The sequence below is a fragment of the Anser anser genome, assembly GCF_964211835.1.
Source record: "Anser anser genome assembly, chromosome: 4".
NCBI classification, from domain to species: Eukaryota; Metazoa; Chordata; class Aves; order Anseriformes; family Anatidae; genus Anser; species Anser anser.
The window spans coordinates 62,574,388-62,839,134 of NC_139724.1; the positions used below are offsets into that span (position 1 = coordinate 62,574,388).

Below are 264,747 nucleotides of genomic sequence, written 5' to 3' on the forward strand. Positions count from 1 at the left end.
AATGCTGTAAGATCTTCCCATAGTGACTCAGTTTGACTATTTTGAATCAAGGAAAATAAAGTGAATTTGAATTTTAGAGTTTCCAAAGTGGCAAAGGCTTAAAATTGTGCCATACTGAATATATTTACAATTAAGACATTCTGGGAAATGTGAAAGTAACAGCAGTGAACATACAGAAATTAGTCTGGACAAGTTTTCTACAGGGGAACATTATTTTAAAGTGTTTCCTCTGTAACAGTTAATAAAAACAAAACTTAAATATGGAATTCTTCAAAAAGAAGAATTGGCTTTGACTTACTTGTAATCAGATGTGCTCCCAGACACTACTTAGGAAAAGCATGACCTGCAAAGTGAAGGTGTGGCTGCAGATCGGATATGTACTAGCTGCTGTCTACCTTGCAAGTTGAATGGTAGCAGCTACACAGACAACCCATGGACAGGCATCTCCATAAACTTGACTACGCATACAGTCTAGACACTTATCCTGATACTCCCATCCCATTGTGGTTTGAATGGTTTTATAACTCCACTAGAAAACTGTCAATGAACCTGGATACAACTGGCAACATTTAACTCTGCTCTGGCCCATAATACAAGGCAGCTCTGAAAATCTAAATTCAGTTCATCAAAATGTGAAATGATTGGATTTTAACGTTGTTTTAATGGCAAATTTCAGCGTAGACTTAACTGAAGGCTTGTGAACACCTCCTTTGTTTTGATCTCCATGTAACGCAAATCATTAAGTGGGGTGTGATTGCAACATATATACATGAAATACCAAGACTGAATGAAGACTTAAGAAAATTTTCAGTGTTCATGTTGTTAATGTGAAACAACCTTGTGATTATCCTTACTATGTTAATAATTTAGCTGACTAAATGTCCCTTCTCACACACATTCATTTGCCTTTTGTCCCAAATCTTAAGATTTTAATTTAAAAAATGTGGAAGCCTAGAATGTTGTTAGAATTGTAATGCTTGAATTCAGTTTGAAAGTTCATATCTCATATCACGCTATGGATTAGTTGGTTTAAAATAATTGGTATTGTTGTGCAACCCTTTCTAGGTAAGGAATGGGAAAATTTGTCTGCAGGTCCTCTGGTAACTTTAGTTTTTTTTTGTTTTTTTCTTTTATAAATTAACACAAACATCTTGCAGGTTAATTTAAAGCCTTTTATGTCCCCTCCAAAATTTCTATCTTTATTGGATTCACATCTGTAGTTTTATTTAATACGAGCCAGATGTTGAAATCAAGGCGATATTCATTAGGGCGCTTGCTCTGGTGAAGGCTTGCTAGAGACAATGTGTTGTGCTAGTTTTCTGGGTATGGTGTCAAGCAGAAATGAAATACGCTGGACGTCTTTTCTGTTTGTCTAATTAGAAACAAAGCTTTCTAATCAATAACCTTCAAACTTTGATCTTCACAAGCGAAGAGATACGGACGAATGTAGATAAAATTCCACAAGCTGTTGTACTTTGTACACAAAACATCGCGATGCTGTTAAAACTGCAGGTTGTTAATGTAGCAGTGGGAACGGGGATGCATGGCTGCACCCGCATCCATGGGATGGAATGATGCTGAGAAGGCAACAGAGAGCAGAATGCAGAGTTATAACCAAAAACCAAAGCTACTGACAAGAGCAGGAGGTGGGAGCTGGAGCTGCTGCCATGGAGCAGCTGGTAGGTGCCGTCCTGCCTCTGTGCGAGGCAGCAGCTCCCGAGCTGGGCTGAGTCACAAGTCAGAGGGAGCTCGGATCTGCTGCTTCGGCAGAGATGTCAGCATCTTTCCATGCTCCCTGGAATACGTGCGTCTCAGAGATGTATAAAATATGTCTGGTGTGGCTTAAAGACTGAATTACGTATGTGGTCACTTTTTTGAGGCACTATATGGATACACTGTGTGTCATTCCTGGAAGGTACGAGATGGAGAAGGAACAGAATCTATAACATAGATGAGATAAAGATTTATTCAGTATATATTTTGCTTAGACTCTACTTTTCTGTGCAAAATCATTATTCACTAAAAGGAGAGGCATAGCCAGTCTTTCGCCCTCATAAGCTGGAACATTTTGCTCTTGCAGCATAATCAGATTTTCCAAGCAAAACTCCTGGTTATTTCAGTCACATTTATGCAGCCGTACAAGGCCTTGGCAAAATTCAAGCACTGCAGAGCATGGTAACATTTCAAAGTATAAAATTTAAATCAATAATGTATACTTAAATTTTAAAGGCCAAATTAAAAAATATATGCATCTGTTGTGCCTACAAAATATGCATACAGGTAACTGATTGCGTTTTTCAACTACTGAGTGTACAATCTACAACAGTGTAGACAGTACCTGCAAGAGTGAAATCCAGAATTGAAATGGATCGTATTCAGCATGCTTTCATTTCCTGGCAGGTTTTGGCTTGTGTTTTGGAAGTTCAAAGGTTCATGTTTAAAATCAAATCTTTATAAAGAAGGGAGAATAAGTTAGAGACAGGAAACAAAAGGCTCCAGAAAAATCTGTGCAGGAGATGTTATTTTTCCAACATACATTTTTTTTCCAACATTGTTTCGGAGCTGGTGTTAAAATAATTAAGTGAAACAGAGTGGCACTGCATGCATTGTAGTAAGGCATGACTGCAGGTTCAGAGCTGAATGCAGTACAGGCTCTGGGAGCATGGCTCACTTAAAGGATAAAGGCCTAATTACACGAGCCAAATGCCAAATTCATGCCACCTTGGTACCAGAATTACTCTGTGCATTGTTCCCTTTCACACCAGTTCTCCTGTCTGTCTGATGCTTGTTCTGCTTGCAGTCTGGAGCGGTGTGTGTCCGCACTGTGCAGGGTCCGAACCCAAACCTGAGGTTAATGACCACATTTCTGCCACTCCTTTTCTCAGTCCTTGATCTCTGCCTTACCTTCCCCACCTGTAAAATGGGGAGAGATGCCTACATGCAGGAAATTGCATGGTTGTGTCACCACAGTGTCTCCATGAATGTTTGTAAAGCGCTTTGAAGATGAAAGTTGCCAAAGAAGGGCTAGGAATGATTATTATAAGTTAACGAATAAGTTTCAACGTGTATTTGATTGCCAGGTAATTCAGAAGGGAATCACCAGCCCTTCCCTCTCTTCGAAGAAGAAAAGTTGACAGTCAGCTAGTTGCTAATTAGCACTCAGCTGAAATTCCTCCAAAGCTGAGTGCTCCCAGTTGAGTCCTTTAAGAAGTAAGCTTGCAACTAATTGAAATACGCTGAAAGTTGAGCAGTGGGTGAGCTGTGTAACAGGTAAATCAGGACTGGGGGGTTAGGGGAGTGGAAAGAATATTCAGCTTCTCCAGGTAGGACTAGAACATTTTGGGGAAATGCTAGCCAAAAGGAGCAGCTCTTTCACGTTCATCCATCCGTTCCCTTTCTCAGGCCTCGTTTGTAACCTGTGACAGGCTATCCTGCCGTGTGTTAGTGAAGGCAAGGTACGGAGGAAGGGTTGCTTAAAGACTGTGTTGAAGTATGGTGTTGCTTATTTCTTAGGATAAATTGAGGGATGACTCTATACTGATTTTGAAAAACACATTGCTTAATATGTTAGAGCTGAGTGACTGTGCCACCTGCATTTAATTCATGTCGAGCTTGTCTTTAAGGGAAATGAATGCGTCAGAAAGAGGCTTGGATTTTGCTGGCCTGCCTGATGTCTAGCTGGAGGGCCGGTCTTCCAGGCCATGCTCTGCTCCCATAGCCTCCCCCACTACATCTTTGGATTTTTTTTGGCCGTCCGCCAATGTTACAAACCGCAGAACTGTCTTCTGTGCCACTGCAGGCTGCTTGCTTCCTCAGCTGCTGGGAGGTGGCTGCAAGAGGCAAATGACAGGAATTTCATCCTCTTCTTTTCTGTGCTCGACTGCTCTGGATTCACCGTCCTCAGTATCAGCTCTTCAGGCTTTCCTCAAGGAAAACGCACTCGGCTAGACCTGTGGAGCACTTGGGGTGAAGAACCCCGGTTGCTTCAAATAGCACTTTGCAGCGCCAGCCTCCAGCAGTAATCCACCCCGACCTTCAGAGGCGGATAGCAGGGGGCAGGAGAGAAAGGTGGGGTGGAATGAGAAACTGTGAAGGCAAGCACATGGCTCAGGGAAAAGGAACAATGGAGAAGGGTGCTGGGTAGGTATGGGTGGTACGGAGGAAAATGAGAGAAATGAAGTCAGCATTGAAACAAGGAGATGGAAGAAAACAAGACAGAAGTGTTGTCGAAGCTGCTGGATTGTGGAGAGCAGCCTTTGTAGCATGCTCAGAGATGCAGTAAGCCAAGGTATACAAAGGCTCTCACTGGTCTGGAAGGTGATCTGGTTCTGTCAACGGGCAGATGTTCTGCGGTATCCTGGATGTCAAGGGCTGAGTATTTCACACCTGGGACCTCATCCTTTCCTCCCCGGCACCGCGTGGAGCTGTTTCCTCTGGCACGGTCACGATGTACACAGCACTTACCGTGCCCAAATGAGATGCAGGGTAGATGCAGCCCCCCCAGACACACTGCTCAGGCTGCAGCTGTATGGTGTGATGGCTGCCACTCTGACAGCACAGTGAGGAGCAAAACGAAGCCTCTGGTGCTTAAAGCATAAATCTCTCCCATGTGAGCTGAAGAGGCAGGCTCTGCAGCTGAGAGCTCTTACAGGCCAATATCCTCTCTGCGCTAGGCACTTAACATGCACCGAACACTGGGCTACCATAGCTTAACTGGGGAGACGATAAGTTGGTTTGTGCACTACATGTTGGTATGTCCAGAGGGCCCATCGCTGTAACACTATGATATGGTTTGCACCACTTTTAATTTGTCTCCTATTTCCTTCCCCAGCTCTAACTGGTATAGGTCCTGTGTGGGTGAGGCAGGCTGCCTGCTTGTTCAGAGATGGGCAGGCTCCTCAAAGACTACCTTCAGTTGAACTTTCATAAAGTTCCAAGACAAAATTGAAAATCCTTCTTGATTATGGACGAAGACCTCGTGCACACTGCAGAGCTCAAAAAAGTTTAACATCTCTTGTGCTCTCATCTACTCAGAGATACTTCTAGCATCTTTGGTGCGCACTGCAGCTATAACTTAAAATCTTACTTACTAGCATTAAGCAGATGAAGATAATACTTAGGATTGCCATATGTACAGAATTATCATTATATGGAATTCATGCAAGTTAGGTTTGAGTCTGCAAACAGCCTGAAACACTTAAAAGAGGTGAACCCTTCTTGCTGCAACATAAACTCTAGAACACAGTAGTTTTGGTGGACTCACATAGGGACTACTCAAAAACACTTACAATAAAAATAACCATGTCATTTATTAATGACTGAAAAGGACATTAATCACACTTAAAAGAAAAAAAAAAAAGGCAGCATACATGGAAAAAGCCTGGAAGTGCATACTGAGTCTGGCAAATATTTTTAACGACAGATTCAAGAAATGTATTTAGTTTCCTGTCCACAAATTGTGAAAGGACAGTGTTTTCCCAAATATGTTTTTATTTCACTATATTAATATTTAATGCAAACAAATTACAGCTTCTAGATTTCTTATAAATTGCAAGCATCTGCTACACTAGGTTCTATAGCTGTAGAAATTAATGGCAGTGTGCATCTCTGAAACCTGTCAAAATTCTGTGTTTGAGCTCAGTGATTGTGTGTTACATATGACAGGGTATTGCTGGTGTTTCTTTGTTGTGCATCCCAACTTTTGAGAAGCACATTTCATTTAGTCGTTCGTGAGCATTCTCAGGAAAACAGTTTTGTTCTTTTAGCTAAGGTCACTCCATCAGAAGTCTTTACTGCTGTCTGGCTTTTGTATAAACAAAGGACAGCCTGAAAAGGTAGTTTGGTTAATTTTTTCAAGAAATTCAAGTTTACTTGAGTATTCTCAAGAAACCTCATTTCAAGTACCTCTAGTTATTTGCTGTTCACTTGCTGTGCATCTTTAACTAAGATCATTCTCTTCTGTTCCAGTCTTTTCAACAGCTACAAACCACCTTAAATGTATCCTTACAAACCTGATTACTGACAGAGACTGAACAGTCAATGCATACCAGGGATAAATACAGCAATTACACCTATTTACAGCTGTATCTCTTTTCTGCATTATTATTATTACTAAGTGGTTATTAAAAATAGTGCAGCCTTCAGAGCCGCTTGTCAGTTTTGCAAGGCAAGGACCGTGCCTCGGTTGCGCGGGTGCTTTTGGCAGCGCTGCGTTACAGGGCTGTGGGTGCTGGCAGGTGGGGTGGCGGGGGGCAGCATGGGTACCCCCCTGCCTGGAGCATCCCCAGGCTCCAGCCATAGCCTCAGCCAGAAGGCAGCACCCAAACATGTGGGAGAGTACAAGCAGCAGGGTTGAACGAGCTGCCCCGCTTTACCCCTCTTTGCTTCCTGCCTGTGTCCTGGAGAAAGTTTCCACCGCTGATTTTTGGGCTGTTTGAACAGTCCTGCTATTGTAGCACGTCTCGGCTATGTGTAGGCACCATGGGGTTCACGCTGGGGGGGGGGTGCAGAGGAAGAAAAACAAACAAACAACAACAGCAAAAAAGCCATGCATCTCCCTGAAATAAGGGGAAATTGTCCTCGAGAGCTGTCAGAGTGGAGTCCTTGACTTACGTGGGCCCTTCTGCTTCTGCCCAGGAGAGGGCAATACGGCACCCAGCCATCAGCCAGCACGTTGCTCCATGTCTTGAGGCTCCTTGGGGTGTCCGAGGCCCACGTGAAATGTGCCTGGACAGAGGCACAGCTCCCAGCTCCACCAGTGGGGTCTGATGGTCCCATCTCCCACCCAGCCCCGTGTCCTTGGTGGGGACCGGGGGCACGCAGCCCACTGCTGCCTCCTTTCATGCGTGGGCACAGCACCCACATGGGGGCCGGCACTCTGGGTTTGAGGATGGGGAGCTTGAGGTGTCGTAGCCCTCCCTTCTGGGTAAGGCTCTGCGCTTTGAGATGTGGGGGTATTCACATGTGTATACGCCTGTGTAAATGCAATGCTGCCCACACACTTTTTCTCGTAGATTTGTAGCCATGCATACGCAGGCATATGAATCCCTTCGGTTCCAAGTTTGGGAAGACTAACTAGCCCCTTCCTCCCGTTTTCCTCTTCTTTCTTACAAAACTCATTTTCCAGATTAAGCAACATACTGGCTGTCCTAAACCTCGGGCCAGATGTCTGCCTTTGACCCCAGCTCCGCTTTCAGAGCAGTTTCATCCCGGGCGCAGGAGAGCCGAGCTGCGCGCTCCTGCAAAGCACGCCAAACTTTAAAGGAGGCTGATCCAAGTGGGAATTGAGCTGACACCGTCAGGATCCCTGTAACTTTATTTTCCTTTGATTCCACCTTCTGTTTTACTGTTCCGCGCATCATGCTGGTCTAGATGATAACAGGCAACTGGAAGTGCTGCTGGAGCCTGTAATTAGCACGTTCCTACCCTGGGACCTGGTTCTTGCCTGTGGGCTGTAGGTGTACAATAATTTGCTAGTTAATCAATGGGAATTATTAAAATATCACTGCATATTTTTTTTGCATTGCAGAAGAGCTGTACACATAGGCTCTTGCATGGGGAAGTAGCTGGGGTTCTAAATCATGAAAGCAAATTGTCCTTCTAGTTCAGTACTTAGAGGTTTTTGTTGTTTTTTAAAGCAAGCTCTGCCCCCTCTCTACCCCCAAACGCCAAAATGAAAAATATTAATTTTGTTGGAGCGTTCAACTTCTTGAGGCAGTGAATTTTATCATGGTCAGAAAGTCCTTAAAACAGATACCATTTTGCAGCTGTGCAAAATTGCACCATCTTAATTACAAAAAGCAATGCATCCCGTCTTGGGCAAACATGTTTTACTTTGGGTTTGCTTTGCAAACAAAGTAAAATCCACAGTTTGGTGGGATTTTTTTTTTTTTTGTTGACATTTATTTAAGTAGGTGATACTTAAAATAAAAATGTGTGTACTAGCACTGTAAATTTGTAATTTTCCCATCATTTTGGTTTTTAGATTTTAAGGTAGCTGCGGTGGGAATTTGTTGGAATAGAATGCAGGAAGGCCCGGGGAAGTTTTCTCCCAGGCCATGCAGCCACTTTATGGACTTACCATGCAGTCAGTGAGCACTGGAGGAGCACTGTCACTGTCACTGCAGCACTCCTGAGCCAAATGTTGTACATGCTATTTATTAAACTCAGCATCTTCGGTGACGGTACTGGAGCGACAGCGTAGCGTTGCTGCATAGCTAGGGAGCACTGAAGGAGAGAAGTGCAGTACCCCATGTATTATCTGTTGGCTCTGTGTTTAGTGACAGAAGCTGTGGGAAGTCTATAAAACAGCTCAATACGTCACTTCTTCTGGAAACTGTTATTCCACAAGAGTGTACAGAAATAGTTTTGCTAAACAGCAACTGGTATTTCAAAGATAAATTGTGATCCAGATCAGTGGTCAGCAGAATAAAGTGATGCACTTTCATATTTTGTCCTGCAAAGAGAGCTCAGGTTTTCCAGATTTGGCCACATATGGAAATGTAAAAAGGCAAGGAAAATTGGGATTTTTCGAATCTGTCTTGAAATATTCCTACATTTGGTTGGATTAAAATTAATTTGGCAGTGGGTGATAACGCTCCAGCATTCTTTTAGGATTACTACGTAAAATTCGAAAGCGTAATGGTGCGCGCCTCGATTTCCCGATCTGTGAAATGGGCGAGCGTGCAGGGCTGACGCCAAGCGCTCCGCCTGAGAACCACTGCGAACACAGCCTGATTGTTACTCTCTTAATCATATTAGTTAACTAAATCTGCTCCTAGAGTGGTTCCATTTGCTTGAATGAATTTGCATGAGAGATTAATTCGGCGCTGTTTATTGTTGTTTTTACATTTATCCAGCACTGTAAATAATGCCTGATACTTTACAGCTGTGTGTAAAGGCAGGCTGTGCTACCAGGGCTTTTTTTTCCCCCTTTTCCCCCCAGGTAATTTGCAGGTTCCTCTCCCAACCCTCGCACTTTCCCATGGAGCGGATGAGCCCCTTTTGTTTTCCTTGGATTTTCAGGACTTTTCCTTGAGGTGACAGCCCCTTCCCAGCACTTCCACCCAAGTCTGCTTCAAGTGCCCCCCGACGGGGGCTCCTCGCCCCCCCCCTCCTCCCCCCCGACCCCCCCCCTTTTCTTTTCTTTTTTTTTTTTTTTTTTTGGCACTTTTGGGTTCACTCCCGCCGCTCTGTGGGGCCGGATTAGTGCTGGCCAGGCCGGGGAGCCCCTGAGGGAACGGGTCGCCCCTTGGGGCGGCTGCCCTCAGGTAGCGACGGGGGGCGCCCTGCCCCGGGGGGGGGGGGGGCTCCGTGTTTTGGGGCGGATCCCCCCCAAACGCAGCACCCCCCGGGGTAGAGGCAGAGGCAGGGGAAGGGGCAGGGTCCCCCCCACCGCCCCCGGCCCCCAGGCGTGGCGCAGCCCCGTGTGGAAGCAGCGCCGAGGCTCCTCCGCGTCCCCCCCCCCCCCCTCCCGCCCCAAAGCGGCCCCAGGCCGCGGGCGGGCACCGCCGCGTCCCCGGGCTGGCTCAGGCAGCTTTAAAACCACCTATATGCTAACGAGCCCGGCTGCCAGGTTCCCGAGGGGTCCTGGCGGGGAGAAATTAAAACCAAACCTTGGACCTCTGTCAGGCTGGGAGAGGAAAATGATATTTTCGAACTAGTCCACAGCGTGGACAGGAAATGACCCCTCCAGAAACTGCTTCTTTAAAAACGAGCGGTGGTGCCTGAAGCCATCCAGCTCTCCGGAGCCTGTGCTCTCCCTCTCCCTCCCGCTCCCTCCCCGGCTCGCTCCTCTCCTCTCTTCTCCTCTCTTTCCCTCTCCGCTCCGCTCCCCCCCCCGCCGCCTCCTGCTCTAGAGGGCTCCCACAGCAGTTCCCAGCCAGTGTGTGCAGCCTGTATGTGTGTGTGTGCGCCTGCTGCTACTTTGTACTGTGGAGAACACACAGCCCATGTGCTCTGTATGGATGTTGGTGATACTCTGGGTAGCTTGAATCGCTGCAAGCAGGCAAGATGTCCAGCACACCACATGACCCTTTCTATTCTTCTCCTTTTGGCCCATTTTATAGGAGACACACACCATACATGGTGCAACCAGAGTACCGAATATATGAAATGAACAAGAGGCTGCAGTCGCGTACAGAGGTAAGTCCCTCAGCCTTGTTTTACTGTGCATGGAGCGTGCTGGGTTTCAGCCTGAATTCCAGCTGAAGCGTCCCATTAGGCAGTGCAGGATATGCAGGCATGAACCCTAATTAATTTAGTAGTTTAATTGGGTAATCCCTCATTATGTTTCCATGCAGAGCAACTCTTTGAGTAGATACCAGCTTAGGCTGAAATCTTGAAATTACAGCACAGCACTTCAGGACTGATTGTAATGCTGTTCCGAGGAAATTTCTGTGCCTAGTGTGTTGTTTGCTCGGGATCTGTCCTGCTGGCATTTGCAGCTATAATATTGCAAGGTATCTCTTCAGCTTCTGCACAAAACTAATCCAGAACCGTTGCAGGTTTAGGGGAAGAGACGAGCCTTTATCTGCTTTTGTTTTGTAAACTCATTAAAATTAAAAATGAATGCTGACAGAAAACAGGAGCGGAGTTTTAAAAACTTGTGCCTAAGCTGCACTTAAAGGTGGAACACATGTCCAGAGCAGCCAACAGAGAAATTCGTGTTTACATTGGGAATGCGGTTGCTTTTAGCAAGAGGGATGATCCGTTCACGACTTTATCGTATAGCTGTCAAAAGTACCTAATAATGTAAACTACATTCACTGTTGCTTATGCTTTGTATAATCTGTTAGTGGTTTACACACCCAGGCTCCTGCACGCAGATCAGCTACCACAAAGGAAAATGCTAAATGGAGAGGGGAAATACTTTAGTCACTTAGGGGGAAAAAATAATTGTGGTGGCTGCATCTTGTTATTTAGGTGGTTAAACAAAGCACACTTTTTGGTCTGCTGAAGTGAAAAGTGTGTGGACTGAACCCGGCTGCATTTCTGCCCATGTGGCTGTGTTTGTGCAGCAAACATCCTTGGGGCTGCAATTTTGCACAGTAGTTTCCTAGTGGTGCCCTGCAAACACTTCTCAAAAGTATTCATCTTTCGTAATTAATAGCATTACACGGAGGCAAACGCCTGCCGAATTCGTGTCACGAAGCACGGTGAAGGATTTTAAATTGACCTGTTTGCTGCATTGTAATTCTTGACGAGAACATGAGGTTATCATAAAACAAAACACACATGCATGCCTGAATTGTCAGCTAAGCCATGGAGGGGCTGTGACGTTTAATGTATATGATACAGCTAACAAGATGTGACCTGCTTTCGGATTGGCTAGCTGCTCGGGGGAACTGGGGGGTTTCTGGCACTCTTATCGCTGCTAGTCCTAAAACACTGCTCTTGGGTAATTGTTAAATACACTTCAGGCTGGCTGGAAACTCGAAGCAGCTCCCCAAACCATGGGGACTGCTCCTCAGTTTGGCCCCAAGTAGTTGGTTGTTGATGGTCGTTGTCATTTAGCCATTGGTGTTTATTTTCTATTTTTTTTCTAAACTGTCAGTGTCTTGCAACTCTGTTCCTTACCTTCCTGTACATACTAGCATCATAATTTCTAGACTTTTCCAAATGAATAGAAGAAGTGTGTATCATTAAGTGATGCCTTCAGGGTTTTGTACAGAAGCTGGTCTGAAAAGCTGTCAGTGTTAATTTCACATATTATTTTAGCTGTACTTTTAGTATTTTATTGGGCCAATTTTCCTTGACGAATGTTACACTCAAAAAGTTTTCGAGGGACTTGTGAAACAACTTCTCCCTCCTGCATGGCTGAGGTGTGCCGAGAGGGACCAGTTTCATGGCAGGCTTTCCGGTTGGGTGGACTGTTGTGAGCAAAAAGCAGTAACCCGCTCCTCCTGCCATAGGTTTCAGCAGGATTTTACTTTGACAGATAGTGTTTAGTCAATGAAGGCCTTATGCTTAAGGGTTTTTCTTCATTTGTTCACAGTGAAATATCTTTGCCTTGTGATTATTCAGTGTTTACATTCTGGTTGTCTTTTTTAATTTCTGAGCTTGTTGCTGTACGTATTGTTGTTTCTTGAAATATATTTTTCTAGCTAGCTTCATGTCACTTCATTCATCCTCCAATTAAATCACCTTCCTTAATAAAGAAAGTTTTTAGAAATTTACCTCCCTGGGACGCGTACAGTGACTGGATGCGGGCAGCCTGCAAAGAATCCTGCTGCCTTCCTGGGCAGGTTGGGAGTGGAAGTTTCACGTAATTTTCTGCGCTTCCAAGCGTGTTTGTGCTCAGTTGCTGAAGGCTTCTGGAACATGTATGACTGGCTCTGAATTTCTTAAGTCCAGACCGATGGAGCCTCCTATGTCCTGGAAGGAATGTGCTTGTGCTTTGGGTGATAGAGGTTTACTGCTTGAGCATTTCTCTTCAGGCAGTCTTTGAAATAATGTGGGCACTTGTCTGAGGGAGGCTGCTTGCACTCGGTGAGCCCCAGGGGGTAGGTGAGCACAAGTAAAGCAGCTTAAGGGGAAAGGAATTACAAAGAAACTGCCCAAAAGACTGGGGGTAGCAAGCTGTCAGATTCCACTTGGACCCAACTTCTGGAGAGAGCCAGTGACAAGTGAGGATTTCTTTTAAAAAATGGAAACCTACAGCTCTTACTCTTCCTTCCGTCCCAAACATATGTCTGGAAAGCCTTTGGGATTGGGTTGTTTTCCTATGGAATTAAAGTGTTCTTAATAATCTTTTAGAGTCAGATTCTCTGCCGTCCCTTGCAGTGGTGGAAGTTCCAAGGCAGAGCAAAATGTACGTCTTTGAGTGAAGTTGTACAGAGGACGGATGGAGGGCTTGTGAAAGGAGCGTGTTTGTAATGTTCCATCTGCCTCCTCCCCTCCGTCTGTAGAGCCCACCTTTGTAGTAAATCCCTGTAACTTCTCTACAGAGCTTGCAGGTAGGTGAAAAGTGATTCAGTAAAAGCCCTGGGGTGGTAGAGACACCATCAGGGAAGGCACCGGTAAATGCCATTTCTGCTCCTGCCCCGCCAGCAGCAGGGAGGATGGTACATGGGGGAGGTGGAAAAGTCCTGAGAGTGGCTCTGTGCTTAGGGACCCTCCCTGAGAAATCCGCTGCTCCCACTCTGGTTTGTGTCAGCATCCGATGGGAAGGAATAAATAGCCTCTGTGAAGGATGTGCTCAGCGTGTTAAGCAGACAAAATACCGTGTGATAAATAAAGGTCATTTAGATGCAGCATGGATATCTTTGTTATTCTTGTTTTCTTTAGGAAGAAACACTAGTGATGAAAGTAAAGGATCAGCAACTCCAGCCCGTGCTAGACGTACAAACTTTTGCTCTCCAAACTTGTTGCAACTTTCTGGGCTCCTCAGGCAGAACCTACAGCTGCCTTTTTAAATTCAGGGTCAGTCTTAGGCGAAGAATTCCAATCACACCCAGGCAGGGGGTGGTTTTATGATGTAAGTACTGGCAAAAGTCCACTACCTAGCTAATTCTTATGTGATCTAAAGTAAATTAGGGGGCCAGAGTTACTAACCAGCATACAGGAACACCTTAGCTTCCTTAAAAGTTGTTCAAAGAAATCTAATCTTGTAATACTTTTTTTTTTTTTTTTCCTAAATGGAAATGAATACATGCTTTCTTAATAATACTTGGGAATGTCTAGTGCCATTTTGTAATATGCCAACAATCCTGTTTTAAAGAAGTAAAATGCATATTTCAATGTTTAGTAATCTCTGGCAGATATAAAGACAAATCTTATTTACTTCCATCACAGTTAACTAACTTTCTGGTTAACTGAAATACAGCTGTTTCCTTGCATGTTTGTGGTTTTAAGGATTTCATGACTATTCACTCAAACTCAGTTTATCTCAATATTTTTATATCTATATTAGTTTAACATTTCAAGGAAGAAAGCCTGTCGTGACATAATCAGCAGTTTCTAAAGTCCTAGGTAGCGGATACGCAATGTAGGTAAATTAGCTTAAATATTTTCTCTGTTCTTCATAAAACTCGACGTTAAAAAAAAAATCACACAAGAACTCTTTTCCTCTTTGATGTTGTAAATCCTTTTCCATTATAATATTTAATCATTTGAAATTGCTCACACTTAAAAGAAAACAAAAGGTGATTATATCTTGTATATAATTATTTTTCAGTCGCATTACAGCGTGCTGTGCGTAGATCACTTGAAGTTGCTGACAGTTTAAAGTTTGAGGCATCGCTTTATTGCCAATAATCAAAGAAATGTATCAAGCCCTTCACTTGTTTATTTAGTCCTCTATATTTTTAGAACTTTGTCTATCATAGTATATTAAATTCACCTGTCTCTCTTTCTATTACAAGAGAGTAGAGCCCTTCTGGCTAAGAGTGTTTTAAAGGTGACTGGAAAGCTTGACTATTAGCATATTTGTTTTAAAGACAATCAGCTTAATCAAATCATATCATATTAAACTCCTACTGAACTGTATAGTGAATTTTCAAAAGTGGAGATTTCACGATGAAAGAAAACTTAAAGCAGATTAAAAGGAAAATAAAGAAGGATGTTATGATTATTTAAGAGCTACTAAATGAACTGGAAGCTTACACAGACATTCATATTCAAGCAAATATTTAAAGCAAAGCAAAGCAAAACAAAAATTTTACAGTTTAATGGAAGTCTCTTATTTTACTTCCTTGCATTGCTACCCGATGAAATAATCCTCTCTTCTTCTTCCTCCTGATGCATTTTTAATAGATTAGTCATAAAAATATGTTGTGACATCACATTTGTTCACATAGCAACTTAGTATCACAAACAGATCTGATATTGTATACATAAATCTGAGTTTGTCCAATGAGTTTGCTTTGTGGATGGGAAACATAAACTTGTGTCTCAAAGTATTTTTGAGGAAATATTCCTTCATCCACAAATATACTAATAGTATGTAACAATTCTAGGAACACGAGTAAAGTATTTTCAAAGCCTACTTTTAAACCACGCTTTGCTGAAATTGAAAGGTCAGTTTTAAAAGAAAACCCTTGAACCCATTTAGGCAGACACTGACTTCAGAATGAATTCAAGACTCTTTTTTTTTTTCTCTGATTGTCATTTTATTTCATATAGCCTTTTTCATCCCTTTTTAAAAAAAAAATCAGTTGCAGCTGTTTTCAATTAAAATTGTTACAAACTAACAATACTTATGAGGCTGGGGGAAAAAAAAAAAGACTACTTCCTTTCCATGCTGATCCTTAGCTTACAATCAGGGATGTCTTGCTGCCTCCCCGCCCTCACGTTATAATATAGAATGTAAACTGCATGCTGTAGGGATGGGGGGCTTTGGGGGACAGGGGCTGGTGAGGGGGTCGAGGGAGAGTCAGTGTGAAGTATTAAAGCTGGATCTCCTCTGTACATTACTGTGATGCTTACTGGATCATTTCTATGAAGAAACCTTTTCAACCCTTCGTTTTCTCTTTTTTTTTTTTTTTGTTCTTTACTGTTTAAACCATAAATCCACTTTAAAAAAAAAAAAACCTTAAACTCAGTCTTTCTCCGAAGTAAACAAGATTTACTATGCAGATCGAGTCTCAAAAATAGAAAAATAGAAGCTTCTGGATAGTGAGAAGGAACAAAATAGAGAGCGTTACAAGGACCCACTCTTGTACTCTTACTTAAACAGGAGTTCTGCCTGCAGTTGGATTGCAAGATTAGATTAAAAAAAATATTGTTTTTGGTATATACACTTCCTTTGTTTATAGAAAAAGTGTATGGGGTAGGCTTCTAAACTCATTGCAACATTTTTAGCTGGACTCCTCTCTTCAAATGGTATTTGTTCGTATCTTTTTGCCAAAAGTTGCATATCTGCTGTAAACAGGCGTTCCAACCAAGCCGATACTTTGTTTGGTTGCTTCCTTCCCAAGCAGAGCTTGCTTTCCTTCACCGTGCTGTGTAAACAGGCCAGCATGTATCCTCATTTTGCTGGGTGCTCTTTTCCAAAAGCGGTTCGTGGGCTACTCGAGGGCTCAGAGGGGTGACCCTGGCAGGGACAAGGTTGCCCCCAAATGGCTGATGATCAGTAGTCTCCAAAACTGCCTGAGGTAGGACAGGGCCTGTTGGTCAGGTCTCAGTGGCCTTATTTTTTTAGTCAAAAATAGTAGCGAAAGAAACCTTTCTGAAACGCTGGCTGAAATCTCTCTAGGCTTGTGTGTTTCTTTTCCCCAGTCCTCTCTTTCAGGGTTTGGCTATTGAATTCATGCTGAATATTCAGTTCAAGATTACTACTAGAATACTGTTTCCATCTCTTACATTCTGGTGGATGGCCATGCCCTCCTAAACTGAAGCCTATAAGTTATTGATCTAAGCCAAATCGTACTCTTGGTACTTCAGGGGATCAACTACAATCACCTGAGGGCAATAAACCTCTGTGGGAACAGTTGATGCTTCTGGAGACAACTCTGGCACTTCCATGCCTTGTGGGGCTAGTGAAAAACTACTGACCTGGAAAAATGAGACCTTTGCAGAAATAAAATACTGGGGCTTGGTGGCCTTCTAAGCCTATCAGCTCATCAGGACTGAAGCGTGTTGGTGGCGTAGAGTCTTCGCAACAGCCATAAATTTTACAGGAGCAGGCTGTCCTTTTCTCGAGACAGAGGTTCCCTTGGCACCACCTTGCTGCCTGCTTGTCAAGACCCCCTTGCAGCGAGCCTCCTGGCCAGGCTGCTGTTCCTGTCCACATCATGCAGACCTGAAGCATGAGACTTGGGTGTAGCTGGCTTATTTTTTATGACTAACTCATCAGTAGTATTCATAACTCTGCGGCTAAAAGGTGAGCGTCAGACTAGACCTTCTCCCTAAGGTCTTTATTGTCAGTGCTCAGTACTTAGCCAGGGCAGAGTCACAAGCTCACAACTGACACAGTAAAGCTAGAACTTGACGTAGATTTCTAAGTGTGCTTAAACTCGGCTGCCTGGCTACTTGCAGACTACCTGCTGGATTGTTGTATCCTTCCAAGAATCTGATAAATTAGAGCATTGCTGTCATAACTATCGTGTGTGATCTGCCCTACCTGCTGATAACCATCTTGCCTGATCCTAAGCCGCAGGGTCAGCTTGCCAAGCCTAGGTAGCTGAGCAGAAACTAATTCATATCTGTCGGTACCATTTGTGTGTGTGCCTAAAAAGGGAAGGGGGAAATCTAATCTCTGGGTGCAGTTTTGGAGTCAGATTGCTCACGTACAGCAGATTCAATATCTGTCCAGATCCCATCCATTACACGGCTGCTGGCTGCAGACTAGAGCATCCTTCGTGATCCAGAAGGGTTGCACAGGCTACTTGGGTACCTCATCTGTTGCATTCAGGACATGAAGGAAACCTTGTATGTGAATAACAGTGATCACATATGGACACCCATGATTAAGGCAGACCCAGGCATAGACCTAAATGTAGACTCACTGTGCTCATTCTTCAAAAACTTACTACGTGGAGAAAACAACTGTTCTTGTTTGAGTGTTATTATGTGCAGACTTGCATCACCTATGCAACAGACTTCTTGTTTTTCCTTTGGACTTTCAAGCACTTGTTTCTTCTAATTATTTTTTTTTATTAGGTTTATTTGCTAAAGCAGTAAATCGATTGAGAGAATGATGACTTTCACTACCTTGCATGTTTACAGTATTTCATGTACCTTATTGTGACTGGTGTTGCAGTTGTGTAGTTTTGCTTCAGCCACTAGAGGAACATTGTCTCAGAGAAAGACTTGCCATCTGTCCTAGGGCAGGATACAAAGAGATTTCTGAAATATTAATAGCATTGGACAAAAAGAAATATTCTAAATTTTTAAATAGAGTAGTCACATGGAGCGAGGAAGAAGTTCAGAAACCACAAAAGTAAAGAGTGAAACTTTTTTTATTTTTATTATTTAATCTGGAGCACTCTCACTTTATCCCTCAGGAAGACAGCCAGTGGCTATCTCAGCTTCAGCTGAGATAGGCAAGGCAGGCACGAAACCTGCTTTGCCATTGGGTTTGCAAACAGGACAGTGTTGTGGGTTTTGTTGTTGTTTGTTTCTGCAATTGGTTAAAGGGAATATGAAATGCCACATACTCAATCCCTTGTATTCTAATAGTAACTTGCCTTTTCAGATCAGTGTCACTGTCTTCCATAATTCTTGTTTCCACTTTAAGCACTGAAAATCTTTCTATGTTATTCCATTTCACATCACAATAATGCTGTTGTGACTAGTAAACACCATTAAGTAAAAGCAAAATAATTCCTTTAGAGCAAATGAAAATTCTTCCTGTTGAAGTTGTTCTGCATCTTGCAAGACCTTCCTTTTGGTACTCGGCCAACATTTCTCCACCTTTCTTTTTCTCCATACCAAAATGGTAAAAATATCAACAGGTTATGGATTCTATATGTGCATTTGCAACCATACCACTTGCTTTACTGCATGAAGGCAGTAAAATAGCTTCACCACCTCTACCTAGACTTAATCACTGGAGTATCAGTTAACCCTTAGGGTAATTAGGTAATAATGTTGTTGATGTGATTCGAAGTATCATTTTAAGCAATTAGAAGTTCAGATATAATGTGCTGCAATTATGCATTATATAGCACATCTATCTGTTTTACAGAGCAAAAATTACCATATGTTTTGTGGGAAGCTTGGCATTTTACACCGAGTGGAGTTCTGCTTGTATTTACGAACAGCATGCCTGTAAACTATGGTAATAACTCTTTGAAGGCCACACCTATGCACGTTGCTGATTATGTTAAAAGGCATAGGCCTGTTTTAATGAATGTGTTCGCATGAATAATGGGACATGGAAAGGCAACGCTCTGGGTAAAGGTTCATTACCTGAGCGCAACAAATACTACGTGTAAAATTTCCATGACTATTCACTTGAGTTTAACAGTGAATTTGCTCTGGCTATGCTCATGCTCTTTATGTGTTTCTGTGCGTGTTTGATCACTGGAGTTTTATTCTCACAAATAATTGCAGAATGCAAATTTCAAGTTGTTAAGGATTCTCAAAAGAAGTTGTTTATTTTATATGGGCTAAGCTGAGAGGCAGTGTTACTGTTTTGAGTTTCCAGAACCTCCCAGGTAGAACCATGATCTTTAGAAATTAAAAACACCAGAGACAAATCTCTCATTGCTTTGCAATGAGGACTGACAGGTGTATGCATATAAAGCAAATTAACGTCAATGAGTGGTGGCAATGGGAAATTAAAGATCAGTAAATATGATGTATTTGGACTTTTAAATTTTTTTCCATAGGGCAGGATATACTGCTTACCATGCAGTTACTTTAGAAAAAATGTAATATAAAATTGCTGAAAAAAATTAGAAGCTTCCTGGCATTATAAGCTCTAGTTCCATCTGTGCTCATCCAGTCAGGGATGAGAAATAGTAACATGCGATATATGACCACTTACAGTATATAGTCTTAACAGAATATTACATGCTTATAGCGCACTGCTTGTTATGAAAGACAAACATATGTCTTAAATTTGAATAATTAATGCATTGAAATAAATTGTTATTAATTCCTAGCAACTCTGAGTAGAAAGAAGTGGAATTCATGAGATTTATTATTTGATGTGAATGATTAGCTCCGCTCTTTTCAATACCTCTTAATACTCTGTCAGGGTTAATAATGCAAAGTAAAAAGATCGGTCAAGATGCCAGCACACCGAGTACATCTCTTCTGTGACAGTGCTGCAAGATTATTTAACACCCACATCAAGAGCATCCTGAAGCAACTGAGTTACACCTTGACTGATTGTTTCATCCAAAGGGCTGCACTCCTAAATACGCAGCATCGCACAGACTTCCTAGTACAGAGCGGTGTTAGCGCTGGTATGTAACCTGAAGCCACAACCTGCGTGTCTAGACTGACAAGAATCCTTCCAGTTGAGCCACTGTGACACCTTGTGGCTTACAAAGTAACACAAGTATCTTTTAGAAAACAGGTAAAAATCCAGAGGTTAGTGGGTGTTGATAAATGCCCTCTCATACGAGTATGAAGAGAAATCTCTTGGCTGGGTTACTCTGCTGTGTTTTTGTGATACAGTAAAATTAAGCAATAATGGGCTCATTTCTGTTCAGAGCCCTTATAATACATATTTTCCTGTGATGTGATGCGTCATAAGATGGGGCATCACTTCACTAAGTCTGATCTGCTCTTATCTCCAGTGCTCTGGTGTTTGCTCATCATTCAGATTACGTAAAGAAACATGGTTTTGGCTGCAGCACAGAGTAAATATTTTGTTTGTTTCCAACCATTAATTTGGTTAACCAAAAGAGCGCTTGAAGCGATTAAAGTACATTTTGGTGCTGAGTACGTTCAAACAGTAGCAGAGTTGAATGAAACAAAGATACAGGAAGCATTTGGCAATGGGCACACAACTCTGTAAAACCCTGAATTTAGTGGGTTAAATAGATCAGTATTTCAGCTGTAGGTAATTCATGAACTGCTTGCCTTACAATGAAGTTATATTTTTGTGAGAAATTCTTGATAAACTTAAAATTGGACCAATAATGCATTGAGCTGAGATGGAAGTCTGTAGCTCTAAAGGCTCAGGACCTTACAATACCTGACAGTACTACAGAGTCATAGAACCACTTAGCTTGGAAAAGACCTCGAAGATCATCAAGTCCAACCGTTAACCCAGCCAGCACTGCCAAGTCTACCACTAAACCATGTCCCTAAGCACCATCTCTACACATCTTGTGAATACCTACAGGGGTGGTGACTCAACCACATCCCTGGGCAGCCTGTTCCAAGTTTTTTCTTCACAACCCTTTCCGTGAAGAAATTTTTTCTAATATCCAACCTAACCCTCCCCTGGCACAACCTGAGGCCGTTTCCTCTTGTCCTATTGCTTGTTGCTTAGAGAAGAGACTGACCCCCAGCCCACTACAATCTCCGTTGAGGCAGTTGCAGAGAGCGATAAGGTCTCCTCTGAGCCTCCTTTTCTCTAGGCTAAACAAACCCAGCTCCCTCAGCCATTCCTCGTAAGACCTGTTCTCCAGTACTCTCTGACCACTGCTTCTTGCATTGTCACACCTTGCATCTTCAAACAAGCACGTCTGTGGTTTCTTCCGCGATGATCCCAAGTGTTTGAAAGGAGTTTCCAAAAAACTCATGTAATATTAGGTCCCATAATGTTTTCCTTTGCCCCAATACTTGCAAAAACTTAGCAACAATTGGGCTGAAATGGTTGCATTGCGGTGCCAAACAGTCTCTTTGCTGTACATACTACCTTGTGATGTAGGAGTCTCCATCCTTTTGTTGTCCATTACCTTCGGGCACACCCACAGTGCTGTCACTTAAACATAACAGGTAGGCATAAGCGCACAAACTTGCATTAAGCTAGCTGGTGTGGGAAGCAGTAGCAGCACAGGGCACAGTGTGTGCAATCTGTCTTATTTCACACAGGTATTTTACCTTTGCTGAGCTTTTAAAGTTGGGTGGCTACTGATGTTCATCCACACCCTTGCCTTCATGATGTGCACCGTTTCATTTATTATAGCATTTATATTATAAATATTTATATTATAAGTATTATTTATTGCTAGATTCTTGAGGCTGGGACCATTTTCTGTGTTCTTGTACAGTACCAGCACAGAGCAGTTGTGGTCTGTGCCTGCAGCTCCTTGTTAGCACTGTGCTGTATAATGTAATGAACTGAAGACTAAGAGTGGATAGTATTTAAAATACTTTCAAACCCAATCTAATTATCCCACATTCATTTTGATTTCACAAATCAAATGTTTTAATTGATTTTACATATATTTATGTACTACAACAAATTCTCTGACTAGAAATACCACAATACAGTAGTTTCTTGGAAGATGACTGTTTAATGTTATTAACACATTTCATTACTTCTCAAATAATTCAGCATGCCCGTGCAAACCTCCTGGCTTTGCCAAGAAAGTACAAATATATTTTAGGGTAGTATTCAACTGGTTGATTTGTACATCTGATACTGTTATTAAATCTATTACTTTTTTAGTGTGTGATTCTTTAGTAGTTTCATGTCAATCAGAGAAGCTCATTCCAAGTCCATTTTCTCTTAACAGTGGAAGGACAACTTATCTTAAATTCCCCGAGAAAAGCATATTCTTCTCAATGAGGGCCGGTGTTGGGGAATATATATATCTTATTTCACAAGGATTTGGGGAGGAAATATTACAGTCTTGTCATAAATAAGTAGAGATGAACCAGAGAGGTTGTTCTAGGGAAGAAAGGCAACATTTTTTTTTAATTGTTTGCACTCTACTGATTTAATTAGCCAGTGAGAACAGACCCACTTTGAATATTAAAAAGACAAAATCAACTCCCCCCCTCTCCCGTCCCCACATCTGTTGCCTTTTGGAGACTACTCACAATACCAGAACTATCCGATGTCTAATGGATTTTGCTTTTTAACAGACGCTACCTGTATTTGCTTGCAAATAAAGGAGGCAGTTGTAAATCTTTTATTCCGCTTCTGAGGGAAGGGGGCTGTTTAAATTGTCATTTTGAAAGAAAGCTTTAAGAAACCTTAAGCAGAACTGAAGCATTATTGGTGTGTTGCACAAATGAAGGTAGTTACAGTCTCGATACATTTCTGAATGGTGATCTAATAGCAATGTCTTAATGATTACCATATTAAAGAAACTTACATTGTTCCTGAGGTTGCTTCAAGTTGAAAAGAGTGGAGTCCTGTGAGGGGCAAACATTGGTTAGGGGCAGGACAGCGTGGATGGGTAAAAACTACTGAAACGATCTCTGCTATATTTCATTATGCTCCTTCTGCAGTATAAATTGGATTGAATTTCAATAAGGAAGGGAAGCAATTCACTGCACCTCTGCTGGGTTAGGCCCACCCCTGCAAAGGAGCTAGAGCCTTCCCTCTAATCACAGTCTAGATTATGAATATTAACGCCTCATCCTGGATCCCAGCCTCGCAGAAGTGAGGGATGCTTCTCCTGCTCAGTGCCCATCCGTCCAGCATTTGTGGACCACAGAACTCCCTTAGCTTTGTTTAATGCAGAAGCTAAAGAAAAAAGGTGGAATTTTTAATGGTTTTCTTCTCAGAGGTTTTTTTTTTTTGTAATGGGAGTATACCAGCTATTTTATTAAAACATTTTTTCCCGTTGAGAGGAAAGAATCCTACTGGTTTTGCTGAAGTTGCCTTTTTACAAACACAATTACCTGTATAATTTTCAAGATTATTATTAGGGAGTATATTAAACTATTAGGACCATGGGAACTTGGACAAACCCACCTGGCGTGCAAAATTTTGTTACTGGAATAGCTGCACTAAGCTTGAGAACACTGAGTGTGATTATAAGAGGCAACTGAGAAATATAAATTGAGAGCTCAGCCCAGCAGTCTTTCCCTTCCTTGGAGATTGATGGCACACAGATGCACAATTGCAAATAACATACTGTTTGTGGGCCAATGGTACTGGTGGTTTTTTTTTTTTCTTTAATCTTTTTTTTTTTTATCTATCACAAACTTCCTAGATTTGTTTCAGGCAGCTCTTACTATCTCTCTGTAATGCAGCACCTCATCCCCGGCAAAGTTTTCCTGTTTATGTCAATGGAACTGGGATTTGGCCGTGCGTTTGGAGGTGCCAGGGTACACCACTGAGGCAGCTTTCAGCACGCACCTGATTCCTGCAGAAGCTGGTTCAGCAAAAACTCGGTTTGGGGACCTACCTATTCTAATGGGTTTAACAATTTAAGGTGATTCAGTTCTTCGGGATGAATTTCAGGCACCTTGAAGGATCAGAAGGGCATATTTACATTTTAGATCTTGTCCATAGTTGGCGATGTGATAGAACTGTGTGTTCAGGGGCTTAGATTATGTTTGCAGTTATCATTTCATAAATGCCAAAGGTATAACAGAAAGCATGGTTAAAAACAGCAGCACTCAGTATCAGGGAATATTGAGTAGCAAAGCAAATAACAAGAAAGGGGGTTAAGTTTTCAGTCAGAAATTTAGCTGGAGAGAAATGAACAGCACATAAATTAGCAGAATAGTAGTTACATCTGACAAGTTGTAGGAAGTAAATCATTTAGGTGAGCTTATCCACACTCATTGAAAGTGGACTCTGAAGCCTATGTTGTTAGCTGTATTAATAAATAACAATTTTCACAAGATTTGTTATTAGGCTTTGTCTTCATTTGTTTGGTTTTAATACCAATCAAAAACAAATCCTCGACATTCATAGTTAATATTTTTCAACATTTTTCCTCAAGCAGCTGCTAGCCTCTCTGCTTCACTGGGAAGGGGAGAGGAGGCGATTAAATGAAATTCATAGCCTCTTAGTGTCTGTTCGGTCTGCAACTGGCAGCATGTGTGGTTTGTGGCTGCTGGACTGGCAGACTTAAAGCCTTGGTATGACGTCGAGTGCACACATCATGGATTTGTGTAGGCTAAATATGGGCTTTAAAAACCCACCCTTCCCTGGTTGCCCTCCGTTAGGAGACTACGGACTTCTTCAAGTAAAATCAGAGCAAAGGAATTGAGCTCCTCGTTACAGCTACGAACTTGTGTGCTTGGCAGAGTGGCCTCGGTTACTCGGTTCAGCAGCTCTTTTTTTTTTTTTTTTCTTTTTTTTTTTTTTGTAGCTGGGTTTTCTGTATTTCTGTATTTTCTGTATTTATTTGCCTGGCACAGTAAATGATAACTTACTGCTTTAATAAGTGACAAATGGATGCAGCTAGCAAATCTTAGTTCTGCTGAAGTACACAGCAAATTCTTCATTAGTTTCAACAGCTCCAGAGCCATATATTTACCATAAAGTAAGGATTCCTTCAGCTTGTTATTTGTATGAACCTTTGGAGTTCTTTCGCTAAGAAAATGAGATTAAAATAATTATCTCTACAAGGTTGTGTGTATGTTGACAAAATGTTACTGTCTGTCTTATACTTGGTTGCATTTAAAACCTTTGGGTGCGTTTCAGGCCATAAAGTGTTTACAGAAGTATAGCCACTTGCATTCATGGTCATCTCTCTTGCACCTACTTCATAGCTTATTTATTCGTAGAAATTGCATTTGGAATTTCCAGACATCTAAACTATTTTCAGCATCAAACTGACCACTGATCTTAAAAAATGATCTACATCAGCGCCAACTCAATCATTGACAAGGGCTGGAGGAAATTAAACATCTGGGATCTATTAAGATTTTTATTTATGCTTTTAAATATTGAAGTGTGTATTGCTGCTTGCCTTTTACGCTTTGAGCATGAATCCATTAAAGAAAGCTCTCACAACACAAGCAGTTGTATGGTAAAGTGATTTGGGCTAGGAAGCTGGGACACAGCTATGGAAGTATGGAGGGATCAGAATGAAGTCGATGACTGTGGGGAATGCTGATTGATTTATTTATTTAGTGCTGGCATAGAAGACATTGCCAGATTCTTCCCAAAGACAACAGACTAAAATTCTTATGCGGCTTCTCTCTGAAAATGCTTCACTCTTGTATTTATCTGCTTTCCCTATACTGAGTCTTCGAGGTGCAAACTTGTTGGATTTTTCAGTCTTCCATGGAAGAATGATGGCCTTGAATTTTCTCACTAGCGCACTTTCAAATAATCCTCTAATTGCACCCTCACCGAAGGAGGGATTTTATTATCATTATTATTATTATTATTATTCATTTGCATTCATAATCACGTAATATTTTTCTGGAGGAAGAAACAGGCCTGTTGGGACAGTAGCCCAGAAGTTTGCTGAGTTTCCTGCTGAACTGCCCGTGCCTGAGGCAAACTCCACAAATTCCCCTCTGCTCCTCTACCCTCCTGTGGAGGCATGGGCAGAGTGGGGCATGGGATTAGAAGGTTAAGCCTTTGAGGTACTTCGTCACCACGGGAACAGGGAGATTGTAAATATTTTGTTAAAGAAAGACATTTGGGCAACAAGAAATGCTGCTACTGGGCTTTTTGGAGCTGAGTTGAGGAAAGGTCTGTAGTATTGTTAGGTTTTCAGTGAACGAAGCCTTGCAACAGAACTGGAACTTCCAACGTTAGCATCGTTTAGATGTGGTTTTGAGCCTCAATTTTCCCAATTGCAGGGTCTTAATATAGTTTTCTAAATACACGCCTCTGTCTTGCTCCTCTTTAAGCTGATACCTTTAATTTATAAGCTAATGAGCTGAATAATCTATGCTTTTGTTAAGCAAGTACTTGCAGATACCCCTTAGGTGAAGAGGACACTCCGGATGGATTCTCGGGTGTGGTGTAGGAGCCCACTGCCAATCTCCATTGGAGTGTGTGTACTGAACCAATGCTGCTGGTGTGCAGACACCTTTAATCAACAGCACGCTAAACACCTTGGATTTTCAGCATCAAAAGCAAGAGGTGAAGGCTCCTGTTAACTCTCAGTAAACTGCTGTATCCTATTGTCACTGGGACCAGTCACTAGAGGGGGCGAGATCTCATACCTAGAGTATTACAGGCATTTTGGAGGAACTCTGTAAATCCTATTTGTAGTGACTGGTGGATGGAGGAGCTTATTACCAGGTAGCAGTACTTCAGTGGAGGCTGAGTCCCTTCCATCCCACAGAAACACTCTTATAAAAGGAACTCAGAAATTAGTCAATGGCTTGCTGGTCTTACTGCAGAGACTGAACACAATATCTGGAAGGAATTAATTGGAAACCATGCCATTTTGTGGGAAGTGGAAGGAAAAAGGATGCACACTTGTGTGTAATCAATGTATGTGAGGTATATTTCCCATCTTAAGTTTTACCAAAATTTTCCATTATTCACTTTTGGATTTAGGGAAATGGGAGAGTAATACAGTAAATGTGAAAGTTAGCATTAGGAAGGGAAGGGAAAGGTTTTCAGAAATGGCTTGCCAGCAAATGTACCAAGTTGACTGGCCATGAGCAGAATGATTATTTAAATAACTCAAAGGGAATAGCAAAAGCAGAAGGGTTTGTTGATGCAGCATACAGTGTCTTTAAAAGGACATTTTGATTTTTTTTTTTTTTGGTGACCTGATGCAAAAGTTCAAGATTCTATAATGTCCTTGATTATCTGTGTTTAAAACTTGCCTAGGATGTATCTAAAAGGATACATTGAAGTAATAACTCAGCAAAAAGCTGCTATATTCTTGTGAGACCTCACCTGGAGTGCTGTGTTCAGCTCTGGGGCCCCCAGCACAAGAAGGACATGGACATATTAAAGCAAGTCTAGAGGAGGGCCACAAGGATGATCAGGGGGCTGGAGCACGTCTCCTATGAAGACAGGCTGAGAGGGTTGGGTTTGTTCTGCCCAGAGAAGAGAAGGCCTCAGGCAGACCTTACAGCGGCCTTCCAGTACCTGAAGGGGGCTACAGAAGGGCTGGGGAGGGACTCTTTGACAGGGAGTGTAGGGATAGGATGAGGGTAATGGTTTTAAATTAAACAACATACACATGAAAATCTTAGCCATGCCATCCTAAAAACTTAAAGAAAAGTGAAATTAGTTGAAGTTTCACCTAGAACCTTCATTACTGATGTAGGGAATTTCAATGAATAGAAATAATTCCACTACTGATAATCATTCAAAATATCAATGATGTGTTTTCTTTTTTTAGGTGACATTGTGAGATTTTTTTTACAAGTTTAAATTGGCATTTCTCATTCATTTAGAGCGATGCTTAGTGTTCTGACAGCTGACAACCTAAACGTATGCTGTGAATGAAAAAGAACTTTTAAAAAATCTCGGAGCTAGATCATAGTGTGGAAATTCAGCAAAAGCAGACTATTCACTATAAACGATTAGTAGCAGCACTCCTACTAAATGTGTTTCAATTCATTTTTTGTCACTAAGAAATGGAGAAATAGGTATCATATTAAAGGAGACCACATCCTTTTATGCAAATTTAATGCATTTGGCAGGTTTATCATGATAAATGGTCAGGATGAGATAGTTCATGATGTATCTCTAATCTCTTCTGTGAAGATGTTCATGTCTTGCAGGAAGTAGCCCCTTGAGACATCAAATCTTTAGAAGTGTGTGGCAGATGGTGATGTCTGCAGAGCCTCATAGATTGCTTTGAAGTTCCTCCAAACGATGCCTTCAGTTAGCGTGTCTGAGTTTTCGCAAGTTCTCTTGCTTCGTCTCTCCTTCAGTGTCATCTTCCCTCCTTCCTAAACTTGTGTCCCCAAGTTGTTTTGTCATATTGGGAACACACAGCACATCCTCATAGAGTATGTCTCAACTCCCTCCCCAGTCCTGTTGTATCACTGCCTGCAAAGTTGTTCTTCCATTAGGCATCCTGCATATTTTAAGAGCAGTGGTTTACAACAGCAAAACAGTAAAATAGAACAAATGTCTTAGAAAAGCTGATCTATCGCTTTTGCTTTGTGCTCACTGAGTGAATCTTTGGAGCTAACATCAATGCCAGTGTCATGTTGACCAATCAATTATAATCAAGTACCAATATTAATTAGGCCAACTTCTCTTTAGGTTAGTAAGAAGAAATGGTTAAGTTTTAATGCTGCTACGGGGAGCCTGAGGAAACTGACAAAAAAAAAAGTGCTGCAAATCTTTTGAAAATGAATACCTAATTTAATGGAATACAGGCAGTGAAATGGATACAGTCTAAAAGTATACAAATAATATGGGTTGCAGATCTGAACAGTTGCGTATTTTCAGATCTGAATATTTTCACCTTTTTTCAGTTAGTCCTGGTTAATCTGAATTCGGTTGAGCACATTTAATGAAATCAAGTACCAAATTTCATGTACAATTTTACACCTGTCATGTTCCCTTGTAAGTTCACATTTTAGAGTCGATCTCCTAAAGTAGTCCTGTTACCTTCTCCACTGTACATAATTTTTGTGTATTAGATTGTAATATTCTTGTATCTAGGAATTTTGGGGGGCATTACTTCTCTCTCAAATGCAGTTGTCACAACTTGATCCCTTTAAAATATCTTCCTGTGTAATGCTTTTTCAGTCATGGCCTAATGATTCCTACTAATTCACGTATTAATATTTCAAGTAATAGTTTCAAAATTATTGCGCGATTCCTCAGTCTGCTATACTCTGTGTAATGAAGTCCAGCTTCTATTTAGGCTAAGACCTAAATATTTCTGTTTGCATCACATTTGCTTTTCCAATTTAAACCATTCTCGAAGGCTTTTTTCTTTTTCTACATGTAGAAGCCACACCTAATGGTGCTGTATTACCCAGTTGCTTTAAAAAGGGAAAGGGCCAATGAGCTGTGTGTTCTTGAGATACATGGAAATTCTTGTGATTCTTGGAAAATTGGGGGTAGTAATTAACTTCTGTGATAAGTTCAGTTTAAAAAATCTTGATTTTTGAGGCTGTACTTACAAGCTCCTTAATCTATGACATTACCTAACTACTTCTGGGACAGTTGGCATTTTTAGAAGATGTCAGTAATTAATTGTTGAAGGCAACTTAGGGTATCTTCGGAAACATGTTTTAGGTTCTTATTATTATGCCAAATGTTATGGTTTCATGTAACAATGTAGTTTTAAAAAAAGGCCCTGAAAAACTCAACCACAGATCTGACTCAGCTTTCCACGATCTAGAAAGGGCTACTAAAGACTTGAAAAATCTGCTTCTTAAAATTCTGCTAGTGCGTTAAGGAAAAGATTGTAGTGGTTTTTCTGTCTCCGTGACATTTCCTTCATTCCAGTTACTGCTATATCATTTCATCCCACGGGGATTTATAGAATCACTTAGAATGATTCTAGATTTATAAGAATTTATTTGTAGAGCAAAGAGTTTTTTGCCTTTGGAATGTTAAAAGAAAGTACCACTGATAGTTACAATGTTTAATTTAAATATATATGTATATATTCTCATGCCTAATTGGTACTTTACAACACAGCTTATCAAAATGTTTCTTTTCCCCTCCACAAATGATTTTTGAAGTTCTCATACAGACCCAACTAACACTTTAACAATGATGTATCTGGTACAATATTTAAATAAATGATGTGACTGAATACAGACTTAAAGTAATCCAAACTCAGAGTACCTGGCTGGAATGTCACCTTTACATTTCTTATCCTGCATTGAACTGGCAAAATATTTGTACATGTAAATGAAATCATAAATATTTACCTGCTTACTGTGCTTTTCATGAGTACAGATTTTTTCTGGATGAAAATGACAGATCTGGCAGTTGATTCAGTCTATTCCAAAACCTTTGGCCCATATCAAGGAGACCGTTTCAGTACCTGTGAGTTACTCTATCACATATGATGTTAAAGCTTAACAGACAAGACCATTGGAGGCAATCTGGCTATGACCAGAAGATTCAATTGTTAAAATCTCACCTGTCTTCCAAAACAGATGGTAAAAATATGTTTGGTCATCTCTGTCTTAGGCTTTCTGGAAGAGCACCCCAAAGACCACTGTATTCACAATTCTGAATTTTCCAACTTCAGTGTTAATTTTGTTGTAGATTTTTTTTTTTAATAATTCTAAAATAAGAAACTTCTTTCAGTATTATTCTGATAATCATCATCATCTAGCCATGTTGCAAATGCGTATTCAGTAGAGTTGTATCAGTCAAGAAACCTGTGGGAACAGAATGTCCTGAATAGTATATCCAGTGCAAACGTGAATTATAACCCAAATCTTTCGTCTAGGGCATCTTTAGACTTTGTTTATAAGTATGGAGTGATCTAGTGATCTTCCAAGCAGAAAAACTCTGGGGAGTTTTTAAAAAAAAAAAAAAAAAAAAAAAGGAAAAAGTGTGTATCTCTCTTTCTCTAGAAAAAAAAAACATCAAGACTAAACGCTTCACCAATAGCTGTTAGGTGTGTCCACACAACTGATGCTACTTTTTAATCAATAATATGCACTGATGAAAAGAAGGTTATGTGTTCAACTGCAGAAAACCCAGAAATATTTACTCAAACATCTGTTCGCTTTTATATCAGCAACCAATCTAGACTTCTATTTGCAGACTGTGAACAAAGATGAAACACTAAAATGGCTGTGAAATTTCCCTTTTTTTTTTTTTTTTTAAATTATATTTGGAAATCCTTTCCACAAGTGTTGGTTCAGTAAATGAACACATTTTTAAACTTTAGGCATCATACATGGTAGCTGCATATACTAGCCAGAGTCGTTTCACTTACAGGAATGCCAAGAAAGCTCTGAGAACTAAAGCAGGCCCTAAAGCTAGCTTTAATTGTCCTGGCTATGTGGGCACATACGTGGAAATACGGTGCCATCACTTGGCCAGCCTACCTGGAAAGAGAGATCAGCAAAGGGACAGACTGGCATAAATGCTCATGCCCTGTTCCTAGGAACACCGCAAAAAAAAAAAAAAAAAGCAAATTCAAACATGGTAAAACTGTGGGCCAGCTAGCAGAGTAAGGAAAATATTGGCAAAGTTACCACCTTGGTTTCAGAACAAGCCAGAGGCTTTTTTTTTTTCTTTTTCTCATTAGGCACTAATAGTGAAAATAGTCCACATATGCAGTTTAAAATAGTCAGCTTTGATGCTGTCTTCCAAATGCTAAAGATTGCTTTAAGTAAAGTTGAGTTTTTTATTCATAGAAGCACCTTCTCCTGGACTTAACAGACGGGTTAAGAAGGGTCACCTGGTGATGAGCAATAGAGTAACTTTTGCTTTTTCAGGGACATAACTTAGTCATGAGTGTGTACAATTGGCTTGTGTGGCCATCATGTTTATTCAAAGGCCAGAAATGACACAGGTCTTGAAATATGTTACTTGACCATTTTCCATGAGCTCTAATATAGGGAGGAGAAGGTGAAGGAATCTACAAATATATCTAATATAGCTGTAAAAGGAGAGGATATTGCAGGATTTCCCCCCAATATGTAGGAAAATAATGTACGTATGAAAGAAAACAAGAGGTTGGAAGCTTCTGGGATGGTCTGCAGCCAAAAAGAGGTGATTCTAGTTACTGAAATAGAATAGGCAGCGTGTTCCTAACAGGAGAATATCACCAAAAGGAGCAACTGAATACATTGTCTATAAATTATGTTTTTTAGGTCCTGAGAAATTTTCATAGTTGAATCCAGTATCACTTGGGAGAATAGACAAAACCAAAACACAGACAATTTTCTTGTCACTTCTCAATGCTCACTCCCTATCTGATTTTATCTAAGACTCATATCTGAAATTAAGTTAAAAAATAATAGCTATATAAAAAGAAAAAAGTGAGAAACCAGAATTGCTTGCCAATAGGAGACACTTTTTTTTTTTAATGGTCTGATTTACCTAGCACTGTTTATTATGTAATGTTCAACTTTGCATTTTTTTTTTCTACCTGGTAGTGAAAAAATATTAATTCAATGTGTTTTTTTTGTCTGCGAGTGGCAGACTTCTGGGAGGGATTTTCTGGGACTGGCTGACCTGCAGGACTACTTCTAAGGGCTTCATAAAAGGTAACTAGGAAGAGCAAACTCCCCACTGGCAGTCTTTTATTTGCCTTACAGGGGTTGGCATATCTTGCGTTTAAAATTTGTCAGTGTCTGCATATCAAAAAAGATTGAAAAATGGTGCACCGTTTGGTTTCATTGTCATCTTTTAAATACTCGCTCTGTTGTGTAGTGTCTGGATTACAAATAAACTGATCACAGTCCTTTACTCGTGTCTTAATGTGCAGGCTAAGAGACCTTGACAGAGATCCATTGAAGTTCATTAGCTCTGCCTGTAGGTTTCAAGTCTGTTTGCTAATTGATAAAAATACTAAACAAAGCCTTAAAAAATTATCCTTTCCCCCTCAAGGGAGAAAAAAAAAAAAAGAAAAAGGAAAAGGTAAAAAGAAGGCCTGGATGCCTGAGTTGAACTGCCAGACATTATCCGTTTAAGTTCTCCGAGACAGAGAGTGAGATCTACAAAGAAACTCAGAAAGAGCATCTATAGACTGAACATTTTCTCACATGTCAGTGCTCTCACAGGCTGGCATGTCACAAGAGGTGTTGCAGTTTTGTTTTTTAGGGTGTCACAAGCTAGCACAAGCGTGCAACGTTTTTACATTGCCTGAAACTTGAAGAAATTCTGATCCCCTTGGAGAAGAATACGAAGGAACCAGGGAAATTCTGCTGTTTTCCTTCCATCTGTCCTCCATCTTGCTCCTGCTCAGAGGGTCACATTTAGATGGAGAGTTTAGACCTCAAACATTCTCTCACGCACAAAATGTTTTGAAAGATTGATTTGGGATGGGTTGTGTGCCGCGTTCCCATAGACCTTCACCTTTAAAGTGAGCTACCCTTGAGAAGCTCTGCACCCACACACAGTCTCTTGGGGTAGGCTGCCTGACTTCGTTGTAAGTCAGGGGCCTGAGTAAGGTTTTTCAGCACAGATTGACACAGTGAGGATAACTGCGGCAGTAATTTTTTATTGTCCTTGAGCTTTTAGAAGCCTTTCCCCTTTCTGTGCCTCTGCATTCATGCAATTCATTGTTTCAGCTGAGATCAGCAAAAATAAGCGTGCAGTTGGACGAGTGGATGAATGGAAGGAATGAAGCTCTCAAAGCTACCAGCGGATCTTTAACACATAAACTGCATGCTTCTTCCTTCAGCCTCTCCAGCTATATTAGTGCCCCCAACTAGAGCTCATCGAAGGGCTGGCGTATCTCTCTCTTATAGTGAAGCAGATTTTTGAGGCTCTCCTAATGTGCCGGTGGCAGATGTGGCATGAACACTCATTGTCATTGTATCTGAGCACTTCCCAAGTGTCAGAACAACAATGGTATCTCTCCCTTCCCTGCTGCCGATGGAAACAGTTAGTTTGTTCTTTCCTAGTAAAGGAACTTAAATGGGGTCAGAGAGCCCGGATGGTTTACAATATGGTTTTGTAACTTAGCTGGATGGGTGGACTTTGTACCCATTGTTGTTTTCTTCCTGCTTTGTGGTGGCTGCGCCCTTGCTCGCCAGCTTCCCTTCGTGGTCACTGGCACCACTCGAAAAAGGAAAAAGGAAAGGAAGGCCCTAAGTGGCTAGCTGCAGACGTGAGGCTGGGAAGAGGCGAGAAGTTGCATGAAGCAGACTGATAAGGAAGAGGCTTGATGACATGGTCAGATAGAGGAGCTTTAAAAAGCCAAAGGCAGATCTGCTGAGAAGAATTTATTGCAGCACCAAGAGGCCGTGCATTTTTCCCTTTTAAAGCCCCACAGGAATGGGCTACAGTGCAGCAAACTATGTGGAAAGCCTAATAGCAAGGAAGGGGAGTTGGTGCTTTGTCACAAGCCAGTAGAGATAGTCATATGCTGAACTGTGTGGGCAAATGTACGTGCTGCAGGTCCTAGAGCTGGGGGCAGGCTCCAGCTTTTGCTGCAAGTGGGTGCTGTCTAGTAACTTCTCCCAAAGGCAGCTACTTTAGCAGGGTGCTTTTAGCAGACAGGTCGTGCTGCCAGAAAGCGACTCTGAGAAATATTTGTGGAAATAAATACATAAATCCGCTGATGAGAATACGCTTCTGGCCACAGGTTTTGTTTATCTGTTTATTTAGCTCCAAAACATTTAGCAGTGACCACATGCCCATTGCATGACAGGTCTGAGGGATTTCATCCCTGCCTCCCCTGAGATGGGCTTGATGGCAGGAGGGAGGTAGCAGAAGAAGGAGAGCGGGGTGCTGGCAGGCTCACAGCTGGAGGACTGCAGGGCACGGGATGGATTTTCCTCGCAAAGGCAGGGCACAACATTGGCACAAACATATCAGACATGCTGGTCACACGGTCAGCTCAGAGAAGTGCCACGTCCTCACGGGTTAAGTTTTGCCAGTCTTTTTAGAGTGTATGAAATGCAGGGGTTTGGCATTTCTTCTTTGCCAGATCGTACTTCTATGTGATGTGCATCCACCTGGACCCTCCCTACAAGCAGTGACAGTGGCATGACTAAGCGTAAGAGACCAGCATTAGGCACGATGTTTGCACATTGTTCACTTACAGGCAGTAATTCTGCAGGATTCTCAACACAGAGAGTATTTACAGTAAGAATAGCTGCCAGCTATTCACACAGCTAGAGGCACATCGTTGCTAGAAGAGTAAACAGCAGAGAGCTGAAACTACCGAGGGCCAAAATGTACCATCGGGTTAAATACAAGAGCCCCCTAAATGTGTTAGGGGGATTCCCTTGTGCACGACCAGTTTACAGAGATGTCTGTGTGAACACTTTGCTTTCCCAGTTTTTGTAGTACAGGATTCCTTTAGATCTACCTTATTTCTATTTGGAATGAAGAGCTCTTCCTTTCCCTCATGTCTCTCCATTTATTATTTAATTCTTCCCTGGTGTCTCTCAGCTTTGGCTCACAGAAGCTGATGTCCTTAGTAGCTGGCAATGCACAGGATGCCCAGTGATAGCTGGTGATTGATAGGTCCTTTGCTGAACCCATGTTGTCTTTCTACATCCTCTTCCCTTTCCGTGTTTCATTTCCTTTTCCTCTTGACTATGCAGGGGTTTCCAAACTGGATGTCTTTGGCACTGCTTTGGTTTTAAAAATATTTCAAATTTACATGTTTTGGGAGTTCTGGAAAGGAAAAGAGGATGGCTGGGGGCTTTTGTGTTCCTCTTATTTTCTGCTAGAGTTTGAATTTCCTTGAATTCCCATGGGAAAGAGAACACCCTTCACAAGGAACAGCTTTGCTGGACTGACTGGGAGTTAGATCCTGGGAACTTGTACACCTATTCACCTGTAATGCGAATTCAGCTGGCAGAATATCTCCTGTAATCTCCTTCCTCTTGCAATTCAGAGGTTTCTATTCAGACTGCAAAGAATGTTTAGTTCAATATCAAAAGAGGTGAGAAATATAGGTATCCACCTCTTACTAGGCTTCTAAAGCTGCCAGAGAATGAAAAGCTTTCCTTCTTGTAGCTGCTGCTGCAGTGCTGTCGTCTCTTGCTTTTGCTGAGAATTGTGCTATTTAGGAGGGCTCTGCACGGCTTACATTAGGGATATATATTTCTCTGTAGGTATCTTCTGTCTCAGTTTTGCTAGCTAGACTTGACTCCCTTCTGCCATTTTCTTTTTAACTTTGGATTTGGTTCATATATTTGTTCTTTCGTGAAGTGTAGCCAGAATACCAGAGGCAATTCTTTCCACATCACTCTCTGTGATAGTCTCCCCCCAGTAACTATAACGGCCTGGCTGGCTAGCAAAATCCCTCATCTGACAATCATTTGCATTTGTTTAGTTTATGCTATACAAATCTCTAAACAGTTTCTCCAAACCTGAAGTTTAGATGTTTGCTGTATCTTCTACTGAGCTCTGCACTGTTCAAACTTGAAGCTCTCGTGTGCTGATGAGATGCCCTGGGAATGGAGAGTTTATAAGCTAGCTCATCTCTACCTCCATATATCTAAGTGATAGCATGAAAGGAATGGAAACAGACAGAGAAAGATTTACCTTTGTGTAGAAATCTGCGCGTGACTGCGGTATCAGAGAATTCTTACAGAAGTGTGCTCTAGCTGCAAGCGCCAATGGCCATCCCAAACTAACCCGTGTGGTATTTTGGGGAAAACTGCTAATGGCAGAAGAAAAGAAATGTGTCCTGACCACTCTGTTTTCATGTAGCAGAAATCTGCTTTGCCCATGGCTTGCTGACTAAGGTGCTGCCTTGATCCTTTTGGTCTTGGAGACCAAGAATAAAAGTACCAAGAACTTAACATGACACGGTTACAAGTAACTACTTGCTACCCTGAATAACACAATCTAGTTAGCTTTTTCTTCATTTCTGCATATTAGTTTTGGCTTAATAGTTCAGGAGGATGTTCCAGAAAATAGCTCTCATACTTTAATAATTTCAGCAAATGTTTATTTATATTCAAGGAATTGAATGCAGACTGAAGCTCACTCAAATAATAAATATAATTTCCTTACACATGCACTCATGTTTTCTAGAATCTATGATATTTATTAGCAAGTGTGTTTAAAATAACACTATACAGAAATGCTAGCCCAATCTTTTTTTTCTTGAGCACGATCCAGTTTAACCCTTCTCCGCATGGCGGGCTGTTCCTGCAGGACTTTCCTCTCTTGAGAGCTGTTGTAACCTCTGCAAACGTCAGGGTAAACCAGCCAGCTCACCAATAACCACTCAGCATTTCCCACCTGTTAATTTGGGTGTGGGGGAATATGAAGTAAAACCACGCCTGCTTCCCTGTGACAATAAGTGATGTTTTGTTAGTTTTAAAATTAGTCTCTTAAAACATGCAAAGAACTGAGGAACATTCTGGGTGTATGGCTATTAAACGTGCTCGTCTTAGTCTGTGTCAACAGAGTTGATAAATGCTGATGTTATGCTTGTATTATGAAGTAGAGAATACGCTTGACCTATTAAGAAAAGGAAAGGACTTGCCACACAGGAGCATTCAGAATTGAGCCTTCAGGACTGAATGGCACTTTTAAGGGATGGAGAGCTTAGACAAGGTGAGGACTGACCCTATGTTCTCCTGAACTACACGACATGAAATAAAACGCATCAGCTTAAATGTTTCATGTAAGTGGTTTCTATAATGTGCCTTACCTTGTATTTGTGGTAGGCTAATAGTATGCACACAGTCAGGTACTGCTTGACTGATGCACATACACTGCTGGATTGCAGCAGCTCATTCTGTGGGTCCAAGCCCCAGGTAATACAGCAGGAATGGTCTATGTTTAGGGGACTGGGCTTAGAAATGCGATTCCCTAAAGGTATTTCTTGCAGGCACTTCTGCTGTAACAGCTCTCTAAGACAGAGGCTCCCTAGCACTATGGTGAACAGAGGTTAGTTTAAAATAGAAAATAAAGACCCACCTGTATGAAGAGGTAACATTATCCATTAGATAAAAAGCACTGCTTTGGAACCTGGAGAAAGAGTAAACACGTCTGATAGCCCTTGTTGTTCCCCCGGCCCTATTTTTCAATCTTAAGATTCAGCCTGAGATTTCCAGACCATAATTGATTTTTCCAAGTCTAAATAGTATCTCCCCAAATACACATTACATACATTATATATAAATGTAGTAAGAGCACATTCTATTCTACCTTTGTGTACCTTTGTTTTACCCTCCCTTCAAATGGGAAAATATGGGGGGGATGACATAGCATTGCATATGGAATCCTGTCATGACCCTGTGTTAAGCAATTTGGAAAAAAAAAAACAAACCAGGGGGAGATCGTGTTTTGTAGAAATTATTTCCTAGTGATCACTCTTAGGCATCCCTGCTTAAGTCTTCAGCCAGTGATCAGAGGCAAGGAGATGCCAGGGTTGATCTGTTCCTCTCCACGCCTCTTTGCTTTCACCCTTCTCTTCTGGGTTGCCTCTGGATCATATCAATTAGTTTTGCTAGTGTTCTCTGTTTTTTTTGTTTTGGTTTGTTTTTAATCAAGCTAGTTTCATTTAAAGCATCTAATACAGATTTAGAAATGTAAGTATTGACAGTCAAATTCAAGTATCTTGGCCATAATGTTCGTACAGCACTGAAATATTGAATCTGTTCTCACTAACGAGGCAGTTTTTCACACTTTAAAGGAATATGTCTAATGTTGGATCTGTTATATTCTTGAAAAGTGTTGGATCTCTCCCCTACTCCAAGCAGCAGTCTTCATCATATATTGCAATTCAACAGTAAAATATCGAAACAGCATTGAATCACATGGCTTCTTCCCATGCTTCAGTCTCATAAAACACTGGAAACAAAGCTCAATTGGCCCCTTGAGCCTGAAATGATAATACATCAATGCTGCTAAAAGAGAATGGATCTTAAAGTGTTAGCATAGTTTTTTTAGCCTTATATGCCCCCAACAAATATTTGGAAAAAAAAAAAAGGCAAGCCCAAATAAGATTATATGACACTGTATTCTTCCCTGTGTCTTTTCAGGTGTTTCTGGAGAGCTTGTGTAAAACCAATATGCCTATTAGGTTTCCTTAAACCACGTTTATATGCTCTCCTGGACCTCTGCAGGAGAAATTTTATTCACTGATAAATGCTTCATCTGTTTTCTAGGTAAATGATAGAATTTTGCCCTTCAGTAAAACTGAGGTAACAACACAAATCTTGACTAAAAAGTGGAATAGTTGATACTTTAAGATACTATGTAGAAAAAATAAAACTATATAAAATAGAATTTCTGGTGAAATAGTAGACAATGCTGTACCAGAAATATCTTTAAAACGCGACATTACCGGATGATTAGAGTTTTTCTTTTTTGTAGTTAACAGTACTGCATTGCACGTGCGTATTGATGCAGTTTTCAAAGTCAATAAATAGTGCATCAACTCCTGTATGGAAAAAGGATGTTGCAGAAATAATTATGACATGATGCGATAACCCCTTCTTAGAAAAAAAAAAATTAAAAAAGAAAGGAAAAAAGCAAAGTAGAACAATGCTGCAGTGTTCTGGCCATCAGGAAACAACGACAATGCTCCCACCTTTTTCCTGTGACTTACCCAGAGTTCCTTCCAGGCGACACAGATAACTGATAATGCTGCGGACTGAGTTCTGTGCCAAATGAAAATAGAGTAATTTTTTTTTTTTTTTGTTAAATTTATATCTGATTAAAAATGGACCTTAACAACACCCTTTCCATGCAGCTTTACAGCTCTTCTGGATAATGTACTTCTGTGTGGCTTTCAGCACTGCATCATTTCCTAGTGTAGGTGTTATTTCAGCAGGGGACAAGCATAAAAATGTATTTTACTTTGTAAATTCATATCGGGTAAGTTAACTCTGATTGAATAAGAAGGTTGTTCATCACTGTTTCTTCTGAAGAAAAAAGTCTTTTGGAGTAACGTTTTTTGATTCCCAGGGAGTTGCGCATTCCTGAAAGCTGGATTTACCAGTAATGCCTTTCAAAGTGCAGGTGACTTGGTGAGACTGTTTCGTCTTGGAGTACTTTGAATGCAGATGTGGCCTTCCAGTCTGTGTGTGAGCACTGGAGGTTGGCTGGGTGTCTTTTTGGGCACCCCCGATTCCATGTGCAGGCATGGCCGCGTGCTGCGCCATCTTCCTCTGTGGGGGCAGCCGTGATGAGCTGCGGCAGGGCCCGGGCTGGCCCTGCAGGCCCTTGGCCTGCCAGCTAACACGGGGCACCGCTGTGTCTGCTTCAGAGGGGGATCAGCTAAAATCCCCCATCAGTGCAGGGCTCTGCAGGCATTGCTCTACAGCACGGGTTAGGAGTTGGCTGTGGCATCATGGCGAGAAGGGGCCCTGCCGCTGTGTGTTTGTGGGGCTGAGGCCCACGGGGACTGGTGGTGGTTCCCATCAGCACTCTTATCTCACGGTTCCCATCACCACGCTTATCTCACATGTCCACGCAGGTAGGGAACTCTTTTGAGTCCCTTGTTTTTAGCTCTGTTCACTCAGTTAATTTCCTCAGGCAGTTTGCAGGGTTATTTATCCTTCCGCCTGTACTTAGCAGCCAAGTTATTTTTTTTCTGACTGCTTACTAATGAAGAACAAGTCAATTTATCCTCATCAGTTAAATTACAAATGTAGTGAAAACAGAGTGAAAATGTCACCACATGGAGATGGCTTCCTTTTTTTTCCATTCCTAAATCCTGGCTTATGTAAACTGAGATAAATATTTATAAAAAATGCTGGGCACAGTAACCCTCATTTTTAAACTATTTGGATTAGCTTGTGAGATGTAGCTATTGATAACACCATTTGGTACCTTTGCAAATAGATTTCTTCTGTATAGTTATGCCTTCCACTAGGATTTGCAACAACTGCTGTGTGTTATTTGAGCTGTATGAGAAAGGAGCTTGTGAACCTCCAGAAAGATAAAAGACATCAAAAGAAGGTTAGTTTTCATAGTATATGCTGTGATTTAAAGAAGAAAGGAAAGCGCTATGCTTACAGGCCAAAACTCCGTCCCAGACCAAATGTAATTAAAGGGGACAGATAGGAAGGACTTCCTTGGACTCTAGGTAGGTTTTCCGTGCACCCAAAACACATGCAGGATGCAAAGGCTGCCTAAAGGGTGCCTTTCTCAGAGGGACTGATCCTGCTGAAGTTGAAAGCAATGCCAGGGCTTCCCCATATCTCAAGGGAACATGCCTTGGAAGCTGTCCCGTGGTATGTTCTCGTCGTGCCATTCCCACTTCACAATTATTACTTCTGCTGTAGTCAGCGTGCAAGCCAAAGAAGTTTGTATATTTTTCTTTTCTAAAAAGTATAGTGAGGGATTTCAGCGTTTTTTGAAGTTTTTAATAATTAATTGTCAAAAAATGCAACAGAAATAGATAGAACGTTAAAGCAAATTTGCAAGCCATTGAAGTAAAGAGCTGCAAATAGAAGCAACGCCTGTATTCTACCTTCAGCTATCAGTATAAAACTCATCAAAGTAAACCAGTTTTATTTAGACATCTGGAAAATGTACTTTGACAAACATCCACTTGATGACTGTCAGTGTCTTATAAAGAGACTTTGATATCAAAGATCCTCTGAAACTGTCAGAATAAATCTTTTTTTTTTTTTTTTTTTTTTTTTTATGACAGAAGAATGTTTCCTAGCTGTGATTTCTATTGTCTGGTTGATATGTTTTTAGTATCTTAATACAAAGGATTATTTTTACAAATGTTTTTGTACCTACTTGTGCAAAATAACATTATATTAAGAAGATGTTTTCAGAAGTTAAGCAAACTAGAAAAGCAGGCTCTGTATTCGTGCTCTTGCCAGCACTCCTAATTGTTCTGTTCTGGAGGTTAATGGATAGCAACTTTAAGACTTTGTATTTTCAATAGACTCACGGAGCTTAGGTAATCTATCAAAAAACCTTTTCAAACAGATGAAGAGAATACACTAATCATGTACTTTGAATGATATTGTTTCCTTGCATTTATGCTACTGAAATATATAAGAACAGGGCAAAATATCGTCGATTCTCTTACATATTCTAGCCTTTCTACAAATGGCTTTTCATCAGCCATATGCAGCATACCTCATCTTAGATACAAAGAAGATAATTAGTGACTGAACTGTTTAAGGCTGTAGGCATGACTGCAGATATCCATTTTTTTTTAATTATTATTATTTTAAATCCAAAAAGGAGGTGTTGCCTTGCAGTGCTACTGGAGATGCTGAATACATTAAAACAGGAAGATGAGAGGAATGCCTTGTGGGGACTTCTTGTAAACATGCGGCATGATTGCTTTTTGTTGGGGAAGGCATTTCTGCGATGTTCTGTGCAGTGCTGTAGTGCCATACTTAAGATGAAACTGCTATGAGAGCCTTAACCATTTAATTCTCATAATCCATCTGCAAGCACTAAGTGATTAGTTGCAGTTTATCCCAGTGTGGAAGCCATTCCTGGTACTTGCATAAGCCCGCCCTGCAAGGTCCTGCTGGAGACAGCCATGGCACAGGCACATGGCACACGGTTGCTGTCACTGGCAAAACTGATCTCTTGGAGAGCAAGAAGAGGGCTGGCAAGGTGGTCCTGGGTGAGCAGAAAGCTCTGCAAGAGTTTAGCAGTTTAGTCTGGTTAGGGGAATAGCAGTGTAGTGGCTTGATGGCAACAAGAGTGCTCCCACTGCTTAATTTGAAGCACCCAGTTCAGTATAGTTCCCTGTTTTGTCAATGGGGAAGGGAGGCAGCTCATAGAGGTGAAAAAGCGCAAGAGGCAAACTAAAGTTTAGGTTTATACACACATCTCTAGGTTCTCCTTTTCAGACTCATTTGGTTAGTCCGACTCCTCCGCTGCAGGACTATACTAGCAAATTATTTGTTAAAATGTACATTTCTGCACATGCTCTTTTCTGGTACCAGAGAGACACTGTGGCGTATCTCCGTATCCCTGCCTTGGGAGAATACTTTGTTTGCAGAAAGGCATTTTACAGGCAGATAAAAGAAATCCAAGAATCTTGAGAGAGTTTGTTTTAGGAAAGCAGGCTCCCTTGGGGTGGATATCCTGTATGGAGCCAGGAAGGTATAGGAGGGGACAGGAGATGCTGTGCTTGCAGTGGCTGTAGATCTAGAACTGGATAAGGGGGGAGGGGGGGGCTAATTGCTCTATCTCACACTTAGGCTATTTTTCTCTAAGAAATATCAGTCAATCAGTATTATAAAGCGGTCCTCCTGAGGAAATGGGGTATTTTCAAGTTTGTTTTGTTTGCTGCAGAGTTTCTGAAAGTTGGGCCAACTTTATCTCAAAACGAAGTGACCGAATTATTTCATTATTTACCTACTGGACGGCTAAACAAGGGTTCGCTTCTAAGACACTGAGCTGTTTCAGAACAATTGCTTATGATGCAGCTAATTACGTGATACAGTTTCCTCACCGAAGGATGGCTGTTCGCAGGTATCAGCCTTCTGGGATAGCATTGGCCACAGCCTGAACGTGTTCAGATGTAAATACTGATAACAGCTATGGTATCACAAATCAGGAAGAGATTATTTCTCCCTTTAAAAGCCTGTTTTTCATAGGTAGTTTTTTGAGTATCCTCCCATGTTTTGGGTCAACCTCAGCCACTGCTCCAGTGCAACAAACTCCAGCCATGCTCCTGAACTGAAAGGCAGCTCCATATGATCCCTGCTGTTGCTTGCTGTGTATGAATTCTCACGGGTCTGCGCAATGCTTAGTCTAGAATTGCTTGATGAAATAAAAAAGAATTGTCAGAAGCGTAGATTTTACTGGAATGGGGCAGAGCTTATTTAGCAAGGAGCTAGAGGATCCCTGGAAATAAACATATGCCGCAAGGCAGGACCACAAGCTGTTTTGACTAGGTGGAAAAGTTTTTAAGGGTGAGGCTCCACAAAATTAGCTTGTATCTTTTTGATAGTTGTGTCTTCAATTGTATTCCCCAGTGCGTTTCCATGACTGTATGTGTTTGAGCTCACCCCCTTGTATTTCAAGCAAGGAGCTTCTTTCTACTTTGGCTTTGACCGAGGGATGGTGGTCTTCCTCCCCACCTGCACGTCTGGCTTGAGGAAAGTGGCCTCCTCTGCTGGTCATTTCTTCCGTGAGTGTGGGAGACAGAGAGCCAGTTTCCTTTTTTATTTTTTATTCTTTTCTCCAGAAGTCATCTTCTGTTGTTTGTTTTGGCAAGTGATTTCTGAGGAAGGATCTGTGAGAGAGATTGCTGGTATTATATTAGCTTCCTCTAACTCATATCTCCCCCCTCCGACTCCCCCCCAGCAAAGTCACCTCCTCTCCCTGCCTTTCCTCTTCTTGAATATTCTCCCTCTGATTTCCTTTGTGGCTGCTTGTTGTTGTTGTTGTTATTGCCTGTTTGTGTCTTTTTGTGGTCCTTTCGGTTATGATTTTTCATCCATCAACTTAGTGCTTTTCTAAGCCAGGCCAAGGCAGCGGAATAGTTTGCACCTACCCCTATTTAGCCATGCAGAGACGCAAATGTTCAAGCTTCTGTCTGTAATTTGTCATCCAGTTGTCAGCTCCCTTTCTTTCCGTATTAACAGCCTGTGTCTTTCCAAATTCCAATTTGGGGATACTCTTTTTTTTTTTTTTCCCCTCTTTATGTTTAATTCCTAGGAGATAGGCTGATTTAGGCAGAATAGATTGTTGGCTTCGCTGCCTGCTCCTTGCTACAGAGGAGTGCCCACACTTTTCATCTCCGTGACTCATAACGTACAAAATTAGTGCCTGCAAAGCTCCAAGAGCAGGGAGAAGCTGCAGTTCCCATAAACACTCTAAGCAGGCGTAAGCCACTGCTGTCACTGAAGATGGTGTGGTGGTCTTTTTTGGGTTTATTCCTGCTGCACACTGCCTTTCCTACGACAGAAGCATTTGTGTAACTTTCCAAATCAGGGAAAGATCTCAGATAAAACAACTGGGTAAAATAAAAGGTTAGGCTTCATATTTTTCTGTCAAAGATTTTTAAATTTAATCTGTTCTTTCTTTTTAAGAAATTTCCATTAATTGATCTTTATTCTGCTTTTCATGAAAGTTGTGATGATGGAGAATGCTTAAATCTTCCGTTCACTGTTACAAAATGCCAGAGAAAATGTGAAAAAATTTACATTATAAATCTCTCCTGGCTTTCCTGTGGTAGCCAGAGACCAGGCATTGTTTTTTGTCAAAAAATATAGATTCCCTGGGAATTTCCCAGGCCTCCAGTAAATACATGAGTTCATACCAGCTACAATTATTTAATTTTTTTAAAATTTATTTTTTAATTTTATTTATTTATTTTTGCTTTTACCACATCATCTAGGAAGCAAAAGTCAACATCCTACAAGGATTCCCAGTTGAAAACTATTTTGGTCTCAAGTGGAAGATGAGAAACGTGATGTGCTCAGAGCACTATGTCAGCAGCTACAGCAAAAAATTTGGTTTTCAAAATATTTTAAAACAGAGAATAAAAGTCACCATAGATGTTTACATCTAAGCCCAAACTAGTCTCCTTATTTGAGTAAACTTTCAAAGCTGTTATAGTTTCTAATAACTGTGTATCTAATCTGAGTTCACGTACTAAGTGTTTAATTGTCATCCAGAAAACTGAATCTTTTAAGTCAGTAAAACTAAAATATTTAGGAGTCCAAAGAGCTACATTTTCAGTTTTTGATTGAGCAGTAATATGTATGTTTATATATATGTATATGTATACACCCTTTCCTAAACATAGTCAACAGCATGTTCTTCTGTTAGGTTAAAAAAAAAAAAAAAAAAAAAGCAGTAGCAGTCTGTAATAATCTAAAAGAAGTCATCTGAACAAGCGAACAAGCTGAGATGACCATATTTCATTCAAATTTGCATAATTCTGCCTATTTCAGAAGTATGAAATAACAGAAACGTACATTTATCAGCACAGTTTTTTGAATTAAACCATGCTTTTTTTAACTTTTTAAACAATGTGCAGTATTCTCTCTGTTTAGTGATGTTTTCCTGAAGATGCAAGCCTGCTTCTAAACGCTAACGCAAGAGCTAGCTATGCTTCAGTTGAATTTTAACAAGTGTATAGGTGGCACGTTTTGCTGAAATAACATTCAGAGTAACTTAGCAGTGTACTTGCTTTTCCAGCGAGGGTGTAATTTCCCAAGCTAGCTGCATGTGGTCGTTGAAGGACATCTTATGGGTTCTAGGGGGAGAGATGGCAAAGCATGCCGAAACTGGTCAGGCTAGGTAACGTTATTTTGAGCTCAGTGCTATCTAGGGTTGAGTATCTCCATCGATCTCCTCCTTCCTCATGGGAGACCACCGGGCTGGAGGCACGGGGGCGCCCAGTTTTGCTCTGCCCCACGTGGAAACGGCTCCAGCTGCGGCTGATCCAGAACAAACAGGTTGTGCCTTAGCCCCAGCCTGGGTCTGCCCATGTACGTGCTGGCTCCTCACCCCTCTCTGAAACAAGGACGGCGTTGGGTTTTAAGGGGAATCAGCGCAGAGAAGTGGGCGACGCGTTTGGCTGGCTGTGAGGACTGCACCGTGTCCCCGAGCTGCGGCGTGGAGTGGGAGAGAGGGGGAACGAAGGGGACTGGTGGCGGCGTGAGTAAACGAGGGGGGTGAATGGTGGTGCTACCTCTGAGCTGATGCGGGTCAGCGTTTGGTCAGTGAGCTCTTATGCCCCTGGTTCTCATCAGGGAAAACCCTGGGATCTCCTGCCAGCTGTGCCTGCTCCTGCCATCACGAAAGTATGCCTTGAACTGCTCCAGCAACCCATCCAGCTCCCTAAAGCAACAGGAAACCACCCTAGACAAAACAACAGACACACCTCCCCATTTTTTTTTTGCCGGGTGAATGACTCAAACTGGCTCCCAGGGGAGACAGAGAAACACCAGAGCTCCAACATGGGGGCGGAGGGTCTGCAAAGCCAGGAGGAGGGGAGGAAGGAGAGGGAGAGAGGCGAGAGGCAGCTGGGTTTGGCACCAGGGCTGGTGGACAGGCTCAGCTCTACTGCTGGATCCAAATGGGGCTTGCAGCAGCCAGAAGGCTCTGCAGGGAACCCTCTAACCTGGCCAACAGGGTACTGCTGGAGTGAAAAACAGGAGTTGTCAATTCTTTCTTCGCTTTAGTCTTTAGGGAAGCACTTACTTCAGTTTGGGGCTGTCAGCCTGACCACTTACCCTGTTTACTCTCTCCTCTTTGTATCCTGTGATGGTGGTGAGGAGGTTCATCAGCTTTCTTGCTGCCAGTGGGGAAAGGGCACAGCATATCCGCGCTCACCAGGCAGGATGGGGTCAGAGAAGGGGCTCGAGGTCACAGGTTGGGCAATGGAAGAAGGAAGTCTGAGATCCAGTGCCAGTACTGGCCACCAGTCTGATTATGGGAGACCCCTGCAAAAATGAGGGATGGGATTCACCTGACCAAAAGTGTATATAACTTGGCTACCTTCAAGTTACATTTCTAGCCTCCATTTAAAATTACAGGAGAGAAGCATGTTCTCATAGAAAACAATTTCTCTCTTTCTTTATATGGACGTTTAAACCAGATCAGATGAGTTGCAGCCTCAGAGCATCCCTGTCCCTGCACTGACTCCAAGGAATTTAGAGAAGTAGCTCACGTGTAGATGGCTACACTGGGAGGAGCCTGGTTAGTTGAGGTAAACCTGACAACAGGTGCCTGAGGAATTCAATGGGTATTTTGGGAACAGCACTTTACAATTCTATTGCCTGAATTTTCCTTTTGGCATCTAAGTCATTTAGTGGATCTGGGTCATGTTACCTTATAGGATGGGCATTTGCTTCCCGGAGTATAATGATTTTCATGTTCAAGAGTGCCCTTCATGTTGCACATTCCATTGGAATTTACAGCAAAAAAAGTTGCACAGAAGAGACATAAAATACCTGACAATAATCACCTTTTGATTTAAACAGTGAGCAGAATTTGTTTTGTGTAACTTCATGTCAACCCGAGCCTTTTTTCATATCATTAAGAAGCATACACTATTTAGATTGGAGAAAAATGCCCATGGAACAGTAGTCTCTTAGCCACAAAGCTGGGGTAATATTTGCAATGTCTATCAAGTTATTATTTCATTTGAAATATTGCAACCTGATCTTGCCAGTTACAAAACCAGTTTTGTTTCCAGTCTGGGAAGGTAATGGTTGATCATAGTACACAAGCCTTCCCACCAGCAGAAACATGGCTATGGCACACCAGGAGCAAGTTCTTCCCATCCAAGCTGCTGTGTTACTGCGTACAGGGTCATAAACCGGTGTGCATAGAGGGAAAAAAGAAGAAAAGAGAGGAAGAATAACTCCCTGCTATTCACAGAGCTGGGCTGTACCTCTGAATCTAAAGGTGTGGTGAAGAGAAGTTATTGTGCCATTTTCTTCAATAGTATCTGAATTTACTTCTGGTTTCATTTGCTCATTATAGACCTCTCATGGAAATTATGTTTCTACTTGAGGAGCAAGAGAATTAAAACACTGAAAAAGTGAGCTTGGAAAAAGAAAAAAAAAATGTTGCTGATTGCAGCACAGTTCTGTTTCCTTGATTTGGCTGTGCCCTTCCTGTATGGAATTCACCTAATTTCAAACCATAAAATAAGTATCAGAATACTTGTTTTCCTAAAATTTGTGAAGTTATGTGAATCTTGAAAATCCGTTAAGGTCTCTTTTCACTGGAACAGATCAAATAAAGGCCAATCTGGCTGCAGAAAGAAAACAACATTTCACTATTAAAAACACATCCATATCCATATAACAGGAGTGGTTATGATTCAAAAGGGCTGGTGCTGTGCAACTGTGCGTCAATGACTGTGGCATATCAGTAAGTGCTACCCAGGGCCAAACAGGCCTGGCGACTAAAGGCTTCTCTCTTCTCCACAGATTATCAGCAGGCAATGATTTCTTTTGTGATCCCTGATGGCACCGTCGTGATATATTCTCACTGATGTCATTCTCAAATTCAGAACTTCAGGTCTAAAATCAGCATCTTTATTTTTCGTCGAAACAATAATAGCTCAGTAAAAATGGGCTTGCAGTTTTAAAAAAGGCGGATAGTCATTATTACAATCATCTGAATAAAATGAACTAATGATCAACTAATCAAATTTCAGTATTCTGTATATATATATATATCACAGAGTTATGGACTGCAGTCCCCTTGAACCAAATGAGAGTTGCTTTGTAAAGAAGAGACCAATACTCAGTCCATAATAAAGCAACAGGTGAAGAACATGGTAATTTAATTAATGAAATCTCCCTGTATTTAAGTCACTGTTTTGGGAAAGAATAACAGAAAAGTTGTGTTTGTTTTTGGAAGTTGCTCCTACATAGCAGCTTTGTTTTATCTTTTTTTTTTTTCCCTAAGCTTCACACAGTGGTTTGATTCTGATTTAGTTAATGCTCAGCCTATTCAGAAGGGTAAAATTACTGGGGTGAGCTTTATTGCTGTAATGGAGGTCTTGAGAAATTTAAATTGAGAAGTATTCTAATGTATCTCTGTAGAATATTATCTGCCTCGCTGCCAAATGCCTTGCTACCGTGTGCAGAACATGGCACATAAGTGGCTTTTGGGGCCTGATACATTTATGCAAGTGTTTTTCCTTTCTATCTCCTAACACAACAAAAAGACACTTGAAGCCTCTTCTTGGGGCTTATCTTTATTGTTAGCTTAAATGCAAAGAGACTAACGTCCACCACAGCGCGCCTGTAGGTTTTTTTCAAATGTAGAGCTTTTGATGATTTTCAATGAAAAATTCTCTCGCTGATTAATTGTTGACATGAAGGTTTGTAAAAATCTATTGTTGTAGATGGAATCAAGATTAAATTAAACAAAATTAATTTTGCAACTTGTTGTAGATGGAAATTGTTTATAAGCTTATATTAGCCAGTCAGGGAACATAAACTTTATCATGTGCTTTAGCCAGCCGGTCCTACCGTGCAAATGTTGAACTGCATCTAATGAATTATCTAAGGAATATGCTCTGTGAACAGTTGCAAACATTATATGCTGAGATGTGTTCCATACACTGTTCATTGAGCAACTCTGAAGAGTAATAGTAATAATAATAATAGGAGCCTATTTGCAGACAGTTGCAAGCAGAAGAAATGGCTAAATGCTCCAGTTAAATTAAGCCTTATTTGCCTTGTCATACTGTGTGGTAACAGTTAATAATATAATGCATTTTAGTAATGGGTTGGGTCGTTTTTTTTTTACTGTATTACTTCCTCTGGCCAGATCATTCTCTTCCATTAGCCCATTCTCAGTGGTTTGTTTGTGAAGTCCTTCCAATGATCGTAGGCTGAATTCAAACTCAGCCTTCCTACTACGTCCAAGAGATGAAATAATGTCTTTTTGAGGACACTTTTCCAGCAGATCTACTAGTGGAGGGGTTTGTTGCTATTTTATTGAGTTTCTTCCTGAAAGCTTTGTATTGCTTACTCTCCAAGCTGGAGATGGATATGGATCTCCTTTATACATTTTTCAGAGAATTTCTAAGCCCATTTTCTGACCTTTCAATACCGTAAAATACTTTAACAAATATTATGAGCAAATATTATAACAAACTGAGCTTTTCAAATAATCAGACTTGGGACATTATTAGTTCAGTCATATCAGTTTTGTAGTTCATTACATCAGTTTTGTAGTCAATTGCATCAGTTCTGTAGTTCAAATGTAAGACTTTACGTCTCACTAAGCTTTCCTATTTGTATTTAACTCCTCTGTTACTTTCTGCGGAAGAAAATATTTAAGGAAATTGTAGAAAAATGTATCTTCTCTTAGCTGTTTATAACAAAGCTGATTAATGTAACGTATTACAGATAACGTAGTATTCAGCTTTTTTTAAGCTAATACAGTTAGTTCATGTCACACTTTATAAAAATGCTTAAGACACAAAGTGTGTTCAGATACATCCATCTAAAAGCAGAGGAACAATGTGCATTAGAGTGAAGCAAGAGGAATTTTAGTGTATGCAATGGATACTGCCACTTGCATAACAATTCACCTCCTTCCCTTGCTAGTGAATATTCATATTCCTGTAGTAGAGCTCTTTGTATTTACTGTTCTGCCGAAGTGTGAGGTGGCATCCAAGCCCTCTAGTGTTTTATCAGAGTAGACATGTCATTTGCAATGTTATTTTAAGCCTTCCTAAATAGAACAAGCTGAGATGAGCAACATTGTTGCATACCTCTCCGAAAACTCCTTAAAATGTAAATGTAACATACTGTTGACTCCTATATAGCTTCCTCATTCTGTGAAATCACTTACATGGGCTTGACTTGGAATAGGATCTAAGGTGGGGAGAACGGAGCGTGGTTCTCAGGATGCCGAGCAGGACGTATTTGTAATCCTGAAAGCAAACTCTAAAAATGCCCTGTACTCGAATAGTTTCCAGTATAACAGGAGAGAAATATTACACAGAAAGCAAATTAGGTATGTTATAGGAAATTCCATTTAAGGGTCCTAGTTATAGTATAGCTGGAGTACAAACTTTGCAATGGCCATCACTGCCTGCCTATAGAAGAAGCACAGCCTGTAATTCTGGGTTATAACTGCTTATAAAATAAGTAATCAATGTGAGTCCTGGCAGTCTGCTCTGCTCTGGCTCCTGCACCCTTGCCTTCAGGGCACTTTCCTGGATCCTTACGCCTTCCTTCCTACCTGCACTCAACCTCAAGCCTCCTCGTCCTGCTATTAGTGCACACCAGCAGCTCCTCACCTCGGCAGGTGAAATAACACCTAGGAGTTGCACGCAACTTTTAGCGCACTTCATTTATGGCTGCATTTCCTACATTTCTCTAAGGTAGCCCCACTGAAGTGATGTGGACCCCAACTGGGACAGTGCTGGGACAGCTTTGCAGGGCTGGTGGCATCTCTGGGACAGACAGGCTGCTGCTCTCCCAGCAGCGTGGGGTGCGGCTGGGTTCAATGCAGGGCCTGAAATCTGTGGGATCTCCCAGCCAGACCCAGGCTCGAGGCACATGTACAGCACAGCCCCAAGCGCAGCGCCTCAAAACAGATGTAAATACCTGTAAATTTCTGTCTTGAAAGGGATTCAAACCCACCTGCGTAGCCCTTATTGGCTAGCTTGTTCTTACACAGTTAGCTGCTACAGTGTTTGTGTGCAAACAGCGCTTTAAAGTGATCAGGCAGCGTAATTAAGCAAAACTGTACTTTCGGAGCACTGAGTTTCCTCTTCACCGTGGTGGGAAAAGAGGAAACAGCCATCAGGCATCACACTTCAGCACATCAGAGTCTCACGACTTCTGTAGCCGCTCTCCAGCACCTCTCTAATCAAGGCACTTCTTTGCAGATCGCAGCTAATGCTGTGGCAAACCCTCATCAGGCTCCAGTGCGCTGCAAGGCCGGGGGAGGCAAGCAGGGACATAGCAAGCTGTTCTGGCAGGTTTCGTGTGCTGTGCTGAGTGGGGTCGGTGAACGCACGGAATCGGAGGTGGGTGCTGGGAAGTTAACTTTTATTTATTTTAGTTAACAGGCAAGGGCTCAGCCTTCAGGATTTTTCAGCAGGAGATGCGCATCCCTGGCTGCGGCTCCCTGGGGGAAGGACGTGGAGCTGAACCGCGCAGGGCGACACAGCGAGGCCCGCTCCAGGGGCCTCGGCACAGGGACTCGAAGCAGGCCCCGCTAGCTGGCATCAGGAAAATACTTGGCTGCTTTTCTCTGCTGTCGTTATGTATTAATCTTCCCAAATACAGAAAGGACAAAGTTTTGGGGTTATAATCCCACGCAGATGTGACGGGTGACTTTTGAGCAGCGCCTCTCCTCTCCAGAAGCACGCAGTCAGCCTGCTCTGGCCGCAGCATGCCGCTCCAGGTAGGCTGTATTACCCCGGGCCTCTTTCCTAACATAAACCCCATTGCTACACATTTCAGTCAGAGCAGGGGACACAGAACAACAAACCTGGGTGTCTCATTCCTGTTGGATTTCTTTGTCTCTTGAGCATCTGGAACATGGGCGTCCTTTTTTTTTCTACTGCAGTTGTCATTACAGGGTTTAAAGGACTGACTTTGTTGTGAGCGTTGTTGTCAATAAAGATCCTTTTAACCATTATCCTTCTGTAACCTTTCCTTAGCTTTTTGGTGTGACAGGGTTACATTTGCTATTTGATTCTATTGCAGTCTCTGTTAATTCAAATCTGATTTTTGTTACTTTATTACAGTATTCAGCAGCCATTGTATTTTATAAATATAAATGACGTATAACTTAAAACACGTGAGTGGGACATTATAACTTGTCAGTTTGTGTTTTAGAAACCAGATTTTCATTATTTTGTCAGGCAAACAAAGCTAAAATGTCTCTACCAGCAGTTGAACAGAACGACTTACCTGGCTGGGAGCTCTGAAGTTATTTGAACAAGCCAACTGAAATGCTTGCTTCGTGCATCTTACACAGGCAAAGCTCCTACCAAAAATAATCACTCTTAGAACCACCCTTTCTTTTTTTTTTTCTTTTTCCTCCCTTCAACACATCAGCAGACACAAGAACTTATTTTAGAGATGTATGTGCATGTGTAGAGGTGGCGTAGGGATAGGGTATGTTTCAGATGGCACCAGCTGCCTCTGATGCAAGAGGAGGGGAATGCAATTACTTCTGTGGAAGTCTGTACATATTTGCCAGAATTTATAAATGTTTACAAGTAACTGGTCTTCACATAAGCAGGGCCCTCAGGGAGTGCTAGGCCCCCATCTGCTGGAGAGTTTTATGTCAATTCTGGTGATTTTTAGGTTATTTTCCCTGCATTTTTCTCTAAGAATTATCATCACTTGGCTTTCTTATTTAAATTTTGATAGTGCCTGGAGAGGCAAAGGCCTGATTGTTCCGAGTACTCTACATACATATGGTGAGAGACAGTTACTCTCCCAACAAGTTTTCTATCTAAATAAACAAGGTTAACAGGGCTGGGAAGATGCAGTAACTAACTCCTTGTTTCACGGAGGAAGCACTAGAAAGTGAGAGGAGCTGAGCACCAAGCCCCAATCCTGACAGGCACCAAAATGCTTGCTCCTGGCGAGGGCAGAGGTTTTTGGAAAATATTTTCAAGTTGAAAACAGTTGGAAATGTATTTCAAGAAAAATAAACATTGCAATCTGCTTGGATAGCTAAGAAGGAATGGCATAGAGCTTGGCATCCCAGAGGTTATAGGCATTAATGGCTTTCAGCTGCTTTTATACCCTTCTGGGGCTATTCTGGGGCCTTCTGAGTAAGTTTGGTGGTTTGGGGAGCTTCATTTACAGCATTTCCATGTTGCGATGCTGCTTAGAGCTGTGTCTTCGATTGGAGTCTCTCATCAGTACTTACACAGCAAAACCCTTGCTGTGACTCGACTCTGCTCGTGAAGTGATCCCCTTTTCAGCAGTTTCAAGGACCCTGAGATGGTAGCTGAGATGTCTGCCTCAGTGTCTGCAGGGAAACTGGGATAGGCTTGGTCAAGGAGCTTCTCACGTGGCTGCAGTGAAACAAATGGGAACTCCTTCTAGGACGCAGCTTTCCTTCTAGGCATTGTTCGTCGGGACGGTGGGGAATGATGTAAGAGGATGTAACCAAGACATGCAGAACAGTCAGGCTCATACAGAATTTCCCTCTTCTGTCCCCAAAAGCAGCAGTGAGAGTGTTCCTGAGACCTCCTTTGCCTGTGAGCCACCTCACGGCAGCGTGTTCCAGTGGTTAGAGTAAGATTATTTGCACACTTGCATTTTGCAGACATCTTTAAAGGCACCTTTGATTAGGAATGCATTACAGGTTACAGATAAAAAAAAATATTTAAAAACTGGGGAAAAAAAATGAAACTTGAAATTGTAGAATTGGGGGTGTTTAAACACAGATGTTTGTCATCAGCAAGGAATTGTTTAAGGATGTTAATCCAATTCTATCATTTTCCTGCTCTCCTCTGTAAGAACAGGGTAGGACAAAGGGGGAAGGTCCCTCACAGCCTGCTCATTCAGAGCTTCCCAAGTTCACAGAACAGCAGGAATAGGCCAAAGCATCCAAATTTTGGAATTCTTCAGGAAATCTGCTCTTTTTCCTCCATGAGATCTAGGAAAGTAAATCCGTAACAAACCTGCCCAAAAAAACTAACACGAAGCCAGTCCCAAGTTGTGCCAGTGAACAGTAGTTAAAGTCCATCACAAAGTGTAGTTTGAGGAGTCCATCAGGGTTATAAAGGCAGCTGCCTGGTTACAACACTGGGCTGATTTGCAGAGGAAATGAATCATATTTCGGTAGAATCCCGTTTATTGCTGCAAATTATAAACACTTTGAAAGTGGCTGGATTCACCTGATTCTTCTGAAGTCCTGCTGTCATTCTGTGACCTGATGTGGTAGAGAACGGATCAATCTCTCTATCTATTTTGAAGGAAAAAAAAAAAGAGAGAGAGAGAGAGAGAGAGAAACTGTGCTTAAACCATGACAGGGTTTTGGTTTCTTCAGAAGAAGAAAGAGTCTTTCCATAAGTTTGGTAAACTGCATTTATAGTGCTTGTGCCCACAGATTTAGCTTGTAACAGGGAAATGTGCTATGTTTAAATACCCAGAAGGAGTCTGGAAGACAGATTTGTCCTGATAGCTTGTCATTTACCAAAATGGGTAGTGATAATTGGACACAGGAGACGCTTGCAGATCAGCCTTTAGTGACAGTGCTGATAGTTACTGAAAACATCAAATATCTCGTGGTGGAACTTCAGTGCCTTTTCCTCTGATCAGCCTGGGTGATGTCCCCAGCAAATGCCATATGCACCGTTCTCAACTGCATTTTATTAAGATATTCTCGGTTCAATCCCTTCCCTATTCTTTAACATATTGTACAGCTGTGTGCATATTAAAATGTACAAAATATTAATGTAATCGGAGAGGTGTAAGATAGGGCTGGATAAACCCATCCTTCTGAGGTTGCCTTTGGCTCTGATGGCTCTGGCCTAGAGTGCAGCAGGCATATTAATTACCTCCCTGGTTTAAACCTGTTCTTCAAACCTCGCTGCCCTTGATGAGCGTTATACCACTGATCTTCACCTTTTAGCCACCCCTTTGGTGTTCTGCACCATAGGGCTCAATACTGCTCTAGTGGAGTGGAACAAGATGAAGAAGAAAATAACTTCTTCAAAGAGTAAAAAAATCACAATTAGCAGAGCATTCAAGTACCAGAGAGCCTCCCAATCCTTCTTAATTATAACCTTTTCTTTGCATCGCTTTTAGGTGCCACTTGCTGCTACTTCCTTTTAATTTAGTTAATGCTTTTTAAAAAATTGCGTTATATTATTGTAAGGCACTGCACACAACTATGATATAATAGTAGAAATCTCAGGAAAAAGTCTTGCATCTTCCTGACTTCTCCAACTACTTTTCTGCCTGTCAAGAAACTTAGGAGAACTGGGGGGGTTTTGTTTGTTTGTTTCTTTTTACGGTTGGGTGCCACATCTCAGAGGCAGGGTACTCACCTCATCTTTACCTTTTCCATTTCCCCTTTGTGCTTCTCTCACAGGGTACCCAACGCTGCCTGCAATGGGTGTCTAGATTGCTTATTTGTAACATTTGTCTGTTTAAAGAGCTGCTGAAAGTGATATTCAGATGAAGCTAAATTGCTAGCTAAATATTGAATTGAGCAGTACACGATGAAGTCCCATGTGGTATTTTATTATTAATCACATCAGGAGGTTGTAAAGAACAATACCAATAATTAGTCAGTCTTCTAACCTCACAAAACAGAACCTATTAGTTACATTACCCTTCATAGTGTATTTTATGAAGAACTTCCTATTGTCCTCATCATATATTATGACATTTGAAGTATAGTTGCTGGATCTTAAGAAGGGTATTGTATGAATTAAATAATGCAAGTTGACTGAACAGGTACCATGAAGTTTATAGCAATAAAAAATATATATTTATTTAGGTCTAAGCCAGTGTTCAATGGGTTAGCGTGTGTAATATAAGAGGTAACTTCTTGTTTCAGAAATGAAACCTTGGATTAGTGGATGCTGGAAAGATTTAAGAATTCAGCTGCACTTTTAGCCTATGTTGTTACCCTAAACACAAGATAGTCAGTCTTATATGAATATGTTACATTCATATCCCCTGCTTCTAAGACAGATGACCTGAATGGAGAAAAAAAGATAATTCTAAAATATAATGGTAAGGATTTGTAAGGATAAGAAATGAGGCCATTAGTTAGCCTACAGGGAAGGTTTCTTTTCAGGAAAGAATTCCTGTCCAGGAGAGATGTTAAAATCTGCTGAAATAAATGGGACTTAGGCATATACATAACATTAAATACGTACTTCAGTGTTACTGTTAATCAGGATCAGAAAGTTTACTGGTCTGTGGTCGAGTCAAGAGAAAGTGTTTGATTATGTTCCCCTTGACCTGTTACAGCCTTAGGATACTGTACACTGCGATTTTGTCATTTTCTGAAAAATTATTGGGAATAAAAGATCCAAAGGAGTCCAGTAATAGAGACTGGCTCAAATTCTCAAAGGAGCACAAATGCTAAATGCATTTACAGATTTAAGTTCAAAGTATTTTGCTAAAGATTATTAAATTTAAAATCTGCTGCTATGTGCCAGAAGTGGTTTCTCTGACCATGCACCATATATACATAAGAGTACCGTGCTTTGAACTGATAAATATTTACATAGAGAGCTGTTTTTCTTTTCTCTAGTTATTAACCTGCTGATGGGCTAGTGTTGGTCTCATGCACAGAAAGATGTCATCTCAAGCAGCCCTCCTCAAAGCAGGCTAGACTCTCAGACTGGCTGTTCTGCTCTGTCCCCTCAAGTGCTCACCACAAGCCACAGATCGCCCTTTTAGGAAAGAGTAAGAAACCGAAGGCGATGTTAATCAGCAGCACCTATTCAAAAGCACATTTAAAAGGGGCTTACAATGCTGTACAAACACACAAAGCCAATGGAAGCTTCAAATTAAAAAAAAGAAATGTAATATTAAATGTCCAGTATTTAAACTTAAGGTTGAAATCCCATCCCTAGCTTTCCTCCTGCAGATTGTTGGGTTAGATAAATGTGTAAAAGAGGAAACCCTATTTTCGCTATTAGATATCTTCAAGTCTTCAATTCATTCTTTGTAACTGGACCATATTAATCCAACTCTGATAAGCTTAATTTTACCATCTTTTTTCAAAACTTTTGAGAAGAAAGAGTTTTTTGTTTTCATCATTATGGTGTGCTTTTTTTTTTTCTCTTTTTTCCTGAGAGCATTCTTTTCCATGTGTCTAAGAGGCTGAGAGCCAGGCTAGTGGGTCTCTTCGGTGTCTGAGGGCCATTCAAACACATTGTAAACCATATTTATTACCTTGTGTAAGGTGCAAGGATAACGGGAAGAACTGATAATGCTCTGTGTACACGTTGTGTTTACCTGGTTCTGCACAAGTATGAATGGAAATTTCACTTACTGTTTAACTAATAATTAATTAACCAGCTTTATTAGTTCTGCGTATTGATTTTACACCAGCAGCAAATTTGATAAATCTTTTTACATCTATTAAATTGTTTAATTTTTTGTTTGTAGATACTAAAATTAAAAGTCATGGCTGAGACATTTGGCTGCCAGGAATGAGCACACACCAATACAAACATAATGATAATTCTTCTCCCCCCCAAATTCTTTGCAGCATTGAATCGGTGTCTGATCTGTATACTCACATGGTGAATTTTGTACACGTTGAAAATAAGAAACCTCTGACAGTAGAGGCAGGTGTCTGAGTGTGGAGTAAGATGCCCGCTTAAAGGTCCCAATGAGGAGTCATCCAGGTGGATGTTGCAGCCCCAATTAGCTGCCCTGTCACTATCGTCAATTAGTCAAAGGTGCTTACAGGTGCACAGAAGCACCGTAGGGCAAAGGACATGGCCGTGAACCTACGCAAGCTCTAACTGAAGCTCTTAGACATTTTCTTCTGTGTGTACGCACTGTTCCTGGGGGGTAAATGGTGCAGGGAAGCGTGTTTGGAGCAGTGCTGGTTAGGAGTGATGCCCCGCTGCTCATTTAGATCATGAACTGTTCGTCAATACTAACAATTAGTGGGCTAAAGATCCCATTGACCACATGACAAGAATCAATATACACAGTACTTGTTAGTTATTTACCACAGAGTGTATTAAAGCCTATAGATTCACCATAAATCCTTTAAAGCTATCCCGCTATGATCCTTGCCACAACATGCATTGACACATCAATAAATCCTTTTGACAGGGGCTATATGTGAAAATCAATAGCAGTTTATCAGCTATTTCCATGTACTCTTTTCTACAAAGGTTTAAAGATCTTTTCCCAAAGCTGTATAAATGACAAGGTGTAGGGACAGATCTTGTATCGAGTAGTGACCTTGATTAATGCCGTTCGCTCAAAGAATTTTGTAAATCCCATACAAGGGACATAAAACGGGTTGTGGTGAAGTTCAATCTGGAAAGTGCTTTTCAAAGCTTTTACTAAAAGTATTATTTTTTTTTGAAAAAGTGAACGAACTTTCTGTATGCACACAGAATGAGTTTGGCTTTTTCTCTTAAATAAAAAGAAGTTTCTTCTGCTGATAACAAAAAATTCCAAGTGTTTCCTTTTCAGTAAGCTATTTGCTATAATGTGAGGGCCATCAGCATACACACCCTGTGCTATGTACTTATTCTGCTATACAAACAATGTTTCATTATAAAATAGATTTAAAACATGTATGTATGTATAATGTAAAAGTATAGAATTTCGGCAGAGTAGCCCTTTTTTAACTGTTTTTTCTTTAGTGCTTGAGGAAATTTGAGGTGATCCCATCTGATTTCAAGTGTCAAGCAGTCTTTTAAAATTTAGGCTCCTTAGGCTTCCAGCGGTTAGCTTTCGTGGCTAAGTAGCAGATTATTTAGATTTTTGCAGTGATTGCCTCTATGCACACTTTCTTCCAAACTTGTTCAATAGTTTTATCCTGGAGTTATGACATGACGTGTTTTGCCAGCGAGTTCTAATCGTCCTGGAGAATGCAATAACCTTGGAGACTATTGGAAAAAAATAAATCTCACTAAAATACAGAAACGTATCTGAGGCAAAACTCAAACAGAAAATAATATCTACATTAATAGCATAGTAATTCTTTTTTTAGATTAAACTTTTTCCCCCATTTCTTGCACAACAAATGAATAGCTTGAATTCCGAAGTAGGCAAAATATTTAATTAGTTCTGTATCTTGCATTCAGGGGCATGTAAGTCATGCAGCGGCTTAAAAAGCATCTCAAACCCCACAGAGAGGAAAGGATAAGGAAGCCTATTACATGGCTCTTTGGGAGTACCTCTGCCAAAGTCAGCTTTGATATAAGCAAATCCAACTCCCACTTCAGTCAACGGGAGCTGGCGTTGCTAATGGTGGGGTTCAATTCTGCCCCTTCCGTATAATTTTTCCTGTGAAAGCCGAATGTATTGTGTGCTACAACTCAGCGCGAGCGTTTCCTGAAAAGTGTTCCGCAGAGATACTGGCCCTAAAGGAAAGAATAATAATGCTTTGGCATACCTTGAGAAGGTTTTAAATGAACTGATGGAAAAGAGCTGTAACATTCATGATGGGAGATTCCGCTTTCTCAGTCTCCCCCGCCCCGTGCTATACAACATTTTACTATAAAAATCATACCTGAAGCCTCTGCTCTAAAATCTCCGTTATTCTGCCACCCGTATCATATAATTTTATACATTGCATTATCTGCCTTTCTTCCCTTTTTTTTTCCTGACCTCTCCTTTATTTCTCCTTTATGTTTTTCCCTCTGATGAATCTCTGAGTACTGGTCAATGTCATGATTAAATGGCAGTAAAATACAGGGAAAACTGTGCGTTGTTGAACTGCCTTGTTTATCGTGTAAAGCTTTTTGGATGGCATCTTCTTCCCGGTTTAAATGCATGACCTATCCTTAAAACTTATTAGAGAATTTTTCACTTTTCATGAGGGATTTATTAAATACCTTCTCCCTGTCTCTCTCTCTCTTTTAAAGAGGAAAACTGTATTTTCATTCAGAGCTGTTCTTTCTCATCAGGGGTAGTCAGGATTTCTCGGCACACAACCAGGATGGGCTTCTGGTATGTGCTGTAGGGACCGTGAGCTGAAAAAGGAGCAAAGAATGGAGAAATGGGTGGAATAAAATCCACATAAACAACCGAAGAACAATGATCCCCGAATGAAAAACAAGGTAGAGTAGCCTCGGGCAACAGATAACCCAAGCTCGAGCTGACCTTGGCAGCATGACAGGGTCTTTACATAAGGACAGAATCCTCCAGCAATTTCATCTGGTTTGCCCCAATGTCAACCTTGCGTGTATTGTTATTTTACATCTTCTTTTCTTTTTTCCTGCTGAAGTGTATTTATTGCTCAAGTGTGTTTATTATGGCTAATGCAAGGAAACTCTCTAAGTACGCTTGAGCTCTCACAGGTCTTTCAAACTCCAGAGTACTGATGAAATTCAGGATTGTTTTTTTGTTGCTGTTTCAAAACTCTCGAGCCAGGGAAAATTAGATAGTAGTTCTGCACCAGCAGGGTTGGATTTTGGGCATAAGAGCAGTCTTGCTTTTTGTTTTGGCATAGACGTGGAGTATATCTTTCGCCCTTTCTGCTGTGAACGTGCAGTTAAACTAACAGCAGAGGATGGAAAGGCAGCCGCTTCAAGCACGTCAGTTGGCAGCAGCAAGACCTTAAGCATGAACAGATTTGTTGGGGCAGCTTTCCCAGCCTATTCAGTAAAGGCAACCAATTCTGAGCCTTGTGTACTATGAGCTGATGGAGTCTATTAAATATCCTCACATAAAACACGACGGGGCCAGTGTAAGGGAAAGAAAGGAGTATTTATTTGGAGACCCACGTTCGAAACCGTCAGCAGTTCTGTCTTACCAAGGCTACTTGTTTGACTCCTCGGTCGTGAAGGATGCATCTTACTTAAAAATTGTTGAGGCCTTAAGAGATTTTTATATTATAATAACTTTGCTGTTTCTTTGGTTAGAACAAATGATCATGCTGCTGCACCCACAGCTCGTATACACAGATGAAGCTCTGGCCAGCTGAGAGAGAAAGAGCGCTTGGTGGTGGTTTTTTACAGACTGCCGTGTTCCCTACACACCTGTGTTGTCGCATGAGACGAACTTCTAAAAGTCACAATATATCAGCAAAGCCAAATGCTTGTGAACTAAGCTATAAGGGATAAAAATGTGTTACCCCAGTAGAATATCTTTTGATGTTTTAGCAGTTTAAATGTTAATATTACTGAAGACAGTGAATTGTGAATTCATTGATGACTGCTGAAGGAGCATTTCTGCTATTTGAAGTGATTTGTGTACATTGTTATTTAAAAGGATGAGTCCTGTGGCTTTAAAAAGCAAACCAGTAAAAACACTATTAATTTGTAATGCTGCTGAAAATAAAGGGGTCTTCTGGTTGCATAGTTAAAAAGAAAGGCTGTTGTCATACAGCTAGTTAATAATTATAAATTATTACATGGAGTGCTGTTTGTTGTTTTCAAAGGCAGAGAGAAATTTTGTCAGCCTTCTGCTGATTGTGCCCATCTTGGTCAGATGTGTTCCTGATTCTGCTGCAGAGGAGGTGCAGCGGTAGAAATCTGTGCAAAAAACCCCCACAACCTCTAGGAAATACTGCTGCACGCATTCACGCAGGGAACCACGAGGTCCCTTCAGAAAACGACCATCCCTACAGCTGACAATTCAGGTTAGGTAGGAGCAAAATTAGAAATTTGAGCAAACAAATAAATAGCAAGGAGCAAGAGAGAGGATTTCAGAGGCAGGGATTTGTTTGGTAGCCAGGAAGATAGTTTTATTCCTGCCCTCCAATCTGACCTACTTTCTTTGCTTTAGCTGTTTCTCTCTTTTGCATGAACGATGAACTAGAAAGTGTATTAAGTAAGTAGCAGTGTTATGGCAAGAAGAGGTTATATTTCAGTAGAAAGTCTGTATCAATTGCTTTAGAGAGTTTGTAAATCCACTGATAGACATACCTGAAGTTTGAAGCCTGACAAAGCTGCACAGATACTTAACTGATTTAATGGAAAGGTAAAAGAATAGTAGAGTTGGTTAGGTGGGGAGGCAACAAGCAGATTGTGTTTTCAGCATAACTTCAGCTGTTTTATGACAAAACCAAACCACCGTTTTTCAATTTGTGCTGTGCACAGTGGGATGACAATGTTTTGCTTCTTTCCATGTATACGAAGGTAGTATGCTAAAAAAATAAAAAGCTTTTCTTCTTGAAACAGTATTTCATCAGCGTTGAGGATTGTAAAGAGAACAGACATTTAGAAAAACAACAAAAATCCTGATGGAGTCTAGGCTCTATGCTGTCTGCCCATCACACGTGTCTGTCCCCGGGAACCTGTCAACCCCACAGACTCTTGCCAGGCTCTGAGACAGGGCAGGTAGGTCGGGTAGGGGAGGGCTTGCTTTTTGAGATGTCCCAGCCTAGATTTTAGCTGAGGTCCTCTCGGGTGGCCTAAAGGAATCTGGCAGGTGGCATTCAGCAGTCCTTTGCAGAGATGTGTCCTCGTCTTTAAACCCTTGGACGGCCGCTGCAGAGGAGGGACAGCTGCCAGTCACTCCTAAACTCTTCCCAGCCCTTTTTGGGAGAAACTGATGTCATGATTCATCTTTGCATGAGGCAGTGCTCATGTTTCCCTGCTGTTTTATGCCTCGGCACAGGAGGAGGTTCTTTGTTTTCTCTCCCCTCATGCTCGCTCCTTGCAGTCCCATGCAGGGCTCAATGCAATCTGGCCCATGGTAGAGATTTGGAAACCATTTGCTTGCTCTTCTACAGCTTTCAAGGCTTGCCAGCAGTACTGTGGGAAGCCTGGAAAAAATTAAAGCGTTATTCTATCCTGAAACTTGTCTCTGCAAAAATGCTATTCTGGGCTCCCATGTTTATTGTTTCTCCATGATCCTCGTATGAAATTTGATCCATTCAAAAAAGGGGACCAAAAAAAGAAAGAAAAAAAGAAAAAAGAAACAGAATCCCTAATTACCTGTCCAGCAGCCTCCCTTGGTGAGCAGCAAGCCAACCTGAATTCTTGCTCCTGAACCTCAGGAACAAGATTCTTCAGAGGGATATAGCTAAAAATTATCTTTGATAACTGAGCCACAACAGGGCTTGGCATATCCTCCTATAGCTATTTTGACCATGCCACTAAATAAAAATACCACTGGTAAACACCAGTTAAAAGACCACTGATGGTATGCACCGCTGGTAAAAAGGAGTCAAAAACAACTGAGAAAGTCTCTACTGTGGTTGAGATTAATTTTTTTTTCAGCTGAAAAAACTGAAGCTACTTGACAGCAAATTCACAGTGCAAGTCTATTTGTAAAGGTTAGTATATTGACTGGTTCACAGGGAAAAGTGAGGGCTGCAAAGTGTGGGGCAGGAGGAGGGATTTGCTCTAAATGCTTTCTTCACCTGTATTTCAGCATCCTTTATCCAGCCTGCAGAGTAACTTTTTCAAATGCGAGCCACAAACCAATCCTCCACCGAGCCCTCTTACAGCAGCCCATGTCACCCCGTACGTAGTTCATTTGTAGTGAGACCCCGGAGGTTTCAATATTTTATCTCTTTAAAATTCAGTGAAGTTCCTCTCCAACTTTGCTTTGGAAGTTCTGTATATACTCAGAGAAATGCACATGGCACATAGCTTGGCTTTACATTTAGCCTCGTGGCAGCGCTGCTGAAGGAGTTCCCGTGCCATTAATACAGTAAGGTACATCCTCCCACTTGTGGGATGTGAAGGAAATCCGTGAGAATTTGGAATTAAGCACAGCAGATGCATTAGTGGTCAGATCTTGCAAAGCGGCGAGGAGCCTTTGAATCTCTGGAAACCGTTTCTGTTTCTGTTTACACACAGAAAGCAAACAAATAAGCTCAATCAAGTCTCCTTGATCTGTGAAAAGTAAAGCTCTTCTGGCCTACAGAGCAGTAGAGAAGACCTTTGAACTGTTCCCCAGGGAGCTAAGAGCTTGCTCGTTATTAGTTAGCTTGGGAGTGTACTTAGCTCCTTAAATATAATTAACAAAAAAGATCAAGCTCAACGGAGCACTTAGTATTTATTTCTGCATAGAAAAGCCAGGAAACTCAGAAGCCACATTTGCAAATCTACCTTTTATTCTTTTGGTTGCTTCCGTACAGCGTGTCTTGATAGGCATCTGTGAGGGGAGAGGCTTTGTATGAGGGATCTGGCCTCGTGTCTTGGCCCTAGAGGCCCCGCAGAGGCTGAGTGTCTCAATGCTGTGTGTCCGTGCAGCGTTGAGCAGTGCAGGCAACCCCACACCAGAGCCCTAAAGTTTGGTGTTCGGCACCTAGCAAGTGAAATCTGGCTTCTCTAAGCGCAGCAGGGTAACTTACTGCCCCAAACCTCAGTTTTAGTTGAGAATCCCTCTGGCTATCTGCATTTCAAACTGACTCTTGCTGGTAGCAGGGCACATTTTAAACACAGCTTTTTCCCCTTTTTGAACATCAATTATAATGTGGCCATTAAAAAAAAATTGTGGATACTTGCAAACAAAGAGAATTGCCGGGCATTACTTGCTACAGTCACTGCCAGGGTTGATGTTCTCATTACTTCTAGTTTTAAAAGTCCTTTTGGCCCATGACAAAAGGATTTTTTTCAATTTGATGACATCTCGCGAAATAAAATAATGCACTCTTAAAATAATGTGCAGTGAAATGATTGCCAAAGTCTATCACAGAAGACTCTGCTTTCATTATATCAGAAGCATCAGTAATCACATGTTTTATACTGTGTTTTGTGCTCTTTGGTGGTGTAATAGATGAGGTTTTTCTAAGATTGCCTGACATTCTCCATCATAACTCACTGCTTGCAGTTGCTGATAACTTTGCCAGACTTTAACCATCTCTGTGGGCTGAAGCTTTCCATGCTGGGTTTCTTCTTAGTTAAATCTGTTTTGGAAAATTTCAGCAAAAAATGATTCAAACATTTCCAGGCATTAGGCAAGGGGAAAATATATTTGTTTTGACCACACTGAAAAAAAGTTCTGGCAACCCTTGCTCTGAATAGCTGTAGCTTCCCCTCCCTCCCTTTTCCCCCCATCCTATTGTTTTGGAATAAGGATCTGAAATTTGGCAGGGGGGTGATCTTTGTCTTTTAACATTTTTATGGAAGGCATCACATTGAGCGACGTTATAAATCTTTGAGAAAGTTTAATGAAGGCAGGTGGGAGCATGGAATTAGCTGAGGGAAGAAATAGTGCTAGCTATGGTTAGTGCCATGGAAGCAACGGGTGAAAGCAGGAGAGAAAGGGCTATATAGAGAGAAACAATTGATGGGGTATGAGGCACTAATACGAAACTGGAAACTAAAGGGAGTTATAGGATTTGGTATTTCCTACACAGAAGATTGGGACTTGGAGTCTGCATTTGCAGAAGAAAAGATCCACAGGGGAAGAGGGGTGAGATGTCTGCTGTCCTGTCACCAGCAACGCCTGGTTTGGGAAAATACAAACGAGAGAAACACCGAAACGACCAAGCACTTTTTCCTGACATACCAGCTCATCCTGAACTGGACGTTGCACCTGTAGCATGATGTTTAGGCGCTACCAACGCATTCTGCCTCCAGTGATGTGCTTAGTAATATGTTGTAAAATTTGTTTATGCTCGTGGCTTCTACAAAGCTCGGCAGCAATAAGTTCTGCAGCATGTGCCTTGAATGAAAAATTACTTCCTCTCATTGGGTTTAAAACTGAGTGCTAATTTTATTAGGTGTCCCCAGATTTTTATTTTTTATTTTTTGTAATTTATTTATTACAATGATGATTGTTATACTGAAAAAACATTCCTAATCACAGACAAGAAAGTCCAGAACTTTTATGACTTGTAAACCTCCGTTGTACGCGTCCCCAGTTGCCTCTTCTCCAAGCTGAAAGCATGCAGTTGGCCTTTTTTATCACTACATATCATTAAGCCAATATTTCTATGGAATTATCCATAATGGTTCCGAGATTTTTGTGCCGAGTGATAATAGCTAGGGTCCGTTGTGGTTTAGATCTAATTAGGATTGTTTTCCCTCATATGCATTACTTTGCATTCATCAATACCCTCTGCTGTTTTATTGTTGTTTGGTATTTCAAGCTTCTCACAACTCCTTGCATTCAGATTGACTATCCAGAGCGACTCTCCAAGCCTGGCAAACTTTTTCACGTTATTATCCATCTTCTCTTCAAAGTCCTGCAAATATGATCTCAGGTCCTTGGGAGATCAGCGGTTTCCTCTTTTCTCAGCTTTCAGCTGGCCAGTTATTTCTACCCTCCGTTTGTTATCTTTTAATGATTTATTAAGCAAGTCTTTGGCTTTCCTGTATTAAAACTTGGAGTACGATAAAACTGTCTTACGTTCATAAAAAACTTCAATGCTGCCACTTAGAAACTCAAAGATGCAAGAATTCAATTTGCCTATGGGACTTCAACAGGCATCTTTTAGCTTCTAATAAATTCTCCAATTAAATGATCACACAGTATCTTATCTTACGATTCCTGCTTTCTTCAGTGGCCAGCACGGCCCTATAATGGGAACAAACCGGTATAACAATGGACTGTTATCCTGACTGTCTGGAGAACTTGGTAACTCTACTGTCAATACCATTGGAAACTACGTCTCCCAGTTAAGGTGGTTAAATGCTAGGCTGAATAATTGGTTGCGTTTTCACTCCCAACTTCAACACACTAGCACATGCAACACAGGCAGATACATGGACAGATACTTCTGTCTATCTGTCTGTCTATCATACACAGGCAGATACATCTATGCACATAAGCTCCTTCTTCTAAGAGTAATTCAGAATTACATTATTATTGTTAGGAAATTGCTTCTTCTCCAGGCAGTAGCAGAACCACTGTCCACTCTGGTACAGAACAATTGCTTGCAAATGATTAGGCTTAAATGTTGGCAAAATAATATCTAAACTCTCAAGACAACTCTGGTGTTTATAAATCAACACCAGCTGTTCCTGTTTATGCAATACTTTGTAAAAATAAAAGAATAAAATAGAATCTGATATGACAGCTCATATACCAAGACTCAGCTTTCTGCAAAAACAAACCAGGCCCTTAAAAAATGCGGGGTTTATTTCAGATACTCTAACAGAGCCAAGTGGTCTCATGATAATAAATTTAACCATGTTTCTCTAATGCCTTTAGGCATATGGCAGGTACTTGGCAAAGAGATTCCTAAAGCTGAGCCATTAGAGATGTTTTCTTGCTGTCCCTCTGGAAGAACGAAGAGGAAGACCCTTTCATACGCAGCACCTGTCAAGCATTTCTGAGTCATGTCAGGCTCAAATTTGCCCGAAGGGCCAAATTCTGATTTCTGTCACACGGGTTCTGTCACAAAATGTGACGAGGTTCTGTGAAGTTGCTGGGATTTGCAGGAGCAGAATGGTCCTCAGGATTTAGCCCCCAAATCTCTCTCATGAGCTGGGTGTGTAATACTGTTGAAGTATTTATTACTCCTTGCATAATTAAAAGCTCTTTCATTACTTATTTTGATGATTATTACTCAACTGTGGAGTGGTCTAGCTTACACAGTTTGCTAGAACCAGTTAAGCTGGAGAAAAAAGTAAGATTTAGTTATCTCATAGATAGGTGCCTGGCCCCCAGACCAAGATAAAAAATCTGGGAGATTTTTATATAATAAAAATATTTATATAAAGCATACGGTGAAAGCTAGGCCTCTTGGAGCAGAATTGCAAACAAACCTTGTGCCATGCCCCCATCCTCAACACAAAGCTTGTGGTAGGGTGACCTTCAGAAGGGAGGGGAGGGCTGTTTTCTGTTCTGTTGTGAAAGCTCAGCACTTCCCCAGAGGTGGTCCTCACCCACACACAGCTTTCCACCCAAATCCCTGAGGATGAGACACTGAAATTTTCTTCTCAGAAAACGAGAAGTGAGCGCTATTTTTCCTTTTAAATGTCTGGAAGGGGAAACAAGGGGCTGCATCATTACCTCTGCTAGGGTTTTAGTTTGCAGTTGGGTTGCCAGTGGTGAAGCCAAGTATCTGGATGTCTTCACTTCGTGAGCATTGGGTTATGTTGCGAAGCAGTCGTGATGCGTGAACTGGATTCCTTTCCAGCTGAACTAGAAGAGGTGCACCAGGAGCACACCGAAAGGTCTCTGACTGCTCCTCAGCATTCAGTCTGTGAGCTCAGAAGGGAAGTAAACCCTTCTGTCCCCCTCTTTCGCCCCCCAGAATCCATGTGTTGTGGGCACAGGATCATCAGCACCAAGTGTTTTGCTCCTATAGCAACTTGCTAACGTAGATGTGCCTGGAGAGCTTCTATATGGAAAGCTATTGGTTAGCCTCCAAAAAGCCAAACTCCCTACCTCCCAGCAGTGCTCTGTTCCCATAGCTCCGGAGCAGTTTTCCCTTTGGTTTTGTCTCTTCTTGGCCCTGCAAGTTTGTGTTTCCTTCTAAAAACAGTGGCAGACCCTCAAAAGGATGGCTAAGAAGGGATAAATGGCCTCTTTTGGACTGAAAATGAGAGCACTGCTTAGGTGCAGGAGAAGGCAGTTTTGAACCTCTGCTTGCTGCACGTTGGCCTGACTTTGGACCTCCTCAGTAAATACTTTAGTGATGAGACTGTCATGTAGAAACTTTCTTGTCTCCAGCCATGCTGTCCCAGCCCTTCAGGGGGCCTTGGTGCTGTCCGTCACTTGCTGAGCCACATTGCAGCTGCAGGGAGGTCCTGGGCAGGACGGAACTGAACTCCAGCTGATTTAGGATCCCTCAGTGCAAACGTGACAGAGAGGGAGAGATTACTTTGTGGAAGCTGTTTTATTAAAAATATGGATGAGGGCGGACTTTAATTGACCCAGTCTCTTTTAGGTGATAAAGGCATTCTTTGGATCTGGCTTCCTATTCTTTCTAGGCAGCAAAGCTGTAAGTTTTTCATTCATGAGTTGTTCAAAAGCAGATCTTAAATTTTGTGACTGCTTTTGGAAATTGTTCAGATAAGCGTTATATCTCACCGTTTATTGTTCATGAACTGCTTGTAGCAAATTTCCTATCTCTATTCAGATTTGCTACTCTTGCTTTATGGTTGGTCACCTTTATTCATAATTTCCTTTTTTTTTTTTTTTTTAAAGCAAACAGAAATCCCAACAGAACGCCCATCATCTGGCAGAATAACTAGTAGCAATAGTAGGTTATCATGCTGTTTTTTCTAGTCCCTGATTCTGCAACCTGTTTCTTTATAAGCTACCTCTGTCTCTGCTGGAAATAAATTTAATTTAATCACAAAGTGATTTTTTTTTGATGATTGCATTCATCTTGGCAACATGCTCCTAAATTCATTGTTCACAAACATTTGCATGAAATAAACTTTGGTTGCAAAAATCTACATAAACAAATGAAAATGAGACCAGATTTGTAATTTGATAAATTCCCTACAAAAAGACTTCTTCATTATTCAGTGACTACTCCTATTGACTGTTACACTACAAACAGATACCTGTAGATTTGTCACCAGTGTGGTGGTAAGACAAGGTGTTAAACTGAATACTTGAGAAGTGGGATGTACTTCCTCTGCCTGAATTTTATGGGCCTTGCCTTGGTAGAACTGTTCTCGGAATATTTATTGTTCAAAAGCCGCTTTTATTTCTAAACAGTATATAGCAGTAACTATATACAAAAAAGTACCATCATTTTTTGAGGGCAGGGTTTGGGTGATGTTTGTCACAGTGATTTAAAGCAAATCAAAAGGATAAAATTAAAAATACTGTCCTGTTAGCAGTAGCCTGGTCACAGAGTGGAACAAAAGAGCTTACCTGGGAAGGGAGATGTTACCTCTTGATTTGCAACCAAATGCTGTGGTCGGTGCTGCCTGAAGCCCACCATCTTCGGGGTGTCACTGTCCAAAGGGACATATAGACATCCCTCCTACTTACTGAGTTGTGTGTATCTGGGAAGTAAAGGCATGAAACTGTGAAACTTTCCTGTTAGGATATTTTCTGGGGCATGACATTTTGGTGGCAGAATCAGCTAAATAGAACACATTATTTTGGAACTCTATTTTTAGCTTATTTATTTACTACTTGGCAGACTCCTAGTCAAGAGGGGATAACCCTGGCCCTAGTGATAAGTTTTAACAACTGCATGTTTATGCACCGGTAGGTATCAGGCGGTCAGTCATAAAAACCTGTCAGTTTGTATTACTTCACTGTTGACTTTCTACCAAAGCTTGAAGGAAGGAGAGCTGCCATCTTTCTCTTCCTAGGAGTGGGTGGTATGTCGTGAATTAGATACAAAACAAAACAAAACAAAACAAAACAAAAAAACAGTTTTCTTTCCTATGTTGGTGCAAAATGCTCTACCTTTGAGGACTGCAGAAAAAATAAAAATAATTTCCATGTATTTACTCTGTCACTGAGGTAGAGAAACAGCTTTTACAGGTGAAAGTAGTGGAAATAATGTACAAGACATGCTTCTTCTGGTTCTTTTCAAAAACTCATTGACAGTGCTCTCAGATGCTTGTGCTACCTCGTTCTGAATTCTGATCAGGTCTCTCCAAAGCAGATCTGTTTGGATATTAATGAACCGTTAATTTTTAAGTCATATGCAACAGGGAATAGTGGCACTAGCATCATCTTTAATATGTTCAGGTCACTTTCTTTTGATACCAACACTGAAATCAAAGCAGCTGAATGAAACAAGATAGTATCAAAGATGATCACAGTTTTTTCTGCACCAAATGAAAAATTTGTACTCTCTTTAACACCCTGCCTTCAAGCAAGCTTCCAGTTTGCAGATATTGATGGCCATGAGGACGAACATCTGCAATTAAAACAGGAAAGCCACTCAGTCATTCCACCCAAAGCAGAGCCGGGCTCTGAAGGATCGTGTGATTGGCTTAAATGTCATCCTATTAAAGAAGAAAAAGAGTTTGGAATTCCCTTTATTCCCTTGTTCATGTTTAAATGCATTTTGTCACACTCAAGCGCCTCTCTGCAACCATAGCTACCATCAGGCTAGGCTCCTGTTCTTAAGAAAAATAACACACTTTAATATCTATCTGGAGTACCTGAGAACTTCGACTTCAAGTTAATTTTTAGATAGGACAAGCTACAGACTGTGGGTCTACAGCAGAAGAATAGCAGACCTGGTTACTCTGAGCTTGTAGCAAGAAAGCAGATCCTGAAAGCTAAGCTACAAGGTCTAACCATTTCCTCCCAGCACTACGCCATGCGGAACTGACACTGCTGCATCTCATGTGGGGTAGCACCTGTGGGTCAGGAAGATATTCAGAATTCTTCTGATCATCTTCTGGGTGGGAAATATATATATATATATATATGTATATTGAAACATGATCTACAGTAATTTTCTTGGAGCCATTTATGGTAGCAGTAGTCAAAGCGAACAATTGGTGTACCCGCTTCTCTTTATTTCATTGTGGGGTAAGTTACTTTAGGGTTTTTCTTTGTCAAAATCAGACAGAATTGAGGCCCTAAGTTTTGGCCTCCTTGAAAGTACAAAAGTACTTGATTAAATCGAAGAAGGACCTAGCAAATGGGCATTTTATGGGAAAGAAAAAGGAGTATAGTCTTTCAAGTAGAAAACCAATTCTTAGGGAGATGGTTACTTCATACAGTACCACCTTTTCACCTTACATTTCTTAGGAGACACCTTGTATGCCCGACTGCTATGCTTATTTTAATAGGAACACTATGGAACATCATATTTCCTTTTATGTTTGCACGGCACTGCTGCTGATGGCCCAATAGGTTAGATATTTCCATATGACATTCTTGATTGTGGGCCTCATCCTGTGTGGCTTAGAGAACACTGCTGTTTTCATGTCCCGTCCTGAGCAATGGGATCGGTTGATATACATCATCTGAAAGCCCACATGACTGTATGTCTGAAGCATGCTGTGTAGTACAGTTGAGAATATTCAGCATCTCTGCAGTTTTGAGGCCATTTCCCTGGGCAGTTTGGTATCACCCGCTTGCTTGCTACTAATGAGTACTGGGAATATCGGTAGAGGGATGAAGAAAATGCTGACAGATTAATCCTGCTTGTGGTCCCTTCAGATAAAGGGTCATGAGTATTTTCAGGGAGAGATGGGCACACCTGTTTTGACGGTGTACTTGTTCTAGGAGTCCATGGAGGCCTTAGGCCTCGGAGGCCTGCAGTTGTCAGCGGTACTGGGGGGTGCTGAATCGAGTCAGAAGGCAGCCAGCCTGGGTCTCACCGCTGCCAGATGTTGAGCCTTACTGAACTAGGACATTTATATGGGTCTGAACAAGGGGCTCCTTGCTTAATACAAAGCATATTTGATCTTCAGTACACTCCTTCATCCTTGCTGATATGCACTAGATACATGGTGGGCTCTGTGCTGAACTGGCAGTTGCTGGTGGACCTCTTCCAGCGCTCAGACCTCACATGTTGTGGAGGTTATAAAAAGTTCACGTTCGTTTTAGTGCCCCAGACCAGGGATAACTTAATACGTGATTTTAAGAGGCAGATGACCTGATCCAGCAGACACTAGTAGAAGAGCTGAGAAGATCAATAAAAAAGTGAGCATATGCACATGTGTATCAGTGTATATGTTTGTAGGGGAAAAAAAAAAAAAGAAAAAAAGAGTAAAAACTCTTCCAAATAAGAAAGTGGAACTGAGAAAGCATAGAGGGAGGAAAAAGAACAGAAGTAATTTCTTCTAAAGCAGACAGGTGATCTTTTGGTGTATCATACAGAAATCAGGTGTGAAAGTCAAGCTGATTATGGAGGAACTAATGTGCAGGAGAATCCTAAAATGTTTGAACACCAAGCACCCAAGTCCAGCACCCTCAGAAGAGGACCTATGAGATTTTGATATAGTCTTTATTGGAGGACCTAGAGAGAGATCCAGCTGTGATCTGGATCTGATCAATTTTATAGTCTCTGATTAAAGACAGTGCATAGAAATATTATAACACCATGGTTGTCACTGCATTGGTAGAAAGCAAGCTGTTTGGTTTGGATCCACATGAAGTCCCTTCCAACATCAACCATTCTGTGAATCTGTGATATACTCTGGGCTGGGCTTGACTTAAGCTTCCCTTAGTCTAAGAAGACATTAGCACTGAATCTTTTCTGATTTCTTTTCTCACTTTCAGATGACAGCTCCTCTGGCAGTTACATATTCCCAGGAATGGGACCATGTAGTTTCTTGGCTTTGTCAAAGGTACTGCTGCCTTCTCAGGCTGTTTAGCAGTCTGAACACAAATCTTCCCAGAAGAGCTCAGAAATTGTACGGCACTCATAAGGAACACATAGTACTTTAAAAAAAGTTTAGGGTTCTGAATACAATTATTCCTTATTTTAGCTAGAAATACACTGTGTTTGTTTTGTTGTAGCAAACCAAACCAAACGGACCAACCAACCAACCAAAAAAAAAACCAAAACAACCAAGCCCCCCCTACAGTATTCTTTTGTTAAGACCTTTGAAAGAGGTCTTCAGAATTTTCAGAGATCTTAAAGTCTTTGAAAATAGGTCTTAGTTCCCTGAGAAGTTCATTCCTATACATAGCTGCTTTAAGTTATTTCACTCTCCTCTGCAGCAATTCTGTGCATGATTCACCACATTATGCAAAAATGTTTTCTTTCTTAAAATAGTTGTCTGTGTGTTTGAGCTTTCTCCCAGGCTTCATATTCTTTATGGTTATAAAAGGCTGTATCAACACTGATATTTTTGTTTAGGCTATAGATATGCACCATGTCTCTAGATCCTCTTCCTTGAAGAAACTGGGGAGAAAAGGAATTGCTTTTCCCAAGGCTTTGTTTTCTCTTTGTCAGAAGATGCTTTCACCTGTAAGGCAACTAGGGTAAAAATCTACATCAACAGTCCTGTGTGTCACTCACTAGGCTCTCAGACTAATATGAAAGTTAAAAATCAGAAAGACACGTTAGTTTTCACAGTGGAGTTTGTTGGATGACATAAGCACACCAAGAAAGTTCATAGTTCCCAAGCAAATTTGCAAGCTTTCCAAAGCGTCACATGCATATCATCATTTTTATACCATTTTATGTCCTACCATTTTACACTAAGAAATTTTAAAAGAATTTGAAAATAGGGAAGGACAAACACCATTTATCAAAAGCTAAGAAATCTCAAGTGAATCAGTTTTACTGCTGATCTAACAGGTCCACAAAGTCTGAAGTGATAGGTTGTAATTCATAGGAGACTACTGCTGTGATGAAAATATGTTTAACGTTTCATTAGAAGCTTATGAACCCAGAGGTGAGGCCCCAGTGGATTTTAGTAAACAGCATAAAGACTTTTTTTTTTTTTTTTAAAAAAAAAAGATTAAACTCTGTCCTGTTACGGTCTTTCAGCTAGATCGTATCAGGTCTCAGCTACAAGGATAACCTTAGTGGGTGATTTCCCTGACATACATAGTCCACACTTGGCCTTGCTTACTTTGTTTAAATTTAGATTTATACATTTTTTATGTTTAAGCAATAGGGCAGCTAGTAACTAGACATTTTTAGTAAATAATTGCTCACATTGCTACTAGTTGACTGACAGCAAATGAAATCCTACAAGGATTTTTATACATTTTGGTGGTAGTGATACTGCTAAGTGGCCACTTGGTAGGTGAGAGCTTTGTTTGTCTAGGGTTTTAGCGTAATCATTAAATCACAGCTTTCTCTAATTGCTTCAGCAGCAGCCAAACTCAGTTGGATGGGATTCTGCAGCAAATGGAATTCTGTCACATTCAATATCAGTGTTTGCTTTATTAAATAGCATTTCTCTGGGGACCCACATAGACTTTTTAGAGTTTTTAATTTGTTACAATATGTAATAGCTGGCTTCTGTGAAGGAATTGTTCACAAACTGGATTCTCATTATTACTACTGATGCCTTTTTACTTTAAATGAGGTTGACAAGATAAGATACACCACTTAGAAGAAAGCTGTACTTTGCACAGTGCAAAGTTTTGAAGGAGAGCACTTTTTGGAGTGCATAAATCCCTCCATTTCTTTGAAGTGAAGATTTAAAGTTAATAATTAAAACAAACATACAAAACCACTCTGTTATCACAGCCTCTGAGTTTCCCAACACGTGCTTCATTCTCTCTGTATTTCTTTTGGTGCATTTCAGGACAGGAACTAAATATCCTATCGTTCAGCTACCATAACACCCTTGTCAGTAATCTGCTACACTACTGTACAATATTGCAGCAGCAATAACAGTAAAAGTTTTCATTCTAAGTATTGTTTTCATTGTAAGCAGGTGAATCAGACTTCTCCATTCGATTAGAGTTTTAATCTGTAAATGCAAATGCCAATTTAAAAAGTTCATTACCCTATACTAATGCTGCTTTTCAGTGTTACTTTCAAACATGCTGGGAATCTGTGACTGTCTTAAGCACAAGCCATCCCCACTTTGTCCATGCAGCCTGGGCTCCTGATTATTGTTTCTTCATTAATCAGGTTTGGTTGTCACGTGCCTGTTAGTGAGTGTTATGTGCTTGAGAAGGATAATGCTATACGAGTAAAACAGGGAGTGACAGAGTGATTGCAGAAAACTAAATGAAAAATGGCAATATTTGGTATGTGTTGTCTTGACTTAAGATTTCCTAATATTTCAGGTTTCTGAGGATGTATGAAGATATAGCTGAACAATTCTTCCTCTAGTTTAATTGTATGTTGTATGGGAATTTCTAATCCAAATGCAGGATAAGATAAAATGCAGGACCTGAGGGCCTTTATTGGCAACTATGGCTAGCTGGGGAGCGAACTTAGGAAGCGAGGCAAATAATCACATCTTCTTCATTTTAAACATTTCATACTGGCAGAAATCTTTAACCAGTGCTCCAACTTCTGTCTGCCACTCGGAGCTTTTTATATGAAACAGCGGGAGCCTGGCAGCCTGGAGAGCTTTGAGCGTTACGAGCTAAAAACTTGAATATCATTGATAGGTTTTCCTGCCAAGACTGTAAAAACCTAGACAACGTAGATACGGTTGTTTCACCCAGCTTTTCACTTATGTTTGTCCTTCACTCTGTAAGCTCCCAAAAGCTCAACCAGTTTTGTTACCGAATTTCAAATTCTTGGTAGGTACATAGAATAGGATTTATCTTACCTACCTTTATCCGTGTAAAAGTTACATGGCTAGACTGAACTACTCTCTCAGCTCCCTCTACAGTCATGAAGAGACAGATATCTCCAGGAGGCTTTTTATCTCATATGAATTTAGACAACTGTCTTGGGGTGAAATGAATCCCAGCCCTGTTGTCACCCTCCAGCTTTGATTTAGCTAACAGTAACAAGTTCCATTTCCATGCTGGGATTTGGAACGCCACACAGAATATTCCACCATCTGATTTTCACTGAATTTAATGGAAAATGTATGCATAAGTCTTTTAATTAGACTTGAAAATCTCAGCCTTAATGTTTGAATAAGTTTGAATCCACACACATTTGTACATGGAAAATGACAAGCAATAAATGTAGCACTATTATTTGCAAAAACCTGGGTGTCTGACAACATCAGCTGATTAGTGACCCAAAACAGGGATATGGCTGATACTAATTGTGCTGTAGTTTTGAAAATAGGACCAAGCTCGTAGATGTGCTTGTGAGTAGTAACAAAGTACAATGATTTCTTAAATACTCACCTCTTCAGTGTTCTCACTTTTTCTGACTATTTATTGCTAAAGTAGGTTTTTGTGCATGAGATTACCCGTCCTGGGACATACGATACACTGGATCTTTTCCACTTCATGTACCTTCCAAAGAATAACAGCTCTTTGGTAAGACAGAGCTGTCCAACATTGTGATATGTTCCTACCTGGTTTGCAAAGGTTAATAGGAAGCAATAATCTTTAATTAATTTGACTTACAGGCTAACAAATGCATACTTGGATCCTAGTCCAGCAAAGCATTTAAGCATATCCTTAATTTTAAAATCCTTTTGCCGAGTCTTAGCAAGAGTTTTCTCAAAGTCCCATAGGGTAGAAGGTATGTGCACGTCAATTAGACGTGTATCTCCCCACCTGTATGTCTTTTCAACCGATTTAATCTTAGTTTAGGATAAAATCTAGTCTTCATTGCAGCATTTCTTAGCCCTGTCACCACTTGATACTCCTCTAGGAAGCTGGAATGTTACGTGGAAGCATGGTTTGTTTTATCTGGGTTTTTCTTCCCGGCCTGGGCCACTAGATTTGCAAAAGAAGGCAGAAGAGCTAAAAGCAGTATGGTTTCTTAACTCAGTTGAAGAGTTATTTCTTACCTTTCAAAATGTAGTCTGCTAGACTGTAGTTCTTCAGAGGCCGAGACTTCTGAAGTCCCAGCATCATATTGTCTGCAGTCTGTGTGGAGCTCCAGTGAGATTCTGTTGAACAAAGAGGGGGCAGGAGTCCTGTCCAAAAAGGTGTCAAGGACTGCCTTTGGTGTGTTCCTGTTGTCCGTCAGTGGAGTATTTAAATGTTGTCAGTAATAGTTTCACTTTCACTGTAATAACTGATCAAGGCATTAGTGTTCACTAAATTTTAGAGCCTTGGGATTTGGTGCAGTTGAGTAGATAGACCCAGGGAGACTCTTTTACTAATGTTCCTGCGAATATGACTTTTTTATGTGCCCTCCTGACATAGGATGTTTGATGTTCTGTATTCACTGATGGCAATACTAGTTATTGCCTTTTCATTGGGATAGATGGCATAGTAGCTTCCATTTACTCATAAAGATGGAAGTAAACAAGGTAAAAAAGAAACCAGGTCAAAATGTCAGAATAAAATAAGAACATTCTTATGACTGACGGTAGTACAATAGATAATAGACACACTTAATATTCCATCTCTATAAACCATTCTCAAAGGCTGAGGCTGTGGAGCATTCTGCTGCAGAATAGAGGAGTGTAACCACAGCTCATTTTTGATAAACACGAAACTCAAGCCTGTGATTTGTCTTCAGTGATTGTGGATGAAGAATACTACTAAGGAAATGCATCTCTGTTCTCAGCCAGCTAGTGACATCCACGTCTACTGAAAAGAGGACTCAAATTTAAAATAACTTTGAATATGGATTTAGCATGCACTATATGTACAAAGGCCAAACAGATACTACACTGGGGGTAGAAGTGTCTCTTTCTGTTAACAACTGCACCGCGGTCATAATTTAGTTGTTAATGCCCAGGTTTTTTGTTCATGCAGCCAGAATATAGGTCTTGCCACTAGAGACCAAATGCAATCTTATCCCATATGCTTACAAAGGATCAAAGAGCATCCTCTGCTAGTTATTGATAATATTGCTGTGAAATAGCAAGGATGATGCCATGATGGTAATAAGGAATTGGCTGTAGAATATGTCTTTTTGAATCCAGCTTCATTGCTCTTTTTTTTTCCCCTTTCTTTCTCCTATCCATTCTCGTGTGCAAGTTCCAGGAGTAGAAATAATGAATTCAAATTACAGAAGCAGGTGAAATGACATGTTGCATAAATTAACCCTTTCTGCTTTGTCCTTCTTGCAATGTAGCATTACATTCTGCAATCTCTGTATGTTTGCTGTAGGTGAATAGCGAAACATGCACAGAGTGAATATTTTAGGATTCATTTCTCTTTTATCCACAAGCTGCAGTAAAACTGAAACAATGTCAAACAAGAGGTTTGAGATCTGGTATTCTTTTTTGATTCTATTAGGCTGAACCAGGTAACTCACTGTCTTATCTTTTCCCAACAACTGAAGTTAGAAAATCTCTATGATTTTAGGGACTCCTATTTTAAAAGGATATCCAGCTTGGAATACATGTAGCATCATGAAGTACATGTAGACGGAAAAATTGGGTGGCTTAGATGAAATGGGCTAACTGTACCTTTATAGCCGTGTGTAGGTGTAAACTGGTCTTGCTATTTGCCAGCCTAACAAGGAGTTGCCACAACTACTCTAATAAAAAGTGTCTGCTTCAGTCATATGCTAATGGCCAAATAAAAAAGAAAAGGACAACCATCCTTCCAACATAAGGAAAATACTTCTTCATATCAGTGTCAGCATATTTTGGTTAGTCTGAACCCCTGGTATACTTGCCCATTATGGACTTGCCATTTGAGAATCTAAGTGAAACTATCTCAAAATAGCATGTCTGCAAAGTTGAATTGTATGGCCAGAATCATTACAGTATATTGGTTTTGCTGTAGTGATGCTGATTCCTAGATTTCCAGGCTCAGAGTACATCAAGAAAACTGCATTAATCAATTTGCATATTTTGCAAGGCCTCACCCCCCACCGCTATTTTTTGGTGTTTCTCTCATTTTCATCTCGAATCAAATAATTAATGGTTGATTTTCACAGTTTCCCATTAAGCAAACAAGCCATTACTGCTTTCTTCCTTTTTTTTTTTGTTGCCTCGTAGCATAGTGGTTGGTATTGCAAGCATTACAGGCAATAAAAAGAGGATCATCAATGTATTATGAAATTCCATTGAATCTGTAAGAGTAGCTTTCTGTTATGAGCCTTTTCCCGTAATTCCACTGAATTCTTAAAGTTATTTCAGATTTACATGAGAAGTAGAGACCTTGCCCCCATTTTGCACTGGAGTCAGTCTCTCTGCTGCAGTACTGCTGTGTGTGTTTGTTGCAGGCCTATATTCTGTCTTTTCAATAAAACAGAAACTTGGTCTTGTTTCTTTACTGTACAAACTAAGATAAGTTCCAAAATGGAATGTAAACAATAATTTAATTAATTAATAAGCAAGCTGAAGAAACTGATATGTTTTGAGCACTGAGTAGAGTTTTGGCAAGAAGTTGGAAGTATGTAATGGAACAGAAAACTACTCATGACCAAAGCCAAGTCTTAAAATCTTTCTGCCAGTTTTACTACACATTGTTTGAGAGATGGCATACAGCCACACTAGTAAGTGAAATAAAAGCAAGCAACACCATTAAAACTGTGAATATGTGTGAAATAACAAATGGAAATAATAGAGTCGGGCATTCCTGGCTGGGGGAAGGGAGCCGGAGATTCTGTAGGATACCATTAGTTGCAAGACTAAAGATGTCTTTAATGCTATCTAAAACATGCTTCATGTTTCAGATAAAATAAATAAGATGGAATAACAAATGCAAAAGCAACAGGAGTAGTCCTCACATACTAGCCCAGGGCAACCAAATTAGTCCTCTATTTGCACTTTTTTCACAGCTGTACGAGGTACCACATATTGCTAGGAAAGATAACTGAATGTAAGATGGGTGTGCATCATCTTGTACCTGCATGATCACAGACAGTCATTTGACCATGTAGATTTAGCAACCATTTACTGTACATGACTAATCCACTTTCACTTTGTTCAGACTATTGCCAAGAAAATCAGTTTAAGAATCAAAAGTATTCTGTACAGAATTTATATAAACAGAAAAACAAAACAAACTATGCCTGATCATAAAAATATTGTGCATTGCAGGGCCAGACCTACAGATCTGTACTCAAATGTCAAAATGTATAAAATTAAGATATATATGTCCCTGTTAATTTGTTGCTCCTGTGAATTTATATGAGAACCTTAAATATGTTGGGTAGATTCAAGACGAGTCTAATTTAAAGCTAATGGGAAAAGTTATTGGTTTCTCGTATTCTGGCATTTTATTTTTAATGGTCTGTCAGTGTGCTCTGAGTATAAACATTAGTGTCAGAATTTTTATGATACTTTATCTTGTGAGTTTCATAATTTGTAATGGCGGTGCAGCTTTTACAGGTGTATTTAATGGTAAAATCTTATCTTGAACTGCATTTTAAAAAGCTCAAGTGTAGTTTGATTCACTGGGAATGGGGGGGAAGAGTGGAATAACATTCTTTCCTTGGGGAGACAGCAGTTTCCTCGTGCAGCATTAACTTGAAAGAATATGAGAAGCGTGTACGTTGCCAACAGGCATGTGGACGTATAGAGTTCTGAAAATAGTAAGTGTCAATAGGGAAGGGTTGCAGGTGCCAGAAGAAAAATGTAAGCTCCCAAGGGCACTATCTCTTTTTATTTTTGCCTTGTCCGATGCCAAGCCACAGAGGTTGGCGTTTAAAATTCAGTTCTTCCCTAAAAAGTGATTATGTAGAAAAGGTCCCATTTCAGAACAGATGTGCTTCCTGTGTGCATTCAGAATCACATTTATTGGTTTTCATGACTGACTTTTTCATATACTATTTACACCTGCTATACGTTGTGCAACCAAAAGCAATGTGAGGGAGAAAACAGAAGTCTGCCTGAGATCCATAGGCAATGTGGCTAACACAGACCTGGGCATCAGCTCATCTTGGTAATGTGGCAGTGGCTCTTTCCCTTCTGCAACACACTAGGCTAGAGGCTTGTAACAGGGGATTATACCACCTAACCCACAGTGGTAGCAAACCAAGTCATATTTTCTCTCCCATTCCTGCTAGCCACAGAGAAGTGATCACTCTCCACTTTATACCAGCCTCTTCACGTGGTTGAAGACTGTCATCACATTCCCTGCGATCTTCTTTCTGACACTAAGCACAACCCGGTCCTTAAGTCTTTTGGGTTTTGTTTACCTCCATTTGTCTTTAAACTCTGTGATTCCTGTTGTTCTCAGCTAAATTCCTAAAATTAGTCCTTTAAGAGTGGGTGGCCCAGACCTGGACACAGTGCACCAGAAGTGGATGGTCTGTTCCAGCTGAAGTCTTTCCAGGGATGTGCTTGTTTGAATGGAAGAGAACTATATCTGAGACATTTCCTTTACTTGCAAGAGCAACAGTTTGCTGACATATTTCCTGTGTGATTTGGACCATTTTCTACAGTACTGCTTAGCCATTTATTTCCCATTTTGTATTTGTGCTTTTGTCACTTTTCTTTATTGAATTTCATCATCTTCGTTTCAGAAAATTTCTGCAATCTATCAAAATCATTTTGAATTTTAATTCTGCCCTGCAGAATTATCTGCATCCTCTCCTGAGCTTGGTTTCAGGTGTTGACTTTTTACATGAACTCCATTCTGCCTTCCAAGTCATTAAACAAAAATAAAGGAATTTGGAGAAAATGCCATAGGCTCCATTGGCCTTATATTCCAGTTGCAAGATCTATTTTGGTTCAGCAATCACCATCACAGGCAAGAAGAAAAGCCTCATTTGGCTTGCAGACTCTAAATCACATAAGTGTATAAGGTGTAAAGAAGAACCCAGCTTGACTCTCAGATCACACAGTGAATATGTGGGACTATTAGATGGAGGGGGAAAAAGAACATCATTGTACTTCAAATCTGATTACATTTGCCAAAGAAATCAGAGTCAGGAAAAAATATCGAAACCCTAGGATTCCATTTACTTGGAGACTCTATTCAGAGTTGAGCCATGCTTCAAATTACAAATAATACTGGGGGTGGAGGGGATCAGGAGGAACAATGACAGTTGTGGCAGAAGACATTTTGCTGCTTGGGTAGCTGGAGACATCAGCGTGGCATCTCCACTCCCAGCTCAACTCTCAGGCTGTCTCTGCCCTCTTCTCTCCTTTGACCCATTCCGTAAGTTTATTTTAATACAAAATATTTTTTAAAGTATTAATTTTTTTTTGTTATGTTTAGGCCATTATTTCAATGTTTGAGCGTGTGAGTGCACTACGTGAAAGGGAGGTTGCCATGGTAATTTCTCATTATTGTTGAATAGAAAAATAATTACTCTGGCAAAATCCCCCGTAACCTGTCAGAGCATAAGTTAAAGATGCCTGGGGGCAGCCTTGCCTTCGCCATCCCCTTTTTGCAAGAAAAAGGGGATGATTTTTTTTTTTATTCTTTTTTTTTTTTTTTTCCATAATATCTGGATCCTTTTTCAGTTTGGCTAGGGGACACCTCATTTGGTTTTATTCACCATTTGGCTGTGAGAGTAGTTGGGCCCACCTGTGACAGGAGTGGAGAGGAGAATTAATCAGCAGAGCATACCCAAGCTTGACAGAGGATTTATTTTTTATTTTTTTTATTTTTGGGAGGGGGGGGTGAAGTTGTTGTTGGTGGTGGTATATTTTCTGTTTTTTCTTCTTTCTGACATAAAGTATGCAAAAACATGAGATAAAGACCTTGGACAGTATTCAAGCTGTGACAGAGTCTGGATATTTCATTTATCCAGGGAGAGGATCCACAGTAATTCAGTCTCCACGTTTTCCTAGCCCTCAGACTTCTTGGAAGCAGGCGTGCGTGCAAATATGTGTGGTTTTGAGGTGAGGCCCCGCACTCTCCCAGTTCCTCTCTTCATTTCCTATGTGCATGTGCATCCTGACGATGTGATGCATCGCTTGCGCCTCTCACATCATTGGAAATCTCACGAGTAGCTCAGCTGATACCGAGCTGTTGAGGTACTAAGAATTTCCCCACGGCGGATCTACGAATGTTGCGTGTGCCATCGCTGAAACCCCTTACTCCCCTCGCCTTTTGCTGGGACAAGAAGCCCGTCAGGGAGGTAAAGCAGTACTACAGCCGCTCTTGTGGCAAATGGCCGAGTGCGGTGGCGGCGCACTGTTACCAGTGGAGGGGCTGGTGATGGCCCCGCCAGGCTGTCACGAGGGCTGGGTGCTAGGTACCGGTTACTGGGCTTGTGTGGAACACCCGTATGTTCCTCACCCACCCTGGTGGCACCTGAGGGAATCAGTGCAGCAGCAGCTGCATGTGGAGGCACCCAGCAGGGGCTGGGCTAGATGATCTCCAAGGCTCCCTTCCAAGCCAAACCGTTCAGCGATCAGGTGGGCGCTAGCACAGGGGAAAGGGCAGAAGCTCTGCCTGAGAGCAGGCTGCCGGGATGTGGGGACACTTTTGGTATCTCCTTTTGTGGCTGAATTCTTGAGCAATGCAGCTCGCTGTCTGGCTGCCTGCCGCTGAGGGGGCTGAGGCTTGGGGAGGAAGGCGAGCTACAGGCCCTGAACCGGCCAGGAAATCTCCTGGGGGTCTCTGTAGGAGCTGTGGTGCGAAAATGTGTCCTCACCATTTCTCTGCTGGGCATTCGACAAAGATCAAAGCAAAGTAGTGGGGCAGTAAAGCCTCTGCTCAGCAGTTTGGAGTGAAATCCAGTAATAACATCTTGTGGAGAGATGGGAACAGAACTGAAAACATCACAGAGTTATTTCTCTGCATGTGTGCATACAATGAAAGTGATAGATGCATATTTTGTCTGAAATTGGCATTTTCTCTCTCTCTCTCTTTTTTTTTTTTTCCTACAAAGGTAACAAATGTTTTCTGGCTTAGTTAAACATTGCTCAGGTATTAAGAGGTGCTTCTTGCTCACTGTGTTGGATGAAGCTGGCCTTGCACACCAGCAGGACTGCTGCAGTGAGGGGCAATGAGGAGTGTGTCTGCAGCATCCGCACAAGTGCATTTCCAGCTCTGTCGCTGATCTTGTGAGCTGCAAGTGATTTAAATCTTAGGGCTTTAGAGGAGCAGAAGGTACCACACCAAAGATTTCAAGCCCAGTTAATAAATATGTCCATAGTTTTTAAATTAAACAATTTGTGGATTCTGTTGTTGTTTGACTTCTGTTAAAAAACACCCTGCAAACTGAACCACTTACAGAGGTGCTCGACATGGAAGTTTGAAAGATGTTAATCACCCAAGTCTGAAAATGCCTTGTTCAGTCATCCAAGGCAACAACCACCATAGTGGTGCACTGGTATATGTTTTACGTTGGACGCTATATTAATATTTGTTATTAATTGTTATGTTCCATAATTATTATGTTCCAACTATGTGAATTACTGCAAGACTATGTATACACAGGTCATTTAAAATATTGTTTTCACTTCATGTATCACACTGAAAAGTAAAGATTTCTCACAACAATTACATTTAAGTAACTAGCTGGTATTTAATTAACCTGCAGTAGCATTGTGATTATATTAAATGCATTGGAGGGGAATGGCTATTATATTTAGTTTCTAAATAACTTTCTTGTCAAGTCATGCTGATAATCGGGTTATGTAGCATTATAGAATTAAGTACTGAGGTTTTTTCATGATTAGGACCAAGCATTTGAGATACACGGCCTAGAAAAAGGGGGAAAAAGTCATAATTGCTTTATTTGCAACTGATTTATAAAAGCATTTAAGAAGAACATGTATTTATGAGAATGAAAGTTATTGCATAGTTAGTAAACGGACAAAATGGAAGGCAGTTTATAGTATAATAAAAAACCAAACATTTCTGCTCTTTTCTTAATTAGAACTAGAACCTTATCTAAGAACATCAGTTTGAAATATCATATAGACATCTACACCCCAAAATCAGGGCAAGATGTGCAAACTGTTGTGATCCTTTGGAATTTCTTTAAAAAAAAGCTTAAAATATTTCCATTTTGCCTCCTGTTAAGTGAATGATCTGTTGCTTCCTAGGATAGTGACAACCTCTGGTGGGATGCCTTTGCAACTGAATTTTTTGAAGATGATGCAACCTTAACCCTTTCATTTTGTTTGGAAGATGGACCAAAGCGATACAGTAAGAGATACATTTTTTGTTATAATTTTAAGTCTAAGTTTCTAAACACATTTTATCTGTAAAAGACAGATATAAGCCTGGCAATGAAAACATCACTTGTTTGTATTCAGTGACCATCAAGTTCCATTAGAGAATTACATGTGTTGGGATTTTTTTTTTTTTTTGGTGAAATTCCTCTGAATTTTACTACAGGAAAATAAATTATTTCCTAGTGGAACAGGGAACGCATACAATATAACCTTTGTATTTTTTTTTAATTAATTTGCTTTGGCTGTGCTTGCACTCTTTGTTAATTTGGTTTCCACAAACACTCAAGTGTTGAGTCCTGTGGGCAAAAATATTCACAGAAAGGGAACTTTGCAGCAATTCTCAGTATTGTTGCTGGAAGGGCTTCCAGATTTAAACAGGGACCAGAAAAAATACCGAAAGATATATCCTTGGTGGTGTAGATAATCATTATTCCATCAGCTGCGTGGGTCTGTGCTGTTTGCACACATTAAGGACCTGCTGTTGTTATTGTCTGAACAATCAAAGCTACGCAGTAGAAGTCTAGAATACTCTCAATCAAGCACTAAATGCAAGCGTGAATAAAGTGAAGCAGCGAATAAATCTGATGGCATTGGTATCCATTGCCCACATATTCTAAGCAGGAAAAAGGGGTAAAATTCATTGAACAAATTGTTTGAAGTGAATAATTCACTCAGCTTTAGCACTAAGCAACAGAGAGAGAAGTAAACGTTGAAAAACTGCATTGCCAATTGTTTCGCTCCATTCCGAGTGACCCCTGCTTCACAGTGACAGCTTGTGCTCTGTGCTTAATGCGCTGAATCCTGCGAGGTTCTTATTTTTCTTGAGAATGACTGATTGTCAGTGTATCACTCACATACTTCTAATTCCTTTTATCAATTATCTCAGGTATTTATTTGACAAGTGTTACCTTCTCCTGGAGAAAAAATAACAGCCACTTTGAACGCACGTTCTGGGATTACTGTTGACAGAATTACCGTTTCTTGCCTTTCAAAGCAAGTGATAACTCTGTAAAGGTCCTCAAATTACAGCCTATAGCAATGTTGGTAACAGCTGATCTGTCCTGATTAGGTTGAGTCAACTTGTCAGATATCAGATTTGCTAGTTGTGTTATCAGTCCAGAAGGCACAGATACATCAGCAAAAAAGCAATTAATGTCCAGTTAGATATGAGGGAGTTGTGTTTCTGGAAAACAGTGCTACATATGAAAGAATTTGTCAAAGAGTAAAATATTCCTGTTGTCACAAACGCTTGATAAAGGTTGTGCTATCTGGAACGGGGCTAGTTTGGTACAGGGCAATACCGTGATTCTTAGCCTTGCTGCTGAAATGTGACTGAAAGATCAAATTACTGTGGGCATGCTTGTAAAAGCAACTACTGCACATGATTTTTCTCTGGTTTTAATTTCCGACCTCTGCACAAATGGCTGTTGCTTTTGGTGTTACTCTCAGCATCTGGAATTAAAGCTCAGCTTACGAGTCTTTCTGTTCATTCACACTTCCCTTCCTTCATTAGCAAACACTTATTTGATTCTGAAGGAGGGTATTACTGACGCTGACACGAGCAGTGTTGCAGTATATTCATGCTACGGAGAGGATGCCTGAGCTGTTCTGGGCTGGGGGCTTCCCTTGTTGTGGGGACAGGGGCTGTGGCAGGGCACTGGGTGCCGGGTTGTGCGAGGCCTGCTCACAACTCTGGGGCTGCTCAGGCAGGGCACGCAGTGGTGGCTGCGTGTTAAAAGCAGCCCTCTGTTCCTACCAGTGAAATTCGCGTCCTGAAATGTGTCTGGGAGCCAAGACCAGAGCAGTCTGCTCCCCTTTTGGTGCAAACATCGGCAGAAGGTTGCTTCTGCCAGCAGCAGGCCCTTGCTGAGCACAGAGGCCTAATGGAGGGCTCCGTTCTCCTGCCCAAAACACGTGCACGCTCAGCCCTGAGCAAGGGGGGCTCAGCACCTCCCAGGGACTATAATGCCACCCAGTCGCTCCACTCCATGTGCACAGTGATATTTCTGGCCAGAAAGCCATGACTTCTGTTATATGTGGGGTTTTGGATGAGATGAAACAGAAGCGCCAGGTCTGCACCACTCCGGTCCTCAGCAAGACCCCTGCCTCCTCACCCCAACACGCACTCCCTTTTGTATTTAGTGGGCATTCAAACATCAGAGCTGGCTGTGAGGGAAGAGAGAAGACAAATTGTTTGCTCTTACTCTTGAAGGCACAAACAGTAATGGAGGGAACCAAGATTAGACCTTAGGAAAGAGAAATAGGCATCTGTTGAGAAGTCATTTATAGAGTTGAAATTGATGAAGGATGCCGACCTCTTGCCTTCGCTCCAGGATTCAGCTCAAAATTGCCTTCCTCTGTCTTGCTTCAATCTGTGAGGTATTTGCTTACATCTTTGACATCGGTTGTGGCTGGCACCTCATTTTCTTTCCTGTGGGAAATGGTTTCCTGCTTTGGGGGACTAAAATAGTCTCTTCTGGAGCGAACAAATTCCAGAAAAAGAGCGACTTGTTGTGGGGGAGGGAGGAATACGTCAGGGAAGGACAAATAGTTTTGGCCACAATTTCTTCTGGGTTATGGCAGTTCTCAGCCCTTATGTTCCTTGTTCTCAGGTACTATCCGAATATTCCCTGAAACAGTCAGAAATGAGGAGAAGCATGGGCTGTCCTCCCTCTGCCCCAGCTTCCTTCTCCGAAGCTCCCAAGAGTGTTGTGGGAGGCTGCTGGGAACCTGCAGGTTCCCTCCTGCTCTTCTCCAATTCCACCTGACGTCCCTAGACCCTTCTCAGGGGCTTCTTTTCCCTGCTAGCTTTAAACTTTTCTTTTCCAAACACTCCCTGAGATTTCTATCGCAGCCGCCCCGGGCCTTTTTTCCCAGTTGGGTCTCTGTGGGCTCTGCTGGTACCTGGACGGCTCAGTCCTGCAGCCATGTTCAGAGCACATGTATCAGGCCTGTAAATCGTTGTTTGCATAGTGTTAAGATCTCTTAAACATACTTTTACTCGTCTACTTTTTAATGTTAAATATATGCTTGTGTCCACGAAAACGTGAGTAAATGTAAGTGCTGTAAACTCACTGGTTTGTTTGTTTCTTTGTTTTTTTTTTTTTGTCTCAGAAAATGAAGCTGCTTATTTGATTTCATGGCCCCAAACTAAGGCTTTATGAAAAATACCAAGTATTTTTAGGCTTACCTTTCAATTACCATGTTTTACAGCACCTCTCTCTATACTGAGAAAAGCAGTTTTCTTCCCTTTTCTAGTCTCATTTTTGGGTCTGCGAGGTTTCTATGCAACTCTCAGCCCTAGGATTCTTCAATTTGTAGGGGAAAATAGAAATGGGTCAGAGTGGGGATTTTAAGTCACTGGGTGAGGTTTACTTTACTTTGCACCAGACAGCACTGTGTACTGATACTCAAGCAAGCTTTAAATGTGCCCGCATAACTGTATGGCACAGCATGTAAAGATGCTTACTTATGCCCTTGGAGGAGTAGAGGTCTGTTAGTTCAGTGATCCACCAGCGCTAATTAATTTGATTGCCAGGTTTGTTAGACCTAGACCAGTTATCTTTGCAGAACATAATTCTGCCTCGTATAGGTGTGCACTTGAAAGCCCAGCTCAACTTTTCATGCAGAGCTTCTGTGTCAGACCTGAGATCACTGCTGTGCCCATCTTTGCAGCTCTTTTTGTTTCTTCAGTGTTTTAATTCTGTAGATGCAAGAACTTTGTCTTCTCCAATTCCTCCTCCCTCGTACAGCATTCCAGAAAGAAGATACCATCTTCTTTCAAACATCTGCTGAAAATGTATGTTATTTCCCTGCTTGCTTACACCCGTGAGCTATTCTTTCGGTCTGCTATTATCTATGAACCCTACTGATATGTTATTAAATTCTATGTTGAAATTGAGTTTTAATGAGAAACGCTTCAGAAAATAAAGATATATTTGAATACAACAAAGGTGTAAATGATGTGTGTTTCCCCCAGTCTGGCTTTTTGGCTACAGTGAGACAGAGAGAAAGATCACACATTCCAATGCCTAAAGACAGGGAAAGATTCCCAAAACCAGAGAGATGCTGCCTGTTTTAAACTGCATTGAATTATATTCAACAGAAACTTAACTAGTAAACCTGTGAAATTCATTTTGGTGACAGTGGAAAGAAATTTGCGTTGATTTATTTTGCTCTGGTTTATTGGGTCAAGATTTAAATAGGATTTTAAAAAAATAGAAAGAAAATATGCCTAATGAAGCGTATTTTTTTTCCTGGTTGTGGATAAAACATATTCGTTTCCTGTTAAGAGCCTTCTATCCCTGTAAAAGAGTAAATACTAGACTCTGATCCATTGTTGCCCAGGTTCTTTGTTTCTTAGAGACAAAATATTTCCAGAACAGATAAGAGAAACAAGTTTGATTGACAGCTCTTAGCAGAGTCTCATCAGCTGCTGTGCTGACAGCCTGGTGATGCGCACTGTGCTGATGTGGTAGGGACTGACAGCTGATTGACAGCCCAAGACTGTGGAGACAGGAAAGATGAAGCATGCTCAGTAAGAATAATGTGCAGTGTTTATGCAGCACTGCAGAGAATAGGAGCTAGAAAGTTAACTCTTTCAGAGCAGAGCGCCACTGTAACGCCTAATGCACATAGTTGCCACTGTACAGAAAATTAGAGCTTGTCTACATTTCTGTTCTCTTCACTAAACGCTGTCTGCTCGTGGAAGAGCTCTGCGCTGCGAGGAAGCAAAAGCACGAGTTGTCACGTTTGTAGCTGTAAAAAAAATTCACGTATGGTAGGTATGATGGAGTCTTCCAAAGGGATTTACTTTAGGTATAGAAGGTGTTGAGAATTTCAGGCGCTTGTTAAGGGCTTCCATCACCAAATTTTATATGCCGTTGCATAATGTTACACAGCAGAAATTTCAGAAGGAACAAGTTGAGCTCTTTTGCTCTGTGTAGTCCTAGAGAAATATGAAGTGGTTTCACTCTTGTTGTCGCTCTGAATCTGTAGATGATAATTGGATATACATTTTGTGTTATAATTCCTACTGCAGTTTGGGTTTGGAATGTACCATGTAGCTACACCATGCTCTGCATTTCATGCACTTACTGGTTGTTTTCCGTTTGGTGCATGAACCCTTGATTTTTCTTCATTTCTTGATTTTTGATAACTGGAAAGTTAAAAGTGGAGTTTGGTAGGCAATAATTTCAGAGCACAGTGAACGGTGGGCCAAGTGTTAAAATCTTTGGCTTTAAAGGGCTTATCTAGGTTTGTCTTTGTGCCTTAGGAATATGGTACATAGATGTACCTTAGACTTTACTACAAATTACTTTGTGAATACACAGCAAGTGAGCTGCAACAAATTCATTCTACCTTTGTCCTTGCTTACAGCGTGTGATGTACGGGTAACTTGAAGACCTTTGTCGGATAACTTCTGCTGGTGTAATTGTGGAAAGCTATGTCTGGTGGGCTTTTCTTACAAGCAAGGAACATAGTTTGGGAATAAACAGCAAAAGTTCACCACACATTACACACTTGCTTAGCTATTGTCGGAAAGATTGTTTTGAGAGGCTAGCATACTACTTTATCACCCCAGGTTTCTGTAAAACTGTCGTCTAGCTTCTCTCACATAACTCTTACAAAGAAAATTAAATTTGTCAAGAGAAACAGGTCGTAGTATTTCCAGGTACATACTCCTTTTCCTTCTCTCTTTCTTTCTCTCTTTCTTTCTCTCTTTCTTTCTCTCTTTCTTTCTCTCTTTCTTTCTCTCTTTCTTTCTCTTTCTTTCTCTCTTTCTCTCTTTCTCTCTTTCTTTCTCTCTTTCTCTTTCTTTCTCTCTTTCTCTTTCTTTCTTTCTCTCTTTTTCTTTCTTTCTTTCTCTCTCTCTTTCTCTCTCTCTCTTTCTTTCTCTCTTTCTCTCTTTCTTTTTCTTTCTTTTTCTCTCTTTTTCTCTTTCTCTCTCTCTGTTTCTTTCTCTGTTTCTTTCTTTCTCTTTTTCTCTTTCTTCCCTTCTTCCCTTTCTTCCCTTTCTTCCCTTTCCTTTCTTTTCCTCCTTCCTTCCTTCCTTCCTTCCTTCCTTCCTTCCTTCCTTCCTTCCTTCCTTCCTTCCTTCCTTCCTTCCTTCCTTCCTTCCTTCCTTCCTTCCTTCCTTCCTTTCAATTTTTTCTTTCTTTCTTTCTATTTTTTCTTTCCTTCCCCCAGAGAAATCCCAGTCATCAAACATGATTTAAGCATTCAGGTACAACACAGTAAATTGACCTATCTTAGTAAGTGAGACAGATTATTCTATGTGACTGCCTGGTCTTCATCTATGTATCCCACTCTCCCACTCTCTTTTTTTTTTTTAATCTGTTTCACCTTCACAATTTGTCTGCAGTGCTTTTGAGTTTAATTTCAGGACACAGACGAAAACTTCGTTAAAATCAGGTCTAGCAGGTCCACAAGTGCTGGTGGATCACCACTAACTCCTTCACCCAGTAGTTAATGATCTCTAGTTGATAATTCCTTCTTAAAATTGGTGTTTAAGCATTTCTCAATCCAATCTACATATTCTCTGTATATTACTAATTTTGTGCATGACAGGTGTCTGTGTGTATTAGCCCTATGCACTTATCCTTATCACCCAAACTTGTGTAAGCTCATCGAAGAATAAAATCAAATTTGTTTGACAAGACCTGTTTTACATAAAACCATGTTGACTAGCATTAATTACATCCCTTTCACTTCAATCTTTGTCAGTGCAATCCTGTACATTTTTTTAAATCTATTTCATCTGGGTTGATATCTAGCTAGTGAGTGTATTATGTTATACCATTACCTGAGTGTCTAGTGTCCCTTCTCCCATATCAGCCCAACAGTAATACCTTTTTTTTGAATTTCCTCAGTAATTTTTTATTTTAATTTAATTTAATTTTTTATTTAGGCATCAGATAAAAACAAACAAAACTCTTAGAACTGCTAATCATAAAACATTTTCTTTGAAGAGATGCTGTTTAAGATCCTACTTATCTGCTGATGGACAAGGAAGCACTCGTCATCTCAAGATCAACATTCTTTCCAAAAGCAAAACAAAAACACTTTTTAAAAACAATAGATGTTGCTGTTAACACATTTCCTGTTTCCACGTTAATTGTTTTGAATATAATTCAAAAAATGTATTTATTTTCTTTATTCCATACAGTCATGAATTTTTCATTGCCATCTTCAGCATTTCATTCTAATATTTTATGTTTTAGAGCATGTTTATCCAGAATGCTTTCACTTTTTTTTTGTTTGCTTTTACTTTCTATATTCATCCTAATTATCAGATTTTTTTTTCCTTCTAAGTATTGTCTTCACTTTTCTACTAACTCTTTAGTTACAGTTGTTTTCTTTCTGACAGTATCGTTGTAGCTTTTGGATATCTTATCAAGTATGTTTAACAGATTCCTAATTTCATGCATACTTTTTATCCATATTCTGTCCTAGCCAGTAGAGCTTTGCAAAATGCAGTATTTTGAAGCACCAACTGCATCTCTCCAACTGGGATTGCCTTTTCTTTGTCTCTCCTGAATGCATGCTTTGGATGGCATTTGTACAGACACGTGGTCCAATTGGAGAGTGCCCGGAGGAAAGCAAAAGTCTTGAAAATAAATTTATTGAGAAAAAATAAAGAATTGGAGTTGTTCAGTCTATAGAAGAGAAGACATGGGAAAAAAGATAGCGGGAAATGGGACATAATAACAGCACCCGTAAAGGAAAGGCAAGTGGTCTATTTCCCTACCCATGATGAGCAGAATCGATGCTGGCTTTAAATTGCTTTAAAAAAAAAGTCCATCGAGATGTTAGTTCCTTCTGGTAGGAAACATGAGGCGCAGGAAGAGATTTGCCTGGGGAGGCTGTAGAGCCACCAGTAGCCCTGGCTCAGGGATGCCCTGTAGTTGCTGCTCCCTAAGCAAGCGCCGGCCCCCAACCCGCTCTTCAGCTCAGTCTCGGCCCTCAGTTCCGAAATGATTTTCTCATCTTGGGTGCTAAACTTTTTGTCATTAAAAACACCCTTCTATTTCTCTTTTTTTTTTTGCAATATGAATAATGTTTTTCTAATACTGCTGGCTATGCAAGACTTCCTGCATGAATCTTCCACTGATTTCCTTCATAACACGCATTTTTCTTTTTCTACGTATTACTGCCAGGCGCTGAAGGACTAATTCCTTCTGCTTGCTGATTTGCGATTTACAGCTCTGAAATAGACCTTCACCTGTACCCACTGCAGGCTCATTAGTAAACACAATGCTCCTGCCTCTGCTTTTGAGTTATCAATACCTCTAAAATACAAAAGTACCTTTTTTTTGGCTGTGAGGGTACAGCCATGTGCGTGTGTGCACATGCACGCATGTACACACACACACACAAAAGCTCCTTTAGGTGCCCTTTGGAAGGGTCTGTCATGAGAACTGTCCTATCAGCCACTTGTAATGACACTGATTTCAAATATCGTGCAATGGGTATCCCAATCTCTTCTCCTCGTTGCTAAGCATGTTACACAAATGAACGTCACAGACCCAATGTCTGTACAGTGGCACCTGGGAAAGAGCTGCTGAACCCCTGATGCGAATATTGCACAGTTGTATATAGCCTCTAATTGCAATGACACGCAGAAATCCCAGTCAGTCAGATTGATTCTGTTGCTGTATAAACAGATTAAGTGATAAGCCCTCTTTGGGAGAAATCATAATAGAATCGGACACGATACATTATAGGAACCTAGGGTCCATTCGTAGAGCAAAGAAATAAAGCAAAATTAACATGAGAGAACCATGGTGATTTATGTTTTTTTTCCCCTGCCCAATACTAATAAACCCTTTGTTGTGACTGGCTTTTGTTCACCCATGTGGTCCAAAGCATGTAGCATTCAGGTCTTTCTCTCTGCTGTAGGCAATGCTAATAAAATGCTGGAAATACATGCAACATGGTGGAAATCAGTATCCTTTACATCAAAATACTAAGCAACTTTTCACTATCACAAACTCACGGTAAATTACTTCTTTCTTTGCACAGTGACAGTGGCAGTTGTAAAGAATTGGTCAGTACTTTTTCTGTTTTGCTGAATAACTGGCAGGCAGATAAATGTTCCTCTTCAAATGGCGTCAGTGCATTAAATACAGCTTGTTAGGTTTTTCTAAAAATTGAAAAATGTAAATGCGTTTTAAAAATATTTTTATATGAAATTGTAATGATTCTACTGTTATTACTTTAGCTTTTAAAATCATCTGGTGATTTTTTAGATGGTCGGTTAATGAGTATTTACTGAAAAATATTCTAACATACCTACAGAGTCCCTATAAAAAACAAGACTCAGTCTGAATGTTCATTCAGATCTAGACTTGTGTGTTTTTCCCTTTGTAGTCAGATTTTTTTTCCTTCATTTTTTATTTTTTTCTTTGCTTCTGTTACACTTGTTACTTTTTCAGAAGTGAAGTTTTTTTTTTTTTTTTTACAGAAGTGAAACATTCCCCACTATAAGTGATCTAATCAATACCAGAGAAAACTGGAAACCTTGTGGCAAAGCATATTTTCATATTTTCGTCTTGTTTCTGGACCATAGAGAGACATTTAACTAGGTATAGTAGTTTTGTCCACAACTGGTAGGAACTATAATACTTCGGAGCATCCTGATTGCCTGAAGGTATTAGAAGTGAATTTCCTTGTACAGAGCTTTGAATAACAAAACAGTGGATCTTGAGACTTTTTTCTTCCCATTCTGAATCCTCAGATGTAGGTGAATCAGAGTATCAACCCTAATGGGTCTGGGAGCTTTATGCATATTATGGTAACTTTATAATAATTAGAAATTTCTATGTTGTGTGTATACACTTAACGCTGTAGGTAATGCTGATGCAGACCTTGTGGGTTTAGGACATTAGCCGTACAAGACTTTTAGGTGCAGATGATCTTTTTTAAGCTCAGATAATAAAAAAATGCTAGAAAGTTTGTACTCTACCCACAATTTGCATCCTGCATAAATGCACGCACACACAAATAGAGCAGAGTCTAATATATAAACGTTGATCCTCACACAGCATTGGATTCATTACACAAATGTGCATGTGTTTCTTTTTACCGTGCAAGTAAAACTTTAATAAAATTTTATATTTTATTTCAATAGTGCAGTAGCGCTGTTCCACATGATGCCCCTTATTTTTAGGCAGTAGATATTTACTGTAGTGCAATATTCTTTAATGGTTTAGGAGAATACAATGTGCAGCATCACCAAAAATTATGGAATCTGTATAGAAATATATTTAAACTGGGTCAGCTGCAGCACCATGATTAGTAGAAATAGAGCCAAAAGCTAACTCTGGACACTGAGATACTGTTCCCAATTCCATATTGGAAGTTTTCTTGAATTAATGTAGTCATGAATTTTTTTTTTTAAGTCTGCTGTGTATGAGAAGGCTGAGATATTATACAGTGGCTATCATTCTTCATCATATTGAATTCTGCACTCCAAATTATATTACCTTTAAAATGTTGCTGACATTTTGCTATTCCGCTATTCTGATCCATACAGGTTTTACACCATAGTATTTAAGCCCATTCTGGTGCATAAAGCAGTATAAGCAGTGCCTGCCATTTCTTGTTTCTTCTTCCCTTGCTTTCCCAGAGAAGTGGATTCTGTCAAGTATTTGTTGAGGACTTTTCAAGACAAATGCAGCCAATAGATACCATGAAAAGTTTACATCAGCGGATAGGAGTATGTATTGGATTTGGAACAGAATGATTGAGATGTGTGATTTTCCTTTGGTTTTGTGGAGTTCCAACTGCTCTTCTATTGAACCACGAGGAATGTCCTGTCTCCTATAAGACACTGTTTGCTATCCACCTCTTCCCACACAAGAAAACGTGCTAATCCAGGCCTATTCTTATATTCCAGTAATAATAATATTATTATATTCCAGTAATAATTATATTATATTCCAGTAATAATATTCCAGTACTCCAGCACTGCCCTTTTTGGAAGGATCTTGGCTCCAAGTCATTGACAATGAGGTTTGCTAGCTTGATTTTGTATTGTATGGGAAAGCCAAGAAAAGGAGTGAAAGCTAGCTCTGATGCTCTCAGGATGGCCTGGGCTACTGAGGAGATATCGGGACAACACAAGGAGTGCAGGGAAGCATCAGCAGATGGCTGATGGCTATCTGTACAGCACCAGCTTCTGAGACAACATCATCCGTGCAGTGCGCTGGGTGCCTGAAAGTGGATGTTGACCATTTTGTTGTATCTTTTAAGAATCCATTACTGCTCCCATCTCCATTTGGCTATGAAAAAGGCTTTTATATACAATTTTATCTAGTCCAGAAATATTAGAATACTGTGTAATTCAATTTTATTTTTTCTTTAATGTCTGGGCCTGAATTAATAGGGCATTACTTTTCATCCTGATATCAATCTTGTTCCTTTCATTCAGATCCAAATTCCTTTGTAGTACATGATTTAATTCACTAAAATGAGGTAAAATGAAACCCTGGTCCAAGGAGCATTAAATAACATATTTTTGGTGGCACATATGATAGCAGCAGCCTGCTATCACAAACTGTTTGTGTTTCCCTCCCTCTTTTAGTTGCTTAGAAACTCACCAACTTTTTTCACTCTCAAGAACTTGCATTGTCTATTGTTTTTCAGCCCTTGCCTTTCAGCCTTAAGGAAAATCAGTTCATCCATTATTAAATGAGATTAGAGAGATTAAAAATATACTTTTACAAAATCAAGTCCTTACGATTTTTTTTTTCAGCAATCCTGAACTCAGACTATCTTGGTATGCCCTAACTGAGGATCAGTGCCTTCTTTTGTGGCAAATTAGCTTTGATTTGACAGCTGTTTTTGTTTCAAGATCTTACGCACACCAGCTTTTCTGCTGAGGCCTGGCTCTTAGGGACAGTTGCACATGCCTGGCTGGCTGTGCATCAAATTCTGTAATCCAAAGGGATGCTCCAGGTCATGGTTATTTAAAAATAAATAAATAAATAAATAAAAGAGAAAGAAAGAAAATAATAAAAAAAAAGAAAAAAACTCAGTCCAACGAGACGTTGTACAAAAATGTGGCCTTGCACCAAGCAAATGTTTATCAAGTTGGAAAACAAAGGAGTATCTGTCCTTTTCAGACTGTTTCTATTCAATATTCTGCTTTTCTTCATCATGCACACACAACGAAATAAATGGAACTGGTTAGTAGTTTTAGACGGAAAATGAAACTAGAGGATATCTGATACTGAGGGAAGGGTTTGACTTAAGCAGCAAAATGTGTGCAGCCTGTGACGTGAACTTCTGTACGGCCTGGGAGCTGTGTTAGAGCAGGGTGAAGGTACTTGAATAAATAGAAGGGTAGAGCCTGGACAGTGCATTCCAAGGTGGTGGTCCAGCATCTCCAGCCACCTCCAGCAAGGCAGAGGCTGTGCTGTTGGCACGCGGAGGGGCAGCCTGTTGAGTCAAGGACACAGGCTGTTGTGCCAGCAGCCAGAGGCTGTGGCTACGCTGGTAAGTAGTGGCATGTGCTAGGAGAAGAGGCGTAGAGCAAAACAGCTGGTGTTGAGGACATGGTGTCCGCACCAGACGTGTTTGGCAGAGGTTCACTTTGGACTAGATCCACTCCAGTTGAGTGAACTAAATGCTTGGGAATGGCTGGAGTGCGTGAGGTGCCCTTGTGGAGACCATCTGATTCCTCCCCTGTGAAAGGTATCCAAAGCTGTGAGCTCGGAGACCTCTCTGCAGTGCAGACCAAGGCATGGAAAATGGGGGTGATGTGGACACTGGCTTCAGAAGAGCCCTCCTCAACTGAGCCAAAACATGAGTTTGAATTTGGCCTGGGGAGGAGGAACCCCTTTGTGATAATGCCTTCTTTAGTCATCCTGCCAGGTGCTGTGTCTGCATCATGGGTAAAACAGGTGTTTTTTGTTGTTGTTGTTTTCTTTTTCTTTTTTTTTTTTTTAACTTTTGATATAATTTATAGTCAATAACCCATCTGCTCTCCTCCCTTGCTTCCAAAAGAGTCACATTAGTCTTGGAGGAGTCTGTTCTCCTTTCCAGCTTTGTTCATGTTAATCTGGTAATGTTGTCCTCTGGTCTGATGGCAGTTCCTCTTCCCCAAACACCTGTTCAGTTTTCTTCTTCTAGAGGTGTGGAGAGGGTAGACTATTTATTGATCAAGCTGCCTCCCACCCTCTTCATAAAAGTCATTTATTTCAGTCTTCGTGAGGTCCGCAGCCTTGCTCTTGAACTCTCTCTGCTCCTCTGGTGCTGCTGGTGTTCCCTTGGTGTAAGCTGCTACCAGGCTCAGCAGTAGTTGGCTTTTCTGCTCCAGACCCACTTCCCCACACTGAGTCGAGCAGTTTGCCACAGCTGACAGTCCTAAGGTGCTATGGGGAAATTCCATCACTCAGGGAATGGATTGATGTATGTTCTTTGCATGCTTTGAAAGACCCAAATGCCTTCTCCTGAAGCTTCTTTTCCCCATCCGTTCTGTTTAAGAATGACAAAGATAAAAGACCTATTTAGGATCTGATGTTGTGATTCTACAGTGTAGAACTCAGATATAATAAATATAACTTTAACTGCTCCTAGCAATAACTTTTTCAAAAGAATGTAACCAAAATGTCAGTAAAGATATTGTGGGGCTGACATGACTTCAAATTAACGTTAATGTATCTTGATATGTCTCTTGATTGTAGAAAGGTGCGCACATACATCTAGATTGCAGTAAATTTGTATACTACCACATTCATTTGTGCAAATATATGTGATCATGTAATTACAGTCTGCGTTATTGCAATACAGATGCACAAGGAAGCAGGATTAAGATTGTGCTGTCAGCTTCAATTTGCACCTCCCTGGCATCTGAGTATGCTGCAAGGCAACATTAGTTTGGTGAAGTTTCTGCTGCTACTACTAGAACTGGGATCAATGCCCTCCTCTCTTTGGCAAGTCACTGCTACCCTACACTGAGGAATGCTGACCTGGTCATCTTGAGCTGTGCATTTGTCACCCCCAGCCCCACCGCAGCACACAAGAAAGCATTAGGGTGAAAGTAATGACCATGGGGACAACGTTCGCTCATACAGAAAACAGCAGCATAGCTTCAAAGCAGGAGTGGTTAATGAAAGCTGTGACACCAGCACATGTAGCAGAGCATCTCTTGGATCTGGCCATCACTAGTGCATCTTGCTACAAGAACACATGAAATAGTGTCCCCCTAGACACTTTGCAAGGACCAGTTCTCTTCTCGCCCTCATCATTACAGAACTGCCACTTCTGGAGAAAAAGAAGGACTGACCCAGCCTTTAGACCTTAATCAAGAAAGGAGGAAGATGTCAGTACTTGATTTTTTCTTGTATATGCAATGTAGCATGAGGTAGTCATTCAATTCTGTTTAAGTTGAACCATTGTTTACAGACAATTTAGTGTCTACTGAAAGTGCTAGTTAATATGCAGAGACAATAAAAATATTATTCATAGAGAGCATGTTAAAGCCATTTTAAAGCAAGGTTGTAATTAATTAGATAATGTCAGCATGTAAAAGTTTTATGACTTACATGTCTTTCTAATTTAGTATTCCACTTCTGTCACTTCTTTTTTAAAATCAGGGTTATTACAATTGCACGGAATTTATAATTTGTCCTTATGAAGCTGATACATCTACTCAACAGACTGTGACACATCTCTCTAGACCCGTTGATAGGATCTAAACTATACTTCTTCTGCGTGCTTGAATTTGCCAGCAAAAGTCAGCAGGATTGAAAGGGACAGTCACGAGTCCTTTACCATGAAATTTTGAAATGATTTAATATTAGAAAAAAATAAGAATGGGGATCCTGTATCAGACCACTATGTTACGATAGCATATACAGCTTTTCACATACACATTACTATCCGATTTTCATTCTCACTGAAGAACATTACAGATGGTTTTTGTCAGGTCTTCAAATACTTGTCTTTCTCTTTTCTTTCTTTATACAGTCATAGTTATATTCTGATTTTTATCAGTGTTTTACTTATGAAATATGCTGTTAGATATTTCTAGCCAGTTTAGCTATAAATGAAACAATGAGAAAATAACATCCCAATAAACTTATTATAAAATAAATCAAATCAACGGTGCTTAGGCAAAACAGCGCTTTTGATTTATATTCATATGTCTCACCTATACAGTGATGATGCAAAGGGGCAAAGATCAGAATTTGCAGAGACAGAGTATGCTGGCAACCATTTTCACAAGTGTTTATGTAAACTTCTCAAGAATTTCCAAAGGACTGCCATTCTCACCGTTCGAGAAAAATATGCTCTTTAAAACAGCATCGTGTTGTGTATTCAGAGCCTCGCTATCATTTATGAAGCTTATTCATGAAACTTTAACTTCTGCTTTTTCATAAAATAATTATTAATGTCCTAATGTTACTGGCAAACAGAGTTGGTAAAATGTCGTGCATATGTAGCCTTCCTATTCAAAAAGCAGTCTAGGAAAGATAATATTTGATTGACTATATATGAGTAAATCTACTATTTCAGACATCATTGCTGAACATATTTTATGCAAAACTATTAAAACGCAGGGTTCTTTTAAAACAAAGATAGGCCAAAGCATCAGTAATTATAAGAGTCTTTATGCAGGTTCACAGCAGTACAGCAGTTCTCTTTCATTTGATAATTACCTTGTTAAGCTAGTGTCCAGCCAGCTCTGTATCTTTTTAAGAAAAATAATCTGCTCATTAATTCATGGCAGAGCTCCAGCACTCCTCATCAAAATATTGGTTTGGAAATATAACAGAGTTTTAGATTTTCTGGACTGAAGTAAGCAGCCCCTTCTCAGATTCACTCTGGATCAATTGCCACTGTCTTTTTCCGTTTTATCTTTACTTATATATTAACTTATTCCATACTTAGTTGCCTCTATTTGAAAGAGTTCTGCGCAGTGCTACATAAATGGCAAGAACTCTCTGCTTCAGTCCAAACTGAAAGAGTATATGATGTTTTCGTGCCTAGCCATTTCCCGTCTTTATTTGTTAAAATTATAAAAAAGAACACTATATATCACCTTTTTAATTCCTCACATATTTTTCAGACTAGAGAGAGACATGGTTCACGTTGGAGAGATGGCAGATAACACAAGAATCTTTTAACAAAACATGCAAAAGTTTCCTTGGATGATGTGAGACAAAGTATAGAAGTTTCCTTGGATGATAGGAGAATGGCTACACATCCTCAAAGGAAGTTTCTTTCTTTCTTTGATATTTCAAATGTAGCTCAGATTTGTTTTGTGGGATTGCTGAGAGCTGTTGACAGACTTAGATCAGTGGAAATCTTTCTTAAAAGTTACGTTTTCTTCTTTCTCTTCCTCCAGATGAAATCTAACTTCCTGTTTCAGATCTGAGCTGCCTGGTGTTTACTGAGAATAGCAACCATCAGATTTACCCTGTTTCTGAACTAGCTTAAATATAGACGTCTACAAAGATAGCAATAATGAATCTCAGCTAATATCCTGTTTATTCTTACAGTGCTTTTGTATGGATTCCTTTGCTGTCACTGAGGATGCTTTTATGATTTCTGTAATGTGTTTCTCTTTCAAAACAGCATAGAAGCTTTCATCTGTCTGCCATCATTACTATTTACAATTGCAGTGGCACTGAAGATGATCTTTCTCAAGTTTCCAATCCACAGTATTTTCTCAGGCGCTTCAAAACTGCCAGAAGTTATCTCAGGGATAATACATTTAATATAGACTATTAAATCTGATGCCTTGAATTCCTCAAGACATGTCAGGAGTGACTCAAGCTCTTATTTGTTTTCCCACAGACCACATGAGAGCATCCTTTTATTTGAAATCAACCCAATTTTATCCATTGCCAAAAGAGCAATGAAAATTAGTTCAGGATGGCTGAAAGGTCATAAGATACATTGCTAAAGGTATATCTCATCAGAGTCCTCCACCCAGTGCTCTAGACACGCTGCAGAGTAGGAAAGTCCGATTTTCTACTTAAAGCAAAACACATTAAAAAAAAAAGGATGGGGGGTTGGGTAGTGGCGTTTCAAAGTCCTCCTTTGCTTTTGCTTAACGTGACATCTTAAGTAGTTCATTCGTTTTTGTCTTTGTATGCTTTCCCATCCTGACCTCGTGCATAATCTGCAAACGTGAAGGTGGGAGAGGGCAGGAAGGGGCCCTGGCCTGCTGCATCCCCCGCACGAAGCGCTCATTACCCCGAGCAGCTCCTAAGCTGTCAGTGCGGAGTGCCATGCTACGTGACATCCAAAAGGGCCTCTCTGCAGCCTCTGGGACTAACCTAATCCCACGTGGAGGGAAGGCTGAACTGGCTCTAACAACATATCCGTGCCTCCTGGTAGGAAGCACCCGGCAGTTTTTCCCATTCAGGAACCTTTACAGGAGCCTTTCTTCCCCTCACTGCACGCTTGCACACTTAGAGGTACAAGGATCCTTGAGATGCTTAGGAAGTACCACTTCACTGATTCATCCCTCCCAGCTGAGCCATCTGTTAAAGTGTAGTTGGATTTGTTTAGTTTTGTGGGGTTTTTTGTTTGTTTGTTTTATAATTTTGGTTAAATTAAGAAAGCACATATAAGACTCAGTTCGGACCTTCCTTCCATGTTCAAACAGCAGCGCAGGATTTTACTGAAGATCACCCGCATTTCCTTTGAAGTTTGGAGAGGCTGCTATTTCTTTGAAGTTTAGTGGGACACAGGCATTCATCGGTGTTATGCTTCTGGAGGTAGAAAAAAGCTTCATCAGGATTGAGGAGGATGCCACAAAAGGAATCCAAAAGGAATCTCAGAAAATGTCTCGGTCTACAAATTTGGCACAAAACTGAATTGGGAACAGTTTTCCTATTGTTTCCACTTGGACATCAGAGCTCCTCCAAGCTCTCTGTTACTGCCACTTGCTTCCCTCCTGTCCAGTGCATGAGAAGAGTCGGTGGGGGCCCTAACACAGGGGCAAGCTCTCGTTCTAGCTGGAGCTCGAGGGGCACTGCTGGGGCTGGCCAGGGAAGCAGGGGACAAGACCCCAAGGGGCACTCATACTTGGCATGGGGGACAGGGAAGGGCTGTAAGTGTTTGTAATGTCTGCCAGTGGGGTAAACCCTGGAGAAGGAGGTAGGAGAAGAACAGATCCCAAATACTTATTTCTGCGTGTTTATTTCTAGGATGTACTTGAGGCTGAATATTTGGCTTATAACAGATGCGCGAGGAAACTTAGCAAAACGATGATCCTCCCCAGACTGTTGTGTTGTTGTTTTTTTAAGTAAACATCAAGATAGTTTTTTTTCTTAATGTCATTTTTGAGGGCTCTGAGGTATTAACTCTTGTGAAAGGCAATACAGTGTGCTGGATAAGTAGTATTCTAAAAACTCTGAAAATAACGAGTCCAAGATGAATTGTCTTGCTCTCATTGTATGTAGATGCTTGGAAGAAAAAGCAAATCCTCTGAGTTATAATTCCTGAACTTTCACTACAAAATCAGATTTTTTTTTTTTGACCTCCCTTTCTAAAGCTTTGGACAAGACACTGCCTCATTACAAAATTATTTCTGTAGTTAACCTTTTCTTTTACTATAACTTATTTCAATTATTCCTCTCCTATTGCCACCTTTGCCACATTTTGCCTGTTTTTGGAGTGAAAGCACTGAAATACCATGGGAACTGCTATTTTCTCAGGGTCAGCAAAATTGTCAAATACCACGCTAAGTTACTTATTATTCTAAGGGATCCAATCTGATTTTAAGATCAAAGTCAATGAGGTCTAGCTGTGTAAGCAAAAGCTGGAAAGTCTCCATGATCTAAACTGGACATCTTGTGAGTTGTGTGTCACCATAAATGCAAAGCTGATATTTTTCTTTTGCTGTAAGCATTGCTTCAGTTCTGAGAAGAATTCATGGAAGTTGTACAGGCAAAAATCTCTCTTCCACATTGGCATCATTAATCCTGCATTTTCTACAGCAAAATACAAATTAATTTTATGTAGCGCAGAGCTAAAAATCAAAGGTAATAAAACCTTGCAGGTTACTTCTAATCTTCTACAGCATGTCTGACTGCATCACATTATCAATGGAGAAAAGACAGTTTCCATTTCAGCACACAGTCTTTGTCAGCTTTTTATCATATAACCTCTTGTTTTTATGAGGAAAATTACCATGCTCTCATTTATTCTGTCTCTGCCACTTTTATCATCTGGTAGGTGAAAAATTCTGTTTCAGGGGTTCCTGTTCAATAGCTGTTCTGAGAATTTGTGCTCTTACATACTATTTGAGCGAGATTTTTCTTCTTTAATTTATAAACAAAAGCCACAGCAGATAATACTGTGCAAACAAGGTACTGTAGGCACTAAATAGAGCTGCTGACCGTTGCTATTGTTTGTGACTGGAGATACACTTCAACAAGTGGAGAAGGCGTAAGGGATGCAGCCAGCAAAGGATCAAATTCTTGTCTACTCAGAGCGTGAATGTTACTTCAGGTAAGATTTATTCTGTTGTACAAGATCAGATGCCTTCTTTGATTGCCTGTCCTAAACATTGCGGCACAGTGGAGATTGCCCAGGGGATGGGTCTCCAACAGCTCAAACTGGATGCCTTTACGTGTGGGCAGGGAGCTCCCGGGCTCATCAGAGAGTTATCTTCTGCCCTAATCAACTGTAAACACTTCCAAGTTGACTCTCTTGGAAATAGACATCCATCCACATCCCAGATAGCGTTAGGGGTGAATTTTGGTCATCACAGTTGCAATGAAGTGTTTGTCTTCACTTGCAATACCAGTCCTATTTATGTTAGGTATCTGCATGTCTGATTGCTGAGGCAGTGCTTTAGTGTTAAGACTGCGAGGATGATGAGCATGGACAGCAGGTTTCAAAAACGGGTTCCTAGAATATCTTCTAGAACATGTATTTAAAGCCTTAGAAAATTGCCCTCATTTTCAAAATACCAAACCACAGAAGTTTCCACAAAAGTCAGTGAAAGATACTTAGAGTTACTTGTGTGGTTGAGGGGAGGATTGTCGAAGGCACACAGAGGAAATAAATGCCACATGCACACGATGAGCTGCTCCGAGGTTAGGTGGCTGATGCCACTACTCCATGTGAATGCAGACTTGAATATCGTGGCACATTCTGAGAGCAAACCTGTACCGTAGAACAAGCTTGTCTTGCAGATGGCCAGCATTTTCACCAGTCAAGTTTTTAGCATCCAGGATCGCCTTGGTCTGTGTTTCCATATCTCTTGTAGGTGAGAAGGCCTCTTCGAGGCAGAAAATAAATGCTGGTGTCTCCGTTATTAGATGTCTGATAGAAAAGGGCAGTGCTGGTTCAATCACATGGCAGTTGTGCACCGGATTTGTGAGGCTAAACAGTTAGTGATTCATAGCTGTCTCATTCTGAATAGGAGAGGTAACCTGCTAGGTCCTTATGAAAGACGGAGAATCCTCCGTATCACCGCTTCATTCATATCTTTTTAGGTAGTAGTGACAGCCTTTATAGACCGCATCATCTTGTCTGTGTCTGTCATTTGTCTTGTAACTGTTAGGTATCCGTATATACATGGCTAAGGAAATATAATTGAATGAATTATACAATAATTTTATTAGCTGACATGAAAATCAACTTCTACACTTCTTCCCCTAGAGAAATGCCATGACATTTGTGTAGATGTGAATTAAAAATGCCATATAGATAGGTTCTGGACTTTGAACTCTGTTGAAAACGGAATATATATAGCTGTCAAAAACAGTCACAAAAAACTAGGCAGCGAGGAGGCAGATCTGTCATTCAGACTGATTGGGCTTACATACATTCACCACCTTCAGCATCTTGCACTATGCAGTATTTGATCGTCCAGACGGCTTTATCAACTGCTCAGCTGACAGAAGTCCATTGAAAATTGGCCTAACGGCGTGGGAATTACCTTGCTGTGATTCCGCTGGCACCTGAGGGCAGCTGTTAAAGGCTGAATCTGATTCCTCTCTGTGCTTGTGTCAAACTAAGCAGATGTTACTTCTGTTTTTATTTGGGTTATCCGATTATTCATTTAACAGAAATTGCCAAATAAAAAACCCTGACAACTTCTTTTAGCTAAAGAGAGCAGAATTTGCTGGAATGCAGCGTTTACTCCTTCCCTAATGTCACTTTCGCTTCCATTTGTTTAAGACACATATCCATGTTCAACTAAGTTTAGTTTTTTCAAACAGCTGGTTGTCTGTGCTGCTTCAGAGGCAAATGAGGGTTGAGCCTGCGCTTTATGTAATGTCCAAAAAAGAGCAGAGAAAATTGAAACCGGGAGACCGTATTTCCAGGAAAAATACTACAGATATAAATGGTTTTGATCAATTGAGTAGAATTTATGTTGGTATTTCATGATCTCCAAACTTCTGTGGCTACTTCTAAAGTGCTGTTCTTGCTGTTTACCAGCACGCTTTTCAAAGAGCAAAGACTTTTTGCATTAGTGGCTTCATCTCCATTTTTTGTCCTTTGCTGTTCTCAGGATCATCCACCAGCTGGCGGGGAGCGCACCGTTATTTCTCACTACCCCATACTATGCAAACTGTGCTGCCTTTGTGTAATGGGTGAGGCTCTTAATATGCAGTTAAATTGATAGAAACTGAATAGCAGGCTGCGCTTTGTGTGTTACAAGAGTTAAAAGCTGCACACGAAGGGAAATGCTCACGTTCTTCTGACCCCGCAGCCACAGCTATTGCGCTCAGGCCCTCATCGAAGAAGCACCTTTCCCCGTTCAGCAATCAGAAATGAGTGTGTTATTTTAAGAGCTGTATTTTTGTTCTGTATTCCTTGCATGTGTATGTGCATATTTTCAGGAGACTAAAATCATAATTCATGTCTGCATTTTTATTTATAAAGCAAAGGCTTTGAAAATTTTAATGTGCACAGCGTGAAGAGGGACGTGTAAGTCTCCCTCTCAGCACTACTGATGGTGTACGTCTAACTTTCTAGTATTTAGCTCAAATCTGTAAGAAATCAGATTGAAATCAGGGAATGTGATGGCTGATAGTTTAATCTTCTGAGAGGAATTTCATCCTGTGGGGAAGAGTTCCCATTTTAAAGAAGGAATTTAGGAGGTGAGACCTGAACCTGAGCTCACATTTGGATTCCAGTGCTGTAACTCATTGGCTCGGGGCAAGTTGCAGGAGTAGATTTACACCCGCGTGAAATGAGCATTAGCCCTCTCATGCCTGACTCTAAGTGTGATTGTCTAGAGTGGTTGAGGAAAACTCGTTTGGATAGGTCTAAATCAAATAATAAAAATTGCTTTGTTTTCCTGGAACAATTGGCAGGGAACTGGAACTGGTTACATCTCAGCCAATCTCCCAAATCTCAGCCAAGTCCCATTGCCTGCTAGAAGAGCTCAGACACAAGTTTATCATCTGTGACCACTTCTCTTGTTCTGGGTTACACTTGGGGACTTGAGTTATCTACAAGGAAATGACAAAAGCGTCCCTATGTACTGTAGTTCATTTCACAAGGTCTCTGAAATAGATTACGTGAGTGCAAATATTTGTCAGGACTGGTCTTGGCTATTCACTGATTTTTAAAAATTGCACGACTGTCGTACTGCTTCCCTAGGTGCTAAAAATCAATGATAATGCCAGAGTACTTCGGTCATTGTTATTTTAGAAAATCCCTAATCAAAACAAGTATAAGTGCTGATGTGTGCTCAGTGGTGGAGTTTTGTGTGTTCCTTGGAAAGATGATAGTCCCTGGAGAGAGAGGAAAGGATTAGAAATGATAACCACTTTTTAAATACATCAGCTTGCTCATGTGTGTGGTGTTTTTTATCAGCTTTACAGCAAAAGCTTCATTTGATTTGTGCAGGGATGTGGATAATAAGGAGAGAGGCCAGCGAGCCGATTTTTATAGTCCGTTTGTAGCTTAAACAAAGATCTGGGATTTTGCGAATAAAGACCAACTGAAATACAGCAGATTATGCAGCTTTGGGTTTTTTTCAAAGATTTGTTAATTTTTTTTCCCCACACAGCCTGATTTTCATGAGTCTGCTCCCCATGAAAATAAGGAGTTTTATAACAGAATTTCGTACAGAACTTCATCAGATCCTGCTCCTCGACTGTGGCCGACCCTTTGTGTCAGGGACTGTGCCGTGCTCAGGCACTGTTGCATTTGTGCTAAACACGATCTGAACTTAGACCACCACAGTATTAGCAGGCGCCGTTCTCACTGCTGAAATGCCGCTGTTCTGGCTAAAATCCCTGAAGTCAAACAAGAGGTGGAGCAAGCTGCTGGCTTCACTGGAGGGTGGATGTAAGTCGGTGGCACGGCTTCAGTTTTGCTGTGCCACAGTTAGAAAGTTTGCTGGAAACTGTGCTGCCTTGTCTGCCGTACAGGAGTGGCATGTGCCGCCCTGCCAGCGGGTTTTCCAGCGCAGGCAGAAGTAGTGTTTTCCCCTTCCTCATTTAATTTCTGGTGAACATTGTAAGTTTTACGCTTGGGTTAGGATCACCTGAAGGCCAAGCAGCTTCTGGTTGCTGAGAGCTAAGGGGGGATTGCTGTTCCGCTGCCACCGCCGCGGCTCCTGCACCTACTCTGCCGTCACAGCCTGCTTTCTTGCATAGCTGAGCAAGATGCCTTCACAGCAGAGCTGAGATCTCTTGCACTGGACACGAGCTAGAAGTGCAAAGAACCAGATAAATAAAAAGCATCACAGAGATGCTCCGTGTGAAAGTATCTGCATTGTTTTTAAATACGTAGCAGAAAGATAGGCAAGTGCAAGGCAGCAAAGCAGGACAATGATTCAGTTCAGCAGTACTGTGCTTTTTCTTATTCTGATGAAGTTTTTTTTTTGTCCAGTGTCGGAGGAAATGGATTTTTTAAATTCCTTTTCAGCTTGGCCCAGAGTTTAGCTTCGTTCAGAAACCTGATATGGAACTGCTGGTCATAGTTATTTTTAAATTCCAGAGGAAGCAAAGATAGGAATAAGTGCATGTTTCCCTGCAGCACTTGGAAAACAACCACTATTTCATCCACCCAGCGCGTGACCACCTGGAAATTCAGTAGCCTAAAAATTCACTGAACAAAGCTGGATCTGCAGGGAACGTTTCCGCTGCAGAGAAAGCTGCAAGGAGCGGCTCAGCAGCGTCCGTGCAGGCAGCGTGATGTAGTGGGCAGAGCTCCGGGGGAGCATCGGGAGACATGGGGCTCAACCGTGGTGATTTGTAAAACGAGCACGGGAAGGCTGTTGACTTATGTGTTTTAATTTTTCTGATACGTGATTTATACGCTTTACATTTTGAATGAACCAACCTTTAAAAAAAAATAAAGATCTAAAGCTGGAAATAGCAAATTGAAAGAGGTGGCACAGGCAAAACAGAGCATTCTTAAATAAACGAGAGCTACTTGTAGGAAGATTGAAGCAGCTGTCAGTGACTTAGAACAGCTCAGGGACAGGAGCTGATTTTGCTCTTAATAGCTAGACTGTCCCTAGTTTTAGAAGACTGCCAGATATTTTCAGCTTATGTTTGCAAATTTGCCATCTTGGCTGTAGTCTTATCATATCTCATGTACAACCGAACACCCTGACGCGAGATTTCAGGGGAAGGCTCAGCCTGAGTGATCAGTTACTGCATATTCTGTAAAGCACTTCGGGTTCTTAGTGAGGTTAAGATGCTGTCTGGGTTTTCTGGTACTAAGGGTCAGACTCTGAGACTAGCCCTCATATTAGCTAGTACCTAATCTTGTATCAACTTCAGTGGGGATATGTGTTGAATATGATATTATTAAACATGAGTTAGGGTAGCTGATGTATTTCTCAAAAGAATACACATCAGTTTATAATAGATAATGTTTAAAAATGCTATTTCTAAGCTCCTTGGTATACATAATGAGAAAAAAAAAAAGAAAAAAAAATTCAAAGCTTTCAGGAAAACAGCTATTAAGACCTACACTTCCAAATAATCAATAAACGTGTTGTATTTTGCAGCGTGCTTTTGAATGGTACCAGGCTGTGAATTTAGATCATGTTTAGTCCTCCTGTGGGTGTCTGGCCACAAACATAGTTCTGAACGAGCTGCTTTTTATTTGGCTGATTTTGAAAGCACCAAAGTAGTGGGGCTGCTCTTGGGGGACTGGCAGCCAATTACCATCCGCAGTGGTATCTGGCCTTCTTCAGCCTCGATAGGGTAAAATCACGAAAGTCCATTTAACAGCCTTTTTTTAGCTATACAACAAATGTAATGTTTAAGTTATAGTAGTACATCTGTCATGAAATGCTCAGCTATAGGGCAAAAATTACTAAAGGGAGGTAAATTTTGGTCCCTAGGAGGCAGATAAAATAGACAGCAAGGGAAGACCATCTGATAAAAACGAAAGAATTAGTATCAACAGGATAACGATGGTTGTGTAAGACAATCCCTGCATTGCTGTGAGTTTGATACAGCTGGCCATTGAAATCCAGGCTCGGGTTGTGAAGGACACATGAAGGCATATTTTGGGGACTTGATCCAAGGGGAAGAAGAGCTTGCAGTGGGACCAGCCCCACCAGCACAGGCTGCAGCCCCAGACCAGAGAGGGGTTTGGTATGGCCATGTTCATGGAGTAGGACCTGAAGCAGACGCGTATGGCACAGGTCGGTATTTCCTTTTTTTTTTTTTTTTTTCTGTGACGAGAGTGGCCAGTTCAGGCTTTTCAGCTGCCCCTACCATGCAGGGTGAGGAACCCCCTGCCCCAAGCCAAGGAGATTCTCCCCGTGACTGATTTTTGGGTGGCCCTGTGTGCAGCCAGGAGTTGGACGCGATGATTCTTGTGGGTCCCTTCCAGCTCAGGCTGTTCTGTGGTTCTGTGACACCAAGTTGTTAGGCCGGTACCAGTGGGAATTCATTATTAGCACATTAGCCTTGCTGCTAGCCAGAAGGTTGTCACACAAATCCAATTTTTATTTAAAAAGTGGGATACCGTGGCCCAGCCCAGCATGTTGACTTCCTCAGGAGCCCCTGAAGGTGTCTGGGTGCTTGGCTCTGCCGGCGGAGGAGGCTGGCGGTGTCCCCTGTGTGCCAGAAGCAGAGGGTGCCCAAAGTTGGGCAGCGGTGGCAGTCTTCTGTGCTTCTCAAGTGCTGCTTCCAAGAGTGCCAGTCAGCAGTAACTCCTTTCTGCTGTCTTACCTCGTAGTTTCTTGCATTCCATTGATCCGCCCGGCGCTTCAGAAATGGTAGAAACATGACCTTTCCCATGAATTTTTAACATAAGGGCCCTTATCTTGCAAACTCGTCTGCCTCTGCAAACCCCAGAGTACTGAAGTCAGAGCAGCCGATGGGGTAGCGAGATTTGTTAGCAGAGATCATCCTGAATCTGGCAGAACCGGAGCCTAAATACTTTCTCATTCTTTTAGAAATGTCCAACAGTTTAGGATTTTTGTTTTTAACGTATTAAACAGAATCAAAATTTTCAGCTGCGCTTTGTTTTAACTTTCTAACCATAGAGCAGTTATTTCAACCTGTCTTTCTTAGTGTATAATGTTAATTTTTAATGTTTCAGTTTACAATTCGGAGTAAGATTTTATGATGTTCTATTACTGTACATCAATTTGACAAGATTCTGCTATTAAAGTTAAATGTTTTAACACACATTTGTAGTTGGAAGCAATCTCTGTTATTGAAAGGTTGTTTAGCAATAAATACAAGCTGAAATGAGTAAATTTTATCTGTTGTGAAAATAGTCTATCATTGTTAAATAGAACTTCTATTATACACGTATTATTTACTATTATTTGAATTTAAAAGAACAATTTATTTACATTACAAACCGTAAATTTAATTTACTGTTAAACAGTTAAATTACAGCATTTGTGAAGCTAAGCTGCCAGTAATTTGACCATAAATATATGCGATTTCTTCCCGAACGCTTTATACAAAACATTATGAAAATGCATACATTACAGGAACGCAGAGAGGGAGTGCAATTCAAGCTCTCCTAATTTTTATCTGAAAATCTATCCATTTTCAGCATTAGAAAGTAAGATGCAATAATGTATTCAGAGTGAAAGAACAAGGGATTCTGATGGCTTTCAGCGTCTAACACCCTTCTTAATGCTTCTAGGTTTTGATCCTTTAAGATATCATCTTGAAAATCATTGTGAAGAAAAGCTACTGTAATGTATGTGATACAATGCATCTGGTATCTGCCTCCGTGCATTTTTTTTTAACTGCCCTTTTTTCAAGTGCCTTAAACTCATAGGTATTTTTGAACTGGTTTCCATAGTCAACAGTTACTACTGACAACAGTTTTCGTGTAATTGGCCAAGGTCTCGGTCCAGCAAGGTGCTGCCTGCGCTGGTACCGATCTCAGAAAGGTTTCCTCAGCCTTAACACGCGTGCACATCTCTGCTCTCTACTGACTGAGCTGGGAAAAGGGCTCACACCCTGCTGCTGGATCTGAGGAGGGAGCAAGGGAGCAGCCTCGTGGAGTGCAAAATAAAAGGTGACATCCAGTGTGTGTGAGCCCTAAAAATGACCGAGGTCTGAATAAAGGCTCAAACCCTTCCTTGCTGTCCATTCGGACTTCCAAACCAGAGGCCTTCAGTTCAAATTGATGCTTGGCACTCCTGGATGACAGCTGGTGCTCTCATGGTTGTCTTCTGCCACATAAGCATCAGTAACACCAGTCCGGCCACTGGCAGGCCTAGTCAGGTGGCAACCCTGGTTTTTAATGAGTTAGTGATAATTTGTAAGTTCTTAGTGGGATGTTGGCTGTTGTTGGATGTTTTCTTCATCTGTTTTCTGGTACCACGGGACGTACAGAACATGCACTGGTGTCTGCCGCTGCTCTGACACTTCATTTACGTGAACTGGTTGATCCTGTGGAGACCTTAAAAGTCTTGCTCCTTCTCAAGCCTAGGTACTTAAAATTTGCATTTACCTGTCTTAGCCGTGTGCTTTGGGTCTGGTCTCGAGTTTTTCTGTTGCTGGTTGGATCCCTTGTGTTCAACACCGTCCCTGCCAATATCAGGACTGTGCCTCTTCTGTATCTGCGCAGTGATGCTCTTTCTGCATCTTCTTTGGATCAGAAGTAAGAGTCTTAACTTGTCTTACGTATAACTGGCTGAACAAAAATATGTTTAAATTTGATAATAGCGAAGAGAGTTTTAATACAGGAAAACCTGAATTGCTCGTGCAACTGAAGCGATTACAGATCCACTGCCTTTTCCTAGCTCTGTTCCTCCACCCACCCTCTTCCTCCATCAAAACTCTCTGACAAAAATCTCATCCTGGCTTCCCATTTCTTTTAAGGGCTGCTTCTGCACCCATCACCTCTTATACTGCTGCGCACTTGACAAACCAGTACAGCATATGTCTTTACTGTGCTGTCATGTGCAAGAAGCAAATTAAAGTGTTCGGTGAATCTCACTGCTCGTTTCATTTCTACATGATGGGGTACAGTGTGTTTGCACAAGCTGTGCTGACAGATAGGGTGGAGAACATATACCTACCTTGAACAATTATAGCCTTATCAAACACTAGTAGCTCTGGTTTCAAGTTAGATCTTCTCCCACAGAGGCAGATTCAGCCAGAGATAAACATATTACATGTGTTCTTGTAAGTAAGCACACCTCTTCTGAGGTGCTTCCATTCAGAGCACACTGGGTTTTCGAGAGGCACCAGCGTGGCCAGATGCTCATGGCCATGTCTCTGGCTGTTATCCCCCACATGCCCCACTGCCCCGTGCTGTAGCTGTCTCTGATTTACTTGTTAGCAGATTTACAAGGAAGGCTTTGTGAGTACTGGCACGGGCAGCTGGCATGAACCAGCTGTTCGAGATGTGCAAACTCCTTTCTAAAATCCGAGAAAAAACATTACCTGGAGCAGTAAGAGGTCATACTGTATTGTTTTTAACATCAAGAATGCCTCTCATTTGAGTCATGCAGGTAAATTTTCTTGGTGCTTCTTGTTCTCTTGCTGTTTGCTATTGAGTTGTGCATACCGAGCTCCTTGCCTCATGATGCCGTGCCATGGGTACGTCTGTAAAAGGTCAGTATACAATGATATAGCGGTTTGTACCTGATGACATTTTTCACATGGAATTTTTCTCCTCAACATTTCTGAAAAAAAAAAAACAACAACCAACACACGGAGTTTTTAAGCCCTTCCGAGCTGAATTTGAGCAAGCTGCCAGTAGGAATTCACCATCACACTGCTCACCCATCCCTAACCTTGAAATGTTCAAAAATAAATAAATAAACGGATTAGCATAAAATAATATAGTAACCCACCGAATTTATTTAGTTTAATTTATGCTAATCATGGCATATTGGTGCTCTGGCAGATAAAATAAAGCTGGTGGAGAAGATTGCGTTGCGGAAGCTATGACAATTAACCCTAGAAATTATCACTCTGAAAGTGAGTTCAGCTTTGCCATTGAAAAGAAGCAGTCCAGCAAATTCTGTTAGCTGTCAATAATAGGATGGATTTATTATCTTTAAAGGTGTGTAAATTTATTTCTTTAAGTATGTATACATATACTTATGTGTACGTGTGTTTTCTTAGGCATATCTATATTTCTGTTAGATATTATAAGTTAAAATGTTTGAAAAGATTAAAATACAACTTAAACCAGGAGTGAATTCAGGCTATTGTGTTTAGGCTTTAATTATTTCTGCCTTAGAATTCCAATTATGTTTTTTTCAGGTTATTTAATATACCTTTTTAGGAATAACTGCACGTAATGTATAATGTAATATTAGTTTAGGCTCTCAGTAACATCAGAAGTAATAGAAATGACAAAGCAGAAAAGGTTGTAATCATCTTTGCTGCTGTTTGATCAGAGAAGGCTAGATGGACTGTATCAGCTTGCATCTGTTATAGATGTGCCTTCACTCTGGCTAGCAGTGGAAGCATACAGCCCACAAAAATAAATAACATGATTATCATAAACAAACAACTATCTCAGGGCTGCTCATGTGCTCTAGTTCCTGCGTGTGCCAATTTGCTTTTAGATGTAAATTAACTCCTTTGTTTTTTTACTTACAAATTTGTATAGCGCTCATTGGAGAGAGACAGAATTTTAGCTGTAACTTTCTTTCCACAAAGGATTGAAACTGGGGGGGAAGAAAAAAAAAAAGTGCTACCTCAGTCCACATTGCATAAGACAAATGTCAGGCAGGATTTAAGTGCAAGCAGTCTTTGAAACAGTAATGTATGTTTACTGTTTGCTAGGCTGGGGTTAGGATTTTTGTTGTTTTGGTTTGCTTTTTAAGGAATAGAACCACAGACTTAAAGGTGATGGCAAGGATTTTCCAAAAAAGATGTCTCAATTAGATACTAATTTTATTTACGACATAAATAGACGGCCTGATTTACAATATTGCAGTGCAGGCAATGGCAATCCCGGGCCCATGAAGACTGCAGGATGCTTGCCATTTTTAGAATGAATCCATTTGTTTTGCTGCTGATTTTTGTGGGTTTAAATCATATTATCCTGAACTTTAAAACAGTTCTCTCCTTCTGGATACTGCCTGTAATGCCTAAACAAATGGTGGGAGCTGAGCAAGTAGATGGCTCTGCACGGGCAAGATTATGTACAACTTCTGCCAAGTACACAAAACAAACATGAAAGCAAAGCTCATTTTTTCAAATGCCTTTTGTTTGCTGTTATTATTTGAAGCCAGGGTCACTAGCAAATCGTCAGGCGCAATTACAGCCTCTTAAGGACTGTATTACATGTTGACCTTGCATCATAGTTTTCATTTGAACTTCTCGTTCTCAGTCACTTTTACAAGTTGCCAGAGTGCTCACTTGGGGTTAAAAACGCTTGTGCTGTGTGCCTGGGAGTCCTGCATGCCAGTCTGAACAAGGTCTGAGCCATTTTCTAACACGGGCCAAGATACAACATACTTTTCCACTTCTGCAGAGAATATTTGTAGACTCAGACAGCTTGCTCGGCTGTAGGTAGGAACTTGAAATTTGGCATGGAAATAGCTCTCATGAAGGAGAAGTGCTGCTGCTTTTTCTCGAGAAAATTACTTTTGATTTGACTGAGCTGTAAGCCTTTAAGCAAGTGAAGAATTGTTGGTTTTTTCTTCTCTGAGCTTGCAGGGTGTGCAGCAGAGGAAAGACTCCCTGTGCATATGGTTAATTTAGTGCAAGTGGAGAGGATAGTGCAATATGCTTCTGAAAATAGGTAGAGGCACCTGAGGCTGGGGCTTTATAAGGTATGAAGGACACATTGAAAGAACTTTCAATTTGTGTGAAGTGCAGGCACTGAGCCAAAGGCTTCCTCTCCTCAACTCCTAGAGATCTCCTAACTGACGCTCATAACACAAACAAGTGGGTTTTCCTACACACACAGTCATGTTTCTCTGCCCCAGAGAAACAAAAGAAGCAAAACGCTTTGTACAGATGTTTTTAACCTCTTACAGATTTGAAATGTTGGTTGCATTGTGGAAAATCCAGCAGGCCTATCACGCTATATCACGCTACACATCATTGTCCAGGTGGCAGGTTCTGTATCCGATCTATCTCTTGCCACATCTGCTGCCTCAGTTTCTTCACTTCTACCTAACAACAGTCCCACATTTAAATATTTAAAAATCCATCTTTGGGTATCTTACATGTTTATAGTTTCCTCTAAATTCTGTTTTTCCAGCCATCTTCCCAAGGACAACATATTCCATTCAATCCTTGATTTATTTTTTTTTTTCAGACTTCCCATAGGGGCTCTATAGACTTCTTTTCCCTAAAGTTCAAACTTCTCCTTTGTACTTGGTTGCACAGGGCAGAAGAAAGGATCTGTGGTATGTTTCTATCAGAACAGTTTTTGCTGCCTTTGCAGAAACCAGCTCTCCTGAGCTCTGGCAGCTTCTGTCCTGGCTCCAACTCCCTCTGCATCTCCCTGCCTTTCTTGCTGACTGAGCCCTAAGCTTCCTTTTATATGCAGCTGTGTCACCTAGCTGTCACTTCGTGAGTAGATTTTCAATTCCAGCACCCATGAAGCAGCTAAAATTGTTGAACCCAAGACACGCTTAAAAGGCCAGCTCTATGACAGGCCCGAATACTTTACACTGTGCAGTTTTACTCCATAAAGCACTACCCAATTATAATTCCTCTGATACGTATGGATCGAGTACCCGCAACTAGCTCCAGTTTCACCAAAACACCCCGCCATCAACCCTGGCTCAACTCCCAACTCCCTGCCCACAAACACAGGGACTGAAATGATGCTGGTTTTTCTTTTTTTTTTTTTTTTTTTTCTTTTGAGCGGTGTCTCACTTGCATGCAATCAGGTGAACAAAAGGATGACAGCAGAACATTAGTGGACGAAGAGGGGGACTAAGAAGACACACAGGATGAGCAGTCTCAAATGACAAATTATAGACACCCTTTGTGCCCCCCTTCCTGGATATTGGTGACCCTCTAAGTCCTTCTTCTCCTTCTGTAACTGAGGTGTAGGGACGGCTGCTCATTTCCTTCCTCCTACGGTGTACTCTTTGGACTATGTCTTGTTGCTATAAAGAGTATGTCCTTGTACTGCTGAGGAAAAAGACCTCTCTGTTACTGGTCCAACAGTGTAGATGCTGTGGTGTATGTCACCCACTCCCTCTCTCTGGGATCCCCATCAGTCACAGGCTGATGCCATAGTCATGTTCTCCCGTCTCTCCTGGGCGGCCTGTTCAACTCAGTCATCCAGCCAGCTCTGCTGTGTGTTCCCAAGTAAGCCCTGTGGTTCCTGCTTTCATGGGCTACATCTCACAGTGTCTTCAAGCAATCTTTTTGTTCTTGCCGCAACAGAAACCTTGCTTTAGGAGTGAGTGATATATTTCCCTTCCTTTCAGAAACATTTTTAGAACCTTCTTTTGCCAGAATTTCCCCGGCAGAGGCTGCAGCTGAGGATCAGAGTTCCACATCAGGGGTCGATAGAGGGATATAATTACAATTTTTGTATTTCCCTGTCGTTATTACAAAGCTGTTTTCTCCAGAAATGCTGCTGAATCAACATATCATTCATGCTTGCTCACGCCTGCCTGTTGGCCTGTCCCAGTCAGCTCTCCTTCCCTGCTCTGTCAGCGCCAATAACACTCCTGACCCCATTGGACTTGGTCCCTGTGGAGATTTTAGAGAAGGGATGCTTTTCTTCCTTGGGCCTCTAGCTGCCAGGCTTCCCCAGTACAGACTGACAGAATATCAAAGCCAACTTGTTCACTACTAAATTAATTATGTTGTTAAATAGTTAACCTACGGCAGACCGTATGGAAAAAATGCTTAATAAGTGTGTGTTGGCAAGTGTGGGTGAAGCTGGGCAATGGAGATGCATAGATTATTATAATGGGACATCATCATTGCAAAACACTGAAGTTTGATGTACCATTGCATGTTGTGAAATGTTGTTATTATCTGAAACTACAACATCCTTTGGAATTAAACCATAGACTTGTGAGGACTGAGCTCAGGTAATTTGGTATCTCCACACTTTTTCATGATTAACCGTGTGGTCCTCAAGCATTCTCCTGGCTGCCTGATGCAGAGGGCTGCAGTGGCTGGTTCCTGGGCCTTGAATCTGGTTCTAGCAAAAGGACAAAATGCCACTGTGAACATAAAAAAAAAATAAATAGAAAAGCTAGAAAAATTTCCAGAGCTAAAACATCTCCAGCAATGTGTTGCAACGAAAAAGGCCTAATTAAATTACCCAAATCATTTTAGCCCCAGAGCTTGAAAATGTCAGTAAGTAAATAATTGGTTATGTGAAGATTACTCTTTTCTGCTAATAGAGCACAGAAGAGAAGAAGCTAAGCCACTAGGGGTTCCTTCTTTGATCCATAGCAGGTAATAAAAACACAGACAATACCACCAAAATGAAAAAAGAAATTTCCTTTCTTAGCTGTCAGTCCTCTCCTTGCTTTGGATGGGAGGAAAGCAGGTTATCACCTGTGTGTGCATGAAATTCAGTCTTGTTTGCAGTATGATTATAGAAATGACACTTTATTAAAAGCCAACTTTTATTCGTAGACTTTAAACTTAAAACACAGACAAGTTCAGGGATAGATGTAAAATCAATATAACTCTTCAAATATTACAGACAACGTTTTGAAAGGCGCCTATTTAGACTGTGTTGAGTGATTTACTGATAAGGTTGTTCAGCCAATACGTTGGCTGTTGATTTGCTGCACCTCGTCCGTTAACATGACTGCAAAACAGGGCAGAGAACTTGGTTTGATTCTGCTATAGGAATCATATTTTATCCTCTGAAAAAACTCTAAAGCAGTGTCTCTGAGAGAAAGTTTATACAAGAGGACATCTAGCACCTAATGTTAAACCACGGTGTGTTTTTACACAAACAAAATGTGCTGTGCATAACAAAAAATGCTACGTTACCAATAATTCCATTAACTTCTTCGTATTGTCCATACGCAGATTCTGATCAAATTATATATGACATCTGCAATATTAATAATAATAGTATGTTCTTTATGTTACATGGACTGAAGTGAGCCCAATAGCCCCGAAACACAGTGCCAACATTTCATTGATGGCCTCCTGATTTCTTACTACTTTAGGATTGTAGCTTATCTGCTTTCTGGCTAGTGTTCCCGGTACCACCTAATGTCATTCATGTCAGCGACATTAGTTTGATGTCAAATGCAACTTAGGCTTTGAGCTTGATGGGTTGATGGGTAGCCCACCCTTTCCCCCTGTGGGAGATAATGTCTGCAACCATGCTGCCTTTTTACATTCAAAGGTCATGTCCAGTTGAAAGAGCAACATGTACAAATGGGAATTTAGGTACACAGTCACCTTCTGCCCCTGAAAGTACTGGGTGGTTGCAGTGCAATAAATATGCAGGTTTTTATTCAATCATGCCTATTACTATGACTATTCAAGCAATTTTAAAAATGTACACAGCTTTAGCTTAGGTATGCATTTCTCTTTTATTAGATCCTTTCCCCAGAGAGTCAGCTTTTCAAAGCACAAATCAGTCAAACAAACAAAAACCAACCAAACAAAAAAAACCAACACACAAGTATAAACTGGACAAGTGTCTTTATATATACATTTATGGCGATGAGCAGGGGTAGAAGAACTCCTATATGGTTGGAAGACAACAGATGGAAGTGCTTTAGAAATTCTTTTCTGAAGAGCTTTTTAAGTGAATTCAATGATGATATGATTTTGCCCGCAATTTCTGTTTAGTATTTTAAGTCTCTCATTTTACTACCTACTCTAGAGATCTGAAAAAATGAACTAAAATATGGAAAGAGGACATATAAATATATGCTGATATAATGTTGAAAATGTGATGGGAAAGATTCTTACTGCTTTCCAGCCTGTATTGTGAAAATATTCCCTTTCAGTTGTGATATTTGATATATAGGCACCATGTTTTGGACCAGTGTGAGTTTTGACAGGTAAGACCCGGTTTTGCCCAAGGAAATATGGAGTTTATGGTGGTATCACTGCTAGACCTCTGACTGCTGTTACCGTTACGCTTTATAGGGACGCTAGTGACCACCTCTGTTATGAGTGCAAACTCTCCATGCATTGAGCTATTATACACAATTTGAAGGGTGAGGGAGAGAGGAGGAAGAGGAGATGAGGCTGTACAATGCTTCATGACTGGCTTAAGGGATATTAAAGCGACCTTAAATCCTTGCCAACTGGCTAGATGGATAGTGCACTGTTTCTAAAATTTGCAAGTCAAAGGGAGACAGGCCTAAATTCTTTCCGCTATGAAACCCCCACAGTCCTCTGCCTTTCAGGCAGAAGCAAAAAGGAATGGAAAATTCCAAACTAACGAGCGCTTCATTTTTTTTCTGCAGCACTGTGCTTAGAAAAATTGCACTCTTTTTTTTTTTTTTTTTTTTCTAAGGCAAAGAAGTAAAATTAAAGTTGTATGACTGTTATAAATATTACATGTTCAGGGTATCAAGAGTACCTGTAGTTCTCTGGTTTCTGAGGGTGTTTTTGAATTAACCCTTTTATAGATATCAGGTTTTTATTGGGGGGGGAGGGAAGGATAACATTCATGCTTAGTCAAATCTTACAGTGTTTGCTAGGAAGGGGACAGTATCCTATTTTAAAAGAGCAGTAGTAGGACTAATAATTTTTGGTGTTTGTATTTACGCTTGTTTGTACAGATTATATCTGTTTTGTAGAAGGGAACTGTAGAGCACTGAGAGAAATAATGACTTGGGTATAGTGAATAATGACTCAGGATTTGGTGAACTTTTACTGAATTTCTCAAAGGCTCAGAGAAACATTTCATTCACATGGTTCAGAAGAGCTTCTGACTGGTCCTTTGGGAAAAGTAATGTAAGATACAAGCAGCCAAATTCCTTGGCTGAGACGTCTTAAGTCTGAAGGACCAATACTCTTGAGGATGCTTGGAAGCGGTCTGTCCTGCCGGTGCGGAGACGGGGCATGCACTGTATGGTGTGCCGACGTTCAAGCAGTGGAACTCCCTTAGTCATGAACTTCTTTAGCTGAGCACTGCTCTTGCAGGTGATGAGATGCTCCCAGATACACTTCCTACGTGGTCAAAGCTCATGTCTAGCTTTCTGCTGGGTCTTGTATAAGTAGTAGAGAGACTCTCTGTGCTCTCACTTCACATACTCACATGTTCCTACATACAAATTATCTGTTGTTTAACCCACACTGTCCAGATTGCAGCACTGAAGAAGAACCTCCATCCTAAGCCAAAGGCATAAAGAATACTGCCCGACTTGCTGTATTTCCTCTTATGATACTGTGGATAATTTTTGAAAGCTGCACCACTTCTGCTTCAGTGAATTTACTCATTGGATCTACCTCTGCTTTACCCTGTCATCATAATACCCCAGACACGCACCCTAGCATCTCTCTGCCTGCCTCCAGCCTTCATTTTGCAGGCTGCTCACAGCCAGCAGTAAAGCTGTCCTTTCATTTTCTCCATAATCTTTAGCTGTCTTTGGGGTGGTTGATGTTTCCATAATTTCGGTAAATGCTATCCTGTTTAAATAAATAAGCACATTAAGTAGATTGTCAGGTATTTTCGTAGACAAGATATACCTAACTTAATTATTGTTCCGTGTATTAGTGTTTCAGGTGTGGATCTTTTCTGTGCACAGCGTTATAAGACTATTTTAGTGGAAATTAATACCAACTCTTAAATTCACTACTCTCTCTTTACTGCAGAAGGAATCAGTGATTTTTGAGAAAATGTACCATTGTGGATAATCATCAATAACTTTACTAATTATGCCATGGGCAAGAACAACACTTTGAAAATATGCTAAATTTTATATTTAATTTATGTGGCAGTTTTCAAATGGCCCCCAACATGTATATCTCTTTAAAGTATTCACTTGCTTCAAAGCTATTTTTGCTTCTGACCACTATCTGATGAGAAATTCACATGTGCTAAATATACCCATGATAATAATCTTATTTGCAGTCCTCCACTAAAAATGCTGATGGCCTGAAAGGGATTTGAGTCCTCAGTGTAGCTTCTCTGCCATTATTTTTCCAGTGGATTTTAGGAGAAAGAAATACTTAGAATGTTATGCAACAAATATTGCTGTAGCCTTGTTTACCAATCATTTTGTCAATACAACAATCATATAGCACTAACAATATGCCAATATAACAGTAACAGTATATATAATAATAGCAATGTTTGCCTGGTAAAGGACTCTTAGTAAAAAGGTTACAAGAGAAAGGGGTTGGAAGAAAAGAATCAATTTGGCCCTCATACTTACAATACAGTGCCAGCTGTGAGTAATATAATTTCACCTACATGATAAATTTAGGGCAGAAAGGAATTTTGCAAAATTGTGGCATTGTTCAACCAAACATCAATATCATTTTCATGTCTCTGAGCTAGCTCTTGAAATACAGCCCATGGCAAACCTCTCTGATCAGTATGAGCACAGTTTGTAGCTTGAAGTCTATTGCACAATCACATCAGAAAGAGCTGGAGTTGAATCTAGGTTTCTGCTAGAACAGACCTAAATGTCACTTTCCGTTCATTATTTTGGCATGTTTAGGCCAAAAGAGGTGTGCCTGTATGAGTGTGTTGTGTTTTGGTAGCTAGACCACAGCTTGTTTAGAACCGTTCTGTCATTCCTGTGTTAGTCCTTCAGCTGAGCAAGTACAAATTCTTAGTTCTTGCATCCAGCAGTACCTGACGCAGCTCAGGTGGATGGCTTGTGTACGATGGCACTGCTAGTAACTGCTGGGCTCGCAGTTGTAGTGCCCCGCAGGAAGGAGGGGCACCCTACTACGTGGTGCTTCATTGCCTGAGAAGTATTTATGTAGCCTGCCAGCAGCAATCTGGGCATTCTTCTCTCTCTGCCTGATCTGATCTGCACAGAAGACAGTGGCATCCTCGGTGTCCACCAGACACGTCTGTGAGCTGAAACAGAGAAAAGCTGCAATGATGCTGAAGGCTGTTGATGCAAACCTTTCAGACTACTGAAGAAAGACTGAAAAAATAATATAAAGACCAAACAAAACAAACAAATCAAAACAAAATAAATTAACTAAAACAAACAAACAAACAAAACAAACAAAAAAACCCCACAAGATTTAAGAATACGGACATAACTGCTGGAAAAAGGTGGAGGGGAATAATTTTGGATGTTATACCAATCTTGGTTTCATTCCTGCATTGTCTTTCAGGTTAAGGCAACCTGGCAGAGTGGGAGTATTTTTAGGATTGTGAGCAATAGGAGAGATCTGGGCCAGTGTCTAGACAAGACACGACTCTACCTTTGTGATCTCCAAAAAAGTTGTGAATCAATTTAATGAACTTACTTTTCCAGAAAACAGGTTCGCTCTCAAATGTTTAACTAGTGTGGCCAGAACTAACTGCTTATGAATGATAGGTCTGTCTCCAGTAGCTTTAAAGAACGTAATATTTTTCCTTTTGTCACTTTATTTTGAATGTTTTGGGTATGTGCTGGTTCTGTTACCTAGGTTTTCTTCTGCAACCACTAACTCTATTGGGATTTTCTTTTTATCACATAAAAGCTGTTTCTCATTCCAGGACTTGGTATTTAAGAAAGTCTTCAACTATCATTAGACTTTCAGTAAAATTATCAGCTAATGGTTTATGGGAGACTGCATTCTTCAGGGCACTGTCAGTGAGGCACAGAGATGCTCTCACCCACAGGCCACCATTTCTGACTCCCAGGAGAGGAAGGCTAATACAGTCATGCAGAACAGGGATTTTACTAGAAATCTGAAAGAGCAAAACTGAACTTACTGCATACAAATCAGAGGTAGGTGGAGAAAATTAAAAACCAAAACACTGATCAGAACCTAAACTCCTAATTTAATTTAATTTAATTTTAAATTAATTTAATTTAATTTAGTGTTATTTTTGAGCTCAGACCTAAGCATTTGTAACTTTAAGACTGGTATATTTGCCTTGTTATAGATAATGCCTATAGGATCTTTTTCTCCATGATTTTGAGTTCCATGATCAGTTCCCACACTTAATCTGTGAAGGTCTCCCCTTCTGCATTTTTTACTCATGGAAGCAGACAATGTCTCTTCTCCTTTAAGATTTGAGTGAATTTAGGGTAGTATTTGCAAATTCCCATCCATGAAAACCATGCCAACATTACTGGAAGTTACATAATAAAGACATAACAATAATACATAGTGCTGAAACCAAATAATAATTCCAGTTATAAATAAAAAAGTATTTTACTTAATTATCAGGTCAGAAGATGCAGATAGGTAAAAGAGTCTTTCTGGTAACATTCTGAATAAAAGCATAATTTTATTGAGCTGTTGAACATTTTCTTCCTTCAACTACCAAACTGACAGAAAACTGCAATGCAAATGTATTCTTATAATTTGAAAATGCATTCCTTCAACAAATATTGGACTTGGGTCAAGAAGAGAGGTAGATTGTAGTGTCTTTTGGTGTTTTATACTCAAGCGATGTTAGTTAGGAAAAACTAGGAACATGGTAAAGAACTGCAAAGAATTCTGCATTAGACAAGTACAATGTATTTAGAAAATCCTACTTTTGTATTTGTTAGGTGAAAACAAATGGCAATCATTTCTGTCTTCTTTGTGGTGCACTAGTTCACATGGAGGTTTCTCAGAACTTAGCAGTAACAATGCTTAAGCACGTATTATTTTAAGAAATTAATTTGTAGTCTAAACTAAAGGGAGGTTTTCTTTATCTTGAAGTTTTATTCATATTTAAATGGAATTTGGTAATTTATATAAATAAATTTGGACTGTTTGTCCAACTCGTGGACATCGAAGTCACTTTGTGTCAACTCCTGGGCGATCATTCAGCCTCCTAGAGTGGGGAGAACCTTCAGATAAGATGGGGTTGTAATACTCATATACTAGTTTAGGGTATATATATAGAGAGAGAGAGGATCACAGATATGACTAAAACACTTCGAATTCTGGGTTACTTCCAGCATGTGGAACAATCTCTGAGGATTGTCATCCTTAGAGAGAAGAAAATGTAAATATATCTCATGCCCTCTTAACCAAAAAGTCAGTCAAGTGAATCACAGAAATATTTAGGTTGGTAGGGTTGTCCAAAGGCAGTCTGGTCCTTTCTCTGCTTCAAAGCAGGGCTGACAACAAAGTTAGAAGGTATTCTGAAACGTACAGGTCTAGAATCTAGTCAGTGACAAAATAAGTTTTTCATTATTCATTTTATTTTAAAATTTTTTATTTCAGTTTTCTGTTATAAAGTAAATGTGTTGTTTCTTCAAGAAAATGAAATAGTGAGTCTCTAGAGTATGCACGGATTCCTGGATCCTGTAACACACTCTGGATTATCTCAGTCTTAGCTCAGTGAAATCCCATCATTTTTTACATATAATTTGCTAGACTAGCAGCGTGATTAATATTTCAGCTTTCTACACGTTCTAAGCAATCTAGAAGGAAAACAGCCCGTTCCTCCTCATTGTACAGAAACATAATCTGAAAGGCTGCCTGAGATCTCCGCATGCAGAGACAGGAATGGAGCTGTTAGATCCAACTCTCATCCACAGGTGGAAGAAAAACTCTGCTGTTTCTGCTTGGCTGCCCTGCCCCCACACACTAATGTAAATGCCTCTCCCGTAGCTACAAATAAAATCTCAGATTTCTGTTTCCTTCCCTGCTGTCTAGTAAGTACAAGGGCAGATAGTTGGTCATTTTGCCATCTAGCTCTTAGTTCATACAGAAGCTACGTAGCTTGTTCAAGGCATGAGGAATCCACGGTCAGGACTTGAGGGTCCATGGAACAGGCCACAAGAGCAAGTTCTTGACAGGACAACGCAAGGCTGAAAGAGAAATAAAAGAGTTTATGGATTTGACAGCATGAGCAAACCTTCTGCAGTGAACACTAACGTTTCACGGTCTTAATCTCTCAATGCTGTTATGTCATACAATCGAATAAGAGTATTTTACATTTCAGACACTTCTCAGGCTTGGCTTTGCACGCCCTTCTCCTTAACAGCACTGTAGATGGGGAGCTGTGAAACCAGTTATTCATCTCTTTTGGCCTCAGTGGTCACACTGCATGGTTTTGTGTCAGTTTTCTTTTGCGGAGCAATCCCCAAAAGCAAAGGGGATAGAGAGCCCATGGTGGTGATCTACGAACGCAGAAATTAACCTCGGGGCCTTTGGGCCCTGCAGGCCGGCTGTAATGGCGGCACACGGACTGCTGCTCCTCCATCTCGTCTGCCCTGGATGGTGCCAACATGTTTCTAAGAAACTGAGCTCCAGTTCATTTGGATTTGTTGCCATCAGCTCTACAAAAACATCGGGGTGAGCCTTCCCCTTCCCTGAATACTGAAGGAGAATGGAAGCAAAATATTAGACAATGGGCTTTGGCAGCTGAGGCCTTTCCCAAACGCATGTGAAAAGTCAAAAACATTTATATCAATCATTTGGAATGGTTTATTACTATTGATAGATACAACCCCCCTCTCTTGCTCTCCACAAGAAAGAACTTCAGGCTTCGTTGAACCCCTAGAGGATTCATCATATGAAAAAGGAGAAAAGCACAAATAACAGAAAAAGAACTCAAATAGGGAAGAAAAAAACAACTGGAAATGTTCTCAAAGCAATGTATAAGCCCTTCTAAAATGTCTCTGAGTTATTCTCATAAAGCAGTTTACATCTAGGTTTTGCCACTCTTTATCCAGTGTTTGTGTGAGAGGGCAAGAAAGAGACTGATCATTTGGGTTTGCTTTTTTTTTTTTCTTCTTTTTTTTTTTTTTCTTTCTGATTGTTCCCTGTCGAATATTCTGAATATTCATTGTCCTCTTTCCATGCTTGCACAACTTGATGGTGCTTTACCTGACCAGAGACCTGGGAATGAGAAGAGTTTAATTTCCTCAATGAACCCAATCTCAGCTGGGATCACCTTTTCTTCTCTATCTGCATCTCTTTGTCCAACTTCTCAGCTACATATCTTCACACATGGTTTTAAGGCCAGGAGACTCAGCCAGGAGAGGAGCATGTCTACACTTGTATCCATGGTTTAAAGGAGTTATAGCATGGAATGATTTACAGATATGTTCTAAAAGGCAGTATTTTGCAGCATGCACCATCTTTTATTTTTTTCTTTAAAAGAACAAGCAAAGAGCTGTAGTAATTACCTTCAGTCAGCATAACCCTCAGCGTTCATTGCTGTCACAGAATAGAAAAATATTTCTTCTTTGTATTTCTGGATGCAATGTTTTCCACTTTTAACTACAGTATAAAAGGACGATGATTTTCTTCTCCACCCCCAGAAGAGTGAGAGATGAATGTTTAATTAGAGCCAGAATTTGTAATGTTCACAGAACATTTTTTTTCCCCATAAGTGTCTGCACTGATACGGATACCGTTTGTAGCTCATCTCCATACATCCTTACTATCTGCTAACAACAGAGCCCGGCTGCAGTTGCTGCATAAGCAGTTTTTGCTTTTTTAATAAGGGGAAGGGAAGTCTTGTGGTTCATCCCAGTGGTGCAGTTTAAGAGAGAAACAAGAAATGAGGCAAACAAGGGCAAAGGCAAGATTCTTTTAACCCTCTGATTGCTTTTGCCTTATTGCTGGACTTGCATTGGCGACAGAAATTTTGGCAGTGTCCCTGCCCAAAGACATCAACCGGATGCTGTCAAATGACTTTTACTTGGCCATTTTTTCTTGCATTATTTGTGATCACTCATTATCTGCTTGGACGAATGGCTCCCTCAGATTGCTGTGGCATGGCAAAAAGGAGGAGGGGAAATTGCAAAGTGTGTCCAAATGGGACCTGCTCAGTGTGGCACTGGGGAGGGAAAACCCACTGAAGCGAAAAAGAAAAAATTGGTGTTGGGGGAGACGGGGAGAGTAAAGAACAGGACACCAAACGCCCCCTATTTTAAATCACCTGTAGAAATCAGCAATTGGTTTCCGTAACTTGTGCTCTTATAAGGCTATTGTAACTTAAATCATCCCATTGTCTGTAAAGGAGCTCTCTGCTGCAGCTTGTTCATGAAGTGCTTTGCTGGGGTCTCCCGACGCTTTCAGGACTGTGTGGGACCACCCAGGGCTGGGTTTTCGGGGCAGGTTTGCCAGCCAGATGCTGCACTGACCTGCACACTGTGCGCCCTAATAGCCCTTTTAATTGTTTGTCTCTGATTGCAGTGAAATGGCTTACAGAAAGGCAGAGTAATGTTGCCAGGCATAAAATCCAAGGCTCGCAGAGGAGCGGGTATAGGGAAAGGTGTGATGTTCATGTTAATTCTCTAATTCCAGTAAAAATGAAATACTAGGGAGGGAGGGTTATGCGATCGCAAACATATTGCTGGAGTGGAGCAGTTGTAGTATCTATCGCATTTATGGAGCAGTGAAATGTAGGAATAGTAATAGCTTGAGTTTATATAGCACCTTTCATCACAAAGGATCCAGAGGTGATTTACAAACTTAAACTGTTGTATAGATGACACTTATAAAACAAAACAAAATTGCTGTTTTCCGAGTAATGGTCTGAAACACTACAGCTTGCATTAGTGTAGCTGAAATGATTTGGGCCATTATTGGAGAATAGGTAGGATTTTTTATTTTTATAGAAGAAAACTGGATCACAGTGGCCAGCTCATGAGTGAGCTGTGACAGCTGTTTAAATGTGCCCAGGAAAGCAATGCAACTGAGGAGCCAGCACATCTTAGGCAAGAAGGTCTCTCTTGTCATAGAAAATGTAGGAGTGGTTCAGCAAAAGCAGCAGCATCACCATCCTGTGGAAATACCAAGTATCAGGACTGCTGGCCTCCACAGTGTGGCACAGGCCTTTCAAGAAGCCTTGACTTTTAGTTTTCCTTCAAAAGTGCCCCAAACCTTGAGGCAGGAAAACAGGGCTGCAGTGCAGACCCCTGGGGAAGAGCAGGCTCTGCTGAACCTGCCATCTCACCATAGTGCCTTTAGGTTTCCTTGTGGGTTTCCAACCCAGATACTGGTGCTGCCTGGGCTGTGTAACATTATTTATGGGAAAATACACTGCTTGCATGCTGTGTGAGAAGTTGACATAGGTGGATCGGACACCTGTGGGAGCTGCTGTCTTTCTTTGCCGCTTGTTAGCCCTCACCTTGTGATAGCTGAAGTGGTCGGTGCCAGCCCAGCTAGATGAAGGCTCCTGCTGACTGAGAAGGCAGGCAGGCCCCCTGCTGCACCAGCTCTCCAGTGCAATGCACGCAGTGACTCACCTGCCCGGAAACTGAGCTGGAACGCTCTTTAACATTTTCAGCCCACACAGAAATGAGTGTCATGGGTAAATCAGACATCTTCATTTGGTACAGACTGAGAGAAGATGCTGGTGAAAAGGAGTTCGAATGGCTGCTCGTCCTGGACTGCTGATGCCAAGGAGGGGTGCTGAGACTGTGCAGACCACCCTTCTGCACTGTACCTGCATGGGAGATGGCAGCTTTCCTGTGCAATTATCACCACGGTGCAATTATCACCAAGTGGAGGTTGCTCTCATCAGAGCTTTCAACAAGGCTTGCATTTCCCAGTCTGTAGGAATTGTATAAAATACCCGCTGCAAACTGTTCACATGAAGTGTTTGGAAATGTTGAAGGGCAAAGGAACTGTGTGGTTTTTGTTTCAGCAGTAGATTTGGTCTGTTTTTATTTTTGTTTTCCTGTTATCCTGACTCATTGCTGACCCACCTACTCCACGCAATTTATTTTGATCTAAAAAAAGTTCCCAGATTGTCCCAATGCAATGCATTTTATGTACGTAGGATTGAAGGTAGTGTTTAACTGACTATATGTACTAGTACTATTAGTACGATGTACTAATAAAAGAGATAGTGAAAAAGAAATGAAAAAGCAATCAATTGAAAGATGTGAGATCAGCTTGACGCTTAACAGAATGCTGGCAAATCTCTGCTGTGTGGTTCTGCAGCGATGTGAATCCCGTGCACTTTACTCTGGAAAACGCAAGCCTTAAAACTTTGTGCAGCAAACTGAAAACATTTGTGTCTGTCCTATGCTTATTGCAGTACAATGTGAAGGGTAATTCTACATGCAACTACAGTAATACAAACTGATCTACATAATGGGATTTGTAGATTAAAGCCTAATTAGGGCAAGTGGCTCCTGAAAGCCTCCTCCAAAGTGCAGCTGCTCTCCCAAAAATACACCACAGAGTGACTTGCAACAGTCTTCTAGCAAACAGTTCTGTATTTGTAACTAGGTGGACTAGGTATCCAAAACAGCCTTGGTCTTGACATCATCAGTATTTGCATCTCGATTCTTTACAAAACCAGGGTAAAGGACCACTGGAGGAGATAAATGTGATTTTGTGTGTTGGTTTTGTTTTGTTTTGTTTTTTGTTATTCTTTGGGGCAGTATTTTTTGTTTTTCTTTTGGTTGGTGTGTTTGTTTTTTAGTTGGTTGGTTTGGTGGTTTGTTTGTTTTGTGGGAGATGGGGAATTTGCTCAGGAATATAAAAATGTTAAAATAATAACTGTATGTAATCCTTCTTTGCAAATGTCTGTACAAAACTCAAAGCTATTCTTAATTCTTCCCCAAGAGATCAAATACTCTGCCCTGAACAGGTTGCTTTTTGAGCTAGCTAGAATAATAGCAGGAAACCATGGTTTTACTCTATTTTACTTTTTAAAGAGTCTTTATTCTATTATTATTCATGTTATACTAATTTAATTTCTTATATATGGGATAAGAGCCCTTGTTGAGCCAACAAGACAAAATAGGACAATAACGTTCATTCACATATTCACATTTTATCAATTCTGTATTGGTTCGCCAGTTCAATATAGGTATGCTTAAATTTGAGCCTGTGGATAATAACTTTGCAAAAGTGGGATCTTAATGTTCTTGTTCAGTATTTATTCACTATTTAGTAACACTATGCTTGGTATCAACGGACATTCTGCCTCAGAAAGTATTCACTACAGCAAAAAGCAAATTTGAAGGTATGACCCAACCAGAAAAGGGTTGAATTTGCTTGCCCCAGAAGTGCAGCCACAGGAAGTAGTCCTTGCACAAAGGATGGTAATGGAGTGCGGCTCTATCCAGCCGAAATTACAAGGCAAAGTTACAAAGAAATAATGTGACAACCCAAATTAGATTTTGGCAAGCTGAGCAGAACTAGCACCTTACCCTCCATTTTTTTTACAAGATTTCCAATGTCCCCAAGTGGTCAGGACCTTAGATTTATTTCTTGTAAGAAGACTGGCATGTCCAGGAGCAACAGCTGTGAATTAGAAGAAGAGAACAGGGGGGAAATAAGTCAAACAGGGAAAAAAAAAATCCAAAAATCCTAGAAGCACGTTTACTTATATGGGTAGTGGATAAAGGTGTGTGCCTGGAAAACTAAGTCAAATTCTCTGTGTAGATCTGAGAAATGTTCTGCTGTTTTATGAAAATTCAGCATTGATCAAAGGGAGGGAATCAAGCACTTAGCTTCTTTGAATGAATGCTATGATGTGTGTTTTAGCGGGGTTTCTGGTAATTTTCTGAATGCCGTCCCTCGCAGCTCAGCCTGCTGGGCCTGCCAGGGGGGTACGTCTCAGCGCAGGACCGCGCGCGCCGCAGCGTGAACGCTTCTTTCCAGCCGGCGTCCCAGCAGCGAGTGCTGATTCAGAGCAAAACGCTTTGTGGATGCCTGTTTCACCGATGGCCGGTTTTCGTGGGAAGGCAGGGCCCCTTGGAGACTGCAGCAGTGCTGTGCTGATACCGACTCGCGCTTGGTTAGCAGCAGACCGAAGCAGAGCTGGGAGAGTGCTCAGCCTTTGCTGGGAGTGGTTCTGGGGGAAGAAAATCAGCTCAGTGAAGCAGAAAGTTTCTTCTCGTACGCAGTCCCCCGGCTCATTCAGCCTTGTTTCCCAAACCGACTGCGGGCTCTTCTGCGCCGGTTGGGTTGCAGCCGGGGAGGATGCTGCGTGATTCTGCATAGCCTGGCTGCGGCTCCCGGGGGACACAGCCCTGGGGACGTGGCCTCCCTCGCTGTCACCTCACCAGTGTTTGGCACGCCACACGGCACGGCCCTGCCACCTCTCTGCTGTAGCCAGTCCCTTTGTGTGGATGCCCGCAGTCCTCTCACAGGGACGATGCATGGATTAGAGTAGGAGTGTGTTTCTGCTGCCTCTCCCACCGCATGGTTGTGCAGCACTCTGCTGCTGGGGACACGCAGCGGCTGCCAAATTGCATCCTACATCTGTTCCTTTCCAAACGCCCCTTTGTTAGGTGAAAACGAAGGCCTCATTATTGGCTGTGAGTATGTAGTCACTTAGGAAAATAAGCCCGTAAGTAAACATCTGAGCGAACAAATTGGTGATTTGCATCTACTTGTTTCCTGAATGTGTTCACAAGTGGTAAGAAAAAGAGCCAGTGTCTCCAAATACATCCACATGGCACTTCCCCACAATTTATTTTTCAAATGGGCTGTCTGGCTTTTGCAGCCAAGTGATAGGCAGAGGCGTCTGGAGAGAAGAGAGATGAACATAGCGGGTTGAGTAATACGGAGGACCAGGGTAAAGGCTCAGAGATTACTTTCCTTCTGGAATAATTCCTTGCAAACATAAAGTTGACCATATGGAGAACTTTTTATGATCAAAAAAATACAGCTCACTAATTCTGGTCTGTGAGGGGAACTTCTGCTTCTTATGACAGTAAATGTCTGGGCTCTCCATTTATACAAACTTTCCATTTTTCTGTTCAGTAGATGGAAGCTGAGGTTCAGGAACGGTATAGAATTAAAGCCGAATCAACTCTTAGAGAAACTCTTAAGTCATATTGACTTAGGCGGTGAGATCATGCCAAGAAAGTTAATACAGGCAGCTCTAGGGGAATGCTGATCAACTGATGTATTCACCTCTGTTTGTTCTAAGCAAAAACATATGTCTGAGGAGGAAGGCTTTCAAAGCAGAACAAAAAGCTAAAACAACCAAGTTTCCTTCAAACCCTTGTTGTCTTCACTTCCTTCACTATATATTTTTCATGTAGAGATAAAGCAGTGTTAAGACATGAACACATAGCATAAATGCATTTTAAATTTTCAATTCTGCACGGACATTTATTAAAAAAAAAGAAAAAGTGGATTCCAGGTTCTGTGGTTCCCCATCGGGGGTGCAGAATGTGACCATGGGTTTCTGTTTGCCTTGGTCACTGCTGATTTCCCTCACCCACTTCAGTTATACCAGAGGTCACTGCCTGTTGTTTATTCTAAAATATTTTCTGCATTATTTTTCATGCTTGCCTGTAAAGTTGCACAAAGATAATTTGACAGCCCAAGATCTAAAGTGAGGCTTGGCTTTTTCAAACTGTAGATGCACGTGCCCACACAGGCACACAAGCTGCCATGTTAAAAGGATGTGTTATTTTTTTGTTAGTCCTCTCATTTATGGAATCCAATCGCACCCTGACATGCAGGTTTGCTGGGAGTCTGCTAGTGTTAAATGAGGTCTGTTTTCTGGTCTTCAAAACGCTCTCAGAAACAGAACTAAACAAAAATCCCAGACAAATATACACACATATATAGACAGGCTGGGAACACTTGGAAATACCTTCTAGTTCTAGGACATAACCTTTCCCTAAAGTTAATAAATAAATATTTATTAACAAGTATAACAAGTAAAGTTAATATTTATAAATTTACAGCTAATAAATAAAATCTGTGCTTGATTCAGTATGAACTATCGTATAGTTATTCTTCCATCAGTGTGAACTATGAAATATTTACATCAAGGCACTGAATGAGCTTTTAAATATTGTATTTTTGATGTATCTGATAGGGACTTAAGCAAGTTTAGTTGTGATTGACTCTCAAGCAAATAATGCACATCTCCTGCAAACTAACAGCTCTGAGGGTTCACTGTGTAAGTTAAACTCATTTGTGTAACTGTGCTTTTGCATGCATCTGCATATTTCTGTGATAGAAGGAGACACTGCCATGTCACCAACTAAAATCCCACCCATGAGAGAATTCATGTCTCCATTTATTCAGCTGTCTATGACCAGAGTTCGAATCCCTTCTTGTAAGAATGCTTTGCATATATCCGCCTTTATGTAAGCATGGCTGTGCCTGTCGTATGCCTTTGCTTACATAAAGGGAGAATTTAGAAGCTATCTTGTCTTCCTCTTCCATATGTGAACATAAAAAAACCACATTTAGCCATGTACACCAGGAAGCAAGCACACTCTTCTCTCCATTATCACATTTTCTTCTTGTTTCAGAGAGGCATTGTGTCTTTTCCCCAAAGTTCGCTGCTGTAGCTCATTGCCACAGTAGAACCATAGAGAGATGCCTGACAAAGTGGGAGACAGTTTTTGGGAGACTTTTGCAAGAACCTTGTAGTGGAGTGGGTATGGACCAACCATCAGCACATGAGAGCAGAAGTCCATTTCTTTGAAAGGGAGAGAAGAGAACTGATGAGTGTGGTCCAGACAAGAACTGCAGCTGACAGTGAAAAAGAGGAGGTTTAGACTAAATGTTATGGGAGAATATAACATGGGCTGTACAGTGCTCATCAGAAGTGGTTAAATAAAACTGTTGCTTTCAGTTAAAAAATAAGTAAATAACAGGCTGGGAAAAGTCACAGAAACGTACTCTGGGAATGATCCTACATTGTTTCAGGAAATGACCAACTGATACATGCCTTCTTATCTCAGTAATTCGTATTAATATGAGCCAAACTCTCTTCAAACCTCTGATGAAGCACATGGCTCATCATTTTTCTGTGTACATTGGTGACCCCACCAGGAATGAATGAAACCCCATATTTTCTATCTTTTTCTCCTTTTTCTTTTCCTTTTTCTTTCTTTTTCTTTTTCTTTTCTTTTTCTTTTTCTTTTTTTCTTTTTCTTCTTTTTCTTTTTCCTCCTTCCTTCTCTCCTTCCTTCCTTCCTTCCTTCCTTCCTTCCTTCCTTCCTTCCTTCCTTCCTTCCTTCCTTCTTTCCTTCCTTCCTTCCTTCCTTCCTTCCTTCCTTCCTTCCATCTATCCTTTTCTTCAACCAAGTCACTCACTGTTAAACCTGATACACTCTGAAGAAAAGGCTTTCCCCGCTAAGCACATAAATCCTAGTGAACATTAAGATTCTCCTGTTGCTGCATGATGATTATCTGCATTAACTGATTATCTAAAAAACATTTGTTGCAACTTCTCATCTTGACCTAGTTTTATCTGTGAATAGAAATTATGGCACCAGCCAATAATGTCTGCATTTAGTAATTTAAAATAACTTTTCACCAAAGCTTAAATCTCTCATGGCATAAATGATGGCAGTATTATATTTAAAACTGGAATTGTAAATCCTTCATGTTGTTGAAATAGATCATGCTGGTTGATCCAAAAGCCATGACTATAAAAATGTTGAAAAAAGTTCCAAAATGTCCCTGACAGAAGACAGGTAGAATCATCTTCAAAAAGTAAATACAAGTAAATATAGAAATAATGGAAAATGTGGAAGTAGAAGAAGTGAATTTAAATTACAGGTTAAAAATGTATGCAGTGGATAAGAGAAGCTAAAGAAATCAATGAGCTGTAAGTAGAAATAGAATTAAAATAGTAAGAAAGATTTTAAAGCATATTAGGAATAAAAATCACCTTAATCCAAGACTAGGTCCATTGCAATATGCAGAATGTAAAATCAAATAATACAGAAAAGTCAGGAATGTTCAATTAATAATTCTCTTCAATGTTTGAAGAGACGTAGGAGATGATATGGTGGATGAAATGAGAGGTTTACCATCTGCAGTGAAAGAGAATATGAAACAGGATCTGCTATAATTAAATGCTGTAGAAACAAAAGGCCCAGAAAACGTACAATTAGAAGTCTTAAAGGAATTATCTAAGGAGCAGAAAGAGCCAAATCACTTGATGATTGAGCTGTAACTTTAGGACTGGACATGGATAATTACCCATGGAAGACAGGCTTGATGGAAGCTTAAATGTTGCAAACAAAGGCACATAAGGGTCCAGTGTGTAAAAGTTGAACTTAGACAACTTCAGCCTTGAAGGAGACAGATTTTCCTCGTATTAAGGTAATTTAGCATTGGAGCAGCTCACCAGGGAAGGTGGCAGACTCATCACTTGGAGACTCTAAAATGAAACGAGAGGCACTCTTTACAAAGGTGACTCTCAGAAAAATTCCATCCTGCATATAGACAAGGTCAGACTAGATGACCAGAGCAGTCCCTTATGGCCACAGAGTATATAAATTATAAATTAAACTAATTTAGAAAATGATGTTTCAGCCCAAACTAGAAACTAATTTACTGTCTCCTGCATTAGACTCTTCCCTCTTACAATGTCTCCAGCATAACTGCCATTGATTTTTATTAATTAATGGTACATGTTTCTAATGTGGTCTGTTTTGTGGCCATTTAATACTCATGTTCCTTTTGTGTTGCTGTTGTATACTCACAAGTAATAAAAGATATGTAAAAAAAGGATTGTAATAGAACTTACACTCAAAATATGTCATGACAGACAACAGGTGGGCACAGCAGCCAAACTGAAGGGGGATGAGGGATGGTACAGTAGCAGGTAGAACTGAAATGTTCCTGTTGAGTATAATAAGGATACCATCTGTCCAGACATGGCTGCATGTACTGTGGGGGCTTTTCAGCAAGACGCACTGCTCTAGCAGAAGGCTCAGAAGTAACGTTAGAAATGACAAGAAAATTTTGTTTAATTTTCAAAGAATTGGACTCAACAAAGGAGGTTACCACAAATCTGTGAATGCAGAGAGCATGTGCACAGAATTCAGGCGTACATAAACATAAATATTTTCAACATTCTTATTTGAGAGGATGTTGACTGTAAGGTTGTTCAACCCTTACAGAAGTTGAACTGAGTCATTTGAGTTACTCCTTGAAAACCTTACCTAGAAATGGTTATTTCTATTCTGTAACAGTTCCAAAAAAATCTGAGCGATAATGAATATTTTATCATCAACTCCAAGAAAGGATGGGGTACCCCCCTTACCATTTAAAAGAAGTTTAGAAAGAGTATGCTGTGAGAATGGCCAGTTCTGCTAAGTGCACTTTTAGATAAAAACTGGTATCGCTTCCTTTCCACTCACTCGGAAGGGCAGAGTGTGTCTAAGACCAGTAAAAGATGCCCTGCTTTCAAATTCTTATTGACATCCTGAATGTGCTGGGTACTTTTCACATGTTCAGACCCTGTTTTACAAAAGTCTGGTTCATTATTTTAAGAAGAAAGACAGTAAAAGACAAAATGAGCCTGATAAGCATCCCTAAGAACAAGTTGTGGTCCCTGAGATATAGGAATATAGTATTTTTTATATATACCAGAATATTCTATGGCAATAATGATGATATATATATATAAATTATATATAATATGTAATGCGTGCTTATATATCTATCTCACCTGGCTATGCTAGATAATCTACAATGATTCCAATATTTCTGGGAAAGGGTCTTTGTGGGACTGGAGAAAATAATCTTAGACTATGTGCAATGGTATGTACTCATAAACATGCATGGTGATACCTCTGTAGCTATATCCAGGACAAGTATATGAAAAGTGGTGCTTTCAAACTCTTATGTGTCATCCTCATCTCAGATGGCATTTAATGTCCACTGTATAAGGTACAGACTTTCTCTAGAGGTTGCTAAGAGGCACGGGCAGTGTTTCCTAATATGCTCGTATCCACAGTGCAGAACTGTAGTGTGGATCATTTCAAAAACAAAATTTGTCCGGAGGGTTCAGTGGATTGCAGATCAGACCAATACCATTCCTCGTAAATCCTGTTTAAAGGTCCGGTAGTTGTTTCTGAAGAGTTTTTATGAATAACAGAAGAAAAGCCTTGTATTTCCCAGCAAATAGTTAATAGTCCTTGAGTGAAGTGCTGCGTCTGTCTGGGGGAGAACAAAGGTCCTTCTGCTGCAGTAAGGCAAGACAGGCACCTACGGGAATTTTCTCCATGCTGAAAGCCCAAGCCTGGGCCAACAGTGTAGTTTTTGCAGAGGATGCATAAGTCAGTTTGTATTAGCATCATGGCTCATGGTCCCTGGCACAGGAAGAAGGATTAAAAAAAAAAATCTTAATACGTTTCTCAGGGCCCATTATCATCTGTATAGCTGTCTGCCTCTCAGTGTGTACAGTTATCAGTCTTAGTGCGGTGTATTTATAATTTGAGCAGCTTTTTCAGACTTTTTTTTTTTCTTTTTCTGTAGAAACCTAATAAATGTATAGTGCAAGCTGAAGTGTTTGTAACATCCCCACAATTTGAATATATTAACATACGCTGGTGATGCTCTTCCTTGCCCCTTAAGTTACTTACTTGGTGCTGTTGTATTTTTCCTAAAAATTGAACAGTTGCAATCCCATGCAAATGTTACACAGTTTTAATTTACCATTATTTATGAAAGCAGAAATATTGATTATCAAACGTAAGTGACTGTGGATCACTTCCTTTGTTTCTGACTGCGTTTGGCCTCAGCATCTCAGTTCTTACGGCAACTCTTTATTCTTCTCTGCAAGGCACATTTCATATTGTATTACTGAGAAGTACAGCTGTGTTTAGTAGCTCCATTCTCACACATTTAAGAATAGCTGTGCCTGATTTTTTCTGAGACCGTGCCAATATTCCAAATGGCTTCTCTTTTGTTTTTGAGAAGTTAAAGCTTAATTTTGGCATTTATCAGTTCGGAAGCTATGTTGGGTTTCAACAGCTTTCTTGTAAGCTTCCTCATCTGAAATAACCCGCCGTACCGACAGGAGTGCGTCGGGCCACGGCCGGGCACCTGGCACTAGCAGGGCGGGAGGCGAGGCCCCGTGTAGGCCGCTCTCCCCACGCCGTCCCTAGGCCGCCCCACACCGTGTGCGGTGTCAGCAGCACCCCACCGCCGAGGCTGGGCGGTCTCCAGTCAGTCGTTACGGCCCCTCGCTGCTTGTTGTTCAAGCTGTGTGTCACAGCCAGTCACAACAGTTACTTCAAGCAAATTTTCACACTCTTTGGCTCAAACTGCTGGCAGCATTCCTAAAGACTCTGAGGAAATAATTCCACAAAGTGGCATAAATTAATGTGACTAATTAACATGATGTTAATTATTTGTAAATTGTATGTTTGGATACACATTACTTGAGAGGCATATGTTACATTCAATGTTTACTGAAACAAGTGACTGCTAATCGCATCTCCTGAGTGTTCCTTTCACAACAGTCAGCAAATAGAGGCTTCTCTAAAAATAAAAATTGTGTCCTGAGGGAATGCATGAACTATAGCACACAATGAAATGAGTAACTGGAGTAGAGAGTTACCTTTGTGTTGGCCTGAGAAACATATTGTAGCTAGTTTTGTAGGTGCTAACTACTTCCACCTCACGTGTTATTCGGGACGTATGTGGTATATTAGCGGAGTGTTTTTAAATGGTCCTTCTAAAAGCCCGTGGAAAAAAGAAATGGATCTCACGTAATTACAAGCTGCACGCACAAGGACAAGATTAATTCAAAGCTGAAAAAGCGATAGCTTTTGTTGTTGTTTTCCAAACTTGTGTGTCTTAGGTGTAGTGCTGGGAGAGCCCTTCTGGATCATTAGCAGTGGATGCACGGCACTGGGGTGGGAAGTGCCAGAAGGGCATAAACACAGCGCGCTCAGTAACCGGCTGCTTTCTCAGTGTGAGAGCCTCATGTGGTGGGTTTCAGGCTGCAGACAACTGCTCCAACTGTGCCTGGTAGCACACTAAGCCACGCATATCCAGAGTCCGCACGGTCTCTTGCGTGCTCTGGAGGGCACTGATGGATCCACGCTTGTGCCCATCGCTGCTGGCTGCTTTAGTGAGCAGGGAATTTGATCCTGAGGAAGGACGTGGACAACACTAAGGGTGCATAACAGGCAGATGCAGTAAGTCCAGTGTTGTGGTAGAATAGACCACCACATCATATAATCCCGTTATTAAATTGGTCAAGCTGCATTATTTATGATTTTTTTTCCCGTTAGTTTTGCTGGAAGGTTATTTTAGAATACAAGGTGGTAATGCTTAGAGACTCTTTTGTAATTTCTAGATTACATTTCTTTGTGATTGCTTAGAGCTATTTTTTTTCGCTACATCAACATTCTATTTAGATTAAATAGTTCTTTTACCTCTTCTATGTTTTCCCCTGATTTCTTTTACATCACGTCTTTCAGACTGCAGGTCCGTGGAAGCTTAATTACTTTAAATGCTGGGTTATTTGCCTGCCACAGCAGCTCCCTAAACTCATGCGCTGCCCGACTGCACATGCGCTAGTGGTGGTGCAAAGGAGAGGGAGGGACCATGTCACTGGAATAGAAAGACAGAGACAGATAGATATATAGAAAAAAAAAAGGACAAGCATATGGTAGCTGTGAATTACATCAGCTTAAGCTGCCATGGTACAACACCTTCAGGCTTCACTTCTCTAAACTGAAAACTTTAGCTCTTATTTAATCTCTTCTCGAGAAACAAGCCCTTCTGATCAAACCCTTCACTTCACTGTGCTAGTTTAAGTTCAGTCGTTGTTGTATAGCTGTGAGGAAGTGAGTTGCTGTACCTCAGCATAGATGGCCAGTGCCATCAAAAGCATCCTCGTGTTGCACTGTGGCCTCCAGCTTCAGAACCTTCAGACCGCTTCAGAAGAGTGCGGGTCTCCCAGAGGTCTGCGGCATTTGTGCCAGCCCCATGGGGGCATCTCAGATACCCTACAGCACCTCAGGTGGCACTAGGCACTTGACATTTGGCCATCTGAAGCAAGTCCTGCGTAACTGACAGGTTTATGCGTGCACTTTCATCTCCTGTCATGAGATGCAAGTTATTCCCGAGTCAGCAACCTCAATATTTCTGAAATATTGTTGATTTTTTTTTTTTATAATCCTATTCGCTATCATTTAAAAGCAGACATTGTCTTGAGAATTGCTGGAATCTTTTGCTGCACAGAATAAGTCCCCATTTCTTGAACTATGCAGCTGGCAGCTGCAGGAAACTCCTTTTCCAAGAGAGGTACTTTAGTGGCCAGAACTGAAGGGGAAAGCATGGTCAGTACAGCAGAACATTTGGTGACTGAGGTGACTGATCTAGTGGCCTCTGATGTATTTATTGTGTGAGAAGCACTGATTTTTGTGAAATTGATTTTCAGTCATAGTAACAACCACATCCTGGAATAATGGGGAAGCCTTTGCATATTACTCTTTCTCTTCATCCTACCATACTTCCTATTCTTGCTTCAATGCATCAAGGCATTAGAGCTTCCCGGTAAAGAAAAAGGTTTTGCCTTTTATTTAACACAGGCAAATAACATGTTTCCCTAACCTCCTTTTTCTTTCAGAAAGACAGAAACTGCTTTTGCTGAAAGTTAAAAAATAAAATTTCATCTCAGGCAAACATCTAGCCTGGAAAATTTCAGCAAAATAATTACAGCTTGGCAAAGACACAAGCAACTGAAACCAAAGTATTATATTAAAAAATATTAAGCAAACTTAACTGGAGCTCTTGTCTATAATAAAAATGTACGCATGCATACATATGTATATACTGTGCTATTTTCTCATATATGTAATGAATAATGCAGTTCATTATTTTTGGAACTGTGTCATTTGCAGTACTCTTTCAAGCCAGCTCCTGAATTCAATGGGACTCATTGTATATGTAAAGTTTAATACATGCATAACTCTTTTGCAGGATCATATTCTACAATATTAATGCAATATTCACATTATGAATTTACCTGCCTGAAAATCCAGAATATTTTAAAATATGGCTGCACGCATAGTGGCAATTAAATTACAAACCCCAGCATTCTACATTTTCATGCTTTCTTTGTGTAAAATAGTTGCATTATATTAAAAAAAAAAAGGGTAACTCCTTCACTCCTTTTTCTTTTCAAAAATAAGTTATTGTGGTTTTATAATTTCTTTCCTTTCCTTTCCTTTCCTTTCCTTTCCTTTCCTTTCCTTTCCTTTCCTTTCCTTTCCTTTCCTTTCCTTTCCTTTCCTTTCCTTTCCTTTCCTTTCCTTTCCTTTCCTTTCCTTTCCTTTCCTTTCCTTTCCTTTCCTTTCCTTTCCTTTCCTTTCCTTTCCTTTCCTTTCCTTTCCTTTCCTTTCCTTTCCTTTCCTTTCCTTTCCTTTCCTTTCCTTTCCTTTCCTTTCCTTTCCTTTCCTTTCCTTTCCTTTCCTTTCCTTTCCTTTCCTTTCCTTTCCTTTCCTTCTTTCTGGAAGAGGAAGGGAAAGGAAGATACATTCAAATGCAAGATTGCTTGTTTAGGGCATATTTCGACAGCTGGGTGTGTGAATCCTCTACTGGCGAGGCTAGGATGGAAACCACTCTTCTTGTTGTACTTGGGTGCATGTGTTCAGAAGGCTGTTTGGAGTCCTTTGTTGGCTTAGCTCTTCTTGAATAAAGAGCCTTACCCAAGCAGGTATTCTGAAAGTGTCTTCTGTGACCAGGAGTCTGATCTGTTTGAACTCTCTTGAGTGTTAAGTTACTGGGAAAACTCTCTGCATGGATGGGTAACTGAGACAGGGATTTGGTGCTGAAGTTATACAGAGTACAATAAAGAAGTTATTTTCAGAAAGTTACAACTTCCAGCCACATTTCAAAAGAACTTAGAAGAGCTTTATTATGCCAGAGTTCACAGTGACTCAGAATTCTCTGTACAATGCATTTTTAGATAAATGGAAATAGGTGAGTACTGGGAAAAGTTTTTGTTCTATAAAAACAAAAAATGCAATTTTTGAGGTTTTGCAGTCATGCTGAAATCATATTAAGGCTTTTGAAAAGAGAAACAAGCATGAAAGAGGGTTACGAATTATATAAAAATAACGACTAACAGCAGGTCTTTAAGCTGTGAAGTCTATTTCAAATAGAAATGTTTATATATCTCTTTCTTAGCTGAAATGTTAACATTTAGGTATTTCCTACATGTTTCTGGCGTTGGTCAGACAACAACAGAAAACTCTGATAACTCAAAATATTTCTACAAGAAAAAAAAAAGTGTATTTTTGTAAGTTAAAAAGTAATTATGATCCCTCACTCATATGTCCCTCTCAGGCAGAACAATTGCTGTCTGACTGAGATAGCAATTGAATCAATTACATTGGTTAAGCCACCCTTTAAAAAGTGAGAAGATGTGAGGGTAGGTCTTGTGTTGTGTGGCTGTACTCAGTCAAGTGAAATAGAGCTCCTGCTCACAATAAAACAAAACCAAGTTAGGATAGGACAGGACATAAATAACAGAAATGGCAGAGAAGAAATTGCAACCTGCAGGCAGAATTAATCATCAGAGCTGGCATTTGGAGATACCTTGGAAATACGTAGAGAGAAGTCCCGTGGACTTTTCATCAAGAATGCCTGCTAAGGACGGTGGGTTTCTGAAGCTGCTCTCCCCAACTGCATTGTTCTTCTCATCTAACACCCTGCCCAGGCAATAGATCAGCTGAAGGGAAAGATTTGACTTGCTTGATGGCCTCTCCATCTTGCAGTGCTTGAGTTTTCTCTAGAAGTTTCAGGCACATCCCAGCTGTCACTAGTTTGAGGAGAGGACAGGCTGAGACATTGAGGAATCAGCCATATGACGTGCATGTAATTTTAAGAACCTGACATAGACCTCAAAGATCTGTCAGAGAAGACTGACTTCCATCCAACTACTTCTTGTTTGTAATATTTTTTTCCCTGTTGACTATACTGACTATATTGAAGAGCACAAATGAACCATTGTGAAGTGCCTCTTCTGAAGGACTGCAACGTAAGGCTAAGAGCCAGGACTTGGTAATCCCACAAATTCCAGTATGAGCTTGACTACAGCCCAGAACACCAAGATGCAACAGGAAATCCTGATTTCTTTCTGAATTCTTCCAATCTCCAAGTGATGTTAAGTTTTACTTCTTTGAAATATCCCTACAGAAATACATCTGAGAAGAACTGCAAGAATCCTACGTATATATTATAAAATTTATAACCAGAGTTAGCACAATCCCATACTACACTAAGAATAGTTGGTACCAAACATCACTGAATTATTTTGCAGTGTTGAAATAATTGCGGACACATAACTTTTCCAACATATTCCGGGGAAGCATTTACGTTTCAAAACTGTGATTTCTGATTTTGTTTTACTTTCCTTGATGTTTTACATTATCTTAAACCTTTACCTTGATTTTAAATTATTTTTAACTTTTTATACTCCTTGGCATTTGCTAGAAATTTTCAGCCTCATAACTACTGCAGCTATAAAGTCATCACGTGTACAGTTAAATTCATCACATATGTATGTCACTACTCAAGTCCAAAAGGTGTTTTCTGCAATGAAAAAATAATTACATTGGATTTCCAAGAGTCTCCCTAGAGCATCGGCAGAAGGTTGCCTGCAGGTAAAGCCACTGAGAGTAGACCCCACAGTAGGATGTAGAAATGAGGACATGCAGAAACTTCAGTAGGCTGGTCATTTTGCCTTAGAGGTTCATTTTGTTTGTGGGACGGGAATGGAAGAATCTCCAACAGATTTTCGTGAATCTTTTCAGCAAAGGGTCAGATTGGGCACCTAAAGTTGTCAGTACCTCTCTAACTGGGACAAGTGAACAACTGCTTAAGGAGCTTAAAGTTCAAGTCAACACCCTGGGTTCCATATTAATCTCTCACTGTCGGGTTTAGGCGAGTTTTTCTAAAATGCATTCCACATATTGACAAAACTGTGCCAATATATTAGAATTTTGAATTTAGGATATACTCACAAAAATAATAAACTAAGGTAAAGTACTAGCATATTTTGTCTATACATTACCTTTTTTCTAGGACTGTTTCTAAGTTATATCGTTGGGAATATGCACACCCCTTCACAAAACCAGAAAACCCTCTCTTGCTGCATCCATAGTCTTGTCCCTCCCTTCTCTGTCTGGTGTGTGATGCACATACACCCACCAGCCTTTCTGATTTTGTGTGACAGGACACAACTACAGCTGTTGTTAGAGCATGTATTTGCACTGTGCATCTAAGAAAATGTGTTTCAGGCATGTAACCTTTCCAGCATGAAAAACTACCCCAACATCTCTACATGAAAATTACATTTGTTCAAAAAGTTACAAGAATGTGAAGTTTAAATCCCAGCAGTATTCTTAAAAAAATGCAATGACATAATATTCAGTGATCTATTTTAAGAATTTTTGTATAATACTTGCAAAATTTGCTTATCCGTTACTGAGATATCTCTAATTGAGAGATGTTGTTTAGAAGTTCAACAGTAATGCTACTCACTTGATTTATAGTCCATTCTTGTCCCTAGCTTTTTGGCCTGCGATGGGATTTATTTTGTGGTCTATTGTTAAATACCAGCATAATGGATACCGCAGCTGCAGTGGACAGCTGTAATTTTTGCTGACTTCTGTCTTGGTATGTGACTTAGCAATGCAGTTTAGGTACTCAACCCCTGTGTTTTGAAAATGATTTTTTTTTAAAAAATAAGTGTATATATTGTTTAATTAACAATAGGCAATGTTTATTCTTTTGAAATTCACACAGTTGAAAAAGAAACAGAGCATGTGTCTGTTTTGAATTTAATACTGGCATTCCCTATGTGAATAATGAGAGAATGTATAGGACAGCTGGTTTAGATGTATACAGAATGTAAACCCTCAGTGGAGTGTTTAACTTTTTGAAACTACATTTAATCTTAAAGATTCTTGAAAGGTAAAATACTCACAAAATGCTGAAGTCATATGATCTTACTACAAAGGCTGCAGGAATATGGTATCTATTAGCCAGGATCCTTAGTACCTAACACTGTCTTCTGGTGTTTGAAGAAGGGAAATTCTCTTTCTTGCCATCATTTACCAACCAATCCCTTTTTTTTCCCTGTACAAAAGCTTTAGAAAATGTCTTCAGTATCCCTGAGCTCAAATTCAATTGATAAACCAGTCTTTCACTAGAATATCCCAACACATTTAACTTGTCATGTTGTATGTTGGAGCTTATCTCTGGAATGGCACCTGATACCCCATGTAATTGAACAGGAATTGTGTGCTGCTATCGTTGTGCTTTGTACTTAAGAACAGTTAATACCTGCTTATAGTTAACTTGCTTGAAAAGCTGAATATGTTCTTCCAAACAACTTGTACTGTGAGATCATCTGCAAACCCAAGCTATCTCCACATTATTTCTCTATGGAACAAAAGAATAGGGAACATTATAGATTTGTGTACACTGAAATGGAGCAATGTACCTAAAAAGTATTCCAGGTTTTGCTGTATGCACAAACCCCAGAATATCCCTGAGAAGTAAGACAAAGACGTCACCTATTGATTTGGCCTCTCTGCTTTGCTCCTGATATGCCAGTGAACATCCCATTCTCAGTGGTGTTCTCGATGAACATACCAATCTCAAAACAAAGCTAGATTACTGGCTGTTTGGACAGTATTTTGCAAGTGGCAAGCCCAGTGCTAACTACAGTTTAAATATTTAAATGCTAAGTCCTCTGTTGCATTAGGTACAAATCTGTTTTCTGTCAACACTCGGCCACTCTTACATAGGATTTTGAAGAGAAATATCTGCTAATCTTGAGGCTATGTCCAGGCTTCATGAGGCTCTCTGATGTATAATGTCAGGAAAATTACCACAGGACTAATGTGTATCCGGCACAGAGGCATATAGCACTTGTTCCCCATGAGATTCGGTGGGGTAGGAAAGTACAGTGGAAATAAAACATTCAGTCTTTCCAGGAGGAGGTGCCTTGGTGTCCTGGTTAGCCATTTTTAATATAATTTGGTAAATCTTGTATAATAGTATTGAGAATTAGTAGCCTGTTTTTCTTGTGTTGCAACAGGAGGGCAGGTGGTTTCCATAGCTCTCCTCCAGGTGAGAACTGTTTTTTTTTTTTTTCTTTTTTTTTTTCCTGGTAACTTTAAAAAGAGGAGATACTACAGGTATTTCCATATTTTTATCTGATGGTGGTAGCTATTTTAAAATATTTTTATACCCTTATTGATAATTGATAAGTCAGGAAGGGTGTTAGTTATCTATTAAAGAAAAATAGAAGCTTTTGGTTTTCCTTGGAAGAATTCTGGTCAACTGTCAAGTGAATGGTTACTGGTGACACTGGACACTTATGACACTTAATTTTGAGCTTTTAACTATGACAGTCAGATTCTGTACTGCTCTCTTAAAACTCAGAGTGCAAGGCCATAGAATACAATATAATAATTAAATTATATTTGATATCCATAAAATTGTGATAGCCAAGGACATTCTGAATACACACAGTTAAAACTTTTTGGCTTTAGAAAACAAGATTTATTGATTTGTTGCTGCATATCAGCATATGGTTTACTGTTCCATTTTAAGTAGTTTGTTTCTTAGCTGGTTTAATTCAGAGAAGCATATTTAAAAAAATGTTGTTCTAAATAACCTTTTGGCCTAATTATGATTTACATGACTAATATAACTAATGTAATAATATAATTAACAATTCTCATAAATATTCCAGGAACGGTATTATTTGTTTATCTCTTCTTTGATATTTATCCTTTGCACCTGTGTGCTGTTGATTTTTCCTGATAATAGTTTATTTAATTTTGTAGTCTGTTGTAGAAGAACTTCCCATTACAAGAAATACCTGGTATACAAGATCAAATATTGTGCTATGTATAACACCCATTAAAGAATCAGTAAGCTATTTTCTGTATTGTAAATAGCTCGTTCAAAATAGGAGCGTGCAAAAGTAGTGGTGATACATCTCCAATCTGCTTTTTCTGTTTCCCTGGATATAAAAAAGAACAGCTGAATAGAATCTGCCTGCCATGTTAAATAGCATCCCAACAGGAACTGCTTCTCTTGTAAAGACAAATCTAACACTGCAAGAGTTACCAAAATGTGCAGATTGTAGATTCTACTTTGGTTTTCACTTTAATTCATTCTGTAGTTTAAGTCCAGTTGTGTGTGGCTACTTTACCTGATTTTCTATGCACGAGCTTTTGAGTGTTAAAATTACTAAGTGGAAGGGAACATTAGCTTTTCTAAGAAAGAATGTAAAATGAAAGTCCTAAATTCTGTCTGAGTTTTAAACTTCCCCGAGAGGGATGAAAACCCTATACAAATATTTTTGGTGATGGTTACAATCTACGTGTTCACATACTATATATCCAGGTGAAAGCAGTACATAAGATTTTCCAAAGAGGTCTGTGCAAGGTGAATCTGCAAATTAGATGCAAGTTATTTATTTTATTTAAAGTGTATAGCCATTTGTCACATAGCTTGGAAAAAACTGTAAGATAGGGTATGTTGAATTTTACACAGTTTAAAATATCTGAAGAGCATTCTGTTTAGGTGACATCTTCAACTCTTAAGTACAAGGTACTCTTCATCTGCATGCCAAATATAAAAATGTTAAGACAGTTATTTGGCATGCTGGCCTGTTATGTATACTTTTTTGTTTTTTAAAATTTATGTGATAATACTTGTTAGATTTGTGAAGGTCTGCCTTTGTTTTGCCATCAGGATTTGTAGGTGAGTGTGTCTGGAATATGCTTGTGTAGGTGTCCACAGACATACACACTTAGACATATGTATTAAATAATGAGGTAACAGTTTATACAATAGTGAGCTATTTATACTTAAATATCGGTTACAAATCCATTATGCTGTTTGACATTATATTTATATGTTTAAACCATAAATATCTCTTCTACCATAGCAAACTAAGACTATATTACTAAAAGAAATATACAGCGGAAAAACAGAAATAGTGGTTAACTGGAAGGTGAACTCGGTGAGTTAAATTCTCCTGATTAACCCACATCCCCTCCACTGCGAGGGGACGTGAACTAACTAACTCCGTGCAAACCATTGGCACAGGAGTAGTTGTTGCTATTACGGGTTCCAGCTATCCAAGAGTCAGACTTGGCCCAGCAGGTCTTACGGCAGGGGTGTGTAACTGCCGTATCAGCAGCTGCTTCTGGACAGGACAGCACCAAGGCACCCCTTGTGAATGAACAGAGGCGCAGAATCAGGTCTGGCAGACATGAGAAGTGTATACTGAGGCCAGCTGAGGTGCAGTGTCAGGAACCGGGTCAGTGGTATCTTGTGCCGTGTTGCCTTGCATTCACCTTGAGGTACAACTCCAGGCCACTGGGTAAAGGCCAAGAGAAAGGCTCCGAGAAGTCATCAAAATGAAGTGAATGCGTTACAGAACCAATAGCTTTTTCATCCTTGGCCTTTCTTAAGGTGATTTGCTTGGTTTATTTTTCCTTTGGAAGGCAATTCTAGACACATACGATTTCATACTACCTTCAGTGAGGGAGGTTGGTGAATTGCAAGTTCCCACAAGATGGGTTGCAACAACTTTGGCGTTAGAGAAAGCACACATCCCAGTGATAATCCCTGTTTAGCAAATGGCGAATCAGTCTAGCACCTGCGGTTCCTGTAGTAATTGCAATTTTTTGTGTAGTAATGAACTCTGTGATATTCTACTTAATTATGTTGTTACCATCCATAAGGAGAAATAGTGGGGCCTTTCCCCATTTGCTTTCCTGCCCAGAGTACCATAGCTCAATGTCAGAATGCTGCTCAAAAGCACGTGGAGGAGAGGTTTTTTTCTTCTGTTCCTTTCCAATGTACTTGGCAGTTGGACCTTCCACTTCTAGTATAGAAAGTGGAGAGGAAAATTAGGTCTGCTTGATAGTCTGGCAGCGTAGTTAATAAAACAATAGTTTCCATCTTTTAATTAATATAATCTGATTCACTCGCCAGCCCATATTTTCTTATTTTGCTGTTCTTGTTATTGTTAATCAATTCCTTGACTTTCTCTTCTTGGGAAAAGGTGTTTTAAGTTACTTTTCCCCACCATTTCTCCTGTTAAATTTACCTTTGCCTTCACATGTGTTACAGCGTATCCCAGAAGGACTTACTTTAGTAACTAAATAATCTGGGAGCAGCAGCATCTTGTAGTGTTCTGTAATGATTCTGAGAAACCAGATTAAATTTAGTGCAATGATGATGTAGGAAGCCTGGCACTGTCACGAATAGATCATATTTAAATTGTAGAAACATTTTAATATTATGGGTTTGTATTAACAAAGTCCAGGGTGAAGGAAATAAATTCAAAACCTGCTCTTCAAACCTGGAAGTGTCTATCTCAGATTTACCTGAGGAGAGGAGGAAGCTGCTGCAGAAGCTAACTTTATTCATGTGATAGAGATTGACATTGTACCAGAGGAAAGGGTCATCACTCCAGAGCTTTAAACAGTCGTTCAAACATCCTACACCCAGATCTTTAAGTAATTTGGAGCTAAGGCTGCAACACTGACCTTAATGTAATTTTCTTGAGGGAACTGGCATACCTGGTGGTAGTGACAGATTTGACATATTCTTGGCAGTAGTGCAAACCTTTTGGCTAGTAGGGCCTGTAGAGACCCTTCAGGAAGGGTTTGGTGGCCCCCTGTCCTGTTATCCGAATACACGTGGTTGTCCTGTGGTCCAGGTAAAGCATATGGCAGGTACATGCCTGACTTGTGGTATATTTCAACTTGATTAAACGTTAACTTGGTTTAAATCTCGGGCAAGCCATAATGTTATGGTCCAGTCAGACATTCCTATCAGCTACAGATAGGCAGGTTGATTTAGTTACATGCTCTCAGAAGCATCCTTGTTGTCATTCATCACAGTTCATTGTGGTTGCTTCCTGCGTGAGTCCTCACAATGTGAGTCTAGTTCCCCAGTAAATGTCTAAAAGGCTCCAGGAAAAACTGGGTCCAGTGGTGCAGAATGTCTTCGAAAACTCTTTCCTCAGCCACATGTTAGCTATTGAATTTAGTCTAACAGCTACAGATCTTCCAACTATGTTGACTCCTTTTCTAGCAATACAAAGATAAATAATCCTGTTAGAGCCCAGTGATAATCAGCCTCTAATTGAGTCTCTAACCAGCATGGAAAATGAGTTATCATCTGTTTGAAGAGTAGAAATTCATAATTTTGTCAATTTTATTTTTCTGCCTAGCATTTAAAATAGGTTTTTATTGCTATGCTTCATCTTCTTTGAGAAGCTTAATATATTATCACAGGTCTGTGCTTTTTGACTTCTTTTCTTGTATTATGAAAGTGCATGAATGCTTAGTTTGCTAATAGATGTAGGAAGGCAGTTAGGTTTAAAACACAAGTTCAAATTCATGGAAAAATTTATTTTTTTACAACACATTGTATTGTTCTAAGGCTCTAGAACAAAGCTACTTGATAAGCTATCCTTCTTGCCACCATTTTAGATCATAGTTAACAGCTGTTTTTTATTAGCACTTTAATTTCTTTTATATAAGCAGTGATCTTTATTTCATTGTTGTTCTGAAATAAAATTTCTCTAATGACAGTTTTTCTTAAGCGGTAGTGTACTACCATTTCATTTTGTCTGACTTTTAAATTAGTTTTAAGCAACCGCAATATTAGAACATTTGAGCAAATGCAACGCAGATTTACCGAAGTTATTATCCCAAACAAAACTGATAACTAGATACAGAAAATGTGGGAGATCTGATATTATTTGGAGTTCAGCATTTGACGGGGAATTGCTAGTCCAGTTCAACAAGGTGGACGTTAGTACTGTTTTTGCAGAACGGAGTGGACCTGAATAAAAGAGGGATGACAACAGGTTATGTTAAATGGAGAACTGTCACACTGGAAGGAAGATAATGGTAGAATTTTTCAAGGATCAATCTCGAGGACTTGACTTACTTAACATTTTAATTAATGATGTTGGCAGAAAATGTAGAAGTAGAGGAATGGAATTTGGTGATGGCAAAATATCGTGAGGCATAGTTAATATAAAGGATGATCAGAATATTACACAGGAAAAATGTTCTGACCTTGAGGACTCAAGTAATAGAAATGAGATGAAATTTAAGAGTACAGATGGCACTTAAGGGCTGATAAAAAGAATTTCTGCTAGAGACTTATCAGTTGAAAATGACAGAGGAGGCAAAAGACCTGTGTGTAACAATCAGTCATAGAATAACTATGAGTCACCGATGTGATACAGCTGTGAAGAAAGCGATCTGATCCTAGAAAGTATCAAATGAGATATTTCCTGCGGAGATAGGGAAATGTTAATGTTGCAGCAGCGTTAGAGAGATCTCTTTGGAAAAAAAGCCACCCGTTTTTAAAAAAAAAGATTAAATCCAACTGGAGCAGTGTTAGAAAGGGTTATAGGGGTGATTAAAATGATCTAGAAGCAAAAAAAGAAAAAAAAGTGAAAGACTGTGGCTTGTTTAGTCCAATGATATAAGATTGAGAAGAGAATGGATTGCTGTCCACACACTCTTCGGGGGAGGAAACAGCAGCATGAGAGAAAAGCAGCACTTGACACTAATAAAACAAATGGATATGAGTAAATGTAAGCTGGAAATTAGAAGAGCGTTTCTAGTCATCAGATCAATGGTGTCTGAGTCAGTAGCAACCGTGAAGGAAGAAATGGACCGGTTTTAAGGCAGAGCGCAGTAAGCTTCTGGAAAAGATTATGTGGTGTGATTTGCTGAGTAAGTAGGGGACAAAACCTTCAGATTTATGAGGTCTTATGTTCTACGTTGCTGTTAATCACCTCTCTCTGCCTCATATATGGCACAGCTTGCTTAGAGCATGCTAGCTTGTTTACCCTGAAATTGATATTGAGCAGCAACATGCAGCCTTTCCTAGAGAGGTATTTTCATCTATATCTAAAACATTGCTCAGAAGTACTGAGACTTAGAAGATTTACTAGATGCACTTCAGATTTTCCAAAAGCTGGTTTGTATTCTAAATACAATTATGGAATTATTCTTATTTATGTTAAGGATATGTGACATAATTTTGGCAAAGGAAAACCAAAATGGATGTGAATATAACTGCTGTGCTAGCCAGAGGATATAAAACACCTTCAGTATCTCTAAAAACCTGCAAAGAAGCACACAATTGCAAACCTTAAAAAATATGAAAAACAAAACAAACAAACAAGCAAAAAAAAAAAACACCATGCTGTCTGCTGTATCCATTGTTTGTTTTCACAGTTAATTCACTGGAAAAGAGTGGTAGTAAGTTTTACTAAAGTAAGAGGTTGAATTTGACTCAAAGTATAGAAGGAACTTCTTGGGTTACCATTGTTGTGACGTGAATTCCAGTAATAAAAGTTTAAATGCACATCCTTTCTGGTAGGGTAATAAACATGAAGGTTCTGGGAAACTAAAAATACTGATGCTTGTCAGGAGCAGTTAACTATACAGGAAAGTTTTCCTATTAAAAGTATTTGTACTGGATTAAATCAATTTATGACTTTCAGAAATAAAAATAATATATATATATATATACATATAAGGAGAGAAAGGGGTTCCAGGAAGCAAAGCAGGTCCAGGTTATCTAATTTCAGCTGTGCAGAGGTTCTTTATATACTCACCTACAGTAATGGATTTTGGGGGCTATGTCTTAATAGAGCACTTTAAATGACAAGCATTATTATTAAACAAAAGAAGAAGATTCTTATGGAGAAACATTTCGGGTTTGCTTTTCTCACTCTAATGGATACTACTTGCTTGAAAAGGATTTAAGGATTACAATTACAGAACTTTAGGCTCTCCATCCCCAAGTATCTGCTGCTTTACCATTATGCATGTTGCAGAAGGTTGTGCATAGGGTTTGGAAAAAACAGTTCTTCCAATATAAGCATCCTTTTTTGTGGAAAGTTGAAACAAAAGAAAAAGAATGTTGTACACTGATGTGTTGCTAAGCAGCAAGCAAAAGGAAGGGTCTGAATCAAGGACCATCTATATCTTTTGTGTTGCTACACTTCCTTTCCTCAAACCTTCGTCACACAACCTGTTGTGATTCTTATGTACCCATAATATGGAGAGAAAATGACATAGACGCTAGTTGTTTTCCTTCATTTCTTCTCCTTTTTTTTTTTTTTTGGAAGATCTGGCGTTAAAGAGAGGTCCCTGGTGTATCTAAGCTGGTAGAGTTATTACCAGTTTCATCACAGTCCAGAGCTTTAGGCATTTTTGATGTAGCTAATTAGTTCATTAGTTTTGGGGCATCATGTTGAAATCTTCTGGGCCTGGGTTACTCTCAGAAATGAAAGGAAAATCTCACTGAAAGACAGAATATTAACCTTAGAAATAAAACTGGACTCTCTAGGGCGCGAGGAGGTCAGCAGTGTTCTGCTGCTTTGCTTTGGCTGGGACAGTTCAGACCTGCAGAATGGGGACTGCCAGAAAAAAAAAAAAAAAAAAAGAGGTCATTTGAAAACATTACCAACCAGGAGTTTCGAGATGGTTTGCACTGACTGCCAATTTATGGCGCTGACCATGTTGCTTATTCACTGGAGCAGGTGGCATTGTTTCCTGGAAAGTTTTCACTGAAAAAGCAATAAGGTCTCCCTCTTGCTCTCCTGCAAACATTTATTTGTGTGAGTGGTTTCAGTGACATACATTTGTGAACTGCCTCGTATTAAAGAACTTTTGCTAATTGATTATATTCTTGCAAGGATGTGTTTTATGGTAATAATGTTCCCTGAGTTTAAGAGCATATGTTTACTGAGAAACTAGCACCGAGCAATTTCAGGATACACAAGTCTTCCTGCTAACAAATGTCTCCTGAAATGAAAAGTAGCTTCTCTTAATTTAAAATGTCAATATTGGGATTATTTTACATTATTACAACTACTTAATAATCTCTTCCAAGTGGTTTCATATATTCAAGGTCAAGATTTTTTAAAAGGACTAATGGGGCCCAAATTCCTTTTCACTTTTGTCAGACCAACTGCCATGAAGCAGCGGTGTTCTGCAAGTTGGCATTAGAACAACAAATTATACATCAGCCCGGATCCATCAGCCAGGGCACATGGCTTTTTCCCTATGTGCCCTACGACTATATGACTAATAGAATGTCTATTTTTATTGTGTGTGGTCCAGCCTCAGAATAATAATCATCCTTGAAGATTAAATTAATGAAAAATCAATTTAGCAATCACATATTTCAGCCATAGTGGGTGGCTGAGTTAAGAAAGTATTGTAAGCAGAATATAATTCGTTCAGTCATATAGGCAGCTGTTGAATTTCTTATTCAGACATCAATTACTACAAAATGGGTAGCTGAAATTAGAATTAAGTAACGGTTGCAAACTATCCTGTTGGAGCACGGTCACTCCTGGGAACAGCTGTAGGCCTTTTAGAAGTCACCATTCCTGCTGTTGGCTACTGCTCTTCCCCCGGAGGTTCCTGACCTTGGAGGGGGGCTCGTGTCACTTGCCAAGTCCTCCTTTGGAGCAGGAACCATCACAGGGTTGCGGTGTCTCCCTGTGGACTTGTAACTTCCAGCAGGTGGGCAGCAAGCAGCCCTTCGTTCACACGGAAAAGTCATCCTGCAGCAGCATGGTGTACCCCTTTCGCACCGACACATTTACAGCAGCGTGCTTCGTTCCTGCATGCCAAGAGGGGTAATCTTCAGCTGGATAATAGCCATTTACCTGCTACTACTGTGACCACCACTAGGACGTTGCTGGTGTATTTCGGTAATACTCGCAGTCCTACGACTATATTTCTACCAAAGTGTGTGTAGATGAGGAACTAGGCCGGAAGAGCAGTATTTGCAATAAGCTTTCTGTTTCCGTTTCCCACATATTAAGTACCCATCTTAATGACAAGAGTGAAAATAATTGCTTCTTGATGAATAATTGCCCCAGTCTACTCTGCACCATAGGACATTATAGAAACAGCTTTGAAATTTGTTCTCAAGCTTTTCAAGGGAATATGATGATAAATTAACTGAGACTTTGGGGCTCATCATGAGCGTGCGATTCCATTTTAGGGCTCAACTTATCACAAAAAAGCAGGGACATAATAACGCAGACCAGCTCTTTCCTTTTTGTTCATGGTACAAGTTTTTTCAGTACTTTCCATCTCTCTCACAGAGCATTATATGCTCACTTACATATTCAGGGGAAAGGTTGTTCTCGGCAAGCTTATCTGTTGCAATATTTCCAGCTATCCTGCTTTAAAACACTTGCTAGTGGCATATGTATGCAATGCACCATGAGCAAATACCAAAAAAGATCTCATAAAAACTCATTTGGTGTATTGAAAGAGGATGTGGGTTCAGATGTGCTCCAACATTGCACCACTACTGTGTCTTTTCAGTAGTTTTACATGTAGGCGTTTGCTATTAGGTGTTTGCTATTGTTAAAAGTGACAGCTACATCCCCCTTCTTAGGCAAGTCTTTTAAAAATAAGTGTGATTTACATGTGATTTGCATATTTTAATTCATGATTTGCATATGTTAATTCACAATGCATCACGGTGACAAATCGTGTTGCATGGAGGCAGCCTAAATTGTAATGAGCTCTAGGAAAGTTTGTCTGTTCAAATGCAGGGCCCGCTCTGTATCTCAGCAAAGGCTCAACCGCTGTTGACTCGTCTTCCCAGTAGTCCTGAGGGGAGTTTCTGTATGGAATAATTGAAAAGCACAAGTAAATAAACACAACTTTCTGTTTTCAAAATATATTCTGCAGCTCTGGAAGAGAACCATCCCATGTGATCACGACACTGATCTGAAAGTTCTGAAACTCTGTACTAGATCACATAGGGATTTGCTCTGAAAATGAGCCTGTGTTTCCAAAACTTTTTCAGGTAATACGATCTTACTTCACCAACAAAACCATATATGAAGTAAATTTTGTAACCGCTGTGGAGGAGTCAGGAAGCAGGACCGCAGTGTGGAGAGAACCAGGTGGCACAGCGCCTTGTAGCTTGGGCTGCCATGCCATGGCAGGCAGCAACGCTACAACATGATGCTTGTTTCTGCAGATTGTTAGGGTTTTTTTTCTAAGGACCATCAGTGGGATGCTCAAAAATATGCATTGGAAGAAACATCCAAGTTTTTGCTCAAAAAAGTGTTGGATAGGAAAAGATGCAGTAGGGAATAACTCCTTTCATGATATTTAGGGTGGTGAATATTGCAACAGATGACCCCTACTGGAATAATGTTCAGCAGGGAACCCACTGTGATCTGTCTGCTCTGCAGCAGACACACTGGCATCAGTTTATGTGTTTTCTGGATCCCTATGTTTCAAACAGGAGCAGGTTCATATTACTACTGTCAGTGATGCACTGAGAAAAAATAAAAAAGGCAAAAAGAGAACACGTAATTTTCCATTACGGTGACACGTCTGTGGTATCAGTAGTATGAATCATCCATCTTGCAGTGGTGTGCTCCAGTGGTTAGCAGATGTGCAAGTGGCCGGTGACTCTTTCCTTCAACATAGCTGATGTTGCTGGCAGTCCAGTTTTTATTTGAAATTTCAGCAAAATCCCTGCTCAGTATCACCCTTAATAAAGACAGGGCAGCAATTCCTGGTAAATCGAGGAGAATGATTTGTAGATGGATAAGCAGTTGGAAGAATCCCTCATAATTGTCATCTCACTATGCCCACTAAGAAACATCCATTGGCAGTCATCAAAAGCTAACTCCTCTTGGGACTAGGTTGCAAAGTTGGCAGGGAGCACTGCAATGTGCCTGAGATACACCAACCCAGCACACCACAGGCAGGATGGGGAGGTGGAATAAGTGTAGGAGTTGACTATTCCACATCAGTCTGCTAGTTATATAAAGGGTTTGTGCTTCAGATGAAATCCTATAGAATATGGCAAACCATTGTTAGTTTCTGGGATCTCTGGAGAGACAAAAAGGAAACACAATGTAGATATTGTCTTTTTTTTTTTTTTTTTGGTTATACTGGAGTGTAAATATAAAAGTTTCTCTGAAAAAAAAGTGAAAATTTCTTTTGGTTTCTGATCACATTTGGGTTAAAATTTGCTCTTATAAAGCAAACGCCACTTTTTTTGACACTGTTAAGAATGTCATTCTTCAAGTGTAACTTGTAGCTCCGATGCAGTAAACAAAAATGTTGTTTTGTTAGTAGTACCATTTGCTCTCAAAGCTTAGCACAGTTGCAAGAAAACCTGTGTTCTGAAATTCAACCATTCCCATCATCTTTCTTGAGATTCTGCGGTTTGGGGTGTACTTATCACTACCCAGAACATACGGCGCACTGATAATTTAACAAATAAACAAGTGGCAAACACGAATTCTTCAATGGGAAGGCTTTGGGTGACTTCCATGTGAGTGACTTCCATGGGAGTCCCCATTTGGAGGACAGGGAATAGAGCAGACAGCTTATGAAATGGGAGAGCAAAATGTGAATGGGATGACATACAAGTGATGAAACCCAGGAAATAAAGCAGGTGGAAATAACAGAGGAGGAGCAAAAGTTCAGCTCCCCTCGGCAGCATCCCCACGCAGAGCGAAGGCTTCCTGTGAAGTTGCCTCTTTTGGGGGAGCAGCCAGCCATCTGCCTCGGAAGTGGTGGATTTTTTAGGAGAAGCTAAGGGTGAGAAATGTCCCTCGGAGCCCCTGTTTGTGACTACACTGCACACCACCTCGCTGGGACAGCTCTGGGGAGTCAAGCTGACGCAGCTTTGCCGGTACAGCGTGGGTACGGCTGGCAGCTCCTGTTCCACCCCAGAAGGATATCGTTGGGAGTGTGTATGCACAGAGGGTTAGCTGAAGAAATTCAGGATCACTTTGATAAATGTTGATCCCACTTGGAGCGAGCACGTTGTACAGGCACGAAGAACATGCTCTAACAGAGGGTGGCTGTTTTCTCCTTCCAGCCACGTAGGTCCCCAAGTGCTGGTATTCCTGCTGCATCTGCAGCAACAGGCGAGACTCGGCTGCATGATGTGGCAAAGCCAAAGCCCTCGATGAATCCTTCTGCAGCGATGTGACCTGAGTTGTATTATATCGTGACACGGGTTGTATTATATTGCACAGTCAGCAGGGGCATTTACTGGCTACCAAGCCCAGGGAAGAAGAGTCTTCAGTATCACACTGGTTACTGTGAATTGTTTTCTACATTAGCATGCATGCTTTCAGATATTTAATGAGTTAGTGATAGGTTCCAAGCTATAGCTCAGACCATCAAAGTTAATTTCACTCTTTTTCAATGGCAAGCAATAACCATCCATTTTTAAGAACCCTTTGCCTCTGAGCTTCTCAAAAAGGCAGGAAACAGCAAGAATTTCAGGCTCAAAAACCTGAGAGAATTAACTCTCTTATCTGATTTTTAGCACTTCCTAACTCTAACCAGATGTGAGGTATGCAAGAATAACCTTTTAATTTATATTTCTAGCTGTGCTGATTTTACGAATAGGAAGACAGGAGGGATGTGGATAAAGTATTGTATAAAATACAAGAGTGCTGATCCAAAAAAATTTGAAATGTCATGTTCAGTCCAGGGTTTGTGCAGAGGTCTGGGAACAGCTCTTATTTGTCTAAATTGCTTTCCTTATGCCTCACTGTGGGCAGTTTTTCCTCCTTTTTTTTTTTTTTTTTTTTTTTTTTTTTAGAAAAATGACATTTTAGGTTTGAATTAATCCACAATTTTACTGAAAAAAATTTTGCAGGAATCTGTCTGTACTAGGGATCCAGTTGAGCAGGGAGGAGTGCCAGAGGAGCCTCCTGTCCTGCGCCAGTGCAGTACTCCTTCTCCGCCCTCACCTCCTCGGTTGCTGATACAACTTCACAGCAATAGAGATAATTTTCCTCTGGGTTTCTTACCATTACGCAAACAAAATTCCCACTGGTGAAGTGGAGATCCACGAGGGACCAGGATTTGTCCTTGAATAACATCTGAAATAAGATCAGAATTAGCAGTGGGGAAAATAAGTTTAAAATGTTCGCGTAGGAGTGTAGTGAAGGGAGACTGGCTTTAGCCAGGGGTATTTTTCTATGGTTATAGTAAAAAAACAGCTCAATAAGTGTTACTTTCTATTACTCTTTTGTGTAATGGTTGCCCACAACATAAAAATTTTTGACTGCCATTTTCTGCAGTTTATCCCCCTCCTTTTTTATTTGTCATCTAAAAAAAGTACGAATTAGTTCCTTCCAAGCTTACTATTACATGGTGTTAAGCTTTGTAAACAAATAAGTCAGCGAACTGTTCACTGCAGTAATTAGCACACACATTTGTTTTCAGATCCTTAGTTAAGTTTGAATGCTGCTGTTAAAAAAAAATAAAATAAAAAAATCTTAGCTGTGAAATGTGAACAAATGATTTGAAAGCCAGGGAAGTAGTTCAAATTTGTGCATGTACAGCACCATTTTTTCATTCTTACATTGCAAGGTGAAGCATCTCATTTATTTATTTATTTTATTCAGAGAGTCCTGTTTGACCGTAACAAATGTGAAAATTATCAAATTTGATCATTTTTCCCACTTTTGGTGATCTCTGTGCTTTTTCAAAGTTCCGTAGTTTTTGAAAAAATATATTTAACTAGTCCAAGGAGTATTTTGAATCAGATGGCTATATTCATGCCAAGATACCAGAACACTGAGTTATCAGTTGGGATTGATATCATCAGGGATGCTTATTGACAGCGTTGCACCGCGCCCCGATGGACATAACCTATTGCAGGAAAATAAACGTTTTTCTAAATCTTTGGAGAAGAATTTCCCACCTTGAGTTTCTCCAGTTCCGTAAGAAAATATGTTGAAGAGAAATTCTGGGATATGTTTCCAGCCTGGGATCGTAAAGTTTGTATAGCTTTTTCTGTAATTAAAACAGGAGTTGTTAAGCTGATGCTTAGCACATGGGGATCCCTGCGATCTCGTTGTACAAGGGTATTAAGAGCCGTGACTTCCACGCGTAACTGAATGCAACCATCACCTTGGTCACTTTCCACCTTCTCATTTTTGGAAGCGGGTCTGTTGGACCAGGGCAAGCATCACGTCCCACCTGTCCTCTTTTATTGTTGCTGTTTCTTCTTAGGTTTTTCGTTTGGCTGCTGTCGGGCACAGATGTTGTTCCAGGCAGACGTTTGGGCTGCTCCTGCTTGGTGGCTGTGTTTTGTGGTCAGGAAGTCCCCGAAGCTGTCCTTAGAGTGGCGTTTCAGCTTTGTCCCAGTGACTGCACCTTACATGCAGCGGTTCCAGAAATCATAGTCAGTCGTTGTAACAACAATAAATCGAGAAGATTGTGCAGTGACTCTGTGAAATGTGGAAAAATGTGTCGTACAGCTGAAATGGCAGAAAACATAGGAAGAGGTTATTTCGGCTTCAGCACAGATTTGTTATAGCACTTAATACAGATGTTGCCTTTTCCAAGTTAAGAGCATTCTGCATTACTTACTGCATAAAATTTTATTAAAAATTACGTATAACGTGTGCTCTAAGTGAGGCTTATAAACCTGTTACATTGCTTGCCCTTTTCTGAAAGTGGTTATTTATTATTTGACATTATTTTGTCAGACATCTGATTTGTATAGCTGAACACAGGGCACTAGCCTTCTTTTTGAGGATAATAAACAATCTACACTTTTAAAACCAACAAAACACTTTTAAATGGTAGAATATTTTCCTAATTATTGTGTCTAGCGTGTTGAATACCTTTTTGCTTTCTCTGCAGTTAGCTTCCATTAGCTTGAAAGAGAAAGAGAAAAAGAGTGGGAAAGCAAGCTTTGCTGCAGAAAAAAAAGAAATCAAAGCTAACCACCGACGGCTTTTTGAGAAAGAGTGTTCTGGTTGTTATAAAACATGTATATAACCGACAACTGATATTATCCACTGGTGAGATATTGTTCATACGTCTGCAGCATAAAATTACCCAAAAAATCATGCTGGTTATCAATCCACATGTGCTCAATGCAGTTTCAGGGTTTTGAGAATGCCTCGTGTATCTTTTATCGTATCACCGTAACCCCTCACCTCCCACCAGTTCTCCAGACACACTCCCCACTACGCTGTGGCCCCTTTGATGCGCATATAAACACGTTTCACCTCCAATATTTTTAACCTGAATGAGGGCCATGCTGTGACGCTCGACTGACGGTGCTTAAGCCCGAAGTCCTGCGTTCAGGAGAGGGACAATTGTTCTCCTCCACCTCGCCTTCAGCCTTGCCATGAAAAGGTCTTCCAGCACGGAGGAGGTCAGCTCTGCCTATATGCAAAGGTCTGTGTGAGCCCGTCTTGCCCACACACCGAGCTGACCAGAAGCCATGTGGCCATTCACGTCTGGCTCCAAGCCCAAAATAATATATCCTGCCTCTTCCCAGAGTTCGCTTGCATGGACGCAGTGCCATGCTGTGCAGACACGTAGCTTTTGGGTTACTTGCAGTGCAGGCAGAGTAAGTTGGCATCTGCCTACCATATGTTTAATAGGCACATTCATGGCTGTGTTTACTCTGTACTAACCACGGTGAAGGGGTAGCTTTAACTACCTTTAAACTAGCTGTCTGAATTACTGCTAGTAGCTTTCTCTCAGGAAAAAGGGGCTTGCAGAGAGATGCAAAATGCATCCAGGAAAGAGTAAATCCTGCCTGAGCTGAGCTGTGCTTGTCCTTAGGCTTCTGCTCAGGAAAGTCAGCACTGGGCATGGGCCTAGTGGTGTGAGATGCTCGGCTGGCACCCGCAACCTGGACTGAAATCAAAACCACTATTTAGCAGTGTTGCAGCTCAAGAAAGGTGTATGTCGCTGCTGATTTCACCTGGATGTAAATCAGGAGCTTTAGAAGTAAAAAAGCTACAGTGTGCTGGCTCATTCACTCACAACTCTTAATGTTTCTAAAGGTTTAAGGGTCCTATACATTATTCAGATCAGTACTTTGTCAGTTGTTTATTCTTCCCTTATGCAAGCTGTAAATGTTTCATACTATTTTTAGAGCACATATAAGACTTTTTTTTCTTGCTGCTTCAGCTTGCCATCTCAGCATGGTTCAGAGGAGACACTGGAGATCAGGAATGGTGGAATTACATTTGTAGGCAGCTGCCTACAGCTTTGCACCAGTATACGTAGCACAACAGGTTTTTTACATACTTTCATAGTAATAACTTGAGTACTTATACAGTTTTTGGTGAAAGATCCCCAGTTTAATGGCCAAAATCTTTGAAGATTTTGGGGTAGTTCCAGGGACTTGCTTAATTTTCATGGAATTATTTGGGTTCAGATCCACGAAAGATTGAGCAGATGTATGCACTGGTCAGTTAACCTACAACCAGCATGAACATGCCACAGACAGACACCCATTTTCTGCATCAACTAGTCATTGATGCTGAGCTTTAGGCTCTGCCCTGGATTAGCTTGGGTACCTGTGTGACAGGATTGTGGCAATATGTGAGGGTATGGCCAATATCATTTTATCTTAATGTCATTCTGCTTGTGTTTTTACATAACTTGTTGTTTAATGCCATGTTTAGTATTCTGCTAGGTCAGATGAAGTCAGGGGCCAGGGGTGTGCTTGATTTAATACAACTGGATGGTTTGCCTGCTTTTTGTCTGTTCCTTTTGGTGTCCTGTCATTTGAATTTTATGTTTTTGCCTTTACTTCTTCAGATGACTTCTCTGGGTATCATTTTCTGTGTTGTGTTGGTCCTTTATGCTGGTACAGATTGCATTTGTTCATCTAAAATGCCTGTCCTGCACAATTTCCATCATTTTTACGGTCTTACATTTTGTCATTTTCTGCTTGAGTTTGGTTGTGGTTTGTTATGTTTTGACAGTGGTTTGTCATACAGCTGTGAATAACCTCTTTGGCTTGCCTTTAAAACTTTTTTCTTTGCAGTTGTTGAACAAAGTTAACTGAAATACTCTTTCTTCTAACAGAATGATCAGCACAGGCTGTATTCTGCAACCAGGCAAACCATTTGTTCTGGTTTTATTAGCATTCAAAGTGCAGATTTTTTATGCAAATATAAATATCTTCTTCACTGAAATATTGGTGTATAGGTCTTTGCTGGGGAATGATGATTTTGATTTATAAGATGTGGAAGTTTTCTAGTTAAATCTACAACTTTCTCATCCACGGTATGTCTTTTGCCTGTGAAAAAAGAACATGGGTAACCCCCACAAATCATTTCCCCCCCAGCCTAAGAAATCTGCTTAAACTGTGGCTGCCATTAGAAATTCTGAATTTTTCCATGTGGGGTAAGGGTGTGGCTGCTCTGTGCTACTAGAAACATAGCTCAGGTTTATACCTTAAACCTAGTTTAAGCAACAAACTATCTGAGCTCCGAGTTTTCATTTTATGATCAGTTAGTATAAAGGAGAATGTTGTTGACTCCCTGGGTTATTAGAATCAATGGATGCAGAGCAAAAACTTAAAGCCTGAAGCTGGTGCGGGGCCGATACTCTGCTGTTCGTGCTGGAGTTTGAGGTGCTGGTTCTGATACACCAACATTTCACGGTCAGTCCGCTCAACAGACACTGGCTTTCTGTGTGTCCTGTCACCGCTCTTGCAGTCAGCCTCGACACTCAAGCTGGAGACCCCAGTTTAAGGTGGCCATGAGCTGGCAACGGGGCCCTGTGGCAAAGAAGCCACCAGCCTCCAGGGCTGCATTAAGAATGGGACCAGCAGGCTGAGGGAGGTGATCCTTCCCGGTACTGAGGAGATGTGTCTGCAGTAGGATAGCCAGCTCCTCGTGGGTGTACTGCAGGGAGCCCAGCTAAGGGCCCTGACTGCACTCAGAGGCTTGGAGCATCTACCACACAAGGAGAGGCTGTGAGAGCTGGCACTATGTAGCCTGGAGAAGAGAGATCTCATTGACGTGTATGAGTATATGATGGGGGCGAGTCAAGAAGAGTCAAGAGCCAGAATCTTCTCTGTGTCGCCCGGTGAAACACCATTCTTATGTTGAATTATATCTCAACGTAAGAAAAAGCATTTTCCTCAAAGGGTGATCAAACACTGGCACAGGTTGCCCAGAGGGGGTGTGGAGGCTCCATCCTTGAAGATGTTCAAAACCCGACTGGACGCAGTCCTGGGCAACCCCCTGTAGGTGACCCTGGTCCAAGTGGAGGGGTTAGACCAGATGGTCCCCAGAGATGCCCTTCAGGCACTGCCATGGGCTGCGGTCCTCTGAAAGGGATCTTGGGCTCCTTGTCATTTGCTCTCCATATCCCCTGGTCCCCCAGTTTCTTACTATGAGCCTGAAACACTCGGCATCTGAAGGTTCTGAAACTTATAGTATGCTGTTCTTTAAAGACTTTAGTAGAGTGCTAGTATAATAAGGAAAAGGTTGGGAGGAAATTTTATTATAATAGGTAAGCTAATTGAATTCCTTAATGGAAAACTAAGCTGGTGGAGTGTTGCTGTGTTGAGACATATAGAGCTTTTTATAGTTGTTTTCTGGCTATTTACGCCAAAATGAATTATAGTAAAATATTGTCTCTCTTCAGAGAGATGGATTTAAGACTGAGTTGCAGATTATGTGTCTACGAGAATAAGGGTCATAAGGTGGGGAGAGTTAAGCTGAGGTCTCATTGGCATGAAGTTTCTGTTACCTGTTCTTGACTCAAGCGTGTTTTAGAGGATTGAAGTGCTAGTTACAGAGTTCTGAGAAAAGAAAATACACTGTCAACTGAATCAAAATTATACAGGCAAATCCTCACCAGGGTAAAATGTTGTTAGAAAATACTTATTGGAAGAAAAAGTAGAGTCAAACCTAACACAATGCTTGAATTACACAGAATGGAAGAAACTGTAGGAGAAGAAATAGACGTACAATTTTATGTTTTACTATTTTTGGTTAAAACTTTTAACTGTAGGTGATACTATTGATGTAACAATAAATAAGGTAGTGCAGATATAATGGATCAGAAAACATCCTAACTTGGGGTTTGGGTGTGGAAAGGATTCAAGCCCCTCAGTCACACCACTGACTCCATGTTCCACATCCCTCTTTTCAGTTTTGTTAAAAAATTGAGAAAAAAAAAAGGTAAAATGGTCAGAAACCTTAGATTTCCCCAATTTCCACAGAGTGCTAAGTATATCAATAAAGATAAATACAAAATTGTATGAACGTGGGAGGAATGTTTTAACAGCTAATTTTACTTCTCAAAACCCTGTACTTTATTAGCAATGTGGAGGTAGTACTTGGAAACTGTCCTCCAAACATCATGGAGATTAAAAACTATAGCATCTGTAGGTTATGCAGATATTTTCTGAATGTTTAAATGCAATGTAATGCATTTCTATTAGTAGTAGTAGTAATATACTACTACTTATAGTATAGTGTATTATTACTGCTATTGTTGTAATAAATTTTAAATCAGACATTTAATTTTTATTTAATACTTTATTTGTATAAATAGTTAGAATTTTCCTATAAGATAAATACAAGTTAATCATACATTGTAATGGTTATTCTATAACTAGTTTAAATGATGGGAGCCTAGTTTTACCCACTAGATAGGGAGTAAAAAGGACAGGTCTGTGTGCCAAATTCTGCCTTGGATGCATGTGGGTGGTTTAATCAACATGGCCCACACATCTCCAAAACAGAATTTGGACTTTAATTAGACTGTCTTTTCACTGCCTTTCATGCCATACCGTCAAATCTGACAGTAGCTTTTCCTGGGAATTGACAGAATCTTTTTGTTTGTGTTCGAGTCCGCTCACCAGATAAGGTCTCAGAAACGTGGATGGGTGTTCACGTGAGCAGCCTGCTCTGTTTGCAGAGTGCCCACAGCTGGAGCCCATTGTCTGCCCAGCTTCAGTCCTCTCCCTTGCCCTGCTGCCCAGCTTTAGCAGAGCTGCTGCACAAAGCCTGGAGAAGTTGAGGATCCCTCCTCCCTCTGCATCCCAGCCAGGTGAACCCAGCCTGGGAGGGAACACACCTGATGTGATATTTCGCTGAGGGGACTGAAAAAATCAGGCAAATAAAAGCAAAAGAATGACAGTAATGACATCACCGTGTAACTCCATCATGTTTTGCTCTCTATGCACTCATTTATTTTGGTTACGAAAGCATACATAAATGAATATGCCAGGCTCTGGTCCACACAGATGTCAATTAGCCATGCCCAGAGATGTCAATTAACAATTAGCAGAAAGCTCAGGCTTTCTTCTGCAGTGCTCAGGGAGGTTCATTTGCTATCAATGAGAAGTCATCTCCAGACTTCCCTAGTCCCTCGATCTGGCTGAAGGAAAGTTGGTCTTAGCTTCTCCATGTCATTACTGAGATCTGACTGCGATAACCTCTCAAGCGAGAGACTTTCATGGTGTGCCTAGAGCTGTACAGGACAGCTCTACATGCTGGGTTGGGAGCCAAAAAAACCTGCAGTCCCACCCAGCGTTGTTCCTCAAGCCCATCTATAACGCATTGATGAGATAATCAGCTGCAGTCTGCACCACAGCTTCCAGACAGGGCTGATTTAACCTACAGGCTGTGTATTTTTTTCATTCTGCTGCTGATCCTCCAGAACCTTTAAAGGCTTTTCATATTTTATGTTTTTACTTTTGTGTCTGCTTTATTACTTATTTTATATCATAGCTCTAATTGAAGACATAGGACTTGACAGGATTCGGAGCTGCAAAAAAGAGTCTGGAAGCAATCAAAACAGTATTTTTATTTTAGTGATTAACACTTCTATTGTTTAACTTCTATACCAATTTGGCAGTTCTCTCACACGCTGTGTATGTGTTTGCTAAACCTGAGTCTCTGCTGCTGAGAGCTTCTACTGTAAAGGCAACCCTTGACAAGTTCAGTGAGCAAGGAGGGGGCTGCCATCAAGCCCTGCTTCGGCAACAGAGGCCGTGAACCTTCGTTCTGCAGAGAGGGCACTGAGATTTTGACAGCCTATCTTTGGGACACAAAGGGAGGAAGTGTTCTTCTGTTCCTAGCCCACAAATAATACCCGTTTCCTGTGAGCTAGAAAAACACGTTTACTTTATATTTCATTTGAATCTTCCTTGGGGGGGGGGGGGGGGGAGAAAAAAAAAAACACAACACAAAATTACAACAAAACAGTACCACCACCACCACATGGTGTGTGGTGGTACCACAATTATATTACAGAATATTTTTTTAACCGACTTTCCCCTCTGGTTGGTCTGAGGCTTGCAAACCCCCTGAAATTCACGGGCTACCATCATTCCCACCTAGAGATCTTTGGACTTTTTGGCTCGATTTGGGACAGATGGAAAAACAATTTTAAACGTATTCCTGAGAGATTAAAGTATTTTACACTCAGGCAAACATTTTTAAAAGGGGATATAAATGAAAGGACAGTGTGAAAATAATGGCCGGTAGGATCGGCGTGACAGAGGCGCACCCCACTCGTTACCTTTGCGTGCTGAAGCCAAAAAGCAGGAGCATGACGTAAGTGTCTCCCGCCCTGAGAGGCAGGCCTGGGGCCGTTTAATATTTCAGATAGTTTCATTCTTTCCTTTAGAATTCCCCCCGGAATGATACTTCAGAAATGATATATGATGTAACTGGTACTGAACTATAAAGCTTCTTGCCTGTGCTCATAGGTTGGATTAGTTGATTTCTGGACCGCTCGTATCCAGGGGAGTGTCACACGTCCAGCCATCATATTTCAATTCTAAAATTGCATTTAGGTCTCTGATTCACTGGAAAGGTAAACAAAATCACAAGCCTACAGGCTGTTATACCAGCAAACAGGCTAAAGGTACGTCATTCCAGCAGGTGACATTATATTTTGTGCAAAACAGTCACTTCAGACACACCTTTCTTACAGACACCGTCACATAAATAACTATTACCTGTTGCTAAATCCAGCTGCTCTTTGTCAGTTTGCTTTGCTGTCTGGGGATTTGCTAGCACAAATGAAGCAAACGTTAAGGGGCAGTGCCTGCTTCTCTGGGGAAATAGTACATCCTCGCATCCTCAGCTAGAGATGAAGGATGCTGCTCAGGACAAAATGATAATTTAAAGCAACATTCCAGTGATCTGAAATTAATGCCTGAATTCTGAGGGCAGGTGAATTTTCCTTGCAGTTTATAGTATATCCAGTTTCTCACAGTGCAGGGCACCGTGTTTCACACCATAAAGAGGACTTTTCTGGGTAATGTCACTGTAAGATCCTGCTAGTATTTTTCTAGATGCAGGTAGGAACCTATGCCTGCTTTCCTAACCCCGAGTGTTGGGCACACAGTCTCAGCATCTGCAGTCATGGCTATTCTAATCTCTTCTTGCAGGCAGATGATATAGCATCTATTATTAATACTGTTTGATAAGCCCTATTAAAAGAACTTATTTCTAGTTACTTACAATTTTGCCAAACTTAAACCAATAAGAGTGAAATTTTATAATTTTTTTTTTTTTATTTTTGCTTGTAGATAGTTCTTATTTAAGCAAAAGAGGATTTCTTTCTCTGAAAAATGGAAAAACAAATATTTTGTCCATGCTAAAAAATTCTTGCATTTTTTTTTTATTTTTTTATTTTTTAATGCCCAAGAATCCATATGATGCTCTGGGGAGGGTTTTTCACCTTTGTGGTAGGGGGTTGCCTTTTGTCCTCTCCATGGAAATCGGATTGAATTTAGCAAATGTATATATCTTTGGGGGAAAAACGCCATTCTGAAGCACTCCATGCTACATGGACTCCTGGACTTTTCCACTGCAAATCCTGTTTCCAGAGCCTGCAGGGAAGGCTCAGCCAGTGCTGCACATGAGAGCAGGAAGCCCTTCCTTCTCCTGAGCCCCCAGCGGATGCACCGGGGTCCGGTGGCCTGAGAAGGAAGCAACTTGACCTGGATGTAGAGGAGAGAAGAGGGAAGAGGAGGAAGGAAAAGAGGCTAAATCAGAGCAAGAAGTCTGATGACACTAAGGTGGGCTAGGGGAGCGAAAGAGTAACTGGGAGGTGAGAGGGAAAAAGTAAAAAAAGTAAAAGTAAAAGTAGAAGTTGGATAGGAGACCAGGCTGGAAGGAGATCCTGTCACAGGGATGTGACCATCCATGAGGATGCAGGCAGAAAGCCTTGCTATAGGCAGGCAAGAATTCCCCTGAGAATCTGGAAGAAAAAGCTGCCTGGCAGCCAAACCCTGCGGCAGGTGTTCCCCTAGCTCCTGGCACCCGGGAAAGGCAGCTCCAAGTCTGCCCATCCTCAAGCCGCTGCTGCAGGCAGTCGCTCTGGGAACAAAGGGCTGTGCAGGGGATCTGAGGTGTCCGTGTGGTGCTCCTTTAGGGGGGAGTAAGAAATGTGTGGTGTGGCAGGAGCTCCTCTCTGAGCAGCCCTGGCGGGAGGGCCCGGGGAAATGTCCACAAGTATCAAGTTGTCCCATAGTCCTGCCTTCCCATTGCTCTGAGTCCTCCTAGGAAAGAACCTTCAGCTGACTTTTCTGTCCTGCAGAAGATACACGGTGTTGCTACAAACCTGTGGAAATGCACAGGGGCAGACACAGGAGGAGTGTGCACATCCACGGCTGGGGACATCCACCTCCTGCGGGATGGGAAGGAGAAAGGCCATCTGCTGCATTCCCCTTCCTGCGCCCAAGGAGGGAGGGTGTGCACACAGCAGAGCTGGGGGTGCTTGAGTGTTCACATACAGTTATGTTTTGGAGGAGAAAAAAAACAAGGAAAGCCTTTTGCACTTAAAATGCAGAAAGTTTGTAACCATCCTAGGTTTTATAAGAGCTTGTTCCAGAGCCCTTTGTTGTTCTTGGAAATGTATTCTCCTGCACAAATACGCTTTGTTACCGCTGTAGAGAGTTTCATGTTTATACTAGAAAAGAAATGATCTTTTTAAGCCATTGAGTGCTTCAGGAAGAGAAACCAAGCCTTGAACCTGCTTCGGTCTTCCGTAGCAAGGCGGCACGGTGAGCCGAGAACAGGTCTGCTTGTTAGTAGGGTTTCCATGAATGTTTCTCCTGGAGGTGAATATTAGCTGTAATTGTTTATGCTAGACATTCACATCAGCAATTTTCACTTTTACAGACAGACAGAGTCTGCGTGTGCATCTGCAGTTGAAAATCAGGTTCCATGGGGCATATCCTTGTGTGCACCTCCTCATCCTTTCAGTCCCCCGCTTTGTTATTCACAGTAGCATATCCCTGTGGCAAGTACAGATAATGCTTACTGGGAAAAGTAATAAGAATAAGGTATTTAATGTATTTCTAGCCTTCCTTAATATGTTGTAGCTGCAGACACGAGGCAGAAAGCAGCACCGTATGACCGTGCTACTTTGGGAATGGTCTGTAAACTGCAGTTAAAATAGTTTCAAGATATTTATGCAGTGCCTAAGTCACGTGAACAGAGGTTTATCACAATCAGTAGGAATGCTGGATTTTCATATCACACGTTCACTGCTTAGGATGATTAGCAGGAAATTTAATTTGCACTAATTAGCCTTAGGGGAGCAAGAAATTAACTTGATGGGTAAATTTCACATTTTACTATATGCCATACCAACATGGAAAAATTTGAGTTAAATCTTGAGATGAGTCGTACTCTGATACACTGGACTTCAGTTTCTCTAAATTAAGTTAAAAGACTGTAGAAAATTAATATATGCACGGTGAGTGGGTGGGATTTTTAGGAGCTTGAGTTGTAGAATAGTTGTTCAAAGTATTCATTGAATTGTCAGCCACATCCAGAGAGTGCAGTATATTTTTATACATAAAATGATGTTAATATCTAATATTACAGCAAAAGCTTTAACAAGTCCTAATTTTCTATATTTGTATATTTTCATTATATAATGTGCATTATGACTGCACAGGCGATATTCCACATTGTAATGCATAGAGCAGAAACAGTTTTCACAGAACTACTTCTGTGAAAACGCCATAGTTTTTAATTTACAACACCCACTTGCAAATACATTTTTAGGGTCAGGCGCCTTTGTTCGTATGCTGGCAAAATTCCTCTGAAAATAAGTTTTTTAGAAATTACTCTAAAAAGTATACAGCAAATGAGAGAGGCATGAGTCACCGCGTAGTCCTAGTGGGTAAATAAGAATTAGGAACTAATAAACTCTAATTTTGCCTGTTGATGGTGACTTTTCTATCTCATTGTTCCAGAACACTTGGTTTAGATCTCTCGGTTTTTCCCTCTGTAGAATTAAGGTAATTTTTTATATCCACCACTCAGAATTACTGTAGATTGATTAATGCATGCAAAGCAGTGACTCATTTGGTATGGAAGTATCAGTATATTATAAACTAAAGTGTTCTGTCTTACAAGCTTGTGGTTGCATCCAAATTTATCTGTAAAGAAGGAGGTAGAAAACATCAGTTGCGTATGAGATAATCGCCTTTGATGTCAGTGCTTCTGCTAGTCTGTGCATCTGAAATATATGCCGAAGCTCACTATTACTATTACTTACTTGTAGAATTCGGTACCTTGAGCCCATCCTCTTGGGTTTAAGCAGTAGACGTAAACTAGCTCAGGTGTCTGCTCAGACCTTCTAGCCTGTGACACAAATACTTTCAGTCTAAACAAAAATCTCAGATAGACTTGTGGGTAGTCATATATTGTATAACGTACTGTATTGCGTTCTCGGCTCTTTCTTCAGTCTCCATGGCTCTGATTTCTCAGCAGTAGCCTTCCTATTCAATTGACAGTGTGTATGTGTGTGTGGCTATATATAAACAGACATGCGCGCACACACACACACACACATTAAGTCCTCTCTATATGAATGTGCTTTGCTTTTTTGGGTGTATGAATGTGTTTCTGTAAATGCTCACCACTTGTATTTGTACATTTATGAGTAATATCCAACTTTCAGCCGTAATTGACACCATGTGGCTCGCTGTATTATAATTACTTTGGGACAAAAAACTTGCAGATGGTTTCAAGAGTGACTCTAACTCACCATCAGCGTAAAAAGATTAAATAAGATGAGCCCACTCCCTCTGAATAGAGTAAGTCGTTTTCATTGATTTCAATGGGAGCAGACGCAACTTCATTTCTACAGCAGACAGAGAACATGTATTATATTCCTTAAATGAAAGTTTGATTTCATTGCACTTAAAATTATTCATGTTCTGTTAGCAAATGGTTTGAGATTTTATAACCTAGAGCATTTGCTGAATTCTGCTTTGTATTTTCCTCACAGCAATTGGAAGGACCCTCATTCCTCGTTATTTTAGCACTGTCTTTGAAGGAGGTGTAACAGACCTGTATTACATTCTCAAGCACTCAAAAGAGTCATACCACAACTCATCCATCACAGTGGACTGTGATCAATGCACCATGGTCACTCAGCATGGAAAACCCATGTTTACCAAGGTAACAGGGAAGACTCAATAAAGCATGTTGTTGGTTTTTATTTTTTTTTCTTTTTCTTTTTTTCTTCAGTGTATATGAGAGTGAAAAATATTGGCTGTTGCATTTTTCTGGTAGACTGACATTATTTCTAATACTGAAAACCCTTGAAGCCCTTTAATTACTGTTTTCTGTATTCATTATGTGACTGGAAAATTCTGTGGGCATCTTCTCCAATTCTCCCAGAAAGACTGCAAGAGAAACACAGAATGCCAGGTTTCCAGAACTACCAGATATACATGAATTAAATTCTGCCTGCCCAGCTCCTTTTCTCTTGGCTTGATTTTAAAGCAACAATGAGATTTTACATTGCTGATACCTACCATTTTGGATGGTATGCTTTACACTTGATACTTACCCAGTCCAAGAACTGTAAATCTCTAGGAAAATAGTGATTTAATACAGTAGGATGCTGGTCCAAAGGGCAGTGTAGTCAATGGAAGGACTCAATTGATTTAAGCATGCTCTGCATCAGCTAGTTGGTACATATTCAATATTTGTAACTGGTAGTGAATTATCTTCATGCATTGGCCACTTCAATCCTGTAATTAAACTGAGTGCCATATATTTATGAAAACAGTACCAAAAAGGTGGAAAATGCAAATCCAGACAAAAAAAATAACTAAAAAACTAAAAAATCAGTAAAGTGGTTTTGAAAATAGAAAGGTATACTTCCATAATTTAACAGAAATTGTTTATTTTATATTGTGTACCTGTTCATCTCCATGAGTGTCAACCTTTGCATGAAGAAAAGCACAGAAGGAGGAGGTGCATCAGGAGGAGATAATCCATCCATGTTGCCCTCGGCATGCAGGAGTGGGAACGTTTCAGAGTCTAACAAGACACTATTGACCAGGGCCTGCATGGCAATGTAGTTTTAGCATGTATGTGAGTCCTTTGTAGTGGCTTCCCTGACATTTCTGTGCCTCTTGGTGTGGGGCTGAAAGAAGAGGGAGAGGAAGTCGCTCGTGTGCAGAGCGCAGGTGAGCTGGGAGGTGTGCATTTTACGGCGTATTTGTTCCAGCTGTTCCACTCCAGCCCCCTGTGACTTGCACAGACAGATACAAACACAGAGAGAGCAATGAGGAGAGACCAGATATTCCTAGGTGGCACCTTTTTGTCACCTCGCTGCTCAAGAAGAGTTGTCCGTGGCTGCCATGGGTAGAGAATGTGGAGGGGGTGTATGGTAGTTGCTTCTTTGCAGAGCTCCCCAAAAGGATTTCTCCACCATTTCCTAAGCTTTGTGTTAGCGCTAACACAATATCAAATAAGATAGAATAGCAGCAGGGATCGGTCTGGGTACAGCGTGGGGAAGGGGAGCCTGGTCATGTCCCGAAGTGCTGGTCCTACAGGGAGCAATGAGGCTCCCCTGGGCACCATGGCCCCGGCAGCACCCCTGGGCATCCCTTGGAGGGCTCTACTGGGGATGCTGATATAACCTCTGCATCCCACTAGAGAAGTTCACACAGGGGGCTCTCATTTGGATTCTGGGAGGAAAATTTTTTTTTAATGGCCATATGTTAAAACATGACTGGGTAAGTAAGAGCAAATTTGAAATAAAAGGCAGTAGTTGGCAGAATAAGGGAGAGAAAAAAAAATCACTCAGAAATAAGTTACAGCTGAGTATTGTCTCAGCTGTGTGTGTGTAACTTCTAGCAGAGACAGCGAGGACACAGATCTTGCACCCAAAGGTAGGTGCTTAACTCCCACAGCATTGCTGGTAGAAGCAGACCTCCCATAACACGCAGCACTCCAGCTGAATGCATAGCTCCTCATATCATATCTGAATTTGACCCAGTCACGGTGTTTTATTGATGCAAAAATGCAAACCAGCCATTCTTGTTAATAGCTGTCTCAATTTCACAAACAACTTGTAAGCTACAAATTCATTAACTTCTAATATAATGGGCTAAAATAGTTCTCATCACGTATTGAAGCAGAAATCCACAGCTGCATTTTATTCATTTCGACATTTTCCCAGTTAGAGCAACTCACTGCTTACTGCAGCATTGGATGAATATATAAAATGGCATTTCCAATTTTTTTCAAACAAATATGGCTGGAACATGCCTACCAGTGAGAACATGAACAGTTCAGCTTGTCTTTAGAGGGTGGCTGCTCCATGTAAAGTGAGGCACACATTTAAAAATTGATTTTATTATGAAATAAATAAATACTATAAAAAAATACAATTCAATGGCATGAATTAAAGTGGAGAAAAAGAGACCAAAGCTGTAACTACTGTGTTCATTTACCTGGTAGATGTTTCTTTTCTTTCTTTCTCCAGGTAAAGGAAAGCATTAGGGGTGTTTCTAATGCTCTGTTTACCAACACTCCAACTTTGTGTGTAGCCAAATTGTTTTTCTGCAGTTTGTGATTTTTATATTTCCTGATAGACTCGCAAAGGCGAGCTTTACCTTCACCACAGGAGCAAGGAGCACCCACTGGTAGGACAAGTCTTCTCCTGTGACCACCAGTGGGTCCATTGGCTTGATTTATAAGCGTGGCACTTAAAAACTCACGGTGATTTTGCTCCTTACTAGCAATCTTAGGCATTTCCCAGATTCGTTGAAGTGTTAGATTTCTTTCCAAGCAAAGAGTCGGGGTTGAGAAATGGTTATTAACAAAAGGGGGAAGAGTTTTAGGTGCATTGTACCAGGACAGCGAGAATCTGAGCAATAAGGAACAGGACTTAAGTTATTTCTCATCGGTGCAAGCAGCTGAATTTCCTACAATTAATAAGTGCAGCGAAGGGGTTAAAAAGCTATTGGTTAGTTTGAGAAATGTTCTTTTTTAGTTTTTTCCTGGCCTAGTCTAGAGCAACCACGTGATATACTGAATGCCTGCCAGCCTCTTTCTTGTTGATCCTCCGGAGACCATCTGTGCTGGGGGCATTGATTAGAGTGTGTCTGCTGGGATTACATCTTTTCTGTTGCCATGCCAACTAATCAGCTGATTTTGGTTACCACAGAAACAAAATGTCAGAGCTCACAGTACGGTAACATGAATTCAGCACAACAGAAAATGTTTTCTTAATTGGAGACCCTTTTGATTTTTGGGATTCTATGTAAAAGGCAGCATTAAAAAAAAAAAAAAGGGAAAGAAAAAAAAAAAGAGGCCCATTTAGAATAAGAACTGCACCAATTTTGTTGATTAAAAGCAATGCTTAAAAATCTGCTCTACGTAAGGAAATTAAATTCCTTTATAAGATGTATAAATTTTTACCACTGTGATATGAGGTATGTGTTTCAGTTTTTCTATTAAAATTTGTTAATGCCATTGCATAAAAGAGATCTGTTAGGAGCTGAGGGCTTCTGAGCATAACAGAAGAAACATTTGAGAAGCCACAGGTATTATTAACAAAAATTTTCAACCTTAAGTATTTTCATATTAAATGGTCAATAATCAGGAACTTTGGCCTCAGCACAGTAACATTAATACAATAAAATGTTTTTCTTCTTGTATGAATTCTTCTGCGCATACATGTGTATCCCTGTGTAATTTCATATCATGGTGCAAGTGATGTGAAAATCAAAATCAGGGTCAAATGACAAAATAAGTCACATTAAGAATTTCAAGGCATCACTGAGGTATGCTGAAAGGGACAGAGGAGAACCTGTTGCAAGATTCTTCTTCACAGCTCTACAGTAATTTGTCTGTATAGTTTGCCTGTTAAAATTACCTATGTGTTTTTGGAGAAACAACCATGAGGAAAAATCATGATGACGTTAAGTGAACTGTTAACCAGAAAAGCCACACATTGCTGAAGTGGGAACTAGTCAAATCTGAGCTGGGGCTTGTAAAAAGGCTCAGCAGGCTCAACCAAATCTACGATGGCTAATTGTTCAATCAAATATTGGTTGTATTAAAATTAAAGTTGGAAGAACCATTTATTTTAAAAGCAATTACACCCTATGTCCACAATATCTCTATACCCTGCACTTGCAAGTTTACTTTGAACAAGTTTTAAGTTGAAGCATCCAATTAAAAAAAAAAAAAATCAGCTACAGAGATAGCTAAATTTTGGATCAGGCAGCATTTATGTATTCCAGGGTACCCCTAGTCAGGCATGTATTTTGCACCCACTTTTAAAGATGGCCACAGCCATAGCATTTTTTTTCAAATTAAAGTTGTGGACAGTGGCACCAGTAATTTATTTTATTGATCATTTCCAGGTAGTACCCCTGTGCTGCCTCCCACACTTTCTCTCCTTCCTTAGACAAGCCCCCTCTCAACACTGGATGAGCCGCTGTCCATGGATGCAGCTCCACTGTGCATGACTGCATCCTCTGGTTGTTCATTGCTACCCCATCCCTGTCTAGCTTTCTTTGCAAGGGTGGCATTAATAAAAGTAGATAAGAAATGGAAGAAAAAAAAAAGGGGGGGGGGTGAAGCCTGGAAAAGACAAAAATACTTGGAAACGTTAAAAAAAAGAAAAAAGAAGAAAACATCAGGAGCCACCGCAGCCATTCAAGGCACTCAACTAGAGAGGAAAGGAAGGTTTATGTGCCAGTCACCGTGAGGCAAGATCGGTGTAAGAAAAGTTGGGAATGGTGGGGTCAGCAACTTGACATTGAGTGTGCGCAGTTGGACCACGGTCACCTCCACAGTGAGGTTGAGTCATTAATTAGCAGTCATGAACCGAGAGGGAAAGAGAATTGACGCAATAAATAAGATTTAGTGAGCACAATACTCTATGTTTGTAAGATGCTATAAAATCTATAGTATTACAAGTTACTGTCTCTGCAGTAAGGCCAATGAAGTCATTTTCCAACATTAGCTTTTTCTCCCCAGAAGAAAAACAATTAGTCCAGCAGAGATGAACTGCTGATGATACTGCTCTGATATTTTTGAATGTTATTTGTTCAATGATACAATACCATTGAAAACAAAATTCCTGGGAATTTATTTCATGCATTTTATGTATTCTAGGTATGCACTGAAGGACGTCTTATCTTGGAGTTTACTTTTGATGATCTTATGAGAATAAAAACATGGCACTTTACTATTAGACAGTACAGAGAATTAGTCCCACGCAGCATTCTAGCCATGCATGTAAGTAATCCTTTTTTCATTTGACCTAATGCAAAGAGCTGAGATTAGGTTTACGAAGAATTCCAGCAAATTTCACACCCAAGGCAATTAACTGTAAATATTTTGTTTTGCCTGCAACTACGTCCATTTACAAGTTCTTTCATCACTCCCTCCTTTCTCAACACTATATTGTTGCCACTGTTGCTGTGTTTTCATTTTGGTTTAGCACAGTTTTCCTTTTAGCCCCATTTGGTGGTCTGTACGGTTTGGGCCCAAAATCTGTTATTATTGAAATTAACTGCACTAACGTCAGTGAATTTTCATCACTGTAGATACAAATTATGTTTAGTCTTCAAATGAAGCTAACTAATTTTGCTTTTGCAAGCAACAGAAAATAAATAAATACCATACATTTACTCAGAATCCTTCAGAATCATAATCCGGGTCTTCTTTTTTCATATTTCACGGATGTTTTCTTTTGCAATTGGATGAAAACACACACAATGGAACATTAAAATGTTAAATATTCTATAGGTTGAAGTCAAAATATTGTAAGGTAAATCACTGGGGAGAAACAAAGGACAGAATATTATTGCTACTTTCAGTGCTGCATTGTAGAAGCATTCAGATTAGTAGCGCTCCATATCCAAAATTAATTGCAGGGCTATGGATTTATAGAGGGTAAAAATACAGCCCCAAAAGCCCTTATTTTGACATCAAGGTACTTAGATAGCCAAAGATAAAGATATATTTTCAAAGAGGAGTTTTAAATAACGTAAGTGGCTCAGACTTTTTTTGAAAATGCTGTTACAGACTTGAAGAAAATACACTTGGAAATTTTCCCCTACATTTCTATCTTTTTTTTTTTTTTAAAAAGAGGGCTGATCTTGTGAACTCTTCAATACTATCCCATTAAATGAGGATAGCTGTAAGCAATGTTTTATATTTAGGGGAGTTGGAATTCAAAGAGACTAAGGGACTAGAGCCGGGTTAGCCAGTGACCAGCAGGTATTAATTTTAGTAATGAGATTGATCTCATTTTAAAGAGGAGGCTGGTCTCACAGGTAAAACTCCCGACTAGGGTCAGAGAAGGATTGTACTCATGTTTTTCCTGTTTCATCTGAGGAAAAATAACCTTGACCAGAAGGGTTCTTCAGCCTGTCCTTAATGCCCCTCATGTGATTAGATCTGCTGAAGGTGCCTTGATGAGTTCTCTCTGCTTCGGTTTCTCATCCACAAAAAGAAAGCAATGGCTTCTTTACTCCTGCCTTTATCTGCTTAGTCTCTTGGTCTTCCAGTCAGCACATGGAAGGCTTGGTCTACTGTGATCCTTCAGGGACTTCTTTAGTGGGGCTCTGCTTATTTGCACCCCATGCGTGACCCGCCTTCCTAGGGCTATTTCTTGAATGGGCAGGGATATTGGAAAACAGTCTTTCTGCTCCCATTTTGTAAGGTTTTGCTTTTTCCTGTACAAACAGAACACTGTAGCTTATGACATAAATTTAGCATCAATAGGAATGGCATATTGCTTCAGAGAACCGTTCCCACATCTCACCAAGCACATAAAGAAAAAACAAATAGATGAAAAGCAAAGTGAAAATTCTCTTTCCCTCTGTTGTTTAGGCACAAGACCCTCAGGTGCTGGAGCAGCTGTCCAAAAACATCACTCGAATGGGTCTGACAAACTTCACCCTCAACTACCTCAGGGTAAGCATACCATAGCTAACGATTATTGCAAGCATTTTTTAAAAGTCACTGTTAGGTTTGAGTTAAGGTAATGAGAGCAGAGCCTGTGTCAGTCAGGTAAGAAATGGACCTAACTCTCAGTGGGGAAGAAGGAGAAACACAGAGACTGCAATAAAGATGTAGCTGCTATTAATGCAGCATTACAAAGGGGAAGAATTTTGTTAGGGAGTTGAAGCAATGTGTGCATAGCTCCCTGTTTTTGATGATCTTCTCAGTTTTGAATAATGGGTTTATTTTTTTGCAAGCAAGAAGTTCCCCACCATTTTTCCTCTCTGTTTCACTGTTCCTGAGAAAATGGCAGCTCATTCTTACTAAGAACTGCCAGTCTTCTCCACCTCTTCGACCTCCCCACCCCCACTGGCAGAGGCAGGGCTGAGCAAAATCTCAGCCCTGTTTGCAGCAGTTCCTCAAAGCAGTCCTCGCTCCTCTTGCTTCTGGGAGCCTGAGCTCCCTCCTCAGCCTTGCATTGAATTGAGTGTGGTTTTTTATGATTAAATAATGCATTTGTTCCTATTGCTTTTTGACCCTTAAAGTGCATTCAAAGTTTGGAAGTTTATTTTTATTTTTGAGAGTATTCCCTGGTGTGGGCTTGCAATGCATACACTGAAATACGGGTTTGTAGAGTTCATATTTCAAGGTTAAAATTCAGTTTTTTCTTATTCCTAGACATACTGTTAATAGATAAAATGGGGCAAATTGCTCAATGATACACCAAGCTAAATTTTCCAAGAATATCTGATTTTATTCCTTCTAATTGTGTGAGTAATTATTCAAGATGCTTCTTCAAGATGACAACAACACTCTAGAGAATGAGATTTTTTTCAGCCTAAGGTGGGGTTGTACCTGACAGTCTTTATTTTAGCTGCACTTCTTTCAGGGCTGTGATCCTTGTAACAGCTTCCCTAAGGATGGAGTCCTACCCCCAGAGTGTTTTGGACTCCAGTGGGGCACACTGTGTAGGACGGAGACATGTGGTGAGATCTCTCTCACCGCATGTCTACAGCTTAGAGACAGCCTGTAGCTGTCCTTCCTCTTCCAGCAAGATAAGCCACTGTTGATAGTTGCTTATGTTGTGTTGGCGTTAAAGATACCATTCAAATCAGCTGCGTTATGCAGAGCGGGTCTGCTGTACTGTAACTGAAGGAAGAATTTGGCATGAAACCTCGGAGGAAGAAGACATTATGTTAGAATTTCCCATGTATAAATTCAGGAGCAGTATGTCTACGTTGTGTGTATTGTATTCTTACAATTAGCTTAGCCCCTGGCCGGGTTTTGGGCGACCATTGTGCTTCGGTAATGTCGATGCACCCACACCGCTGGCGTCTCACAGCTCGGCGTCCTGGGAGCATGTTCTCCAGAAATTCCCTCTGGGGTTTCCTCATAAGTCACAACACGTTTTGCATTATGCCAAACTGGGCAGCAAGCAGCTGTCTTTGGTAGACTATTTCCACGTTTTCGTTCCGAGTTTTCCTATCTCACAAGGCATTGCCCGGCTTTTGAGGTCTTTGATTCCCTTAGCACGGCCGGACACACTGGTGATCGCTCGGGACGGCCCACGCTGGCCATAATGCTCAGCACACAGCCTCCACAGGGCTCAGAGGTTGAATTTGTGGCATTATCCCTATCGCTGATCCCTTCCGGGTCCTTTGTGGCGTGTTCTGTAGTTGCTGAATGTGACAATGCAAATGAGAAAGGCAGGGGCCCCACTAGGACGCAGCTGGCACCGCACACCCATGCTGCTCCCCCTCAGCATCAAAAAAGGAGGAAAGGAAGAAAGGGGGTAAGACAAAAAAATAAAATAAAAATCCTCAGGAAAAGAAAACTGGGATCAAGATAAGCACTAGGGAGATGAGCACTGAAGTGGAAGGGGATGAAAAAAAGAAGTCTTACTTTTTTTCTTCATCCAGACTAGTTTGGTTAGCTTAACAGACATCAGGTCTCTGGGTGCAAAGCTTCCTCTGGCTCCTGCTGTGGTGATTCCAAAAGGAAATCTTTTTTTTTTTTTTCTTCTTCTTTTTTTTTTTCAATCCAATCTTTGTGTCTCTCTTTCTTGCGGTGAGGAATTGATCATTCTGCTTTTTTTTTTTTCTTCAGATGTTCAGTTCATCATGCGAGCTCGTATTAGATGATATGTTTTCATTTGGTTTACTTCTTTCCCAATTACTTTGTTCTGTTAATTTTAATATGAAAATCCTTTTTGAACTCAGAACTGTAAAACCATGCAGAAAAAAAAAAAAAACCAACAGTAAATGCACTGAGGTTTAAGGTGTTTTCTTCTTTATTTAAACCAGCATTTATTATTATTTTATCCAGTCTTTCCAGTATTTAATAATTAGCACTGTCACATGTGTTTGAATAAGGATTTCAAACTAAGCATAAAAATGATTTTCATTTTTTTCTGCTGCACACAGCAAAGGCTTGTGATACTCATAAGCGAAAACTTCACTGATGGGCAGAATTAATCATTTTTATTCTCCAACGTGCACACAGCAGCAAGCCATGCTGCAGTCTCTTTAAAGGCAGAATTTAAACCTGGATTTCAGATGGTTGTGATATAAAGGTATAGCCTGTATTTTTTACACTCTAGACATCACAGAATGCTAAATCATTGCTATTTGGGATAATTGCAGTTGCTGGCATGTAAACCTCCATTCCAGAGTGCCACATGCCTGTAGAGCCACAGCTTTGGATGTGTGCCATGCTTTTTCTTCATTCACTCTGAATAAGGCTGTCCAGCGTAGAAGAACATTGATTTTTTAAATCATATTTAATACAAATTTAAAGTATAGTTTTTGGAAGATATTCCAGAACCTGGAAATGAATCGTTTTGTCCTGTGTCATTTGCCAAATGATTTTTCTCTGTTTTCTCTGGCTCTGTGTAAAACCATAGGCTTCCTTTCCTTCCAGTTACTAGTTTGTTTTGTTGCAGCATAATTGATTACCTCATCAATGGGGTCAGCAGACTTTGCTGTAGCTGCTGAATAGGAGTTGAACAGGCTGTCTCAGAAATAATGAGCAAAACCGTGTAGGTTTTAAATTAATATCAAGCTTTTTAAAACGTAATTTCTCATCAAGTCATCAAGTAGTGGATATTACAAAGTATCAGATAATAAGGCCAAGACCTATATCCTAGTCTTAGTCTGTACAACTCCAGGAACAAACAGGGATCCTGTACAGAGTTTGAGGACGGAGGTAGCACTCAGAAGAACAGTTTCCACCAAGCTACAATAATTTGGTCCCCACACATTACCTTCTTTTTTTTTTTTTCTATGTAGTTTTCTAGTTGTTCTGCTATTTTATTTAGATCTTAGTGTGTAACAGATTTGAATGTATTCTAAACAGCAGCTGTATACCAGCAGCACTACTCACAGCTTGAAGCTCAAATGTTTTGTGCTGCCATCTATAAAATGATTTACTCTCTCAAAATTTCTCGCATGATAAAAATGCCAGCCCCTACTGCCAATTAGGCAGAACTACCTGGCCTGAGCCTTGAAATATAGCTGTACCTTGCCCAGCAGGTTTCCAAAAGTTTGCCTCTCCTTTCTTGTACTGGGTGGGTTGGGATGATTTCTTAGAGCTCTTCTAAGGGCAGCGATAGCATCCTCCCCATGCCATGGGTCTGCTCTCGCAGCATGTTTGGGGTGGTGGAGCCCAGCCTGCCTCTGCCCTTTGCAAAGTGTGTGCTGGTGCGGCAGAGCCTCCCGCCTGTGTCTGGAGAGACATCGAGGCAGGGCGATGCGCAGTCCCATTTCCCCTTACATCCTGTATGGCTGCATTAACCAAGGCTTATCTGAGCTACAAATTATCCAATTTGTTTTCTCTATAAACCAATAATGAAGTGTTACTATTGCAACAGAGGACAATATTTTCTGAATTCCCCCTTTCACTAATTTAGTTTCTCACTAGATACTCAGATTTCTTCTGCTAGGAGTATAACATGAATTATTTAATGGGACACAGTTTTCTAAAGGCAATACTTAAAATGCAATCAATCCATTTGTATGTATACCCGTTGTGCATGCAAAATTTTCTTTTCAGTATGCAAAATAGACACACATGCAACAGCTTTAATGTGCAGGGAAATCTGTTTTTCTAAATATGGTTTCATGCATGGAAAGGATATAAACTCCAATCATTTGGGTGCTAGTTTCCTCCTGATATGTGACAGTTTGTGGCAGCTATCTGGTCAATATTTTACAGCAGTTTGTGTGTCTTGAGTGAAGAAGGAGAAAGGTTACATGCAAGCATTGTTAGGGATGCAAAGTCAGGTGCTCAGGGTAAAGAAATGCAGTATTTATAGCCGCACATGCAACATTAATCCCTTTCCCTTGGTGAGTAATGTTATGTTATCATCTTTTAACTACAGTGTTGCGTGTTGTGGTTTCCCCAGAGCCCCTGACTCAGGCCAAGCGCTGCGGTGCTGCTCATTTCCTCATAGGCTTTTCTGCAGCATCATTGTAGTACCTCATCTGCAGATGTTAGTGGCTGTGTAGCACCCACCAGGTGACGAGCATTGTTATGTGGCACTGAGCACTCCACGTGTGGCATGGAGCAGTCGGAGGAGGCAGCTAGCTGGAGGTGGCCATTCAGAGGAAGCAAGGGTCTGATTTTGCAGGGCTCTTGGAGTAATAAAACTATTGGCAGTTGGGAGCGGTCTGTTGTCTCAGGCTAGTTTTATAGCTGAAAAAGGAACAGACGAGTGTTTCAGCCTGTACTGGTGCAAATGCTTTTTCCATGCCTACGTACCACAGCAGAGCTCAGCAGGGGCAGTTTGTTAAAGTAGCATTTGGTTGCTCTAAAATCTACGCTTATCCTTTCTCATTCTGCAGTTCCCTTCTTCGTTCTTCTGCCACATTTCAGTGCCCAGTGTCTTCAGCAGATAAGCACGAAGTTCTGCACACAGCAACTTCATTGACTTCGTTCTGTGCATGGAGTGTGGAGCTTTAGGGAAGCAGTGTGTGATCGTGTAGCGAGATGCTCTACCCTAATGGGTATGAGTAACAAGTTCTATTAAGGTTTCACGAGCTCTCAAAGGACGTGTTTTGGATCATTTAATCATTCCGGGGACTTTTCTGTGAAAGCTGTCAATTTTAAAGAATCCTCAGAACTCTTGACACTGAAAGCAGACACAACATTCTGTAGACTTGATTCCTATAAATGGTAAAATTTTTCAACCTAAAACAATTCAGCTTGGGGCAACTCTCCCCAGGAAAACGCAATCAAAGTCGGAGGGTTCTCACAGAAGGATTCAGATGACTCTTAACTGGCTATCCATTATCTATCTGCGCCAACTATAATTAGCAGATTCTGCCAAGGTTCTCTGGTAATGTAATTTCTTGCATTTATTTCAGTAATGATCACAGTGGTTTCTTTTCCTCACTTTCATGCATCTAACGCTTTATAGACAATGTTATATGTCACTTTCAGAATAATAAATGAGAAGAATGTGTTCTTTGCAACAGCTCATACAGTCAAATGTTAGCTTTTCATTTTTTTTAATAAAGACACAACATCACAGAATATTTATAGCAAAAATTATTCCATCATAAGCAGAAGAGATCAGAGAAAACAATACGGCTTTTTTTTTTTTTTTTGGAAAGAAGCAACCAGGATGGAGTGAGTGGGGAAAGGGAGCAAGGATGGGAGAGATGCAGGAATTGGGACAGGTAGAGAATGAGGCACCAATGCAGAAATGGTCTGAAAAGATGGAATCTGAAGCAGCAGAGGTAGGGCACGGGTTGGAAAAGTGACACGTTGGTAACAATAATGGTATTGTGCTTTTTGTCCATTGATCTCGAAGCATTTTATTGAAACAAATGAAGTGTGCTATGGATGGGAAGGATCAGATGGCAATTTTAAACTGGACTTTGGACCAGAGGACAGTGAGCCTGTGCAGTAGTGACAGTTCTGCTTCCTATGGCTCAGAAACAGATTTTAGTCTCTGGGGTTAGCAGAAATTGTGGATGTCAGTAAAAAATGGGGAATGAGAGCTGAGCATAAGAGATTAGAGAAGAAATCAGGATTTTAGCGGGAATGGTAAATTTTACACACATTCTGGAGATGGTAATGGCCAGTCTTCACACAAAGGGCACTGATGGGCTCATGAGTTTCAGTTAAGGAGAAAGATGTATTGTGTATGAACACAAGTCAGCTACTGTGCCCACTGGACATACAGACTTTATGACCTTTGAAATAAAATTAAGGTCTGGACTAATGAGAATGGAAAGATGATAATCAGCGATGTGAGTCCTTGAAGCATCCATGAGTAAGAAATCAGAATGAAGTTAGATTGGAACAGTTTTAAAATAATAATAAAAAAAAAAAGGGTAAAAGAAAGAGAGACAAAGACAAAGAAATAGCCATACAAAAACAAGCTACAAGCTTTAAAACTGATAATTTTATTTCAGAACAGAAAAAAAGAGGAGAGAGGAAAAAAAAAAAAAGAAAAAAATAAAAGTCCAAGAATACAGCCACAGGCTCTGTTTTTAGAACACCAAATTAAAGCCTGGACTGGTATGCAGTGCAGTCATAAATAATAATAACTATTAATTAAGTTTAGGAATGAGAGCTGCAGAGGTATGATTTGTACGAAGACCTGAAAACGCCAAAACCAGCTCCTTGTTCAAAGCAATGAAGACAGCAAAAATTTTAATTAGTTGTTGAATATTGAATATCCATGGGTGTTTGATGTAAATTGTTATGCAGGGAGGGTTGAGTGGTAGAAGAGGTCAAGAAATAGGCTTTTATGCAAAGCCAGTGGTTCAAATCTTTGTTCTTGGAAGCAGTTATTATAGAGCCTGAAATACTCATTGTAGAAAGCCTATGGCAGCCTATGGTCTGCTCTCTATTTGGAAAGTGAATCCAATACCTCCCCCATGTTTTTAATCTTCAGAAGGATTATTTCATGAGTCTGTTTATTCTGATATCACAAGAAACTAGGCCAGATAATCATTTTAATAATTTTCTTCAGGTAGTTAACCTCACCAGTCAGCTAGCTTGTCCCTTCTCCCTCCTCTGCCACTTTTTCTATAGATAATATGGTACTACTCATTACATATCTCTGCTGGAGAGATCTATTTTGATGCATCTCAAGATCAAATTCAGCTTTTGCATGTTTACATACACTGGAGGTATGCTTTGGGCTCTTGAATTTGTTCCTATTTGAAGGATGCTCCCGTAAAGGTCTCATCTTGGAGGTCTTTTCCAACCGTAATGACTATGGTTCTATGATCTTTCTTGTGTGACACCCTGATCTTTGTATGGATGATGCCTCCCCACTTTGTGTCATTCAGAGTCCATCCATATCCTCCCACTTCTTCTGCTATAACCTCACCCTATTTTTATTCACAAAAAAAAAACCTCTAAAAAGCAACGTCTGGCTCTAAAGAGTAAAATACAACAAACATATAAGAAGCGACTAATAGTCCTGGGTTTCTGTGTTTTATGCAGATTGGCTTACAGAAAGCTAAATTTGTCTCCTGGACACCTGCTCTGTACTGGCACAAGCACTCTCAGAGCTGTATAGTTATTTAGGTAAAGAGTTTGACCTGGTGGAAAAACTCATCGCCCTTCCACCCAAATGATGGTCGTCCTCAATAGCTCCCTTAGTGCTACTCATGTGGGCAGGGAGTATATGGGTTCCTATTTGCTGGCATCTGTCTCGGAGTTAGACCTCATCTCCAAATTTGCCATCACTGAAGGGAGAGGGCAATAAGAAAGTGCGGGGGAATCCTTCAGATCCTAAGCTGTGAAATTCCCTTTCTTACTTCAGGATCTGAGAACATTATAGCAGATGTGTCTGACCTTTTTGGCCCTCACGCCGATACAAAGATATTCTCTTCAGTGGAGTGGCTGCTGACTTTCAGCAGTACAATTTCGAGCAGACTCTTGCTCATTCAAGATTACCATAATTTACAAAGCAGCTTGAATTGAAAACAAAATAAGCAGAACGAGGAAAGGTTGGTTTATCAGTGCACTGGTTTTGAGTGAATAACAGAATGATATGTATATGTCTGTGTACATATATGTATAAACGGAATGCACATTTTTGTAAGTACCCGAGGAACCATATTCCTAGCAATTTAGCAGTTAATTGCACTAATTGAAACTGTTTTCTATTTGTGCTAAACCTTTAGAAAACTTTGGTAAACTGTTTTCACCGATGTATGTACACATATATGAGTATCAGTGTTTATCTGGTGTTCATAAACGTGCAAATCCATGCGTTGCTTTTGATTTGAAAGCATATGTTGTATTCATATTAATGGATATATGGATCGGTGTATCTAATTAATGATAGATTAATTAGATATATTAAAGGAGCCCATGATTTTGCCATCACCTCACCTAATGTAGAGAATTTGCAGACAGCGCTGATGAGCAGAAGTGCTGAAGCAGGCCTGTACTGGTGCATACATGAAGCCTGTGAGCGGAGTGTAAGCAGAAGGCATTTAAAAGATGTTAACACCGTTTTCCATCTGTTTTGTTTTACTTCTGGTACTGTGCTCTGCACAGCTAGAAAGCTGCTATATTGAATACTCTTCCCATCCCCAAAGGGCTTCCTTAATCCTGTGCCTCGTTACCTTTTCCCATCAGTGTCGCTGCCTCACCGCTGCTTCACAATAAGGCAGTTTGTTAATCAAAGATCCAGTTCAACATCCATTGAAGTCAATGGGTATCTCTCCTTTGATCCAAATGTCGTCTCATAGTTTTTCATTTATTCAGAGGTCTTTTATACCCATAAAATCCAATTTATTGAAATTAATTTCTCCATTCCCTGGGGCAATTTTAGCCATGAAAATGCCATGCTTCATGAACAACAACAACAACAAATGGTTATTTTTATTGCATTTTTTGTTGTTGTTTTGTTTTGGAGTTTTGTGACAAAAGAAAATTAACTTGATTTAGCCACAGATTATAGTTCTTAGGTGAGCCCAAAGGAACAAATATCAACTCGAGGATCTGATTTGAAGAAAAGGTTTAGGAATATAAAAGAATGAAAGAATACAAAAGAACAGTGCTTTCATAGCAAGACAGAGAATTTTCTCATTTTATTAATCATTCAGGCAAAACTTAGAGCTGATTTAATTAAAGGACTGTGCACCATTTCTACTCAAGATAAGATGATTTTACATAAAGTAAGTATGAAGCACACGAAACAAGCCCAGAGCCCTATTCCCTAGCCTGATTTCATAGCATCTCATTTATAAAGCAGGATTGGACCCAGCCAGGTCTGGAACAAAACCTCCAAGGAAAATGCAAGCACTGTCTAAACAAAATGGTGTTGGTGATTAAGCAGAGATCATCATACTCTCTGGAGCAGACCTTGTCTCACTCCGGTGCTTCGCTGCACCAGCTTCAACACAAGTGCTATTACTCTCTCTACCACAGTGTAATGTAGATCCCAGGTCTACAGGAAGGCAGAGGTCTCTTTCTAGAGACTTTCCAATCAAACTAATGAAATTATAAAATGGAATAATCTTCTGATTGTGATATGCAAATGAAGGAAGTAAAGTTTCAGTCTTCACTACACCAGACCTTTCCGTTTATTAGCTTTTGAGAAGATCTATTAGAGCTGTGGTGTCATTTGAAATATTATAGTCTATTTTAATAGCGAGTCAGCCTTTTGTAACTCTCCCCATATCCTGGTGGTATTCCAGTATATCCTTGGGTGCCTTACTGTTTTTCTTTGTTAGTGTGTGAGATGAAATATTCAGCCATACAAAGGAGAGAATATCATATATTCCATTGCTATGACCTTGAACAATGTAATTTTAAAAATGAATTAATTTTCTGAAAATAATTGCAATAAGAAACAGAACATGAAATACAGCTTGCTCATTATGAAAGCTAAAAGTATAAGGAGAATAAAAATCATTCAGAAGAAAAATATATACTCTTGGAGTCTTTTAGTGTTATTACCAAAATCATATTCATGGCACTTCTTGTTTCTTTTGTGCACCTTCTTGGTGGCTAATTGTATCCTGAAGACCATCTGGTTTCTTTACTTGTCATCTTCTTCAAATTCATCCTGGGTCAGTGTCAGGGTAGATTGGTTCCTATAACCTTATTTTAATATTTTAATTCTTATCGTGGGACACTTTGCAAGCTAAAATAAGCTTCCTGTTGCTATAATGGATGATAAAGAAAAACACTACTAATTATTATGCAAGTATACAAACTGGAATACCATCTCAGAAAGCAGTGGCCTTTCTCCAGATTCCAGTGCCACAACTGGGTGCAAAGCTTCTCCTGTGGTATTTATATATTTCACTTCCTTTAAAAATGCGAGGTACAAACACTGTCAGATAAATCACAATCATTTTGTGAATTTCACAGCAGCAAAGGACATGTGGACACTGCCATATTCTAACCTCCAAGGCTTGCTCCCAAGCTGCTGCAAGTCAGCCCAGCTCTGCTGAGATGATGGAGAACAGCCACGCACTGCTCAAGACTCCTCCGAGTCCAAACCCGGAGGGAAAAGGCTGCCTGCCTCTCTTTTAGAACAAAACGAACAAACAAACAAACCAAACACCAGCCCTCAAACCACAAGAGCTTCAAGAGCTTTCTTTATTTTTATTTTTAACTGACTACTGCAGCAGGGACTAGAAATACACGAAGAAAGAGGAAAAGCAGCAGAAACAAAGCCTACTACCCACATGAGCCAGTGAACTGTAGGGCAGGCAGAAGGATGCTGTCTATGAGGATGCTCTCAATTCTCTGCTTATGCTGTCCTCCCATGCTTTTTGCACCAAATACTGCTAATGACCATTTCCTTCAAGAGGACAGAAAACCAGAGAAATCACAGGAAGGGTCAAAATGTGAAGCAAAATACTTTTTTAAACACTGATTTGTTCAGAGTGATCCTTTAGGCTCTTTTCTATTTCCTTTATGTGAAATTAAAGAAGAAAGCAGCCTTTTTGTCACCTGCCATGAAGGAAGTTATTGGTCCTTGATAGCTCCTCTGTTTAAATGGATGTTGTGGCTGCTTAGTACATCTTGAGATGGATGTGTCATGCCAACTTTCACCCCTAATTTATATTCTCACACAGACCTAAAGGGAGCTTACATTTTTAACTCACAGTGTTTGGTTTCATTGTTCAAAGTTTTGTTCTTTCATAGTTTCTTCTGGACAAGAATTAGATGAGAAAGATCTTCAGAGGATATCAACTAAAATAGGGTTGTTGATTTTAGTGGAATTATACTGAATTATAAAAGGGAAAAATCAGTCCGAAACAGAGAAAAAAAAAAACCAAAGTACATGCATTTAATATTCTTAGAGCTGGCTTTGACAAAGCTTTTAAAAGGTGAGCTGCTTAATTTTTTTCTTATGCTCCCTTCTTTTAGGCATACATACATATATTTTTCCAAACAATTCATACAATTTCCCAAATAATTTATACAGTTTGTCTTTACTCAGCTTCCTACTTGTTAGGCTGGAATCAAGTTTTTGAGGCTCGTTATGGATACAGTCCAAAAAGCTATTTATCTATGTGTGTAATCATGGAAGGTGATGTATACAAAGGTGAAAACAACCATTTGTCATCACGATCTAGCCTAAGGATGATTTGTATTTGTGCCTTGGGAATAAGGCAATATAGGCAGTTTTTCTTCTCATTAGCTACTTTATTTGTATCTGTAGGGGCTGTCAGAAACATGCATTTAATAACACTCAACAATCTGTATGTTAACAAATAAGGCGCTGTGAATCTACAGAATATCTTAGAAATCACAGTTGTGCAGAAAATGCCTTTGGTGATGAACAATTCAACCTCCCACTTGGGAGTGCTCAAAAAAAAATTAAACAAAAACCCAGAGTGGTTTCATCTATGATGACTTTTTTGCCTTTCACTTATCATTTAGGTATTTTTACGTGAATACAAAATTCTATGTTTTCCCCAGTTTTAGTTGCAAAAAAAAACCCCACCTATATTAGTTGGGCGGTTTGGGCAGTGTGTTACTGAAGCAATGGGAAAGTCCAGGGAGTGCATCTGTGGTTGGTTATCAGTATTAAACACCTTGAACGAATTGTGTAGCATCAGGAAAACCAGATGACTTCAGCCATCCAAGAAGTACAAGAAAATGCTTTGCCTGCAGGCTGTTGCAGCTATTATAAAATAGAAATAATTATGAAGAGGGGAAAAAAGTTCATCCACATACATTTACTAAAGTATATGTCCATGACATCATTGAAAATATGCCTGAAAGTTTTAGCATAGTAAAGCTATTTCATATTATAAATTGTGTCACGCCTGTTCGTATTTTCCGTGGCCTCAGAAAATCTATATCTACCTGCACTCCCATTGTCATCGTATCTGATCTTTTTGCAATTTTTAATTTTTTGCTCTAACAGTGTTGTTGTAAGAGCTATCATAGCCATTCTGCAGGTGGGGAGCTTTAGGATGCTCAGAAGTACATAAAGCCCCAGTCAGACTTAGGGGTTTCCCTGGAGCCTTCTGTTAAAGTCTTCAGTCTTTGACTGGAGTTCATTACTTGGGACACCACAGGTATCTGTGCCATCCTGGTTCAGAGGTTCTGTTCTCTTTTATTTAAGAAACATGTTCCAAAAGCTTACTAACTTGCTCATGATTTAATAATGGTATTGTAAGCAAGAGAGAAACGTCTAGATTAAAATGTAAATGTGCCTTTCTCTTACGAGTATAGGTACCAACAATAGATACAAAACACCTTTAAACTTCTTGGTCAGGTTGATGGTTGGTCTTGATGATCTTGAAGGCCTTTTCCAACCTAAATGATTCTACGAATCAGCCAGCCATGCTTTTGGTTATTTTTGTGGCACAGCACTGGAGGTGGTCAGTGGTGCCTGGCTTCATCTGGTACACCAGAACCCTTGCCCAGAAATCTGGATATCTGGGTCAATGTCCTCCTTACCTGTGGGACTTCAAGCCCTCATGTACTGATGCTCCATGTAGAGGTTCATGGTTGTGAGGTTCTTTTGAAGGTGGGACACAATGGGAGGGAGAGCATGGCTGTGTGGGTCGGAAGGGAGTATGAAAAAGAGGAAGATTGTCTCAGCTGATAAGGGAGCATGGCTGACTAAGAATGAGGACTTTTTTTCCAGTCTTGGCTCTCAGAATCCATTTTTTTAATTGAAAACCCAGTGAGTTGGAGTGAAAGTGCCAGTGGTTGCTCTTCTATGTACTCAACTTGTACTTGTGTGTACTTAAGCCATCCAGGGCTGTTAGGCAGACTTAGATTCCATTTGTTTATTCAGACCCTCAGGTTATGTCCATCCTCGTATATTAAACAGCATCCAGGGATGTTATTAGGCACCTGAAAGAGATGTCTGTACTCTCTTAGAGCAGTCCCTGGCCTGCTTTTTACCCATGCTGACTCTCAGATAATTCAGGGGCACAGTTCAGGAGTTAGTGTAACGTAGAGCCCATCGCTGGAAGGCAGTTTGAAGGTGGCCTCTCTTGATGCATGAGAAGGTTTAACATTATGAATATGGGGCATTCCCTGCCAGTTGCCTCGCTGCCAGAGAACAGCGCTGGCACATTTAGTTTATTAAGGTTGCTGCAGCTTCAGGGGCCTTTAGCACAGAGGGGGCCTAGTCTGTGAATTTTGAACAGCGTTTGAGCACGTGCCAGGCTCACCTCATCCACGGTAGGTGAACTGCAGGTGCCTCAGCAGGACTTTTATGGCTCATATTCTTGGAGTTGAAAGGGCTTAAATGTGGGTGCTTTTGGATCTTTTTTTTTTTTTCTTTTTTCCTTTTTGATGTTGCATTTAGTGGTACAACCAAGGTCATAGACCAAATATGAGCTTGAAGACCAGATCATCAAATTTTTTGCCTCATACCATTTTACCTCATTTTGCCACCGTTTCATTCCTGTTTTCTATATTAAGAGAAACGCATGCTTGTGTGTATTTGTTCCTTCTGTCACAGGAAAATGCTACTGTTGTAGCATCCCTGCATACTGGGACCTCATTTTTAATAAAAGTTTGCTGTCAGCTAGCAGTAGCAATGGCAGTCTTTTTACGGCCATCCCAGATACACTTGCCCCTCTGGAGGAGACCAGCAGCCCTGACTGGAGGCAGGCGTGTAATGGCCCAGCACCAAAGCACCCAACTGGTACACAACACAGCATGTTTCAGGCTGGGAGAACAGTGTCTGAACGCCGTGGAGAACCCCTAGCACTTGGAAATGTACATCTGGGTCCACAAAACAGGGCTAAAGTCTGAAAAAATGCCAACTCCTTCTCGGGTATCTCTGGTCCTTGTGTTCCTGTCTGAGTACAGTAAGAATCTGCTCTTTGATTTCTTTTGTTAGTGTTGCAAAGTCATGCGGCTCACAAAGAGGAGAGGGGTTCCTCCTTTCTGAGTTGCACTTTACAGCAGAACCGTTAAGTGCTGAGCACAGTGTTTTATGGAGGTGATACATCAGACAGAGAGAACACAGCTTGACTTTCAAACTCCAAGCAAGAGTTTGCAGTGCTAGCAACTAAGAAAAAGATATTTGTACATGCAGACCGCAAGTCTTATCTAGAAATCGGTGTGAGATAATAATCTTGGGACATCATGACGTTGTTTTACACAGACACAAGTGGAGTGTAACAGCAGTTGTGCGAAACTTTGCACAAATCTAGTAATAGATCAGCTGGTCTGTTTTTAAAAGGAGGGAAGGAAGGCTATTTATTTCCCCCCAGAGGAACTGCTACAAAGCTGTTTTCCTTATCAGACAAACACCTTTTTCCTGAATGTTATCTCTCTGACATTTGTTCTGTATAACCTAATGAGGGCAGGTGGAACACCATGGAAATGAGTTATTGTTGATTTGATATAATTTTAACTTTTGTTTCAAGCCTACACACAGAGTTGGTATTTTGAGCCTTCATTTTGCTTATTTGGTGACCTTGGGCTATTTTATAGTCAATAAGACGGAAAAAAAATATGGCGCTTCTTTTTATTGTCAGGCTGTTAGGTGGCTCAAAGTCTTATCTAGAGACCGTAACAGAGTTTCTGTACATTTTTTTCTTCTGTGAGCAGCAGAGAGTGTTCCTTGATCTCCCCACATAAAATGGCAGGGAGCATTTTTGATTTAGGGTCTTCCCTGAATGTTTGATTTAGACCCTTTGCATCCCGTACCAGACGCACAGCGGTCCTCCTGGCACAGGGATCCTGCTGTGCCAGCGGGGGGAGGTAGCACGCCGTGGCCCTGGCTGCCGTCCCCATCACTCCACAGGGCTGGCAGTCCCCTGCAACTGCCCACCCTGACAGTGAGACACAAACTGCACTGCCTGCATGGGGGAAGCTTCTAGGAATCCCCTCCCCAAATGGCATCTTGGCAAGGAAACAGTGAAAATGGGGATAAGCTGGTGTGATAGAGAAGTGGGCTTCCCTCTGCCAGATAGAAGAGGACGTTGCAAACCTGGTCGTCCACCAGTGCCAGTGGTGTTGGCATGGGGGTTTGTCCTTGCCAGGGCAGCTGCAGTGCTGTGCATGCAGCGAAGCCCAGGGATGGGGAGAGGAGTTTGTCCATGCTCAGTTTTGCCTGTGCCCCTCCTGTGGCCAGCCTGTTTTCGTTTGTGTTCCCGGCACTGAACAAATAAGTGCAGGGGGGACTTGAGGCATGCAAACATTCACTATAGAAAGTAAAGCCTGAGATTTACCCTTGTCTCTGCCCAGGTGTAGCCTTTTCCCATCTTGGCAGTGGAGCAGAGGTGTGTTAAACTCCAGATCACACAGAATGCGAGGTAGTTGAGTATCAAGGCTCAGGGAATACTTGGACACAATCTCTTGAATCTTAAATGGCTGAGCATCCGTGGTCTGTTTACATGAAGCAAAAAGTTTTGCCACTGCTGATGTTTTTCTGTTGCTGTTTGCTCAGTATCCTGGGGAAAAGCATTCTCTCGACAAAGTGGTTCAAAGCTAGGATTCATTTACAAACACAGTATAAAAAAGAAATCAGAAATGTGAAAGGAAACTACATCCACGGAGCCACTCCCTGATGCTTTACATGTATTTTTGCTTTAATAGCAAACCCTGAAGGAAGGCAAATTCCCAGTGCTGCTTCTCTGCCAGGATCGGGGGGCAGCTTCTATCACAATAAGAAGAAAAAGTGCAGCTTTAGCTCTGCCTATCAGATAAATGACCATTCTTTGGAATTCCATCAGGAGGCTGCTTCTTCTAAACCGCTTTCTCCTCTTCACCATACTCGGCTACTGGGAAAACTAGAGGAGTCATGCACAGACAAAAAGAAATCTAAATGTGATATAGAAAGAAATGTAGTTTTCTCTGTTGTCATCTATCCTGGCTTCTGGCCAACGAGATCTGGTCCTCAGCTGTTATGTTAGTTTACTTATTAATCCCCATGCAGCCCAGCCATCACGTGCTTCTGGAGTCGGGGTGGTCCCCAAGAGCTCCTCTGAGTCCAGACCTGAGTGCCACAGCACCATCAAGCAGCCCATCTCAGCTCCAGAGTGACCCTTTCTGGGGAACTGAGATAATCAGCCCTAATTACAGCCAAAGTAAGAAAGCTTTCCTTAAACAAGCCAGCAAGGTTCTGGCTCAGAACGCAGTCCTAAAACCAAGCCACCTTGTCTACCACCAAGCAGAAAACCTCCAGTTTCTTTCAGAAACCCACACATGGATTGGCAGTCAGTATCAGTTGCTTAAGCAGCATTTGTCCCACATCACCAGTTTCAGCCACACGTTTCTGCCCACATGCTGCCTATTCCCTTGGTTATTTTTCAGATGGACCAGTTCCCGCAGCTGGTTTGCTGTACAGCCGTGCAAATAGCTGGGCTTGTGCAATACTGGGGTCAGCGTGGTGCATTGCCACCTAAGAAAGAGCAGCCTTTGTGTAGTGTCCTTTGGATCTTGTCCCTTCATGGAGCTTCCATGTGGTTTCTTCTAGCCTTGCTTTCTGGGGAAGGGGGAGAAGGGAGAAGGCAGTCAATTTGTACTAGTGTCTGTGAAACAAGATTTTCCCAAGCAGTAGTTTGTTCAGTATTTCATGGGCCATCCAATCACAGGTTTTACAGTTGGGCAAAAATGCTTGCAGTCTCCTTGCTGCTTCTCAACAACAGTTCAACTCATTTCTCCACTTAGCCACAGATTACTGAAAGGTTGGGGAAACAAGGGCATACCTAGTGAATATAAAATTATTGCCAGCACTTCACATGTTCTCCACACTGTAAATGTTCACTTGCTTCATGGTGCACATACCATATTACTTCCCAGAAACCAAGACTAGGGTTTTTTTGCTGTCTGCAGTACCAGTTAGAAGCTTAAAAACAAAGGATGTGAAAGATCATATTCCTGCTACTTTGCTGGTCGGTGGTGTCTGCAGACTAATTTATCCTCGCATCTTGATCAATTGACTCGTGCCATAATGATCTCATACTTTTCCCATTCAATCTCAAAATATTTTTAATGACTGGAAATCTCTGACTTTGGCTGTACTTTATACCTTGTGTCATCTCTTAGACTTCACGAAAATTCTTAGCAAGAGTTTCTATCTTTTGGCAGAGCTAACTCTCAAAGCTGTAAGATTCTTCATCATCAGCTCCCAGAGTGAACCCACTCTGGAAGAACAAGATAAATCAAACATAGGCAAGGACATAATGCAGACAATTCACAATAATAAAGTGGCTGCATTAGTCTCAAAACAGCAATTCAAAGGAGCATAGGATTAAGCAAATACTGTATATGCCAGTTCATTTGCACCATCTGCTGAACCAAGTATCAGAAGGGGAAAGGATAGTAGACACATGGGACTGTGTGTTGAAATACATTTGGAAAAAGAAAATTGTTTCAGAAAGCTATGAAAACAAAAATCTGGGTGCTTACAAGTTTGCAGCCAGGAGAGGGAAGGAAGAATGATGTCATTTCACAGACCTCAGAGATCTGATTTTTTCGTTTACCACTTTTAGGAGTGGGAAGGTTATGGAACTTAATATTGCCTACCCTGGAGTCTAGTTCAGACTCAGTTAGGAATTTCTATTTAACTATAGAAAGCGTAAGTACAGAGATTATCATACACAGAATAAAAAGTACTGATTTTTCAAAAGTGCTTGGGTGCTGTGAGTGAGTGCATGCAAAGTTTGGGCTTGGCCACAGTCAGCAGGATACAGCCACAGGCTGACCATGCTTTAGATGGGTTAGATGATGAAGTTGCTTGCTGAAAATGTATTGTGTTGATCAGAATGAGTGATAGTCATCTAGATACTTTCAGCTGATCTTTTGATCAGTAATATTATTAAGGAGGTTTTCATGTAAAACGTGATCAAAAGCTGAGAAACTTGGTTGTCCAGATACTATTGTGAAATGTGAATTAGTAAAAAGATGGTATTGGATTTATATGATGCCAAACTTAGGAACAGTTACAAGCAGGAAAAAAAAGACCCCAGTACTCCAGTAGTCTGGAAAGTGCTGGTGCATCTCTCCGAAGTGTCATATGGCATATTAGCATATACCAACCCATTTCAACTGCTGAAAAAGTGTTTATTTCTTTTCATTGAGACGGCTTAAATATTGAAGTTACACTTTTCCCCTTGTAATATACATTGCTATAAGAAAAGCAATTGAATTGTTACTTATTTAATTGATAATAATTACACTTAACAATCTGTGCCACAAAAGATAATGGCTGTGGAAGTCAAAAGACATTTGCACAGAAATTTAACTTGGTGATAAATGACTTCTTCTGTGAGATGACACACAAGAGCTGCAAATTCTGTCCCATATTTAAAGACTGTTTTAGCTGTAGGAAAAAAAAAAAAAAAAAGAAAGAAAGAAAAGAGGAGAAGAATTTTCCATGTCCTTTCCTTTGGAGTTGAATACGACAATATTTTGGAACGTGATTATAAGAATTAGAAGGGTCCCTTAAAACAAATGCAGTAAAAATTATCAATTGTTTAGACAGTTCAATTTTCAGTTCTTATAATATCAGAACACCTCAAAATCGCTGATAAAAGCACCACTGATTCATAGCTAGATGGTGTTAAAAGACATAAGGCATCAGCAGAGAATCAAGTCCGACTTTGTGTATATCATAGGCATGTTACTGAGTTACTGCCAAACTGAGCCCGGTGGTTTCCATTTCACTGAGACATAACTGGTGTTTGGCAAGAGCAGAAAGTACCCTCAGAGTACCCATTCTGAATTATGGAATTATTAGTTTCCTTATTATATAGATGGGACACAGAGTAGTTCAGGGAACCACTGGAAGGCCTTTCTGGATGCCGCATGCACTACCAGGAGGTTATTTTCTCTGAAAAAAAAAAATGAGAACACCACAGGAGTCTTAAGGTCCCAGTAACTCCTTCCCTGTAAAACTGACTACTCCTGACACTAGTGGTGATAATGAGAATTTGACGATTGTTCTGTGACTTGTGTGATATTTTCAATCCTGGCTGGAACACATTAAAAAGCTGTTTTGAAGATAGAGGATACATTACTGTGATCACAGTAGCAGAAAAGTTCAAAATCTGGCCTTGCTCTCTAAAAGCACTGAACTGCCTGAAGAAAATTGATGTGTTAGCATAGGCAAAATTACCGAAGCCATGTGCCAGGAGTAAAATTCGCATTGCCTTGCTCACATAAGAAAATGCAAATGGTAAATATTTTTATAAATAAAGTATTAAAAGTAAAAGTGTAATTGTCCTTGTAGCCAGACAGATCCTGTGTCTCATGAACATCCAGGGACATGGTGGCTACTCTGGAAATCACAGCTGCACTGCCCCCAGAGGTGCCAGCAGCACTGCGCACTGCCTGTGTGTAAGTCATGTATGGACAGCACTATCTGCAAGCAGCCACAGATGTGGGCTTCCCAATCCACAAACGTAGGCCTGCCCAATTAGTCAAGCTCCTCGTCACCACAGAAAGCAAACAGGACTTGCGGTCACCATACGTACATGTGCACAGCGCTGCTCTGTCACGCGCCCCGAGGGCTGGCCGATAGGCCTCACCCGCTTACCTGTGGGGGTGAATGCACCCACCGGGGCTGTGGGGCCAGCCCCGACTGTACTGGCCCTTTGTGCACGCAATCACCAAGCAAGGTAAACCTAACCTGGATCAGACGTGAGCAAAATCAAATTTCTGTCAAATTAACTGAGCGTTTGTTGTGGTCTTTAAACTGATTTTGGTGATAGCTGATCTCACGCAGGAGTGGAACTGGCAGGTGATACCTCATGCTGCAGGAAGCATGTGGATACAAAAGTAAGCTGTCAGATATTTTTGAGAAAAACTTCGAGCTGGTCAAGTTAATTTCTACAAGCAGAGCTCTCTGCATCGCTGGTATCCAGGAGCCTTCATGCCAGGGCAGCCGTACTGCTGAGCGCGGCCCCAGAGGCACAGGTATCGGCACTGGGAGCAGCGCTGCAGTGCAGCTCGTAGCACTGATACACACACAGAAGACCTTTTTCAATATTGCTGTTATTGAGAACTTCAAATGAATGGATGAATTTGAAAGACTTCCCAGAAAATACATTTCCTTTTCAGCTGGCAGCTCAGTTATTCATCTAAGTAGTCTGTGGATTAAGTAATTTGACAACCACTGAAAGGTTTCTTTTTGTGAAACAATTGCGTGTTATTGCTCTACCCTTTTTCCATTTCACCTGTACAAGTAACCCAGAAATTCAGTGCAGACATATCAAGACACAGATCAAGACCAGACATCAGCCGCACCAAGAAGCGTCTGATGGTGCTGGTGCACCTCAGGAATTACCACGTGGTGGGCATGTAAAAGACCAGGGAGGGAAAACAGAAGCAGGGAAAGGGTTAAAAGATTGTTTATTCCTGTTAGCATTGTAGCTCGCTTCTGTACCTACATGTGGGAAAAAGGGCGCGTGGATCTTAGTCATTTCACGTCACAGAAGATTAATGCAGGAGAGGCTAAGTGGAGGTACGACATCACGTGTTCCAAGGCCATTGAGCGATCCAGTGTCTAATTTATTAAGATAGCAGGCAGATTGGGCAATCTGATATTTCTAAATGTGTAGCGGCTGTCGGTTTGGTACCTCACCACCTTTCCGTCTCGGCTATGCTGCAGCATGGGCGGTGGCAAGAGGCCGTTTTGTCCCTGTCTGGCTGTGCGGTGGCACCTTCCCTCCCAGGAGGGCCTCTGGGTGCCTCTACCAGGCACTGCCTCCCCTGCCTGGCCCCGGTGGCGGTGGCCCCACGGGGTGACGAGGTGCAGCCACTCCGGGACACGGGGCAGCGTGTGCCGGTGTTACACCTGCCCGTCACGTCCACCCACCTTAAATCCCAGCCCTGCTCTTGTATAGATCCTGACAGAACAGCTCGGGTACGCTGTGTACAGTCAGAGGAACAGTATTGATTTTGCTGTACCTGAATAGAATTCTTAAAAGGAAAACAAACCTAGCGTTGTTTCTTTTGACTTTTGTGCGTGGGTTTCTGTACTCACCGTATAGTATTTGATCTGTGTGAAGTACAGAGGCAGAGCTTGATTTTTAAGATGAACATGACCCAGGCTCTGATCTGTACAGGCACAAATTCAGAAACAGTAAATAGTTTTGCACATGTTTTTATGGCACATTTTTAATTGAGGTCTAAAATAACAATTTCCTTTCTACCTACAAATCAGAGAATCAAATGGTCAGTTTTTCTACATTTTTTCTGGTACAATTATCAGGAACCATACCCTACTATTTCAGCATTACTAAAAAGATTAAAATGTACTTTATATGCAATTCGCTGGGCCAGCTTCAGATAAGCTAGCCTTTTCCAAAGTGTATCGTGGTTTTTTGAGGTTTCTGCTGTGAATTAAGTTTACTAAAATATGATTTTGAATGCAAACTTTAAGGCATAGTATACGTTAGTTGTATTAATAATTATATTGTTACAAAGACAGTTTAAAGCATTGTTAATGCAGACACTACCAATACTTAAAAGCATCATTGGCTGATGGTGATAATACAGCTTCACTAGTGGATGATTTATGATGGTAAGCATTAAATACTCTCTACTTTAAAGTCATTAATCCCTACTTTCTTCGAATACGTTTAATTAAAAAGTTCCATTTTCCAGTAATTGCTGTTTTTATATAACCCCAAAATGGAATTTTATTGAGGCACAAGGTCTTTTATATAAACATCCATCTGTCCACCGTGTAACTGTGCTGGGACAAGTTTTGTAGATTGGGTGAGAAGTGGAGAGATTACAGAATACTGTGTCCCTGTAAGAACTGTGAACTTTTGTCCTCTGAGTAAAGGCTCTGGAGGATTTTTGCTTTCATAATTTTGGTACCAAACAAGGGAACTGCAGAGTCAATAGGAGAGAAAATCATGAAACAATGGATTTAGTGTCTAGTGGAGCTGCTTTATTAGTTTATAAAGAAAAGCTCTTCTTTAGTCCTTTTTTCCTGTGTCAAGTTCTGCACTGCAAAGTATCATCTGCTTCTTACATTGTTCCCTTCTATTCAAATGCAGAATTAGGGAAACCTCAATTGCATATATAATATATATATACATGCATGTATATATCTATGTTTCAGGCTGAGAGATATGACTAATAAAATAAAAAATATGTTGGTATTAATAAGGTTGGCATTCGAAAAGTATGAAATAAATGCATGGAAGTTTGTCAGCTTATTAATCATTCCATTATAAGTGGTGTTTTTACTTTCATTGCTCTAACGTCTAACCACAGTTCATTGGCTAAAGGCCAAGCTAGCTTTTGCATTGGCACATTACCATGCGGTGTAGTTCTGTACTTCTCTTCCATTTATTAATGCTGCAGACTTCCTACAATTCAGGCTAAAAATAGAACTGGTTATGTGAAAAACACTGCATTTGTGCTTGAGCTGCAGTATAGAAACAAGAGGATTTTATATGGACGAGGAACAGATTCATGGCACAGAAGAGCTAGCTGCATATACTCTGGAAAAAGCTTTATTTTTGCATGGTTGTAAATAAGATTAGAGTTGCTATGTACACGTTAGTCTCAAGGATGAATCATATTTGCGGTATTGCCTCAGAATGTATGAATCTTCATGTGTGTCTGTTGTATGAAGGAAAGCTGATTTCTTGTACAAGGAAACCTGAAAGTAGTGCAATGTTAAAAAGTGGATTTGTAAAGTCAAAGGCATATAGTAATGTTTTGTTTTGCAGAATAAAGGGTGTCTTCATGTGTGGCACATGTTTTGAAGTATTCTCAAAAAATTACACACTAAATTAAATCTTCAACTGCAACGCTACATTTTCAGACTTGTATTTTGGCAAGGCATAACCTTTCCTATTGTTCAGTAACTCAAAGGCAGCATTTGCCGTCTCCAGACCATTTCACCACAAAAAACATTCCTAAACTTATTTCTGAGTTGTAATATAGCTGCACACTAAAAACTGCCAGCATTCAAATGCAGTCCCTGTGCTCTTGATCTTTTTTATAATGCTGTGATTTGTTTTGGATCAGCAGTATTTTGAACAAGGCAAACAACGTCCCTTTTTCCATCTGAACCTAAGGGAGCTGCCAGGGACACAGGTGAAGAGTGATAGTGGATGCATTTCATAGTCAAAATGAAAAGCAGCAAAACTGATAAGGTCTCATTGTTGCACAAATAGAAAAAGCTAACAGTTTGCATATCAGAAATATCAGGTGTTAGGACTTGACTCAGAACTGCTGAATAGTAGCTTGTTTGCCTTTGGAGAAATAGAGAGGAAGGAAATGTCATGCAGCAACATCACACATGATAGTGATGGGAGATGGCAAACAGGGAAATAGACTTTTCCTATGCTGTTTCCTAAAGATACTGTTTGGACTGGCTGTGAGGGTGGTTTATTAAGGAATTCTGATTATTAAATATCTGCACTTGGCAGAGAGGAACATATTTTGAAGTATACAACAGTCTCAGAAGTCACTCTTGTTTTGCCCTTCACTCAATACTATGTAAGAAATAAAACTGGTGATTGTGTTAGGAGAAGAGGCAATAATAATGAAATGAGAATAAATTGTAAGCTGTATGATTTCTGAACTATCTAGAGGAAATGAAATTAAGAAAGCTTTCAAATGCCATGTGCTTTGCACCAGGCCATTGAAGCAGTGAGGTAGAACAACAGCTATTGGGTAGCTTTGTCGATTTGTAACCTACAATTCGATGTAGAAAAAAGAGAGATTAGTTCACAGGACAAGTATTTGGTCCAAAGTGCTTAGCTCCTCCCCTTAATTACTACAGACCAGCCTTAGCCTTCACATAATGGTGAGAAAACATCCAAATCCAACATAGGCTGAAATCAATGAATATGTTCCTATTTACATTAAAATTTAATTTTGTCCAGACAGGCTCTCTGAAATTGATACTCAGCGCTATACCAAGTGCAGTATAAAGAATCATATCATACAGTCAACATGATGCACTTTTGCAATATAATTTAACGCTAAAGTTAAATTAAATTACAAAGATAAATTTTATGGTCTCTCTTAAAATCATTTCAGAGCTCGGTTCTGATCAGAGATGTGTAAGACACAAATCCTGCCTATCAATCATTAAATATACAAATAGTTGTGAGAGAAGAATCGCATAATACGATGGTCTGTATGAGACTTTCGTTATGATGCAGGCTGGTGATTTGATGTATTGATCCTTTCCTGCAGTTAGGATCTCCTCTCGAGGAGCAGGCTCAGGCAGGTTGACCTCACTGCAGAAAACACCAGCCAATCTATATAATTTGGGTGAGGCCAGATTCCACCAGGAAGGTCGGTAAGAAAGAGGTAATGAATTATTCAGATTCTGGGTTTTCACAGCCTTCAGACTTAAGCCTGTCAGGAGGAGGATGAGACTTCTGCTGCGTGTCCTTTTGTTTTCACTAGCTGAACTACAGCAGTTGGATGCAGTTTGCCTCTGCCATTGGGACTGCAGTAATAAGTACCCGTGGTATGAAAGCCAGCCGCCCCTACTTTGCCTGATTTGTCATCTGGGAAGAAAAGGAACCAGATAACCTTCACTCTTCACTTCGGTGTAGGAGGTAGAAAAAGGCATGAGTTCAGCTGGTACAACAATATTAAAATCTCGCAGCACTGTTGTGATGCCATCGAAGGGAGCATTTTTCAGAACATCTCCCGGTTGTATAGAGGGTGAATGGGAAAAAAGAAACATTTACTGAAAGGATATTCTTTTAATGGCTGGGTAACTCGAGGAAGGGTGAAAAATCTGAAGTTTCAAAGTTCATTGCAAAGAGTCCAAAAAATATAAATCTATTAAAAAACAGTATTAAAACTTCAAAGAAAGAAAAAAAAAAAGAAACATAAATACAAACAATAAAGCCCCTTTCTAAACCAATGAACTGCAGATCAAAATAGAAAGATTAAGCAAAATCACAAAGAAAGTAATAAGAGCTACATTTTCCAAAAGTCTGAGGGGAAAGGTTTATCAGATAGTCATAGCAATGGCTGGTGGGCCTAAGATATTTTTATAATGTTTAAGAGTGTTGCAAACCAGAATTAATTCCAGCACATACTGTAATGATTCTGTGGTGCCAAAGAGATAATTAAATGAGGCAGATGTCAAACCCATCTCCACAAACGCACCTCCAGTATTAGGGCTTGCCCTCAGATGGGGAAAAGGAGGGCACAGCTGTCCGGGGCGGTACGCATTACGTGGGGTCCTGAAGGTGGTTGATGGAGTTTGTTACGTAATGAGCTAAAGATGTGAGTAAGACTGCTTCTGTCCGGGGTAAGAAATGCTTATTTCAGTCCAATACAGACACCAAGGAGGCCTTCAGATGAGCTTCCCTTCAGGGTAGGGTGCGCTCGGCTGTCTGCCGAGCATTTCAGCAGCAGTTCTGCAAGACCTAGGAAGTTTTCAGCAATGCCATTTTGATTACAGCAGCGTTGAACCCGATGCCCTTTCACCACCACAGGGAGTGAGAAAGATGTGAAGTCCCGGATGGGATGCAGGAGAGGAGGGAGAAGCTATTGGAATTGTGAGGGAGGTTGGGGTCCTTGCTGACTGGGCTCACGGTTGTGACGCTGTCACTGCTGCCACCACACAGAAGGGCAGAATCAGTGGCCAGGAGAGCTAGCGAAGTTACTGCAGCTGCCTACATTGTGCCAGGGTGCAGGGGGGAGAGGGCACTGGTGGAAGCTGTTAGCTAACGTCTCTGTTAACAAATAGAGGGAAGGAGGGAGAGAGGAATGAAATTGGGGTCCAACACACTAATGAGAATAGCTGCAGGGCTGGGTGTAGCTGTGCAGTGTTGGGAACTGTTTCTGTTTCCTACACACTCATCGTATTTGTCTGGAAAAATACATTTTTATTTTTTTTTTTAAGCTTAGACTTACCTGAAATGAATGCTGCTTCTTTCCATTCTCGCTGTTGCTGGGAATTGAAATGGCTGCAGATACAGAGCAGTGTAAAAACATGATGAGCTATGTAGCTTGGGAGCAATTGAGCAGCTGAATACTGCATTATTGAGAAATCATTTGCTACCTCTGGGTGTTAGTGAGAAACTGGAGAGTCCTAGACTGGCATTCAGGGCAGAGCATAGGATGAATAAACATTACTGAGTGCTGAGTATTTACTAGTGAATCCAGCATGGAGCTTCAGTAGTTGCATGTCATCCCACTGCATCTTGCAGGGTTGGCAGCACACAGAGAAGAAAGCTTGAATTCCAGAAGATTTGCAGCAGAATTGATCTTATATTGTTTCCTAAATAACCAAATTATCAATGAAATGACTGACATTTTGCTTAATGTGCAGGAGGTGATCTGCATAGCAAAATAGTCGTATTTTCAAGTGACAACACGTGAGAACCATTTAAATATATATCAGTAGTCCTCAAGGGACTTGTAGATCGCAACATGAAATTGTTGTTTTCATGTGCATACCTTATTGTTGCCAAATTACCTCTGGCTTAGTATTTTCTTTCTTATCTACTTGAGATAGGAATCTCTTCAGAATGAGGGGCTCAGTAGTTTGTAAAATAGCCGTATATATCTCTAGCATTGCATAAATAATAAATAATAAGGCTTAGATGCTAATGATCATTAATATTGCAAGTGTTAAGCTGGAAATTCTAATTCCTAGTTTCTTAGGTAATTGCAAGTATAAATATTTCTTGACTCAGCATGGTGAGCAGTCACAAAACGTGGAACCCTACCCTGTGTGGAGTGATGGCTATTAAGCATATCCTGGACCCAGTAAATCTCAGGCTATGGAACTTGTCCCAGAATCTGCTCTTGCTACAGAACTGTGCTGCAGAAACTCATCCTGCATTTTTTAAAGCTAACACAAAATATCCACCCCATATGGTTTTGGAGACATGCTTAAAATATGAGCCAAGTTCAAGCTGATGCAGTTCTGTCTTGCTGAGCCCTGAACTAGTCTTAAACAATTTCTTTGAAAGGTGCAAACACATTCATCTCAATGAAATTTTGAGTCAAAGCCTAAAGAAAGAAATTTCAGTGACAGTTTTTAAACCGTTTCATTACTGTCTGCTTAAAGTAAGTGTATTTAATTTAGGAGTAAATATAGTAAGTGTTCCTATACCATATTTACAAGCAGTTTTTCACCTCCTTCTGGATATCGAAAGCTCATATCGTTCCTTACCTTTGTAGCAAAACCAAGGACTTCAATCTGCTTATACACTGCCAATTCAAAAATCTTTGGCACAGAAGGAATTGGAAAAATGGAGAGAGAGAAGAGTAGTCATAATAAACAAGTCAGGGATTAGTCCATGGTATTGGACTACTTAAGCTGTTGGGGTTGAGAGCTGCCTTTTCATTCTGGCCAAGGATCATTTAAGGTATCATCGCTAAAGTAAATGATCCTATAAAGACTGGATTTTGAATAGCCAGGTTCAATGGACTACTTTTATAATTTAAATCAAAGTGGCTACTGAACTTGCTGCTTGCTGCATTAAGTACTGCAAAATCTCTGAATCGGTAATTTGTTTAGCAAAGCCAGAAATGCACTGCACGGTGATCACACAATGAAAATTTCTTATCAGTTCCCACATCTCAGCAGGAGTGTACCTGGCTCTTCAAAAAGTGAAAGCAGGTAGCAGGAGTGATGGGAATCTCAAAAACACTTACTTTGGCTTAAGGTGTATCATGTAGGGAAGGAGCATGGATATAGTTGATCCACTGAAATGCACTGATGGAAGAGACTTAAATTTGTCTTGACATACTGTGCATGAGCTTAGAACAAAGCAAAAGCAATCCCCTCCAGAAAAGCAAGTATGTAAAAAAAATAAAAAAATCATTTCTTGTGGTTCATAGAGATAAATAAATAAATAAATAAATAAATGATCTTCTCATTTATATCTCCGTGTTTTTAATGGAAATCAAAGATGTTTTTTAAGATGGAAATGTTCTGTATTCACATGTGATTCTTAAAAAACACAAGCTATTTTGAGCAGTGAATTGCAAGCCGGCCAGTGAAAGAAGCAGCAATATGTTCCTAGGAAATTTTCAGTCCTCCCTCTGTTCTGCAGAGGAATGATACTTACATTAATTTTGAAAAATAAGCATGAGCAGAGAAATTTAAACTCGGCTATAAGCCTTCCCGTTTTCTATTTCCAAGGAATGAACCATATTGAAGACTGCAGCAAAGCACTATTGTTTCAGTACCACACTGCAGGGAGTGCAGAGTACTTGACATTACCCCTGGCAGTCACACCTTCACCTACGGCTCTTCTACAGTGGCTGAAAAAATACCCACGGTGCATCCCCTGCCTCATTGCAGATAGATCAGTAACATATCATGGACCTCTGAAAATATGTATTTGTGGCTATCCATAAAACAGTGTGCAAAGACATCTCAGTTCTTTTCAGAGGTCCCATCCCACTGAAGTCAATGGGACCTTTCCCAGGAAAACGCTCTGGGGCCAGAACATCTATTCCCATCCCTGGATCTATTCTCTAGAACACGAGTAGGGTATGCAGAGGAAAGACTGCATCTCAGCATAGAAATAAAATGTTATTGTCTTCTGACTCGTTAGTTAATAACTCAGAATCTTTGTGGAGGAGAAAAAAAAAAAAGAGCTCGGAAAGAAAGCACTGAACCCCGTCAAGGCTGCACCATCTATTCCAGGTATACCTTCACTGTCAACATCCTTCCCGAACATCAGACAGTGACGAATACTCCCATTGAAATGTCTCTTGTCACTTCTATGAAGGGTTGTAAATCTCTATGAGCTGTGACTATTCAACAGTTTCCATAGTTTTCAAGTGATTAATATGGGCATTCAACCAGGAAAAGTTTCAAGCATCAAGGAGTTAAAAACTAAATTTTATGGAACTTCAGGGAAGGCTCATTGCCATTAGGTTCCTCACCGGTTTGTTTCAGAAAAACTGATGTAGCCTCATCATACGTTAACATTTTTAAGGGTCATCTACATGGAATTTCAGAAAATTCCATTTTTCGCTTACGGCTAGTGAAACTTTTGCTTTATATGGACAAAAGTGGTAATGATGGGAAGATGCAGTTCTCAAAAATTGCTTCTTTTGGTAGACTAGGGCTTGGCTGTCCAGCACCAAATATGTTTCCTTCTTTAAAGAAAGCGGCATGGGATTATAGCAGTCTCACCGCATAAGTATTGCAAGGCTCGAGTCCCACTGAATTCTCTTTAAAATGCAAAAGGCATTGAATGACTGAGACGATGCAGTTCTTTTGTGCTCTGTGGCATGGAAGCAGGGGGAGAGATTGTTAGCTGGGTCAGCTCTGCCACCTGCAGCTCGGAGCTGGCAGAACCGCAGCATCTTCACCAGGAGCGTATCAGTCCTTGACTATAGGAATTGTAGAAAGTCTGATGGAGACAAGAGGCTTCACTGAGAGGGTGTACAGAAATTAAATTACGGATAGAATACATAAGCTTCTGTATGCCATACAAAAATAAGGTAAAAGAGAGTTTTCACATTGGTCTTTCTCCTAATCCTCGCTGCTATCAGAACAGACTTCCATTCTCAGAACAGAATAGAAAACCAGCATCAGAACAACAGTCATAAAGCTGAATACAATCTCGGTGTGACTGTAGTGGTCCCAGAGCTGAGTCTGACCCTGTACTGCAGGCAGGTTTTGGCTCTGCTGATAACTGAAGTACTACAGGAAATTATTCTGTGGATCCATATTCTCGGAACCCTCTAACTCCTGTCTGCAATGCCTCCAGTATCTCCTCATATAACTTCCTTCCTAAAACACGCTCCTTTCTGAAACCTATAAATTCTAGTCTTCTCCTCCAAAAAAAAAAATAAAGTCATTAAAAAAATAAAATAAATCAAATCCTTCCAGATGTGTGCTTTACTAATGCAGAAAGCCATGTGCTTTATTATGTTCCCTACTTTCACTTCCCTGAGCCCCAAGGGTATAACATTACCATTTTCTCAAGTTGGATCTCAGCCCTGTAATTGATGAATTGGACATAGGATCCATATGGAACTCTATCAAAGTCGCTGACACTCTATACAATGCCAAAATGCATGCATATGTGTCCCAGTGGATGCTGGGCACCCAAGAACATGGACTTTTCAAGCCGATGACTTCTCTTGCTGTAAAGCGCTGTGGTCCGCAAATCCAGCTCAGTGCTATTCACAGTGAAACAGTGACGGTTCTGCAGCAGTGGTCAGACATCATGGTGATGAGTTCAAATAACAAAACATGACTGGAAACCAAATCTAATCACGTTGGGCTAATATGAGTAATGTCAAGATCTTTCAGGATGTTTTAGCACTGCAGAGGGAAAGTGTATCATCTGTTACGATACTCATCCTTCAGTGATTTAAAAGCCAAAGAAGCATATTTTTGCTATTAACTTTAGGCTTAGTTCAGTTGCCCAAGCACTTAAGACACCTTCTAGTGCCTGAAACATCCACACGGAGCCTTGTGTCCTTCTGGGACAGCAAGAGAGACCAGATGGCTCAGATACAGCACAGTCTATGGCATTTCAGCTGGCACTAGACCCCGTGTGCGGGCAAATGAGTCCCACCTTTTGTATTGTCTATATGTGGAGCATGGAAATGTCTAACTCGTGTCTTGTCAAGCACTGCTATTAAGGATTCTGGGTCCCTAGAAATGTGGAAATTATTTCTGTGATCATACACTGTCACTTCCCTGAAGTCTTTAAGGTATTTTCCTGGGTGACTGGTTTTGAGCTGTGAAGAAAATGCTTGAAGAAGAGATTGGTTTAGTTGGTGTTCTAAATATTGTTATTATAGTGCTACAGTAAAGGCTTGTATATTTTAATATTATACAATCCTTGAAAAATGTTAAAATAGATATTTTGAAAAGGAATCTTACAGACTGAGATGAGGTGGTCTGTGGGGAATAGGCAGTCGACACCTCGGGCTTCTTCTGTATGCAAATGAATGTAGGAGTATGTAAAACATTTTGTTAGCTTTGTTTTAAGGAGTCACTCTGTAAAATCGCACAGACAAACCTGTCTGCCAGTTACCCTGCTCACGAGTAGTTAAAGATGGCAGGTGGCAGATCTCAGGACATGGTCCTGGGCAAGCTGCTCGAGTCCCCTGCTTGAGCAGGGGGTTGAACCAAACGGCCTCCGGAGCTCCCTTCCAACCTCAGCCACTCTGTGATTCTGTGGTTTTGGCCAACCCATATATATAATGCATCTTCTCCCAGCATTTTTTGTCTAGCTCTTTGCAAAAAAACAAGATACAGATTGTCATTGGCAGATGCCTCAGACTTAAGGTAATTGGACCACGATCTTTTCCTCTTTCAGGGATTTGGTTTTGAGTCATGTTGGATTTCAAGTAGGTCTCGAAGGGCACAGAAAAAGACTGTGAGATTTAATATCAATCATCGTTAATCCAGTTCGTTTTACACTTGTGTCCAATTCTCATGAGCTAGATGAATTTAAAATGGACTCGTCACTACAGAGTGCAATGTCCTCCTGTTACGCGAGCATCTGACCTTATAATTTGCAGACTTCAGAGGGAGAAATTGGCTGAGAATTCCCCAGCCCCAGCACCAGAAGAGGAATTCACGCGAGCCTGTGCTGCTCCTAGATATCAAGAAGACGAGAGTGTCCCATGTCTCAGTGCAGGGGCCCCGCGCCTGTCACTTTGAATCCATGTGTGTGACCTCAGTCAGCCTTGCTGTGTTTTGGGTCCATATCCAACTTTAATCTTGGGTATGAAAGGAAGGAGATTATAGGTAGGCTTAGCACCAAGTTATCTACAGACTACAGTGACGGCGCAGTTCTTCACGGTGCACATTACAGCTTGTACACAATAGGAAGCATCTTTGCCAGATGATAAAGAAGAAACATTCTCTTTGTTGCCAACAATAAATATATACAGAGGAGTAAATGTGTCAGGAATAAAGTGTCCCTAAGGAAATCTTGGAAGACCCTACATGTATATTTACATACTTTTAGTCCCAGCAGCACTAGAGCTGTGCGAGTGTAGTGCTCTGCCCAGGCTAACTAGTTTGTTAAGAATTATTACAGCTATCTGTTTCATACTAGCTAGTATCTGTGCATAATGACATGATTTAGGCTGCCCTGCCAGAAACACAGATTTTTGAGAACCGAAGCAGTGGTGTAGATTATAATCACAAATTCCCCTGTCTCCCTCACACATGCACAAAACCTGAGCAAGTGCCTGCAGGTTTCAGAATAAATTGAAGAAGAACTCAAAATACAACATCTCTTTCACAGCACAAACTGGATCCTGTATGAGTTTCGGAACTTGATGCTCTTAATTTTTGGTAGAACGTTGAACCAGAGGAAAGGCTGAGCCCAGAGTGCACACTATGGTAGAAGCTCTCTGTCTATTAGATTACCTTGCAGATATTTGTGTACAAAAAATATATTTTAGAAGTCTATGTAAGAAAAAAGTCAATGACGCAATTGCAGATTCAATTTCTACAGCTGGAAAAAAAAATCCTCATTCTGAAGCTCTTCATTCTCCCTGCTGCTTTATGTTATCTTTGTTTTAACTGCTCTTAATGAAAGGCTCATCAGAAGATAGTGTCAATACATAATAATATTTAAATGCTGAATTCATCTTTAAGTCCTCACAGCAGCTCCCTTTTAGCTATTTTTCCTGCCTGCTCGGAATCTCTGTTTATATGAATGAGAGTAGAGCATGCATGGGGAGACTGGAACAAACATTGATCAGCTGTGCAGCCCAGAGAGAAGAATTTGCTTCATGCCTTACACGTTTGTAAAAGCATGGAAGGAAAACATCACCTGCTGAAATAAATCCAAGGCGCTCTGTCAGCAAGACCTACTAAGAATTCAGTAAAGGACTGTTGCACTCAGATCAAGAGTCACATTACGTTATGCCTGTCTGCAGTGCCCATTCTGAGCTCTAATAATTTGACCAACTTGTTGCCCTCCTCGTGTTGGTAAAAAGCCAAACCTTCCCTGCTTTCAAATGCAGTTCTGCTTTGAAAAGGGGCTCTAAAAATGACATGTGGGCTCCATGTTTGTTCTGTGTCAGCTATTTCCTTATCAAACGTGCTCAGTTAACAAGGAAGGAACCTCTTCCTCCTGTGTGCCAGCCCTGCAAATTTCAGGTGGAAGCCAGGGGTCAGTCTGGATTTTTCCTTCTTATGTAGGATGACCAAAAAACAAGGGTTCTGCAAACGAGGGTAAGCCCTCAGTTACATATGTGCAATACTGTCGTCTTCTGTGGCTTTGCATAAGGTTTAACTGACTGGAAATGTGGTGATAAACAGGAGGGAATAGAAACCAGCTCGCTCCGTTCTTTATGCTAGATCTGCTGTGCTAACAGGAGCAAAAAGCAGCGAACAGTGATTTTAATTATTAACTGAACAGATAGAAAATGTGTAAGAAGCAACTGTATTTGAAGAAGGGGTCTGCTTCAGAAATGTTCAGTTTCAACATAGTAGAGCATTCAAGCTGACAAGGAAAATAAAATGCTTTTTTCATGGACATGTCATTATACATGTGATGGGAAGAGAATGTATGGTCCTCATAACAAGAAGGGAACAAAATTATTTGAATTATTTTGCATGAAATAGAAAGATAAAAGTTTTTCTTTAAAGCCTTCATTCCTGAGAATTCTTCATTATGGGGTGCAGCAGGTCAGAAGATCACTATGTGTACATCTTGCTATACTGGAATGAGAAGCTGCTATGGGCATTTTATGATTTATTAATTCATCTTTACAGCTATGCCAATCAAGCATGACAGTTTTCTGCTCTTCTAAAACCTCTGCAGTCTGGAAGACCAGAGTTGAAGTTTACCCTATTTTTTAAAAAAATACCTAAGGTAGCAAATAGTGAGCAAAAGTTGTCTCAGATCAGAATTTTGATCCTGCAATCCCAATGCAGATTAAACTGAGCTGTAGGATAGGGTAAAAAAAATAAACAAATGATAGGTTAAAAAAAATAAAATAAAAAAGCTGAGGATATACTTTCCAGCTATGTAAATACTGATCAACTGAATCTTTGCTCGGTGAATTAATTCGATTTTGACTTTTTCTTCCAGTTGTGTGTAATACTGGAGCCAATGCAGGAACTGATGTCAAGACATAAAACTTACAATCTAAGTCCTCGAGACTGCTTGAAGACTTGCTTGTTTCAAAAATGGCAGAGAATGGTGGCCCCACCAGGTATGTTTGTTTTCTAGTATTTAATTTATTTTATAATTAAGTGAATATGGAAACAATGGGAAATTTTGGTGCAAATATACTTAAAAAGGAAAGTAATAAGAATTAACACTATTCCAAAATTAAGCTTGAAAATGATTCTGATTTTGCATTATTTCAGTCTGATGCAACACAATGTAAAGCAAGTTTTACAGATGTGCACATTCAAATGGATCCACTATGCATAGGACATAATTTAGTTCAAGAATACATGTAGATAGAATACAAAATGCCTACTGGCTCCATTAGAATTCATAGTTTGTGTAATTCAGCTTCCTGCTGTGATTCTGAAATTACAGCTACAATTCATAATTAATTGTCTTTGAGTCTAATATAATGTTATTTACAGGCCTGGACCTAATCTCCTTCCTCTTACCTGAAAATAATAATTCTCCCTTTTTTCATATTATTAAAGATTTGCATATTTAAGACTATTTACATGGATGCCCAGGCCAAGTTTTGCAAAGTACAACTGCTACCTTTGTTCTACTCCAATTTAGGACAAATTATGCAATTGCCCCAGTTTGGTCTAAGTTTGGAAGATTTGCAAATAGATGGCATTCAGCACTTTTTAATATGCTTCTTGGGAGTGTCAGTTTTAAAGATGAAGCCCACACCAGAGTTTGAAAAGAATTCTATGATATTTGTTGTATCACTGGCAGCAGTAGGGCAGAAAGCTGCCTGCCTTGTTCCATTGTCTCTGGCCGGCGCAGCTGAGGCTGTGATCTACATCAGAATAAGATCTGGATTTTTCTTTAGCAAAACCTTCAGCAAGTTACACAGCCCCTTTTAACATCATGATAATTACCATGATGTACCCATTGGTAAAATGCTTTCATATATCTTTATAGATAATCTGGGAGAATAAACTTCATTAGTCCATTATATAAAATTGAATGCAGATTCCACTGGTTTGGTTCCAAATAGTATTCCAAGGTTCATATATTAAATCTGAACTAACTACTACTACTAGTAGTAAACTTACGAATGTAAAACTAGATGAAAAAAGTATTTCAACACTTCTGCTTGTGGTTCATTTTAGCACACACTTTACAACATCTTCCATTTTCTTTGCTTCTCACCATTTTACTGCAGCAGAACCCACAAGACAACCGACAACCAAACGGAGAAAAAGGAAAAATTCTACCAGCAGCACTTCGAACAGCAGTGCTGGGAACAACGCAAACAGCACCAACAGCAAGAAAAAGTCAGCCGCTGCAAACCTGAGTCTATCAAGTCAGGTACCTGTAAGTCTCACTTTCCTTTTAGGCCCCAATCACTTACAGTGCTTTAATTCTTTCCTTGTAAAGAAGGTGCATTCTTGAGCCTAAACTATAACAAGCAAAAGGCGGCCTTGCACACACAGTATGCCGTGGAAGCTGGGGAATTAGTGGGGAGATGTGAAGAAGCCATTCTGCAGTGCAGCTTTAATGATCCACCCTGATGCAGGGCTACCTTGAGGAACAGATGTGATTTTTTTTAAGGCTGAGGCCAGCTCGCCAATGGGACTCTTTCCGCTGGTGATGGGACTCAGACTGGGCCCCATGTGTTCAGATGTAGCACGAGCACTCAGAGTGTCTTGCAGACATCCAAAACCCCAGTGCTCTGTCGGCGTGAACCCCTATGGAGCAGGGTTGCCACACCTGAGCAGACCACTTGGCTCGCTACATTAGTACCTTATCGCTAATCGGTGCTGGGTTCGGGTGCTCCAGTGGACAAGGTTATGAGTTACCTTGCTTGCAGAGTTTATCTCGTTCTCAAACCACTCCATTTGCACAGGGTAGATCCCTTGGAATATGGGTCTCAGTTTATTCACCTCACTAGCTGTAACTGTTGGCGTCCTAATTATATAGGGAAACACCAAATCATTTCTAGAACTCCACCAGCATTTTAATAATGTCACATTTATTGCCTTAGTCATGATATAGGGGTAATGTGACCCCAAATTGTGACAAAGTATGCCTTAGTCAATAAGGAGATAGCTCATGCATTTTAAAGTTGGGGAAATTAATTTGATATTATAGGAACTATAAAGTGGTATCTTGGGAATAACATGCAGGGATTTTTATTGGATTTCTGATCAGCAGATAGGAAAGGGCTATGTCTCTTCTGAAGCCTGACAAAGAATATAGGCCTTTTGTTAGCACAAAGCAGACACTTCCTAGAAAGCTTGAATACTCATAAAAAAGAGGAGTAGACTAACACCAGTGAAATGAAATGAAATGAAATGAAGATTTTTGTTTAGCAACTGAGTCAGCAATCCACTAGCTTACAGCAGCTTTGGGCTTCAGTACATTAAACTCATATTTTCTCCTTGTCATATTAAAATTTTCACGTGGCTCCCATCCCTGGAGTCAGATTCTTTCCCTAATATAGTCATCTCTGGGCTTTTCTGGCAGCACGAAGCAGTCAGAAGGCCAGCTACCTGATCCCCTGGTGGCAGAGACCACTCTGCCTCTCTGATTGTGTCTGCCAGAAAACCCCTTGGATCAATAATCAACCACACATATGAAAAAACAGCAATTAGGCGTAAAACTGAGCAACCAGCTAGTTCCCTGCTGCCTCCAAGTTTAAAAGACAGTAAGATCACTGTATCTCAGCCGCTCCCTGCCCTGAGTTCAGTTCGGCAGGACCAGAGTCTGACCCCCTGCCCCTCTGAAGCCTGCTCCTCCCTGGAGAGATGTTGACTTTTGTTGGCTTCAGTGGTAGCCGCGTGTGCTCGTACGTTTGAGTGTAATTGGGCCCTCTGATAGTTACCTGTCACTCCCACTGATACTCAGGCTGACTTCAGGAACTCAGAGGCTATTCCTGACAGACGGTAGTCAAGACTGCTCTTCCTGATGGGGATAATAGTTGAGCATCTGAGACATCACGGTGAAGTTTATCATGGTATGAGGGATGGATTTTTAGTCTTCATTGACTTTCAGGATGCTACGTAGCTATTTTTTTTCGATACTGTTTGCTTTCTGTACCAGAGTAGCAAGATGGTCCAAACTCTTCTTTTATGGAGGATCAGGTTTCTTTTTTAGGACCCTTCTCTTTTCACTCTGAACAGTGGAAAATGGTTAGCTGTTCAATTTGACATACTAACAGTTCTCCCCATCTTCCCGAAGGCAAAGATAGCAAACCAGATGGAACTGATGGTTGGGCCATCCTGTAGGATAGACAGAACTCAAAATAATTTTAGCAGTAAGATATTTTGGTGTAAAACTATTCAACACTTTTCAGTTAAATAGAGAAATGTTACTGTGTTTATTCAAAATTATGCATTTCTGACGTGGTCCTTCTTATTACAGACATGCCACTGCTTTCTGAAGTTAGTGGCAGGTAGCAGTAACTTGCCTTCTGTTTCTTTCTCTTAACTTTACCTCAGTGAATCAGTCAGTAGATAATGTCAGATTTTCTTTATATGCAATAGAAGACAAGATACCTTCAAACACAATATGAGAGTTTTCTCAGTTTCCCACTATTAAAAGCTTCATTCAGCCACAGAGCTTTCTGTGAATGGGTCTTTCCTGCTCGGTAGAAAAAAACTTCTGAAATCATTGATTTTCCATGTTAAAATCATTCTTTCCATTATTATTAGAGAAGGGGAACAAAACCACTGCATCTTCTGTCCAGATGACTTGCATAAGCCAAGATAGTTCCAGTTCCGTTTTTTCCATCGTCTTTGCTGGAGACCCCCACCAATGGGCTCACATTCATACCAAACCTGCATTAATATAAAGTCATGTACTCCAGATGCAAGCTTCCTCTTGTTCTCCAGTGGTTTCTTCCCAGCCAGCAAAGACAACCAGACAACCTCTCCACCATAACAGAGTCTAAATTCCTGTCACTTCTATGCTTCTATATTGTTTTCTCTTTGATAGTAAATTAATCCTGGTTATAGAACGTTTCCATGGCCTCTACTCTATGTAATGTTTCTTGGTTTAGGATATTAGTAATTATTCAGTTTTGCTGCTACAGTAATGCTGTGTACACTCTGGCAAATATGTGAACTTACCATAACCCTCATCCGCTTTTCTCACCCACACCATTAGCTTCTGTTTGTGTAATGAGGTCTTCATGTCTGGAGAGGCAAATTTTCCACTTTCAAGAAAGCAGCTGGAGTACTGTCAGCTATGACAAAGTTTGAAACTTCTGAAATATTTCTCATTTTCCCCATAGTCCCTTCCAGATCTTCAGATAAATACACGGTGCTAAGCAAAGTTAGATCAATGAGATGAAATGGTGTTTGTCACATACACATGCTTCTTCATTAATAGGAGGTTGTGCCGTTCCCTCTACCTGAGTATTTTCTGATCAGTTCTTCAGGCAGGGACAGTACTGACAATAGAGATCCAAGCCCAGAAAGTAAAATGTTGTTGTATTTCCATGCATGGGTCAGGTTAGTACTGCACCCTGAAGTTCAGCTGCTGAAACCTAATCAATCAGTATCATTTGTACCCTTTGTGTTACCTTAAATTTATTAGCACTTTGAGTGTGCTGACACGTTCTGATACATCTTTAATGACACAGTCTTCAAAAGCATCCTAAGGGGCTCTGTCAGTGGGTGGGTATGCATCTTCCCTCTCATCAGTAATTTGAACAGGGTCACCCTCATGCTGTCCTTATGTTTCTAGCTGTTTTTTAATACTTCCACAGCTCTGCTAAATAAAATACAAAGTTTTGCCCGTCTGATGGTTACTTGCACTTTGTTACACTCATTTTCCCTTATGTATATTTCCCATCTTCTATGATTCTGTTAATTCTCATGCTACTGGTTACAGACCTTCATCATCTCCTATTATCAATAGGACTCTTCCTGTCCAAGTCCCTTGTTTAACACTTTTCCTTCATTATTGCGAGCTTTCTTAAAACAAGTTACTGGTAAGTAACTACCAGTTACTGGTAAGTAACTGGTTTTTCAGTTATTCAGTGATTCTTTTGACTGGAATCTATTGATGCTGAGGCAACGTGCTGCAATGGGTTGGAAGCAGAACTAAATGCCACTGAAGCCTCCCCAACAGCACAAATAGAAAGATATTTTTCTCACCTGAAGTTTGCTTCTCTCAGGCTTTCATTGGTGCAGGCAGAATACTTCCACAAATGCATTGGGTTTTGTTTAGTGTGTAAAGAAAGTTGACAAAACAGGGACAAAGAAACTGTAGTCCACTCAGATGTCTTAGTCTCAGCAGATTCCAGTCATTCCAGTCAGATTTGTTCATGATCTTCATCTTGTCTGGTCTTTGGAAGAAACGTTAACCCATTGTGCAGAAACCAGGATTACCAATTTCCTCTTTCCTCCAAAGAGCAAAGATGGGCAAGACTCCTTCCACAAGGGTGACAGAAAACTTGTCTTTCTCATGTTAGCTTTCCTATGATTTCAAAGTAAGTTAGTTATCTAATTTGGGTGTGTCATCATTTATCATTTACACATTACTAATTTCCTCTGATATTTGAAGCTAGTTGCAGTGTTCTTCCATGCCTTTGCTCAGGTTTCAAGCCTCTTCACAGGCTGAGATATGATATCTTTGCTTTTTTTATTATTATTATTATGTTTCAAATAATATTGTCTTGCAAAACCAAGCCTTCGTTTGTAGACTGGTGACCTGTAATCTGTGGATTATAGGTGTAAGCAAGACGATCAAAAGTGGTTAATACAGCCATATCACTTAAAAATCACTTTCAGTTAAGTTTAGTGAAAACAGTCCACATTGATCTATTTTAATCTATTTGAATTTGGAAATTTGACAACAATGCACAATTCTCACAAACTCTTAAGAACCTCTACGCTGCTCCCAGTCATAACTGTAGAAACTAACAGGTGGATTTTGCTTTTATTTACTAATGAAGATCTTGTTGAGTGTAATACTGTAGACATGAGCTCAGTGAAATATCATTTGTGTTGGAAAGAATAAAGCATCACTACATGCCACTAAGTAAATCAAATGTTCTTTGTTATATCCAGAGTCTTAATTAGAGCCTCCTTGCACTCTTTAAATGAGTTATATACCTCAATAGTCTCAATTTCTCTTTGTAGTTCTTTTTAAGCTCCTCAAAAGCCAAATCCATAAATAAACCTGCTGATGTGGGAGGGAGCAATACAATCTCTTACGTGTTTCAGAAACAGGGAGCAGGTTTAGGTGTTTTGTAATAGATGTTGTAGTACCAGAGCTACGGTTCCAGGGCTAGAAGATTAGTGTCAGAAATTATCCCCAAGTCTCAGAACAGTGCAATGCAGAATCTAAAATTTAGCCTTAAGGAGATGAGAGTGAGCAAATTGGTTTCCAGTTGTTGCGCTTTACGAAAAATGTACCAAACAAGACCAGCACGTCAAGTTAACAGAGAGGACTGTGATGAGATGTGAAAGATAACCATTTTCTTCTAGAAAGTGTTTACTCTGAAACCTAATTAAAATGTCAGTTCTGTTTCTACAGATCATTTCAGCACAAATGTCAGTCTGACGTTTTTTCTTGGAGGTAGTGACCATTACTGCAGAGGGCAGCAATGGGGCTCTAAGTCGTTAATATTTTTTGTGGCAAGGAGTTATGAAGTCAATTATTAAAACAATCACAACTAACACAATTCTGTAAGAAGGATGGAGGAGATACCCTTCTTCTTTTGACTTAGCACTTCCAGGTGTGCAGGCTGCTAAAACTAGTGCAACTTTCTGTTCTTGAAGTATGAGGCTTGTTTGAAACATTTACTTGATAGTTTCAGGCATTTTTTAATTATCTCAGGCCTGTGAAGCACTGCTTGTGTACTTCTGGGGACAGTGACACCTACATATTAACAAAGCAAATTAATAGCAAAGCAAAATAAAATAACAAAGCAAAGATGGAAGGCATAGGTATGGGGATTTTTACATGGCCCACACTTTTTTTTTACACTTTCTTACCTCCACACACCAGTAAGATATTGATTAGACACAGGATGATCTTTAAAATCCCACGTTAAAAAGTCTAGTTCCTATAACTGGGTATAGCAGAGCTAAACTTTGAGGCTAGGTATAAAACAGATGAAGCCTGAGAAATGACCGGTCTGTTAAATAGAAGTGCTTGCATTTGGGTTGTGTATGAAGTGATCTCTGTGTGTAGTTTATATGCATCAATTTAAGTTTGGATGGCAATTAGGGATATTGCAGGATGAAAGGTATGATATACATGAAAGCTGCTTTTGTGGTTATATTATTAAATAATACATTTCTATCACATAATGTAAAACATCCACTGCTTTATTTACAGGGCTTCACTGCAACCATATTTTACTATCATGAGACATTCCTTCACCAAAAATGTTGTTTCTAATCACAGAGTAAATTAATAAGATTGAGTGACTACAGTCTAAATCTTTTTTAAACTAATCTAGTCAAATATGTGCTACCATAACTAGGCCATAGCAGTATATGCTGCCGTGCAAGAGACTAGGGTTTAATTCTTGGATTCTGCTTCTCACTCCATGAGCAGGAGCTAGGAGCACTCCAGAGCTGCAGCCTCAACCCTGGGAGGGATGGAGCCTTGTGTCATTCAACAGCAGTGACCCCCACTGGCCAATTTAAGGAGAAGCATTGAGGGGCTCTAAAAGGAGTCACTTCCAGTCCTCCTCAGAGGTTGGTGGTCATTGCACGGGAATTAGTGAGTGGAGGTTCAATGGGGTGCACTCGGTGGGGTCTTCAGCTTTTCAGTCTGAGGAGCAGAATCCTCTCCGGGGAGGAACCAGCATGTGCGCTTCCTGAGACAGTATTTTTGCCTGACATAACTCTAAGCAGCAGGATTGTCAAGAATATATTATATACACTTTTAAATGTCCTGTAACTAATGCTGTGATATCTATCTCTTAAATAGAATGAGGGAAAACTCCACTAACCTCAATATAATTATAGTTTAATTCCCAGAGAGAGAGAGAGAGAGAGACTCGGTGTCATGGAGAGAAACATAAGTGCAAACTGTCCTCTCAGTGGGTGTCATTAAATTAAAGGAATAATATTCGAGAAGAGTCGGAGAAATTAGAGAGGGAAAGACTTACATGGTCATTGAGCATCTCCCCACTGATGCACGAATGTTCCCTGCCACAGATTGAGTTTTTTCCCTGTCCACTGTTAGGTGACCGGAGCAGCAAAGCTAGCACTTTCCATTGGGGTCATTAATCCTCAGTCTGTAGTTCTCAGCAACAGGAATGTTGTCTTATCAGTGGGGGTTACATTTTCGGTTCCTTAATGGCATCTTAGTACCCTAGCACTTCGGAGTGGCCTAAAGCGATACTCTTCCTTTCAGCACTAGCAGCTATTAAGCATATTTACCCCTCCCAATCATTTGGACGATGCAATACATGTTTAATTCTTTTCCATGGCCTCCTCCCCAGCCAGCTGCTCTAGCCCCATAGCTATTTTTGATGCACTTCTCTAAGTCTCATCCAAGTCGCTGACCTCTTCCAGCACACAGAACTTGAGGCAGCATCAGGGGTCCGTACTCAAGAGCACTGAAGTTAAAGGAACTGTTGTCCCCTCGGTCTGTGACTCTGTATTGCACTCACTGTGGTCCTTTTTGCCTGACGTATCGCTGCACGCTCCCATCCAGTTTGCTGTCCTCTGCCAGGTTTCTCTTGTCGTTAATGCTCTCGCAATGCAGTGGGGTCAGGTCTGTTTCAGCAGTGCACGCTATAAGTTTTCTGCTGTTTAGGGGGATGAAATGAATTAGAATAAACCTTTGGTTACAAAACACCTTTGTCTTTTAAACTTCTGGGTTGCAAAGCTATGCGTGAGTTTGATTTAACAGTCTTTTTTGGGTATGTGGAGTAACAAAACGTAGAGAATGCAAAGAAGAAATCATGTAGCAGTATCCATCTACTCAAAATTTTTCACATAGCACAGGCTGAAAATGCGATAAAAACATTCTTCTGTAGCATGTCAGCCTTTGCTAAGGGATATCAAGATACAGTGTAAATAGAGGCAGTAATTTGTGTTGTTTCATGGGGAACGAAGTACATATCAGATTAAAAAGAAACAACAACACCTAATTATATGCAAACACTTGTCTTCTGTTTGCTTTTTACAAATGCTTTTACATTCATAAGGAGGAACAGATCCTTTAAAATACGAATCTGTTGTTCTCTAGGATTCTGTGAAGGGCTTGTTAAATCAGCAGTTACAAAGCTAGACATCTGGAGTTACTGCACTTTTACCAAACGTTACCTGATGCCCTGCCACCTGAGCTGCATGAAAAGATGCATCCCACATACTTCTCGTAGTGGTTAGCACAGCAGCCTGATTTTCCGTTGAACAGAGAGAACAAGAGAGCTCTCTGGCTTTGCACCTTTGCTTTCCAATCTCAAGTTTGCACCTTTCTATCCCATGCTGGTTAGGTTTTTTGCAGCAAATCTGTGATGCACTGGCGTACAGTAGGCGGTTTACTTGTTTTCATGGAAGGACAATTTGTACTTAAAGTAGTGATTAGATGAATTCTTTCTTTCTTGCATGCTTCAGTTTTTGATGACTACTAGCTTCATCAGTGTAATTATAATTAGCACTCTTCATCTTCCTTTTACGGTACCAGCTGGACAGATTGGTCCTCTTACTGCACAGATTGGCGGCAGGGTTGCCTACATGGAGTTAGGTGACAGGCACCATGAAATAACAGATGGTAAATTCAGGGCTTGTTGGCAATCAGCAGGTTTTTGCTAATGACTTAATTAGCTATGCAAATTGTCAAATCAGTGTGAACATTGTTTTTATCGAAAACTTTACCTAAATTAATTACCATAATTAAGTAGCAGAATGTCAAGTATATTGGATGCGTAAAAGGGCTTGGCTGGCTAAGGATAAGAGAGTTACCATCTTTATTAGAGTGCTGTGCTCCACATTTGAAAAGTCTGAGGATAAGAAATGTGGTTTCTTTTAAACTAGTTTTAAAATACGCATATCACAGAGTTGCAACTGAGAGGCACCCTGGTGCCTTTTCATATGGCTCAGGAAAGAAAGCCTGGATAAAGGCTGAATATCTCAAGCAGGAGTTTAAGGCAGTTTCAGAGCCTGCTTGTTTTAAAAAATAATAAAATTAAAAAAAAAAAAATCAGCCTACCTGCTTTTCAGTTCTGGGGTATTTGAGATCCAGAGCCATGAGCATGCTGCTAGAGAGATGAGTTACAGTTTTTCATTTAAATTAGAAGTGAAATGTAAGCCTGTCTCCTGGTTCCTACTACGCAGGAACTTTTAACTCTGTTGTTCAAATATCACAAACTTAAAAGATGCAAGTTCTCTAACATAATTTTTTTAAGTTGATTTTTTCTCTCTCAAGGTTTCCATATAACAAATATTGGGTGCTGTTCACAGGATGTGATGGTGGTAGGAGAACCAACTCTGATGGGAGGCGAATTTGGGGATGAAGACGAAAGGCTTATCACTAGATTAGAGAATACACAGTATGATGCAGCAAATGGCATGGATGATGAAGAAGATTTCAACAATTCACCTGCACTGGGAAATAACAGCCCGTGGAACAGCAAACCTCCTGCTAACCAGGAGACTAAATCTGAAAACCCCACACCACAAGCTTCCCAATAGGTTATTCTGCAGCAGTAGCCACTGCGATGTACGTCAGTGGGTTACTAATTACTGTTTCACAACATTCGTGGAAAAAAAAAAGAAAATAAAATAAAAACCTTTCAATGGATACAGTATCTATTTCTAAACTAAAGCTATCTGATTTTTTTTAATTAGGGAAAAATCTTTTATAAGCTTCCCTATACATTTCTTGGAAGCTTTCACATACAACATGATACTGGCACTGACCTCAATTAAAATAATTGAAAATTAAATAGCATCTCATGGCAAATCTCTGACAATGCATTCTATTGGAGGGGTTGTTTTTTTCCTCATCAAACAATGGCCATATTTTAACAAGTCATCAGTGCTCAGGATCTCATTAACGCAACTATGTAAAACTTTTTACAATTGTAATATATTTTCTGCTTTTCAACTTGCACCTGAAATTTCTTGTTTCAGAAAAAAAAAATATTAAAAAACACAGCTTTTAAGGAAAAGTAATTTAAAGTAACTTTTGTTCTTTCTTTAACTTTTCTTTCATTGGTTAATCTTTTAAAGGATCCAGCATTTTTAATTTACATTTAGCTGATGCCAGTAGATACTCTTTCCATCATTTAATAAAAATGCTGAAACAAGAAATGTCTTTTTTTCATCAAAGACATGAGAAATATTTTTATGTGGAAAAAGACACCCAGTCCTATGAGAGTTTATGCTTTGTAAAATTGCTGTTGATCCAGATATTTTAAAGCCATGTAATCCATTAACTTTGTGGGCAGCTTAATAAATCTAAAACTTTTGTGTTTTTATTATTGTATCTGAGTTGGCTTTGTTGTTATTTCTTTTCATAGTATATTTCTTGTATAATATTTTTGTAAAGCCCTCAAACCATTTTTTTTTTTACTTTTTTCCCCCTGATTCTGGTGTATTTATGTGAAACTTTATAAAAGAAACTAATTTTTTCATTTACATATTAATATGTTCAACTCATCATGTAAAGACACAGTGAGTCAGTGTGTTATATAATACAACTGTATTTTATGTATGCTTTGCCAATAAGTGTGCCAATAAACTGTGTTAACAAATGTGCTCTTATATCCTGCATTTAGTTCCTTGCGTGCCAAAGTCATACGCCCATGTGCATGATCATGCACCAGGAATTTTTGGAATTGGTGTTTCACTGAATCGCAACCTTTTTCCAGAAAAAAAGGACGGGCTCGAGTTTAGGTGCGAACTGCCTGGAGCTCAATTTGGTTAGCTGCTCTTTTTTTAACATTAATGACGTGTAACACCACAGGTCAGGAACAGCAGCGAGAGCCACGCACAAGGGAGAGCGGGGCATCCAGCAGGAGCACCTCCATCCTGAACTTTGCACCCCTCGCCTTCCAGGGCCGGGGTTATCAGAGCAGGGATTTCCACTCTGCTGAATTCTGTCCGATAGCTTCACAACGAATCCCTCAGCTGGGGCTGAGAGGATTTAAAAAAATTCTGCTTTCTTTCCTTTGCTATGAAACCAATCGTTCGTGGGAGCAAGTCTCTAAAGCAAGATCTCTGGGCTGGTGCAGCCTGCTCTGAATACAGCCTGGCGTGCACAGCCCCTCGGCTAAGCTGGGAGGCACAGGGGGCACGTGCCCTCATCCCCATAAAGCTGAGAAGTCCTGCGAGGGGCACCCCGCGGGTGACATAACGTATACAGGGAGGGCAACCACCGACACAGATTGCTGAAGGTACGTGATCCAGCCCTTTGTGCAGGGTAGTGATGTGTTGCTTATAAGTAATGCTATACTTTTAATATTACAGGCATTATAAAAGCACCTGAAGATCTCTCTGCGTCTGTTTTGTTTTTCTGACTTTACGTATACTCAGAAGCCAGTCTAGGGAAACGTGTCTCCCAAATGTACACACATATGTTTTTTAAACATGTTTTTGAGGATGTGATTCCACCAAATAGTTTTCAAACCACCGCTGCATTGCCATTTGGCTCCTCAGTGGGAAATGGCTCCACAGTGCCCAAGGAACAAACCTGAGCCTCCAGCGTCGGCATCGTTCTGCTGAAAGCAAAATCCTTCTTCGATGAATTTCAGCACCCAGGGCAGGCCCCTCAGGAAGACAGCCTAAAAGATACTCCAGGTTTTTCTAGGATCTGAGCCCTCAGTGCAAAGCATATCACTTGTAGGGTAGAATTTATAGCCAAATAAATAATAAACATGGACTGACTATATCAGCGTAGCCAGCAGTGTTGCTCCTTCATAACACTTGCGGGGGTAGGAAACTGTAGGTCTATCACTCAGGGACTATATCAGCACTGATTTTTCCATGTAAATAATTAAAGTCACACCGTATTCCATTAAGGGATCACTGACTCCTATATAGCTGCTATAACATTACAATTATACACAGTAATTCTAATGTTCAAAAACACTAATCATTCATATTACATCTCCATGAGCACACTCTCAAAGGCGTTCCTTATTATTAATCTTTCAAGGCTGGCACTACTATTTCAATTTTTAAAAGATTTATGATGTCATATTACTCCTGTTGTTTCAGTAAATAAACATAAGAACATTTGAAAAATGGGGAACAGACTCCTTAGAGTGCTGTCCTTGAATTAATCTGGAAGGACACTTTTTCCATATCTCCTCAAAAACCCACTCTACAAGCTATCAATCCACCCTATTGTGGTTAGGGTGAATAACAGATGGGGCTAGCTGATTTTATTTATTCAGTTATTCATAAAAGGAAATGTTCGAATGGGCTGGCTTAATGAAGTGGCTGGATATGTACAGCAGTTGACCACGCAGTCTCTTCGTTGCCTCCTCCTTCATCCCCATGCCGTGGGCTGTTGCATGGGCTTTTCTTACCATGTTTCCAATGACGTGGTAAACTCTTTAAGACCAATCCCCGATCCTGTGTCTTCCTACGTGCTTGTACCCTGTTCCTGAGAACATACCCTATGGGTTAGAGGATTAAGCCACAGCATTTAGATTAAAAGTACTGGACTTCTTGCCTTTTGGTTATTTTATTTTTTCAATGACACTGGATTTTGTGTTCTCCTCTACCACCTCATGTGGACAAGTGGAAAAGGTGACTACCAGAGGCAAGTTGAAGTAACAGGTCCATGAGTGCTGAGGTCGAGCTCAAAAACGAAATCTTGAAACCAACAATTAATTGTACTGTAATCTAATCTCACCACCTACAAGAACATTGTAGCTCTTTTAGAATTTGGAAGGAAATAATGTTGTTGACACTTTCCCCTGGGGAGCCATGCAATTATTAAAAGGAGGAAGGAAACTTATCTTGTGATGCTGAAATACTTTCAAAGAGAAAGCTCTCATTTGTTTTAGCTAAATGGAGGGAAATACTGGCCCTGAGAAGTGCCCTCTCAAATCAGAAGGAGGAAATTCCGCAAGTTTACTTAGAAAAGCAGGATCATATAATTAGTAAAGTGAGCAAGTAAGAACACTGATAACTAAGCCAGTTGCTGTTACAAAGGACTTAGACTGTGTGAGAATCATACGAACTGGTACCTTTTGATTATGCTTTGAATCGCTTTGTTTTGGGGGTGGTTTTGTTTTGTTATCTTTTTCCCTTGGGTCAGCAAAGTTGACTTCTCAGGGAGCTTCCAAGTCACCAGCTGGTCTCACCAGCTGCGCCTCGTGAGGACATTTCACTTCTCAAGGCTTCTCCTTTCTCCCTTTCAGAACAAGCAAAAAGCAGCAGTATTTGCAGCTTTGTGGTATTTTTCAGAAAGAAAGTGTCTTCAGGTCCCACCACCTCTTCATTGGTACGTGTGAATGTAATAACCTCCTAGGATAATTCAGTTTGCAAGGGGCTTCAAGAGGTATAACTGATGTTTGTATTCGTGCAGCATCCTAGGGCTCTGTGAAAGCTGTAAGTAACTATTTTTTAACCACAGCCCTGGAGAAGGGACTACTCCTGTGCATTTGGAAAGCGTAACTGGCTTGCATCCCTGGGGAACCGAGCTGAAGTACCCATTACTAGAGAGATACCAAGGTAATCGGTATTGAAGTATACAGAAAAAGAAAGGGGCTGAGGGAAAGGAAACTGCTGAATGAAAAGGCAAAATACGGAGCATCGCTGGGTGTTCTGTAACACCAGCGTGGAGCAAGGTTCCTTCCCCTAGCCTTTGCTGCGAAACACCATTAAAGGAGTCTAAACGGTGGAACCAGCCATGAGAACAGACTAAATTTTGCAATTTCACGGCCTTCATGAAAATCCCATTTTAGCAAAGACAGGATGAAAAAGAAAACATGAATGATTGATATTAAAGGAAACCCAGTTTGTGCCTAATATATCCTGGAGAAACTGCTAATGGAAATTGAATAGTCCTGAAAATATTTCCTGAGACTGCAACTCTGATCAAGTAGCCCTATGGTGATATATTGCACGTCCAAATTAAAGCTGCCCTGGGGCACAAGTAACCCCAGCGGCTGGTTTTACTGTGTAGGACTGGCTGATATGTATGGTTTTTGTAGCTTTTTGACAGCATATTTTTATACAAGGCTAAGGCCTGAATCCTCTCCTATGTAAGAGGAGCTCCTGAATATTTAACATCCCACGGAACTGACGTTACTCCAGCATATCATTATGCTTCTATGAGGAGTCTGGTGGTACCCCAGCATTGCAGATTGGCAGATGGTAACTTTAGCTTGAGAATCACTTTTGGAAGTCTCTAAATTTATGAACCATGCTGCTGTGTTTCACGAGAAGATACTAATTTCCACTAAACGTTCACAGTATTAAAATCTGTTCTAATTTAGCATGTTATTTTGACAGCAACTAGTAACAGTGCTTTCAAAGGGAGAGACTTTATTAAGAACAGTGATGGAGCAATGTAACTGCAGGAGCATTTCTTCCCTGACCCTATGAGTCACTTCTGAAATAAAAGAATTATATCCCTTACATCAAGAAATAATTTTAATTTTAATGGGTCTATGGGTAGTCTTAATCCATAAGTACATTTTAAAACACCATTATGCTCTAAGGATGACATCAGAGGAGAACGCACTTGTGCATAAAGACTCAAAAACTTTGTAAAAAGCATCCAGCCGCACCAGAGCACAAACACTCCAGTACCCCAAGAAATGGTGCTTCCACCAGCTCTACAGGGAGCAGGATGAAAAAGATAAGCTTCACTTTGGATAAGTAAATAAATGTATCCCTGATAACTCAGGTGCACAACGCCATCGCTGCACATTAGCAGAGGAGCATGCCTCAGCTGAACCAAGCCCACCTGCCACACCTCCATTTCTGTTGGACACCCAAATTTAAGATCCTTTAGGTCCATAACTAGGGTCTGTAATACTTTAGGCTGTTTTTCTTTGCGGGAGGGGGGGGGTTGGTTGGGATTTTTTTTGATTCATTTATTTGAGGAGAGGGTTGGGTTTTTGTTTGTTCGTTTTTTTTAATTTGTACTTTAATCTATGATATACATATTTCCAGCTGTCTAGGATCCTACCAGTTGAAAGGTGACATGCAAATCGGTCAGTAGAGTGTATGGGGGGGGAGCAGTATTTTATACTATGCTGAAAGGAATTCTATCTCTGGAGATCCTCAAGTTGTGTATTGCCCCAGTTTAATTAATAGCTCTGTCTCAACAACCCTGAATTCATCTGAGATAGTATGAGCAATTCGGTATTGAACAGCTATAATGTATAAGGCTAGTGTCTCCTTTGTAAGTGCATTAGGAGACATTTTAGCAAATGCTTGATATGAAACAGGCATTTAACACTCCTTATCACATTTGACTGCAACTCTCATTTCATCACATAAAATTTCACCCTCCCTGAGTGATCTCTTGGGGGGTCTGAGTACTGGAAAAGCTTTTAAGAACTGTTCGGTGCTTTCAAATGTTGGGTTGGCTTTCTTCTTCTTCTTCTTCTTTTTTTTTTTTTTTCCATTCAATTTTCTTTCATCTCTCTTTGATAGCTTATGAAAATTTGTTTGCCCAGAGTTTTTAACCTTCCACCTTCTTCTGGCTATGTGTAAAACAAAATGCAGACAAACCCATCAAAACTAAGGTGGGTTGCTCCTAGGCTGCCAAGAGAGATCAAATTCAGCAGACAGTAGGTGTGAAATTTAGGAACTGTGATGGATAACGGGGCTTGTGTAAGTCTTCAACTGTAAACTCCATTTTGAAAGGGAATTTTTAGCTGTTTTCATTGAAATCTCCACTCAGGTTACACTAACCTTCCAGAAGGTGATAATAAAATGTGACCAACTGGGACAGTTACCTTTTCATAGAGTTTTTTTTCATCAGCTCTGTGACAGTCTATTCTTAAATCACCTGCTCCTCCGGCATGAATTGCATGCATGGTGTGACGGGGGCTCGGTTTATAGGAGCAGGGATTGCAGCCAGGTGCCCCTGGATGGGGATCAGGATCAGGTGCTGTGGTTCCCCAGCTCTGCAGCATCACTGCTGCATCTCGCAGCTGTCTCCTCCGCTCTCCCTTCCGTCAAAGGGGACCAGGAGTTTCAGGTTGGCTTTGTTCAGCAAATTTCTACGTTTTGCTGTTATTTCAGCCTAAGTGCTTAGAGAAACACAACCTAAATGAACTTTCTTTCTCCCAGAAAATTTACGATTTTAAACATGTCCCTTTCCTTCAAGTCAGAATCCCCTTGAGAAGGGCCTAACACAAATTTTAAACAGCAGGATTTGGCTTCGCTGCAGATGCCGGCTGCATTTCTGTGAGGGGAAAAAAATAACCCTAATGACCGGTTTATAATGAGTGAATGAACAGCGGCACTCCGCAGGGAGTCAACATTTTTAAGCTCAAGCCCACGTAATAGTGGGATGTGGGCTTTTAAAACAGAAACGGAGACGTCAAGGCCTGTGATGTTACCGTGAGACGCGCAGTACGGTCAGTCCTCGGGTGCAGAGGGGAACTGTTGGGGAAGGCAGGAGGGGGCCATATTGCGATTGCCTGTAAGCCTTACAACAGCCTGATGCTTCACAAAGTGGCAAACTAGAAGATGGCAGTTTCTAAGAAAAAAACATGTACAAGGGAAGAAAACTGAGACCAACAACGAAGGAAACGTCATAGAGACAGGCCTCGTGCAGGCCTTGCCATGGAACTACATGGGCACGTATGCGTAAGGTCAAGACTCCAAAGGGAAACATTGAATTGATTTTATTTGTTTTTAACCGTATGTAATAAGGCAGGTCATCACGGAAATTGTTCTGCTTTCTTAACTGCAACAACCTCCTTTAACTGATTAATGGCTGGATTCATTTGAAATAATCTATGAGATAAAATAAGCAGATACATGGAAAGTCCTACCCAGAGACCAGCAGAGCCCTTTGGTTGCACGGAGGCCTGGCCAGCTGCCACAGGGCTTTTTGGGGGGTATTGCACCCCCATCTCCTCGCCCGCTGCCCCCAAGGCCAGCACCTGCCTGGTGGGAAGGGCTGTGGCACCACAAAACGCCTGCCTACAGGACCACAGGCTGCTGAGACGCCTAGGCCAGCTGTATTCCCCTCCTTCCTGTCCTCTTCACTGAGCTGTACCCCGACGTCGCCATGCTGTCCTTCATCACCTGCTGCCACCCTGAGCTCTACTCTGAAGCCCCTCCACGCTTTAGCTGACCCAAGGCACCTGTCTGTCACACCACAAGTGAGTCTCCAGCAGAGCTGGGCCAGTTTGGGTCCCTTTATTAGTGGTACTCAATGCTGTCATGCAGGTATTTCCACAGCTGTGAGTTATTCAACATAAACTCCTACTGAAGTAGAGAATAGGCTGCAAATAACCCACCAGGGAACAATTTCTTAAGTGCTAGTCATCCAGCAAATTCCTTTATTCTCGGTTTTTATAGCAGGATTATCCGATGTAGAGGATATGTCCAGGTTATAATGTATTTGATTATTTATAGCAGATATCTTGTGGAGTGAACTCCATTACAAAATGGACAAGGATTATTGGAACTAGACAGATGTGATGTTAATTTCCAAAACTAACCTCATTTTCAGTGTAGCCTGTGCTATTGCTTACACCCTTGAGAATATCACTTTTCTGGTAATTTTTCAAACCCCCAATTGTTTTCCTACTAAGCCTGCTTCAGCCAGTGATTTCTATGTTTCCCATATCTTTTCTTCATGAATATTCCTATTTTCTAGTGAAATACTTCCCTCCCTGTACCACCAAATGAATTTCCCCTTATAGGAAAAAAAAAAAAAAAGCTCTTTTTTTATTCCCACTTTTATTCCCATCCTCCCTTGAGATATGTTTTTAATTCTAGAGAAACCCCTAAACCAGGTGTTACCTGGTTTAAATCCCTCATTAACACACCCTGTACACCACTGAATGGGAAGTCCCCCTTCTACCCTTCCTCCTGCCTAAGCCACTGTCCTGCAGTTTTATCCCACAGAGAGACATAGACACATTTCTGAGTTTGTACCATGGCAGTCTGGAAAATGGTAGTTTTATTATTATTATTTTTTCTAATGTGCCATGAAGCTGATTTGCGGTTAAAAGTTGGGACCACACAAATTTCTGCACAGACTCTTTCTTCATGCAGTGACCTGTGCTCCATCAAAATGCATGTTTTTTTGAGCTCCCACAGTGGCTGCTGACTTCATGTCCAGCTCAAGCCCTTGCTGGGGATGTTAGAGGCGCAGTCCTGCCTGCTTTCTTTCCCATGTACTTGTGGACCTGCTGTCCCTTTGTGTAGTGGTATCTCTGTCTCCTCACACCCAGTGGCAGCAAGACCCAGGAGCAATCCTTTTGCTATTTGAAATGCTTCAAACTGACCCAGGATTTCTGTCGAGGGAGCCTATTTCTTATACCACGGGGGTGGCTGAGCAACAGCTCTGCATTCAGCTTCTCTGCCACCTTCCCACTTTCATAAAAGCTAACCCATTATCTGGGATTCCTGCCTGCAGATTTCAGAGAAGCACACTAACATCAGGCTGGTGTTGGTGCCACCATGACATGACGCTCAGTAAGACAGACCACTAGCTGGTCAGTGAAACCTTAGCAGACACTGTGCCCCTGTATCTGCATCTCAGTCTGCCTCTTTCATCTGTGTGATGGAGAGACCAGGTCTGGGATGTATATTCATGAAGTCACTCCATAGTGAGCTGATGCATTACAGTGCATTGCCTACAACTGTTTTTTTTTGTTTGGTTGGTTGGTTTTTTAATCCCACACATTTATGGCAGCACATTGGTGTGGTTTCAAAGTGCTGTGCATGGTTTTTATTTGTGTGACTTCCGTTGATTTTTTTTTTCTTTATAGAAACTTTGTAGCTAAATCTTCCAAGTGCCACTTAACAGTGCTAGGATTTCATTCCTATCATCCCTATCCTTTTTTTTTTTTTTTTTTTGTAGACTATTCAGCCAGCAATATTCAGGGTTTTTCTTAATGCCTTCCATCTCCTCTGCACTGCTGGGAAGGGGCCAGCCATCAGCCAAGCAGCAAGTAAATAGACAGCATGCATTTAGTGTAGTGACGAGCACATATGTTTTTAGTGAAGAGTTTACTTGCCAGAAGAAAAGTAGTTTGAGAATTCAGGTCAACTTTTGGAGAATCACTTTGAACTAATAAATATAAGAGGTGAGGACAGAAAGATTTCAGAAGTGCAGATAAAATTCCTATCAGCTTTTCTGAAACAAATCAGTTCTGTTTAGTTGAGCCAGGCTACTCCTGTTGCCAACAGCAAAAACAAATAAACAAACAACAACAACAAAAAAAAAAAAACAAACAGGGAGGGAAGGAGAAAAGGGGCAAGGGATTCTCTCACCCCAAACCCAATATCTAAGCCAGAGGCATGAACTAAATCCAACTAAATCCATTCCCTTTGGCATCCATCTCCCCACTCTGCCCAGGCCTTGCCCCATCTCTCCCCATCTCCTGTGCCAAAGGTCCTTTTTACAAGCCCATCCATTACAATCTTTTATACCGCTCGGTCCTTCCCACCACGTACCCAGGTTCCAGCTGGAGAATCCCCAGCCTCTGCCATCCCACACCTCTCTTTGTAAAGCTCTGCCTGAAATGCTCCTTTCCCAAACCAACCCAGAGCTGCCCAACCTCAGGCATCTCCACAAAACGTCCTGTTTCAGACATCCACGTCAGAGCATGTACTTGGCTCTTCCCTGTTGGCTGCTTGTGGTGATTTAACACCGACGGGCAGCTAACTCTCTCACTCCCCTTCCTAAGAAGGACAGGGGGAGAAAATATGATGAAAACAAGCTCATGGGTTGAGATAAGGACAGGGAGACACCAACTATTGCCACAGACAAACAGACTCAGACTCGTTAATTTATTGCCAACTAGTAACAGACTGGAACAGTAAGAATGAAAAACAAACTAAAAACACCTGCCCCCATCCACCCTCATCTACCTCCTCCCCCCGAGCAGCACAGGGGAATGGGGGCTGTGGTCAGTCCATGGCACTTCGTCTCTGCCGCTCCTTCACGGTCACTCTCTGCCACTGCTCCAGCAGGGATGCCGTCCTTCCTGAACTGATCCTGTGTGGACTTCCCACAGGCAGCAGCTCTTCAAGAATTGCTCCAACACAGATCTGTACCACAGGATCCATCCATCAGGAGCAAACTGCCCCACACTGGCCCCCCACGGGCGGCAGCTCCCCCCAGACCCCTGCTCCTGCGTGGGCTCCTCTCCACGGGCTGCAGCTCCGGCCCGGGGCCTGCTCCTGCGGGGGCTCTCCATGGGCCGCAGCCTCCTCCAGGCCACATCCACCTGCTCCACCGGGGGCTCCTCCATGGGCTGCTGCGTGGAGATCTGCTCCGTGTGGGACCCATGGGCTGCAGGGGGACAGCCTGCTCCACCAGGGGCCTCTCCACAGGCCGCAGGGGAACTGCTGCTGCGTGTCTGGAGCACCTCCTGCCCTCCTGCTGCACTGACCTTGGGGGCTGCAGGGCTGGTTCTCTCACATTGTCTCACTCCTCTCTCTCCCAGCTGCTGTCACCCAGCAGTATTTTTCCCTTTCTTCAGTCTGCTGTCTGAGAGGCACAAACAGCATTGCTTATTGGCTCAGCTCTGGCCAGCAGCGGGTCCCTTTGGAGACAGCTGAAACTGGCCTTTATCTAACATGGGGCATCTTCTGTATTCTTCTAACAGAGGCCACCCCTGTGCCCCTCCCCGCTACTAAAACCTCGCCATGTAAAACCCAATACAGTGCTGAAGCCCACCAGCCCATCTTTACTTCCTAAAAATGCCTCTGACTGTGCTCCAGCAGAGAAAGACCCCAGAGAGCAGCTACACTCACCAGTAGTACAGGCTGCCATCCAGACAGGTCTCCAAGGGCAGGAAGGGAGAATTAGGGTGGGGGAAAGCAGTTCAGAAACACTGATTCAAGTTTAATGCACAAGAGGCTAGAGGTAATTTATATTTTGGCAAAAACGTTGCCCTTAACACTTACTTAAGGTGTTAAAGAGCTGGATTCAGTTCTTAGTCTCCATGTTACACAAGGGTTACACTGGAGGCAGAGTGATCTCATCTTCTCCTGTTGAAAGGCAAAGACAAACCCAATAGTGCCTGGACCAGAAGAGTGTTGCTGCACCCAGAGGATGCTGACACTCTCCACAGAAACTCAGTGCATGTCTTTTCTCCAACCAGTCAGAGGGAGAATTCAAGGTCAGGTTTCATACCACCCAGAAAATGCTATCCCTTTGGCTGTTCAAGTGTCATTGGGACCGTGCTCCCTTCATCTACTATCCCCTGTCAATCCTAAATCTGGCTTTTGTTAGAGTATATAAAGAAGCAAGTTCCAGTGAACTGAGTATGTTTCTTTCAAGCATTTCACAAAACTTCGTTTGAAAGATGACTCAAAAACATATGACAAATTTAACTTATTTTTCATTTTTTAAATCAGAAAACACCGTTACTGAGAGAGCTCCAGTCTGTGTCCCTGCCATGGAAGGACAGGGTCATTTTGGTGCCAGGAGGTCTGTCCCTGCCATGGAGAGAGGAGAGAGTTCAAGGTGCCCTGTAATAACGTGGAAACTTCTCTCTGGTGTAGGCAATTCCAACAATTTTGGTGAAATGAAAAGCCGAGAGGCTCAGAGCTGTTAATACAGTGGTAAGCTGTTACTACCACACTCAGCCGTGGCTCTGGCTTTTCACATTGAGTTCAGCCCCTGACAGCAGCCACCAGTGTGGATTTTTCAACATCATGGTCCTTCACCGACACTACAGAGCTCCTGCTGCAGCTTTGAAGAGATTTATTGATGAACATTTTGAATAGCATTGTATATTTAAAGAAAATAGTGATGAATATTGATGTGATGGATCACAGCCTGGCATTACAGTGCCAGTCAGGATACCTCTGCCCACAGAGGTATGGTCTGTGTCAGAGGGTTCCCTGTCACCCGCACTGCCTCCCATCCAATCCTGCAGGTCCCTGCTCAGCTACAAAGCTACAATCCTCCCCACACCTGCTGGGGGTCCCCGACTTTTGCATACCCCATTGTTTAAATCTCATCTCCAACTCACCAAATTAACACACCTGTAGTCTAACTGCTGGTCATTTAGCAAACGACCTCATTTAGAAGCTAACCCCCTCAGTCCAATTATCCCTATTCTTCAGCCACATGTCCTTATGTAGCAGCATTGCTCATTTATATGCTAATTTTGCTAAGTCTACTTCAAAGGGGAGAATTGTTTGTTAAAAATCTTACACTCCAGCCTCAGTTCAGACCATCTCATTATTTACCTGCAAATTTAGGGAGATATGGGTAAAAGCTCTGTTCTTTTATGATCTATTGTCAAGGTGATCAAAGGAAACCATTCAATATGAAGATCAAAAAGAGTCTGGCTCCCAGCAGCCCAGCAGCTGGCTCTGCCAACTCCCAAAGTCCACAACCTCTGTTACAAGTGAAGACTGATTTTACTATTAAATAACTTTTGATTACAAATTGGAGGGAAAAAATACCCTTCACAATCATAGTCTCTTTAGTAAGGTGTTAATGAAACTGGGCTTCATATCGATATTATCTCAATTATTAGTCAAGGAATAATCACTATGTATACGGTGTCTCTATTAATAATCCTCAGATAATGAAAAATATCCCACAGACATAACTAATACTGCCTGATAAATTGCTGGTGGCCCACAGCTAACCCAGATTTTCTTTTTTTTATATAGATATACTGCTCAAAGGATTTTTAAAACAGGAACTCACACACAAAACTGTTTACTATTTAGAGAAGCTGAAAGCATTGACTGTAGGTTGAAGTATCAAACTGGGACACCTCATGTCCCACTCTGTTAGGGAATTATGTCAGCAGTGTAACACAATGTGAATAATGAACCCATGTTTTTCAGGGCTGACATAATTCCTCAGCCTAAGGAATTTCAAGAATCACAATTTGTAGAAATCCTGTTCTTATAGAGAAGATAACCCACAGAAAATTTTAGCTTTGCCAAAAATAAATGTTAAATAGTATACAGTTTTCCTGAGAAAAACAATGTGAGAAGCAAAGCAGTATATACTTTCAGGCTTTTATCTTTCCTTTAAAGTCAGCACTCTGTTATTCAGTATATGTCTCTTTTCCACACTACAAATGGCAATAAGCAAGGGGCTAAGAACTGAAGTATATCTGGGGGCTCCATAGGGGACATAAGGATACTTTGAGTTCTGAGATAATGAAATGTGCTTTTTTTTTACAAAGTCATTGATGCATTTCTGAAAATACACCGAGTTCTTCTAAAAATATTGAGCTGTGTCAAGAGAACAGCCTCCAGTGCTGCTAGGGAAGGTATTTTTCATGTTGTGCTATAGCTGTTTTGTGTGATTAGGTATGTTGTACCCTTTTCTGTCAGTCACTAGTAAATGAATACCTCAGAAGGTCTTGGATGACTTTTAGTGCTGTTCTCGTTTGGAGCAGATCTAAAGCTGATGTTGTGACCATTTGTTAGTATTAAGGGTCCGATGGCACTTTACAGGAGGGTTGGGGTGTAAGTTCTGGTGTCCTGGCCAAGTTCCAGCATGGGTAATTAAATTCTGTCCATCTAAACTTTCCCCTGTGGCTTTCGTTGGCTCAGGTATTCTTAATTTCCTGTCTTAAAATGTTCCATAGTGTTGCAGTGGTGCTGTTAAATAGTTGTCAGGTTTCACCTCGGCAATGTGTGAGATGATTCATACCTTACAGATTTGCAGATATCTGCACGTCAGTACAGCCTGTGAGACCTGCAGGAAAGGCAGAGTAGAAATGACAAGATGTCATAATGACTATTTCCTCAATTAATTTTCTAATTTTGTGACACTTCAAAAAAAACCTTCTCTCCCATTGTTAATAAAATAAATTCCTCTCTCCCTCGAACCTTTCATTTCTTGTATGCCCAGGAGAGAAGATAGCAGCTGAACAGAAGTGTGCGGGGCTAAATGAAAACCCATATCCCTGATTATGCCAGCACATGAAGAAAACCAAGGTCCAGATTTGAATTCCTGCCTCACCAGCAGAACAGGCAGAATCACATTTTTAACTTTACATACTTGGAAGCTTTGAGAAATGTCAGTTCCAAACCCAACTTTATGCCCTAAAATCATTCTTACAGTAGTTTTTTTTTTCTTTTTCCTAAAAAGTAACGGCAAAGCACCAAAAAGTGCCAAAGGTGAGATGAGACCAAGTGAACGTGTACTTTAATTTGCTCCCCGTTTTGTCCTTCCACTGACAGCTAAAAAGCTAAACCAATTCTAAATCACACACCCCATAAAAATAAAATACAGCTTCCTCAAAATCCTTGTTCAGTATGATCTGTGCAAGTCTCTGTTACTTGACACTCCTTCATCGTTATCTGCCATGTTTCCTCCCCTAGATAGTTTGCTTCAGCATTGCGAAACTTCTGCAACTTCTGAAGCCAGGCTGGATGTGGGAGAAGAGCTTAAAGTATTCAGTCTCTCACCAAAAATAAGTCAGGAGGTGAAGTCGTATTCGTTAGGGAAGAGAGGAAGGCTTTTCTACTAGTGGATTCAGCCGACCCAAAATCTGTGGAGCCCCCTGGAGATGTCTACCTGAATCCATTGCTTAGATAAGAAGAAATGGAAAATGAGACTTTTAACTTCAGCGCCGCAGTTTGTTGCCTAAGGTGGAAGGAATATCCATGCCATTTTAACACAAACAACATGTAATGTGTCTGTCTTGTGGTATTATGTCTCATGTATTTATCATGAAGTGGCAGAAACAGGAGACTAATAAAACGGTGAGATTTCATTCTAGTACAAATTTCTGAAAAAGTCTCAATAGCTGCAACAATCACTAGGAGCCCAGCAAACACCCACTTCTGTCTTTCGCACCATCCTGTATAAGAATGATCTCTTTTTCAAGAGCAGGGAAGAAACTAAGGTGCATATCAGCTCTGTACTCCTGTTTTTATGGCTTTCTCCTGCAAGCTTTGCTTCCGAACTGGATACCAGCGTGGCTCACAGGGGAAGCTTTGTCTGCCCAGTAACGATGTGAGTTACTGGCTGGATTACCATTGCTTGGCTGTCCTGCCTGCAATTGTGTATTAGTGAGGGGTAATGGGCTGGCTTTTAAACATACTCTCTTAGAAAGGGAAAGCAAATGCATGCCAGGTGTTGTTAATGACAAACACAGAGCAGTAAAGGTGGGAAAGCATTAATGCTGCTTAGGGGTAGCAATGTCTTGAAGAGCCACATCTCCACATGATCAGGTCTAAGCAACAAAATTTATGCATCTCGTTTCCTGGCAGAAAGCAAGTCTTTCGAGTCTCAAGCTCTCCTGAAATATGCTCAGTTAGGGCCTAATCCTGGAAACCTGAAAGGCACTGAATTCCCAGGAACCACTCTGCAGTACACTTGGGAAAAAAAAAAAAAAAGTTTTTCTGCCACCCTGAATGAAAACAAAGCCAAGGACTTTCTTAAATGGGACAATCAGTTTTTATATAAAGCCAGAAAGTGATGGAAAATGTGGTGTAGGAAGTTCCAGTAAGTCAAGCTTGGTTTGAAAGTCAAGAGTTTTTACTTTGTCCTCAGTGAACACAGGCTGGGATCATTTTTTTTATTATTATTATTATTTTTAACTGCTCTGATCCTGCTGCCCTTAAACATATAAAATTCCCACCTCAATCAATGGGAGCTGTGCATACTTAAGAGCCACTGGGTCGGACTCATAAATGTCTGTCACTGATTGTTCAACACATCAGCACTCTCACAGCTGATTAAAGGAACAGACATGTCAACAGCAGAAGAGACCTTTGCACAAATAGGATAACGACATCATGTCAATATTTTCCTAATGTGTGAATAAGTGCTTTAAGGGACAGGGCACACAATATTCAAGAAACTGAAGTGAGGGAGATGATTGGGAAAGCTTACTGAATTCTTATCTAAACACAAAAAGGAAATATTAAATATTAAATCAAATTATTAATACTAGAACGTAATATGTTAACATGACACTTCACCTTCTCTAAAGCAGCCTGTTACCACTTGCCTTTGATATATAATCTCGCACGAAACACGACTTTCTCTTACTGCTTCACAATGCGGAATAGCAGGGGTGGAAAGGCTTGCTTATGATCAGAGAGACGAGTTTCCAGACAGGGCTGGATGATGTGGTTTCTGGAGGTAGCCAGCAGGTGAGCTGCAGCAGTGGGGGGATTTGCAGGTGGCCTTGGGGCCGTGTGGGGGTTGAGGTATGAAATGGCATAAAACCACCCTGAAGTCCTCTGCAAGTCCTGTACAAGAAGCAAAGCTGCACTCTTTTTCCTCCATCTTATATTCTGTTAGGTATGGCTCAGAAGCAGCTAATCATGTAAGCATAATAGTGATTTTCTAAGTCCACAAATAATCTAATTATATCAGCAGATTTGCTCATCTAATCACCTAAGTTTAAACAGAAATTTCATCATTTAGGTGTTTGAATGCTTCTGAAGAGCCTTGTCTGGTACCCAGGACCATCTGGAGATCTTACAAGCACTTTATCCTTGTCCCTCCATTATCAAGGACAGTGTTAGAGTTCAGAGGAGCAATTCAGAGGAGGAAAAAGAAGGAAACTCTGGTCTGACATGTACACAGATATGGGTTTCCCTTCTCAGGAATCCATCTGCTCAGTTGTCTTGACATATGTAAGGCACCTCACAGGGCAGGAGATCTTGCCCGTTTTCTTACAAACAAAAAAGTTACATGTTTATAAACTTTTTTTTTTTTTTTCTATTATCACCATTTTATTGAGGGGTAGGCTTCCATTTGTCTCCAACTTAACACAGGAAGAGCAGCCTTCATTTACATCGCTCTTCCTCTTTGCTTGAGAAGGATATGTGACGCAGGAATATGAATTCATCACCAGCTCCATGCTGATTTTGTCTTTCCTCCCCACAAGCCCTGAGTACTCACAGTCTTTTTTTCCTGATGAATCTTGTGTAACCCATTCTCAGAATACATAGGTTCTCTAAAGACATCCCTGGTTGGCAGTGTCAGAGAGCTGACTTACCTGCTCTCTTGGTTATGACCGTGGCAGGTGCTGATCCATTTTCTGTCTACAGTAAGTTGACAATTTAGGGAGTTTATTTTTATAAAAATAGTATTAGCAACCAGAAAATGAAAATTGATAAAATGAACAAAGCTAGAGTTTAAGCCAGACTCCCAAAGAAATAGAGGGGAAGACCTCTGTTCAGACCCACTGTGAGCAGGGCCTGGACCAGAGGACCGTCGGAGGTCCCACCAACCTGGTGCAGTCTGTGAGTGCAGTAGGAGGGACAGATGGAAAATGCACAAAAATACTTTTGCAATGGATAGGCCCAGCTTAGATCATGGCTAATCAGAAGGAAAAGGAAGGAGAGGCTTCATGATTCAGAAAAGGACCCCAGAGCTCCCAGAAGACCAGGTAATACTTGCCAGGTTTGGATGACTTGCATTAGTTTCAGAACATAAACATCCAGGATCAACAATTAACATGCTTCAGGTGAGCACCTGATGTCTTAAATTGATGGCCAGGAATCTCTGGGGGATTTGGAAGTCCTCAGCAATGACGCAGGTGTGGTTCAGTCCTTCCCATGTCAATTGAACGATGTTGTCCGATTTCTGGGTCCTACCAGAAAACTGGTTGGTTATGTGTCAGCAGTATCACAGCAGTGTTTCACTGACACAATTTCACTGACACGGCAGTGAAACAAAGGGAGTTTCACATATGTGTTTTTGCAGTAGAATTCGTAATTCTGTAAAGTACTTCAGTGCTTGTGGAACTCATTGCATGAATTAATAAATAATAATAGCTTGGAAACTGCAGGACACTCTGCTTCAAACCTAAGAGGACTCTAATCCTTTCAAGCTATGAGGACATATTTTCTATATTCCCTTTCTTGGGATGTCAAAGATATATTTTTCCAAAGCATTTGAACAATTTGACTGGGACCCAAGGGGAAATTCTGGATGCTTTGTGGTAGAGTAATGAGTCAGAAAGTTTTCCTGCCAGGGATTGAGAAATGCCTGACCTCATTTCTGAGAACACTGCATGCGAGGAAAAGATTTTGCCCTTAGTGGAATTCTAAATGTTTAGTGCAGACCTCTGAGCATAAGGCAATGGCATCCCCTTCCAAAAAATAAAGAATTTGTGATTATCTTTGTATTTATTTATAGAGAAATGCATGCTTTAGGTCAAATTTTAAATCTCAACAGCTAAATTTAAACCTTTGTTTAGGACTAATTTTAAATGAATGTATTAAAAGGAAATAATAGTGAAGAGGTTTTGATTATTGTTTATTAAATATATAGCTTTGACCTAAGCTATAGCTTTGTATACATAGCTGAGTCATCTGAATCCTAAATCTGGGAAAGCTGCTGGAGGTCCATCCGTTTGCACCAAGGCAGGATGAGCCATATCTATTGCATTTCTGACAAATATTTATTTGATTCTTTCTTAAGGACCTCCAGTGTTGAAGACGCCCCAGGCAATCTATTCTCAATGTCTAATCTGAGTTGTCCTTGCTCCAAATGTAAACTGAGTGTTTCTCATCTGATGTGCTATGGAGAACAACAAGCACGTATTAGCCCTGTGGCTATGCGGAATAAGTTCTACTGAACTGGTGGCAATTAAAATTTCATCCTTATTTGTTTTGGTTTTATAGTGCCTACATCTGTAATCAGCATACATGTTTCATAAGAAGAATTACTACTGGACCTAAGTAAAATTATACATGTAATTTCCAATTTTGTATAATTTTCTTCTGCAAAGTATCCCTTAACCTTTAGGCATGCAGCAAAAAGCCTGTGGCAGCTATTCTTTGGGTGACAGACTGGATAAAATCCCTAGTGTATGAGATGCATGCAGCACTTTGCCTTGCTTTTTTTTTTTTTTTGCTTTGTTTTAACATTTAGATCAGTAAGTCCATAAACAATATTATTCACTTAAATTCCATTTATTTGCCACATAACTAGTTGAATTGACTCCATCAGAATTTGACTGTCACATGATCTCAGTATCTGATCACCAGATAAATGCACACGGGTGTGTATAAAAATCTATGGGAAAGTCACCGAAGCTGATACAAAACTGAAGTTTTCTTTATGGTAATTGTATGAATATAAGACATTGCACAAATGAAGATCCTAAATACATAGAATTGTATTTATTTATTTATTTATTTAAGGCAGTAAGTACCACTGCCTTTAATGAAAATCAGCCTTTTTATCCTGGAGACTAATATAACTCCTGGCCTTGGAGTTTGAACCCTATCTCCCTAGACTGCCAGAGCATTCTCATTTTTCATCCCTGCTGAGAACACAGCTACAGCACATTTCCTAATTTTTATCATATGCTAGTGTGTTTCGTAAAAAGCAATTCTTTTTTTTTTTTATTATTTTTAATAAAAATAATCAAATAAACCACATGGCAATGAGTAGATATTTTCTACTTTTTTACCTTACTTGATCAATTCATTTGAGAAGCCAGCAGTTATTTTCACTAGAGCTAGAATTTGTAAGACTTCAGTCAAAAATGTGACTTTTTTATATCTTATTAAATTTCATGTGGGTTATGCAGAAAATAAATTACATACAACTGTACTACATAAGTACCATTGCTGTATTTTTTTTTTCACTGAGCAATTTCTGAAGGCAGCATAAATCATCAGCTAAATTCTGCCGCCCTTCCTCCAACCTCGCTGAGCCAAAATCCCATTAAAGTTAACTTTGAGATTTGGCCCCATGACTGGATGAGTATGGGAAAGCCTGTAATTTATAAGGCCATATCCAGTCTATTATACTTCTGGAAAATGTGCAGAAATATATTTTTAAGAGACTTTTCTCTCCAAGTTCCTAAAAAAGCCTGAGTAATTTCAGGGAGGCAATCTGATGGACAGATTTGTATGAATATTTATATAGCTAATAACAGAGCCAATGCTTCTAAATATTTTCTAAGAATATTCGCTCAAGTAAAACAGTGAATGCGTTTTGGCTGTTTGTCCTTTTTCTATTTACTTGCTTTGAATACTCCCGCAGATGAGTTCACAGGCAGGAGTGTTGAAGAATGCTTGCGAATAATGACACTACTCACAAATTGGGTTTAAAAGTGTAGCTCAGAACAGTTTCATTAGATTCTCTCTTAATTTGTGAATAGAAGTAATGATACTTGGCAACTGATGCTCAGAAAAGTCTTACGTTTTAATTTTGAATAGTTGAGTCTTTTAAAATACAAACAATTGCAGGTGATCTGCAGAGAACCTATTGAAAGAGTAATTTCCACTAATCCAAGAAAATTATAACGTATCTTCAGAAAATATGCAAACAGAGAAAGGTTAAATCAATTAAGTAGGTTATTTACTACAAAATACTCGATCAGCCATAGAAACTAACCCTGAACAGATGTATACTGTTCTGATATACACTTGTGGTCTATTTGAAGATAAGTTAAAATGCTTTTCTTAATATCAAGTAAATACTCTTCAGAATGCTCCTTCAGATCTTCAGTCATTACCAAGAACATGTGCAGTGCAGGATTAAACACTGCAAATATATGCATCTTAAAGGTCAAGACCTGAATGGAGAAGTCTTTATTGCCAGCATAAGAATTCATGAAATCCCGCATATCCTGTATGCCTAAACTCAAGTTCTTTAAATAACTTGAATTTTGATGTCTGGGATGAAAACAGCCCAGTATAGTTTTGAGAAGTACCCTGGAAGCCATTTCAGTTCAGGTCCCATCCAGCCAGGCTCATCTCCAGAAGGACATCGTAAAGCTGGCTGAGTCCCCACCACTGGGCAGACACAAGGCAGGTGGGGGCCCTCAGTTTACCTCCGCCCTACGTTTCTGAGTACGTACTGAAAGTAAATTCAGGAAAACTTATCCATTAGGTCCGTTTCTCTCCTTACTGCCTGCCTGCTAGCTTTACAATGCAAGGGGCACGAGACTAAAGGTTTTCTGATGAATGGGCAGTGAGGACTCGTTTATAGGTCTGGAAGAAAAGCTGGCATTGATTACAAGAGTCTCTTGGATCCATTAACAATATAGCATACCATAGATTTTAGAAATCACGGGCTGTTTGAGCAATGGACATTTACTACAAGGCTAACTACTTTATTCATGGAAGTTTTATATTCTTATGCTTAAACTGCTTGCACGCATATGTGTAAATCATCTGCTTAAATGTTCACATGGTCTACAATTGTTGCAATATCCATAACTTGTCAGACGTGGCTGGTTATTATATTTTACAAGCACTAATACGTATGATTGATGTTGATATGTTCTGATTAAATTTACTGCTGATTAGTTGATCATCACTTTGAACAACAAGAAATTATATTTCACTGTTTTTATTACACTGATTGGCATTCAGTTTATGAACCATGGCACCAATGGGAATTATCAGAGCTAATTGATTTCTAATGAGGATATAGTAATTACATAGATGTAACGAAATGCAACCATTTTTATTCTCTTTTAAAACAAGCAAACATGAGATTATGAAAAGGAAACATCCAGACCCTACAGTAATCCCTAATTTCTACACAAGTGCGTTGCCCTTATATTTTAGATTGATCTGCCTTTGTAATTGGTCTTTACTTCTGAGGGCTTTTCTTCTGATTCTGACTGAAGATTTGAAGAACTGTGTCTTTTTTTCTTTTAAGTTTAACATACTGCTTTTTTCATCAAAAAAGATTCCTAATGGGCAAAATAATTGTTTTGGTTTTATGTTGTAAAGCTCCATATCTTCTGGGATAAGAAAAAAATGTTTTTAAATAACACTCTTATTAGTTTTAAATACATGAATAAAAAGGAATCAAGGACATAAAATATAAAAGTAGAAAAAAAAATTAAAGCAATTAAAAACCTCTTCAGAGTCCTTACTTAAAATGTCATATATCTGCTTTCCCCTGCCTGTGTGTGCCAAGATGAAACGTTCAACTAATTTTGCAGTTTTTAATACTAGCTTACTGGGTTTCGGTTCATGATTCTATTACATCCCTGCTATCTGGTTCTCGCATGTTGATACCATCAGTGCCATTGGCCCTAATTCAACAAAGCACTTACGTATGTGCATAAATCCCACTGACATCCATATATGGTTGCACTTTGTTGAATTGGGGCTGCTGTCATCACAAAATTAAACATGGAAAAAAACCTCCAGTTAAGACACTCATATGTAACCTGGAAACTAGCAGATGCATTTGCAGACTTCTGCTTACATTTTATGCAGTGCTCTGCTTGCAAGCCTACAGGTCTCTGCTGTACGCCCAAGCTGCTCTGAAGTGTTGGGACACAGCATCCTCACACGGATGCCTGAACATCCTTGCCTTTGCTTCACGTTTTTCCTCTCTCTCTTGTTCTCTCTTTGTTTGAATGTGATGTTTTGCAACCCACAGGCTCAGTCCTGCTTTCTGAAAGCCACTTGTTGCAGGCTCAGGATCATATTTAACTTGTGTGCCTACACTTTCCTTAATGCTGTTGTTCATTTTTAGGCCCGCTAATAAAGGCTGAAGTGTTTCTACTTAATATACGCAGAAGGACCTTTCTGAACACACTCTAGTTTGAGTATAGTTGAGAGTTTCTTACGAGCACATGCTCCAAGAAGAAAGCCATAGACTGTATCCTGAAGGAATTGCTGGCTGCCTTAGCACCTCTCCAGCATGATTCATGCGAAAGCACTTAGGAATATCAGTCTTGGCATGCGCTCTTCACCAACTTCCCTAGCCCATACAGGACCAGCAGCAGTGGCCTATTGGTGTGAATAATTTATGTCTTTGGGTAAAGCATTTTTGCATCTTCATATGTTCACCCATTAAGTGCAATTCAAAAGCCACAGGAATGCACAGAATGTCCTGGACTTCACTGAGCTCTGATATCCTTAAAGGAAAAGAAACTTATCTTCATATACCAATGCTGCATGCAAAAATAACTCAGGAAAATACTTCTTCGAGCAGAGGATCCTAAGACACTTTATATTACTTAATTATGTTAGCACTGTAGTGCTGACCATAAGATAGATACCAAACTGACAGTGCAGTTATTAGCTAGACACTAAACTTTAGCTTTACAGACAGATGTGCTTGCTGTATGCACTCACTAAAACATGATTCCAAATATATTTTATTTTATATTCTTCCCTTTATAGTATTACAAGAATCATTACGAATAAAATTAGTTTATTATACGTTGATAATATGCTTATGAAGCACAGGATAATGTTTATTTTTATGAACCCTTACCTCAGCTCATAAAAGTTTGTATACCTTTACAGTAAAATAGGAACCTGGCTGTCCTCCTTCCAAATGTGTGCAGTTTATTACAACACTCAAATTCCATATTTAAATGTGCTCTTGCTTTTCTGTGGTTGATATTCAAGTAATGGTGTTTAGCCATCAGCAAATACTCCTTAAGTGGTGGCAAGAGTATGCCAACAGGGCCTGTGACATGTCTCCAGACGGACTGTGCTGTTCTGGCAGGAGGAAGGTTGGGCATTCAGGCACAGCTTGGGTATTCTGAGAGTGACTAGCCAGAGACCGAGCAGCAGGTAAACAAAATCAAAGGCAGCCATTACATTCAAGAGGAAGGCTCGCTGTAGACGGTCTTCCTCAAACTACTGGAATATGCACAATCACTGTAGACCAAGAGGTCCTCCAAAAGTGGCTTGTTTGGTCTGTTGAAAGACCTCTTGGCTTGTCAGTATTCTTGGTGGGCAGCTACTTTCAACAGAGCTGCAGTGTGGCTAGAAAGTCTGAGCAGCCCTTAGCTAACATACAATGATTATCGTGCTGCGAGGTGGCTCACACACAGAACAGCCTCGCTGGCAGATAGGGGCTGTGAGAAGATGGAGCCTTCCCAGTTCTGAAGAAATCCCACAATCAGCTACGAAACTCTTACATGCCTCAACGGGGCAGGAAGAAACACAGATCAGTTTTCATGAGTTTAGAAAAAAAGGAGTGTCATTCACACCAAACCAATCCTACTGGGCAGATTTCAACTTCTTCTATAATTATAGTTATGGTAGAGACTTTTTTTTTTTTAAAGTAGTATCTTAGCATTAGGAATAAATTCTTTCTGAGTCTTAACTCTGGAAAAGCCTGAAATACTGATTCCCAAGCACTCCGGAAAGTATCAGCCTGGGGCAGAAATGCAGAACAGAAAATTTCAGCCTAGCTGAAGTCATAAGATCTCATAAGGGGAATGGCTGAGTACTTCTCTAATGAAGCTGGCGAGAGACCTGAAGATCTCATGGCTGCAAAGCCAAGTACTGAGCAGTCAGAAAACTCTAGAATTAATGTTAGATGCTGAACTCTAATTTGCGTCCCTCTGTGCCATACATAGGCTTTAAACACATGATGACTTTCTTCTCCTTCTCCCTTCTGTAAAACTACTGTCTCGTCCAAAGCCTGGCATAAGCAGGGTTCAATCAATGAGCAGATCTTTTCAGAGAAAATGTGATGGGAGTCCAATATGAGAAAGACCAGTTTTATCCTTGTTTTATCCTTGGAAACGGCTTACTTGTGCTCACTGAAATAAAGAAGTTTTTAAAGCATCCTTCTGAGCCAGATGTCCATGATAACAAGCTGGTGAGGTACAGCAATCTGAAAGGCATCTAGAAGCAGGTCTCAAAATGGGCAAGTCTGTGAAAGTATAACAGCAGTGAAGTTAGCAGCAAACACATTTTAAAATCATCTCAAAACCAAAAGCCTACTCTTAAGAAGCACACATGCACTTTCTGACATGCAGGTTTGTCAGCAGTAAAGAAAACTTTTATTACTGTCTCTATAGTCACACTGAATATGTCTTTAGCCAGAAATAACACTTTATGAACATTTTCTATTTTAAAAAGTGATTTCATAAACCAAAAACATGTTAGACAATGTCAGCAGTTTTTCAGACAATATTTTGGTTTTAAAAGGAAAAAAAAAATATTTGGTTCATGATTTTTCTTGAAGCCCAATAACCTGGGCTGTCATTCTTAAAGGAAGTGTACAAGAAACTTCATGTATTTAGAGAGGTGTGGATCAGCAGTTAAATCTGGCGCTTTGGTGGGTTAATGACCATAAATGCTATGTCAATAGAATGGCTGCTACCACATTACTTTCTGACTTCATTGGAAGAATTAAACTCAAGAATGCTTTTTGAAGGTAGGCAGCCCTTACTACTGAAAGGGGAATTCATATTTTGGAAGGGATGCTTTGCATCAAAACAGCTTTATGAACAAAAGCCGTTTCCCTGCAGAGGTATTTCTGATTCTGGATCTTTTCTTATGGATGTCTTTGTTCCTCTGTCATGACGCTGAAATGGTTAACAGCAAACTTCTGAAATCAGATTTGAAAAGCTTGATGAAATAGCCTGATGTTTTGCCTGATTTTTCTTTTCTTTTCCTCTGTGGACAAAGGCCTTGAATGCTGAAGGCTGAAAAGCCTATTATCACCAGAAAGAAATGTAAGTAAACAAGGCATTACAATAATGAATTCTACAGTACATGACACGAAGGCAAGAACCAGATCAGTGCAGCAAGCAGTGAAAGATTTGGCTGTATCTTGGCAATTTTTCAAAAATGATAACAATAAGAGGTTTTGTCACTTCAGACATGTAAAATCGAAAGGATATTTCAGCACTAAAAATGATACTGAGAGTTTCTAACCACTGACCCCAAACCAGCATTCAAAAATAGACATTAAAACTAGGAAGCTATAATCCTACAAGCCATGCACAATCAAACCTAAAGAGCTAAAAAGATTGAATTTTTAAAGTCCATTTGAAATTAGGTTGGCAATAACTACCCTTATCCACAGGAGAAGGATTTTTGATATTCAAAGTTAAGATGTGACAAAAAGGAATAATCCAAAAATTATACCACGAGTATATTTCAAAATCAGCATTTGAAATGGTCTGAAATTCCCCAGTCTTGTTCCTAAATAAACAGCAAATACAGAGGCCATGCACACAGGTAGTTTGGACTATAAAGGCTCTAAGATTTGTATTTCTAGGAAGTGAAATTGTGCATGAGTGAGATGTGAAGATGGTGAAAATTGATATTTAGTCATGCTATAGTACATTAACAAACTGTGTAAATGCGTCTAAAATCAAGTAAAACCAACACTGTGTCCAAACTGGTGCCTGAGTGATTTGGCAGATTAGAAGGGATCTGTTCAAAACTGCATTTACTGATAAAAAAGTTGCATGCTGAAACTCCCAAAGCAGAAGAGAGTACCTGTATATGTGAAAAATACCTTACAAACTAAATGAATACAGAAATGAAGGCACAGTATAACAAGCTCTTAATGGTGAATCGTGTCTTTTTTTGCACTATCTGCCTCATCTGTGAGCGAGGAGGAGAGCCCTTGCTGCCTCTGCACGGTGTAGCTCTTAATGCCATTGACAGCAGAGTATTGCTGACTTATCTGGGGCATCCTATGGGGATGAGCAGTGTCACTTCAAGAGACATATCTAAGGAGCAGACAGGATTGGACTGGGCACTTGTTCCTTTCTTTACCTAGGCCCTAACTAAACACTTGCACCAAAACAAAACAAAACAAAAAAAAAAAAAGAAAAAAAAAACAGGGCTTTAAACATGACAAATAATGCACTGGGGTGAAGCAAAATCCCACTGCAGATGGGGTGCAGGGTGTATTTACGCATTGTCACCTCACTAACTGAGGTCAGCACTGTGCCTGACAATGCACAGCGGAGCAAAAACAACTGCCCTTTTTCTCCCACATTAAACTGAACAAGCATGACAGACTTTCAGCTACTGCATGACCTTCCCTTTGGGATTTGCCCCTCTGAGAAGTTTGTCAGAGCGGCGTTCGCAGAGCTGGAGCAAAGGAAGTTCAAGCAGCGAAAACACCACAAATCTCAGTTCCTGACTTTGTGTTCTTCTGCAACAAACTTCCCCACAGAGACGAGCCCCAAAGACTCTTCTTTACAAGCCCGATGCCTGAAAGGCCGGGGGTATGACCAAGACTGGGAAGAGTAGCTTAGGTGATTTCTCTTGGGTGAAGATGACCTTCGGGGGAGAGAGTGATACACAGTGTGATACACACTTTTCTAATGAGGAGTGGAAAGCAGTACTGCTCCATGAAAAGGCACGAAAAACATCTTTCTTGTAAATATTGTCACCAGTGAGTCAGCATCCAGGCTGTGACTTGAAGTAGGCAATGTTAAAGAAAGGATTTGGGGCATGGGAAAAGTGTTCCCTCTTGACAGGATCAGATCAGGCTCTGATCCAGGCTTGGATGGATCCCAGGCTACAAGCATTTCTGAGCAGCTCAGCCGAATCCCCACAGCAGAAACAATCTGAGCCTGCTCCGGGACCAGCAGCAGTAATGACACATTACAACCATGATAGTAGTCCTGCCTACCCCAGGTTTAAAGATTTCTGTGTGGCGTTGTGTGACATTACATGGCATGCTCTTATCACAGAATCACAGAATCGAAGGGGTTGGAAGGGACCTCGAAAGATCATCAGGTCCAACCCCCCTGCCAAAGCAGGTTCCTTAGAGCAGGCTGCCCAGGTAGGTGTCCAGACGGGCCTTGAATATCTCCAGAGAAGGAGACTCCACAACCTCCCTGGGCAGCTTGTCCCAGTGCTCCCCTCACCGTGAAGAAGTTCTTTTGCATGCTGGTGCGGAACCTCCTGTGCTCTATCTTGTGGCCATTGCCCCTTGTCCTGTCCCCACAAACCACTGAGAAGAGGTAGGCCAAATCCCTCTGTCTCCCACACCTCAGGTATTTATACACATTGATAAGGTCCCCTCTCAGTCTTCTTTCCTCCAGGCTGAACAGACCCAGGTCTCGCAGCCTTTCCTCATAGGGAAGATGCTCCAGGCCCCATATCATCTTTGTGGCCCTCCGCTGGACTCTTTCCAGGAGATCCCTGTCTTTTTTGTACCGGGGAGCCCAGAACTGGACACAGTACTCCAGGTGAGGCCTGACCAGGGCGAAGTAGAGGGGGAGGATCACCTCCCTTGACCTGCTGGCCACGCTCCTTTTAATGCACACCAGGATCCCATTGGCCCTCTTGGCCACAAGGGCACACTGCCACTACACTTATGCAGCTACAGGTAGTTTTGAGTAGGGTAGAAGAGTCTGAACATGTTCTTGATTAGTTCTTACCTTCCATAAAAAGCCAAGACCATTCAGCAACAGGAGCACGGAGAGAACAAAAACAAGCAAAACTGCCTTCACCTCCTTAAGATCTACAGTAATCATGTGTATTTATAAGAACTGTGACATTAGTGAAGTGTGAGACCTTTGTCAGGCTTCTCCATATGGGCCAGAGTGGAACTGAAAGCTGGACTCTCCAAGGAAATTTCGACTTCAAAGGTCTGCCCCAGCTTCAATGTGTGGAGCTGAACAACTGAAAAAACAGTTCTCAGCTTCAGCCAGTATCAAATTGGAATCAAGATCTAAGACTTGGTTCATGACCTGGCCCTGCTAGCCCTGCTCTGCTGAAGGCAAAAAAAAAAAAAAGTTTCGGTTAAAGCTCTGACTTGGGGTATATAAACGAATGAAATACAGTGTCAGAAACTACCATCTTTTTCAGTGATAAACAGTCTACTTTTATGTGTTTTTTTTAACTGATTCCATGAAATAAATCATTTTAATGTGCAGGTAAGGTAGCACTTTCATGTCAATTCAGTTGCTTTGTGCTGTCTATTTTAACGTCTACATGTACAGAAATGAGGAAGACATATGAAGACAAATTGAATTGTAACAATATTTGTAAAAAAAAAAATTAAAAAAAAAATAATTATTTGATAAAACATATACTTAGGTACTTCATAATGTGTAAACATTTATCTGAAAAAAAGGAAATAATAGTTCTCCCACTTTTACTATAGAGACATAATCATATACCCCTTTCATGGGCAAAAATTTCTGCCATGAATACTTTTGTTTAATTAATGTGCAAGGGAAAAAACCATAATTTTCCACATAGGCATGTTTATTTAGAAGTACTCAGTACCCAGTGCAATTATTGGCAGCAGTGGGATTATGGGTGATCATGCTCATAACTTTCAGCAATATAAATTACTAAAATTTCTGCTTTGTCAGCATATCTCATGCATCCAGAAAATTTACTGCTGTTTTTTTTTTTTTTTTAAATGTTACATTAGCCACTGGGCTGGGATATTCTTTCTCTACATTAAATAGTTCCTCTAGAGTTCACTACTTTCCATATACATAATTGAGTCCCAATGGATTTCAGTGTCTAGTAACACATTGACGCCATCAAAACTCTTCTGCCATCTAAATGGTGAACCCAACGTTTTTATTAATTTACTGCATTTGAATTAAAATATGAGTAGTGAACTACAACTCCCAGACACATTCCACGATGTTCATGCTTAGTAGGTCACAAAACCATTAAAGTGTTATTGTAAAACTCAGGAAGGCTGTGGGGTGGGGAGGGCAGCAGGGAGTGGGACAGACCAGAGTGAGAACAACCAGACCAACCGAGACAAATTGCACTGAATTCCATATGCCAGACACACTTACCAAATGTTATTTACCCAGAGAAGACAATGTTATGCAGGAATGAGGAATAGCACAGTATGATATGAAGAGGAATTGCTTGGCCAATTATTTTATTTTTCCCGAAAGGGAAGAAATCCGTAAAATGTCGTCATTAGACAACTTAGTCCTAACATAAGAGTGTAGGCTTTACAGTGAGTATTACATGTGGCAGGTTGTTTACCTGTAAAAGCTACTGAGTGGGCTGCAGAGAGGAAAGCATGAAATATCTGCCACTTTTTTGTTTTGGTGGCTATAACCAAACCCTTTAATTTCCAGCCTGGCAACAGAAACATGAAACATGGGAGTTTTGTTGAGCATTATGCCCAAGCTAAAAAATCATAACTATTTTTTTTTTCACTATAAACCTGTTCCTAGAGATATTTTCCTATTTTATAAAACCTATTTGGCTCACAGTGAAAATCCCCCTCTGAGAGAAGCTTTATCTGGTGGCTGTTTGTGTATCACCCAGTGCACTAAGCTTCTTGGCACTATCGTGACGTATTTAATGCCTAATATGAATACATCTGATGGGTACACTCCCTGTTTACTGCAGGTCCAGGGCCTGGTCTAACAGCTAATTCTGACTACCTCAAACAGTAGTGGTGGGTTTTCTACTTTTGCTCTGCTTCTCTTTTCATTTGTATTTGCCAGGGTCTTAAACTACACCTGTCTGCTTCATATATCCTACTGGGTTACTGCTCCATGCAGCTGCACCTGAGAGACCAAAACCCTATAAAACCCTATTAGACTAAGGGCTGTGCAAACATCAATTAAATAAAAAAAAAAAAAAAAAGAGAGAGAGAGAGAGAGATTGATTGATACTTACATAAAGAATAAGGCAGAAATGGAGAAAGAGGATGCCTGAGGAGTTGTAGTAATGCTATAATGCTAATAGGCTTTTGTACATGTTATGAGACCTCTTCATAGAATGTTTTAGAAAGTAAGTCTGTTTGCCAAAGTGAGGTCAGAAGAGATGAGAATAAAAGGAAAATCAAGACGAAAGAAAAGAATGAACTGTGCAGCTAGGAGTGACCAGAGAATGAGATGGGGCTGGTTTGGCTAATCACAGGCTTAGATCCAGTCTACCTGGGAAGGTGGGGACAAAATAATTCTTGCCTTATTTGTAACAAGGCAGCCTATATTATGTTTAGATAATAAGGGGTTAGCGATTAGATAATAAAGATCTACATGCCCTACAGCAACAGTCTTCGGCTGTTGAACACAGGTGGTTCTGCAGGGCAGAAAGCATTTTCTCGTACCTTAGCAGAAGCTTGGACAAGAGCTAACAGCAATTGGCTAGCTGACTATTAACATTTTTTTGAGAAGTTTGGTGTTAAAGCTTCCTTTCTGTTACATTTATAAAATTGTGGTACTCTTTTATCTCTTTTACTCAGTATTTTTGTTACACAAATTCATTTACAGCTGTCTGTTATTAATATTTTCAGTTAAGTTGCAATACTTTTTTTTTTTTTTTTTACAATGATTTCTTGAAAGCTGCCTGTGATTCCCAGATCAGGTCTTGGAGTTTTTTGTCACTTCTGTGAACATATTTTTAGTGTCTGACTCTTCCAGTTCAAAACCCTGTACCTTGTGTTTCTGAAATGGCAGAGTGGCAAGGTTAGTATTTGACGGTCTCCCTGCATAAACACCAACCACAGCAAAGGTCCTTCAACAAATCCTAATACCCAGGCAAGCTGGGATACATGAACAAAAAAAGACAAAATACTGCCAGTTTTCTGGATATCAGATAACCCAAACATCAGGGGGCCCTCAGTTCTGTATCCCAATAATGTAACAAATATTCCTTTTTTCCCCTCCTATTCCTTAGACATGTTCAAAAATTCCCTGCGGATATCTTTACATATATAATAAATTTATGGGTAAAATGCACTAAGGAATAAAGAATAGGTATCCTATCAACAATTCATTATTGCAGAAAATAGCATTTGTTAAAATTAGAAAGTTGTTGAATAAGGCCTTGATGATAATTGCTAAAGTTGAGTATTTATGGTAAATTGACACAGACTTAGTCATTAGAAAAGCAAAATTCAGCATTTTAAAAGTGTTGGTTTCCACTGACTATTGAAATTCAATATGCTATCACTGGAATTATTTATTGATCTATTTAGCAGTTTTACAGACCATTGCTATATACTTGTTAACATTTGAAAAGCAAAACCAAAACAGCTATCTTTTCTGTTCAGTCCATCTTGTACTATGACACATTTCCTGGATGAACTATAAGCAATAAATTCCATGCTTGCTGCATGTTTTTGCAAAACTATAAAATCTATGGAGGCATCAAAAATAAAATCTAATAACACAGATGATGGCCAGACATTCCTTTCACATTGAAACTCCTGCGGTCTGACTTGCAGAGGAATCTAGATGTGCATTTCGCACTGATTCCAGTAAAAGCTATGAATAAATCCTCAAAGTAACTTAGTCACTGAAATATCTTACTTATAGATGATTGCCTTCTAATACCATCCTCCTTCCTGATTTAGGAACTTGTGGAAGCAGAGAGCACTTCTGGAAGAAGGGAGAGATGCTTTTTCAGATACAATTGCACTTTGGAGGAATAGACAAGACCCAGAAGCCAAAGCAGACAACCTGCCTGGATTTGGGCACCTAACTCAGAGCAGGTGTGATCCTCCCTCAGGATCCTGAGTAGTGAAACACATCCTGCAACCATGTGTGTGTGTGTTTTTTGTTGTTGTTGTTGTTGTTGTTTGTTTGTTGTTTTTTTTTGTTTTGTTTCAGAGAAAGAAATTTAACTAACTTTTTCCATCCCCTTGGTCATTTTAGGATGAAACTTTCCATCTCTCCGTTGGTGCTGTCCCACTTTATATAGTTACCACAAGAACCAAAAGATGCAGAACATACAGAATACTAGCTAATGAACATGGGCAGAAATAACTTTTTTTATCCCTGCCCCAAGGGATATCTTTTATATATTCATAATAGAATATCTATAAGTAGAGACGCTTCGCAGAGATTTGAAAAGAACAAGGCCTGAGTAACCAAATAACTTGACCTTTGAGGATGTGGTAGACTTGAGATCAAGTAAATTCTTCAGATCATGCAGAAAAAGAATTTGAGTCTTGGTCCTTCATCTCTCTAATGATTGCTCTAACTATATAACTCCTCTGGTCATGTCCACAGTCTCTCCTTCGCCCACTCATCCATTTCCCAAAATGTTTTTGTTTCCTACTTAGAATCCGCCTACTGGGTATCCTCCTGTTTCTTTGCCTAGACTAAGTTGTTGGCTTTAGCTCCGGCAGCAATAATGGCAAACTTTATATAATGTTCTAAATGATAAAGAATGGAAACATTTTGTTAGTGTATTTGGTTCAAGGATTGAAATCACAATACATTGATATAGCTCTGTGATATAATTTGCATTCTAATACTACTAATAATTAATTCTAGTCCAAAATACTGTAGAGATTTCATCAAATGCAATTGTGTTATACCTAAAATAATTACTAGAATTTCCCATAATATATATACATATTTGCAAATCTTAATAGGAACACTAGAAAAAAAGTTGAAAGATGTAGATGCAACTGAAAATGTTTAGAGAAGAAAAGTGAAGTTTCATATCCAGTACCTAAATTCTGTTAAGATTTGACTGTGTCAATTAAATTGCCATGCTTTCTATGACTTTGTGAAAGTTGTTCTTCAGGGTAGAAGCTAGTATTACTGAAAACAGAGAGCTTTATGTTGAAAATTATAATTTTGGAACAAAAGACCACAATTTCTTTAGATTATCCTTTCATACTTAGTTAACCAGATACTTCATCTAAGGTGTGATACCATTTAAAAATAGTCATTCAGGTACAACATAAGTATCACCACTGTAATATTACATGGCCAAGTTGGAAAACAAATAGCTTGTATGTCAAAAATGTCCTATTATCCATGTTGGCTAATGACGGATAACACACTATCTGTATTAGACTTGCTTGGAATTGAAGAACATGATCTTTGTGTGTGTATAAAACAGAGGTTAAGTATTTCACCTTTAAATCTAGTACTAAAAGCTGAGGAGAAAATCCTGCAGAAGGAGATGAGAGATGAGTCACAGTTACCCATGTGGGCAGTATTACACCATCATCATTTCTTCTCAGTCCTGGTGCCCAGTGAGGGCCAGAAAGGCAAGACCTGAACACCTTGTGGTGCACCTCACTGGAGCTTTGCAATGGAACTGGTCAGCTGAGCTCTGGCCGAAAAACTTACCCTGAAATCTGAAGAAAGAACGGCCAGGTACACACCGAGCTGTCCTCTAACCCTGAAAACACACGACCATTTGTCACAGCACCCTGGGAATTATTGTTGTAAGCAGCTCTGTATCATCTTTTACTTGCAAGACTGGACAGTCTTCTGGTAACTTTGCAAGTGTGAAAACTCCTTACTGTTTTTCTGTCACAATGCCTCTCTACAAACTGACCAGAATTTAGTCCTCTGTAATTTGGGACATCACAATTAACAGCGAATGTTTCCCAATAATGAGAAAAAACATTTTCACCCTTTAGTCAATAAACATTTTCAAGCACTGCAGAAGCTAAACAGGAGAGCTCTGAAGGTTTGGGAATACTAAGCCCTGATTGATTAGCATTAATCATTTATAATGAAATAAGCAATTGCTTCATTCATGCCTCATAGTCATGCAGGATTTCATGAGGTATTTGAGAGACGCAGGTTTTGAAGTAAAGTATGACATTTGAAAATGTAAAATTCAACATAGGAGTTGCAGCTAATAAATCTGAATTAGCCAAATAGGCACTTTTACTTTCTGTCATTTTATTTTTTAAAGCTATATATTTCCTTTGGTGGGTCAGGTTTTGTGTTAATGCATTTGAATATTGTGGCACATCACAAATATTGTAAGACTGAGCTGAGCTGCTACAATGCAAGAGTGTTGATTTTATGCCATGCCTTGCAATAGATGTGCCTTTGTGTAAAGCAGTAAAAATTGGTAGAGATGGGATACAAGTAGCAGTAAAAAGAAAAATGTTGAGACTCTTTCTTTTAAAATACATCCTGCAGTTTAGCTATAAAGCTCCTTATTTTTAGAAAACCGGTAGAATTGTTCAGGCTCTGCCCCTGCAGTTTCAATAGCAGTCTAGTGCTTTAAAACCATGACCTTGAAAAGAAAGCGTTTACATTGTAAATGTACTGGCAGTATGTAGACTATTCTATGAGTGAGTATCCAACTGCGGCAAAAAGTTCAGAAGCAGGTTTTCTTTATTCAGAAAGGCCTAATCCATGGGGCTTTTTTAGTGGTAAAAGCACTTGGCACTAATTGTGACTTACTTCTAGCAATGAACCTGTATAATTCTCAACTTTCACACAGCCAATTAATTCCAATGAATACCAGAAACTGTGGATTCTGATAGGTGTTGATAGGTATTTCTGACATTCGTATTTTCTACAAACATAGGGGACCTCTCAAAGCTTGTTCTTCTGCCCCAAATGCAGTATCGTCTCATAGCTTGTGATCGTACAAGAGTTTACGATGACCAGAGTACTTAAAGGCTAAGCAGCAAGCAATCTGTGCAAGTAACACAAGGACGAAGAGTGGCTTTCGAGGGATTTGCAGCTGCTCCCACTACTGGAGCAGCCCTTGGGGCAGCCTGATGGAGGAAGTATGATGGAGAAGAGGCCAAGCAAAACTGCAGGGACTCCCTGCATTGGGACCAATTCACAACAAATCTTTTGTAAAAAGTCTCTCCTTAGAAAAGCTTGTTGAAAAGTGTAGCTTTCCCTCACCTAACCACAAAATTATTGGGTTCTCCATTCTTGTATGGAGGCCTCAGTCACAACTCTGCACTTTTGGGAGACTTCTGCATTGCTACTAAAGCAGAGATTTACCATTTTTATTATACATGAAAAATAACATACCTTCCCCAAGCTTACAGTTCTCATCCTTGAAAAACAGGATGAATGTTCAGAGCAGTAATAAATAAATCTGTTAATTTGTGCTAAAATTAAACCGGTCATTTAAAGAAATTTAGCATCTGTTCTTTGTCCTGAATAATCTTAAAACAACAGATTCTCTCTACTCTCCATTTGGTTAAAATTAATTGAAATCTTTTGTACAAGCTGTACTTGACAAAAATAACTTATAATTAAGAAAAGTTACTAATTATTGCTTTATCTAATTTTCATAATTATATAGGATCCAAATAGGGTGGGGTCAATAGCTCTCTGTTAGCTTTGAAGTGGAACCATGTCAGTGATCAAATGGTCACCATCCTCCTCTACTGCTGGTCTTCACCAACCAAGTGTGTTAGGTATGACAGTGATTCGGTGGTAGGAGGTAGACGGGGCAAGTCAAGAGTCTCCAGTATATTTCTGGCACAAGTATCACTAGATGACAGTGAGATAAATGACTGAAAGGTCTCTCATGTCGTTGCTGCCTCAACTCAACTGCATATTAAAGTAACCCCTATCGGGGAAACCAAGGCACTTGTCCAAGGAGACCCCTTCAGTCAGAGTGGCATCAAGACTGTGCTAAGGAAGTCTAAGGAAGGCCATATGTCGGCAAGACCTAGATATTTCTTAGCTAGTTATACCCTACTATGCAGAGTGGAGTAGCTAATAAAAATATAAAGAATAGAAGCCTTCTAACTGTTGTCATGCTTCATTAATTTGCATCAAAGCATGACCTTTTAGAGCAGTCTTGTGAAAATTTGAGATTGGGATACCTTCAGGAAGGTTACAGAGAAAATAGTTGCTGCTGTACAAGCTCTCACACCTTTCAAATGCTCCAGCAATGTGTCTTATGCTTCTTAAGTATATGATTGCTGCAGCCTCCGTATCACAGCTGGACAGTTTAATATAGAGCTGGTTATACTCCAGTGTCAATGGCAGTTTGATAGTTATGTCCAGGGACTCCATTTGACAAGATAAATAATCCGGTCAGTGTACACTGCTTGTTACACATTCAATTGAATACCACCTGCAAGAATTCATCAAATGGAGCCAACAAGACAATGCCTTTCTAGTATTTGATATCCTGAGGTAAAACTGTCAACTCAAAGGTCCTGATTCTTCTTCAGCATACCCATCAGTCAACGAAGACCTCAAACAAATGAACATAGAAGGTCACAGCCTTGCCAAATATAACCACTTTGTCTACTGGGAAAGCACAAAATACTTATACACTTTTAGAATTTCACAAATAAACCAGGAAAGTCAGTCTGGGAGTCAATTGTAATTAAAAAGTGCAAAAGGCATCTTGAATGAAAATAGAACTCTGTTCCTCTGATTATGTGATCTTAGTAAAATAGGTGATTCTCTGTACTTTCAAAGAACTTAAAACTATGCAAGTCTTTTTGTCTTACACTTGAAGATAGTCTGGTAGGATTAACAACCATTTCCACTCTTAAGTAGTGTTATTTTAAAAGTTCTTCTGCAGAAAATTTCATGGAGAATGTGGAAAACTTTCAAAACAGTTGCTTTCTGCTCAGTGGAACTGAGAGCACTGCACCTATACCCCACCTCAAGTGGGCATATGAACAGGGTATAGCCCCGTATACTCCCTGGCCTGGCTCTCTGAGGGATACTTATGGTGACAGGATGATTACAGTTGAGCCCCGAGTGTCCACAGCTTGCCAGCCTTGGGCTGCCCATCAGTCCCAGCTCCCTTAGCAGCATACGGTATGAGATATGGGATGGGTGTCCTTCTGGGGAAGGACACCAAGAAATCTGGTCTGCAGGCTGTCGGCCAGACCACAGCACCAGCCTGGTAAAAGCAAAGCAGAGCGGCAGCCTAGTCGTTGTGCCGCTCACTCTGCGGACACCGCCAGGGCGTACCCAACCTCGCCAAGGGACAGAAGTACCCAGAAATCCAGGCTGACCCTGCTCTTCCCTGGCCGCTTTGAGGCTTGCAGCGCTGGTGTGAAGAGAGTTTATGATGAAAAAGCAGAGCAGAAGAAGCCTATATCCACAGGGGCATTTTGAGAAGAACAGCGTGTTTCCATTGTTCTTCCTGCAGCTGAGATCACAGGGTCCTCTTAACCAAAGTAGCTGCTGGCTGTATTCTTAATGGGAACACTATGATGGCACAAAAGGAAAAAAAAAAAAAAAAAGTAATTTTTTATTTTTAGGCAATCATTTGAGTCTGAAACTAGAAACACAAAAAATGCCCCTCATTGAAATTAATTTGTTATTTGGTAACGTCAGTATGGAACAGAGCTAGAGGTTCTTCAGGTGCCTTTTCTGAGCATTTTTCACAGTATCTTCTATGTATTTTAATAAAATGTCACCTTCCTTCTGAATT

The 264,747-nt window shown here is 40.6% G+C and overlaps 1 protein-coding gene across 14 annotated transcripts; it reads left to right on the top strand.

Moving 5' to 3' along the window:
* The first annotated feature begins 9,587 nt into the window (after positions 1-9,587).
* Positions 9,588-227,606, top strand: LDB2 (LIM domain binding 2). Of its 14 annotated transcripts, none has more exons than XM_083832987.1 (9): positions 9,588-9,896; positions 10,068-10,143; positions 86,100-86,202; positions 174,460-174,632; positions 179,601-179,723; positions 181,326-181,409; positions 215,843-215,966; positions 217,101-217,249; positions 226,312-227,606. In XM_083832987.1, the coding sequence occupies exons 2-9, from the start codon at positions 10,084-10,086 to the stop codon at positions 226,540-226,542; spliced, it is 1,047 nt and encodes a 348-aa protein (XP_083689113.1). In that variant the 5' UTR covers positions 9,588-9,896; positions 10,068-10,083; the 3' UTR covers positions 226,543-227,606. The 14 variants fall into 14 exon arrangements, with proteins under 14 accessions (XP_083689113.1, XP_083689104.1, XP_083689107.1 ...); XM_083832978.1 differs by adding an exon at positions 223,451-223,593 and having other exon boundaries at positions 9,588-10,143; positions 217,098-217,249; positions 226,277-226,399; XM_083832986.1 differs by having other exon boundaries at positions 9,589-9,959; positions 217,098-217,249.
* The last annotated feature ends 37,141 nt before the right edge of the window (positions 227,607-264,747 follow it).

What these genes read in the sequence shown, in the direction of transcription:
- LDB2 (XM_083832977.1), top strand. Translation starts at nt 10,012, where the DNA reads ATGTCCAGCACACCACATGACCCTTTCTATTCTTCTCCTTTTGGCCCA. An exon ending in GAAAACCCATGTTTACCAAG is followed by an intron (nt 174,633 to 179,600) that starts GTAACAGGGAAG and finishes TATGTATTCTAG; the next exon opens with GTATGCACTGAAGGACGTCT. An exon ending in GTCTATCAAGTCAGGTACCT is followed by an intron (nt 217,250 to 226,311) that starts GTAAGTCTCACT and finishes TGCTGTTCACAG; the next exon opens with GATGTGATGGTGGTAGGAGA.